This window comes from Drosophila tropicalis, unplaced genomic scaffold (assembly GCF_018151085.1).
Source record: "Drosophila tropicalis isolate 14030-0801.00 unplaced genomic scaffold, ASM1815108v1 contig_593, whole genome shotgun sequence".
NCBI lineage: Eukaryota > Metazoa > Arthropoda > Insecta > Diptera > Drosophilidae > Drosophila > Drosophila tropicalis.
Window position 1 is genome coordinate 19,193,667 of NW_027173070.1, and position 228,772 is coordinate 19,422,438.

At 38.6% G+C, this 228,772-nt stretch overlaps 51 protein-coding genes, 4 long non-coding RNA genes and 3 other non-coding genes across 104 annotated transcripts; 34 read left to right on the forward strand and 24 right to left on the reverse strand.

Annotated features, from left to right (window-relative positions):
• The first annotated feature begins 2,625 nt into the window (after positions 1-2,625).
• Positions 2,626-3,844, forward strand: EMC7 (ER membrane protein complex subunit 7). Of its 2 annotated transcripts, XM_068291728.1 has the most exons (5): positions 2,626-2,649; positions 2,706-2,845; positions 3,002-3,203; positions 3,273-3,419; positions 3,484-3,844. In XM_068291728.1, the coding sequence occupies exons 2-5, from the start codon at positions 2,724-2,726 to the stop codon at positions 3,736-3,738; spliced, it is 726 nt and encodes a 241-aa protein (XP_068147829.1). In that variant the 5' UTR covers positions 2,626-2,649; positions 2,706-2,723; the 3' UTR covers positions 3,739-3,844. The 2 variants fall into 2 exon arrangements, with proteins under 2 accessions (XP_068147829.1, XP_068147828.1); XM_068291727.1 differs by having other exon boundaries at positions 2,633-2,845.
• Positions 3,794-5,044, reverse strand: Rrp42 (exosome complex component Rrp42). The gene is made up of 5 exons (XM_068291724.1): positions 4,925-5,044; positions 4,667-4,863; positions 4,447-4,612; positions 4,098-4,386; positions 3,794-4,039 (listed from the first exon to the last, which is right to left on the reverse strand). Exons 1-5 carry the CDS (start codon positions 4,979-4,981, stop codon positions 3,858-3,860), a joined length of 891 nt encoding a protein of 296 aa, XP_068147825.1. The 5' UTR covers positions 4,982-5,044; the 3' UTR covers positions 3,794-3,857.
• A 122-nt stretch (positions 5,045-5,166) lies between these two features.
• Positions 5,167-10,788, forward strand: cnk (connector enhancer of ksr). Its single transcript, XM_068291722.1, has 3 exons — positions 5,167-5,342; positions 5,480-5,643; positions 5,717-10,788. The coding sequence occupies exons 1-3, from the start codon at positions 5,285-5,287 to the stop codon at positions 10,289-10,291; spliced, it is 4,797 nt and encodes a 1,598-aa protein (XP_068147823.1). The 5' UTR covers positions 5,167-5,284; the 3' UTR covers positions 10,292-10,788.
• A 929-nt stretch (positions 10,789-11,717) lies between these two features.
• Prosalpha5 (proteasome alpha5 subunit) lies at positions 11,718-12,795 on the reverse strand. Its single transcript, XM_068291725.1, has 3 exons — positions 12,668-12,795; positions 12,466-12,605; positions 11,718-12,408 (listed from the first exon to the last, which is right to left on the reverse strand). Exons 2-3 carry the CDS (start codon positions 12,596-12,598, stop codon positions 11,804-11,806), a joined length of 738 nt encoding a protein of 245 aa, XP_068147826.1. The 5' UTR covers positions 12,599-12,605; positions 12,668-12,795; the 3' UTR covers positions 11,718-11,803.
• Positions 12,796-15,748: 2,953 nt separating this feature from the next.
• On the forward strand, positions 15,749-17,459 carry Vajk4. Its single transcript, XM_068291723.1, has 4 exons — positions 15,749-15,837; positions 15,959-16,570; positions 16,636-16,773; positions 16,844-17,459. Exons 1-4 carry the CDS (start codon positions 15,829-15,831, stop codon positions 17,072-17,074), a joined length of 990 nt encoding a protein of 329 aa, XP_068147824.1. The 5' UTR covers positions 15,749-15,828; the 3' UTR covers positions 17,075-17,459.
• Positions 17,460-20,903: 3,444 nt separating this feature from the next.
• On the reverse strand, positions 20,904-26,003 carry LOC137576727 (sodium-dependent nutrient amino acid transporter 1-like). 2 transcript variants are annotated; one of them, XM_068289987.1, is made up of 7 exons: positions 25,973-26,003; positions 23,012-23,134; positions 22,649-22,949; positions 22,375-22,591; positions 21,937-22,311; positions 21,144-21,882; positions 20,904-21,086 (listed from the first exon to the last, which is right to left on the reverse strand). In XM_068289987.1, exons 2-7 carry the CDS (start codon positions 23,105-23,107, stop codon positions 20,943-20,945), a joined length of 1,872 nt encoding a protein of 623 aa, XP_068146088.1. In that variant the 5' UTR covers positions 23,108-23,134; positions 25,973-26,003; the 3' UTR covers positions 20,904-20,942. The 2 variants fall into 2 exon arrangements, with proteins under 2 accessions (XP_068146088.1, XP_068146087.1); XM_068289986.1 differs by lacking the exon at positions 25,973-26,003 and having other exon boundaries at positions 23,012-23,203.
• A 318-nt stretch (positions 26,004-26,321) lies between these two features.
• salto lies at positions 26,322-30,933 on the reverse strand. 5 transcript variants are annotated; one of them, XM_068291299.1, is made up of 10 exons: positions 30,677-30,932; positions 30,546-30,616; positions 29,437-30,041; positions 29,214-29,374; positions 28,144-29,153; positions 27,755-28,087; positions 27,420-27,696; positions 27,159-27,361; positions 26,897-27,005; positions 26,685-26,804 (listed from the first exon to the last, which is right to left on the reverse strand). In XM_068291299.1, exons 3-9 carry the CDS (start codon positions 29,570-29,572, stop codon positions 26,957-26,959), a joined length of 2,169 nt encoding a protein of 722 aa, XP_068147400.1. In that variant the 5' UTR covers positions 29,573-30,041; positions 30,546-30,616; positions 30,677-30,932; the 3' UTR covers positions 26,685-26,804; positions 26,897-26,956. The 5 variants fall into 5 exon arrangements, with proteins under 5 accessions (XP_068147399.1, XP_068147402.1, XP_068147401.1 ...); XM_068291298.1 differs by lacking the exon at positions 26,897-27,005 and having other exon boundaries at positions 26,322-26,804; positions 30,677-30,931; XM_068291301.1 differs by lacking the exon at positions 26,897-27,005 and having other exon boundaries at positions 26,637-26,778; positions 30,677-30,931.
• Positions 30,934-31,170: 237 nt separating this feature from the next.
• Positions 31,171-35,810, forward strand: LOC137577627 (spondin-1). 2 transcript variants are annotated; one of them, XM_068291147.1, is made up of 7 exons: positions 31,171-31,286; positions 32,779-32,963; positions 33,028-33,416; positions 33,472-33,933; positions 33,985-34,156; positions 34,223-34,344; positions 34,406-35,810. In XM_068291147.1, exons 2-7 carry the CDS (start codon positions 32,786-32,788, stop codon positions 35,726-35,728), a joined length of 2,646 nt encoding a protein of 881 aa, XP_068147248.1. In that variant the 5' UTR covers positions 31,171-31,286; positions 32,779-32,785; the 3' UTR covers positions 35,729-35,810. The 2 variants fall into 2 exon arrangements, with proteins under 2 accessions (XP_068147248.1, XP_068147247.1); XM_068291146.1 differs by having other exon boundaries at positions 31,281-31,439.
• A 1,552-nt stretch (positions 35,811-37,362) lies between these two features.
• Positions 37,363-39,935, forward strand: LOC137575706 (spondin-1). Its single transcript, XM_068288340.1, has 4 exons — positions 37,363-37,555; positions 37,624-38,228; positions 38,285-38,542; positions 38,601-39,935. Exons 1-4 carry the CDS (start codon positions 37,363-37,365, stop codon positions 39,933-39,935), a joined length of 2,391 nt encoding a protein of 796 aa, XP_068144441.1.
• Positions 39,936-40,188: 253 nt separating this feature from the next.
• Positions 40,189-43,318, forward strand: LOC137576718 (spondin-1). Its single transcript, XM_068289971.1, has 5 exons — positions 40,189-40,370; positions 40,643-41,043; positions 41,100-41,312; positions 41,384-41,810; positions 41,871-43,318. Exons 1-5 carry the CDS (start codon positions 40,202-40,204, stop codon positions 43,247-43,249), a joined length of 2,589 nt encoding a protein of 862 aa, XP_068146072.1. The 5' UTR covers positions 40,189-40,201; the 3' UTR covers positions 43,250-43,318.
• Positions 43,319-44,448: 1,130 nt separating this feature from the next.
• On the forward strand, positions 44,449-46,087 carry mIF3 (mitochondrial translation initiation factor 3). 2 transcript variants are annotated; one of them, XR_011032305.1, is made up of 3 exons: positions 44,449-44,794; positions 44,857-45,409; positions 45,674-46,087. XR_011032305.1 is itself a non-coding variant. In XM_068289855.1 (2 exons), exons 1-2 carry the CDS (start codon positions 44,526-44,528, stop codon positions 45,221-45,223), a joined length of 636 nt encoding a protein of 211 aa, XP_068145956.1. In that variant the 5' UTR covers positions 44,449-44,525; the 3' UTR covers positions 45,224-46,087. The 2 variants fall into 2 exon arrangements, 1 of the variants encoding a protein (XP_068145956.1); XM_068289855.1 differs by having other exon boundaries at positions 44,857-46,087.
• Positions 46,088-46,096: 9 nt separating this feature from the next.
• Positions 46,097-49,800, reverse strand: LOC137576625 (protein HID1). Of its 2 annotated transcripts, none has more exons than XM_068289852.1 (3): positions 49,751-49,800; positions 48,154-49,471; positions 46,097-48,096 (listed from the first exon to the last, which is right to left on the reverse strand). In XM_068289852.1, exons 2-3 carry the CDS (start codon positions 49,424-49,426, stop codon positions 46,799-46,801), a joined length of 2,571 nt encoding a protein of 856 aa, XP_068145953.1. In that variant the 5' UTR covers positions 49,427-49,471; positions 49,751-49,800; the 3' UTR covers positions 46,097-46,798. The 2 variants fall into 2 exon arrangements, with proteins under 2 accessions (XP_068145953.1, XP_068145954.1); XM_068289853.1 differs by having other exon boundaries at positions 49,747-49,781.
• A 490-nt stretch (positions 49,801-50,290) lies between these two features.
• On the reverse strand, positions 50,291-54,453 carry ytr (U4/U6.U5 small nuclear ribonucleoprotein 27 kDa protein yantar). The gene is made up of 3 exons (XM_068289969.1): positions 54,295-54,453; positions 53,956-54,217; positions 50,291-51,892 (listed from the first exon to the last, which is right to left on the reverse strand). The coding sequence occupies exons 2-3, from the start codon at positions 54,138-54,140 to the stop codon at positions 51,541-51,543; spliced, it is 537 nt and encodes a 178-aa protein (XP_068146070.1). The 5' UTR covers positions 54,141-54,217; positions 54,295-54,453; the 3' UTR covers positions 50,291-51,540.
• eIF6 (eukaryotic translation initiation factor 6) lies at positions 52,628-53,687 on the reverse strand. The gene has a single exon (XM_068289967.1). The coding sequence runs from the start codon at positions 53,454-53,456 to the stop codon at positions 52,719-52,721; it is 738 nt and encodes a 245-aa protein (XP_068146068.1). The 5' UTR covers positions 53,457-53,687; the 3' UTR covers positions 52,628-52,718.
• Positions 54,454-55,017: 564 nt separating the features above from the next.
• Diap2 (Death-associated inhibitor of apoptosis 2) lies at positions 55,018-57,350 on the forward strand. Its single transcript, XM_068288696.1, has 3 exons — positions 55,018-55,552; positions 55,613-56,600; positions 56,702-57,350. Exons 1-3 carry the CDS (start codon positions 55,151-55,153, stop codon positions 56,785-56,787), a joined length of 1,476 nt encoding a protein of 491 aa, XP_068144797.1. The 5' UTR covers positions 55,018-55,150; the 3' UTR covers positions 56,788-57,350.
• A 558-nt stretch (positions 57,351-57,908) lies between these two features.
• On the forward strand, positions 57,909-63,410 carry tun (tungus). The gene is made up of 6 exons (XM_068289412.1): positions 57,909-58,054; positions 58,434-58,879; positions 62,449-62,602; positions 62,667-62,815; positions 62,889-63,013; positions 63,092-63,410. Exons 2-6 carry the CDS (start codon positions 58,821-58,823, stop codon positions 63,220-63,222), a joined length of 618 nt encoding a protein of 205 aa, XP_068145513.1. The 5' UTR covers positions 57,909-58,054; positions 58,434-58,820; the 3' UTR covers positions 63,223-63,410.
• A 3,628-nt stretch (positions 63,411-67,038) lies between these two features.
• On the reverse strand, positions 67,039-68,994 carry LOC137576148 (putative ATPase N2B). The gene is made up of 3 exons (XM_068289064.1): positions 68,453-68,994; positions 67,519-68,385; positions 67,039-67,461 (listed from the first exon to the last, which is right to left on the reverse strand). The coding sequence occupies exons 1-3, from the start codon at positions 68,876-68,878 to the stop codon at positions 67,339-67,341; spliced, it is 1,416 nt and encodes a 471-aa protein (XP_068145165.1). The 5' UTR covers positions 68,879-68,994; the 3' UTR covers positions 67,039-67,338.
• A 239-nt stretch (positions 68,995-69,233) lies between these two features.
• On the reverse strand, positions 69,234-69,925 carry LOC137577912 (uncharacterized). Its single transcript, XM_068291502.1, has 2 exons — positions 69,748-69,925; positions 69,234-69,502 (listed from the first exon to the last, which is right to left on the reverse strand). The coding sequence occupies exons 1-2, from the start codon at positions 69,866-69,868 to the stop codon at positions 69,324-69,326; spliced, it is 300 nt and encodes a 99-aa protein (XP_068147603.1). The 5' UTR covers positions 69,869-69,925; the 3' UTR covers positions 69,234-69,323.
• A 134-nt stretch (positions 69,926-70,059) lies between these two features.
• On the reverse strand, positions 70,060-74,839 carry Cc2d2a (Coiled-coil and C2 domain containing 2A). Its single transcript, XM_068288341.1, has 7 exons — positions 74,832-74,839; positions 73,114-74,734; positions 72,091-73,051; positions 71,746-72,029; positions 70,963-71,676; positions 70,539-70,904; positions 70,060-70,337 (listed from the first exon to the last, which is right to left on the reverse strand). The coding sequence occupies exons 1-7, from the start codon at positions 74,837-74,839 to the stop codon at positions 70,149-70,151; spliced, it is 4,143 nt and encodes a 1,380-aa protein (XP_068144442.1). The 3' UTR covers positions 70,060-70,148.
• A 10-nt stretch (positions 74,840-74,849) lies between these two features.
• eIF3b (eukaryotic translation initiation factor 3 subunit b) lies at positions 74,850-77,369 on the reverse strand. The gene is given in 4 exon segments (XM_068291904.1): positions 74,850-75,158; positions 75,220-76,462; positions 76,464-77,089; positions 77,198-77,369. Coding segments are annotated over 4 exon segments (2,073 nt in total). The 5' UTR covers positions 77,313-77,369; the 3' UTR covers positions 74,850-75,069.
• Positions 77,370-77,463: 94 nt separating this feature from the next.
• cyp33 (cyclophilin-33) lies at positions 77,464-78,664 on the forward strand. Its single transcript, XM_068291905.1, has 4 exons — positions 77,464-77,742; positions 77,802-78,194; positions 78,250-78,422; positions 78,482-78,664. The coding sequence occupies exons 1-4, from the start codon at positions 77,542-77,544 to the stop codon at positions 78,624-78,626; spliced, it is 912 nt and encodes a 303-aa protein (XP_068148006.1). The 5' UTR covers positions 77,464-77,541; the 3' UTR covers positions 78,627-78,664.
• A 248-nt stretch (positions 78,665-78,912) lies between these two features.
• Positions 78,913-80,102, reverse strand: RpL18A (ribosomal protein L18A). Its single transcript, XM_068291906.1, has 2 exons — positions 79,984-80,102; positions 78,913-79,547 (listed from the first exon to the last, which is right to left on the reverse strand). Exons 1-2 carry the CDS (start codon positions 79,999-80,001, stop codon positions 79,032-79,034), a joined length of 534 nt encoding a protein of 177 aa, XP_068148007.1. The 5' UTR covers positions 80,002-80,102; the 3' UTR covers positions 78,913-79,031.
• A 202-nt stretch (positions 80,103-80,304) lies between these two features.
• On the forward strand, positions 80,305-88,157 carry MESR4 (misexpression suppressor of ras 4). Its single transcript, XM_068288288.1, is given in 5 exon segments — positions 80,305-80,752; positions 81,366-81,438; positions 81,500-83,363; positions 83,427-86,737; positions 86,739-88,157. Coding segments are annotated over 3 exon segments (6,375 nt in total). The 5' UTR covers positions 80,305-80,752; positions 81,366-81,438; positions 81,500-81,520; the 3' UTR covers positions 87,960-88,157.
• Positions 88,158-89,723: 1,566 nt separating this feature from the next.
• Positions 89,724-97,199, forward strand: Klp54D (Kinesin-like protein at 54D). The gene is given in 9 exon segments (XM_068290800.1): positions 89,724-90,034; positions 93,665-93,839; positions 93,897-94,124; positions 94,188-94,328; positions 95,108-95,249; positions 95,311-96,148; positions 96,642-96,843; positions 96,845-96,987; positions 97,056-97,199. Coding segments are annotated over 9 exon segments (2,193 nt in total). The 3' UTR covers positions 97,069-97,199.
• A 775-nt stretch (positions 97,200-97,974) lies between these two features.
• LOC137577359 (guanine nucleotide-binding protein subunit gamma-1) lies at positions 97,975-98,566 on the forward strand. Its single transcript, XM_068290798.1, has one exon. The coding sequence runs from the start codon at positions 98,113-98,115 to the stop codon at positions 98,314-98,316; it is 204 nt and encodes a 67-aa protein (XP_068146899.1). The 5' UTR covers positions 97,975-98,112; the 3' UTR covers positions 98,317-98,566.
• Positions 98,567-98,975: 409 nt separating this feature from the next.
• Positions 98,976-99,707, reverse strand: LOC137578088 (uncharacterized). Its single transcript, XR_011032539.1, has 3 exons — positions 99,443-99,707; positions 99,267-99,369; positions 98,976-99,190 (listed from the first exon to the last, which is right to left on the reverse strand). It is a non-coding gene; the product is annotated as an uncharacterized lncRNA (long non-coding RNA).
• Positions 99,708-100,904: 1,197 nt separating this feature from the next.
• LOC137576732 (PSME3-interacting protein) lies at positions 100,905-101,909 on the forward strand. The gene is made up of 3 exons (XM_068289990.1): positions 100,905-101,169; positions 101,227-101,387; positions 101,446-101,909. Exons 1-3 carry the CDS (start codon positions 100,974-100,976, stop codon positions 101,818-101,820), a joined length of 732 nt encoding a protein of 243 aa, XP_068146091.1. The 5' UTR covers positions 100,905-100,973; the 3' UTR covers positions 101,821-101,909.
• Positions 101,817-104,110, reverse strand: Ns2 (nucleostemin 2). The gene is given in 3 exon segments (XM_068289989.1): positions 101,817-103,377; positions 103,379-103,750; positions 103,807-104,110. Coding segments are annotated over 3 exon segments (2,046 nt in total). The 5' UTR covers positions 104,017-104,110; the 3' UTR covers positions 101,817-101,913.
• A 339-nt stretch (positions 104,111-104,449) lies between these two features.
• On the forward strand, positions 104,450-108,216 carry POSH (Plenty of SH3s). The gene is made up of 6 exons (XM_068290684.1): positions 104,450-104,899; positions 104,985-105,093; positions 105,363-107,016; positions 107,071-107,220; positions 107,295-107,588; positions 107,655-108,216. Exons 1-6 carry the CDS (start codon positions 104,786-104,788, stop codon positions 107,830-107,832), a joined length of 2,499 nt encoding a protein of 832 aa, XP_068146785.1. The 5' UTR covers positions 104,450-104,785; the 3' UTR covers positions 107,833-108,216.
• Positions 108,123-108,691, reverse strand: UQCR-6.4 (Ubiquinol-cytochrome c reductase 6.4 kDa subunit). Of its 2 annotated transcripts, XR_011032391.1 has the most exons (3): positions 108,549-108,691; positions 108,197-108,424; positions 108,123-108,137 (listed from the first exon to the last, which is right to left on the reverse strand). XR_011032391.1 is itself a non-coding variant. In XM_068290685.1 (2 exons), the coding sequence occupies exons 1-2, from the start codon at positions 108,599-108,601 to the stop codon at positions 108,304-108,306; spliced, it is 174 nt and encodes a 57-aa protein (XP_068146786.1). In that variant the 5' UTR covers positions 108,602-108,690; the 3' UTR covers positions 108,231-108,303. The 2 variants fall into 2 exon arrangements, 1 of the variants encoding a protein (XP_068146786.1); XM_068290685.1 differs by lacking the exon at positions 108,123-108,137 and having other exon boundaries at positions 108,231-108,424; positions 108,549-108,690.
• A 271-nt stretch (positions 108,692-108,962) lies between these two features.
• Positions 108,963-112,494, forward strand: Xpd (general transcription and DNA repair factor IIH helicase subunit Xpd). The gene is made up of 8 exons (XM_068289087.1): positions 108,963-109,054; positions 109,114-109,571; positions 109,634-109,764; positions 109,827-110,047; positions 110,109-110,490; positions 110,557-110,838; positions 110,899-111,177; positions 111,261-112,494. Exons 1-8 carry the CDS (start codon positions 109,050-109,052, stop codon positions 111,810-111,812), a joined length of 2,310 nt encoding a protein of 769 aa, XP_068145188.1. The 5' UTR covers positions 108,963-109,049; the 3' UTR covers positions 111,813-112,494.
• Positions 112,495-113,551: 1,057 nt separating this feature from the next.
• Pu (GTP cyclohydrolase punch) lies at positions 113,552-120,446 on the forward strand. 3 transcript variants are annotated; one of them, XM_068288764.1, is made up of 5 exons: positions 113,552-113,963; positions 118,044-118,253; positions 119,342-119,507; positions 119,578-119,694; positions 119,768-120,446. In XM_068288764.1, exons 1-5 carry the CDS (start codon positions 113,753-113,755, stop codon positions 119,895-119,897), a joined length of 834 nt encoding a protein of 277 aa, XP_068144865.1. In that variant the 5' UTR covers positions 113,552-113,752; the 3' UTR covers positions 119,898-120,446. The 3 variants fall into 3 exon arrangements, with proteins under 3 accessions (XP_068144865.1, XP_068144863.1, XP_068144864.1); XM_068288762.1 differs by lacking the exon at positions 113,552-113,963 and adding an exon at positions 117,270-117,768; XM_068288763.1 differs by lacking the exon at positions 113,552-113,963 and adding an exon at positions 117,270-117,720.
• On the reverse strand, positions 115,561-116,733 carry LOC137577303 (uncharacterized). Its single transcript, XM_068290735.1, has 2 exons — positions 116,188-116,733; positions 115,561-116,119 (listed from the first exon to the last, which is right to left on the reverse strand). Exons 1-2 carry the CDS (start codon positions 116,605-116,607, stop codon positions 115,802-115,804), a joined length of 738 nt encoding a protein of 245 aa, XP_068146836.1. The 5' UTR covers positions 116,608-116,733; the 3' UTR covers positions 115,561-115,801.
• TRNAW-CCA (transfer RNA tryptophan (anticodon CCA)) lies at positions 119,214-119,285 on the forward strand. Its single transcript has one exon. It is a non-coding gene; the product is annotated as a tRNA-Trp (tRNA).
• Positions 120,447-120,566: 120 nt separating the features above from the next.
• Positions 120,567-120,638, forward strand: TRNAW-CCA (transfer RNA tryptophan (anticodon CCA)). The gene has a single exon. It is a non-coding gene; the product is annotated as a tRNA-Trp (tRNA).
• A 183-nt stretch (positions 120,639-120,821) lies between these two features.
• TRNAW-CCA (transfer RNA tryptophan (anticodon CCA)) lies at positions 120,822-120,893 on the reverse strand. The gene has a single exon. It is a non-coding gene; the product is annotated as a tRNA-Trp (tRNA).
• Positions 120,894-121,260: 367 nt separating this feature from the next.
• Positions 121,261-121,582, reverse strand: LOC137578141 (uncharacterized). Its single transcript, XR_011032546.1, has 2 exons — positions 121,455-121,582; positions 121,261-121,385 (listed from the first exon to the last, which is right to left on the reverse strand). It is a non-coding gene; the product is annotated as an uncharacterized lncRNA (long non-coding RNA).
• Positions 121,583-121,698: 116 nt separating this feature from the next.
• Positions 121,699-129,123, forward strand: LOC137575746 (heterogeneous nuclear ribonucleoprotein U). 4 transcript variants are annotated; one of them, XM_068288395.1, is made up of 10 exons: positions 121,699-122,116; positions 122,522-123,238; positions 123,355-124,170; positions 124,259-124,746; positions 124,907-125,035; positions 126,248-126,419; positions 127,127-128,064; positions 128,125-128,293; positions 128,360-128,430; positions 128,501-129,123. In XM_068288395.1, exons 1-10 carry the CDS (start codon positions 121,975-121,977, stop codon positions 128,663-128,665), a joined length of 3,807 nt encoding a protein of 1,268 aa, XP_068144496.1. In that variant the 5' UTR covers positions 121,699-121,974; the 3' UTR covers positions 128,666-129,123. The 4 variants fall into 4 exon arrangements, with proteins under 4 accessions (XP_068144496.1, XP_068144497.1, XP_068144493.1 ...); XM_068288396.1 differs by having other exon boundaries at positions 128,128-128,293; XM_068288392.1 differs by having other exon boundaries at positions 121,700-122,122.
• LOC137575747 (uncharacterized) lies at positions 125,043-126,241 on the forward strand. Its single transcript, XR_011032224.1, has 3 exons — positions 125,043-125,187; positions 125,374-125,438; positions 125,794-126,241. It is a non-coding gene; the product is annotated as an uncharacterized lncRNA (long non-coding RNA).
• Positions 129,124-130,331: 1,208 nt separating the features above from the next.
• Spt-I (serine palmitoyltransferase subunit I) lies at positions 130,332-132,450 on the forward strand. Of its 3 annotated transcripts, none has more exons than XM_068289130.1 (6): positions 130,332-130,439; positions 130,581-130,659; positions 130,724-131,220; positions 131,275-131,602; positions 131,670-132,035; positions 132,102-132,450. In XM_068289130.1, the coding sequence occupies exons 2-6, from the start codon at positions 130,612-130,614 to the stop codon at positions 132,264-132,266; spliced, it is 1,404 nt and encodes a 467-aa protein (XP_068145231.1). In that variant the 5' UTR covers positions 130,332-130,439; positions 130,581-130,611; the 3' UTR covers positions 132,267-132,450. The 3 variants fall into 3 exon arrangements, with proteins under 3 accessions (XP_068145231.1, XP_068145233.1, XP_068145232.1); XM_068289132.1 differs by having other exon boundaries at positions 130,376-130,439; positions 130,586-130,659; XM_068289131.1 differs by lacking the exon at positions 130,332-130,439 and having other exon boundaries at positions 130,475-130,659.
• A 641-nt stretch (positions 132,451-133,091) lies between these two features.
• On the forward strand, positions 133,092-135,854 carry AGBE (1,4-alpha-glucan-branching enzyme). Its single transcript, XM_068289129.1, has 3 exons — positions 133,092-133,287; positions 133,695-133,864; positions 133,922-135,854. Exons 1-3 carry the CDS (start codon positions 133,187-133,189, stop codon positions 135,727-135,729), a joined length of 2,079 nt encoding a protein of 692 aa, XP_068145230.1. The 5' UTR covers positions 133,092-133,186; the 3' UTR covers positions 135,730-135,854.
• A 264-nt stretch (positions 135,855-136,118) lies between these two features.
• mei-41 (meiotic 41) lies at positions 136,119-144,182 on the forward strand. Of its 2 annotated transcripts, XM_068289957.1 has the most exons (6): positions 136,119-136,358; positions 136,421-136,819; positions 136,874-138,644; positions 138,698-138,991; positions 139,057-143,799; positions 143,867-144,182. In XM_068289957.1, the coding sequence occupies exons 1-6, from the start codon at positions 136,129-136,131 to the stop codon at positions 143,990-143,992; spliced, it is 7,563 nt and encodes a 2,520-aa protein (XP_068146058.1). In that variant the 5' UTR covers positions 136,119-136,128; the 3' UTR covers positions 143,993-144,182. The 2 variants fall into 2 exon arrangements, with proteins under 2 accessions (XP_068146058.1, XP_068146057.1); XM_068289956.1 differs by having other exon boundaries at positions 136,421-138,644.
• Positions 144,183-145,042: 860 nt separating this feature from the next.
• On the forward strand, positions 145,043-145,819 carry LOC137575709 (uncharacterized). Its single transcript, XM_068288342.1, has 4 exons — positions 145,043-145,093; positions 145,164-145,322; positions 145,380-145,553; positions 145,610-145,819. Exons 1-4 carry the CDS (start codon positions 145,043-145,045, stop codon positions 145,817-145,819), a joined length of 594 nt encoding a protein of 197 aa, XP_068144443.1.
• Positions 145,820-145,821: 2 nt separating this feature from the next.
• LOC137578191 (probable lysine-specific demethylase 4B) lies at positions 145,822-170,330 on the reverse strand. 11 transcript variants are annotated; one of them, XR_011032551.1, is made up of 10 exons: positions 169,687-170,330; positions 158,035-158,532; positions 157,501-157,839; positions 157,113-157,435; positions 156,779-157,026; positions 156,269-156,619; positions 155,082-155,519; positions 150,885-153,213; positions 149,468-150,010; positions 148,674-148,890 (listed from the first exon to the last, which is right to left on the reverse strand). XR_011032551.1 is itself a non-coding variant. In XM_068291854.1 (9 exons), exons 2-9 carry the CDS (start codon positions 158,464-158,466, stop codon positions 147,284-147,286), a joined length of 5,583 nt encoding a protein of 1,860 aa, XP_068147955.1. In that variant the 5' UTR covers positions 158,467-158,532; positions 169,687-170,330; the 3' UTR covers positions 145,822-147,283. The 11 variants fall into 11 exon arrangements, 9 of the variants coding, with proteins under 9 accessions (XP_068147955.1, XP_068147956.1, XP_068147957.1 ...); XM_068291854.1 differs by lacking the exons at positions 148,674-148,890; positions 149,468-150,010 and adding an exon at positions 145,822-148,406; XM_068291855.1 differs by lacking the exons at positions 148,674-148,890; positions 149,468-150,010; positions 169,687-170,330 and adding exons at positions 145,822-148,406; positions 160,130-160,384.
• Positions 170,331-170,860: 530 nt separating this feature from the next.
• On the forward strand, positions 170,861-171,282 carry LOC137578194 (uncharacterized). The gene is made up of 3 exons (XR_011032554.1): positions 170,861-170,920; positions 171,078-171,131; positions 171,201-171,282. It is a non-coding gene; the product is annotated as an uncharacterized lncRNA (long non-coding RNA).
• An 11-nt stretch (positions 171,283-171,293) lies between these two features.
• On the forward strand, positions 171,294-171,740 carry LOC137575710 (uncharacterized; the record flags this gene model as incomplete). Its single annotated transcript, XM_068288343.1, has 2 exons — positions 171,294-171,524; positions 171,594-171,740. Coding segments are annotated over 2 exons (378 nt in total), but the record flags the coding sequence as incomplete, so codon positions are not given.
• Positions 171,741-171,952: 212 nt separating this feature from the next.
• On the forward strand, positions 171,953-172,630 carry LOC137575711 (uncharacterized). Its single transcript, XM_068288344.1, is given in 4 exon segments — positions 171,953-172,027; positions 172,085-172,261; positions 172,263-172,412; positions 172,472-172,630. Coding segments are annotated over 4 exon segments (561 nt in total).
• A 3,261-nt stretch (positions 172,631-175,891) lies between these two features.
• On the forward strand, positions 175,892-176,744 carry Cpr49Ah (cuticular protein 49Ah). Its single transcript, XM_068291863.1, has 2 exons — positions 175,892-175,909; positions 175,978-176,744. Exons 1-2 carry the CDS (start codon positions 175,898-175,900, stop codon positions 176,542-176,544), a joined length of 579 nt encoding a protein of 192 aa, XP_068147964.1. The 5' UTR covers positions 175,892-175,897; the 3' UTR covers positions 176,545-176,744.
• Positions 176,745-178,277: 1,533 nt separating this feature from the next.
• Positions 178,278-179,703, forward strand: LOC137575712 (uncharacterized). Its single transcript, XM_068288346.1, has 2 exons — positions 178,278-178,620; positions 178,682-179,703. Exons 1-2 carry the CDS (start codon positions 178,278-178,280, stop codon positions 179,701-179,703), a joined length of 1,365 nt encoding a protein of 454 aa, XP_068144447.1.
• A 1,404-nt stretch (positions 179,704-181,107) lies between these two features.
• Positions 181,108-183,238, reverse strand: LOC137577222 (uncharacterized). The gene is made up of 5 exons (XM_068290625.1): positions 183,056-183,238; positions 182,788-182,995; positions 182,539-182,725; positions 182,371-182,487; positions 181,108-182,304 (listed from the first exon to the last, which is right to left on the reverse strand). Exons 1-5 carry the CDS (start codon positions 183,200-183,202, stop codon positions 181,362-181,364), a joined length of 1,602 nt encoding a protein of 533 aa, XP_068146726.1. The 5' UTR covers positions 183,203-183,238; the 3' UTR covers positions 181,108-181,361.
• Positions 183,239-184,764: 1,526 nt separating this feature from the next.
• On the forward strand, positions 184,765-187,500 carry LOC137576002 (Golgi matrix protein 130 kD). Its single transcript, XM_068288810.1, has 4 exons — positions 184,765-184,947; positions 185,032-185,976; positions 186,038-186,538; positions 186,601-187,500. The coding sequence occupies exons 1-4, from the start codon at positions 184,891-184,893 to the stop codon at positions 187,327-187,329; spliced, it is 2,232 nt and encodes a 743-aa protein (XP_068144911.1). The 5' UTR covers positions 184,765-184,890; the 3' UTR covers positions 187,330-187,500.
• A 1,354-nt stretch (positions 187,501-188,854) lies between these two features.
• Vrp1 (Verprolin 1) lies at positions 188,855-205,477 on the forward strand. Of its 6 annotated transcripts, none has more exons than XM_068289507.1 (10): positions 188,856-189,017; positions 189,451-189,578; positions 198,611-198,977; positions 199,094-199,335; positions 199,687-199,865; positions 200,141-200,566; positions 200,818-200,978; positions 201,041-201,465; positions 202,301-202,592; positions 204,006-205,477. In XM_068289507.1, the coding sequence occupies exons 3-10, from the start codon at positions 198,611-198,613 to the stop codon at positions 204,293-204,295; spliced, it is 2,382 nt and encodes a 793-aa protein (XP_068145608.1). In that variant the 5' UTR covers positions 188,856-189,017; positions 189,451-189,578; the 3' UTR covers positions 204,296-205,477. The 6 variants fall into 6 exon arrangements, with proteins under 6 accessions (XP_068145613.1, XP_068145608.1, XP_068145611.1 ...); XM_068289510.1 differs by having other exon boundaries at positions 199,690-199,865; XM_068289511.1 differs by having other exon boundaries at positions 199,097-199,335.
• Positions 194,844-196,672, reverse strand: LOC137576414 (microfibril-associated glycoprotein 4-like). Its single transcript, XM_068289522.1, has 4 exons — positions 196,397-196,672; positions 196,262-196,338; positions 195,695-196,205; positions 194,844-195,637 (listed from the first exon to the last, which is right to left on the reverse strand). The coding sequence occupies exons 1-4, from the start codon at positions 196,501-196,503 to the stop codon at positions 195,388-195,390; spliced, it is 945 nt and encodes a 314-aa protein (XP_068145623.1). The 5' UTR covers positions 196,504-196,672; the 3' UTR covers positions 194,844-195,387.
• On the reverse strand, positions 196,881-197,747 carry LOC137576415 (ficolin-2-like). Its single transcript, XM_068289523.1, has 5 exons — positions 197,654-197,747; positions 197,531-197,592; positions 197,420-197,475; positions 197,016-197,363; positions 196,881-196,945 (listed from the first exon to the last, which is right to left on the reverse strand). The coding sequence occupies exons 1-5, from the start codon at positions 197,729-197,731 to the stop codon at positions 196,941-196,943; spliced, it is 549 nt and encodes a 182-aa protein (XP_068145624.1). The 5' UTR covers positions 197,732-197,747; the 3' UTR covers positions 196,881-196,940.
• Positions 205,478-208,539, reverse strand: Plekhm1 (Pleckstrin homology and RUN domain containing M1). Its single transcript, XM_068289513.1, has 5 exons — positions 208,343-208,539; positions 207,775-208,271; positions 206,821-207,707; positions 206,227-206,749; positions 205,478-206,159 (listed from the first exon to the last, which is right to left on the reverse strand). Exons 1-5 carry the CDS (start codon positions 208,467-208,469, stop codon positions 206,016-206,018), a joined length of 2,178 nt encoding a protein of 725 aa, XP_068145614.1. The 5' UTR covers positions 208,470-208,539; the 3' UTR covers positions 205,478-206,015.
• A 232-nt stretch (positions 208,540-208,771) lies between these two features.
• Ehbp1 (Eps15 homology domain containing protein-binding protein 1) lies at positions 208,772-216,884 on the forward strand. 7 transcript variants are annotated; one of them, XM_068289505.1, is made up of 14 exons: positions 208,772-208,875; positions 209,805-210,077; positions 210,674-210,881; positions 210,947-211,128; positions 211,192-211,394; positions 211,776-212,580; positions 212,650-212,852; positions 213,007-213,401; positions 213,813-214,150; positions 214,219-214,593; positions 214,663-214,889; positions 215,302-215,398; positions 215,461-215,649; positions 215,716-216,884. In XM_068289505.1, the coding sequence occupies exons 2-14, from the start codon at positions 209,974-209,976 to the stop codon at positions 215,795-215,797; spliced, it is 3,408 nt and encodes a 1,135-aa protein (XP_068145606.1). In that variant the 5' UTR covers positions 208,772-208,875; positions 209,805-209,973; the 3' UTR covers positions 215,798-216,884. The 7 variants fall into 7 exon arrangements, with proteins under 7 accessions (XP_068145606.1, XP_068145607.1, XP_068145600.1 ...); XM_068289506.1 differs by lacking the exon at positions 214,663-214,889 and adding an exon at positions 213,600-213,698 and having other exon boundaries at positions 211,842-212,580; positions 214,219-214,337; XM_068289499.1 differs by lacking the exons at positions 214,663-214,889; positions 215,716-216,884 and adding an exon at positions 213,600-213,698 and having other exon boundaries at positions 214,217-214,337; positions 215,461-215,601.
• Positions 216,652-220,188, reverse strand: Paip1 (Poly(A) binding protein interacting protein 1). 7 transcript variants are annotated; one of them, XM_068289517.1, is made up of 4 exons: positions 220,066-220,188; positions 219,782-219,919; positions 218,481-219,409; positions 216,652-218,407 (listed from the first exon to the last, which is right to left on the reverse strand). In XM_068289517.1, the coding sequence occupies exons 3-4, from the start codon at positions 219,384-219,386 to the stop codon at positions 217,547-217,549; spliced, it is 1,767 nt and encodes a 588-aa protein (XP_068145618.1). In that variant the 5' UTR covers positions 219,387-219,409; positions 219,782-219,919; positions 220,066-220,188; the 3' UTR covers positions 216,652-217,546. The 7 variants fall into 7 exon arrangements, with proteins under 7 accessions (XP_068145618.1, XP_068145617.1, XP_068145620.1 ...); XM_068289516.1 differs by having other exon boundaries at positions 220,011-220,126; XM_068289519.1 differs by having other exon boundaries at positions 220,072-220,090.
• A 266-nt stretch (positions 220,189-220,454) lies between these two features.
• Positions 220,455-227,166, forward strand: Dark (Death-associated APAF1-related killer). Of its 2 annotated transcripts, XM_068290515.1 has the most exons (12): positions 220,455-220,610; positions 221,636-222,036; positions 222,091-222,746; positions 222,808-222,928; positions 222,987-223,195; positions 223,260-223,507; positions 223,585-223,774; positions 223,837-225,457; positions 225,520-225,636; positions 225,717-225,866; positions 225,934-226,041; positions 226,122-226,276. In XM_068290515.1, exons 2-12 carry the CDS (start codon positions 221,656-221,658, stop codon positions 226,137-226,139), a joined length of 3,819 nt encoding a protein of 1,272 aa, XP_068146616.1. In that variant the 5' UTR covers positions 220,455-220,610; positions 221,636-221,655; the 3' UTR covers positions 226,140-226,276. The 2 variants fall into 2 exon arrangements, with proteins under 2 accessions (XP_068146616.1, XP_068146615.1); XM_068290514.1 differs by having other exon boundaries at positions 225,934-227,166.
• Positions 227,167-228,772: the final 1,606 nt, after the last annotated feature.

The following is a 228,772-nucleotide window of genomic DNA, read 5'->3' on the forward strand; positions in this document are numbered from 1 at the left end:
TGCCATCTAAACGAGCACTGACTAAAGCTAGGACGCTTTTGATTGCGTTTTGTGAATGGAAGGTGCAATCAAGCCCAAAAACATGAGACAGAAGAGTTTGTTGTTACTCGTGCCCCAAGTCTCGGTTGTTCGTTATGTTATCCAACAACAGCAATAACAACATGTCCTAAGGAGCGGCAAGCGCGTTGCCAAGTCCAAGTTATGCTCTCAGCTCCAGTTTGTTTGTTCCATTTCCGGTGACAGCAGGCACGGGTTTTGGCTAATACAAGTAGGCATCCAAAAAGGAACTCGAAAACTGAAAGATACAAATAAGAAGCTCTCAATCTAAGCTTTCAAAAATGTATACTTCATCGATATACTTTTAGATACTTCTAAAAGATTAATATTATGTAAAGTGTAAAAACAGAAGAAAAGTGTCCATTAACAATGTTTCCAATAATATTTATCAAAAGATGGGCTCCTCGACTGCCCACTGCATACTTCAGGGCGCAGTGATCTCAATGCAGGCTTTAAAAAGGTTTTTCTCATCTATGTCTAATTTCTAATGTTTTAATTTTCTTCTTATAAATGTAAAAAATTTAAAGTTAGATAAATATGAGTACATTCTTCATTTATCAGACCATCATTTTAGGCCATTTCGTGACCATAACCCTAAATTTTGTTTGGTTTTGATTTCTTCTTCGGGCTTTTAAAATTACCATCAGTATGGCAACCCTTTACCACAACAGATCCACACCTGTAAGCCACCCCCCGACGACACGTGCAACAAACTCAATGAACTTGCCAAAACTTTTGTGTTTTCCTTTTTGCACTTTTGAAATGTTTATGTATGTTCGAGTAATCCGTTATTTTCCATACAGAGAGAGAGATCGACTATGAATGACTATGACTTGGTGAATGAGCGAGTGGGAGAAGTGGAGAAGTGCGTACAAGTCGCTCAATGTCAGCAGCAGCAAGAACAACAACAAATAACGTTAGATGCAAATTCCTTCTGCTTCTCTCACTCTCTTTCTCTCTTGTTTAGTGTTCTGTCTACTCTCTGAGCAAGTGAAAAACTTTCACATTTGTGACAATTTCAAATTCATCAAAGACATGCAAAGTTCTTCTATAAAAGCTGACGTGAGCGATGGCAATCAAAAAAGTAACGGTATATACACACAACAAAAACAAAAATGGCATAAAAACCACACACACACAATAAAACAAAAAGAAAGTAAAGCAAAAGGAAAACCAAATCAAACCGATTTTCAGGGTCATGCCACTTTTTCCCTCCTGCCTATTCCTGGCTAACTGACTTACCCCATAAAATAATAATAAAAAAAAAAATAAAAGAAAAGATTTGCCAAAATACAAAAAGCAACGAAAAAACGTACTTAAAACAAAAGCTAGACGCCAACAAAATGGCCCATTAATCATTTCCAGTCAAAGTCAATATGTTTATATAGTATACATATATTGATGGCAATTTCCGTTTCACCTGTTCTTTTTGATGCCTTTCGGTTGTTGTTACTTTTGGTTTTTGCAAATTTGAAATCAATTATAAGCAAAATGCCATAAATAATATAAAAAGCCAGGCAAAATAAATGCATATTAGATAAACAAAACAAAAAAAAATTAGAAAAACACTAGAATAAGAAAAAAACGAAAAAAAGCCGGTAACCAAATACCAAGCGGTACGGTACCGAAAATGCAAAAAACTATTTTAATTAGAGGGGAAAAATATCGAAAACAATAACAACAAATGAAAACAGAGATAGCGCCGGAAAAAAACAACACCGAGACAAAATTGATTTCAACAACAAATTGGCAAACCGTAAAATAGTATTGTATTTTCAAAGAAATTTAACGAGAAATTATTGATACTTAAACTTTATCAAGAATCTATCTATCTATGAATCCAATCTACATTCAAAAAGGCCTTGCAGACCAAAATTGGCTAGTGACATGGCAGAATGAATATCATTTCAGGACCTTGACATAATAAAATTGCATGAACAATATGCTACGCATTGCTACAAAATGTATTAAACTAGCGATACAAACTGCAGAATCTTAATTTAAAAAATACTAAAAGTTAAAAAACATAAAAATTTAGGTTAATTTATTATATTTTAAATGGTTTTAATAAAGTTTGCCTCATTTGCTGAAGTTACTTAGAAAAATACAATAACTTTTGGTTTTTGACCAATTCAGGTATCAAAAAGACAGAAAATGTTTAATTAAAATATTATATTTTCTGCTGTTTTAATTTAAAAGTTAAATTGCTTCTTAATAAAAAATGACATGTTTTCACCAAAAAAAACAGTTTTCAAATAAAATTTATTCTAAAACTGCCGAATTTATGAAACGCAACGGAAAATAAATGGTATAAACCAAAAATCGTGATAAATTAATTTCTATTACATATACATATGCCAAATTCTGGCAACCTTGCTAAATCATGATAAATACATATATTAGCTGTAACATTTTGAATATAACCACCAATGTGATTAGTTTAAAAACTAAACAAAAAACAATTTTTCAATTTGAAATAACACAACATTATCGATAAGTTACACAGAATGGACGTTAACTATCGGTCTATCGATAAACGCTCCTAAACTGCATGTAATCGGTCAAGCGAGCATCACTACTACCAATTGACAGGTGATTTTTTCACAAGAAAAAAAAATAAATTAAAATTAATTATATTCAGATTGTAGCTTTAAAATAAATAGAAAATGTGGTTAAAATTACTGCTGGTAGTGGCGTTAATCGGATATGCTATTGGGCAAGACGATTTAGTGGACGAAGTCTCGGGTCTGTATACGATCGAAGGACGTGTGGTTACACCAGAAAATTGGTGAGTTGAGGATGAACCTTTGAGTCGGAACGGAAAGCCAAAAACAAGGCTTACGTGTTCAAAATGCTGACTTTATTACGGACTACTACGATGATAAGATATACATACACTTAGCTAAGAGATTACTTCATAATTGATATTCTTTTTATTTTGCAGCTGCGGTTCAATTGCTCCTAATCAAGGAGTAATGCCTGCTCTCTCGTCTGGGGGTAACAAATGGCAAGTGGATTTATCAATAACTATAAATGATGGCGAATATAGAGGCTATGTGCGCGAAGATGGTCAATTCATTATTAGTGGAGTGCCTTCCGGTAGTTATGTGCTAGAGATTCATCATCCAGATGTGTTCTATGAGCCTGTGAGTACTGTAGTAAAAACTTAAACTATCCGCATAACTTATATGGTTAATTTTGTTGGTGTCCAACAGGTTCGAGTAGAGATTACACCAAAGGGCAAATTTCGCGCTCGTAAAGTGAACTTTGTTCAACCAGCTCAAGTGATTCAAGTGCCATATCCACTCAGGATGAAGCCATTGATGCGCTTCAAATACTTCCAAACACGTGAGCAATGGAAGGTAAAAAAAAAATCACGAATACAATTGATTAAGAAAATAACTTGACATCCTGGATGCATTTCAGATCACCGACTTCCTATTCAGCCCTATGGTGCTGATGATGGTTTTGCCTTTGTTACTCATGCTAGTGCTGCCCAAAATGATCAATGATCCAGAGACAAAAAAAGAAATCGAAAATATGCAATTTCCAAAAATGACCAACGATTTGCCTGAGATCAGTGATATGCTGACCTCGTTTCTATCAGGGAAACAGCCGGAACCCAAGGAAAGTAAGAAACCAGCAACTGCTAATAAACAAACTAATAAGAAACGCAATTAGTTAGCTGTTGATTGATAATTAAATTCTACTAGGGTTTAAGCTAAAAAAAAAAAAACCCAATTAAATGAAAATTTATTAACAAAATACAAATTTTCATACCACAAAACGCGTCTTGTGCTTTATTTAAGAAAACCAACAGTTTTTGGTCGCTTTGGACCCACACGCTCTTCCTCCTGCTTCAGCATTTTAATGAGATGTGTATTCAGATGCTCACCAATTGACAGGCCCAGATTTAGCGAATTTAACATAGTATCACGATGCATTGAACCACCTCCAGTCATATGAGAACCAGAGAGAAATGCTGTGAAAAAAAGCAAGTAACTTTCCAGAGTTCGGAGTATTTCAGTTTCGTGGCTTACCCTCTTGATTTTTCATGGATACGGCCACCACCATGCTAACTGTGCTGCAAACTTCCTCCTCCGCCGAAGGATCAACCAAACAATAGTCACCAATCTTGCAAACTGTTACCAATATGGGCACCGCGTCGATGTCTAATCTTGTGCAATCGTATGGATTATCGGATATAATAAGGTCGGTAATGCCTGCATCTAGCAAGGAAGCAGTCACTCTGGGTAATTTGGTGTTGTATAAGGCGGCTTTAGCCGCCAAGGACACAGCATCATGCAGATTGCCACCGCACTCCAATATCTAAAAGCCAAAAAATGAATTACAAAAGGACTACTATCTGGCATTTCCTAGAACACATACCAATATGTCGATGTATAGTTTCCAGCACTGCTGACCAGGGATAAGGCACAAAGTCCGATAATCAAAGGATAAGGGTGATTCATAGGCATTCTGTAAGGCCAATATCAGCTCCTGAGCTAAGTCAGAACCTCCGCGTCCCTCAAATTCTGGTGTGGCATTAGCTGAACTAAAAAGGGAAAGGAATTAATGCATAATCCAGGAATCCTTTATTTCTACTTACCAATCTACAAAGAATTCCAGTTTGCCAAATTCCGGAGTTAAGGGATCGGGAACATCAATCTCTGTTTTGACGCCCACCAAAATATCTGTATTGGCTAAACGTAATCGTGCCGAGCCGCTGGCATTGCTAACTAGACCAGTCTCCAACTCCATGGGACGGTAATCACGTCGCGAACGACCATCACAACGATAATTCTCCTAGTAATTAATATAAGTGATATGTATTTTTATTTAATTCATATAGCTTTAGTTAAATTACCTCTACGCCATGCAGTATAAATGTCTTCTCCGCCTCGCTAAGTGCAACAAAAGCCATTTTTAGGAAAAGCAAAACAAAACCAAAAACGTGAGGCGGCAAGTGTTGTTGGTTTTGGTAAACGGCTACGATTATTTTTAGCTGTTTACAAAAAAGCCACAGTTGCAGTGATGAATAATATCGATAGTTTCCAGTTACGGTGTGGCCGTTTTCGAAATGGACACACTGGCAACAAAGGAGAGAAGGAGAAAGAGAAGCAAAAGGAGGACGCAACAATTCTTTTAATCAATTGTTTATTTATTTCTTTTAAATTATTAAGAAAATGGTGTAGTCCGTGGTGGCTAGCAATTCTAAGCGTTTGGAATGGCTTATATAAGTATAGCGGAATGGACTCCGGATCATGTGACAGACTGGATAAAAGGTACAAAAAACAACGCAGAATTTTTTTAGCGTTTAATAGCAGGTCAAGGTGCATCTAGAGAGGAGCCACTGCCCAAGACAACAACAACGACAACGACGACTTTCATATTATTTCCGCTTCTTTTTTCCCACTTACAGGTCTGGACGAGTCCATGAAAAGCTATTTATATGAATTTTCCAAAAATGAAATTGGTGGCCGAGCCTTGCTCAATATACGGCCTTATGAATTGGAAAATTTGAAAATGCTAAGAATAGGCCATCAGGAAATTGTCCTCGAAGCTGTAGAGAATTTGAGAAATTTTGTGAGTAGTCATTTAGAGGTTGTTGGGAAAAGGAGACAGAATGATTTGATTAAAATAATTTTTTTTCCCTTAGCATTATAATTTAAAAAATGATAATCTCCAGTTCATGGCCTTGCATGTGGGAACAGCAGCTCGAAATTTACATCGTGAATTGGCCAAAGATCATGCGGATAGCACAAAGATCGATACCAGGACACTGCATGACATAACTCGTACTATTGCGACATTGAAACCTTTGATAGGAAGCCTGGAACGTTCACCATTTCGCAAGCAGGATATGTATAGAGAATATTGCGGAAATGTACTAAGATGTGGCCTTGAATTGGCCACAATAGCGCATAGAGATCGCTTTGCTGAACGCCCAGTTGCCCAGATAAAAGCCCTTGCCGAACGCTTGGAGAGATTAGCTAATTTCATCATACAAGACATTTCCGATCCAATGGTGCTGCAGCCAGCCTCACTTAAGTTGGTAACTCTAAAGAAACGTGAATCGGATTTGGGTTTTAATATAGAATCCAGCTATAATGGCATCCATAGAGTCACCGATACTAAATACAATTCACCAGCACATAATTCAGGTAAAATCGAAGATGGTGATGAGATTGTTCAAATTAACTATCAAACTGTTGTGGGATGGCAACATAAGACAGTATTGGAGTATTTAAGAGAAGCTCTGCAATCAGATACACATCTGACTGTGAAAAAGAGACCCAAACATACGAAAATGTTTGGCCAAATTTATATACAACCATTTAGATTGCCCAGTAAGAAACGAAATATGGCCAGCCGTTGGGCTGATCAACAATTGCCCAGTCCTAGGAATGCATTTCTCACGCTGGATACGGAAAAAGCGAACACAATACATACAGGAACTGATGTAGGCGTAAGAAGCGTAGAAAGTGGACCTGGCGGAGCCATTGCATCCGAAAGTAAAACGCTACTGAAACAAACGGAAGAAGAGAATCCGAGCAAAGTGGAGGCAGCAAGTGCTGTTTCTGCTGCTGCTCACTGTTCCGACTCGGATTCCAGTTCTAGTTGCAGTGATATACCCACACCCACAGATCCAAAAGGCTCTGCGTCAAGGGAGATACGTCTTTACTACCCCAAACCAAGAGCTTTATTACAGCGACGCAACACAATATGTGGTGATGAGTTTCTTAGTTTAAAGCTCTCGGATCTGGTGATGATTCCCTCGTGGCATGAGCGCAAGCCTGGGGATAAAGTGAATCAAATGTGCGGTGATCCCTCATCGCCCAGTATCAGGGATAAATCCATTTCATTTGGTTATGGCTTGGAAATTGCCCCAAGACCGACCACCTGCATTGGATTAACAGGAGGAAGTGGAGACTCTTGTTCGGATAAGGCCAGGCGCTTGTTTCACGAATCCCTGAAACTGAAGCAACTAACCGAAGAATCTCAGACCGAGGAGGAGCTTGTGAAGCAACAGAGGGACCGGTATAAGCCCGGTGTTAGCAAAGTGGTACGCTTCGACAATCATATGAAAGTGGAGGATTATGTGGTAAAGAATGAGAAGTTCACATGCAATGTGGAAAATACCATTTTGGAGACCTTTGAACCCATACCATTTGCCGACGAGGAAGACGAGGATGCTCTGGAGACATTAAGGAATTGCACAGCCGATAATAAAGAGGACCTAATGGAAGCCATTAATCAGGCTACCCGTGATCAAGATCATCTAGCGCAGGCCATAAATGCACCATTGGTATTAAATCGTCGCGGCCGGTTGGACAAGAGCCACAGTACGCCAGCCTATGATAATTCTGGTGAAGAATCCGACACACCGCCAGCCATAGAGCCGCGCAAAGAGTTCTTACTAGCCACGCCACCTGCTCCGCCGCCTAGACCACGTAAGCAGAGAGAGATGACACCACCCACAGTGCCACCGCCACCCCCAAAGCCAGCTAGTATGCAGATTGTCTGTGATCCACCTCCCCCAGATCAGAGTGAGCTACATACACCAACCAAATCGAGAACTTTAACACTGAAAAAGAAGCACAGCCTAATGGCCAAACGGAGAAATACAAATCTTAAGCATCTTGGCACTGGTGACATCCAGGGGCATGTTTTCAGACGCAAAAAGAATCGTCGCGGCGTCACCTATTGGGCGCGCAGATATTTTGTTATGTTGGACACAATACTCTATGGATTTTGCAGCAAGGAAAGTTCAACCGCCGGTTTAGTCATCTTTTTGCCGGGATTTACAGTGAGCCTGGCCAAAGAAGTCCATTCGAGGCCATATGCTTTTAAGATTTATCATTCCACAAAGAGTTTTTACTTCGCTGCCGAATCTTTGGATGCTCTCAATCAGTGGGTAGAATTTCTAAGTCAAGCCTCACTTAAAATGAATCCGTCGATTAGTTCGACGGAGGCCAAAGATTTGTATTCGGAGAATGATAGTTCGGGTGAAGAGAATGATGCCGTCGTGGCTAAGAATCTATCAACGCCCTCGCCCCAAAATACACCAAGTGGTGTTGTTGGAAATAGCACTAATGGTGGTGGCGCTAGTTTTAGTGGTGCAGCCGGCAAAGATCTTTCACCTGCCATGGGTGGAACGCCCTTATCGAGTCATTCGGTTAAAAATGAACGCGGCTATTTAGATTCATTGCGTAAATTCACCATGGGAACATTTACCAAAAGTAGTTCGGCCAAATTACCACGAGACATCCCGGTGCCAACGGAACAATATCGAAGCTATAGAAAAGTGCCAGGAGGTAGCTTTGGCATACAAATAGGAGCTAACACGCCAGGCTATCATGATCCGGCCATGCCGCCCACTCAGATCACTCCATTAGCCACCAAACTCTCACGAAGCTCGAGTCGCAGTTCAATGGAATCTTCAGCCTCGTTGGGCTTAGGGCCCCCGTTATCCCCGGCACCGACACTCAGTTCCCTGCAACATCAAAGCTCCGAAGACAGTCAGAGTCAAAGCGCTGAAAGTCAGAGTCAGGAGAGTCAAAGTCAGAGTCCCACAAGTAGTAAATCCAGTTTAAAAAAGGTGCCCTGTAATTTTCTTCATGCCTCCAATCCTAATCTGGTGGAATTTGATTTTCAAACCTCAAAATCTTTGATTCCCAAAATGAGCGCTGGAGGCCCTTTGGACCATCATGGCAATCATAACACTCAGGGATTTGTTACACTCAAAGATCTAATGTTGCGCAAACAGGAGGAGGAAGCCCAAGAGATGTACAATAACCGTGTTCATCTCGGCGTGGAGAAGCACAAGCATATGCGAACAGAATCAACAGCGAGCCAACAAAGTGGTTTAAGTATAGCAAAACCACCAAAGGCACCAGAAAACTTACCCAAAATTCAAAGTGTTAGCCTACCCAAGACTCCTGACTATGAGATAAGCTTTAAACCCGACGATGAAAGCATTAAAAGAACCCGCACTAAAGAGGGTCAGAAATTGAGAGATTTCGGCTATGAGCAAATATGTGGAGATGAGCCAAGTTCATCATCATCCAATTCTCAGCATCTACAGCAGCAGCAGCAGCCACATCATCAGACATCAAATCGTTCCAAACATTTTCACATGCAATTCTCCAGTTTTCTACATAAAAGCTCTAGTAGCAGCAATAACAACAATAGTAAAACATCCTCATCCTCTTCCACGGATTTGCAAAAGAAGAACAAAGTAAAGTCACACAGTGATCGCAGATTTCCATTTACCAAAAATTCAGCATTGAGTGGCGGAGCAGCAGGATCTGCTGGTAATGCCATGACCATGACTCTGCCTTTAAAAATGAAATCCAAATCAAATCATCATCTAGATGGCCAAATTTCATCACCCACAACATCCTCGAGTATTAAGAAAAGTCAGACATATAATCAAGATTTGAGGGAAAAAATTACAGGAACCAAATACGATGCTCATCGTAAGAATTCTGCACCCATTCCCATATTCTCCAAGCTATCGATATCCTCATCATCCTCGACAAGTGCCACACCCACAAAAACAAGTAAGGAGAATCGATTTTTGGGTTCTCCTAGGTTGCACCGTACACTTTTTGGCCACCATCATCATCACCATGTTCCGCAGACCCCACCTCTGCCAGTTGTGACTCCACCGAGCAGTGCAGATCCCGATGATGGGGATACAGAAATCTTTTCACAAATCACCTTTCCCACAGCCCAAACAGGTGGTGGCTATCGTGGTTATCCTGTAACAACCAATTTATGTTCATCGGAATCTTTGCAACCGCCATTGCCGCCAGCACCACCGCCACCAACCAGCAGCAACACCAAAGAAGAGGATTCAATGTCAACAGCATCATCAGTAGCTCCATCGGCCTCATCAGTTGTAGCAACTGGAGGCACACCCAAAATAATGTCCACTAATAATTCGGTGGACTCAAAGGCTGCCACACCGGACTACCCTAATATGGAATGTCCACCAGTATTCGAGGCAGAAATCTATTCGCTCAGTGAGCCAAATACCAGTTTATCGCGTTTTATGTTGCGATCCAATTCAAACACCAATTCATCATCGTCAACGACTACGACGGCAGTGACGACGACGATGACAACCAACAACAACAATAATATTAATAACACCAATAATAACACCAATACAGCAACAACAACAACAACAAATAGCAGTCCCAGCGGGGGCGAGCATCAAACCTAAAAAAACAAAAATTAAATATATACATATATACATAGATATATATTATGTGTGATGTAAAAACAAAAACCATTGTGAATGCTCTTAAAACAAAAACAAACAAAAAAAAAAACAGGATACCTACAAAATGTATTGCCTGAGAAAGGAAAAAGCTAAATAGCTATATATATATCCGATCTTATGTAATAATTTTTTGCAACGGTTTATCCTTTAATACTTTAAATATGTTGTATATTGATATATACTCGTCTATGATATAGTATAACAAATCATTCTATTTTTCTTGTTTTTTGTCTTCCCTATTTTTTACCTTAATCGCATCCATCTATTTAGTATATATATTTACATATATACACTCGTAATCATATTAGTTGTACAATTTTTTGCATTATCCATTATTATTTGTTTTGCATTCTAGGAAAAACAAAAACAAAAGAAAATTCAAGTCTGTGCGCATCGAAGAAATATATAGATAAATATATATAGATTCATATTCTTTATGATTTGCCTTTGAAAAGTGTGAGAATTAACATAGTTAATTCCTTAATTAAAAGCTATTATGCTCAACAATTTTCTAGCATACAGATTTATAAATCATTTTAAAAAAAAAACTAGATAATGTAGTAATCGAAAACAAACCAAGCGATAATAAAAAAAAATATAGCAAATAATCATAAAAAAGGAAATATATATATATATATACATGCAAAAATATATAAAAATAAAGTCAAATGTATATAAAATAGATGTGCAATTATTTTTTGGATCGATGGCGGCAAGTTGTTTGGACGAATTGTTGAATTGAAAGCTAAAAATGATTTAACTAATAAACATATGACCTTGAATTTTGTTAAATCCTCGCAAAAAGGTTTATTAATTTTGGTGAGAAGTGTGGAACGCATACAAGAACGATTCTTCGACTATATAAAGTGTATATATTCTTGATCAGACAGACGAGATGACTTCATCTTGACTATTAAAGCTACAGCACTGAAACTTTTTATTTTGGCAGAGGTGGTATATCTCGTATTCAGACAGATCAGACCACTATATCATACATTTATCTCCCATAGAAACGGCTAAGGTACTAAATAACTTCGATATTATGTAGCTTTATTATTTAAAATAAAATAAAAAAGTTAGCCCGAAAACGGTTTTATATGTTGAAACGTCGCCACTTTGTTAAAAATTTAAATTTAAAAAAACTGACGTTGACAGAAATAAACTTCTTAGTTTTGTTACTTAGTCGTTTGGTTACAATTTTAGTAGTGTAAGAAAAAACTGTAAAAAATTACCAGAGCCAGTGTATATAGATACACCTCCTTAAGTGGTTGGTACGAATTTAATTGAAAACCAAAGCTCTGAAAACTTAAGATTATGTATTTATAAAGACCTTCAGGGCTACGAGCACAAAGAAAACTGAGATGACTTTTTCATAAATCTTATCTCTTTCCATCGATTTAGAATCCCTTTATTAAATCAAAAATATTAGTATTTGTATGAAAAACTATTGATTTACGCCAATTTGTTAATGTGCTCCTCGACTTCTTCTTTTGTGAACATGTAGAATTCCTTTTGTGGTGTCATGGTCATCACTTCGACACTGGTTGAATTTAATTTCTCTTCCATAACCTGTTTCAGTGTGTCTAGAGCCAGATCAATGGCATCACTGAGAGAAATTTCTGGGGTATATTTGTCCTTTAAATTCTGTTGGGCACCCTCACAGCCAGAACCAATCGCCTTAGCCGAATGACGTACATAAGTTCCCGATGGATCCATGTGCCAAAGTTGAGGTTTGCCATTCTCAACGCCAGCAAAGAGTATTGCCACACCGAATGGACGGCTCATAGCGGCTGCACCGCCATCGCCATCGCTGCTATCACCAAACTGTATGGCTAAGGTGGAAACAGCCTGGGCGCAAGACTCGATGGACATGCGTTCATTGTAGACAAACCAATGGTTCTGGCACTCGACACGAGCCCGCTCGATTAAAGTGCGAGCATCGGCCATCAAACCAGAGGTGGCACAACCAATATGCTTATCCACTTCCACAATTTTCTCCACAGTGCTGGGCACCATTAGCGATGATGTGATGCGCTTCTCCACAGCCAAAACAACACCTTAAACGGAGGTAAGATATGAAACTAACAATTTGAAGTAATCTTTCATTTGCTTACCTTCTGCTGTGGAAATGCCAATAGCTGTGGATCCAAGTTTAATTGCTTCAATAGCATATTCTACCTGAAAGAGTCGGCCCTCGGGTGAGAAGGTATTTACGCCTCTGTCGTATTCGGAGCGTGTAAGAAACATCTTGAAACTGCAAGCCCAAGTTTTGAAAACGTTAAATTTGTTATAAATATATTCTGTACACACGCTTACTATAGTTTTTATGCCTCTTAACACAAATAAACCCTGTGAGAATTGCAAATGCCGGAATGACTTGCTTTTTAGAGCTGGTAAACCATCGATGAAACCTATCGAAAACAAACACCCAGTAAACATTCAGACAACTTTATCATAAAAGTCTTCTTAAGAAATAGCAAACAATTACAAATTTAAGTTAACTTTAAAACTTCAAGTAACAAAATATTAAATCAAAAAACCTTACTTGAAAATTATACGTAAAATGATTTAAAAATAATTGAAAACATTTCTTCCGATAACAGCAGTCGATATGTTATTGCAATAAACCGATAACTAGGGTGACCTCTTCTGTAAAGTTAACAGTGTGTCTGTTAGTAAAATAGTCGTTAAATTTAAATGACTTTCCTACGTTTTAAATTTTTCATCTAAGAATGCAATATGTATATTTCAATTAAATTAAATAACTTAAAAAAGTTGAATGTATTTTGCATTCAATATCAGTGGCTTTTTAGACATAGGAAAAGAAGCTTGATTTATGCCACTTTATATTAAATGGCCTTTCACTTGATTAAGTGCATAATGCACCATTTCCTGAGCCAAACTGACATCTTCAAGGATTTGGTTAAGAGAAAATTATATAAGAGCACTCAATTTATTATACATCTGTATTAACTGATTAACTTTCAGTTATTTATGATGTTTTAAATCATATAAAAAAAATTAACTAACAATTACACACAATACTCAAAAAAAAAAGGGAAAAACAATAACATAAACAATGACTGGGTCAAGGTTGTTGCAATTTACCCCTTCCTTTACACAGATACAGATATTCAGATTCAAATGAAGCAAACGACGTACCAAAGAGATAATAGTAAGCCGAGAGATAAATAGTGGAGATTGGTTTATGAAGTGAAATGAAGGTCATTGACCAAAATGTACACTGCCTGTTTTTCAGCCGTTAAACGTCGTCAGTGCAAGAATTTGTAATAACTAGACTTGAACAATAAATAAGCTTAACAACTAATTACAAATATTTTAGGCATGGGCAATTAGTAAGCGAAAAGTTTTTGCAGTTTGCGTTTTGGTTTTTTTTTTTCTTTTTTTTGCGGATTATGAAATAGAATAGGCATGTAAATGGTGGGTCTTAAAGCGGGTTCGTTCGTTTCGGTTTCGCTTCGTTTTCGGTCTTACTTATCTTCCGCGTGTCTGTCTGCTTTGAAGTTTCGAAGTTTTAAACAATTGTTGCTACATTTCGGTTTTTTCGGTTGGATTTGGAAAATATAGTGGCCAAGTGGGTAGTAATAGTGGTAGTAGTAATCCGTGAGTGTGTTTTCAATTTAATGACTATGACTGAGCGCCGATTGCACAAAGGAAAAAAAAGTGCACATAACACATACATACAACATACTATACTTATAGATATATCAAGACATGCCGTCGAGATCGAGGCGGTAATAATAGACGATCCATAGACATAGACTAAAAAAAGACTCTAGCAACTCTCCCATAACCTTTAACCACAAAAACTGAATACAAAAACCCTTAACTAGATCTTTTGTTACCCCATCCACTTGATGCTGTTGTTGGTGACCCCATAAAAATAACAAGAAGAAATATGATAAACGTTGTAAAATTTATGAAAATATTAAATAACCATAACCGAAATGCAAATGCATAATAATGCATTGTGCGGAGATTTAACCTTCTTGTATTGTTATACACTATAGCTGAAAAGGTATAGTCGATTTATCATAAAAGATGATAAATGAAACTTAAAACATCAGCCCCAAAACACTTTCTAAAAGTTGAATATTCTAAAAGTTCAAGTTTACTGTGTCCCACTTGTAATTATTTCTTTCATATTTGGGATTATAAGGAAGGAATTCAAGGATACATCTAAGGGGAACGGTGGGCATTAATGCTCTAAATACAGAAAAGCAATTGACCAGATCAAGATATTCCAAAATTTGTCATATGTGTGTTTTAAGAGTTTCTTTATGATATATTTGAAACATATTTGATGAAGATTTTTATGTTGTGATGCCATTAAAGTACGATTAAAAGTAAAGTAAAGTACAGCTGGAGAAAACCAGGAAAGTTGATCAATTGATTTTTAGAACTAACTACTAAAGATTGGTACATTTTAGATTTAAAGGTTTTTACAATTTTTGTAAAGTCCAAAAAATAAATTGTGGCTTTGCATCTTTTTAGCTTAATTTAAATGTAATTCACAGCTAGTTTTAGTCTTGAACTTCAAGAGAACTTGAAAGCGATCGAAATATGGTAAGATGGATGACAAAAATAAATTCAAATTCTACAAAACGATCGACAGTAAAGTTAAATCTTGTTTCCTATAGAGTGTAAACTATTCGTGGGATGATCTTTCATTTTTGCCACTTGTCACTTACCACATGGTTTTATTATTTTTGTTGTTGTTTGCCGCTTGTTTTTTTTTTTTTTGATTTACCACCATGTCAATAACATTTACATAATCGCTGCCCCCTCATCTCGACGAGCATCTCATATGTATGCTCATATGTTCATATCTACCTAACGGAAGCTTTTTGGTTAAACTAATATTTGAAATTCAATAATTGTTGTCATACATTCTCATTGTTAAGTAAATCAAAAAAAGGCAACATTGTTGTGATTGTGGGAATTATGGTTATATGGGTTATACTTCCTAGCTATTGTTTCGAGAGGATAATGAACCGATTACCTTGCTGTAATATAAGACGACAGCCACGACTGACATCGACAACGACAAACGACGACGACGACGACGACGACTCCTGGCATTCACCAAGCCAAATTGAAACTAGTTTTCATATAATACCTCAATCCTCTGGGCAAGCAGTTTCCCCGTTCCCTCCTTCATATCCCGCTGACTTTTCATTACTCTAAGCCCCTTCTCCTTCGCCGAAAAGCTAAGCTAAGCCAAGCCAAGCCAAGCTTTGTGAGGAGTTGCGAATGTGAATTGCGTTGCGTTGCGAGATAGACCAATTTTTTTCATTTTTTTCGTTTCGTTTCGTTTCTTTCGTTTGGGGCCAAGTATAAAAAGCTGAATGCAGCGCTAAAACGAATCAGTACCAGCTTGTATCTTGTTATTGGTGTAACAGAGTGGTAAAAAAGAAAAAGTTCCCTTCGTGAGACGTCAAAGCAGCAGCTCAACAATGCGAATGGTAAAAAGAAATGAATTGACAGTGATCATTGTGCTTTGTGTGTTCTGTTCAGTGTGATTGCTTGAGCGAGTTTTTAACGGTGGACTTATCCCTGATCCTTTTTTCGTTTCCACACATGTAGTTCGTTCTTCCTTGTCTCGCCGTGTGCGTGGCAATGGCCCATTGCGCCGCCATAGAGGATCCCAAGGCTGCCGCCCCCGCCGATGATAAGACTGTGGAGAAGCGCGGTCTGCATCTGGGCGATTACGGCGGTCACGATCATCATTATCATCATGAACACATCAAGACGGTGACCATCGAGAAAAAGGTGCCAGTACCGTACACAGTGACAAAGCACGTACCTTACACCGTGGAGAAGAAAATCCCTTATGAAGTGAAGGTTGAGGTTCCCCAACCATACATTGTGGAAAAGAAAGTACCCGTGCATGTCAAGGAATACGTCAAAGTGCCTGTCCATGTTCCCCAGCCCTACGAAGTCATTAAAAAAATTCCAATTGAGGTCAAGGTTCCCGTTGATAAGCCCTATGAAGTGAAAGTCCCCGTGCCTCAGCCCTACACCGTTATCAAGAAAATTCCCTATGAGGTCAAGGTGCCCGTTCCACAGCCCTACGTGGTTGAAAAGAAAGTTCCTTATGAAGTTAAAATCGAGGTACCAGTCCCAAGACCCATAGAAATCATCAAAAAGGTTCCGGTTGAAGAAAAAGTTGAGGTCGAGAAACCATACAAGGTTGAGGTAAGATTCAAGCCCCAAAATAGGTTAATATAGGCTTGAATTAAATGCATGTATTCGTATAACAGGTGGAGAAACCCTATGACGTTGAGGTAGAAAAACCCTATCCAGTTGTTGTTGAGAAAAAGGTTCCATACGAGGTCAAGGTGCCCGTGGACAAGCCTTACAAAGTAGAAGTCGAGAAACCATATCCAGTCCATATCAAGGTAAGAATATATCAATATCTACATCTATATCAATCACTATATGTATATATATTTTAACTTGTTAATCAAGGTGCCCGTACCTCAGCCGTACACCGTTGAAAAGAAAATTCCTTACACCGTGGAGGTTCCTGTACCATATGAGGTAAAGGTTCCAATTGAGAAAAAAATTCCCGTCTATTCGGAGGTCAAATTCCCCGTACACAAGGAAACACCGGTGCCACACAAATATCATGTTGAGGTGCCAATTTTCAAGCATCACCATCATGAGGAGCATCATGGAGGATATGGTCATCACTATTAGGAAATGGACGAGCCGTTGAAGATGTCGAAACAGAAAGTCGCACAGAAAGCGAGTACAAGGAGGAACAACATAAAGAACGAGCAAAACAAGACACTAACAGCAAGTCTTAATTCACCAAGCAACGTTGAGCTGGACGTTGAACCTGGGAGACACGAAGCGGATGAGGAGGAGGAGAAGATGCCAGAGCAGAAGGCGGATGTGGAGAAGACGTTGAAGTTGGAAGTAGCCAGTGAGAGGACAAAACGAACTAGCTACTTCAAAAGAAAGAAAGAAAACGTGAAGATCTTGTAGTTAAGTTTTAAGCCAAATGTGTTAATACTTTTATCATTGTTTTAGTTTATACGAATTTTCCATTATTTAAATTATAAGCTAAAGAAACCTGAAACACGATCTTTGATTAATTGACTGAAAACGGGCACATACAATAGACGATCTAAAAGGAACAATTATATCGGAAGTATGTCAAAACCGTCTGCAAATTATCACTTAATATTTCTTAAGAAAGGAGAATGGAGGGGAAATACATTACGGTAGTGAAAGTGAAAATAATTACAACTGAACCATAGCCGACCCACTGAACGAACGAGTGTAATAGCCAGAGAAATGGAAATGAATGAAAAACCAGTTGTAGTTGGTTGGTTGGTTTGTTATTTTTATTAGTTGCCACCTCTGGCAATTCTTGGCCAGTTCATTATGCAAGTTTTATTTTGAGGAATTGCATCACAGCAAATAATTGCAGGAAATGGCCAACACTCCATGCCACTCACCTCACGTCAACCGCACCGCGCCTCCCCCTCACCACAGCACACGCCACTCCACAATATATAGGAGATGGAGAGGGGAAGCTCGTTAAAATACAATTCCCCATCTCCCGTCTTTGCTGTCATAAATTGTTCAAAAATTTGAAAACATTGTTAGTAAGCACATGTGTGTGTGTGTGTGTGTGTTACCACAACTATAGTTTTTTTTGTTTCTTTGTTTTTGTCTTCATTTGCAATTGAAGCGCAACCAGCGACAAAAATAAACGTCATTGCATTGGAAATTTATTATGTGTGGGTCTATCGTGATTTGCCTTATTATTGCAGTCCAATATTTCGAAATGTGTTCACTTTTATAAGTATATAGCTGTGAATTGCATTAATTGCAAATAATTGCTATTGTTTAAAGCATTAAAGCGTAGCGGCAGGCCCCGAAAACAACAATATGATTTGTTGCCATACCATGCACCCATAGATTGAAATGGTATATCAAAGTCTGCCAAATATATGCAACACAAGACAGGCGAAAGTCTTGTCGCGATCAACATCAACAGCATCAAAGACGATCTAACTTTCGAATGCGCGCCAACTTTAACAGAGCTCTGTTAAATGCAGTTCAAACGGCATTTGCCTATCGATTATCATGTCAACTCATTTTTAAGAGCGCAAACTCACCTGACCTTTCGAGTACGCCTAGTTAATTTGATTTATGGGGATCTGGGCTTTATAAAGGTTATTTAAGATTTTATCTAAAGGTGTCCTTGAGCGCCTTCTGATGGGGTGAATTTTGTTTTTCCTCTTTCTTTTGTTTGAGGGCTTTTTAGCTCTTACGAATTGTTCTTTGTCATTTAAGCCACTTTTCACTTAGAATACTAGAAGCCACAAAAACATTTTGTATGGACAATTCCCTATTAAGATTGCAATGGCTTATATCCTACTTGTTGTTAAACATATAATACAAATAAGGCGAATATAAAACATCTATGTATTTTTTTTTTAGGGCTGGATTTAGGTTTTCTAAAGACATTCTTAAAATTTCTTAACACTTTCTTTATGTTTTTCAAAGATTTTTATTTCTTTTCAATTATAAAACCTTAAAAAATTATTCATTAAGGAATTCAATACTGACTCTTTAAAATCTTCTTAGAAATTTATTTACTTTTTAGTGATTTAGCTGACTTAAGGCAGCCACTGATCCTTCTCTGTTGACCAAGTCATCTTGGGAAATAAGCTAAAATAACTTATTGACAAATTTCAAATATTTTCGTGGCAACTGCAAATTATTAACAGGTATATTTATATGCAAGCCATTTCGATTTTTGAAAATTTGTTTTCAACAAGTTTGACGTAGGCAAAACTTGTTTAAAATTTATACAAATTCGTGCGGCTCGTTTAATTTGTGTAACAATAATGAAAACCAAAAAAAAAGACAACCAACCAAAAAAAAAATATTTATAAATTAACTGTAAAATTTATAAAAAATAACTGGAAATGTTTTTTGGAACTATTTTACATTATTTTCTTATAGAGAGAAGGAATTTGCTTTCCTTGTTAGATGAAAATAAAATGTCATGTACATTTAGTAATACATTTAAATTTGAAGCAAATATTTTATTTGGAGCATTGGATACCGATGTCTGCAGGACGAGTTAATTAGTTTTATTTAATTTCACTATCTTTGCTTTCGTTTGTAAAGAGGAGCAAACACAAATTGATGACTTCTTTTGCAATTTCCTTTCACCCTTATTAGGAAATAGAAAAAGGTAACTGTTTGTTTCGGCTTTGGATTACTTTTTTTACATATATAGGTGATCAATACGCTTATATTCATAATTTATAAAGTTTTGCATCCTCTCGTGTTTATTTTAAATAGCTCTGTCGCAGCGACACGTGGAATTAATAATGAAAAATTTTAAAACATTTTGTAACAAATGAAAACGTTTTTCAGTCAATCGTCTTGAAACCAGCAAAAAATGCTGATAATAGAACTTGACACCTGTTTGTGCTGCCTTTGAAATAATCTTCTTCAGAAAATACCTCAAGGTTTGATTTAAATTTCAAATTCATGTAGATAGATAAACGTTTTTTTAGACCTAATGGCCATAGTCAGATTTTGTGACCAGTTTATATATTATCTTGGTTGATTATGCTGATCAGCAATATATTCTTATGCTAGTTTTCTTATACTTATGGAGTCGGAAGCCCCTTCTTCTTTGTGTTACAACTACTTCACCAATTTGTTAACAGAAAATTAAATGAATGTTGTTTGTTTTTAACATTTAAATTGTCAGTAGTTTTGGTAAACATTGCAAAAAAAAAAGGCTTTTCATTTCACGAATACTGTCAATAAAAGGCAATTTACTGGCCTACAATTCGACGGAATAGCAAATTGTTCTTCACTAGTTAATTATTAGGGCCATAAAACTGGTTTGAAGTCTCATAGCATGTACACAAATATTAAGCCTCAAAATATGTACATGTAAGTTAAAACGTGGATAATTAATAAAACTTTCATGAAAGACGATACATAAGGAATTAAATTGACATAGCTCAATTTTAAAATTTAAACAAGTTACGCTGAAATGTAGGCAATAGTTTTTGCAAGTTTTTGGATTACATCCTCCCTTCCTGCCTATAAGTGTCAAAGTATCCCAAAAACGATTTTTTGTCAAATTAAGAGTAATGCTGGTCGATAGGGTAATTTATAAATCAGCTTTAAAATTTATACAAAATACCAGCAAAAACAAACAACAAAAATAGTATAAAATTTGTAACAATTGGTTTAATTTTTATTTCATTTCTTGTCTTTTTAATAATCTTTCGGTTATAATCAATTTGTCTCACATAGTCAAAGACAAGAGGATGTGGCTTAATGGCAGCATTAAATATTCCCACTAATTAATACATTAGTACTTTTTAATTGATAAGAAACACTTGCTGTGAAATACAACAAACTTAAGGATTACACATATATTTATAAATATAATATAATATTAAAACTATTTAGCTTATTTGTCAAAATTAAAGCTTCATTTGCATTAAAGTAAAATAAATTTCCAAGCGTTGGGCACTTACTTAATAAATAAAAGCAAACTAATAAAACCCTTGAATTAACCAAAGATATTATTAAAAAAGAAACTTCCGGATTGCGTTTGGACCTCCGATTGGCGTTTGCGATGAAGGATATAGGCCTCAAATAATTGTGGGTGACGTGGGCCCCAGTTGGTAGTTGGTTGAATGGCCAGTTTCAATTTCTAAATCAGAATTACACATTACTTTTTCCAACAGAGACTAATTCGGAATGAACTCACCTTGCTGAATGTATCCGCCGGCTGTTGGTAAATGGTATAGATGGCCCACAAGGGCAATTGAGCCACACCCACGCCCCAGATTGCCCAACCTGCCACATATGCCGCCGATGGGTAGAGGGTTCCTCTATATGTTAATGGCTCGTAGCTGACCAGCATGTAAACGAGCACCAAGAACATCAGACCCGGTGCCACAATAGCCCAACAGATGCGCCAATAGAAACTTGTCTTCACATTCAGCATGAACTCAATGTCGCTGCAAATTCGTTTCACTCCATAGATCCAGCCGAAGGCCAAAAGTTCGGCAATAGCCAGGACCAAGGCAATAAAGGTGCATCCATAGAAGTCCACCAGATTCAATACGAATTGCCCACCCGGTGTCATGTAGACCAAGCCGCATAGGAATCCCAACACTGAGAAACCGATGGCCAAGAGCCAGTGAGGTAATTGCGTGAAACGATCTTTGGTTGCATTTATCACACATGAAGCCATTCCAATGTTGCTCCCAATGCCCAGTACCAGCAACATGAAAAAGAACAGTACTGCAAACAGTTGGGGCAGAAACTTAAACTTGGCAATGGCCTCCGGATACGAGATAAACGCCAATCCGGCCCCACCCTTAACCACCTGAGAGATATCCGTGGTGTTTGTCTCATGTGCAAGATTGCCGAGAATCCCAAAGATAATGCAGCCAGCCAGTAGAGAGGTAAACGAATCGATTGTTGTGATAATAATTACATCTCTATAAAGATAAAATTGGTTAGCTGCAGTTCCTCCTCCATCTGACACTACTCACTTGTGCACATTCTTGTGGAAGTCATTGAACGAGGCATACATCACTAGAGTCCCGAAGCAAATGGCCAGTGAGAAAAACATTTGAGTGATGGCTGCATACCAGACATGCGGATTGAGCAACTGCGACCACTGGGGCTTGAGGAAGTAGGATATGCCCTGCCAGGCACCAGGTAAAGTCACGGCACGTATCAACAGAATCAGCATAATGACATAGGGAAAGAGGGCCAAGAAATAGGAAGCCTTGCCCGAGCTGCGTATTCCCTTGATTAGAGTAGTGGCAATGATTATCCAAGTGACCATTAGGCACAAAACCAAATCCCAGCTGGGTGAACCTAAACCATCCTCCAAATCGAGAGGCTCCCTCAACACAGTTTGACTGTAAAATAGAAATCCAATATTTGAATTTCTCAATTGTTTCACAAATCAAGCGTAGACTTACGTGAAATACAATTCCGCTGAAGAGACTCCATGCTTAAGGTCAGTGCCATTACCTGATGCTCCAGTTGCCACACACTGACTGCCCCATTCGATTAGGCAATAAGTCCAGGGTAGAACCTCACTAAAAGAAGCCACCAAATAGCGTATAGTCAGAGCCATAATGCAGGCATAGTAAGTGGTGGCCAATGCAGTGGAATACACCTGACCATAGGCTATGCCTTTAACGAGAAGAAAATGAAAAAGGATTTGTGAGAGAAGACTTATAGATGACTTACCCTTCATAATGGGAGCCAGGTCAAAAGCCTTGATGCAGCCACGACTTGAGAACTGTCCAACAATTACTTCCAAGTAGTAAACAGGTCGCCCAATCAGCAATAGGACAATCACATAGGGTATAAGAAATGCGCCACCTCCATTCTCCAGAGCAATAAAGGGAAATCGCCAAACGTTGCCCAAACCCACGGACAGAGCTATGCAGGAAAAAAGAAACTCAACACCCTTACTCCATTGATCCCGCTCTTCAACGGGTGTGGACGGTGTCGTCGTGGATTCCCCATCTTGATAGTCGAGTTTGAGCTGAATGCATCAATAGTAATCAATTAATCAAATTACAAGGACCATCTTTCACTTGGATTTACCTCATCCTCATTTGTGGTATAGATGACACATGGCCGCTTCCTCTGCTGCTCGATTTCCATCAATCTGTTTAACTTCTCGTACTCTGTAGCATCCATAGTTTTGGAGTATTTAGACTAGTTAGACTAGTTTTGGGAACAAAAATGTATATCAAATGAAATGCACGCAGTTGGGGACAAAACAGTAAGCTGAAATGCTAGTCTAACCAGATGAGAAAAGGCCCAGTAAGGCAGATATCTTATATACCCCCGAAAACAACAATCAAAAACAATTTAAGATAAGATGTTTACAATAAACAAATGCCGTTGGCAGGGAACAAAATATTTACTAAACTAAATCCACACAAACCACCCCACCTTCTCTTTGTTATGACCACCTCTGAGTCAATTCTGAAAAGCGTTTGGTTTCTCACCAGATCTGGTAAATATACATATGTATGTATCTAATCATGCTTGGTCATAATTCGAGATGTTCTCTAGATGCGATACCTGCGGAGGCTCGTCAGGGAAATGAAAACATATAAATTTGTCTTTCAATTAGAAATACTTTCTCATTTCTATTAGCAACTCAATGTCTTAAACTTAACATATTTTAATTTTAGCTCAAGGTTTGATGAACAAACATTTATTGTATTGTGAATGAGTACATTCATTAAGCAAATAACTCAATGAACTTGAAAATCGTAGACATTTGATGTTTGACAAAAAGAATTCTCTATTTGCTAGGCAAACGAATAGAATAGAAACTAAACCAAATGGAACTCACTCTTATTTAGAAATAGTAATTGTCACTCCGAGTTATTTGGCAAAAGAAACAAAAGGCAAGTAGGACATGATCGTCCTTTGAGTTGTTATAATCGATTAACTTAACCCACAAATTCTAGAAGTAACTAGCCTATTATGAACTCGTTCAAACGAGTTGAGTGAATAAGAAATTAAAAGAATCGAATAACTCGTTTGGACATTTCAATGTATTCATGAAATATAACGCTTCTCATATAGAGTAACTTTTGGAAATTAGTTAAATTTTAAGTAGGCACGTGTGAAGATTTTGATAAGAGTTATAGTAAGATAGTAGTTATTATCATAAGAAACTATGTAAATAACGAGCTTATTAAGTTCAGAGGAGTTCATTGTCACTAACATTGTAAAAAAATAAAATAAATTAATATTAATAGACTGTAAGGTTTGGTGTGATTCAAACAATTAGTAGAGGTTAGTGTAATTATTATAAATTTATTTAAATACTGAGGTGTTTTACAAAAAGCGTATACGCATAGAATGAAGCATCTTCGACAAGCATCTTCTTATAAACATGTTCGTCGGTCTGGGTGAACTTATTCCACCTAAAGTCTAAAGTGCCAAAACATCGGCTTGTATATCTGTGATTCGACCGTTATAATATTTATTAAAAATCCTTTTATTTAAGTTTAATAACATCATTAATGCCTGTGACAAATATGATCAAGATCAAGCCATCAGTCAAAAACGAGTCATCGATCAATTTCTTGACGTTTTTTGGAGAATGATTATTCGAGTTTATTTTTGAAAAGTATTTTCGTAGTCCAATATATCATCACCTTATTAATTAGTAATTTCAAAGATTCACATCAACCAATCAAACATATTTAAGAAATTTTACAACTTAGAAAAGTCAGTTTTTCAGTATTACTTTAAGAGAATTCATTTGTTTTTTGTTTTTATTCTAAATCTAATTTATTCGTGTATTGAAACAATTAGAACGAAATTGGTAGTGAGGACTCATATGTATATTCTATCTCAGGTGCATTTGGTAAAGAAGTTCTAAATAAAAATCACACAATATCACAATTTTTACTGAAATTCAGAAAACATTTTGATTTTGATTGGGATTGGGACTGGAAGTCAACCTTGAACTATTTACAAGCAGTAGATAGATGTATATTATTTAAAATATTTCAATTACATCAATCTCAATTCATTAAGCAATTAATTACGCAGACTTTTTAAATGCAATTATCACAAATTAAATTTATGGGACTTTCGGCATTTTGCTGATAAAGAATATTGTCTGATTTCGTTTGTTTTTGCTTGCATACATATATGCTATATGAGTTCAATGTAACAATTATTCGTGAGACATTTAAGCCATTTCGTATCACTGTGCAAGACATCAAAATAAAAATGTTTATACTTCTAAGAAATCTTCAAACAAATAGTTAAATATACGTATCGCTGTCTAAACAAAAAGAAATAGAAGCATATTATCTACATAATTGTTAAATGTTAAGAGCAAACTCATTTTGTATCCTAATAAAAATTCTTATTATCGGAGGTTTTGGAGATAGCCGAAAGTTGTTGACACGTGTTGAAAGTGATTTAAAGACTTGGTCATAATTTAGACTGATTCCCGCATCTAACAGTTGCTACACTAAATACTTAGTAGGGTTATCTGTTAAACTAGACTGAAAATAGAAAATTACTAAATTACCCAAAACTAACAAGTGCCTAAACCCTTTAGTTTTTACATGTTGAGTAATAACATTATAAGATAAAGTCCATATTGTTTCTATAACCCACAGTGAAAGTTTATTTAGTTGTGATTCTTAACTAGTTATAGCATTAAATAAGGGAAATCCAAGAGTCTTGCTCTTGTTGTTTAGTTGTGATTCTCAATTAGTTTTAGCATGGAAAGAAGAGAATCCAAGAGTATTTTTAAAATAACTTCTTGAATTTAATTTTTGTTTGAGAATATCCTTATAAATGTTCCAGTTTCATTTCGTTAAAGCCTTAATCAAACGTAGAATTGAATTTTGTCGCCTATTACTTGAGTTTAGTGTCAGTATTAAACAAATTACTGGATTTTATGGGAATTTACCACTGTTACCACTCTTTTGCACTTTTCAAAACCAAGAGTCCTTGGATGACAATTTATTCCATAGGCTTAAAACTATTGAAACACTGAATCGTTTTTCATATGCTTACAGAAATGGAATCTTAATCTTTCAACTTCTTTCACACGCAACTGTCTTTACCGAGCTCTTCCATGCGACTAGCTAGAGCATAGCTGATAACTCACAAAGAAACCTAAGAACGCGGGGTCCAATTGAGTTTTAAAAAATTCACGAAAAAAAAAGTATCTGCCCAAGAGATTTTTGTTTAGATTTTTCATGGCATATCTCGCGGCGTCGCGGTATTTAAGAATCCGGCTTAGGCCAACTGAAACCCAATTGCTATTGAGATTATTGTGACCCTGCACTCAAAATGCAAATGCCTTTTAATTAATTGTGTCAGATTGATGATCGTTCATTTGTGGTTCTTTAAACTTTGCCGATTCTTTGTTAGACATATTTTTATTTGAAATATTACTTGTGACTTGAGTTGAGTTGAGTTAACAAAGCATAACATATTATTTTTCGTTTGTGAACTAAGATATGAATTAAATACAACAAATTTAGTTATTTCTTAAGAAGTTTGCCCTTAAATTTTGGTTCTAGCAGTACGGTGGTGCCATCATCTTGATTTGGTTGAGTACTTGGCCCACTTTGTTCATCCTGTTGGGAAGGATTACGGCCAGTTGTTACAGTAGATGATTGATGGGTCTTGGCATTAAGTCGCTGCTGTTTCTTCTTCTTTCTTATCCGTTTTAGCCGGTGATTGAAAACGTTTTTTGTGGCAATGAAATTTACAATTGAGATCCGGGCAATTATGATTTATTTCCTGGTCAGGTTGATGATGGTCTAAAACTTCAGCATCTGTCACAACTTCAAAACAATTTTGTCCGTTATTACCTATAATAACCTTGGCATAATCACGCCTTAATACAATTAATAACATTTTAAGTAAGTAGTTAATTACATAAGTGTAAAATTCTGTGTACTGCAAAAGTTCGCCAATAAGTTCACTTACCAAAATTGTTTGCGAATTGTTAACAGTTATTAAAGTTTATCTGACTTATTCCGGAATTAATCAATTGACTTCTATGTCGTTAGCCACGGTCCCTAACATTAATGAATTTCTGTAAAAATTGCAAATTACTTAGGCTAATTGGCGAACTTTTGCAACAGACAACACACAAATATTGAGTAGTTAATGTAATGTCGGAGTATTGCATTGAATGTATAGAATATACCCTGCAAAAACCCATAGAAACAGTGTGTACATAACTTACATGGAACTGCGTAATTTAATAATCTCGTCCTGCATTACCGCATTCCTTTCCTCCTGTTTAAGACGCAACATCGAACCCCTTTTGTTATTCTCCTCGAGCAGCTTGATTATATGTTCCTGACGACTGACCTCCATTTGCTTGCTGCTCAGCGTACCAAAGAGATTACGGAACTCTTCATCTCTGGAGGCCAGTTCACTTTTTACCTGCAACGAAAAACGAAGAGAATAAGGAATGAGTATATAAGTTATTCTTATTCCGGACCTGTGTGAGTTTGTCATTATTGATTTGCAATTCACTGTACATTTCGTTGACTTTTTGGCGGCTCTCGTCATCATGCTTCTGCAATGCATTGATCATATCAGTACGTACAGACAGCAATTGTCTATCGCGTTCCAGCTGCTCGTTTAAGCGATTCACTTGAACCTCAAGTTTGCATAGTTCCTCCTTGGACAAGTTTAGCTCATTGCGCAATTTCAGTTCGGCTTCGGTACGTTTCATTAGCTGACTTTCAGTCACTTTTAGCTTCTTTTTCAAGTCACTAGAAAAAGGAATTTGTAAGAGGAAACTCTCGTCCCTTTTTGGAAAATGTCACTCACCTGATATCCACTTGAGACTCTTCCAATTTCGTAGTCAATTCATCGAAGGCCAAATGTTGGGCCATTAGCTTATTCACGTCTTCGCTAAGCACACGCCTATGCTGCTCTAGAGAACTCACATGAGATCTTAGCTCAGCGACGGTGCGGTTCGCTGCCAGCAACCCTTCGTCCACATGATTGGGACGATTCTCCAAGGAATATGAAATTTGGTCATGTGCTTGCTTCAGTTCGTTCTCCAAGAATGAAATACGCTCCTCGTTAGCTTTGATGTTTTTACGATAGAGCTCCAAGTTTTCATTTGCCTTCTCCAAGCTAATATGCACTTGAGCGTTGCTGAAATAGTTGAAATGAACATAATTTATTTAAAATATGAATTTATTTCTACAAACATGGTCTTAAGCTTTTCAGCCTCAGTGCGAAGGAGTTCCACCGCCTTTTGAGTATCCTTGTCGACGGGCTTTTTCTCGGTCAATACATCCGAATGAGTTAACAAATCTCTTGCAAGATGCATTTCTGTCCCCGCTGGCTTCTCTGGCATTTGCTGTAATTGGTCCTTTAAATCGTTATACTTCTCCATTATTTCTATGTAAAGCCGTTCGAAGTACTCCTTTCTATCCTCGGATTGGCGCAAAGTATGCTTCAGATCTGTTATGATCTTTTCACTACTGCACGACGCCATTTGTTCCAATCGAAGCTGATGAATTTTTTTCTTATACTCTGCACAAGTTTCCTCCAACTGCTTATTCTTCTGCTCGGCTTCACGCAAGGCATCCTTAAGATCGGATATGGTCTCCTTATATTCGCACAACTCGAGAGTTTGACTCGACGATTCCTTGTGGCAGATCTCAATCTTTGGTTTTTCAGCCATGGCTTCACGCAAGGAACTCTTTAGATCTGATATAATTTGATCACGTTTAGCTATCTCCGATTTCTCATTTGCATCCGGTTGCTTGTTCCTGGCATCAAATAAGCGCTTTTCTAACGAGTACTTTTCCTCTTTGCATTTATGCAGAGCCTCCATCAAATCTGCAATACTCTTATCACGATTTGCCAGTTCAATTGAATTATCGTGTTGCAATGGACTCAGCATATCGCCACGCTCTTTTTTGTAATTCGATTCCATTTGCTCTTTATCCTTCTTTATCTGACTGAAGGACTTCTCTAAATTGGCAATGATCTTGTCACGTTTCTCTGACTCAATGGACATGGCTTTCGCATGATCGAGACGCAACTGAGTTAAGGCAGAAGAATGCTCTCTTTTAATTTCCAAGATACGACTATCCAGGTGGATCTTCTGGGCGCGAACTTCGTTTAACTCACACTGAAGAGTACTTAGCTTGCTATTGGATGGACAGCACATACGATCGATCTCGGTTATTAGCGATGTTATTTCTTGTTTCTGTGAAGAAATCAATCCAAACTTAAATAGAAACATTATCTTGGGGCTTTCAATTCTTACCAAAGAGACTTGCATTTTGCCGAGTAACTTTTCTCGTGCAGCACTGGCTTCGGCTTCATCTTTGGCCTTGTGTATGGAGGCGATGTTATCAGACATCATTGCGAATCCTGAGTCTACCATTTGGCGACAACGTTCTTTTAGATCATATACGGACTCAGCAGCTGTGCGCGATTTGTCTACCTTGTATCGTTGGATCAATTGAATTGAAAATTCATATACTTACGCAAAAACTTTGGCATGCCAACCAAATTGTCGTCCTTCACAACCAACTTGCACTTCTCATTCATTATCACGGCCACAAATTTATATTGGTCCATTTTGTGCTGTCCCAAACGTCCAAGTTGACCCAATTTGCGCATGAATTCCGATTGAAATTCCTGCAACTTTTTGTGCTGGACATCAATGGCTCGAGAGGCATTCGTTTGGATTATTCGCGAAGATGGTGGCGTGGCACTCGGCAAGGGTTCTCCACTGGTTTCAGGAACTGCATTGGCCTTCACCTTTTCCTGTTTTTTTTTTATTGTCTACTGCCGCATTGACACTAGCTTTACGGATATTTGTTTTAGCCGGCGTTACCGATGTAGCACGGCTAATGCGCTGCCCAGCACTCTTATTGATACGTGGTTCCCACTTCGCTTTGCTATTAGTCTTCGACTTGTCTGTTCCGCTTTTGCTTACGTTATCACCGGTGGAGACGTCATCCGATTTCTTTGTCGGCAAGCGACTGAACTGGGATGGTGATGGCGAAGTAACACGTTTTGGGCCAGCTTTTGGTAAGTCCTTCTTTGTCACACTAAACGAGTGACTACGTACAGGCAAGCGACTGGACTAAGAAATACAAGGCGCAAAAAGAGCTTAAAATTAGCTGGGAGCATGATAGCAACGGGTTTTTGGAAACCTATCTAGTATGTGTTGGCTTTTATGTCTTTTCAGCTTTAGCTGTCAGTTATATATTTTCTTGTCAGTTAAATATTCTTTAGACGAATGTTAAAAATTCGCTCATTGTTCGTTATATATACATAGATTATAGATTTGTCACTTTCATAATTATGATTTAACCCGTATACGTGATTTCTGCTGAGAATTCTTGATGCCAAAGGATTAAATCTTTTCAGTTTATAAATAATATTTGGATTAATGGATTTTTCAGCCTAGTAGATTGGCAGAATCTCCGCGTTATCCTAGCTTTGCGATGGTTTAGTTGCGCTTTTTATGAAAAACAGACAGACAGACATTCATCTCACTGAACAAGTAACAGATCTAGTTAGATCCTTTCGATAATTTAACTGGCATAAACAAAATGTATTGCCAGCCTCCTTTTAAATTACTTACCATGCGGGACTTCCTCGATGCCGATGCGTTTGAAATCGCCCTTAATTCGGTGGTCCTATTGCTTTTCGGATCTATGGAAAGGGATCAAACTGCAGAACATCCTGAAAATTGGATTATTATTTGTTACTTACTTTCACAACGGGAGGCTCTTTTCGGTTCCGACATTTTTATCACCAAAAAAAAGGATATAGATTTGAAAAAAAAAAAACCCCAAAAAAAAACTAACTAGCAGATAGGATATGTTAGACAAATTGTAGCGAATGTATCCTGTGTGTTGTCGCTTCACAAATTTGTGTAACAAAAATTATAGAAAATATATATATTTGTATATATACAATTTCGAAAAATTTAGCTGGAAGCTGTTTAATGTGTAAAGAATCGTATGGCAATGAATGTGTTCGACTAAACTGGTCTAAGGTGTACACGAAAGCAACTAACCCGGTACCTTTGATTGTAGAAAAATTCGTAGAAATGTCAAATATATGTGTGACAATGTTTAGAACAAACGAATGTAAACAAATCGTCAATGAAATTCAATGCAAAAACAGAAGCCGAACTAAAAACCAAGACCAAAGAGAAGGCGACGATAAGAAGGAATTACATTGCTCACATTGTGCTCTCTCACCATCGACGATGCACATCGTCCAATTGTAACTAATCCACATTCAAATGTGACACGACTCAGTCGATTTACGAGTTCTGTTCCATTTGCATTTCAGTTACGTGCCGAGTGTCTACCGAGTAGGTTGCAAAATTCAAAAATTATTTTCTAAACATTTGGAATTTTGTTTGAAAAATGTATTAATTATACAAATACAAGAAATATCTTTATACCAACTTATACTTAACTCTGTGTCCAAAAGTTAAACCTCATAGTGTGCCAAAAATGTCTGTGTACGTGCTGAAATCAAATGCAAAATATGTTATAAAAAGGAAATTAGCTTTATCTTGGGGTTGAAAGTCGCTCGGGGGAAACTGTGAGAGGGTCAAAAGCTTCACAGTGAAACCCTAAAACTGCCTTTAATGATGAAATCTATTTTGCTGGGACTGACAATCGGCGCGGCGCGTTTTTCAATTGAATTTAATCAGTGACGTAGACCCCTCTCTAAATGCATACAATATATACTCAAACATACATACATATGTATGTATACACATACAAACACATAAAATGATGCATATGCCAAGAGACATTTGATTTAAGTTCCGCATGGCAATTGGGGGGAGAAAAATGGAAAGTGAATCCCATGAAATTAGTGAAAAGGTGAAAGCCTGATATACTTTCGCTTTAATTTTCGCCTTTTATATACTTGGACATATCGGATCGAATCTATATACATATATTCTGTAGCATATCAAGGTCTATTCTAAGCAATTTCAAGAGCAATTGTATTAATTGCCTCGTTGATATGCGATATCAACAATTATAGTATTAACAATTAAGTGAAAAATTCTAAAAATAGCAGGAAGTAAAATTGATACATGCATAACTGATTAGTGATCACTTTACCCTTGCTTGTACTGGCATCGAAATTTCGTCATTTGTGAGTGATTACACGGGAAGACAGTTGTTTCTGAGAGTCAATTGCGAAATGGTTTCAAAATAAAAGCAATTAAGCAGTAAAAAGAAAGAAGGGCTGACTTATGGGCAAATTGCTGAAAGAAGAGGATGCTCTCATTCGACAGTAGTGCGTTTGGTAAAAAAAAGATGAAACTACCGGTGTCCTAGATCGTAAAAAGGGATCTGTTCCTAAGGGATCTGTTCTACCAATAGAGTGGATGGCCTAATAAAGATGTTCCGCCTTAAAGATCGGTGCGGTGACTATTAGGGCAGAGCTGGAGACACATTATCGAGAAAAGTTAAGAGTCGAAGCCGGACGCCCTGCAAAAAAAAAACGATGCTTACTGCAAAAAAGAGGAAAACGCGTCTTGAATGGGTTAAACACCATAAAGATTGGACTGTGGAGCAATGGTGAAATGTTTTGTGGGCGGAGGAAATCCCATTTAAGTTGCTTGATTCTCGATCTAAGGGTTATTCCTCGATTTTAAATACTTAGTTCAAAATTTGGTTCATAATAACACCACATATCAATAAATTCAAACCTTTAACTGAACTAGAATACAAAGGATTTTATTTATATCGAAATCCATATGCAAATAGTAGTAAGGATAGGGTAAACGAATGCAAGGATCTTTGGTTTCATTTAAAAAATGTATTTTATCTTCATGTTAGATACAAAATGAATGATCTAATATTTGTTGCCATTCTACTATTGGCATTCACTCGACCATCTTTGGGACTGACTTGCAATCGAGTTCCTTTGGGGGCCACAGCAGCCAAATCGCCAGTTGATGACAATTATGTTCTCTCAGTGGCTGGGACACAACAGACCTATGTTCCGGGTCAGAGATATAATGGTGAGGAATATACTTATGCCCATCAAAGAAGGCGATCTATTGACGTCTGTCAATCTTATTTTAGTAACATTAAATGCGTTTTCTGGACTGTCCTTTGTGAGCTTTATGTTGGCTTTGGATGCAGAAAATGGTGACAGTGAGGATGATGCCAATGCTATGGGGACTTTTGAACTTGTCGACATCTCAGAGACGCGTTTCAGTCCACGGTGCGCCAATTTGGTGGAGAATACCAATACGAATGTGAAGACACGTGTTGATGTCATCTGGGTGGCTCCATCAACGCCTGGCCAGGGCTGCATATTGTTACGGGCAACTGTAATGCAGCATCGTGATGTGTGGTTTATGGACGATGGATTTCTCACCAAGCGCATGTGTGAGGAAGAGGTGGATGACATTGATACACAGCCAAGTATTGTGGATCCGTGTTGTGCTTGTGATGAAGCGAAATATGAGGTGAATTTTGTTATTTAGTAACTGAACCGAGTGATTTAAACAAATCTTTCATTAGCTGACCTTCGAGGGCAAATGGTCGCGTCACACGCATCCAAAGGACTTTCCGGCAAACAGTTGGCGTACACGTTTCAGCGATATTATTGGCGCCTCGCACACCATTGACTATCGGTTTTGGCAGTATGGAGAACTCGCCAGCGAGGGTTTGCGTGAGGTAGCCGAGCATGGCTCCACTCGAACTCTAGAGAGTGAGCTCAAGGATCAAAGTGAACATATACGCACTATCATCAAGGCACGTGGCATAGCCTATCCCAATGTGACGGGGAAAACATTTGCTGTGTTTCGTGTGGATTCTAATCATCATTTAATCTCATTGGTTTCCATGGTGGATCCCTCACCGGATTGGATAGTGGGTGTATCGGGACTGGAACTTTGTTTGCCCAATTGCTCGTGGGTGGAGAATAAAGTGCATAATCTATATCCCTGGGATGCGGGCACAGATAGTGGTCCATCTTATATGGTAAGTTTTGCTCTACATAGAAAAGAATGCATCTAATTTGTGTCATTGCAGTCCGCTGACCAACCACAAGTGCCGCCAGATGTCGTGCGTCGTATCAAATCGAATTTTCCCAATGATCCGCGTTCACCTTTCTACGATCCCACCGGAGCTCAGATGAAGCCTTTAGCTACCCTGCATCTCAATCGACGACGTCTCTATGAGAAGAACTGCGAATCAGTTGATGGTATGACATTACCAAAGATCCTCCAATCGAATTTATATTATTCAGCTAACTCTTTTCCCAATTCAGCTGAGCAACAGCAAGCCGAGTGCGAAACAAATGCTTGGAGTCGATGGGATGAATGCAGTGCCAAATGTGGACCCGGCAAGCAATACAGAACACGTGACTTCAAGAATCCCGCTCTGGCTTCGGTAAGAGACTCTTCCCCTTCTTATTTGTATATGTTTAGTAATTTAGGGTTTTTCTATACAGCGCCATAGATGCAACAATGCTTTGCGCGAGGAGAAGAACTGTATGGGTCGCAAATGTTCCAGCTTCAATGAAGAAGCCCCTGAAGGTGCCCAAGCGGAAGAGGGCGCTCCTCCCTCCGCTTCCGAAGATCCGATATGCCAGGTTAGCGAGTGGAGTGAATGGTCAAGCTGTACAGTGACATGCGGCACAGGTGAAATGATTCGATCACGCCATTACCTCAACAAAAAAGCCAAGAAGAAGTGCCAGAAGGTCAGCAAGGTGCGTCTGCAAGAGACGAAAGTTTGCGAGGCAATGGAATGTGGCGGAGAGATTGCCAATGAGAATGGCGCAGACGGGGCAGAGGAAGGAGAAGATGATAATCAGGCAGGAAACGGCGATGAAGAGGGGCAGGCTGAAAGACGATCGCTATTCCGAAACTTTGAGAGCTATAGTCAGCATAAAGAGGAGTACATACCAGCAGCATGTGGAGTATCGCCTTGGTCTGACTTCTCGCCCTGTATGGGTCCTTGTGGCGGTTCTGGGCAGCGGCAACGTATTCGTAAAGTATGGAATAATCACCAAGTTTATGGTATTGATCATGAGGGCAAAGGCAGCAACGACCCTTGCCGACATATTAAAGTTCAGGAAGAGGTCAACTGTACTAATCCCAGCTGTGATACGATCGTGCCCCTTCATTGCTACGAACAACTCACGGAAAGTCATTGTCGCGACAGCGACGTGACCAATTATTGGTATTACGATCACATCAGCGATCAATGCGGCATCTATTGGTCTGATCGTTGTGACACCAATCGCAACAAATTCAAGTCGAAGGAGGAATGTGAAGACACCTGCCGTTTGCCCCGACACAAACAGGAGCTCCAATACGAGGGAGTCCATCATGCCGTCGATTGTATGGTATCCGAGTGGATAGCCCACAGCTGTAATGCCACCTGCGGTGAGGGAGTCCAGTTGAAGACACGTCGTGTTCTGCGCACTCCCAAGTATGGGGGAAAACCCTGTCCAAAGCATTTGGTAAGGCACGATCGCTGCTATCAACGTTGCGATGACATATATACGGTAACGGGTGGCGGAGGATATGGTGAGCGTCGACACATGACCTCCAAGATGCAGCCCATGGAGCCGCGGGACGAATGCCGCTACTCGGAATGGTCGGCATGGACGCCATGTACAGCCAGCTGTGGCGATAATGCAGTGAGACAGCGTACAAGGACACTTCTTAATACGGATCTCAGCTACAAGTGCAAGGATCGTGTACGAATAGAAAAGTGCGTTATGATGCCCTGTCTAATGAGTAGCAACGATGAGGCAGACAAGTGGTAACACCAGAGATGTGACACATGTCAATAAAGATAACCATTCCAAAAATATATAATCTTCTTAAAATATAATCGTGGAAATTGAATTTTTTGATTTGTTTTTTAAGCGCTTTCTGTTTTGGGGAAGTCATAGTCGGGCGGGCGAATGTTTCCAGAAGTTGACATTGACAGAGTTGGTTTTTGACTACTTTCCAGTGGATGAAGATGTTGCTGCCTCAAGATCTCTAACCGATGTCGCAATATCACCTTCAACAGATAAGAAAGACAAAAGTAACTTAGAAGATGAAGGCAAAATATCTGAACTTCTGGCTGAGGTGTATGTTGGGGTAGCTAGAGCTTCATTCGATAACATACAACGCTTTTGTCTACAAATCTAAACTGATAAAAAAGCACAATATAGAAAGTATATATATAGGAATCAGGAGATCAGCACGACGAAGCCAGCTACAGAGAATTTTGCACAGGGGCTTCTGCATACTGCAGGCTTTGTATTTCTAGGATTCAGACGGATTGGAGAAGTAACCAACAGTGTCTTTTCTTAATATCTTTGTTGTTTTTTAGTTTTGGAAACATATTAATGACTTTACAAAATTTGATCAAGATCGGTTGACTATATCATAAAGCCGCAATGGAAACGATGGGTGGTAAGCAGTAATTTTTATCTAACAATAAGCTATTGCCATAGAACTTACTATTTGTCAGTTAAGTATACCTCTTAATGACGGTTCTGAATTTAACCAAAATCGGATAACTATATAATATAGCTTCATACAAACAGCCGATAAAGTCACATTGCATTGCTGCGGCCTAAGATTATATGTCGTTCTTTCGAGTAGGACTCTCTAACAGAAGACTTTAAATACAAAACGTTTATCCACATTGACTGCTAAAGATAAAAGAGGGGTAACAAAAAATATTCAACATGCAAATATCATACTCTGCATTCATTTACTTTGTCCGTAAATTCACATACTTACCAAAACGTTTTCTCAATTAGACAGACTGATTTACAGTCTATTCTTCGACTGGTACCCGTCCCTTTCTTACCCGCCATATTTAGTCAGCCGTAACTCATACGCACTGTGTGACATCTATTGTAATAACATTCGGTCTAATATTACGGTGATTATTGTTAATTGTTCTAAACTATATATTTCCTTCGCAAGAACTGTTCCTCTTTGTAATTTTCCTACATAAAGGCTTAGGCTTAATCCGATTCCTCTGTTAATATACTGACCATTCTTCATATCAGAAGGGTTTATATATAGCCACAAATAGAAGAAGGCTTTTGCCACTGTATACAATTTGATTTGTCTCTTGTTAAAACACTTGATGATATGAGAGACTAGTTCAGTCAACTGCTTTTAAATTTGACCATTTATCATTGACCTACATACAGAACCTACGTGTTTTTGCCCTTCCGTTCAGCTTCCCCTGCCCCCCGCCAAGTTCAAAGAACCCCAGCAAAAAAAATAAAAGAAAATCGACTAATTGAAGATCGCCACAGAAATAGCACTTTGAATATACATATATATTCAATTAAGCGAACGCTCTGAGGAAATAATTGAAATGTTTGTCGAATAATCGAAAAGTTTCACCCAATTTCGGCAGTTCACTTTTGACTACTGGCCAGTGAGCATGTCTGCAGTGAAAATGGGATCAGTTCGAGCCCTGGTACTATTATGTCTTTTAGATTTTATCTCGGAAGCGCAGAGCGAATGCAATCGTATACCTCAAGGAGCAAGTGGAGAGCGTTCAGCAGTCGATGAGAACTTTAAGATTCTAATTGATGGTAATCCCACGTCTTATATACCAGGCAATCAATATAATGGTAAGAAGTTTTCATGCGTAATGAATCTATTCAATTCAATTGCTAATTTGAACTCGATTCCCATGCAGTATCACTTTCTTGTCCCAATGGATTGAAATTCATTAGCTTCACGCTGGCTTTAGAGGGAGAAGATCAGTCCCCGATTTACAATGGATTAGATATGACAGGCCACTTTGAGCTGTTCGATAATACAGATACAAGATTCGCAACAGGCTGTGAGAATTTGGTGGAGAGCACAAATACTAATGCCAAGGCACGAATAGATGTCTCTTGGATAGCTCCAAAGCAGCCAGAAAGTGGCTGTGTACTGATGAAGGCGAGCGTTGTCCAACATCGCGATGTCTGGTTCATTGACGATGGGTTTCTGACAAAACGCATCTGTGCAGAAGAAATCGACGATCTGAATAGCCTAACGCCGCCACTACAAAACTGTTGTGCTTGCGATGAAGCCAAGTATGAGATCCTTCTAGAACGTAAGTGGGCCAGAAACACGCACGCCAAGGACTTTCCCAATGAGGCTTGGCGCACACGCTTGGGTGAGATAATTGGCGCTTCTCATAACCACAACTATCGCTATTGGGCATACGGAGAACGTGCCAGCAGGGGCATGAAGGAGTTGGCTGAGCATGGATCCACGAGAACTCTTGAAAACGAGATCAGAGAGAATACTCAGGTATTTTGTGATGTGAAGAAAGCTAACTTTGGCTAAGCCAGTTTCCTTATTCGCAGAATGGTCAAGTGAGAACTATAATTAAGGCGCCTGGAATATCCTATCGACGAAATGTGTTTGGTACAACACTAGCAAACGCTCGTGTCGATAAGATCCATCACCAAATTTCATTGTCGGTGAAAATAAATCCTTCGCCTGATTGGATCTTAGGCATATCCGGCCTAGAGCTATGCCTTAGTAATTGTACGTGGTTGGAGCGTAAGACATTAAATCTATATCCCTGGGATATAGGCACTGATTCGGGCCCCTCTTATATGGTAAGCGATGTGTATGTGGGAAGTGGAAGCCACAAAATAATTTCATTCACTTTTCAAGTCCGCCGATGAAGCGCAAGTGCCTCCGGATGTTATACGCCGCATTACTTCATCGTATCCCAGCGATTATCGTTCGCCATTCTTTGATGATTCAGGAGCTCCAATGAAACCACTGGCCACCCTCTATCTGACCCGTAAAAAGCTTTACATACGTGAATGTGAAGAGGATATGATGGATCAGGATGGACCATTGGAGTGTGCTACACATCCGTGGAACGAATGGAATAATTGTAGTGCTCGTTGTGGTTCGGGTTTGTCTCAACGTATACGAAGCTATAAGAATCCCATTTTGGCGGCAAACTACAATTGCGACAGGCGGCTTGACGAAATGCGTCAATGCCAAGGCACCCAATGTGGGGTGGGCGCCGAGGAGGAGTCGCCTAATGCAGACACAGGTATCGAGCAGGATGGCTCAAGTTTTGGTGTCAACTCCATGGCCGAGTGCGAGATGACCACTTGGAGTGATTGGTCACCATGTTCCGCAACATGTGGCAAGGGCATTTCTACCCGTTCTCGTGACTATTTCAATTCCCGAGCAAGAGCACGTTGTATGACTGCAGTGAGATTACCCTTGGAGGAACAACGTCAGTGCTTTGCCTCTGACTGTGGGGGCACTATAACAGGTAATGGAGAATTCGATGATTTGCCGCAACCTGAAGTATTTGGCGAAACCAATGAGCCAAGCGAAAAAAGTTGGAATAATAATGCATACAACAAACCAAGTGGATATAATTCTTTGGATAATTCCCACATTTGGCCAACCACCATTCAAACTCCCTATGCACCCATGGACACCCTAAATCAACATTATCAATCACCGTACTCTTCAAATGATCAGGGAGTTAGCAATTACAATGAGTATGCAGCGGATTATACGACACCTAGACAGATGCCCTACTTCACAACGCGTTTACCTTCGCTCGGAAGTCGTTATAATGATCGTCCGAAGGATGCCAGCAACTACAAAGTGGTGCAAGACTATTGCTTCAAGAAACCCGAGGCTTCTACAACCCCCTGTCTGGCCAATCCTGTGACTGTGAGAAATTATTGGTTCTACGATCACGAAGATCACGAATGCAAAATCTTCACCTCGGACAACTGTGACGAGAACAGGAATCGCTTTCGAACGTTGGACTCCTGTCTGGCCACTTGTTATGATCCGCAATTGAATATAGAACGTACCGAGAATGAGGCCATGGACCTATATGAAGGCAATGCAAATTCCAATTTGGCAAATAATTATAATCAGGGCTATGCGGGGGGCCTTGGAGCAGACATGTCCCAAACAAATAACCAATACCACTATGGTGCCAAACATGGTCGTTATGGCACATAAAGTGGAGAATAAACTAATCAGAATTTATAAGAGAATCTTAAGCTTAGTTTCGTTTCATTTCATTCATTCTAAGAGTCATCGAGTCATTGTTTTCCGGCGCTGATAAGGCACATGAAATATTTGTATTTGTACCAGTGGGTCAGCAGCCGCCTTCGCTCTCAAAGGGAGAGCTTATCAGTGAGTGGCCATCCACTGTAGCTTGGTTTCTATTTGTTTCTTTTTGCAAAACGTAGCTTTAGTCTGAAACGTTACTCATTCCGGAGAAGATGTGGCTGCGATTGGTGCTACTCGGATTGATGTTGGTCGGAGTTCAGGCTTTGATCTGTACGCGTCGTCCGGCTAATACGGCCACGCACAAGTCCCCCGTCGATGAGAACTTTGTGATAAGCATAACAGACAATCCGGAAACATATATACTTGGTCAGGAATACAACGGTGAGTGCGTGAGTTCATTGGCCTTGCGCTTGAACTTGGTCTTGCTAGCACAAGGTTTCCCACAATTTCGCAATGTTTTTTGTTTTGTAAACAAAACAAAAAAAAAAAGGAAAAAACTTGCGCACATGGAGTCGGGCTTATCGCCCCAGACCTTTCGCGAATGCTGAAGCATTTGGCATACCTTCGTGTATAATACAAAAACAAACACATACATGTATATGTATATCATTAATCAAGGCCGTTGATAAGCTGTTCTCTTCCCACCAAAACAGTCTCCCTCAATGCCTTCAATGGACATCGTTATATCAGCTATATATTGGCTCTGGAGAATGAAAACGGCGACTTCAATTATAATGATGACTTGGGACACTTTGAGCTGAACGATCGAATCGAGACGCGGTTTAGTCCAAATTGTATTAACATGGTGGAGAACACCAATACCAATCCCAAGACGCACATGCATTTGACTTGGGTGGCACCTAGTCGACAAGGCAGTGGTTGTATACTTATACGGGCCACTGTGCTGCAACATCGTGAGGTTTGGCATATGGATGATGGCGGATTGACACGGCGCATATGCGAAGAAGTGGTCGACGATGTGGAGAGTCAACCGACTGCAGTATCTCCGGCTATAGATGCTCCATGCTGTGCCTGTGATGAGGCACGCTACGAGGTGGGTCTAAATAAATGTTGTGAATCATGGTGAATCACATATTTCGGTACCTGCAGCTAATTTTCGAAGGTGTCTGGTCACGTAATTTGCATCCCAAGGACTTTCCTGCTCGGGCCTGGGAAACCCGCTTTTGTGAACTACTAGGCGCTGCCCATAGCTCAGACTATCGATTCTGGGAGCCCGGATCGCTGGCCAGTGAAGGACTTAAACAGTATGCTCAGTATTGCAACTCACGCCTTTTGGAACGAGAGTTTAGCATGAATTTTCGGGTAAGTTCAACTGTCCACCCATCTCTCTCTGTCTCTCCTCCTCCTATAATGTTTTTACTGGCCATGTGTAGGATCAAAAAATACGCACTATTATCAAAGCTCGTGGTCCAGCCTATCCAAATTTGAATGGCAAAACAATGGCCTCTGTACGTGTGGATCCCGTGCATCATATGGTTTCTTTTGCCTCCAAAATTGAACCGTCACCCGATTGGATTGTCGGCATCAGTGGCGTGGAGCTTTGTTTACGCAACTGCACTTGGCTAGAGGAGAAGGTTATAAAATTGTATCCCTGGGATGTGGGAACCGATGCAGGACCCTCCTACAGATCGTCTGATCAACCACAAGTGCCACCAGATGTCATCAGGCGTATGCGTTCGGACTTTCCCAATGACCCTCGGTCACCGTTTTACGACAAAGATGGATCCCCCATGAAACCGATGGCCGTTTTGACGGTACGAAGACAACGTCTTTACGAACGACGCTGTACGGATGAAGATTGTAAGTGCGAATGAGATTGTAGATGGAGTTTTTGGCCTATCAATGACCCTTTCTTTGTAGCAAATAACGATGCTGATGTACCTAGGGAATGCCTGACCCATCCATGGTCTAGTTTTAGTGACTGTTCCTCTAAATGTGGCCCTGGCATGCAGTATAGAAGGCGCGTCTACAAGCAACCAGAGCTGGCCAAAATATACAATTGCAATGTTCCCCAGTATGAAGAACGTGAATGTCAAGGAGAATTTTGTGGCCAAAATCATATTATGCCTTTTGAGGAAGAGACAGGCTTTGATGATCTGGCAATGGGAAGGCCAGATCGTCAGCAACAGCAACAACAGCAGCAGAGTCGCGCCGAGTGCCAATTGGGTCCATGGAGTGGCTGGAGTTCTTGCAGTGTCACATGTGGCGAGGGATATCAGATTCGACAACGCCAATACGTTAATCCAGGAGTAGAGGTAAAATGTCAAAGTGTTTATCCTTTGGAGTTGAAAGAGATGACCAAATGTGCGGGCCAAGCGTGCTTGGGTAACTTGCGCGGGACGCAATATGGCAGTGGGGCATTTGATGATCAGTACGGAGCGGCCGGAGGAGGCGGCACGTACGATTCCCAGCCAGAAGCAGAGCAAGAACAGCAAAGATACGATGGCAACAACTTGTTTGAGGACAAACAATCCGGTTATGGTGGCAATTTAGAAGTTGGCGACCTAAAGGGTTCCGACTACAATTGGGATCAAAACTCACACACTAATACCCAATGGAGACAGCCAGGACGACAGTCACAGAGCCAGCCAGGACAGACACAGAGACAGCAAGGACAGTCACAGAGACAGTCAGAACAATTAGAACAGTCGCAGAGACAGTCACAAAGACAGTCGCAGAGACAGCGAGAACAGTCACAGAGTCAACCAGGTTGGCAGTTCCAGATACCCCCTAGCAGACAACAGTCCCCACCACGTTTGGAGGATATGCAACGTTCCTCCTGGCAACAAGGCCCAGTTCCAAACGCACCATTTGAGCCCGAACAGAATGTTTGGGGCAACAATGGTAACAGCTTCAACCTAGGCTTGGAATATCCTTCGGAAACATTAGATCCCGATACTCCAGCTCCTAGTCTTTGCTTTCAAATGCTGAACACCGTTCAACCTCGCTGCCCGGATCAAACCATAACAGGACAATACTGGTTCTACAATTTCTGTGCTGACGAGTGCATGATCTATGCCGCGGATTCGTGTGATCGTAATGTGAACAAGTTCACACGGTTTGAGGAATGCGAAAAGTGTCGAGTACCGCAGAATGCTGCACTGTTGCAACAACACAAAACTTCGATGCAATGTCAAGTAGTTTTGACCGCCCTAAGAGCGGGGGAAACAACGCGTGACGAACAGAGAAATGGCTACAATTATAACCAACCTTTCAATAGTCGTAATTATGGAAAGTAATGCCTAAGCTTAGATTTAAATGTACTAAAATTACTGAAGGATAAATAAATTAATATAGAACACAATGAACTTTCAGATTTCAATCCAAACGAATCTAGACTTTTGACGGTTGCGTGACGGTCTGTTACTTAGACAGATAATTAGTGACAGTGAGCCAAGAACTTCTAAAGAACACCGTTCCGAACTTCAATTTCGAATTCAACAGAAGCGAGTCTAGTATGAAAAGCTTTCCAGGCAGGCAAGAATCATGCAATAGTCAAAAAAATGGCAAAAGGTGGTTCTTTCCAGCAAAAGGGCTTCGGTTCTGCATTTTGCATCACCGAATTAAATGCATCAATCTGAATTAAATAAAAACAATTTTCAAAACTGAATTTTTTGATTTTTAATAAGATAAAAGTTGCAGACACTGTATATCTTATAAGTTCTTAATATAAAACTCTCAAAAAATTACAAAACTAATAAAAATGTACTTTAAACAGCGGCGTTTAAAAAAAAAAAACTTAAGGAAGCTGCTCCGAAGTTCATACACCCTTGTAATATATAAAATAAGTTTTGTTCAAATATTTTTGGATATCATTAAATATTTCTATGATATAGTAAATTTCTCGCACAGCCTACTCAAACAAGATTTTTTTTATATTTCAACTGATTGTGAAATTGATTGTGAACAAATATGTATCTCTCAATAAAGTAGGCTTATCTACTTTCGATGATTTCTATTACAGATATTTGTGACTTCCATTAGTAAAATTCCTTTTGCTTCCGAATAATTTTTGTTCTATTTTATAAAATTTTTCTATATTATGAGAAAGTTCTGACTCAGCCTTTAAGAAGGTATTCTTTATTTCAATTTTGATAATTCCCCATAAAGTAGGCTGTTGGATCGATGGTTTCTATTGGAGCTATATGTTAAGTCGTCTGAACCGACGAATTCTCAAAACTTGATCTCAACAACATAAAGCTCAAATATCAGGCTTTATTCCAGTAGTTTAATTAGGGAAATAGCTATATCGACTTGGCTTCTTACGCTGATCAAGAATATATATGTACATATGTAAAGTAAAATCAGTTACAATTCAAAACAAATTCTATTTTATCATGTTTAAATTTCATAAATTTTGGGTGACTTACATTTTCTGGACTTTCTCCTGTTAGCTTGAATATCGCCCGTCTCAAATAAGCTAGCACTTCTCATCTCTAACAATAATAGTCCATCTCTAATCCAAACATTGCACAATAATTATTGCCGAAAATATAGAAATTAGTCAAAACGATTATGAATTTAAGCCGGCTGCAGTTTGTGGTGCGCCAATTAGTAAGTGTCCAGCAGGCTCCTCTACAAAGATACTTGGCGCATTCCCAAGCGGCAGGCGAAAAGGACAAACCAAATAAGACGCAAACAAGTCAAAAAATTACACTCATCGGCCAAAACCAAGCCTTATCAGTCACGACATTGGAGGAGGCAAAGAAACTGGCCAAGAGGCGGGAATTACACTTGTTGCGCACCGAACAAAATGATGCAAAAACAGGACGTCCTACTTTCAAGTACGAAAAATATAACAGGCTGTAATTGTAAAATTTTCTTAATGGTTTTTGTTATTTAATAGACTAGTCACAACAGCTGAAATGTTAAACGAGGAGGAGGGAGCCACACAAACGCCTGTCAACGAAAAGAATCAGAAGAAATCCGAGAAATCTTTGACCATAGGAGCCCGTATCACAGATCATGATTTATCGTCGAGACTGAAGAATATTGTTAAATGGTTGGGCAAGAAGCACGAAGTTCGCATATTAATCCAAGGTGCAGGCGGACCAACCGATGCTGACGGCAATGCCGAGCGCTTGGTTAAGGCCATTGAACAGACAATTAAAGAGCCTCATGTTATTGGCAAAATTGTCCAGAAACGCAGCAAAGGTTCTATGATCAAATTTAGCATTTTACCTGTCTCGCCCGCTCCAGTCGCAGCATCGTGACAATCAGCGCCATCGCCTCGGATATATCTCAAGCATGGCATGAACTTTGCTCCAATCCCAATGCAGATACGGAGTCTAACCCAAAGTTCCCAGAATGATGGAGGACAATCTGTTGGCATCGCCAAACCCGCCATGGTCGCAGCTGCCTCCTTTTTCTTTATATTTACGATGAAATATGTGTTTTGGGTACGCATTCTAAAGAATACCAACAATGATAATAATTGCCGAAGTGATAGCAACTGCAAAATAGATATTAAGTAACTTTTGATTCTGTTCTAATGCCCAGCATTCAGTTTTCTCATTTCAAATATTCAGCGAAGTTTATCATGTTTACAAACATTTTCATTTTAACAAATTACTACCTCAAAACTTCTTATAATGCAAACATGATGCGTTCTACACAGTAAAAACTAAACTTAAAATCTTTCATAAATTTTCATTTACCTTCAGCAATTTAACATCACTCGGCCGTGCATTTACTTATCTAAAAAACCTTTTAAGTACCTATGTAAATGCTTACTTCCACTCTTGGCTATGTGAGTTTCATTTAATACTTAAATGTCGTTTTATTCTATAAATGTACATCAACTTGAATTAGTACAATAAGGTGTGCATCCACACATGCTCAGTCCTCCATTGTAACAGACATTACTTTTTGTTGCTGATCTTTTGTTTCTACCCTTGGGTTACAAGCCACCCGGAAGTTAAGTTATTTTGCTTATTTACACGTGGCAATTGGGCTTTAACCTGGAGCGTTTTCATCTTTACAATGATTTATTGACTATGATATACTTATTTCTTGGCTTGTTAGATCTAAATTATTAACATTTCCCAAATAAAATATCGAATTATTATGGTTATAAATTTTTTATTTTTATTACACAAATAAATAAAGCTGAAGCATCTTTTTGGTTTTTGTTAAAAAAAAGTATTATAATTAAAACGTTGTTGCTGTTGTTGTTGTTGGGTGTTAAACAATACATAAATATGAAATTCACTTTAATCATTCAATAAAACAGACAAAAGTAATAAAGCATAAGAAAGAATCGAAAAATACATTGGGATTTAGACTACAGTTACCGAGCCTTTGTCTGCCCGTCTATACAAAACAGCACAAGGAACAATACATAAATTAATAAAAACTACACTTTACACTTAACCAAATAACGTGTTAACTTAATTAAATTAAGTATAAAGGGCAACAGAGAGACTCGCAACAGCAACAACTACAGGTAATTATGGAAAAGCAATTAAAAGCAAACGCTAAAAGAACGATAACGAAATCTGTCCAAATTAAAATACAAAGAACAAAAAAAAAACCATAACTGATAAAAAGGCTTGTTTCTTGGGGCTCAGCTACACCCACTCTCTCCTTTTTTGATTACGCATAGATCGATAAGCTAATATATATGGAAAAGGGTCTATAAAGATGGATACGTTTCTCTTGTTTGGGTTTTACATACAAAGACTTTTGGAATGAATGTAATGAAATATACACTAAATAAATTAACTACAAATTAAATGCAGAAAGCGTTTTGGACTACGTTGTTGCTTGTTTGTGACCACTTACTAGACCTAGACACGTTGAATCTCAAAAAGCTTCACCTCGGTGTCATACCAAATAGCTGGCTCTACATTTCGTAAATAGATTACTCCCCAAATGTAGGTGCGGAACCAGGCGGTTGTGCCCGCATTGGCCTGATATTTCCTTATCAAAATGGGATGGGGCACAGGCAAAAGTCCAACCAGTGTGCCATGTTGTAGGAATTTCAAAATTTCTGATTCATCAGTCAAGCCCTTGTCGATGCAAATTTTCTCCACCTGCGGCACAAGCACCTGCAGCAGTCGCATTATTGTCTGCAATGGAAGTTTTGAACGCCAGGACACAATCCATTCGGGAGTTGGTGTCCAGCGATCTCCATCGCCGGGTACCATGCGTATACTGGCACGATGGGATACCGACAGACGCGTTTGATCAGTTGGTGATGTAGATTTGCGTCCACTTTTGCTTGGCTCTGCTGTCGGCGACTTCTCATAGGGCACCACATCCGTTGCCAGTGTTTCTTCTTTGTCAGTGGGATGGGCCTGTTCCCTTTCTGTCATCTGTCCAATGCCGGGCGTGTCCAGTAAAGAGGTTTTCAAGGTCCCAGGCTCAGCAGGTTGGGCCGTGGGCACCTCCAGTGCCGTCACCGGTAATTGCGGCGTCGCATTGGGAATATCAGTTTTCGACTCAAAATCCTCTTCAGCCTTAGCCTCATCATCCTCGACCTCAAAATCATCATCTTCCTGTTCTTCTTGATCATCTTCATCAGCGTATTCATCCGGAACTTGAGCAGAGGGTAACTCTTGAGACGAATACGAATTTGATGCTGCCAATTTGCGTTGCGGCACACGTGGCAAATTAAACTTTCCTCCAGTTTTTCTGCCACTTAAGCACTTTGCAATGCCAGCCATATCTGTGGGCAGATTGGCCATGGCATGGAATACATGCCTTTTCCGTATTATGGTATAGACTAGATTCGAGTTGCCATCAAACTGATATTGAATGATGTTGTTGAAGATCTCCAAAAGAAAGAAGACCAAATGATGATTACTAGGGGCGGAGAGCAGGAACCACGGAGTGCTAAAAGCCTCCAATAGATGCAATAGTTTAACACTCGCCACCATGGACAAAGTCTTCAAATAAGGCGACACATTCACCAAAATGGTTAGGAGACAATCGAAAAGTGGCTGCAAACGTTGATGACCCGTGGCGATTATCTTATGGAAAACAGTAATAAGTAGATCTGCATGGGTGCCAGTGAAAACTGGAATATCCATGGGAATAGTAGCTGAGTATGCCTTATTCAATCGCACACCAAAGTTCCGTTCGCCTGAATAAAATTGATTAAAAAGGATTCCGGATTTAACTTGATGAATCATGAACTTACCCGACAGCAGCAGTAGTATAAAAACACCAATATGCATTAGTCCAACGCGTGATTGATCCGCCCGCGAATAGTTCAAATGATATAAAATCGGTATGAGTATATCCAGGACATCGGAACTCTTAAGAACAAAATATAAAAACTTTTTATTGTAGTCGCAAATTTTCCAGAACAAAATCAGTAACTCCTGATGGCAATGCAGACGCTTCGTCGAATTGGGCAAATAATTCTGGACGAGTGGATTATTGAGCAGGCGGGTAATGCCCTTGAGAACAAAATGAAAATCTTCATCACGATGTACACGGGACAAATAGTTAATGAACAAGTTGTCACCGCAATTTGCCTCTTCATAGGAGGCTAAACCAGATTGAGATTGATTGAGCAGCAATTGCTGTTGCTGTTGCTGATGCATCACCATATCATGATCCAAGGTCACTATGAGAAGCTGCAAACAAGCCTCCACCAAGGGTTCAGTGGTGTCCACAAAGATCAGATGATTGTAAGGAACACCAAACCCAACTGGGTCGTAGGAGCACACTGTATTCAGAAACGAGGTGAACAGGGGCAAAGCATGGCGATTGTCGGCGGAGGTAAAATAGGCAATCCATTTATTTGGCTCCTCCGACTGTTGCGGTGATCGATACATGGGCTCAGAGAAGCAGGTGAGCAGCAGCTTCAACAACTCCGTTCGCCGTCGTTCCATCTGGGCATTCTTTGGTGGCGATTGAGCAAATCCCACTCCGGCTTCCCAAATATACTCACAGCTATCTAAATTAGCCAACTCCTCGGCCTTCTCGGGACCCGCTCGTCTTGTCGACGATGTGACCGTGAAATCGGGACAGAATAGTAAGTCGCAAATGGCATTCAATAGAGACTGAGCCAATGGCATAGTTTTCTCCTGTGTTGAGGGCAGGCTACTCCAAAAGAATTCTCGCCACTTCTCATCCTCGAAAATGTACGGTAAACAACGTGTCAATAGCCGGACGCAGTTGAGCACAGATTGCTGCTCTGTTTGGGTACGACAGCTACTGTCCACCGCTTGGGCCAGTTTTTCCACAGCCTTGTAGCATAATGTAGCTAAATTTGCTGGATTCTCGTTTCTTATTTGGCGTATCTCATTGGATGTGACCAGGGCAAATACATCCTCCATGGTCGTTTGATGTCCCTGCCAAAATTGCTCCCAAAATTGCTCATCGTTTGGATCAACTTTTTGATTCTTCTGCGTCAGCTGGACAATTGCCTTACGAAAATTCAATTTCGAGTCCGTATTTCCCATATTTGTGCCAAAATCTCAGTCTGCCGCGTGACGAGTGTGTAGGGTCTGAAATGAATGAATGCAAATCTCACATTATTTATTTGTTTACTGAGAGTTGGAGAAATTTTTGTTTTTTTTTTTTCGTTTGTCCACAACAACAAAAACATTAACAGCTACGACAGCTGTCGACATTGTCCCCCCTTCCCCGCGCAAGCAAATCGTTGCTCTTGGTGCTGACGAACGCATATAACGAGTTCAATCATGTTTTGTTTTGCATTTTATATTAAAAACCACCAAATATTTATAAATTTACAAAAATAAGAATTGATAAAAACACCCACGCACGTCAAAAGAGAAAAATCAAGTCAGCTTTGCAAATCACAAATGCTGAGCTGGCCACACTGTGTACACTGCGCGAAACACGAGAAAATCACAGTTACATGTCACTGTTTTCAAAATGATTTCTTTTTTGAAATTAAGGATAGCAATGTTTACAAACTAAGTTCAAGAGTTGTTAGAAAAATCTCTTTTACGCTGGCATACAGAAATATGTACCTACAATAATTTTATACCATGTTTTAATATTTAAGTGGTAATAGTTGTAATAAATCTTATTTCCATGTACTTATCAATAAAACTGTTTACATTTATAAGGTACTTGAATAATCCATTAAAATATATTCATTTATAAGGACGATGCCCGACTGTGGGACAAATTTCGTAAGTGGGACATCCAATTGTTATCATTCTTAACAATTTTTTAAACTGATTTTAAATGGGACTAAACCTGGCCTACAACATTAATCGGCCACTCGTCCGCATTATTATTATTAGTGCCTAACAAAAAAAAAAAAATCCAACCCTTTCCAAAAGATAAAATGATGGTTGTCTCTTTTTTCATTTCATTTATTTTCATACAAATTTCGTTTATTTGTGTTGTGGTTGTAATTGTTATAAATTCTTAAATTAAGAAAAAATCCCTGCAATTTTTGTTTAGTATATTGATAAGTTGTAATAATTACTAAGTGTGTGTGTGTATGTTGTTTGGCCAAATATGATTGAATTTTACATTTGTTTATAATGAGAACCAAAATGTTTTCAACTATTGCAGAAGTAGAAAAAAATATATTAACTGATTAATAATGACAATAATTATTAAAAGTTATGAAAATATAAAAATTAAAATTTTGATGATTTCATTTAAGTGAATTAACTGTGTTCATTTGTTGAACAAACAAAAAAATGTGTTATATAAATATTTGTATTGTTTTATAACAAATTCTCAACAAATTGCTATTGTTCTGTGGGGGTTGGGGGTGAGTGTGTGTATGGGGGATTAAGGTACTTGCGGTGTGTGTGTGTATAATTAATTTTTCTATATATATATAAAATATATATTTGATATATATTTGATTGGTTGTAAAAAGTTGTACTATTGCAGCGTATGGAGGATATTTGTGGGGTTTTTGGGATCAAGGAGATTTGGAAAAGGAGAAAGGATCTTAATGGGGAGAAGGAGTTTGGTTGTGTATGTATGTATGTTTTTTTAAATACTTTAAGTAATTGTCTGTGGAAATTTTGAATTTAGTTTGTTTGTTTTTTAGGCAGTTAATTCGTCAACGAAAACCATTTTGTAATTACTTTAAATATTTAAAAAGCAATTGAGAGTGCGTTTTTTTTGGGGGGGTTCGGTTCGGTTTGGTGTTTGGGGGATTATAAGGCGATGTGGGGTCCAAATGCAATTGAAATCAGTGAAATTTGATCGTCGATCGACCATTGATCGGAAAATTGTACGATTTCAATGACATTTGTTAACGCACTTTCGTTTTTTTTGTTGTTGGCTTAAACTACTAAATAACTTTATATGAGGTATATCTGTGTGTGTGTTTGAGTTTTGTGGATGATGGGAAATTTTGGTTTTTGGCAAATTTGTAAATTTTGTAAACCGGTCTATTGCATAAAATTGCAGGTTTGTTAAGTTGCCTTGATGCCCGCCACATGGCAAGGATGCGGCGCGGCTGCAAGCAACTTGGAAAAAAAACGTAGCAAACTAGTTGTAGTTGTTGTTGTTGATGATGTTGTGTGTGTGCAGTTGCAGTTGCAGTTGTTGCAGGAAACTGCTGGCACTGCTGCTGCTAGGCCACAAAATCAAGCGGCCGGTTAAAGCCACCCTTACGATTCATATACTGGCGATATTTTCGCTTAAGGATTACATGCACTTCTCCGACATTGTTACCCTCGACTTTCTTGTTCTTGGTCGTGTCGAACGTACAGAAACCCATTGTCTTCAGCATCTCAACCTCTTCCGGCGATTTACCCTCTAGATCAGCCTCATTAATGTGCGGACGATCCTCGGAACTAGCAGCTGCACCTCCCGATGCATTGTTGCGTGTGGCTCGCCTCGAAGTTGAGGGTCCAGAACTTGAGGAGCTGCCACCAGCACCACTTCCACCAGCACCTCCAGTTGTTCCTGGTCGTGAGCGAGATCTGTGAATGACATTAATGAAGAGAAAAGTTGATTGCATTTAAATGACAAATCAAATAACAAAACGAATTCCAATTATATGCAACTGGATCTAGGGCAGATTTTAAAAGGGGCCAAATTTAAAGATTTAATTAAGGAAATGTGACACCTCTTTTGATGCGACAACAAGAGAACCCAAGGACTAAAATAATAACAGACAGAAACTAGTTTTTTTTTTTTGTGTTAAGAACAAGAACGAATTTTAAAATGAAATCAATTTTGAAAAAATGATAATGAATATTGTCCCATGTTAATTTAACCATTATGTTTTGTTCAAAAATAAAATACCTACTTAATTTTTTTTTTTATGCTAGGGAGAGTCTTAAATAAAAGCTATGTGTTTGCATCATAAAGATTTTATATCGTTATCGGAGGTTATAAAATAATATTCAAATTCACAGGAACAACTAAAAGCTCGCTTTTAAAAGCTTTCTAGGACAAATATTTTGGTTAAAAATATTAATTTTTTAGTTTTTGAATAATTGAAATAGAATTTTTATGTTCCGCCCACCTTTTAAAATCGTGAAGCAGCCCTGTTATCTATCTTTTCCCAGACCATTATATGACTTAAATGTAAATGCTTTAAACTATCAGCATTCTGATTAGCCAAATTGTTTGGAAACAAATATTACTCATCATTCAATGAAATGGTTATAATTAAACAATTTATAAATATATTATGTGCGTGTGTGTGTGAGTTTGTTTTGGGGAATTAAGTTTAATTTGTTGTATTTCGCTCTTAAATGACATATTTATTTGATTCTATAAAAATTAAACACAAATAGAGTCTTAGGACATGTCCTCGATAAGGGCGGCACGCAGTTTTGTGGTCACTGTGGCCGGCTGGGCTTGATTTAGCTTAAAGACGCTCTCAATCACAGATATCTCGGTGGCTGTGGTATTCATGCCGACAAACGATATCCAGTCGTTGACCACCATGCCGGCTGCTAGAACCTCGCTGCCTCGATTCACAGTACCCGCTACAAGGGGCACTTGCAGAAGAGATGACAACTCATCCTGGTCCTGTATGCTCGTCTTGGGATGGACCATGCCACCCTGATTGCTGAGAACTGTATAGGAGCCGACCAACGTATTGTCGGCTATAGTCTGGCGAAAGACCTCCACATTGAGTACATCGCCGATGATTTCCTCTGTTTCCTTATCCAAATCTGGATGAACCAGAGCCACATAATCATTGCATGCAATTACATTGCCCAGAGCAGAGAGACGCTCCTCAACACGTTGGATTTTCACAGCATCCGGCAGAGTGTTACGCAAATGCTGCAGTTCCTCATCTGTGGTTGAATTGGGCACTAAAAGGCCATTTCGATTGCCAACGGTGAGCCGTCCAATAATTCGGCATCCACCGACATTTGCATGCACCACGGGTATAGTCTCCGCCAGCTCAGCCTCAAAGGAACTGTAGAAGGTCTCGGAGCCGCCAATGGCAACAAGACAATATGTGTTTGTCAGTTTGGTAAAGACGCCTATGTCGTCGTTATTCTCGAATTGCACGCGCAGCGCCATGTTTGTGGGTCTCAAAAATTTCGGTGTCTTCTTTAAGTTTTTTCTTTTTCTTCTTTAAATGCGACGATGCCTCAGCAGAACTATAGCTGAGATGCGACTTCCTTCGGAATTTATGTATGGAATATGTTGTATTTTGTGATGAAATTCTTTAACAATTTCACTTCACGTGGTAATTTGTGAGGCGGTAAAGCGATGCCGAATTGAGAGAGCGAAGTGTCAAAAAAAAAGCTCACACACACACACATACATAGTACCAGTGTTGTAAAGAACCTAAGCGAGTGTTAGTTAGCGCCTAAATACTTGGTTTTACATTTAACAAATTCATTTTACCCATTAGAATGGAATTAAAGGCTTGCTACGGCTTAGGGACCGTTTCATTTAAACCAAATTCAAAAGGTGACAAAAGGGGCGTCATTTTTGATATATAAATGTTAAAAATGTTTAAATAGTACATTTTATACTTAGCGTCGTCTTTGGTACACTACACTTTGTTATTCACCTAGAACGCCGTCCACGGTTTCTGTCCCGGCTTCGACTCCTGTCCCGCTCCCGATCCCGACGAGTGCCGCTGGTTCCACCGATGGCTCGTTCTCTGGAGCGGCGTTCGCGCCGTTTCTTTCTCTCTGTTCGCTCCTTTTCGCGCCTTCTGTGGGCCGGGGAGGCAGGACTTCGACTGCGACCCATATTTGTTTATATATTTTCTTATATAAATATTAAAGTAGTTTAGTTGTAAACGTTTACAAAAATTCCATACAAAATGCCTAAACGGGGGGTAGACAGAAAGGTTTAATTTAGAAACCTCCTCCATTACAATTTAGTTGCGAATTCGATGTCTCACCGATGCTCTGTGCAGTGTCTAACTTAAGTTGGTCGACACGCCGGCATTTGTTAGAATAAACACGCAAGACTTAAAAACTAAATAGAAAAACCGAAACGCGCGTTCCTCACAACCGCGACGCTGCCGCTGTAAATATAAAATAAAAAAAAATATCAAATACAAATAAGCAGTGTTGCCATTTTGGCTTCTTTTCGGCCAGATCTGGTTTATTTTCAAGAGCGATCCGGATAAAATTCGAAAATTGCGGATAACGAAAAATCTGGCTTTTTTAAGAATCGATGCAGCTAATTTTTAGCTTATTTAATTTTTAACTTTAGTTAGATTCCCAAAGACCGATTATTTGATACTTAGTCAGTCAGTCTAAAAACTATTAAAATCGTGAAAATATTTTAAAAATTAAAAAGAGCATCATTCCAATTTTTTGAGTTTTTGGGAATTCCTAAATACAATGAATTGTCACTACTCTCTTGGGAAAATTAAGCAACATTCAAATAATGAGACCGAGAGTCTGTCGCCAGTCTTATAGCAGATTTAATGTCTTTTAAATAATGTTTGATAATAAATGTTTGCTCTTTATTTTTCATAAATATGATATTTTGTTGATTTTTTACATCATCAAAAAAATTCAGATATTTTTTCAGCTATTTTTTCTGTAATTTAGCTTATTTTGGCTTGATTTTATTCTAATTCAGCTTATATTGTTGGGGGAAAACGGCAACACTGTGCAGTATATGTATGTGTCAACTTGTGAATGGATTTGTGACAAATATTATTATTTTGCTCTTGTTGAACTCGATTCAGAATTTAAAATTACATCATTTTTGAGTAGGAGAAAAAGTACCAAAAGCCAGCAACCATGACGGACCGTCACATGGAGCTAGAAAGTGAGCGCCTAGCTACATTTACGGAATGGCCATCAAATGCTCCCGTCACAGTAAGAGATTTGGTGGCAAGTGGATTTTTTGCCACAGGGAATTGGCTGGAGGTGGAATGTAATTGGTGTCATGTTCGAATCGATCAGTGGGAATACGGAGATCAGGTGGCAACCCGTCATGGAATTGTCTCTCCCATCTGCTCGATGGTTTTGGCGCCGAACCATTGTGGAAATGTGCCCATAGCCAGGAACGGCCAGCGCAGCGATACCGAAGGCAATAGCATCGTCGATGGGGGAGGCAACACACAGCAGCAAGAGCAAATTTTAGATCCACCCGATTTGCTTGTGGAAAAAAATCGATTAGATACATTCACAAATTGGCCGGTAAGTAGTCCTCAGATTTATGTAAGCAATCTAATTTCATAGAACACATCTTACTTATAGAATCCGAATATCACACCCCAATCCTTGGCTAGGGCGGGATTTTATTATTTAAATCACCTAGATCATGTAAAATGCGTATGGTGCCGCGGTGTAATATCCATGTGGGAGAAGAACGACAATGCTTTCGATGAGCATCGCCGTTTATTCCCCGATTGCCCGCGTGTTCAGATGGGACCACTTATTGAGTTTGCCGCTGGCAAGGACTTAAATGAGTTGGGTATACAACCTAGAAGTCGACCACAGCGTCCTAAATATGATACTTTAGAGGCTCGATTAAAAACATTCGATAATTGGCCAATTGCAAATATACAGGCACCTGAGGGTTTGGCTCAAGCAGGACTCTTTTACCAGAACATTGACGACCAAGTGCGATGCTTTCACTGTGACATTGGCCTAAGATCCTGGGAAAAGGAGGACGAGCCGTGGCATGAACATGCCAAATGGTCACCAAAATGCCAGTTTCTTCTTTTGGCCAAGGGTCCGAACTTTGTACACGAAGTAATCAACCCACCTGCCGTCAGTCAGATGGACACTCTAATGGTTGCGAATCCAGCTAAGGAAGCTGTAGCACTTGGTATCGATGGGGGAGTGGTGAGAAATGCCATACAACGTAGAGTATGCAATTCGGGCAGTCCCTTTGACACTTTAGAAGACCTACTCCAGGCGATATTCGATGAAGCTGGTGGTAATGGAACTGCACTAGAAGTGACAGAGCCTTTGGCACAAGCCCTACAGCCCTCTGCCACACCCGAGCCATCGGCGCCAATGTTGGTTGCAGATTCCATTCCGGTACCCACCACCAGCAAGGCAGCAGCGCAACAACAGAGTATCAAAAAGGAAAAGAAAGAGCCAACTGAACAGCTAGCCACTACCAACGGAAACAGTCTGTCCTTGGAGGAGGAGAATCGCCAACTGAAGGATGCTCGCTTGTGTAAAGTCTGCTTGGACAATGAGGTGGCAGTGGTATTTCTACCTTGCGGTCATTTGGGTAAGTAATCCACAATATATTGGTCTACAAAGTTCGTATATGCAATATACGAATGGCTATAAAGTGTTTGTAACTAAACTTGATCATTTTTGTCGCTTTAGTCACCTGCAATCAGTGTGCTCGTGTGGTTGAGTGCCCCTTATGCCGTACACCTATTAAGGGATATGTTCGAGCGTTTCTACCGTAAACCTGAACTTGTGGAGCAACATAATAGCTAGCTTTAGAAAAAGATTTTTACAACCTACGCGTATTCCATTGCATCAATTTTTGGTCTCCTCCCTTATCACATCACATACAATGCTTGATGCACCCAAAAATGGAATATACTCCTTAAGAATTTTGTCTACTAAGTACTTGTGTAACTACGACTAAGGTAATGGGCGATCGAGATAGTTAGACCCATGTGTTATTATGTGGCACCCATTAATTGTTTTTTTTTATTCTTTCGGTTATAGTAATTACATATTAATGCTAAGAGCTCTTGTCTGTTATCTCAAATATGTTAAAGTTTAAATTCGTTGCTTATATTTGTTTTGCTTTTAAAATGTTGATCTTTCGTAAAAGAATATATAGCTGAGTGCGTCTCGATTCGAATAGTTTCAAAGCCTGCGGCCTTGTCGTAGAACTATTTTCCTTGTCATTGTACCTACTATTTAAGAAAAAGTTTTGTTGACACTGTTTATGATGCCGCTGATAGTATGAAATGTACACAAAATCCAAATTACTAAAATATATAAATGTTAAACTAAATTTATCATACAAAGTGTTTGCTTTTGTTATTTTATAATCCCTAAACAATCTGAATCGTGGAATCGTTAAAATTTACCCAATTTGCTATGCAACACATTTTGAAAAGCAAATTGAAACCAGTGCTGTCCATGCTTGGCGAATTCAAACGTTGTTCTACACTGCCGGGAAAGCGTAAGCAAGTGTTGCCCAAACAAGCTAGAGATGTGTGATATTATAAAACTATCGTCACAATACAAAGGATATAACATAATATAAAAAGTGCAACAGGAATGCCTATTACCTTTGATAAAAAAAGATTTTCCCAACTTTTCAATTAATAAGTTTTTAGACTGAACCAAAAAAATTATCAGTAACTTGGCAGATCTACATATAACAAATGAAATATTACATTTCAAATTTAAAAAAAGCTCCACTAGTTAAGCAACAGACTTAAAAATACAAAAACTATTAACGTTGCAATAATTATAGCAGACTGTGTAGCAATAGATAGTAAAAGGGCGCATTTTTTATTTAATATAAATATCGGCTTATCGGTCCAGCCCTAGTGGAATTCCAAGAAATGGCAAAAGCGTGGAAATCTAAAGCGAAAAGCGGACACACACATACAGGACAGGAGGAAAGGAAAGAGGTCCTGTCTGTGCAACGGCAAAAGTAAACACACATCAAAAATCAAAGAAAGCGGAGGAAAAGTTTAATTATCCGAGGTATTTTATTCGAAAGCTTGAGTAAAAAATAAAAGAGGAATTTTAGTGATGCATAGCCATATTTACTACGTGAAGAAATATATCATTTTTTAAATGATTGTCAAAATATAAAAAAATACAAGAAATAAGGAAAAGTTAAGAAGAATAAGTTGCAAAAAAGTAAAGAGAAAAAAAAAAGGAAAAATACGGTACGACAATTCAGTTCGTTATATGCGCGTTTGTGTTAGTGTGAGTGTGTATCCTGTGATTGTGTATGTGTGCAGCATCAGCAGCATCCTGGAAACCGAAGAAGCAGCAACAACAGCAGCACAAAATCGAATAGGAATATAAAAACAAACCTATTCTGTTCCTCACTTCTCCCGCACATCGTCCTCTTTAGCAATCTTCAACTCCTGCCCATTACCGCCATTCGCCTCAGTGGGGCTGTCAACAATTTTCGCCATTGCTGTCAAGCATCAGGACATTATGGAATGCCGCTAAGGAGATGGAGAGGCCATCCCAGGAGTAAGCAGCAACTTGCATTCAATGCCAGGCATAGGCATAGGCCAACGTTGTCACCCAAAAGCCCATAGATATAGATACAGGCTCTGAGCATCATCATTATTATCATCAGCAGCAGTACGGCCGCCTCCTCTTCCCCCTCTCCGTTATGCAGTGAATGGCATCTGCATATAACCTAACCAAGTGACAAGAGTCTCACAAGTGCAACATCATCCCAACCCAAAGTAGTTTCTACTTTCCTCCAAGCCCAAGCGCAAGCATCAAGATGACCACAGACTTTTTGTTCCCCAAAATAGCGGATTGCTCCTATGTGTCCTGTTACTGGTGAGTAGCCTAAAAGACAGAACGCGCGTCCTAGCCCAAAGGCTATAGCAAAACAGCCACCAACAATGCGAACAGATGACAGAGGAATAGAACAGAGAACAGAGAGAGAGGCAGAGGCAAAGAATATACAACAAAACTTTTTCATTACACAAAATCATTTACACGGCATGACGTGCGGGAATATTAACACAAAGATAATCCCAAAGAGTGTGGTGCAACCAACAGGCTAGCAGGGGTAGTTGATGTCAAGAATTTTTTTTCGCTTGTGCGCTGAGCTGAGAAGGCGACTGGGAATGTCTAGAGTGACTTAATCGCAGTTGGTTTAGTTAAAATTTGTATTTATAAAAAAAAAATCTAACGGTACTCTGAATTATTTTATTTTCGGTCATAAATTTCGATTTTTCGACAGATTTTTAGGGCTTTTAAAGCCTTTATTAGAAAATGAAGATCAAAGAGTTAATTAGAACTTAGGTTTATTAAAGATTTTCTTAGTTGATTATATATGCTAAGTGATAAAATGGTCCGATCAAAACAAAACTCGATAAGGCGTTGTGATCCGAACAATTCAAAAAGTAAACTCGCCTATATTAATAACAAGTTGCCTTACCAAGTTTTATTCTAATATTTTTCAAACGGTAACGGTAACAGACAGATAGTAACACTTAACAATACAGACTTGACCTTTGATGCTGTTCAAAAAAGTGTTCTGTAATAATCCTTTATTTATGTTTGAGACTCGCCTCATTAACTGTAGTTAAACAAATTGCGTCATTTAGTTGGAGTTAATATCAAAAGGCTTCCAAATGATACAATGATTTATTCTTTTCCCCAAAGTATACTAAAGTCCTAGTTATGTATATTGCACCCATTTGACAGATAACTGACTGACTCATCGGCATATTGTCACGGCTATTCGTAGAAATGTACAATAAACATATAATTTTAATGTGTATATTTGTGCTTAAGATCGATAATACTACGAGTTGTTATAAATTGCCTACTCCACTTGGGTTTTAGACCCTTTTTGACACTGCCCTTGTGAATGATTAGCACTTACTTAGTTGATCCTGACAAGGACCATAGAAAATTTCTTGTTTTAATTATGTATATTTTATTTTTGTGCGTTATCTCTTTTGGCAACAACATTCGCTTCCCATACCCAACCCAAGGCAGCAAATTCCTCCACCTCCTGCCTGGATCTGAAGCACAGCGGGAAGCCGCCACCGACACCGACACCAACAACGCCATTGCCACCGCCAATGCCGACACTATATAGCTATAGAGCTATCCCAACCCACAGCCTGTTGTTGGTGGGTTGGTTCGTTGGTTGTATGTTTGTGGGTGATTTTCATTTATCCTGTGCTTATTTCGTCTTTTCGTGCTTCGCCTCTTAGGGAGGGCCTTGCTTCGCATTTAAATTCGCTCATTACTCACTTCACTCCGGCTCTGACTCCGATTTTGCCGCTGCGCAGCTCCAGAAATTAGGTCAAACGGTCATGTCTGCTAACAATTGGGTGTATGTATATATGCATGTATGTGTGTGCCGGTGTGTGTGTGTGTGAGATGGTCGTGGGTTGGGTGGAAGGAGAGTTCGCTACGTTTTTATTGCCACATGCGAGAGGCGCGTTTTGGCTATAAAACAAACCAGCAGCACCAACAACAACAAAAACGAAAGCGAAAATTAAACGAAATATTATGTACACACATACATATGTATGTATGTACATATGTACATACATACATACATATGTGTACACTCACACGCAGACATGCATATACATACATACATATATTTAAAAATGCTAATTGCACAAATGGCGGCGACAACATGTAGCAAGTTCTCACAATCGGCCCTCAACCCACACTTCTGTGTATACCCCCATCCCAACCACCTACTCCCAAGGAGCAATAGCAAATGGACTCCAAATGTCATAAAAAAAGAAAAAAATGGCGCCTACATTTTACATTATTCCGCAACCCGCAGGACATGTTCATTGATTAATACGGCAAATGCTTGCGCACTCACATTTGCTCTCAGATTCATCGTCATCGTCATCCACATCCACATCGTCATAATCATCCTCGTCTTCGTCTCATTCCAGTTAGGGAATTTTTGCAATGCGCGCGTCTTCCCTCATTCCCCAACGCTCCCCATGCCTCTTCACACACAGTCAGACAGCGCATGTGTATGTGTGTGTGTGTGAGTCAGACAGGACATTAAGGTGAACAGCCAGGTGTAGGAATTAGAGGAAAGGGACTAGCTATCATTCTCTGGCATTTGGCCATTAGGCGGCATCAGGATGCGGCATTATCCAACAACCTTTGATTACACTAACTAACAACAATTTTTTCAATAGCATCAAAGAAAAGTATCCTTTTTTTAGTATGTATGTCATAGCTAAGAAGTGTCGCGTTATTGCTATAAATTTTGCTATATTTCTTTACTTAGAATGTGTTGAGAATTCTCGGTTTTGGTATATGTAATTAGTTGAGATTTCCGTCTGAAAAAGTCTTCCCGGATTTGTTGTTGATAATTGCATGTTTGAAAGGCACGTTTTATATATATTTATATATATTGGAACTATCCCGAAATCTCAATCTCGTTAATATTTTTCGCCTATCCAGTGAGCCTTCAAGCCGAATCCTTATAATAACTGTTAGTGTTTAATGTTTACGAAGTAGAAAAATCCGTTTTTTAAATCATTTTGGAAATTAATGAAGGTTAAAAAAAACGATTTGTTATCAATTTTTGTTAAGTTACCTTACAATAGATAAGAGGACTAAGGGACACCTGTTTTCAAATATACTTCAGTAAAGGTAAGGTGTTTTCAAAAACAGAATTTGAGGAGTTGAGTGAGGAGGTTGGCCCTCAGCAAATCATTAATATTTGATAAACTCGATTTGAAAATTGATATCATTTGTGTGTTGTCTAGTGTTGTTATCAACTACCAGTTCAATCTCTGGCCAACCAAAAACCCATCATTAATAACCAGTCAAGTCACGACTTTTGACCGCGCCGCCACTTGAGTTTTTGTTGTTATCGTTGTTGTAACTGTTGATATGGCGAATTGTTGTTACCTTTGTTGGTGTTGCTGTTGTTCTGGCGTTGCCCTGATTTTAATGCTTCACTGGCATGCACCTGCCTACCACCATTTCCACCACAACCGCTAACACTCCATTCCGCATCCACCTCTTTCTGATGGCATAGCATGCATGCAAGCAACAATGTGTGGCAACTGAAATTGATTGGAATTTATTCGTAGAACCCGCCATTGCCGCCATTGCCCGCCTAACAAAATCGATTATTATAATTTAAACACTTGGTTTAGCTGGCCTGTTGCTGATTAAATTGAAAGATATAAAAAAACAAGTCAGACTCGGCCCCCAATTTCCCCTCTTTTCGTTTTCCCTTTGAATTTGACTTTGACATTTCGTGTTCTAGGCAAAACTATGCGAATGAAATAAAAATTTACAATTAAAATTTATAGGATGGGAAGAAATAAGATTAGAATTTATAGTTAACTTTTCTCCAACACATTTTAATGTACGTATTTTTTCTTCTATTTTAGCGAGGAGAACGTTTGGAAACTATGCGAACAGGTCAAGCGAACGCGACCTGAAGAACTAGCCAAGTGTTATGCCGTTTTCGTATCCAACGAAGGACGAACTGTGCCCCTATGGCGACAAAAGGCCGGACGCGGCGATGATCAAGTTGTGATATGGGTAAGACAATTTAGTGTAATCACTTTAACTTTGCAATTATATTTTCTCTTCCTTTTTTTCCTAGGACTATCATGTATTCTTTATGCACAATCCCTTGCCGAATAGATGTTTGGTATTCGACCTGGATACCACTCTACCATTTCCCACATATTTTCATAAATATGTCACAGAGACTTTCCGTTCCGATCTGGCCCTGCGACCGGAGCATCATAGGTGAGTTAGAAATGATCTCACAGCAAACTGAACTAATCGTATTTTCTTTGTTTCTCTCTTCCTGCATACATAGATTTTTCAGAGTTATACCCGCAGATACATATCTCATAGAGTTTTCATCGGATCGTCGTCATATGCGTCGACCGGATGGCAGCTGGATCAAGCCGCCGCCCTCATATCCACCTATTCTATCAAATAGTAACTATAATATCAATTAACATATCGTGAAAATCTGTTCAAATAATTAAACAATTGCATTTCTTCTGTTTTAATTAGCAAACACACACTGTCTGGGCGATTTTATATGCATGAGCGCCGGCAAGGGTCCTGGGGTTGTTTATAGTCTATCGGAGTTTGTGCACAACTTCTACAAAACACCTAATATGGTGGCGCAAAACAATAAATAAAGTAGATGATCTATGATCGAGGTTCAGCATCATCATTTATCGAAAATAGCTAACTCTAAATTAAAAATTGTACAATTTATTGTATTCTCGCTACAAAACTCATACCAGAGTTTAGTTTCAAGAAATACAATTAATTAACAATTGCATACATATACATGCATATATATATATATACATATACAATACACACATATATATATATAATATATATATATATATATTTATGATAATGTATTTTTGTATTCAGGTTAACAAGAAATTTCAAGTGAATGAAATCAAGCTAACTAATGCTAGCAGCTCTTCATTATCATTTGTATTTGAGAAATTCAATTCTTAAGAAAATGAAAAAAAAAAGCAAAACTCTAATTATACATTTTTTCTCCCGAGATGTAAGATTTTTATTCGTTACTCTTTAAATACTTTTGTGTACATTTAAAAAACAAACGCACCAATTACGAGTAAAAATTATAACCATAAACTTACATATTTATACAATTGAAACCAAAGCAAAAACAAAACTTTCTTAAGTGCATACATATACATACATAAACCTTCATATATATGTACATATGTATATACTATATATATATATATATATATATATATATATATATATATATATATATATATATATACAACTATATATGGAGTAACAAAAACTCTTTTCTGTAATTCAAAACACTTGGCTAAGCTAAAACGAGAAAAAGAAAGAACAAAAATGATACTGAGCCTAGCTAAAATCTATTACTAAACAATTACATTTATAGCTTGTTAACTTGTTTTATTGTAATTTGAAGTTCTACTTCTATAAACTTTGATATATGATCTATAGTATATAGTTAGTTTTTGTACAATTTGTATGCCCGAAACTGCTTCCGTATAATTCCCGCCCTCCTCTATTTTTAGGTCTGTCTTCAGTTTAGATTATCTCGCAAAAAAGTTTATTCAATATTTTTTCTCTTATTACTTGTGACATGCAAAGACTGATTCATTATACGCTCCACTGTAGCAGATCCAAACCCAAAAACAAATCCAGTCAAAAAAATCGGAAAATCGTAGAATGTATTCTACACCTTTTATCTGTTTGCTAGTTCAGTGTTTTATTTGTTTTTTGGTTTTTCAAAATCGCTTTTTAAGAGTATCCTACTTAATATGTTGACTATACTCGCATTTGTTTTCTTCCTTTGTATAAATCGATTTTTAATAAAACAAATTTTTTTTATTAGGTATATGAATGACATATGTATATATAAATATATATATATATATATATATATATATTTATAAAATGAGAAGAAAAAACAAAACAAAAACATAAGTAATGTATAATACATTAAATGCTGTGCAAAGTCTCAAAGTTAAACCTAAACTTTTTAATTATATAACTTTATAAAGCAAAAGAAACGAAACGATGCAAAATACTTTTTTCCAAACTTTTGAAGTCACTTGACTACATGCATACTTATCTATATATACATATACAGAGATATTCTAAGCACCCGATATTGAGTTCATATTTAACTCACTTTTCCTTTCAACTACCTAAATCAGTTCTCTATCTATTTTCCTAGAGAAATAACAAAGAGACACCAAAACATACCAAAATATAAATAAATGTGTAAAACAAATTAATATTATTGGGAGAGTAATCAACTCTGATTCGTAATTAGTTCAACAATCAAAGAAATTTTAATTTTTAATTTATCATGTATTAACATTTATTAATTGTAAAATGTAAAATGATTTTGCATTCTTATATTGCAGTTGACTAATATTCTATACAAATGCTAAAAAAATTGGGTTTTTTTTCATTCGAAAGTAATATCAGAGATGATAAAAGATAAGATAGACTCTTTATTGATTTTTTTTCTTATATCTACTGCAATTGTTTAATGTTTATTTGACCAGTGTAGTTTTGTACGAAAGTAGAAATTACGGAATCGGAGTTGAGAGCAAATCCCTGTATATGTAATGATTATTAATTATGCATAACGACTTTTTCTCTTCCAATTTTCTACTAAAAATCTACAACATGAATCGTATGATATAAACAGCATACATATACATATATGCAATAAAATATTATATTGGGCGTACACAAAAATTAAAGACAAAACCAAATGTTACAAATGGAAAATAAAATTATATAGTTAACTCTAAGCGTACAATTAAGTTTTTGCGCCAGCTTTTTAAATGTCTGCGCGTCTTTTTACTCTTTTTTATATAAGTATATGTATACATATATAATATATATATAAATATATCTATATATATATATATATGTATATGAAATAATGGTAATGACATTTACACATAATAGACCGATGCAGCCGGCGAACTTTCAACCAAATTAACTTTCCATGTGTGTGCGCTATTACTTACATACATTTATATGCATAGAAAGAGAGAAGGATCATAAATGAATATGTGTAGAAATAGTTTAGCTACATAGTACTTATGTATATAAGCTCAACTGTTTAGCAATCGGGAATATCTGATTCCTTGGACAAAATGCACTCTGTAGTTAGGAGAAATTCAATTCAAATCGAGTGGCAACGAGTAAAAGAGCGGAACACCATGGATTATAATAGAGCCCGACCACCTGGTCACATCCCCAAAAATCCATTACCATTTCCATTCTGTCCATTCAGGCCGTTCTTATGATTTCTTATAAATGAATTAGAAAACATTAAAAGTATATAACATCTTCAATTTACTCGAATATTTCGTGCACGCACGCTGCAATGGTTTCAAACAAAATTTCTAAATAAATACTACAATATCAATACCCATTTGCCCCTCCATTTGATTCCCTTCCTTGAAATCTATTCATCAAGAAATTTAATCGACTAAAAACTACAAAAATTTACACTTTATTGCTTTATTGGCCTAAGCCTTTTGTTACATTATACATATACATATATACATAATTATATGTATATATTTATCTATCTATCAATTATCTATCGTATCAATTGTATTTTTATTGTTATTGTAAAATATATTTGCAACTCCCTAGTAGATATTGCTAAAATACATAACAAATTACGACAAATATAATTGTTCTCTTGCAAAAAAAGAAACCAATAACAAATAATGTGAAGCGCTAAATGGAAAACGAAAATTTAATACCAAAATACAACTTAAATTAAAAATAACGATCAATAAAAATATTCTTGAATTGCATTTTAAACAATTCTCTATACGCTATTTGGGGTTATCGGTTAAAGAATTATGAACACTACATAAAGAAGCCCGATATCTTTTATTTTAAATGTGATGTACAAAATATATTATCTGGATTAGCGGCAGACAATCTCTCATAGATAAATTGGTAATAACAATTTTTGTAGTTTAAGTTTATTAAACTTAGGTGACTTTTGGGTGATACTCCGTAAATGAAACGATGCCATCTAAATATAATTCAACACGAGGCAATATTCTAATTCAAATAATTTCTGCTATGATGGTGTCCAATCCAAGTCGCCATTTGTAGGGAGTATTGGGTGAAAATATTGGCTCTACCTAAGGTAATAATCTAATTACATAGATTTTAATTAAAGCCGAATACACCTAGATCAAACAGCATCACGATTATGTCAATCATGAATTTAGCAACATCTTAGAGAAGTGACACAAGTTCAGTCTAACTGCCAAATGGAAAGTGATTGACGTTTACAAACAGTCAATTTATGCCTAAGAACGTATCTTGAGAATAATTGAGAACCTATAATAGCTGGTAGTATTCTAGATAAATAGTCAAATTAAAACGAATAACGTAGTCAAACATTAAATGAAAGATAGTTGAACTTTTTTCTCATTCCCAAAATTGGGAAAAAATCATGTTGAGCCATTTTTAATACTTTTCACTTAAAATAACACCAAAAATACTTAAGTATCTTAGCATTTCTATACATTGATGATAAATAAAAAGTTTTTGGCTAAGCCACACAAATATCATTTCATTGAACCATAGATAACAATTAGTATAGGAAATTTTTGAATTGAAGAATTAACATTCTTTTGACTACGACACGAGGTAGCGAGAAATTTTGTTATTTATGCTAATTAAACTATATTATTGCTGTTACTCAGGTCCACTAAAGGCTGCTGATCTCATCGATGTTTTGCCCATTGCTCCCAATATTCGCGTTTCTGCATTTCGTATAATCTGGATATGGTTCGTTCAAAGGCAAACAGTTCCTCCTCGCCGGTAAATACACTCGATTTAGAGGCATGCTGGATAGGAATATAATGATAATAATTAATGGCAAATATAATTTTACACAAGCTCACCGATCCGTGCTTAATTTTTAGATCATCCATAAGAACACGATCCGTATCAGAAATGTTTGTAGAAGAGTCGGTGAAGTCAAAAAGCTCATCTAAGGGCTTATCAGCCGATATAACGACACGGACTCGGTTATCATACAGAGTATCAATAAGGGTGATAAATCGACGAATCTGTGATTTGATATTTAGATTCAACTGTGGTACATCTCGGATAAGGACGGTGTGAAAAAATTGTGAAATTTGCAGGTAATCGCTACCTGCCAACGGTCTATCACAGAGCTCATCAAAACTGCTATCGAGTACCTGTCCGCAAGTCCGTTGAAATGTCAAATCTCGTCCGAAATGGGTAATTGTGCGTGGCCGTATAATATCATTTTCTTCCGCACACAATATCTTAAACATGCGATTCATACTGCCCTCTGCGTCCGTTTTGCCCTTGACAAAATAATTTGTGTCCCCTGATTGGGCAATGCGACGGTAGTCAATCGAATCCAATCTGACCAGCTGGCAACGGCGCTGCAGCATGGCAATAAAGGGCAGAAAGTTGACACGCTGCAAACCATTTTTATATAGATCCTCTGCATGACGATTGCTGGTGGCTACTATAACAATCCCCCGGCGGAACAAATGAGTAAAAAGACGCTTTAGAACCATGGCATCTGCTATGTCAGTTACTTGGAATTCGTCAAAACAGATGAGCCAAGACTCGCGGGCTATAATATCCGCCACAGGTTTTGTGGGATCAAATGGGGCGGGCTTCTCTGAGTTAAAAGCCCGATCGATGGGCCCTTGGCGCTCCTTGGCCTCATGGATGCGGGAATGGACACTCGTCATGAATGCGGTAAAATGAACACGTTGCTTCCGATCAATCTATTAATTAACATTTCCCTGTTAATGTTTATGTATCTCCATTTAGTCAAACAAATATTAGACTTACATCAGTGCAGCAGTCATAGAATAAATCCATTAATGTAGTCTTGCCCACACCAACACTGCCATATATGTATAGACCCTGGGGAGCATGGCTACCTGCATTTAAGTCATCTGCCACATCGTCATCTTGCTCTTTTCTGCTACCAAAGAGAGACTTAAAGAATCCTCCTGCACCACTACCCGGCTCTACAGTAGTTGGTTTATAGCCTTTGATACGTTTAAATAGCGCATCCAATTGCTTCATGGTTTCCTTCTGTTTGGGATCCGTCTGAAGTTGGCCAGCACTAACGCGTTTCTCGTACTCCGCCAGAGGACTTAAATGACGATATCGGCGGCTGGTTGTAATTGGACTAGCCGACAGTTCCTCAAAGAGGACCTTTCCCCGCCGCGTGGAGCATCGCAGGGCCACCAAGAGATGACAATTCAGCATCGTTGGTCCTTCACAAATCTGCCCTTCCTTACTATTACCCAATAAATAATGGCTATTGCCATCAACTTGAACTTAACAACTATTATGTAAAAAAAAAACAGAATGCTTTTGGCTCACTGGGGCCCTCTATATTTACAAAGTCTCAACGAACGGTCACATTGTGTAAATAGTGTGGCCAGATTCTAAAGGTATTTCGAACTTGAAATTTGATTTTAAAATATCAATAGTTACTTCAAAATTTAATCATACCTAAGTAAAATTGATCGAAATTAAAAACAATTTTCAGTTGGTTCTATACCGTGAAAATACTTAGCGAAATTACTAAGGTCATTTGTACTAACTTTAACTCGTGAAATTTGATCTCTTCTAATCATCAACGTTTACCCATAACGTCATTTTGAAATAATTTATTGAAATTGATAAGATCAATGAAGCGAAACTTAAATTAAGTTGGACACAGTGTCTGTAAACTTAAACTACATGTATTAGTATTGACATGATTGTTATCTATAATAATATTGGATGAGGAAGGCCACAAAAGCGTCATTAGCACAAGACAGTAACCGGGAAGAACTGCAAATGTGGCGTAGAGAAGCAAGGAAAGACAGCTTGCAAACAGAGTATCTGAAAATACATAAATTCCGTTACTATTTTTATGATTTGTTGTACTTAAAATATTTCCACCGTGAATAAGGACAAGGTGCACCGTCTGACTAACTGTGTCTAAGAATGGCCGGCATGATAAGATATCGATGAGTATAGACCATTGTCTATACTTACATTTAAGACACAAATATTTTTGTACATATCTACATACATACATAAATATATAAATCTAATCTTGGGGAACACTGTCACTTATTACTTACGGCAAAAGACTTTCTCCCATGGCTCACAAATTGCAATCTGTGTATTTAACTCGTAAAGATTAAAAAGCCATTTCACATTTTTTTTCAATTTTGAAAACTTCTCTACCAAAATGGCGTACATAACTAAAAAAAAAATAGCACCAAACGCCGATTAATAATAACTGTCTATATGGTTCGATTGTGCTGAAAGAACTAACGCAATGGGGTGACTGTGCACCCGCAACTACCAAAAGAACTAACCCAATGGTCTGACCCGGCCCAACCTGTGCCTTATCAACAAGCAAACATTATTTTGTTATTTTTTAAGTCAAATTATCTCTTCTTTTTTTTTTCTTTTTGTTCCATAAAAGCGATAGTAATCAGTTCATTTGATTTGCTTTCACTGCCCTGGACAAGGTGAATTACTCGACTAGAGGCACTATTGACAGAAGAAACAGCCAGACAGAAAGTACATCATTGGCATAGGCATTGATATGCACAGCCACACAGAATTCCACCGTATTGTTGTTATAGTGTATGCAAGTTGTACGTATACGCTCCGATATTGCCGCCAGATTTGTATAGGAAAAATTAAGGGTAAAACCGTAAAGCTGAAGTTAGAAAGAAAATGGAAGTTAGAATGGTAATTTTTATGAAAGAAGGAATTTGTTTCTTACGTTCGAGACCCCAAAACGAAAGCGATATGATATGATGATGTCGAATAAAAAAGTTGTTTACAAACAGCCATGCCCATTCGTGATATATTGGGTGGGTACATTTGTAAGCAACCCCAATATAATATATTAACTTACCCTAAAATTGGGATACTCGCGCTCTAGCTCCTCACTATAAGCTGGCTCATCGTAACGGCTAGTTGAGAAATTAGAGAGATTTTCAAGATCGCGAAGAATTTTTTGCAAATGGGGTTGAAAGGCACGATTCCAGATTGTTTTTTTGGTCGTTCGCCAGGCACTGATCTTTTTCATAATCTTCCTTTCAATACGTTTCTGTAGTTGGCTCAGATCATAGGTCTTTTTGTACAAATAGTCAAGTTTCTGAATTCCAGTCTGTGGAGCCGTTGGCTGTCTCCTATTAAAGAGTGGTAGCCAGCATGAACTGTCTTGGGGATTGAAATTGGTCATGCTCACACGCATCTCAGTTTGAATGTTGAAATAGATCTGTATAAACGAAATGTTTTTAAATAGTTCTATATAAATACCATTCAAACTGGCTTACATTCTGTTGGCTAACTAAGCAATAAACCCGCATCAATGGACAATAGACGTCATAGAGTTGATAGCGTTTGCCTGTAGCTGGGGCCAGTAGCAATAGATCAGCCGTATCTGGTTGCCGGAAGAGAACAAACGTGCATTCGCCATATGGACAGGCCAGGCCAAGGAGAAGCCAGCACTGCAGTCCCAAGGACAGCATATAATTGCATAATAAAACACCCAAATCCTTGGGAGAACACCATGTACTGTCTAGCAATGATTGATTGTCCAGCCAAACTCCCTGAAAACGTTGGCAACCATCATACGGACGGAAGTGCGAAAGCAATGACACAAAACGTGCACAACTTTCCACACTTAAGGTCAAAGAAGGTGGCAGAGGCACTGGCTCGAGAAGGCGAGTAAGGCACACTCGTTTGCCCTGAGCCGTGCAAACTAACGGATCTACATAACGTTGCGGTTGCGGCAGCATTTGTTGTACATCTAGGCGGCGCTCTTGAAGGAAGTTCTGCAATTCTGGAAGCTCTGCGCAGGCCAAAGCATTCACTTGCATGGGTGCTAAGTCGCAACCATTTGGTTCAATGCTGAGATAGAACCAAAGATGTACTGACTCTTTGAATTCAGGATATTGATCTGCTGCAACGTTTGTTACTGAATCAATAAGCGGGCGTTTATAGCCTACCAGAATTTTTGGCATCGTCATCTCAATGCAACCTTCAAACTATCAAAACACAAATATGTATATTATAATGAAAACAATGACAACAACAAACAAATGGCAAGTTCTTACCTTCCCAGTGGCTAGTAGACAATTGATTGGAATTCGGTATTCTCCAAGCCAGTTGCACTGCACTCGCTGATAAAGATCCGAGGCCTCATCAGTATATTGCTGTTCGACAAGTTCATCGAAGAGACTAATCTTAAGATCTTCCCGTAAATCACTCACATGACCATTAAGTTGCAGCTGAAGCTGCTCATTCCATGTTGGATTGCTGCCCTCCGCTGTACGACTACGACTCAAACGTTGTCCGTAGCTTAGGGTTATAAACGGACGTACATTCGAATACATCAGAGCTGAAACAAGAAAGGCAACAGATAACAAAAGTGACTTATCCATCTTTCTTTGCCCACTCACTTTGAGTAACAAATAAATTGGCACTCATGTCAGCTCCACCTGTTGGCAGACGTTCCACATTCAGAATATGGCGACTACGCACTGGCACTCCGCTCGCTCTTACCACATGCAGCGATATGGTAAATTGCTGATATTCATTTGCAGTTGCTGCTGGCTGCCAATTTGCGGGTTCCCGTATTATGGATTTTTCACCACCAGAAGTAAACCAAGATAAAAGAGCACGCCATAGACCTGTCCAACCTGTTGAATGATTCACCTCTCCGTTGGCCAATAGCAAAAGAGGCAGCGGAGTTTCCATTTCCCTAGCTCTTCTGGCCGATTGACTTCTAATTACCTCATAGAGCAACTGTAAGAACTTACGTCCTCGATGCTTGTGTAGATCGATTGGATTCCAGCAGTAACCCGGCTCCAAAAGAGCTGGCTCGGACGTGCCATCTGTTGGTATTAAATCCAGCTCTGTCATTTCATGCTCAAAGGATGGTACGAATCGCAACTGTTTTGTGTGAAAGTTCCTTTGCTGGTGACGTGAGTGAAGAATTTGAAAACGACGATTCCCCAATAAAGTCGCCATGCTACAGAATTGTAACTGCTGTTCGGCAAAAATCAAAGAATATGCCGAAGACAAAGTTTTCTTTTTCGATTTGCCACGAAAAGGTGGTCGGATAGCAGTCTGAGGATCCGATTGGGATAGTTCTTTGATACTGGGAAGACTATTGGCAATTAGTTTGCGTTGTAGAGCAGCTGGCAGTTTTCTTATATCATCCAATTGACCATACGAATTAATTGCTTGTGCTGAACGATATTCGTAGTGTACAAATAAATCCCCAGATGTAGAAGATGTTTCCTTAAACGTTAATTTTTTATGGACTATGTTTGCATTGCATTTGGAACTCAATTCGAGGGTTGTGCTCATCGAGGCGACACGACGACTTTGTGGGGTTAATGTAGATTTTTCATAAAGCTGAAATGAATAAGAAGGAAAGAGTAGATACAACTTTAAAAATTTTTAGCTCATTTGCTTACCCAGATATTTAATTCCTCTGGTAACGATCGCTCTAGTAACACTCCAATGCATTCATTCATATATAAATGCAGATCCGGTTCAAGGCGATAGCTTTTAGTATGACCCACATATTGTCCATCGAGGTAAAGTTTCATAAAGTAACTTCGTGACTTGACTTCGCCTGGCAGTGAAATCCGCATCTGAGACTCATCGGCATAAAGCCGTATAATATCAATTTGTGGTTCCTCCGGGTCATTAAAGGCACACTCATATTCCTTTTTTAAACTGGCCATAATTTTATCGAAATTTGGCTTGCGGGGTGGTTTTAATTGTGTTTGACAGTCTGAGGGATTGGCTTCGCTCCATAGTCGACGTCGGCAGTAAAACAGCTCCAAATGCTCCCGATAGACTTCGGCCAAATCCGTCTCAAAATTCTGCTTCCATATGGCATAACAAGTGACCAAATCCTGGGGCTTACTTACCCGCAGGCTCAATTGAAAACGAGTGCACTGATATTTCTGTTGTCGGCGGAGTTCCTTCAATTTAGCCCAATTTTTGAGTAGGCGTTTAAGTAGTTTACGCTGCGAACTAGACTCGGCATAGTAACGTTCTCTCAGCTGCTGGATGAGACGAAGCTGTCGTTTGATTTCACCGGATTGAGCCTCTCGAGCATTTTGAAGTAACTTTGCAGCTACCTGTCGTGCTAGTTCTAACTCTTGGCGTAATTTTTGCTGAATTTGTTGCTTTTTTTGTTGTGCATAGAGATCGAACAGATCCTCCAGGTGCTGGGCCAAAGAATGCTCGTCAAGAAAATGTGGGTGACAGGTGAACCTCAAATGCCTGAATGTTAGTTTAAAAAAACGACGAATCGGTAAGCCCTGGACCTGATCCATTGGAAGTGGCGTAAAGAAAATACTCGAAAATTCCTTTTTACAATAACTTCGATAAAGTGTGTGATCAATTACAAACTCCGCGGAGTTGGGATCAGCAAGTTGGGAAAACAAATCTGGGCTTAACCTACTGCCGTTTTTTTTTGACTGCTCCTGAAAGCGATTTATTAGACGTTTTTGAAAACCTGTAAGATCCATTTTTTTTGCGGGTTGGTCACTCAAATTTAACTGAAAGTGCAGCACACTGCTGGGTTTATATAGAAGACTATAATCATAGTAATGCTCTTGCTTCACCAGCTTTGGCCAGACTAGCGGTGGATCGTTAAAATCAATTTGTATGAATGTTTGCCGGCTGGGTGATCCACTATATTTACTATTGCTAGCTAACTCGCCACCAGAATCCTCTTCACTTTCAGCATCTGATTCAGAAACCTGCTCCATTACCTCTTCCTCTACACGCCCACTAACTTTTTCATTGGCCGTGGTTTGGCCATGGAAGAACTGTAAGCTCCTTAATTCATTGGACATCTCTTCTCCTCCACTCAGACTCTGGGTGTCTCTTAACAATGTTTGTACCTCTTGCTCAGTTCTTCGATAACGTCGCGAGGTCTGAATTTTCCTATTTTTCTTTTTTTCCATTTTTCTATTGAAGACAACTTGAATACACAAGTCAAATTTAAAACCGTTTTGTTTTGACTTTTTAAACAGTGTTGCCAGTAGCAACGATCCCCTGAGCGTAATGTAGGGTTGCCTTACATCGGTTATCGGTTAATTTAATCGCTTTTTGAACTTAAATACCACTTATTTTTGTTGTTTTGTTTTTCGTTTTCTTTTTGCTGTTTACATACAAATACATCGCAAATCTATTTTTATGCATATTAGAAATTGTTGAATTTATGAATTTAAAAAGAGTGAAAATTTGTTATTTTTACTTTAGGTCTTAAGATGGGGTCTATATTGTATGCTAATTTAGAAAACACGCAGATATTGAAGAGACCCTGGTCCTAGTGAACAGGAGGAGGAGGCCAGGGTGGTGGACGCCCTTCAAACACTTTAAATTTTAATAAATGTGTTCCTGGGGGTCGTCTACTCGAGCAAAGTTATTTCTTCCTTGACTAAAAATTCAACAATTTCTTCATCGACTTCTTCAGTCTCCAAGTTATCAGTGTCCACATCTGAAAAAAGAATTTAATTAATAAATGGTTTATCTAGTTCTCAATCCATCCAGACACTTACGCCCTCTAAGCATGACGCGACGACTCTTCTGATCCTTCCACTCTGCAATACGCTTGTTGCGATATTCCATAAATGTTTCACGCAGTTGGGAGCGTTTCTCCAGCAATTCCTTGGAGGCCCGGGTGAGACGTAGGCGATCCTTTTGTTCAAACGCTGGGTAGTACTTCTTCAAGTTCTTCTTAATATCCTTCTGTTTCTCTTCGGACAAAAGGGTGGGTGGGCGTGGTCGCCACAAGAACTGTACAAAGTTCTTAAGGATCGTTCGCTTAATAATGCGTCCTTGGAAGGTGTACATATTGAATCCAGTGTCCTCTTTAACCTTCCACGATGAGACGCCAGTGACGACATAACGGCCAGTGGGATCCCACTCCACCTCCGAAGCACGGAAATGATCAGGCGAGGCACTGATTATATAATCATTGGTGGTGTCTACAAATTCAAAGGTGCCCATAGTAAGATTCGCCATCACTATAAATTGTCCGCGTGGAGACCAGAAGAGATGCGTGCAAGATTTCTTTTCCAATCGTTTTACCAAACTGGGTTTGACGCCTTTGTTGACCTCATAGAAGCTTACATTTGAGGAATTGAGCTCGCCATGGATAATAGAGAATTTGTTGCCAATTGGTTCCCAGGCAAACGCCAAAATAAGCTCACGGATCTCAACAGAATCCACTGGAATCTCCTTTTCCCGCATATGGAAAATCTCAAAGTTGTAGAACATTCCAAGGAATTTTACGTCCAACTCTTTCTTATCCTTCTTGAGTTTGGAGTAGCGGTCCACCTTGACGCACAGATAGTCGCCAGACTTTTGCCAATGCAGTTTGCAATCAGCAACGTGGAATAGGTTTTTGTTACGTATTTCGCGTTTCTTGGGAATCTCCATAAGTGTTACACGCGCTGGTATTTGATTCTGCTCCTCCACCCAGTAAGCGATCACATTGTCCGTTGGCGACCAGGAGAATCCTCTAATGCCGGGTATCTTAATCGACTTTAAATCGAGCAAATAGAACGAGGGCGTCTCATAGATGTGTATAGAGTTCTCGCCCATACGCGCCACAAACTTATCATCATGGGACCAACGGAACATAGACAACACCGACATGCCATCGGCTACAAATGATCGTTTCTCTGATCCAGTGCGTATATCCCAAATGATAATTTTCTGACCTGTTGGTGTAGGTCCATAGGTGACCAAATAGTTCTCACAGGGTGAGAACTCTACAAACTGGGTACCGGTATGGGGGGAATTTCTGGATTTTCTGAAAATTGCTGCCTCCCCAAATAGCTACTCCTGGCTTGTGGAATGTCACCACATATGTGCCCAAAGGCGACCACTTGACAAAGGTGTCGGTAAAGCGCTCTCGGGTCTCCAGTTCATTGGGCTCGGGCAGAGTATTTTGCCAGAATCCTACCTGGACACAATTTGGCGCAGTCTCAGCGGCCACACAGTACTGATCGTATGCATCCGGATCATTGATAAAGTTGTACAAATCGTTCTGAATCTTGAACGGCTGCACAGTTGGCGGTTCCCACTTTTCCGGTATATTCTCGTACTTTTGGAAATCCGTGAACAAATTCACCGCAAACGTGTGGTTCTTGTCCAGGCGATGGTTGTTCAGCTTTTTGACAGCATCCTCTGCCTGGGCGGCATGCCTGTACTCCATGAAAGCGTAACCCTTAGTAGTTCCCTCATCGTCTACGGGATAGACAACATTTACTATTTCGCCGCAGTGCGAAAATACCTTAAGGATCACTGACTTCAGCTTCTCAAGGCGGCTTGGCTCTACTTTAGGGATGTTATCAACAACTACAACGCTTTCCACACCATCGGCCTCCGATGGGCGCTGGGCCAGCATATCGCCCAACAAATCTGAAATGGAGTATTACGAATAATTAACATTTGCATTCCTTTCACTTGCCGCAACCCAACATTGAGGTTAGTTTTCCTCGTGTCGTGGCAAAGCGCTTATGAACTTACCGTCATCGCTGATATTATCCACAAAATTTGGCGGATCATCGAAATTAGGCTCCTCCTGGTAGTCACTGTCATTCGCATCGGCGCTGGAATGCTCCTCACTCTTCTTTTTTGCCATTTTGCAGCGATTTACTTGCCAATTTCTTTGCAATTTTCCGTCATCAACACGCGAACACTGTGAAAAGAAAGAGCTGGAGAAGATACAATGTCAGGGTTGCTGTTACACACTTATCGATACTTTTTCAACTAGTCATCTCCCTTCAATTTCAATGCAATTTTACCATCCCTATTGCGTGAAACGTTTGTTTGTATTTTCTGTGGAGATTTAAGAATATTTTTTTTTTGAAATGTCAAACGACAAACGTACCGTCTATGTAGGCGGCCTAGCGGACGAAGTTACTGAAAGACTCCTCAACAATGCTTTTATTCCATTTGGAGATATTGCCGACATACAAATGCCTGTAGACTATGAATCTCAAAAACATAGAGGATTTGCCTTCATAGAATACGAGCAATTTGAGGATGCCGCCTCAGCGATAGACAATATGGTAAGTGCACGTTGAATAAATAATCAAGTGAACCATTCATTAAACCCAAAATACATTAGAATGATTCGGAGCTCTGTGGGCGCACCATACGAGTTAATTTGGCAAAACCAGTACGTGTGAAGGAGGATAGCTTCAAGCCGGTGTGGGCCGATGATGATTGGTTACAGAAACACGCAGGTGCAACTCTCCAAACTGAGAACAGTGAAGCAACTGAGGGCAGCGAAAAAGTGGAGACTCCATCAACAGGTCCTGCTGTAATTGAGAAAGCAGAGAAACGGAACCCACAAGTTTTCTTTGATGTTCGCATTGGAGGCAATGATGCAGGACGCATTGTCATGCTGCTGCGTGCAGATGTTGTGCCAAAGACGGCGGAAAATTTCCGACAATTATGCACACATGAGCAGGGATATGGGTATAAGGGTTGTTCATTTCACCGCATCATTCCAGAATTCGTAAGTTATCTTTTTATGTTTCCCAATTTTATAATTGAAGACCTTTGTGTTTCAGATGTGCCAAGGAGGTGACTTTACCCATAACAATGGTACTGGTGGCAAGTCTATATACGGCAAAAAATTCAGCGATGAGAACTTCAGTCTGAAACACAATAGCTTCGGTACCTTATCAATGGCCAATTCTGGCTCTAACACAAATGGTTCACAGTTCTTTATATGCACAACTAAGTATGTCTACAATAAAGAATATGTATATTGGCAATAATTTTCACATATTCCTTTTCCAGAACCGATTGGCTTGACAATAAGCATGTAGTTTTTGGCCATGTAATCAGTGGAGCAGATGTAGTACGTAAAATGGAGAGATGCGGCTCTAAATCGGGGACACCATCTCAAAAAATTGTAATTTACGCCTGTGGCGAGCTTAAATAATAAAAATAACATTTTTATAGATAGACTACTTTAAACAACTCGAGTTTTTTTTTTACGTATCTCTATAACAATTCCATAAGGCGGATAGATTGGACCAAGCGGAGGGAATTCTTCATACCAAAGTTAATTGACGTACATAATAGAGTGCACCTAAATAAAATTTATTGATTCAAGTTTTTGGAACTAATCTTCATGGAAAATTAATTACTATTTAAAATTTATCCTCGATTCCAAAAAGTTCACAAAATTTGCAACTTAAGTCAGGCAAAATAATGACAACGAAATATCCGCTTCAACGTTCTCTTTTTCTTTTATTGAAAAAACCACTTAGATGCAATTAGTCAAAGGTAAAATCCTCCGGATGGCAAAAAAAACCAGTTGCCAGTTCGATGGATTCTCGCCGCCTTACTGGAAGTAGGTTCTTGGCTTTCTGTATGAGAACAACTTCCTGTTGCCCTTGTGATGGACACGTTGCACCAATGGGAACTTGATCTTGGAGTCGTGGAACTGCTTGACATGGACACGACGCGTCTTAGCGGCAGGAATAGCCTCGACCTTGATGATCTGGATGCTGTGGGCACGGGCACGATGACGGGCACCCATATCGCGATAGCACTGTGTCACAGCACCACCAACAGTCAAATCACGGTACTCGCGGTACATGTTGTGGGTGCCGGAACGGGAGTCGTAACGCAACCAGATGCCGAAGTTCTTGATTTTGATGGGAGATGTCTCGTACACCTGTTTGAGCGAGACAATTTCGCCAGTGGTCTTCTTGAACTTCTTCAGTTGGCGCAAGAAATACCAGAAGCGGGATTTGGCTACAATGTTGTCAGGAGCAAAGATGCGCATCTTGTAGAGTGGGGTCTGGGGCTCCTTCTCGCTGGGCAGCTTGCGGCCCACGACCTCGTATTCCTTCAACTGCAAATATAATGTAACATCGGTTGATTACTGAGGGTTTAACAATTGTACACAGAAACGCGGCACTATTGCACTGCGACGCGACTCACACACACACATTGATAAACGTGGTGGCTTTTTAGGTTAGGTTTTTGTTTAACAAACTTTAAAGAAAACTAAATATTACTGAGTTGAATTCGTCGCTCTAGTACACTTTCGAAAATTGTTTTCAGGATAGTTTAGTTTTGAAAACTTTCTTTGGACATCTACAGATAATATAGTCTCATATTGTCTAGCCATGATCATGAACCATTTACATTTTCGTGTTTTCACACAAAACTCGAATATTTTCATCGCTTATTTCATTGCCCTAGTTGCCGACGTCATTATTGCACCTATTGCACACATTTTTAGCACAAATTTATATTAATTTAGCCATTATTTTCGCAATACTAACCAATCCCTTGGCTCTCATGATGACGCGCACGTGAAAAAAGGAAGTGAAAAGAACTTGTCAAATCGAATTGACACTGAACCTCACTTCCAGGGCTGACTAAAATTTATCGATAACAAATAATGACGATTACTTACAGCATTTGCAAATAAAACAATTCATTCATTTAAACTTATTTCAATCAATTAAAAATTAATAAAATACTAAAGTAAAACCCCGAGCGTAATGGGGAATCATCTAGTTTTATGGTAATATGTGTTTTTAATTTATCGATATTTGAGTGACCGTATCTTTTTCTTTGGCTACCAAGCGTGGAAAAACAGAGAAAGAAGAAGCAGATTTTTATCCAGAATTTCGACGCGAAAAAGAAAATGCGAAAAGACGCAGATATTCTGTGCTTAATTAAATATATGCAATTGTGAAATCAATATGTATGCGCCCCACAAATATGTTAATATAATGGAATAAAAGCAATAATCGAAAAGTTAATAAGCATAACTATCTGTGGCTGCGTCCAACGACAGCGAGGGGTAAGAGCAAGGGGTGTGTGTGCGTGAGTGTTGTTCTTGTTCGCTTCATCAAAAATCAGTTTATAAATTCACTCGTTAGTTGTGCATAGAGCTTCCGTGACATCGGTTGTTGTTTGTGTGAGTTCGCATTGTATTTTCGCGCGTAAAATTTTGTGTCGGTCGGTTTTCTTTTTGGTGGAAGATTTCTGGTACCTCGGCCCATAAAACAACAACTACAACAACAACCCTAACACGAAGTTCAGGTAAGAAGCAAAACGTGTATAATTATGACCCATGTGATTCTCTTTAGTGTCATTTAAAGTAAATCTACTTATTTTTAGACGCACATCGTTTTCGTATTTTGTATAATTTATTTTGGTATTTTTCAATTACATATTTGCATTATATTCTGTTCTTGCATATATTTGCTGCCAGGGATGGCAAAACAATGACCGGTGATTCTTTTCTATGGCAACGTTTATATGTTTATTGTGTAGGCGTGTTTAGAAAAAAAAAAATCATGAGTTACAAAAAACAAATTGAACAAATCAATTTAAATGTATTGAAAGATAAATTTTGCTCAAGTATGCATTAAAAATATGCAACTTAACTAAAACTTATTAGTTTTACGTGAAATAGATATTTTCATTATGCAATTTACAATTAATTTTGGTGTTTGCAAGGAATTCTTTTGTTCGTGTACTGAATTTCGCAATGTCCTACCCCACGTGTAAACTACACAGAATTTTGTGTTCTATTCATCGATTATAACTACATATTTGTGTTATATTCATCGAATTTGTTGTTGTCAGTGTGTAATTTAGGAAATTATTTAACAATATTAATATTATTTTTTCCTCTTCATTTCCTTTTTAGCGGTCATTGCGAAAACAAAAGGAAAAAAGAAAACCTAAAAGCAGTTGATTTCTGGTGACGTCCGGAAGAAAAGGTACTAGATAGGTATATATAGTGTATACTTTGTCGATTAACGCTTCTATTTTTGTTCTTAGCGCATAAATGCAAAAGGCAATATGATGGAAGCATTGGAACAGCAACCAACAAATAGTACATCAAATTCTGATGGCGGTGGAGAGGAATCAGGAACAGGAGCGGGTGCTGGAGCTGGCAGTGGAAGTGGTGGTAGCTCTAGCAGCGAAGAGGACGAACTTGATGATTCAAAAGTTATGCTGGATGCGCCGAAGGCGGAGATGGAGTATCCAGAGGAGAAGATGACCACAACAACGGTACTAGCCGAGAAAGAGAAGGAACCAGAAGAGACAGACAGACAACAAAATTCGGATAGTGATATAAAAGTATCCCTGGCTAACGGTCAGGCAAGTTTGTCCGATGACGAAAAAGACGGCAGTGCAAAAGAAGAAAGTTTTAAACCTTCCTTGGAGGAGGAAAAACAAGTGCAAGTGCAGGAGCAGGTAATGGAGATAGATGTAAAAGTTGAAAACGTAGAGGATTTGACACAGCTTCCATGTGACCCAGTGAAGAAGGAGAATCTTGTGGGACAGGAGTTGCCAGCTGCGGCAGTTTCAAATGAAGATTCAAAAGGTGATCTGAAGGAGGAACTGTTGAATTCAGTATCACCGCAAGCGCAGGCTGACACACACTCTGCTTCTGGCTCTTCATCAGACCGTTCATCACCAGTGCTGGCCATGGATGTGGATGTAGATCTGGATCACGATTTGCCAAACACCAGTGAAAATTGGGCCCCGACAGATTCTACTGATTTGACAGAATCTATTAAAGTAGAATCACAGCCCGATACAGAAGAGAATAAAGTGATAGGAGAAACGTCTCTCGAAAAGATTACGCCAAAAAGTCCCATTACCACAAACGCTACCACGCCGATAAAGTTAAATGGAGCACATGAATCTTTCAAGGAGGAGTTAAACGAGGAGCAGAAGCAACCGACTGTGATAGCCCAGGAGGCGGCAGTGTCGCCTGCTGCTGTGTCTCCGCCCCTGCCTCCGCATATGTTCATGCCCATACGGAGAGACCGAAGTAAGAGCATTAGCAGCCAATGCAGCTCAGTGAGCTCCGCCTCGCAACCGCAATTGGTGATTGATCATCATCCGGAGAGTGAACAAAATGTCAGGGTGCAGCCGTTGAAGATGAAGAAGCGCAGGCGCAGCAGCCAAAGTTCCTCCTCTCAGATTGTAAGCCAACCAAATGAGAAGCAAATCAGGGTTAATTCAGAACCGGAAACAGAATCCCTCATAGAGGCAGAGCCGCAGCCAGAGACGTCACTACTAATGCAACGACTCCAGGGTCAAGTCTCCACATTCTCTGCTACTGAATCAGCCACTCCTGCTATCGCGTCTGCCTCTACCACTTCCCCGCTGCGACTTAAGAAAGAACGATTTTTTCGTTGCGCCCGTTGCAACTCGGTTCATCAGTGTTGGAACTTTTTCCTCCACATGCGAGAAGTGCATCAACGTTATATTTGCCTCTACTGTTCGCATGTGTATCCTAGCGTAGAGAAACTATCGCTGCATTTGGAAAACAAACACGACATCGATCAGAGTCATTTTGCCACGCGGGAATCGTGGGTCATGCAACAGCAGCAGCACGATCGGCCCAGGTATCTCATCTGTTGCACCTGCCAGTCCACATTTGACACAGGATCGAGGTACGAAGATCATGATTGTGCGCAATTAATGCAACCGTGTGCGTTGTGTGGAGAAAAAGGATGTCATGCCCTCGGCTGTCGAAACACGAAAAAGAAACCACCACCGCCAAGGCGAAGAAAAAAGGCAAGAAAACCGCAGACGGTACAACATCAAAATCAATTAAAAGAGACAGTGTCGAATGCAAATTCAACAGCTCAACAGATGGATCAGGCTGTAACGCCTGAAGGATACAGTAAGTACCTGAAATCCATTTGGAATTTGCACTCTCATTTGAATTTTGAATTTCTTTGCTCAGTTCCAGCGCCGCCAATCTTACCAGCTCCTGAGGTGTACCCTTATCCACGAGTACCTTCGCCGGCTTCACAAAGTCCTCCTCCTGCCCTACCCAAGCTAGTGGTGCCCAAGATCATGTTGAGAGTTCCCAAAGAGTTTCAGAAATCCGTCGATGCCACGCTTAGCAGTACTGACACCGAAGATGAAACTGAGGATGTGCCGAATAACGAGAAATTACCATCATGCTCGCCACCGCTGCCGCAGCCAGATATGCCATCAAATCATATACCATTGTCATCCGATCCTCAACCACCACCCGCTGATGAAGATTCGCCAACGGCAAAATTAAGTCGAGTTCTAGCGGAGATTGAGCGCACCAAGATGGATATTGAACGTACCAAGGCAGATATTTTTACGAAAAAACACTCAAAGGTTGCGCCAGAGCCACAAGAAGCACCACAAGAAATAAACCATCAGCAGCAGCCGGAAGAACAGCAGCGTCGTTGGTCTCTAACGCCACCTGCTTCACCGCCAGTGATAACTACGCAAAGTCAACCGGATGCAGTGCGTCGTAATAGTCTAGGCAGTGATTGCATGGACATTGATGAGAGCATGCATCAGCCGGTCAGCATGGAGCAGATACAACTGCCGGAGCGGGACCTATTCAGCGATCACCCTCAGCAGGCGGAACTGGAGGAGCAACAGCAACAGACGGTGCAAATGGATCTGGAACCGATGCAGCTACACAACGCTGAAGTGTGTCAGCCATCATTATCGCCACCTCCGCCACGCTCTCCTTTGCCACCAGCACCACCTGCCCCGCCTGCAGATGGTATCGATGTGGCTGGACCTGAAACGCACACAGTGGACTTACAATTAGATCGTCCCCTGGACAAGATTTCGATGGTGGATCTGGTACGTCTGTGCATGAAAACGGTGTACCCATTCTGTTTATATTGCAACCATGCCCGACGCATTGCCGTTAATGGCAAGCAATTGGTGCTACATATGATAGGCGAACATCGCTTTACAGCCACAGTGGACAGTATTACAGCTGAGGAGTTGCACGCGGAAACTTTAGTGGCTAAATTAAAGAGTTTTCTCCCCCTACTGGAGACAGAATATTTAAATTTGGCCAGCTGCTGCAGCGTCCGGGATGAAAACGGTGTGGCGACCTATGTAGAACCATTTAATGAGCGCATCTACGAGTGCTTCACCTGTCGCTTTGTCACTTCAACACACAAAGAGCTCTACACCCACAATCGAAGGCTTCATATCAAGTCGAATATCATGTGCTCGATGTGCCGTACGAATTTTTTTAGTTACAGCGAAATTTTGTGCCACATCTGTCCGGGCAGAGTAACGGGCACAATCTATGCCTTGCAGTTTCGTTGCTGTCTCTGCGAAATGGCTCCCCTTCCATCAGCCTTTCGGCTAATGGTTCATCTAAGGAAACAGCATCAGGCTTGTGACATATGTCTGGAAGATTGCCATAGTCAGGCAAAGCTATCGTCTCATGTGTGGAAGCATAAATTGCTGCATCTTTGCTATCGGTGTGGCATTGCTTATCGAAACAAACAAGACATATCGAAGCATCTGTTCTGGAAACATGGCACCGAAAGTGCCAATTGCAAGAGATGCCTCCAAAAACGTTGGCGTCATGTTTACCACTTTTGTGTACCACCCTCGCAGTTTCCATGTGAGCACTGTGGATTTATATTTAGTAAAGCCATCTACCTAGAGGTACACAAGCGGATGCATACGGGCGATTTCCGTTATCCTTGTACGGCAGTGGATTCATGCGAGGAGAAATTTGTGTCAAGGAAACTACTAATGAAGCATATGGAGGCGGAACATGTGGAAAAGGAGCAGCTACCTGCAATCGAGGACGTGCCACAAGCTGCAGAGAAAGAGTGTGGTGAGCCAATAGCTAAGCAAGATGCTGAGATGGATGAAATTAAATTGCAGCAGCCTGAGGCGACAGAGATGATAAAGGAGGAAAGGAAGCGACAGAGTTCCATTGATGTCAAAGTTGAGTCAGAGACGGAGCCGAAAATAGAAACAATTGATAAATCAGAGGATCAAGCGAGTAGTAAACCTCTCGCGAAATCGGAACAAACACGCAAACGACGCAAAAAGTCCAAGCGCAATAAGGAATCGCTAGAGGATCTAAATCTTATAGCGCCAAATCTCTCTGAATCGGATAGTAGCTCTGATAGTGACTCGGATGCTCCGCGGAGCAATCATGAGATGACTTTGCCCATTAAACCACCATCTTCAGCGTCTGTAGATGATCTGGATATGCCAAAAGTAATGCTTTCCCCTTCTTCAGAGAGCGATAATGAAGGAGAAACACAAGTAAATCAGCTATTGGAAAAGAAAAAGAAGGAGGAAGAGTCGGAGCAGCAACAGCAAAAACAGCCATCGGATCAGATGCCAAAAATTGAGACCGGATTTGAGCATTTAGTTACCAAGGAACAGGATTGCAAAGATCAAGTAGACGTAGTTCCAGACATATGGAAAACTCTATTGCAAAATCAAGCACCTGGCCATAAGAATGAGCAAGAGGAATCCACAGCAGGTGATGAGGCAGATGAAGAACTTCAGCAGCCACCTAACAAACTGCATGTGGTTTGGTCTGATCATGACTATTGCAAAATGAGGCGTACCCCGCCACCGCCTTCGCCGGCGAAACAGTCCCGTAGCGCCAAATCGGGCAACGAACGACGTATCAGTGGAAATTCCAGTGACAGCGATAGTTCCAGCAGCTCCAGCTCAAATTCTGATTCAGATTCTTCCAGTTGCTCCTGTGGCACGAATTGTACTTGCAGTTCGAGTAACAGCAGCAGTTCCAGCGATGATTCTGATGACTCGGACAGCTCGAATGGCCAAAGTTCACCTCAGAAGCTGCAGCGTTCCCGGAAAAAGTCGTTAAAGCAAAACAAGAATGACGAATCGCTCATCAGCAACGAGCTTGATGGACAACGTACACAGGAGGAGGAGATAAATGTAACCACTGTGTCGGAAGATCAACCATTGGCTCCCCCGGATCCAGCACCTGGACCGCCATCGCCCAAACTACCCTTGTATAACGAATCCGATTTTGATACGGCCTTTTCGGATACAGATGAGGAATTTTATGATGCCCATCCTCAAAAGTTGGCCAGCGAATTGCTGACACAGAATCGTGAGACTGCGAACCCACAGGAATCATCACTGGAAACGAGCAATAACAACAACAACTATGACATTGTTGAAAATAGTCGTCCATCGACGCCATCCCTGCCGGAGGAAGCAGCTGCCTTTGCGGAGAGACGGGAACGAGTTCGCAACAAAAAAAAAGAAACGTGAGAGAAAGTCTTCATGCAAGTCGGGAAGAATGCCACCAGGAATTGTTGCTGGGATCCCATCTACCGACTCCAATTGTATGCCCACACTGTCGTCTACACCTATGGAGCCACCAATTCTTCCCATGCATTCGATTATCCATACAGTTCCAGTTCCTCTAGCCGAATCGCCAGTATTGCTTCTACCGATGATACAAACGACTCCGCTGACTCATTTGATGCAACCGAGCGTAACCCGTATGAGCGAGGGTAGCAGCTGTTCAGACGCCGATGGTCAACTAAAGCGTTCCAAGCGTCAGCGTCGTCCCAATAAATTCTATGGCTATACCAGCGACGATGAGAACATGACCACTATCCTAGCTCCACCACTGCAGGTGGGAATGCAATTAATTAAGCCGCAGCCACCGCCGCAGTTGACCTGGGCCAAAGAGGATTTACCCACACCGCCCAAGCAACGACATCGGACAAGTAACAACAACAACAATAATAATCACCATTTACATAGCAATGGATGTGGAACACCTCTGGCCAGTTCTGGTTCAGCGTCAGGCACAAGGAAACGCAGTAGTTTGAAGCAACGCAACCTAATGAGTAGTGCCAATCGATCGGCTAAGCGCCAAAAGTTGGACAGAGATCTGCCGCCCATACCCACTCTCAAGATACGGCCAGGACTCTTGACTAGCTCATCAGTGGCTCCGCCATCCGATAGCAGTGACAGCAGTACCGAGGACGAGGATACCGAAATCAACGTGACAACTTTGCCCCACTGTCCAAGTCCGAGTAGACCGCCGCCACCCATTATGTCAATGCCGATTCCTGTAGCTCAGCCGGCAGCACAAGCACCACCAACTTTACCACCGCCACCTCCAGCAACGGCCACGGCATTTAATCAGCCGATACCGCCAGCTTTGTTGCCCAATCCCGACTTTGCTACGCTGCAGTATTTCAAGGCCAATAACATTCGTTATCCCATACGCCCGCCGGCCGGTGCTCGCTTGGCCCGCGAAGGTGAATCCGTCTATTGCTATTGCCGCTGTCCCTACGATGAGGTATCCGAAATGATTGCTTGCGATGGCGACAACTGTCTCATCGAATGGTTCCACTTTGAGTGTGTGGGCATAATGGTGGCACCCCAGGGCAAATGGTTCTGTGCCGAATGCAGGCCCAAATACTCCGAGGGATTGTACGCAGGCGCCAAGGCCAAGTAACAAGCTATAAACACGAATGAAAACCCCCACTACAGAATGGATTACGCTTATTAATTAATAAAAACACATTTATAACTAAGTATATATATTATCTATAATATTGAATATATATTAAATAGCTCTGAAGGCAGATCTATGCATAACCAGGCTCAAACTGAACACTAAGAAAAATAAAAACAAAAAAATTAATAAATAAAACTTTCACAATCGGGGAAGAAATAAAATAAGCTAAAATTTAATCAATTTATTATACCGACTAAATATATAAACATTTTTGTAAATATGCGAAAATCCATTAATACTGAGTCGTAGCAATATATATAAATACATATATATGTATATAAAGTGTAGGCATACTTTATTCATAATCTACACATAGTTCTATGTACTATGATTAGCTGTATTAACGAATCTGAATTGCAATCGCTGAGAGAAATAAAAAAAAAACACACAAACATGAAAAAATACACATACCCGCAGTTTTTAGAGTGAATGCAGAGTCCCTTTTGCCCAGAAAACTTTGTTAAATTTCCCCCAATATAAAAGAATGCCACAATTCTGCTCTGATTATGCTAAAGTAAATGCAAATAAGCCACGACAAGCTAGTAAATGTTGTGTTGTATATGTGTGCACAATATGAATGAGCACGGAACGACAAACGCCAGGGTCAACCGGGGGTCATCATCATGCCCAGACACCCTCAACGTAGCAGCCACATAGCCTCAATCCACTATGAATCCTTTGGGTTTGTTTACCACACATACAACACGCTGATTTAATTGCTCCCGAAAGTAACGAGTACAGCCCTCTCCCCCTTTCTCTCTCTCTCTCTGTCTCACAGTCATGTTATCGTTTTAGCCACCCCCCTACTGTCCATTATTGTTCAGGTGTTTAATGGTGCACTATGGTCGGAAACGTAGTTAGTGGTGCAGGGTTTCCGAATACTCACCTATTTTTAGGAACTGATCTTTCAATCCGAACAAAGTTTAGAGTATAACCTAGGTCCACATGCAACATTTTTCAAAAATCAATTGAAAAACGTAATTTTTAATTATGTCCTCTACAAACTGAAGGATATTAAAATGACAATTCAACCCATATAGCAGAGGATATACTTAAAATTGTAATTTGGTTGTTTTTGGCGACCTTTTTTTTTTATTTCAGCTTGGTTCTCCCAATATATGTAAATTAATCGTCTTCAGGGCGGGAATTAAACTTGTTTTTTTTTTATCCTCGTGGAGGTTAGGTTTTCTTAGTATCGACGCGACTTTCTTAAGAGAATAGAATGTGCATCTTAAATTATACTATTAAAATCAGAGAAAATTTAAGTGCCCACCGATATCTGCCTCGTTTGGAAAATTTACTGGGATCATCGATTCATACTTATGCTCGAATAGTGGTTGTCATTTCGTAGTTTCTGAAGGAAATAACCACATTTCTAACCATGGTGCAGAGTGGTCGGTCAGAAACATGCCACCTCGTGGTGTGCGTGAGTTAGTAAAAATTACCATAAATCTCAATGGGTCGCTGGAAATAAAAAAGGCTGCCCTGGTGAACTTGAGGCGACAGTTTGTGTTGAATTCACCTGGCTAACGGACGTTCTAACGGACACAACCCGCGTTTTGGCTCGACTCGGTTTAAGGGCTTGCGTGGTAACTTGTGTAAAACTTCAGTGAGTGGGTTTTGTTGTAAGCGATGTCCAAGTGGCAACAAGCTAAACAAATAAATGTCCAATTATTGTACCTAAGTGGTCATATTTAAGGCATGGTGCGTCGCTCATCGAGTGTACCGCATCTGAATAGCAGCGGTGCCAGTAGCGCAGATAGTGCCGGTAACTCCGGTAGCCGTGGACGTGTTAGAGCTTCGCGTGGAAGCGTTAAGAAATCAACCGCAACTCCGCCAGCGTCTACACAGCGCCAGAGTTCGGGTAATACCAACAACAGTGTACCGCGTTCCCGTAGCCTTACCAATGGCATGCGTCGATTGAGTCCTCAAAAAGGAGGCAGTGGGAGTGGAGGCGGTGGCAGCGGAGGTTCCCGCAACACGCCGTATTTTCTACGCTCACGTGAAAATGAGTAAGTGATGCGATTCTTCCCACCGTAATCAATAGACAATGAGGGAAAAGGAACAGTAGCAGCTTAATAAAAGAAACAATCAACAACAAACAAATTGTTATAAAAAATAAATTCCAATAAGTGATATATGTACATATGTATGTATACTTTAAAATTATAAATTTCTAACTTCTAGAGAGTTTGTTTTTAAACATTCAGAGAACATACATCAAGTTGTATGTAGTTAATGGCATTTCCATTAAAAGTTTCTTGTACTGTAGGTGAGATATTTTTGGAATTTTAATAGACACATTAAATATTCATTTTAAAAGAAACCCAGAAGAACTCGCCCCCATCGTTGATTGTTTGCTACCTATAATTTATAGAATATCTATTATATATGAAGAAAAACTTTATGGCCAAGTTATTAATTTGCATCATATACAATTTGGACACGAGGCACAACAATAATATTGATAACATGGTCACCCACCACTGGCTAGCTAATGGAGTGCGAGGGTGGAACTGCGACTCATGGCTTTAATGACCACGCACAATAATGCAAAACGACTGACTGACGGACGGACAGGCCAATCAAATGGACAAATAGACAGACAGCCAGACGAATGGACAGTTGTTGGTTCGGTTTCAGTTCTTAGCCTCATGCTTCATTATATTTTAGTTTTCCTTTTTGTCTATTCGTCGGATTTGATGGAAGGAAGGAATTACATACATACATACCGGGCATTTGAATAGATCTTTGTCTTGCCTGAAAAGGGGTTGAGGTTGACTGAGCCCTGGACACTAATCGATTTTGCAATTAAAGCCAGAAAGCGAAAGTGACAGTATTTGAACCATTTTAGGGGGAAGAAACGGTTTTTTTCCCCTTTCTAGTTGACTAGTGTCCCAAGTCTTCTATAATTGTCTTAAGGTTAAGGACCTGTCAAAGAACGAATTGGGTCAACGTAGGTTCTTTGAAAATGGTTTGGGCACTTCGTTAATATGGTATACAAGAAGAAAATATCGAACGTTATCTTCCCATTGAAGACCACATCTACCTTGTATGTGTGTGTGTATATTAGCTCATTAGTAGCCATCCAAAGTATAGGTGTTTATTGGGAAACGTCAACGATAAGTAAATTGACACCAATGTCGTTTGTTAATTTAATGGATCAGCTAGTTATATATGATAGATTTCAAGTATAAGTTATGGCTATTTACTCCACATTCATATGCACATGCATATGGGATTCGATTAGAGGCGTTATAATTATTAGAGAGCACGCATGTTTATTCACTCTGATTAATGAATACGTTGATAGCCCCATGATTGACGACCCTGGAGTTTCCGGAGGCAGTGTGGTCTACAAATTAATCCCCAAATACCTATACCAACTTAATATATAAATTTCTATATAATCATCACCTGCAAAGGCTAGACAAAATATGAAAACAAAAACCCATTCCTATATCTCGCGTGCGCCGGTTGCAATTTAAAAATCCATATTCGTAGACTGCTCTATATCTACATATATACAAATATGATGGATTTGCTGGCATGCACAACACAGCACTGGTTAGGTCATAATTACGAAAACATTTTGTGGCCCACAGATAATCAAAGTTTACATTTGCGTTGCCTAAACTTTGCATGTACCTTACCTACCATATATACTCCATCCTGGTGGTACATCGTGAAAAATTCCTTACTGTAAAATATTAATATCGATTCCTTGAGCAACTATCCCATCATCATTAGCTTTAGGGCAGATACATATGTATTGAGAATATTTGAAATCAACTGAATAACTGCGTAGTTAGATATTTTATCTGAGCATACTTTTGGGAACTACATATGAGAGAAAGTAGTTTAAATTTTGAATCGAAAAATGAATAATGGAAAGATATACATATATGCCTTGTTTTAGGGTAACTTTATATTTCAAGATATGACCTTCGTAAAATACGTACGTACTCGTCCCTTAGTACTGTGTAATGATAATTAAGTATGTGGGTAGGTACCTGCCATACTAATTTGAAGAAATAAAAGTTGAAGCTGGAAGTAGGTTTAACTTGTTGTCATAATTTGTGGTCGTTATAGTTTGTATTTATTGTGCAAACATTAGGGAATGAAATGAAAACAAAAACCCGCATTTAACTGGACAATACTTCAGGTGCGGACTACAGAATATCCAAGGGAAATGTGCCACTTCTGACGACAAACTGAGGATGATTTACAAAGTGTTACTTTGTGAACAGCAATGGCGAAAAATTGTTTAAACAAAATTACCATCAACATCTTTTTATCAATTAGATAATCAATTTTTAGAGTATAGTTTTGAAGAGTTGCAGAATTTCTTATAACACATACATATATCCCATACAGTAGTGCTTACTATTGTTCAAAAAAGACCCTTACTCCTTTTAGATATGAGCTGATTAACTAATGAAACTAAGCCTAATCCGTCCTTTGTTTTGGATACGTGTTTATATTGGTCTAACAAAATCTACGCCAAGTAAATATGTAGTTGCAATTATCAATATTGACAACACATGTTTTATTATTTATATATGCAAGTTCGAGAGCTGATTGATAAGTTAATTATAAACTTTAACAGGGAGCCATAAATAATTATTTGTGTCGTTCCTTCCAAAGAAGAGACGTGAAAACTTGAATTGTGGTCCGAATTAGGGTACGAGTATAGGGACTCTAGTTTGCGGCACATAGAAATCCAAAAACCGCCTACCGAGCACTACCACTTTTCAATTCCATTCAGTTCGAGAGGTTAAAATCTCATTAAACTAAACATTTAATAAGAGCTCAAAACTAAAAGAATATTTTAGAAGAACTTAATTAGCCTGCAAGTTGATTGAACTCTTTCTACTTGGCCATTCAAACAAGGCGCTCCTTGCCCCCACTGTCTGGGGTCAAACCTTTGCTTTGGAAGACTTTTGAAATATTTACGAGAAGCAAACAAATCCACACAAAAACTCAACACGTACTAAACATACCACCTCTCTCCTTACATTCACATTCTGGTTAAAATAAAGAAGAAAACTTGTATAGTCATTAATGTATGTACCATAAGTACTGGTGGGTTGGTAACTACTTATAAATTTTTAAATAATCATTTGCCTGAAAATGCTAAATGTCAACGGTTGAGACGCAGTAGTTCAATAAACCATAATATAATGTAGTATTTTCATTTCTCTTTGTACTTGATTAATTCTAATTGCTGATTGGAGTTAAGAATCAATAAATTATGACCTTATACACTTTATGGATATTTCCATAAAAACAGAAGAAATAACCACAAAGAGGAGAAATTCCAATGAAATAAAATTTGTTAATCACATTAAGCCTAAAATAGCGACGCAGACGCAAAAAACCTCCCGCAAAGGTGGGGGAGAAGGGGTGCCTTAACTCATCTACCCTTAACCTTGGCTTGTTCTTAGACCTGGCCCACGTCAAGTTCAAGGGAAATCACAAAAACAATGGAAAATCCACACCCAAAACAAAATTGACCATAACAAACTCGATTTTCACTGAAACTGAACTGGAGTTCTTAATTAATGCTTGTCATGGGATGGGCATTGGAGTTGGGAATATTCCATAAATCATTTTGATTCCACTCATCTGAATTTTTACAGAATTGGTAGTGCAGAGACCTTGGAGATTGTTGCCTCAAAATCGACGGGCAGTGAGGAGCCTTCAACTCCGGAAGATAATATCAATGTGGTTGTACGTGTGCGTCCGCTCAATGAGAAGGAAAAACGTGATAGATATGGGCCAACCTTACAATTTCCTGGCAACGGTCAAGTTATAGTAAGTTGATTTAAGTTGATCATTTTGGCCTTTTAAAGACTTTCATCACTATAACAGATTGAAGGCAATGATGTGGGACAGAAGCGTTCACACAATCGCGACAGCGTTCGTGTATTCACTTACAATGTGGTCTTCGAACCTGGAGCCACACAAGACGATATATTGGACTATTCAGGCATAAAGAGAATCATTGAAATGGGCATTGAGGGATTCAGTTGTACGGCATTTTGTTATGGCCAAACTGGTTCGGGAAAGACCCACACGCTAACCGGCCCACCGGATTTGGTAAGTACCTACATTTTCAAAAAAATATTGAAAGAATTCTTTAAACCAATTTCAATTATGCAGTTTATGGGCAAACCAAATCCGAAGGATCCACGTCATGGCCTCATCTTCCGTTCGTTTGTGTACCTCTTCCAGTTGATTAAGAATCGCAAAGACGTTAATTATGTTTTAAAGGCCTCCTTTATGGAAATTTACAATGAACGGGTAAGTTTGAAATATTTTAAATTAATTTCCTTGGCAGAGAAAAAACAAAACTGAAAGTTGAAATTTTTCGATTTCAAAATTCAGGTGGGCCAAGAGTTCTTTCCTTGAGAAATTTCCTTAGTGGCCAACTATGAAAGCGATTGGAGGTTCTGTGAAGAGCTTTTTAAATTCGTTTTTAGAGAAGTAGATTAAGATTTAGTTAGAAAACGTAAACAAGTAAACAAATCAAGTCGTAAGTATTGGAAATTCTGCTATACGAGATAATATTCTAACAGTAAACGAATAAACAAAATATTAGTTAGTATCTTGTAATTAAGTCAACTGATATTAGAGTTATAGAAACTACATTTAAACTTAAAAAATCCATTAAAGCTAATCGCACGAAATGAGACCTTGTATCAATTAATCGGACATCGATTTTTATAGCATTCAGACCCCATTAACTCTTGCCAATCAGTTAATTTAAATTGAATTCTGAATTGAAATTGAAATTAGTGTGCCATATAACTGATTGGTTTAATTTCCACTTTGACCTCAGCAAATATGCTATGCTTAGTTTAACATGTATTGGATTGACCTCCATTGTCCTCGGTCCACCACCCTACTTCCCTATTTCTCCCAACTCCTGCAACTTTCCCTTTATCGCGATGCGTGAACATTTTTTCATTGCATTTTGCGTGGCATTTTAAATGATTTGTTTTCCTTTCGCCAAATCGTAATTTCGTTATTGGTTTTCCAAATTGAAATTGTATTTGCATTTCCCTATTGCATGTGTGTAGGTAATCGATTTGCTGAATCCGGGAAGTGCACGAAAGCCTCTGGCCGTGCGATGGTCCAAGAAATCTGGAGGTTTCTTTGTAGAGAATCTATTCACAGTGGACTGCGAGGAACTAGATGATCTGCTGGCCGTTCTCGAAGAGGGTAAATGCCCGTGTAGAAAATGCCATTGCAAATAATTTATTTTGATCTGTTTTATATGTAGGTATGCGTAACCGGGCCGTAGGATCTCATGCTATGAACGATCACTCATCTCGATCGCACACAATCTTAACTGTGCACATTCTCTCTGACCAACAAACCGACGGCGGAGTGTTCCTCTCCAAGCATGGAAAAATCAACTTCGTAGATCTAGCTGGTAGCGAACTGACCAAAAAGACCATGAGCGAGGGAAAGACTTTGGAAGAGGCGAACAATATAAACAAAAGTCTCATGGTGCTGGGCTATTGCATAGCCTCGTTGAGTGATAATAAAAAGCGGACAGGGCACATACCCTATCGAGATAGTCAACTAACAAAATTGCTGGCTGACAGCCTTGCCGGAAACGGTGTTACGCTGATGATCGCCTGCGTTTCCCCAGCCCACTACAATCACGCAGAGACCTTGAATACCCTACGATATGCGTCGAGGGCCAAGCGTATACGCACCAAGCCCGTAATTATGATGGATCCCAGAGAGGCTTTGATTCTTAGTCTCAAGCGGGATATACACGGTCTGCAAATGGAGAATGATCACTTGAAAGCGGCCCTCAATCTGCATCATCAAGCGGCCGTTAATGCTGGACAGGGAGAAACAGTCGACAATCTGCTAGAGCTGCAATTAGGTGGCAACAGTGCACCTCTGCCCAAAGTGGACCTGGAGCGTTTGCCAGAATTGGATGGCACGGAGCTGGCCGAATTGGTTAAACTCTATATGGCCGAGAATGAATCATTAAGGCAGGAAAATAATCATCTCTTTACCGTACGAGAGACTATACTCAGAGATCAGGAGATTGTGTGCAGGGAAAACGAACGTTTGCTCAAAAAACTGGAGGATGTCAACAAGTGAGTTTTGAGAAATATATTTAAGTTTATACCCATGGTATAAATTAAAACTAGTTGCGTTTAAGGGCGTTCATATTAGGCTGGGCTCATTGTTCTCAACCATTTCTCTAACTCGTTCTAGATCGAAACCGAGTGGGAACAATGAGGACAATGAGCCGAGTCAAAATGAGGCGGATATAGTGAATGGGAAGGCGTGATCAATCATCATTTTTATACATACATACAAACATACTATACATATACATATACCTCATACCAAAAGTGTGTGTTAATGTATGTATAGTTATTTAGAGTGTGACTAGAGTTTTAGATTTTGCAATAAATTTGTTTGTTCCTACGAAACTATATATAAAAATACACTTAAAATGTTAAAAAAAAAAAAAAAAAAAAAAAAAAAAACCAACAAAACGTGTAGAAGTTTAAATATTTACATATTTAAATTTCAAATGTTTAGACTAAATTTCGAATATTTTCTTTTCGATCTTGAGCGCAGAGTTTGTGTGCGTTCGCCCTTAATACCAGCTCGTCCAGCTATATCACCAACCACTGGCAAGGAGACCCCTGGAACAGAAATGTGGACAAATCCCGAAGTAGTCAGCAGTGCGCAATCCGATGCAATTCAATCGGAGGATGTCACTTTGCCGCTTGGGCAACGAATGTCCGAGAATGCCGATAGACGGACAGATACGGCTCAAAAAAAGAATCGATCAGCAGCGCATTGCGAGGAATATTTTGCTAATGGCCAATGCATTCAGACGGCCAAATGGAGTGTCGGGGCTTGTGCCAGGGCAACAGAAGCAGGAGGGGCAATCCAACCCTGCAGCCAACTTAATGCCTGAGTAAGTGGATCGACACAAAAGATCACACTCTTTACCTAACCAGCTTTATATTTTTTTTTCATTTTCAGCATGTTGACTTAACGTATATACTTAAACCGAAATACACATAATATGTATAATATAATTATAAATAGTATAGATAATACATATAATTTATTTTTGCAATCAAATAAAGTTGTTATATGGTCAAAGAAATTACTCTGACCAATGTATGGATTGTTTTTTCCTCTTGAACTTTCTTTAAAACATTTTACTTGGATTAATCTTTAACGATAGTCGTTCCCAAGGATGTTAAAAGAGACTTTTGGTATATCCTAAAAAACTTCGCTCTATCTTTGAGTCCAGTTTCTCATATTTTACATCCCCATTACATTGTCTAATAGCCTTAATGGGTTTTAAACGTTGTTGGATCTATGAATTTGTCTAAATCTTAACATAATACATTTTCTTTGAGTTAGGTTGCGATTTTAAGAGCAAGACAACTTAAGTAATTCATTTTGAAATGTTTATCTGTTAGCATTTAGTTTAGAGTTTTCGAAAAACAAAAAAAAGACTCGTTGTTAAACGACACTAATTTATACTAAAATACTTTTTTTGGAACTACGAAAAAATGTACATAAATTGAATTCCCCGCCGAATGGTATATGTTTTATCAAAATCAGAGATTTATTTGATAGGTGTTGACAAAAGTCCAAAAAGGAAACGTCATAAATTCGTGGCCACAACTGTATATGCATATCATATTTAAATGAAACGATCAAATAATATCGAAAAGAAAAACAAAATGAATTTGCCCTTTCAAAAAGTCGATATATAAATTGTTAATCACTTTCATTTAAATCGATTTCAAAAAGTCTTGTGGCTATTAAATTCAAACATGTTGATTTTAAACCTTACGTTAATACCTTGTAATTTTTAACGGTAAATTTTGCTATCGGTATCGATGTGTAACCTTAAATGTATCATCCCTAAAAACGAGTGTGTAATCACCATATTTATTGATTTTTCCGATTTAAAAATAGCCCAGAGATAAAAAGAATTAGAGCAGCTTTTTTTATTTGCTGACCACCGATTATTGCTCACATCTTCACCATAGGTCTTGCCGAGACTGCCGTTTTGGACATAATGGCTGCGAATTTGCAACAGCAGCGCGTAATTAACGAACAACTTAGGCGGGAAGTGGGGCTACCACGTATTCAGGTATCCGAGGCCTGCTCACTGATGATGAAGTACATGATGGAGAACGAAACGGAGGATTGTCTTTTGAGTGGCTTTACCAGCCCAAAGGTGAATCCATTTAGGGAAAAGAGCTCGTGCAGTATACTATAGATCAGGAAGATTCAATGGTAATGGAAACCCGTTCCTATGCAGTATTAGTATCTACCACTATATAAATGTATTCTATTTATGTATGTATGTATATTGATGTGACCTCAATTATGTCTATAAACTGAGCCTGAATTATATTACTGACAAACACTTATAAATTTGTCAACAATTTGGAACCGTCTAGCTATGCTTAGCTATGTATTGAAACAATTTACGTTTCTCAAATAAAATTAAGTGTATCAATGTGAAATACGCATTTTCTATTACAAATGGGTGGAGACTTTTCAATAGGCAGTAGGTCTGATATGGTAGCCTACATTAAGTTGAACGGGAGATAAAAAAACACAGATGAAGGGCTGTTTTGGTCTCTGACATTATATCAAGTCTACAACAATGTGACTTGGTCAATGCCCAGGATGAGGCCAATGAGCCATTCAAATATCTTCGTTGCTTGACTAATTTGCTGATCTTTGATCCTAGACCGTTAGAGCTCAATGGTTGAAATTTTGCATGTGGCAGCTTTAAATTTTATCAAGATCGGTTGACTATATCATATAGCTTCCATAGGAACGATCGGTCAAAAACAGTGACTTTAATAATTATATAATTTTATTTAAATACTTTTTTCGAAAAAGTTGGTGTTAGCTTTTTGTTTCCTTTGTGTTATTTCCTTTGTATATCGGCTGGACTGGCTTACGGGTTGATGCCACTTTATCTTTCAATTGTTTATTCTCTTCACGCAGTTGTACTATTTGTTCAATAAGTGAATTTGCCTGCTCCTGGTACCTAGATTCTCGAGCCGATGCTTCTTTATACCTTTCTTGAGAGATTTTATAATACTTTTCCATTGTGCCATTGACTTTAAGCAAAGTCTCTAAATGTAAGAAGATAAACGTTTGTCAATGTGCATATGTATATATTTATTTTTTTATTTTTATGATTATGCCTACTTTTAAGGGCATCGTGCTCGAAAATTAAGTTTTGCAACTTCACCACATCCTCGGCACTAGCCTCCATTAATGTCAAGCTAGGAAACTGTGAGTAAACACTAGTCTATAAATAAAGAGAAAAGGTACATATGTATGTATATAGTTTAAGAGATTATTATAAACAAATTTAGACTCACCTTCAAAGCAGAAGAGTTCATTTCGCTTAAAATGAAACTAGTATCTAGAGATTTATGGCCATAATCAGTACCAATTGTCCTATTTGTTTGAACACTTTTGTCTAGAGAAGTTTGCAAACTGATTCCATTGCATTTGGGTTGAATGGAGTTTTCCTTATCATTATGTAAAGCATCGTTAATATCAGCAATTCTATCGGGACACAGAGAACGGAACGGCAAACTGCCCAATTCAACGAAACATTCCTCTTCAGACATGGCGCCTACACTCGCAGGGGAACTCTGCTTAATTGAAGAGATTACATGAGATCATGTTCTGTAAGCATGTAAATTTTGCTGACTGTTTTTACAGGGGAAACCCCGATTTCAATATTTTCAACACTTATTTTATCTGTGTACCTGGTGCAAACCGCATGGTAACCGTGGCCTGGGGGGAATACAGTTCAGTATCAATATAATTAAATAATATACATATGTATAATGAAAACAAATGCCGAACTTTATATACCCTTTAAACTCTGTCACTCTCTATTTTGCTATATTGGATAAATTCGACACAAGTTCTTTATGCTAATCAACAATATACATATATACATACATACATAAATAACATACATACATAAATACAAGTATAAAAAATTAATTTAGAGCTCAAGAGAGCATAAGATCGCCTTACCACAACACAAAGGATGTCGCAAAACGGTGCAACCTGCTTTGGATGGCCTGATGATCTTTCTCTGTATTCACGACGAGGCAGTTACAGTTGATGTTGTGGTCATATTCATATTCCAAATTTTTGTATATTTTTCTAGAATTAATTCCTAGCCTTTACACATCAGCTGTTAAGGTTAGCGTGCTGTGATTCCAAAGACGACGATGAGCATAAAGTTTTTGGAACATCCTACATACTTGCCTGGTCTTGGATGTTGTGACAGTTTTATATTTTTAAGTGTCTGTATCAAATTATATTAAAATTTAATCACTTGGCCGTAAGTACATCGAACTACTTAAATCTCTAGATATGGCATAGATCAATTCAGATCTAAAATAAGAGAAGCTGACGCGGAGGAGGCAGAAAACAATTCGGATGCGAAATGAAATTCTAAAATAAATTGTGAATAATACAACTAAACAAGTAATATTAAGAGTTGTTACAGTTGTTGTTTATATATCTACATATGTATGTACATATATAGTAGTTTTTAAACAAATATTGTTTTAACGGTCTTTAGTTTTCAGGCGGGATTTTTTCGATTTTTATTACTGTACTTTTTTGGTTTCATATAATGAAAAAGCATCTTTTATGATATAATATCATTTTTACTTATACACTAGTATTAGTATCATGTTAAAGAGCATTCGCAAATTGGCTAGGTGGATACAATTGTGTGTTTTTAGTACCCGAACTAAAAGCAATAAAGTTATAGTTTGGCCCGCCAAACATTTTCAGCTAACCAACACACCAGCTGTAAATGGAAATCGTTTCACAACACTGACAACACATTTTGTTATAATAATAAAGGAAAACAATTCAATGAGTTCCGGATTTGTAACCGAAGCTGAAGCAGCGGAAGCACGCCAAAGACGGCAGGAGGAATGGGAGCGTGTACGCCAACCAGAAGATCCACTAGAGAGGCCTGAGGAACCGTACGATGGCCGATCCCTGTATGACAGGTTAAAGGAACAGAAAACTAAGAAGGACATGGAATATGAAGAAGCACACAAACTTAGTAAGTCATGGAGAAAATTTAAGATTCTTTAAATCATGTATGATTTTACCATCGTAGAGAACTTGATACGTGGACTCGACGATGATGAGGTGCAGTTTTTGGAACTCGTCGATACCCACAAAATGAATGCTGAACGCCAACAAATCAGGGATGAAGAGCGCGAGTTGAAAGACTTCCGCAACCGCGTGGAGAAGCTGCAGGAGGAATGTGTAGACAAGGTACGCTTGTTTTGATTTGTATTAATGTTGACGTAATAATCCACAGTTTTTCTAATAGAAATTGCAGGCAGAATTAAAGACTACAGCTAAGTCAGGTGGCGCCCCAGCCGTGCGCAATACACAGAAATCTTTGCTTGGCCAAGGAATCAAGCGTAAAAATGGCGAAATACTGCCATCTACAAGTAAAGTTGTCAAGGCTGAGGAAAAAAAGGCAGAAACAGAGCAAGAACCAGAGAAACCTTCGCTAGCATCTATTCGCACTGCCAAGCACGATCAGGGGAGTCTTCAGTGCATTGCTGTATTGCCTGGCATTGGCTCTTACACAGAGTCCAGTGATTCAGAGGCAAGCACAGATAATGATGAACCTGAGCCATGCACTCGCATGGATCTGTGTGGCCGAACGATACCGAAAAAGAAAGCCTGTCAGGATTAAACATCAAACCAGAGAGACAGTTTTTCTGGCCTACAATTTTATTATCGTGTAGTTCATCGGATTTTATAAAGCTAAAGTTTACTATCGTATTAATTAGGTGTCCTTCTTTTTGTTGCGATTACGATTTTTCACATTAGTAATTTCGTAGAAATTGCTGCCGATCTTCTTCCGCTTTTGATTGCGTTCTAGAGCACGCTTTTGTTTCGCAGTAAGACGCATGGCCTTGGCACTGCTTGGTCCAGCGTCATCGTCAGAGGAATCGACCTCTGCATCTGAATCGCCAGGCTGCACTTTGGAAACGCGGAATTTGCCAGATGAAGTAATAGCCAGCTTTTGTGTCTTCTTAACTTTAGCCTTCTTATGAACTACTCGCTGCAGATCTTCATTGTATTCGTCCTCTGAGTAAAAGTCATCAGCTCCGTCAGAGGAATCTTCGTCGCCCTCGCCCTCAGGATTAAGCATTCGCGCTTTCTTGCGGGCTGCCCTCTCAGCCTTTTGCTGTTCCAAAAGTTCCAAATCAATGTGGTCCAGCTCACGAACATCTTGCTGCTCATATTCCAAGCCTACGCGAATCTTACGATAGTCCTGAATCTGTTTAAACTCGCGGGCCTTCTTTACAGACTCACTTACAACGGTCGGCGCTTCAGACTTGGCATCCACATCACCATCTTCTTGCTCCTTCTCAATCTGTTCGTTGTTGCCTGATTCTTGGTGGGATTTGGGCGTAGCAAAACCTTCGGGTGGCACATAAAACGGGAGTTTTCCTCTTTGCCAATCATTGAGTACCATACGCGCCGTAACTGTGATATCTGGTTCTCCACCTTTTAACAACTTGCCCGACTTCTTGGCCAACTGCTCCAAGAAATGGTTTGATGAGCTCCAACTATCAATTTTATAGTTTTTCGCGATATATTCCGTGCGCACCCGCTTCAGCACCACATCGACATAATCTTCTGGATTGGTTACCAATTCTACACGAACCACACCCTTGAGAACCTTTTCCGTGTCTGTTTCCGCGGAGGGGTATACTACACCCGGACAGTCAATGAGGAAAATGCGCTTCATTAATGTTATATATTGCCACACCTTAGTCTCACCAGCAATGGGAGCCACATTGCAGACCTTCTTGGAACGTAACGCATTAATTACGGACGATTTGCCCACGTTGGGATAACCGATAAAGCCCACACTAATCTGTTTCTTATCCATGTGTAATTTACCCAATTGGCGAAACAGATTAATCAATGCACCCTTTCCAAAGGGATGCTGTAGCGATGCATGAAAAGCTATTGTAGGATACTCGGCGCTTAGAATGGCTACCCAGCGCTGCGTGACCCAAACAGGTACCAAATCCACTTTGTTTAGTATAAAGAAAAGATGCTTGTGCGGCTTTTCCTTCCGCAAAAACTCTTCAATGTATTTGGATCGTGTGCCCATAGGGTCGCGGGCATCCAACACTTGTAGCAGAACATCAGATGCATCAACCACCTTGTGCAGCTCATTCCAGATTCGTTTGCTCTGTCCGGCACCGAAAACCCAATCTCGCACAGCTTTTTTTTTCACCCGTATCCTCGCGAATCAGATCAACATCTTTGTTGGAATCATACTGCTCTGCTTGCTCATCGGCTGTACGACTTAGGTCCTCGAGATCTCTCACCTTCAGATTGACTCGTTTACGCTGTTTTTTGGGGCCGAACACACTATCAAAGCTCTCGGTTTCTAGCAAATGGACACGCTGGTGTTTGGCGGCTTCATTTAGCAGAGTCACAGGTAGTTGGGAAGGCTTCATTATGACCTGATAGGGGTCTTTCACAGCCTTGCCTATCTCATCTTGAAACTTTTGCAGAGCCGTTTGCGAGATGACCCGGGAATTACTGAACCACTTCGGTGTGGGCTCCACGCGGGCCATTGTACCGGCTGGAAGGCGTCCCTTTAAAATCCAATATCTTATTAGTATGGCCTTTTTCACATATAATTTATTCTTACCTGAAAGGGCGCTGGTGTCAGAATCTTGCCAGTACGATCACGTTTGGCCTTGAAATTGCGGTACATTTGCAGTCGCTTGATGGTTCCCTTAGTCCTGGGATGTGCGACACCTTTCAGACCACTTGTTGGTCGCTCTGGATTCATTGAGTGGTTAGAGTGATTGAACCCCTGGGTACGGGGCTTGCCCGGTGTGCTGCGCACCTTCGGCATGCTGCTGATTTTTTTAATCAAACACTAAATCGTCAAATAAATAAAATTAAAACACGCTACACACGTGTTTTGGTTGACGAAGTAAAAACAAAAGAAATTGTCCACTTTCCAGCACTACCTTTGTGTGCTGTGAAACAACCGAAATGCAAGCACATTTCTGACAGATTGGCAGTCCTCTAACTGCAACGATCTGAGTCATTCTTATAGAACTCACAGAACTTTAACGAAAAATTAAGACTGATGCGTCCACTAAGGAAACTCCACTAGGTTCACTTTTATAATAAAAGAAACAAACAGAGTTCCTACTTTATTTTTCCAACATAGTTACTGTTTATTTTACATTCACTAAGCGAAATGTGCATTAGGTGCCTATAAATAGATGACCAGCAGTGTTTCAGTATTCAAGCATCAAACTGAATCTGGTTTTATATCCGTGTGCGTGTGTATGCCACGAGCTGCGGCTGCGTTTCTTAATAAATTTAATTTAATTTTGTGATTTATTTAATTAAATTTAACAATAATGTGAATGTTTAATAATTAGAAAGCAAAAGTTCAAAGTAAATTCGATTTCATTTCACATTGTTAAGTTGCAATTTTTAAGCTTCTCGTTGGTTTCTTGGTGTGAGTGCTTTTCTATCTCTCTCTCTCACTGTGTCTTGCAAAGTGTATGGGTGTGTGTGAGGTTTTGGAATGTTGCTCGCACGAAATTCAAATTGTGACCATCCTTGAGTTTGAGATAGTTGCTATTTTCTCAAGCATAAATTAAGAAATGGATGAGCACACATTAAATGACCTGCTAGAGTGCTCCGTTTGTTTCGAACGCTTGGATTGCACATCAAGAGTGTTACCATGTCAGCATACCTTTTGCCGCAAGTGCTTACTGGTAAGTTCCCAATCCCTTACTTCCCCTTCCACCATCTAGTCTTTCCGCAACTAAATTTGAATTTCGTTTTCTTTCTTTATTGCAGGACATTGTCGCCAGCCAGAACAAGTTACGATGTCCGGAATGCCGCATTCTGGTATCGGTTAGAATTGATGAGCTGCCTCCAAATGTTTTGCTTATGAGAATTTTGGAAGGTGAGACATCATATCGGTTATAGAGATTTTGCATAAAGTTATAAAGTGGAGTGACCGACGACCATTATATTTTTAAACCGGCCCTGACTGAGTTTGTATTGTGTTAGTTGTGTGTTCGGATACCTAAGTACATGCAACCCACACAATACAAGAAAAATGTAGAAATATACAAATGTATTCAAATAGAAATACATTTGGACTAGACTTTGCTGAGTTGTTCTAATTACCTAATGATTTTATATTTCTTTTTTTTTTTCAAATTTTTGCAGGGATGAAACAGAATGCAGCTGGTGGTAAAATCGATCATAGAAGCGAAGATACCAATAAAACTCCGCTAGAAAAGCTACAGCCGGCTGAAACGACTCCAGCTAAATCCATTGCCCCGTCCACAGCTGCACCTTCACTGCCATTTAGCAATGTCTCACACCCGCAGTCCGGAGCCACATCAACTGCATCATCACAACATTCCCAGCCGTCGCGTCACAAGCCACGCCGTTTCCTGCTACCCCATGCCTATGCTCTGTTCGATTACATCTCAAACGAGACTAATGACTTAAAATTCAGGAAAGGAGACTTGATCTTGCTTAAGCAACGGATCGATAACAACTGGTTTGTTGGCCAGGCCAATGGACAGGAGGGAACATTTCCCATTAACTATGTTAAAGTGGCAGTTCCTTTGGCCATGCCGCAATGCATAGCCATGTATGATTTTAAGATGGGCCCCAATGATGAGGAAGGTTGCTTGGAGTTTAAAAAGTCCACGGTCATCCATGTGTTGCGGCGTGTGGATCACAATTGGGCTGAAGGAAGAATTGGGCAGACAATTGGAATATTTCCAATAGCATTTGTGGAACTAAATGCTGCAGCCAAAAAACTGTTGGAAAGTCTAACCATGCCAACATCGTGCCATCAGCAGCAGCCTCAGCGAGCTCTGCCGCCAGTTCCACTAATTGATCCGACAGTGGTTAGCAGCAATACCGAATCTAGTTCGGGTTCATCCAATGGCACTCCAATAAGCAGCACTTCTAGCTCCACAGCGAGCTCGAAAAATTGCAGTCCCAATCATCAGCCTACGTTGCCCAATACACCTCAACATGTCATGGCCTCTGGTTCGGGATCGGTGCGTTTTAGAGATAAAGGAGCCAAGGAAAAGCGGCATTCTTTAAATGCCCTTCTGGGAAATGGAGCTCCACTGAGTCTGCTACAAAGTAATCGTCATTCGGCAGAGATTCTTTCCTTACCAAATGAACTGAGTCGCCTAGAAGTCGCCACCGCCACAGTGACATCTCCTCCCACTCGTGTTCTCAAGACCCACGTCCAACAGCAGGTAGTGCCGCCAAGCCTACCGTGGGGCTACTTGGCTCTCTTCCCGTACAAGCCACGACAGAACGATGAGCTAGAACTGAAAAAGGGTTGTGTCTACATTGTGACCGAGCGTTGTGTGGACGGATGGTTTAAGGGCAAGAACTGGCTGGATATATCAGGAGTGTTTCCAGGCAATTATTTAACTCCCCTTAGAACACGTGACCAGCAACAGTTAATGCATCAATGGAAATTCGTGCCTCAAATCACAGATGCCAAACAGAACCCACCGCCGACAGTCGCCCAGGATGTAAGACTTAATAACATATTGCCCATACATCCCCCGGACTTGCCACCGCGCCAGCAGCAGCCGTCAACCTCATCGACAAGCTGCTCGGTTTGGACCAAACCAGTGGAAGCGCTGTTTAGCCGTAAATCTGATAGCAAACAGGATTCATCTAGTAGTAGTGGAGCAGTGGGACTTATGCGACGCCTTACCCACATGAAGACACGCTCTAAATCGCCAGGAGCACCACTGCATCAAGCGGCCAAGGAGGATACAAATTCCAAGACCAGTCAATCTACCAACCTAGCAACTTCTTTGCATCCAGTTCATGTTAGGTACGTTTAATTTAGGCAAGTTATGAATGTTTACTACTAATATGTTTTTTACAGATCTGGATCATGTCCCAGTCAACTACAGCTGAATGAAACATCAGCAGCCCCAACTCCAGCCCCAAATGCAGCACCTCCATCCAAGCAAATGCCAATCTCTTATGGCTCTCAACGCATTAAAAGTAACAAGGAACGTCCTCAATTACTTTGGTTAGTCTCAGGGTCTACCATAAAAATGCATCTTTTTCCTTTTTGATTAAACCTCTTCCAATTTTATTCTTCAGTGCTCGCCAATCCTTGGATGCAAACACTTTTCGTAGTATGTACGACAATGGCAGTACCGCTTTGGCACCACCAGCGACTTCGTCGACATCAGGAAGTTCTCCAATTGTTTATGTGCAGGCTCAATCGCAGACACAGACAACCCAGTTGCATGCCAATATGATATTGGCGCCTACCCATCGCAAATCACAGAGTCTAGATGCAGGTCATGTCCTCTGTGGTACTAACAATGTTATAACAGAGGCAGCTATTAAGGCGAGTGCCACTACTAAGTCAGCATATGGCACGAGAGAAAGGTTTGTATATTGTTATTGGATTCCAGTCCCCAATGTTCAATTACTATATGGTTAATTCTGTTGCAGCCGTTTTCGATGCATTGTGCCCTATCCGCCTAATAATTCCGACATCGAGCTGGAGCTACATGTCGGCGATATTATTTATGTGCAGAGAAAGCAGAAAAATGGCTGGTATAAGGGCACCCATGCGCGGACACATAAAACTGGTTTATTTCCCGCTTCCTTTGTGGAACCGGATATTTAAAACTAATGTCAGAGTATTGAGATTTCCATTCTCATAGAATTTTAAGTTACTTGCTAAACGATTTCGACTTTCAAACTTCCAAAAATGTATGTATTACATGAATTTTGCAATCTCCCTTTCAAAAAGAACTTATTTCCGAATATGAAAATCTCGCGCAAATTTACTTAATTTTTTATACGATTTTTAATCAAAAGTACAAAAAGTATCTTTTATGTACTTTTATAGTTAGCTAATGAAATTGAACGAAAAAATATCCAGATATCAAGTCTGAGCTTCCTTATAATTTACAAGAGGAAAACTGAAAACTAACTTTTGTTAAGATTAAAGTTATTTGTAATATACTATTGTCGATAATAAACAATACCTTTGAAAGAAACAAAATCATCGAACCCTTACTCTTCGGTTAACGTATTAAGTTTCCTTTATTTTATATATAAACATATGGAACTAGTTGAAAACTTTTTCACATGTTTAATCGCTCTTGTCGAACTTGGAGCCATAGATGGGTACATACTGAAGGATGAGTTTCCAATCTGTGTAGTACAGCAGACCCAGACCTGCAGCTCCTCCGAAGCCAGCACCAGAGCGAATGCTATAAGGTGAAAGAAGTTAGCGATCAGTATAAAAACCTTGATTATGCAATATGTAAGAAAGGGGCAAATAATATTCTGATGATGCCCAGATAGTTATCTTCTGCCACAAATCAGACAACTTACAAGGACGTCGCTATTTCAGCGTGTTTTTTGCCAAATGGGATGCGGAAAGCCATTATTTTTAAATCGTTTGAAAGTTTTCCTGTTCTCGACAATGAATTGATTCGCTAAAATGGGCTAAATAATACCAAAGCCACCAGGATTTTATTATTATTAGCTAATGCAATATGTGGCATTTATCGATGACTGTCAAAGTATTTATACGGTATTACTAAACAAAAAGTCCAGAAAAAAATATTATACATGTTGTAAATTGAAGCGAATTAGGGTAATTTTTCAATTTACCAATAACCTAAATCTTGATTATTGCTTCTTAAAAACTGCGCCAGCTTAAGTGAATCATTACATATATTTATGAAATTTAATTGTACATTTGCGCGTCTCTAGATAAACTAACGATGCGATACAAAAGACTACCATCTCTAATTAAACCAAAACAAATTACCGCGTTTAGCCGGTGCTTCTCCCATATCTCAATTTTTGGGAGTAATTTGAATAAGAAAAATGAAGTAAGCTTTTGTAAATGTAAATATATCTTTCCAACTAATCTTTATTTCAATTCCATCAGGCTCAGTGTAGATGGTTTGCTTGTGTACTTTCCGTACGAATACATCTATCCTGAACAATATGCGTATATGCTGGAATTGAAGCGAAGTCTGGACGCCAAGGGACATTGTCTACTTGAGATGCCTTCAGGAACTGGCAAAACAGCCACCCTGCTCTCTTTGATTGTCGCCTATATGATTGAGCATCCGGAGACAGTTAGAAAATTGATTTATTGCTCCCGCACAGTGCCCGAAATTGAAAAGGTTATAGCCGAGTTACAAAATCTGATGGTGTACTATGATCGACACTCTGATACTCCACCTGCCATGACCGGTCTAGTTCTGAGTTCCCGCAAAAACATGTGCATACATCCTGAGGTTAGCAAGGAGCGTGAGGGAAAGGCTGTGGATGGCAAATGTTATGGTCTGACAGCAAGTTATATACGCGATAGGCATGAAATGGATGCCGAAACCCCAATTTGTATGGTTCTTTTAACGATTGGTTAAACATATTTTAAAATTGTTTGCTTCTTATTCTTCTAGGCCAATACTTTGAAGGCTTCAGTTTGGAAGGCAAAGAAGCTGCGCTGCCAGTGGGCATTTACAGTATTGATGATATGAAGGAATTTGGTAGATCACGAAATTGGTGTCCCTATTTTATGGCCCGACATGCAGTGAGTTGTAATAAATACGTATATATTGCAATTTAATACTGAAACAAAATCTTTCTTATTAGATTGCACATGCACATATTGTGGTATATAGTTATCACTATTTACTGGATCCAAAGATAGCGCAGGTTGTGTCAAAGGAAATGAGCCGCGAATCTTGTGTGGTATTTGATGAGGCTCACAACATAGACAATGTATGCATCGACTCTATGAGTGTTAAAATTAATAGACGCACTGTAGAGCGAAGCACAAATGCCCTAAATCAGTTAACTAAATTAGTTCAAGAGTAAGTAACACTTTTATTAGTAGGAGACATCACTTAACTAATTTGTTTAATCATTTTGCAGGATACGCGAAGAAGACACAAATCGCCTTAACGAAGAGTATCAGAGGATGGTTCAGGGCCTTAAAGATGCTACTGTACAGCGGGATACGGATATGATACTAGCCAATCCAGTACTACCCAATGATGTGCTTACTGAAGTTGTTCCCGGCAACATACGCAATGCTGATCACTTTCTCAGTTTCCTGCGTCGTTTTATTGAATATATTAAAACACGTTTACGTGTCCATCATGTAGTGCAAGAGTCATCGGCAGGTTTTCTAAAGGATATATCTTCAAAAATATGCATAGAACGCAAACCATTACGTTTCTGTGCGGAACGCTTGTCCAGCTTGTTGCGCACTCTAGAAATTACTGATCTGACTGAATTCGGTGCCCTAACTCTGGTTGGTTTAGATAAATTAGATGTCTCCTTTTTTTCGTATCTAATATCTTATTATTTCCTTTATTAGATTACACATTTTGCCACATTAGTTTCAACGTATACGAAGGGCTTCACTATTATAATCGAGCCCTTTGATGACAAAACTCCAACTGTATCCAATCCGATACTGTATTTCAGTTGCATGGATTCGTCCATAGCGATGGCTCCTGTATTTTCACGTTTCCAAACAGTCGTCATAACATCGGGCACACTATCACCAATGGATATGTATCCAAAGATCTTAGATTTTGATCCGGTGGTAATGAGTAGCTTTACAATGACTCTGGCACGTCCTTGTTTGCTGCCCATGGTGAGAGATTCAAAAGGAGTTTTATATCTATATAGTTTGTCAACTTGGCTTTCGTTTTAGATTGTATCAAAGGGTAATGACCAGGTGGCAATTTCATCGAAATTCGAGACACGGGAGGATACTGCCGTTATCCGAAATTATGGACAGTTGCTGGTGGAAGTGGCGAAAACCGTGCCCGATGGTATTGTTTGCTTTTTCACATCCTATCTGTATCTAGAGTCAGTGGTGGCCTCTTGGTATGACCAGGGAATCGTTGACACTCTGCTGAGATATAAGCTGCTTTTCATTGAGACACAGGACAATGCCGAGACCAGCTATGCTCTGATGAACTATGTTAAGGTGAGACGACGGCGGCCACTGCTATGGCTTCTGCCCGGCATGATCGTACTTGACACGAATCTCTCGTTTTCATTTGTTTCTAGGCCTGCGATTGTGGTCGCGGTGCAGTACTGTTGGCTGTGGCGCGTGGCAAGGTCTCCGAAGGTGTGGATTTCGATCATCATTATGGTCGCGCGGTGCTCATGTTCGGCATCCCCTATGTCTATACGCAGTCGCGCATTCTCAAGGCCCGCTTAGACTATCTGCGTGATCAGTTTCAAATACGTGAAAATGATTTTCTAACTTTTGATGCCATGCGTCATGCAGCCCAATGTGTTGGACGGGCGTTGCGAGGCAAAACGGATTATGGCATTATGATATTTGCGGATAAGCGCTTTTCGCGTCAGGACAAGCGTTCACGTTTGCCCAAATGGATACAAGAGCATTTGGTTGATAGTTTCTGTAATCTAAGCACTGAGGAGGCTGTGCAATTAGCCAGGCGCTGGTTGCGACGTATGGCTCAGCCGTTTACACGTGAGGATCAATTGGGCATTTCATTGCTCACTCTGGCCCAGCTGGAGACGATGGAGCACGAAAAACTGGAAAGACAGGCCCAGGGCAAAGAGGGCGTGGGCGGTGAAGTTCAGGAATTGTAACGGGATGATGGGGGTGGGGAGAGGGGCAGCAAAGAGAGAAAGAGAGAGAGAGTTTGCCGATGAGGGAAGGGAACCCTCAATTAGGGTTTTCCTTCCTTCCGGGCATAATAAAATACACCAACAAATGACATTGAATGCCATTTAAACACAACAGAATAACGTAAAAGTTAAATGTCTAATTAACGGTTAATTAATATTATTTATAATTTTGTTCGCCCGCCGTCATGACTAACGACGTTTTTGCTGCTCAAGGCAGTGGAAGCGAAGGCGAAAGGGCGCAAGCGTAACCAGAATTATATCTGTGGCTTTGCATCTGTATTTGTATTTCTCTCCAACTACAGCAAACAAACGACATAATGCAATTAAATGAAATGGAATTCTTTTTGCAAACATTCATGTAAATCATTTATGTAAGGCATTTATACATTGGCAGTTGTGCAATAGTCAATCATATCAAGATTAAGCTTACCGGAAACTAATCTCAACACCCCATGTTTTTGTACTCTTGCCCCAATCTCTTAACGTCTAGCATTCAAGCCAAATTAAATGTTCCAAATGTAAAAGATATTATTTGGCTGCATTTACCTAAGATAATGTAAATATATATGTATGTAGGTTTTTTTTATCAGATTTAATGATTCGCCCCGAAATGATTTAAAAATACATTTTTAATCAACGTCAATTAAGTTTTGATTAGTATGTAAGTACAGATATGAGGAGGTCCAGATCTTTTCTGATCTTGATTATGGCAGAAATCAGAAAACCCTTTCACAATGAGTTATTCATTAGCACTGATTAATTACTGATGTATTAATTAATTAGCATTACAGTAGATCCGTTATAAATTTCTTTTTTTAATCGAAATCATCAAAATTCATTTAATTTATTAACTGCTTGATTATTAACAATATTTTAGCACGATTCGAGTTATTGAATCAATTTTGGTTCTTAATCGAATTAAAATCAAGTTAATAAGATGACTGCGTAAACAAACTGATTAAATATCAATCAGCATATAAATATTTCTACTATATTTGAGAACTCCGTTACAGTTAATAAACCAATTCGAATGCTCAATATGAATTTTTGTTTTCCAAAATTTATCAGGGGCTTGTGGCCACTGAAACATTGAACCGTGGCGACCAAACAAATCAAATTTCATGCATTGCTTAACCTGGAAATATAAAAACAAAAACGTTATCAACTGAATGCGCTTCTGTCCAATAATTGGCAATGACTCGTTAATGTGGCTCCGTTATTGGCGTCAGCTGGGTTATCATTAACATAAAATTAACAATTTGTTGTGCATTTTTCTGTCGAATTGATTTAAGGCACTGTTTGCTTAATTATTTTGTTTGTAATAAACCAGCCAGCCAAAAAAAAAAAAGGAGAGAAGGAAAACAAAAAATTTCCTGACATTGACATCCTCGTGACGTTTCAACCTGCCCACCAAATAACTTGTGCCGGAGAGGAGCTTTTCGGCCAGCGAACTGAGCTTTGCAAACCGAAACTAATAACCACGGCCATTTCACAGTCTCGCACACTCCATACTCAGAGAGCGCAAAACGCAAAAAAAAACAGTATCTAAATACAATTAACCGCGAGTTGAGTTTGAATTGTATCTCTCACGCTCGCAAAAACAACAGCAACAACAACAATGCAAAGAAAAAAGAACTTTCGATTTTTCATAATAAAAAGGTTACAACTAAATCTCGGCCGTTTAGTCGGGTAGATGCTTAGGAAAGTAAAGCAAATCGAATTCGGAGACGGATAAATAAAAAATAATAATAAAAAAAAAAAACGAATATCTCACGTTTTCAATTAAGGAACTAAATAAATAAATCACTTAATCATCCCCAAGTGCATTGTGATCATACTAAGCTAGAAAGCCAAATTCAATTATTATTAATCAAAAGGAATCCTTCGAAAGAACTAAGAAAATGAAACCTCAAGTCAACGAACAAAACACTCAAAATGGCGATGTGGCCACCGATGGAGCTTCAGTGGTGGATATTGATGCCGCTGCCACGATCACTCCGGCTGCTGCAGCGACCAGTACAACAACTTCTACTGCCGTAATGTCCAAAAATAGTCAACAATTAAAACTGGAAATGCTTAACATGGGCAATACTAACAGCAGCAACGGAAGTGGTAAGTAAGGAAGAGATACGATTCTGTCTTCCTGAAAACAAATCAAAGTGCACAAAGTGATGTTAACTACCCAAGTTCAAGCAGATTAATTTCATAATGAAATTGGAGTTTCTAAAACTTGACAGCAATTTCGTGTCCTTTTCAGAAATGTTTAAGCTACGCAGTTTAAAAGGTTTTAAAATTTGTTATAGTGACAAAAGTGGAAAATCTGCTAGAACTCGTAAATTATTGAACATGACTCTAAAAGTCTTGACAAAACGGAAATTAGTTAATTTATTACGTTTTTTTTTTCTTTTTGTGTTTCCTCTAAGTTCTATTTTATTAGAGCTTAGTAGTAGTCCTAGTCATATTGGTTTTCGTTCAGTATGTAGCATTCGGATTAGTTGGCTAATATAGTAGGAGGCCCATATATATTCCTTTTCCTATCGCAAGGCTATAAAAACAGATCGGTGATACATATGTACATACATATAAAAAGAAGAAACCCAAAGGAGATTATTCAGGGGCAAATTGTATAACTGAGTAACAATTAGTCTTTCTGACTTATGACTGATCCAACATTGAGTCTTGGTATGATCGAATGAAATCTGTTCTTGACATTTCATCATAAATTCTTTGTTATTCAATCTATCGATCTATGCAATACGCATATAACACATAAACCACAAAGAATATTTCCATTTATGAATTTCAAAACTCTCGAATTTCTGTCAATGTAAAAAATTCTTAACCACATAGAGACAAAAAAAAAAAAGCAACAAGTTAAAGATTAAGATACAGAGAGAGAGAGAGAGAGAGAGAGGGACGAAGACCGAAGGGGATTCAGATTTGGATTTGGTTTTCGATTTATTGACATTGACATTGAAAGTTTTGCCTTTGCTTTGCACACTTTACCCCTGATAAGTGAAGGAGAGGGAGGGTAAATGGTGGTACTTCAATGAGAGCCACATTAAACATTAAAACATAAAGAAACCCAAAAAAAAAAAAAAAAAGAAAAAATCAACGAAAAAACACCAACCAACTCCTCGGCTTAATCCGGTATATGGCCTGAACTGAACTACTTTGTTGAAGGTTAAAACCAAAGCAATTTAATTGCGAGTACCAAACCAAAACGGTTTTCAATTTGTTCATTTTTTTCTTTGCTTCTATTTTGTCAGTAAGTAGTGTAGTAGTAGTACTTCACATTTGAGCGATTGCGGTCAATAATAAGCCGATGCAAAAGACAGAGAAAGAGAGAGGGAGTCCAAGACCAAGATAATTCCTAATAATTGTTACATTTACAGGAATTCTCAAAAACTCCTGTCAATAAAGAATGATGTATGTATATTGAAAACTGATTCCGTAATGCGTAAAGAATGCATCACACACCTGCCCTATGGAAAATGAATTGAATGTTAATGGATATAACTTAATTGCCATGATTTAATTGTAAAGTGATTCAACTTTGTAGCTAGTACTACTGCATATTACATATAGATCAGATGTCATCTACACCTGGGGTTTGGCTTATGTAAACTAGAGTGCCGTCTAAATCTACCTAGAGTGGAGGGAGAGTCTGATCTTAATTTTGAAGGAACAGAATTCAAAGAGATTTGCATGGGTTGGCATAAATTGACTTTTGTTACTGCATAAATAAGTCGATTTAAATGGCGCGATGGTGTTTCAGAAATCCCACAAGTTTGTCGACCCATTGACGCTTCTCTTAAAAGACTTCCCAATCAATAGAAATAGCTGTTCCATTTCTTGTTTTCCCTTTCCTTTATTAGCCTTTCCTTTATTCTCTTTATTTTTTGACGGGTTTCCTTTTTTATTTGGTCTGTAGTTTGCCCAGAAATTCACTACATGACAGTCTCCTCTTCTAGCATATATTCGGTTAGCTCACCAGATCCTGATAACATGGTCACGGGTATACGATTCATTTGTTGTACTCTCTGGCTGGGCCAGACCAAAAGATCACAGCAATTTGTGAGCACCACCACATTGGTGTTATCTGTAGGATTGGACATCAAATGCGTTGGTTTGTCGTAATCATTTTTATTGCCAGTCCGACGGAAACGGTATTTAACGGGCAACGCACTGCCCATTACGGTCTCCTCATCGAAAAAGGAGTACGCTGGTTTATTGAGTGCCGGATTCGTCAGTGCCGGCTTTGTTAGCTGCAAAAAGAAGAGATTAAGAGATGACTATAATTAAGAAAAAAAGAAAAAATTCCATTGCTTTTTACCTCTTCCAAAACCAAAGATGTCTTTAAATGCCCACAAGGATCACAATAGTTGGGGATTTTGTCTTCGGGTGGCGTTAGGCTTTTACATGGATCGTTGGCACCTGATCCCTCTTCATCCTCATCACGGTGCTCATTGCCCATTGTACTTTCTTTGCTCTTCCTTTGGCCATCTTTTCCATTGCCATTGGCCTTGCCATTCCCATTTGATTTCCTTTTCTGCTTGGGCTGAGGCTGAGCTGCAGGCTTTGGTCTAGATTCCTCATTTCGAGCTTCACATTCCCGTAGGAGTTCCTCTTCAATGTCTATAAGACGCTTTACAGCACAATCTCCTTTAAGGAAATTTTTTATTACCGAAAGATCACGAGGGACAGCTCCAATAACATCATAATCATCGCAGCGCATTTGAACTCGATGCGACATGATGTGATGAGTTTGGGGCGACGAGGAGGAGCAGGAGAAAAAGGAGTAGGATGATGTTGTTTAAATTTTGGAATTTTGTTTCGAAATGTTGGTATTTTCGAGCTACTTGATTGGTACAGCAATTTGACGCCGCACTCAAAGCTGGCTAAGAAGAAACAAAAACAAAAAGCCGAGACTGAAGAACTAAATCACTAACCTTGGCCATTTCGAGTTGGCGCCAACTGCCCCGCCTTCACCCAACGCCCACCACCTACTCAACACAAATACAAGCAACAAGTTTTAAAGTCACATATACACAGACATAGTTTGAGAGCATTCATAAAAGCTCTCTCTTTCTCTCTCTTTAACACTGCCCCCATAGGAGGGAGGAAAAAATGTACCCAGTTGGAAATGGTATGAGCACTCCATTTAAGAAGAAAAAAAATCAATAATTATCTGTTTTCTGAACCGATGAATCGGATGAAAATGTCACTAGCTCAATTTCGGCACGAGAAAATCTTGCTTGCTTAGAAGTCTTATCAAGATTTGTCAATACTGAAATTTTTGAAGCTGAGCTTTGTGAACACAGTAAGGCAAATGTAAGCGATTACTTTACCTACAAAATTCCGGTTGGGTCAAGTACTCAGAGCTTATTACTATATAAATGTGTAGTATACCTTGAAGAGTCATTCAGTAGAGCCAAACATTTCCAAGTGCCAGCACCTCGAGCCATAGCGAAAATTAAAAGAAAAAATTAGAAACACAAAATCACATCGCAAGCAGCAACTTTTTTTGTTTATTTTTTCGTTCTGAGAATTTTGTTCTTGCTTTGGGAATTTTCTCAACTTAAAATGAGTTTTACACGCCAACTATCCGAGATGAGTGCAAGCGAACTGAATGATGCCATTGATGATACCAATTTCCCGCAAGCTCATATCCTTTCTCGTGGACGCAACAATAGCATTTGTTCAACAAGTAGCACATCGGAGGCTGGAGCAGCCCCACCAGTGGCAACATCACCCACTGATGAAGTCGTGGCCACTGCCACTGCCATAACTCCACCCACACGTCCACGCTTGATACTGAAGACGACCAATGGGAGCAACAATGCCAATAGCGTTATTGATAATGATGGTACACAACCGCAAACACCAATGACCCCACGTACATCAACTACTCCAGGTAGCAGTAGTGTTGGAACAGAGGCTAGTGGAAGATGCCGTTCGCCATTAGCCATTCCACATATGTAGACTTAGCCATCAGACATCTCTGGATGGGCGCCAAGCGAAAACAAAACAAAACTCTTTGGTTGATAAGCAACATAGGTTCAAAAAGTTCAATAGGGTCAACAAAATCACTTTTAGTCGCTCTGCCTTATCATCATCGATTGTACATCTTTAGATTTTGTGTATGTTTGATTTTTTGTTCATACATATATTTTTGTTTTTTGTTTCCAGGCCATGAAAAATGCACTTTTCATCATGATTTGGAGCTGGACCATAAGCCACCCACACGTGAGGCTTTGCTGCCCGATATGGCCCGTTCCTATCGTCTGCTATTAGGTGGATTGGGCGAGAATCCTGATCGTCAAGGACTAATCAAGACACCAGAGCGTGCTGCCAAGGCAATGCTGTACTTTACCAAGGGCTATGATCAGAGTCTCGAGGGTAAGTGATATTGAACAATGGCAAGGCATTCAATCATGCGTTGGTGCGTCATCCCATTTTGGCAGAGGGGGCTTCCAAATGTGTGACTCTTAAACTAGTTTCCATTTTCGAACAGTCCGCTAAGTGAGTGATTTCCCATGAGTCTTGGGGGTACTTCACCTTTATCTTTGACGTGCATTAGTCTAATTGCGTTGCAAGTGCTAGTTGGAGAAATACCGTTATTTCTTCTGTTAATTTTGGGAACATTTTTCCTATCGTGATTTGAATTCCATCATTTGTTTTGTATTTCAATACTGGTTAAATGGCTTTGGAGATACAATTATTTTGCAAATATTTATACAATTCTACATTTGCACGTTTATTGATTGTAGTTCTACGTATGCCACGCTGGACCGGTTCTTTAATTTTTAAAATCAGGTTATAGCTATATATACGTACATACATACATACATACATATATGTAAATTGACACAACGTTAGGCAAAAATAAACGAAAGTTAATAGCCTTCGGCCTGCCTAAAGTGTTTACGACTTAAAAGAAAAAAAACTCCATCTACATCCACCACATCTCCCTAGTAGCATGACTTTGCTGATTTTTTGATTCAATCTAGCATTAAGAGAATACATATGTACCACATACATACATATATGAGCTTTTTTTTGGGGAGGGGGTTGGGGATAGCAAGAGATTAGGAAACTGTGTGCCAAAATGAGAGAGAAAGTTCAAGCTCTATACCTAAGAATGGGCCAACAAGTGGCGAATGCACGACCCACTCAACTCCTTCGCCCACTCCGCATTCGAGAGTGCGCAAAAGTAACTTGAACTTAAACTTAAACATTTAACACTGAATGAAAATGCAACAGCAAATAAATCACAAACATGTTACACGATTAGAATCAAATTGTGCCAAAGGGGGGCCCATTGATTGTTGTAAAGCATAAGGCAAGCTACGCTCACATGACTCCGTGGCGCAACGGTAGCGCGTCTGACTCCAGATCAGAAGGTTGCGTGTTCAAATCACGTCGGGGTCAAGTTGAGAAACCTTTTTTTTTATTTTTCGATTAACATTTTTATTTACATTCTTTAGATGTTCTTAATGGCGCCGTGTTCGATGAGGATCACGATGAAATGGTTGTTGTCAAGGACATTGAAATGTTTTCCATGTGCGAACATCATTTAGTGCCATTCTATGGTAAAGTATCCATCGGCTATTTGCCCTGCAATAAGATTCTTGGCCTCAGCAAGCTGGCACGGTAAGCCTCTACGCAACAACAATCCTATGGTTTTAGTTTTTAATAATTTTTTATTGTTTAATTGTTACAGTATTGTGGAAATATTTTCGCGTCGTTTGCAAGTTCAGGAACGTCTAACGAAACAAATTGCCGTCGCAGTAACTCAGGCAGTCCAGCCAGCTGGTGTGGCTGTTGTTGTTGAGGGCGTGTAAGTAGTATTTGTAAATTATTTGTAATCTTCCGATTTATGATCATATATGTATATAAAATCTCCCTTTCAGTCACATGTGCATGGTGATGCGTGGTGTGCAGAAGATCAATAGCAAAACCGTTACCTCGACCATGTTGGGCGTTTTCCGGGACGATCCTAAGACCAGGGAGGAATTCCTGAACTTAGTCAATAGCAAATAGAAAAGGGAATGGAATTAGAAAACTGAACTTTATTTTTGGAGGCGCATACAATAAACCGAAACGATGGAGATTGAGAATATAAAACACGGAACGCAACGAACACAGGGTCCAATGATAAGTTTATTTTATTGTTTCTTTAGCTTTATTGTCTCTCTCTTTTTTTTTTTCTTTAGTTAGTTCCTTTTTTGTTGAAAATTTGTAGATTTTTCGGTGTTGGGTAGATTTTATTTATTTCAATTTTTATCTCTGCAATATTATGGTTTTTCTTTAGAGCTGAAATTTATATCATAAGGGAACAACTAATGAGACAACGCAAGTGTCAAACGCAAACCGTTTAGGGAATTTACAATTTAATGTTAGATACAATTCGTAACTATACTTTGTCGAATATACAATATACATACATATACATACATATACTCATTAAATATAATCCAATATGTATCTGTATTGTTCATTATATATGTAAAATGTTGTTTGCTTGTAGTAAGTCCCAAGCTGCTTATAAATTATACAATAAATTATGTATTTAACTATTGTTGAACAAAATATTTTGGTGTTTTAATCAATATGAAATTTATTATCCTTAGTCAAAAATTTATAATTAAATTTGTGCATTTTTGGTACACACAATTAATGCACACTACTTCGAACGTGATCACTCCATGTGACTCCGTGGCGCAACGGTAGCGCGTCTGACTCCAGATCAGAAGGTTGCGTGTTCAAATCACGTCGGGGTCAATGAGATAATCTTTTTTACCATCTTTTTGCATCTAAATAATTTGAATGAAAAGGGCTGCAATATTTTCATAGACAGTAGAAAAAGAATGCTTACTTTATTTTTTTTATCTAGCTATCCAAAAAAAAACGATTTTAAAAGGGTTCATACAACAAAATTTGTTCTTCTTTCCGAATCCCAATCGTTGACCCCGACGTGATTTGAACACGCAACCTTCTGATCTGGAGTCAGACGCGCTACCGTTGCGCCACGGAGTCATGTCAGACTTGATGACTCAACGTTATTTTTAAAGGCAGACAGAAACTGTATAACAGCACTGTTAACTTATCGCAGCTAATTGTGAGCTCTGTTAATGAATATATTGATAAAGACTGGGAAAAATATCGATAGTATTACAATCGATAGTCAAATACTGTTTTTTGTCCCACAATCGTGCAAAAACATTGATACTAGAGCTGGCAAACTATCGATGGTGGGCCCATTCGATATTTTCGATGTTTTGAGTGAAAAAATTCGATATATCGATACTATCGAAATATTTGCGGTCTTTTATTTTCATTTGAATTCAAAAATTAAAAATTGTTCATTTTATAATGTATATATGAAGGGAAACAAAAATGATAGTACTTTGGTAAAAATAACATTTTATATTGCTTCATTGCAAATGTATTTTCATACTTATTATAAATATATATATTATGGTTTTTTGGCCACCGTATTTTCAGCTTCCACATTGCAGATGCCGCCATCTATACATATGTATGTACATATAAAATTAGTTTCACGTTTCTAAGAATAAAATAAAATATAATAATCACCCTTGTTACTGTCAATCAGAAACTTGTCCATTCCAAAACCACCTCCAATAGCAACGAAAGATTCACTAAATAATAAAGGTTATTATACAGGATTAAATAGTAATCCAACAAATTTTTTAACACTTCCACGATAGTGGATTAAAAATATCGATGGTGGCGCAGAAACGTAAATATTCGATACATCGATAGTACCATCGATAGTTTGCCAGCTCTAATTGATACATCGATAAGCCGTGTTTCATCGATGCATTTCCATCCCCAGCGCGTAGGTTAGGTGAAAAAATAAAGAAGACGTTTTGTGCGGAAAAAAGCGCATAAAAATCTTAATCACCGCATCATCTTGGGAGATAATTTGAAACGTAGCACGGGCAGAAAGTGCGCGCAATATCAAAATTGCACAATTTTTCTGCGCCAAGTTTTTTTTTCGCATCTTCTGCCATTTCGGTGTAAAACTGTGCATCAGTGTGAGTGAATAAGCGCGCGTGTGTGAGTGCCGCCAATCCAAAATTGAAGCGGAAAAATGGATGTGGCCAAGTTGGAGAAGATGAAGGTAGTAGACCTTCGAAACGAACTGCAAGCGCGTGGGTTGGATACGAAAGGAGTTAAAGCAGTGCTAATCGAACGTTTACGGGCACATGTGGATGGCGCTACGGGAACAACCGGTGAGGGTAAGCATTGCCATTCAGTTTGTGTGTGTATGCATCGTGCAAGTAGCCATGCTGTGTGTGTGTATGTGCGGCTTGCCGCGTAATATTCATCAGTGGTGGTGTATGTATGTATGTGTGAGTGTTTCACCGTTTAGCGTGTAATTTTTTTTTCTGTTAAAATTTTTCATTTTTGCATCAGAAGTCCTAAGCGAAAATAAAAGTGGGAGGCACTTTATGTCGTCCTTCGTTCTATAACGCAATCGAATAATTTTCATATACGGTTTTGGTATAGTGGTACATACGTTTACAACTTAAAACAAATTTACCGCTAATTTCAATTCATAAATAAAGATGATGTTTTTTTTGATGGCTATAATAAAAATTAGTTGAATTAGCAATAACAAATTTTTTCGTCACCAGATGGCGCTCCAGGCACGCCAAGCCGTCGTCAGCGTCGCACTCGTTCCATGTCCCGTTCTCCTTCTCCAGTTGCTGTAGCTCCAGTCGCCGCTGAGCCCGAATTGGAGACCCTAGCTGAGGAAGAACAGACGGCACCAGATACAGAGCCGGAAAAGCAGCAAACAACAGAAGTTGAGTCAGAGGCTGCAGCAGATAGCGAAGAAGAAGAAGAAGAAGAGGCACACCCGGAGGCAATGGAAACTGAGTCGCATGACTATGAAATTGAACAAGATCCACAGCCTGAAGTTGCTGTAAAAGCAACAGAGGAAGAGGCAAAGTCCGACCAGGATGACGAAGAAGCAGAGGACGAAGAAGCGGACCAGGAGCAACAGGATAAATTTACCAAAGTTGCAGATCAAGAAGATGAGGTCGAAAAAAATGAAGAGGAGAACCAAGCAAATGGTGATGGCCAGAAAATGGATGTTGATGATGAAGGAAATGCTATTAATGCTAAGCATTCAGATACCGAGGACAAAGAAAAAGAAGTTGAACAGGAGGAGAAAGAGAAGGAACGTCGAAAGCGCTCGCATAGTCGTTCACGTTCTCGCAGCAGTTCACGATCAGCGAAACGCCGCAGTGGTGGCGACAGTAAACGTGATGTCAAACCACCTCCCGAGGAGCGTACGGTGCCCGAAGATGAGCCCACCATTGATGAGAACAAAGTTGGATTAAGTTGGTGTAAGTAGAACATTTACAATAATCATTTAAATAATCCTCTGGGTACAGTCTCGTCAAGCTACCGCAACTAACGTTAGAAGAAAAAAAATATGTAATTTACATCATTTATTTTACAGTCGATTCAGATTTGCATCTTCGTATTGATTCGACCTCATTTGCTTCGGCCAAGCCGCTGAATTCGGAAATTTACTCGTTAATTTGGTCAGGAGCTCGCGCCAATTATGGTGTCCGCCAAGGAAAAGTTTGTTTTGAGGTGCGTTTGTCCGAGGAGTCTGTTCCCGAGAATTCGCATCATTTCCGAGATGAATCGCATGTGCGTGGTTTCCGCGTGGGCTTTTCTAAGCCACAGTCAACATTGCTTCTGGGCGAGGCAGAACATTCCTTTGGCTATTGCGAAAGTGGACGCAAGGCCAACCAGAGCGAATTCACAGATTACGGCAAGCCCTACCAATTAGACGATGTCATTGGATGCTATCTAGACTTGGATAGTGAACCATGCACGATTAAGTATACCCTGAATGGCGAAGATCTTGGTGTTGCTTTTGAATTTGAAAAAAGCATATTGGGGGAGGAAGATGCCCTTTATCCGCACATACTTACCAAAGGCTATGAATACGCGGTGAATTTTGAAAATGCTGAGGAACTGCTTGTAAATGCCGAGCGGCCAACCCGCAAACGTCGCCGACAACGTAAAGAGGAGGATAAAGAGGAAGACGATGGCGGTGAGAAGTGGAAGGTCCTGGATGAGGCCACAGCCGATGATGATGAACTGGTCGAGAAAAAGGAAGATGACGGCAAGACTGAAGAGGACACTGCAGATAAAAAGGAAGAAGATGTTGGCGACAAGGCTGAGAAGAAGGAAGAAGAAGCCGAATCTAAAGAAGAGCAAGGGGACACTGAGTCAGCTGTTGAAGAAAAAGACGATAAAGCTGGTTAGTATAGAAACTCAAAATATTTCCAATGTTTTCGTTGTACTAAATATGAAATTATGTTTTTTTTTTTTTCCTTTCTTTCGCTTAGCTGAAGCATCCGTCGAGCCTGAAGATAACGCTGAGGCTGTTGCTAATGGCAATGGTGAATCTGCAAAGGAAACGTCTGCCGAGGAAAAATCATCAGAAGAAAACGACAAGCCGAAAGATGAAGAAGAAGATGATGATGGCCCTTCGCCGAACAAACGTCCTAAGACCGAATCTGATGAGAAATCAGTACAAAATAAAAGCGAAAAACCAGCAGAGGATCATTCAGCTGAAGACGAGTACGAAGATGTTGTTCCTGTACCAAGAGAAACTGTTGCTCTCCTCCCAGACTATGTCTTAATTGGCCTTGTGGCCGTCGAGGAACGTATTCTCGGTCCACAGCGCGCTGAATCACGCAAGGAATGCGAAGTAATTCTCTTAGTTGGTCTGCCTGGTTCGGGAAAAACACACTGGACCCAAAAGCATGTGTCTGAAAATCCCGCCAAGCGATATGAAGTCATTGGACCTGATTCCATCATAGCCAAGATGACGGTGAGTATACAAGAAAAAGAAAGGTGGCGACACAAAAACGGCAATTAATATTAGAAATAAATTGTCTTTGAACGAATAAAATTTAAACTAAATTGCCTTTTAAATTTGATCTGATTTAATCAAAACATAATTATCCAATAATTTTTTGTTTATCACCTAGATTGATGGTGCTTCGCGAAAAACGGTGCATAAGGGACGTTGGGATAAGGTGTACGAGATTTGCTTAAACAGTCTAGGAGGCCTGGAAGATATCGCCATGAAACGGCGTCGTAATTTCATACTTGATCAGGTAAAACATGCAACAACATATCTACAAACCAAACAAACAGAAAAGTCCAGAAACACAGAAATCAAGAACAGAAATTACCAAAACACATAACACATACATACAACAAACCAAAAGAAAAAAAGAAAATCCAAGGAAACCCAAAAGCAACAAGAGTATTTGAGAAAGAGCATTGATAATGATATTGCGAACATTGTGGACCAAGGCAAAGAAAGGCACACATTTTTCGCTTTTCATTTCGATGCTCGTTGTTTTTATGGTGATTTTTTTTGTTTTTTCTTTTTTTTCGTCTTGATTTGTACATTTTTGACTATGTATTTTGAATAATTGTTGCTCCCAAGTGCTCTCCACCGTAAGAGAAGAGGGTGATGGGTGGGGAGTACCAACGTTTGAATATTAAAATCAGGTATGTTATAGATTACTAAGTCAATCTGATAATTAGTTTGTGTTAAGTGCGTGTGTGTGTAAGTATTTGCGTTAGCTTAAGTCTTAAATAGAGGGGGGCAAAAACAGGGATTTAATGGGGTTAAGATGAATAATAAAGAAGATAATGGATACACAATGAAAATTGGATGGAGAATGGAGCGTGCGGCAAGGAGGCCATTTGTAAGTAATGAACGAATACGTTAACGTTCGTCTACAAAAATTATATATTAGTGTACCTCTCTACTACCTACCTACCTACTATCTCTCTATCTCACTGAATCTGATCTATAAAAATCAAATATATATAAATATGTATGTATGATGTATCTACACAGAGAGCTAATGCCTGATGATGCTTCTGCTGCCCCCACAACTCTACGACCAGCAACAACCTTAATCACAAGAAACCACAAAACTCTAGCGAACATCATATATTTTCTTATGTATATTTTTTATAACTTTAAGTCGATTGTTGTTAGAAACCAAGAAAGTAATGCCAACTCCCTGGTGGAGCTGTGCGGCTGCGCCTATGGGCGTGAATTTGTTCAATTTAAAGAGAGGTATAACAATTCAGGTATGTCTTAGAATGTAAGTAATGAAACGATGATCGACGAAAATCGGGGCTTGTCACTCGTCGCTTAAGCACTCGACGTCGTCGACGTTTATTATCACCCAAATGTGTTTCTGTGGCTACAAACAACTATACAACAAGGACTACAAAACCACCACCAACAACAACATCAATCAAAATCAACCTATCCAACCGATCCAACTGTATTCCTATTGTAGACAAATGCCTATGCCTCGGCCCAGCGACGTAAAATGAAGGGTTTTAGCGACTTCAAGCGCATTGCAGTTGTTTGCATACCCAGCGAAGATGAATTGAAACGTCGCATCGCCGATAAAGAGGAAAAGGGAAATGCTTTTACAGTTAAAGAATCAACAATTAATAATTTGCGAGGTAAATATTGTCCACCACCAACAACAACGAATTGACATTGAAATGATAAATGAAAAACAATATACTGTTTTTGTATCTATTTTATATTAAGAAGGCAATTTACAAAATGTGTTAAAAAAAAAATTAAAGAAAAAAGAAAGAAAAAGAAAAAAAAAACTGAAAACTATGCCAAAACAATTTGTTGTAATGTAATGTATATTAGTTTGTAACCAATTGTAACGTAATTGTAAGATATATCTTTCAACTAATGTTTATATCATTATGGTTTTTTTTGCACTTATTTAAAGTTTTATGATTTTCATTATGAGCCCATCGATAAATATTGTATCTCTATGATCAAATCGTAACACCAAAAAGAAATCGAATCCCGTTTCACCCAAAACCAAAGAAAATTGAGCTTAATTATGTATATTTATGAAAACTACGTGGAATACCTTCCAATATTTTCCTTTAACTACATAATCGTAACAACTCTTCAATAGTAAAAACTTACTAACCCAATTATATCGATTTCTTGAAATCTCAAAAATGATTTGCCTAGATTCACTTGATTACGCTCAATAATCCATCCAACATCCTCATCCTCCCCTCCTTTTACTCTATATATGAAAACAAAAAAAAAAAAATATTGTAATAATATGTAATTTTTCACTTAAGTACCAATTCATAAACCCATATTGATGATTACAATTGTACTCTTTTTTCAGCCAACTTCACCTTACCATCTTTGGAGTTTGGCTGGTTTGATGACATAAACTATACGGAGCTAACTGGCGACGAGGCCAAGGCCGAGGTCAAGAAGTACAATGAGAAGGGCAAGAGGGCCATCGATGCGGACCGATCACGTGATAAGCGATCTCGTGGAGGTCGCGATAACTATCGTCGTGATGATCGTAATCGCAATAATCGCTATGGTGATGACCGACGACGCGATTATGGAGGAGGTGGCGGCGGCGGAGGCGGTGGACAACGGCATGACAGTCGTTGGAACGATTCCAGACGCGGCGGCGGTGGCTACTCCAGCAATAGTGGAGGTGGCGGTGGCGGCGGCGGTCGTGGCTATGACAATCGCAATCGCGGCTATGGTGGTGGCAGCGGCGGTGGTGGTGGTGGCGGCGGTCAGCAAAATTGGATGCAAAATAATCGACGAAGCGGCTATGACGACCGTGGTTATGGAGGTGGCGGCGGCGGTGGTGGCGGTCGTGGTTATGATAACCGTAACCGTAACTATGGTGGCAACGGCGGTGGCGGTGGAGGAAGTGGTGGCCAACAAAATTGGATGCAAAACAATCGTCGAAGTGGCTATGATGACCGTGGTTATGGCAGCTCTCGTGACTACCGTGATCGAGACCGTGGCAATGATCGCAACAACCGTATGGGAGGCGGCAGCAGTAACGATCGAAATCGGGGCAACAGCCAAAGTAGCTATCGCTCTGGAGGTGGAGGCCAGCATCAACAACGGGATTTTCGGCCTGGCCACCGCGACATCAAAGAAGATAGTCGCGGTGGCTATGAGCGGTCAGCTGCCCAAAACCTGCCCAAATACGGCAACAATGCAGCCCAATCTGCTGGCGGTGGCGGCTACGATCAACAATACAAGCAGCAGCAGCAACAGCAGTCAAGCGGATCAACTTCAGGTGGCAAGGTGAGAAAAATATCAAAATTTCAAAGAGGATTTTTTGTTTTAACCTAAAAGTATCTCTAGCAGTCTTCGCTTAGTGGCAAATGGAGCACATATGCCCAGCACCAGCAACAACAAACGCCACAACATCAACAACAAGCGGGCGTCTGGCAGCAACAGCAACAGCCACAACAATACCAACAACAACAGACCGCAGGCCAGCAACCCTATTGGGGATATAATCAAATGCAAGGTAATACTAAGAGTAATTGTATATAAGATAAATTAGTTGGATTAATTGAATTTTCTTAATTAAAAGGTTATGGCAACCAGCAAGCCTGGCAAAATGCCGATCCACAACAACAACAACAGTGGATGTCCTGGTGGCAGGTAAAATTCATTTGCATTTTTTACAATCGAAAACATATAACTAAATAACGATGCTTTTTCTTTTTTATAGCAACAACAGCAAGGAGCTGGCGGAGGAGCGGCCAATAATGCAAGCGGTGGTAGCATCACTTCAGGTGCTGGCACTGGCAGTAATAATGATAGTAATGCCTCCAATCATTATTGGTCTCAATATTCATACTCCTCACAATCCAATGCGGGTGCCGACAAAAAGTAGATGACAAAACGGGTAACCCCCCAAAGAAAAGAAACAGAAGAAGAAACAAAATATAACAGAAACAGTAAAAACCACAGCACCACAATCACGAGGGGATGCAAAACAACTTCATTTCAACACACAAATACACAGAAGTACACTTAAAATGTTAGTTTTTAAACGACAAACACACAACCGGAGGAAAACGTAAATTTAGTTTAGCCAGTTTTAAGCATCTGTGGGCCCCTCTTCGCCTATTAGCGGCGGAAGTCACCAGAGAAACTATATTTGTAACCTTTAACCAACCAACCATTCTTGCGAGAAAAAATTTAAAAGGAAGTTTTATATTCATTTATAATTTAAAATTGTAAATTTTTTTCGATTTTTCGATCTGAGTGTTTAGATGCCACATCAAAAGAAATCGAAACCAAACAACCAACCAAGCAATTGAATAAACTTTGCTTTTACTGATTTTCCAATTTCCTCATTTTCGTTTTTGGCATACACAATAACGTATCTAGGACAGTACAATTTGTTTTCAACGTTTTATTATTGTTTTATTTTTTTATACCTACGAGAAACCACAAAACCATACTTGGAAGACAAAAACGCATACGAGACAGAAAATTTAACAAATAAATCTCTATAAAATAAAAAAAACATACATAATTGTGTCTTTTCAGTGGGGAAAGCGGAAGTGTTTTAAAGATTATGTCAAATAGCTTGACAAGATGTCAACGGAGTATGTTCCAAAATCCAAATCCAAATCTGTGCGCCAATCCACTCGAATTTCTAGATTAGGTCGCCGCATTTACATTTCATGTTTTTTTTTTTTTGTTTTTGGTTTTGGCCTTTTCAAGATAACAACAACTCATTAATGATGGCTAACAGGTAACAGGGCATTCAGCAATTCGGAAATTTAGTTGTTAGTTGAACACTAAAGTGTGAAGTCAGTAAAGAAAATTTAAGCGGGTTGGTTAAAACAAGGATCACAGGAAATCTTTGATTCAAGTGCGGAAGTGAATTATTGGACATTGGTGCTTGGTAACTAATTGTGGGAACTGTAGAGTGCTAATTTTCATATCGCAGCTGTCACTTGATACAAAAGCCACTTGTGAAATACAAGTTAAGGATTGGTTAATGTTAATTTTGACACATTTGACGTGATGTGTAGGTGAAAATTATGCAAGAAAATTTAAATGGACTATAGCACTTGAAAAATTAACCAAGGCTCTTACGAACTTATTAATATTATTGCTGTTTCATAAGTTTTATTTTAAAAAGGATTAGAACAATGGAATGAATTCTAAATCGACGACAGGGCGGATTGAGCTGTTATATGCTTTATTGAAAGTGGAGTGAAATTTTTTAAATTTAACACTGTAATTCTTATTGGAATCGGTAGACTTTAGTTTTAAAATCAAGTCAATGAAGTATGATATTGAACAATATTGGCCAATCTCCAGTACTTCTGTGATTTACAGATAAATATTTAAAACCACAAAATAGATAAATATTTATATCGCCAAAATAGACTTTTAATTGATTTTCTTTGAGTTTTTAGGGCACAAGTTTTTAGGTTGAGACTGTGAAAAGGTGGAGTTTTAAATATTTAAAAATAGGTACTTATAGCGCATTTTTTATCTTTTGGTGCTTGGCTATTGGCACCTCTGGTGGGGGTTACCAGTGTTGCCAGATCAGCGGTTTCGTTAGAAACCGAAAAAAACAACAAGAAACATTTGAGGTGTAGGCGGTGTTTCTGTTTGTCGTTTTCACATTTTCATACTTTTTACATGTATGTGCATTTTGTATCCAAAGCGATTTTATGACTGGCCTATGATAAGAGGAACGCTTATTTGTTTTTGCATGACACATGCACGAACAGCAATAAGAACAACAACGTAATCTCTATACGATTTCCATTGATTTTTCGCAGAAAAGTTGGAGCATTACTAACTCGACATAAAATGGTGGCTATACAATTAATCAACGAAATTGGCGGCATCTTTCGGAATGTAAGTAGACAATTCAATTGTAAATGTCACACCCAAAACACTGCTCTGTATCACACCTTTTTAGACGCCCACTTTTGCTTTGGTCTTGGAAAGTTTTCTTCTCGTCACCGTTGTATGGCTACTTTTGCACAAACGTGGTGGTGGACGTCGTCGATTTACCAAGGAACAGGAGGACTATCTAATTGAGAAATATGAACCAGAAGTGTTGGTACCCGACACCGATCCTGAGCACCCATTGCTTCACAATCATGTAGTGCAATCTATAGCCGGCAAGCACATAAAAGTCGATGGGCATGATTGTCTCAATTTGGGATCGCAGAACTATTTAGGATTCTTGGAAGATGAAGAGATTATAGATGAGGCATGCAAGTCGCTGCGTAAATATGGTGTAGGATCATGTGGTCCACGTGGATTTTATGGCACAATGGATGTTCATTTGGACCTGGAAGATCGTTTGGCAAAGTTTATGGGCTTAGAGGAAGCCATTGTGTATTCGTATGGCTTCTCCACAGTGGCCAGTGCCATACCCGCCTATGCCAAACGTGGTGACCTGATCTTTGTGTAAGTGATGCTCAAGATTGGCGTAGATTATATGTAATATTGATTTTCATTTAGTGATGAAGCTGTGAACTTTGCCATACAAAAGGGTTTGGATGCCTCTCGTAGTACAATTGTGTTCTACAAGCACAACGATGTCAAGGACTTGGAGCGTCTTCTGACAGAGCAGGAAGCGCGTGATAAAAAGAATCCGAAAAAAGCGCTTAAGACTCGCCGCTTTTTGGTTGCTGAGGGTATCTACATGAATACTGGGGAGATTTGTCCACTTCCCGAACTAGTAGCCCTACGCAACAAATACAAGCTGCGTATTTTCCTGGACGAAAGCATCTCGTTTGGCACTCTGGGCAAAGAAGGTCGTGGTGTAACAGAACACTTTAATATTAGTGTAAGTCATAAATGTTTTTTTTTTTTCCTGTTTATTCGATTTGTAACCATTTTAAATCTTCTTTTAGCGGGATGAAATCGACTTGATATCTGCTGGCATGGAGGGTTCTATGGCCACCATTGGTGGTTTCTGCGTGGGCTCGCATTTCATAGCCGAGCATCAACGTCTCTCCGGTCTGGGCTATATATTTTCGGCCTCACTTCCTCCTATGCTTACTCAGGCAGCGATTTCAGCCCTTGATCGCTTTGAACGCAATCCTCAAATTTTTGAGCAGCTTCAAACCAAATCAAAACTGTTGCATCAGAAATTTTCCAAATTCACAAAGTTGCGTCTTTCTGGCAACGAACTATCCCCCGTGAAGCATTTGTATTTGGCCCAGTCAAGTGATAAATTCGATACGGAACAAAAACTCCTTGCTGAGGTGTCCAATAAGGTATAGTTGGATTCGTTATTAAATAGAAATATTGTTGATCCTTTCCTTCTCAATTTCAATTCTTAGTGCATTGCTCGTGGTGTGGCTGTTGTACAAGCTGCCTATTTACAGAATAGGGAGCGTAAGCCAGTGCGTCCGAGTCTCAGGATTGCCATCAATCGTCATTTGGATGAGGCTGACATTGCCACAGCTTTCGAGATTATTGAAAGTGTTTCCAGTGCAGTTCATTAAGCTTCATTGTCATTGTCCTTTGTTTATTAGTCTTAAGTTGACGTATGTACAAGAACAGTATGAAAATATTGTAATTAAACTATAAATAACCTGTTACCTAGCTAGCAATCGCTTAGGGGTTCATTAAGACCAAACATTGCCTTATAGTTTTCAATAAAATTTTAAAACATAATAATTAACATAATCTTGGTATAAAATCTTGTTACTCTAAGTGACTTTCTGAAGGACAAACAACATGTAATGCATAATCACTTCGGGGCTAAGCTTTTTAAGCCGATAATTGTTTGCTCTACTAAAACCTTAAAGATCAACCAATCATGTTCAACTATCATACATAAGTATATATATATGCTATACATACATAAGTATAGCATTAATTTTACATTTTTACATTATAATCTTTCGTTCGTATATAAAGTGATGCAATAAGTAACTTAGGGTATTAAAAAGAGGAATCGTTGTTCAAAAAACAAATTTTACATAATGGACATGCACTTAACGCTTTGTCGACAGGTTCCCAAAAAAGGTTAACAATCAGGTCAGCCAATCAAGGGCAATTAGCATTCTCTCTAGGTAAGTTCTCTTATCAACGCCTCAACTTTGGATGTGTGTCGATTCCCAAATCATTTGGCGACAAAAACATGTAGCCAAGGGAAAGATTTAATAGAGCAGTGGATGGTGGTGGTGGCAGTGACGGTGGGAGAGGCGGCAAGGCTCCATTATGCTGTTGTTTATATACGCGAACCGGCAGGCCAAAAGATAATTTAGCAAATCAGCTGTTCTCGTCAAAAGCTCTCACGAAGCTCTAGCGCTTGGACTGCAGCTGAAAATATAATCAGTTGTTTTTTTGCTGGCATAGCCGCCGGTATTTGGTCATTCTCCTGTTTTTCTATTTATTTTCCTGTTTTGTTGCAATCATCATGGGTGGTGGTGATGCTATGCAAGTGGAAGTTAAGGATATAGCCAAACTTTTCGAACAAGATGGTTACCTGAAGCCTTTTGAACGTGAGATACGCAGGCGGTAAGTAGGACAGAAGCCATTAAAGTAGGTACAACGGAGAGATCATACGAGTTCAGGGTTGGCTTCGGCAATAGATAAGCATAACTTGTCCAGCGACGGTGCATAGTCATATCAGTTGGCCAGGGATTGGGCGGCAGCGTTAAACGAGCAACAAATGCAATTCAGTTGGAAAAACTTTGTTCGCAATGTCAAGTGAAGGTCGCCCTGCGTGTTTGCCTTGACTGTGGATGTGTGGGTGTGTGTGTGTGTGCGTGTGTTCGTGTGTGTATTTGCTTGATTCTACTAATTTTTATTTATGTATCTCTGATATTTTGCGTGATGCCGGCGTGTTTGGAGCATGTCTCCTTCCGGTTTTTCTATAAATAACCAAAGATGTCTTGACAATCTCTAACTTTCATCCATTGCAGTCATGGCGTTCTTCAGGATTGGCTTGGCAAGATCAAGGACAGCGAGGGGGGCCTGGATCAATTCTCACAGGCATACAAATATTACGGTCTACATTTTCAGCCGGATAATTCGGTTATAGCCCGCGAATGGGCTCCCGGAGCCAGAGATGTTTATCTAACGGGAGATTTTAGTAAGTAGATTAATGAAATCGTTTATCAATTCATTTATTTATTAATCCACTTCATAGATAATTGGCACTGGGAGGCACATCCTTTTAAGAAATTAGACTATGGCAAATGGGAATTGCATTTGCCCGCCAATGCAGATGGAAGTCCTCCAATTAAGCATCTCAGTGAAATCAAGGTGATCATACGCAATCAATCCGGGCAACTACTGGACCGTTTATCGCCATGGGCCAAATATGTGGTCCAGCCACCAAAGGAGGCTAATCAGGGCGTGAATTACAAACAATATGTTTGGCAACCACCAGCTGCAGAACGCTATCAACGTCAGCACGGACGTCCGGCTAAGCCTAAGTCGTTGAGAATCTATGAGTGTCATGTGGGAATAGCGTCGCAGGAGCCCCGAGTGGGCAGCTATGATGAGTTTGCCGATCGCATTGTGCCGCGCATCAAGAAACAGGGCTATAATTGTATCCAAGTTATGGCCATTATGGAGCATGCCTATTACGCCAGCTTCGGCTATCAGGTGACCAGTTTCTATGCTGCCTCCAGCCGTTATGGCAACCCGGAGCAACTGAAACGCATGATCGATGTGGCCCACGCAAATGGTCTGTATGTTTTGTTGGATGTGGTACACTCGCATGCTTCCAAGAATGTCCAGGATGGTCTGAACCAATTCGATGGGACCAACAGCTGTTTCTTTCACGACGGTCCGAAAGGTGAACATTCGCTGTGGGACAGCAGGCTCTTTAACTATATGGAGTATGAGGTTTTACGCTTCTTGTTGTCCAATCTGCGTTGGTGGCACGACGAGTACAATTTCGATGGTTATCGCTTCGATGGTGTTACTTCTATGCTGTACCATTCACGTGGAATTGGCGAGGGATTTAGTGGTGATTATAACGAATACTTTGGCCTTAATGTGGATACGGATTCTCTTAATTACTTGGGTTTGGCCAATCATTTTCTGCATACGCTCGATCCGGAAATTATAACTATAGCCGAGGACGTTTCCGGCATGCCCACTCTGTGCCGTCCCGTATCTGAAGGCGGAATTGGTTTCGACTATCGCTTGGGAATGGCAATCCCTGACAAATGGATTGAATTGTTAAAGGAACAATCCGACGACGAGTGGAATATGGGGAACGTAGTGCACACTTTAACAAATCGCCGCTGGATGGAGAACACGGTGGCCTATGCCGAATCCCATGATCAAGCTCTGGTGGGAGACAAAACCATTGCGTTCTGGCTAATGGATAAGGAAATGTACACACATATGTCCACGCTTTCGGACTCAACTCTAATTATAGATCGCGGTATAGCTCTACATAAAATCATACGTTTGATAACGCATGCGCTGGGTGGAGAGGCATACCTGAACTTCATGGGTAACGAATTTGGGCATCCCGAGTGGCTTGATTTTCCACGTGTGGGCAACAACGACTCTTACCATTATGCTCGCCGTCAATGGAATCTCGTCGATGATGAACTGCTGAAATACAAGTATCTCAACGAATTCGATCGTGCCATGAATCAACTAGAGGAACGTTTCGGTTGGCTGCATTCCGGACCCGCCTATGTTAGCTGGAAGCATGAGGGTGACAAAATAATTGCCTTCGAGCGCGCAGGCTTGGTTTTTGTTTTCAATTTCCATCCGCAACAGAGTTTCACCGGCTACCGCGTCGGCACCAATTGGGCCGGCACCTACCAGGCTGTTCTCTCATCGGATGATCCGCTTTTCGGTGGCCACAATCGCATTGATACCCAAGGCAAGCATCATTCGAATCCTGAAGGTTATGCTGGTCGTTCGAATTTTATTGAAGTGTATACTCCATCCCGTACAGCTGTGGTATATGCTCGAATCAGTGATTGATACTCTACTTGATATCCTATGCTAGAGGAATCAGTTTCCAATTTGTTAGTTATTAGTTTTGTTAATGTTTAATGGAGGATGTCTCAACCAGAGTCCTTGAATTATATGAATACGTACATATATGAGATGGACAGTGTTTTATTAAAAGTTGTTTCTATTCCATTTTTTAAAATTGCTCGCCTGTGGCCTGTAAATCAAAAGCTGCAGAGATGCCGATGGATTGCTAGTTCAATTTTATGGTAATTCGTAACGGATATAATCAGCTGTTAGTAGTTTAACAGCTGGTGGGGCGCATGTTCTTATCATTTCTAACACCAATTTTTGAATTTTACAACATTGCGTTTAACAAATGCAGCCCTCGTTGTTGTTGTTGATTTGAAAAGACTAAACATCACGAAAATGACGCGCCGTAAAGAAATGTGGAAGATCCTTTATAATGTGGTCAATAGAAGTGAAATTGGTGGTAATTTGGAGGAAGTTTTCAATGTGATAGATGAAATTTTATGCCAAGAAGCCAGCCTAATCAGTGGGTCTGAGTTTAACTGCAAATTCCAAGACACATTTCTGCTCTGGCTGCTCAATAAATTGGCCCATTGCATTCTCAATAATAACGCCGGTTCGGATATCAGGTAATAAGGACTTTTATGTACTTTGGTGCACCACACTATATGCCTTTATTCTTCTCTCACAGTCAGTGCATCGAGCTGCAAAAGAAACTCATCAGCTCATGTTGGTCAAATCATTCAAAACTCTTCGAGCGTATAGTGCAGGCTTATATAGAAGTTCTACAGGTGATTTACGAGCAATTAACTGAATTACAATTCACGAAGGATAACCAGGAGCAGAATAGTGAGCAGACACTAATCTTGCGGATCTTTGCCTGCGAAGTAAGCCTTTTGCAAGAGTTTGATTCGCAATGTAGTCATAAGGAAATCAATGTAAGAGTAGATCAAGTCGACGGATATGCCAGAAATATGTTGACCATTCTACAGCATGCTCATGGCATTGGGCATGCCACTCATGCTGGTATTTTTGCCGGCAGTCTGCAACAGGCTTTGCTGATCCTTAAAGAGTGCGATGTGGAGACCAAGTTGAGTAGCATGAATTATTGCCATGAAGTCCTCAAAATGCAATCTGCTTCCAGTTGGCTTTTAAACGCAGATGTTCCTCACTACGCCCAGTTATCTTTAAAGGCGATAACTATGATGTGGTCAATGGTGCCCAAATGGCTAGAAGTCCGTTTAATAACCCAATTGGAGATACAACATTTGGTGGTCTTAACCAAAAATCTTCTCTTGGTGATGCAATTGCCTGGTAAACAGACTCTGGATTTGGGCCACGATTTGCTAAATGAGATTTTGTCGTTACCTTTGAATATGGACAAATCCGAGTTGATTGAAAACTTGGCCAACTATTTGAAAAAACAAATGGATGCTGAACTCGGCTGCTCTCTGGTTGCATTGCAGCATCTGGTGATGAGTAAATGGCGAGTCTTTCCTGTTCAATTAATGCCTGTACTTACTTGCGTGGCAGTCAAACACACTGAAATGAGATCTGACATTCTTTGCACTCTCACAAAATGTCTGAATAACCTTTTTCAGAAAATTGATAGCCTATCTCCTGTGGAGCTTGATCAAATGCTATCCATACTAAAAGCCCTAAAGCAATTGGAATTGCTTCTATTACAACAACGTCAGCAACAGGTCTTTGTCAATGAACAAACAAATCCCATCGATTGCGACTTCTTAATAAAGCTTCCCTTGCAATATGATCTTGTGCTAACACCGGAGATCAATTGGAATCTTCATGCTCTAAATGTTATCGAGCAGGATCAGAAGGGGCGATTGAACTTTACCGAGAAATATTTTGAAATTTGTTCACTCTTAATGAAGATATCTTGTGTACGCCCTAATCTAAAGTCCCAGACTCAACAGCAGTTACTTTCAATACTCCAGCGTAATAAGCAGCTGGATCACTTATGCTCCATTAAACTTGAGACGCCTTCCAGTGCCCACACTCAATTGCAATTGTTTTTTGCTCAAGAGAATATGAATTTTTTTACATTACAAGATGAGGAAACAGTGAAAACCTTTTTCGATAATCTCCCCCAGTTGAATATGTCTGGCTACATAAAGACCGATCATCTCTTGAAAGCACTACCAAGTTTGAGTAATCCAAAAAATCGCTGTCTAGTTCTACGCTTACTTCTCTGCTCACAGTCTGAGACGATTCATGTATTTAGAGTCGAGGATCAGTTACTTTGGTACTGCTCTAAGTGTCGTCCAATGCCAGAGGCATTACCTGGCTATTATCTAGGAAAATACAAGTCAAGTTTACATAATTTTAATTTTTCAAATGACACATTTCAATCGATAGCCGAGGATTTGCTGTTTCAACCCGATTTCTTGTTCATTGCCCACCATCTGAACTCTCTAAAATCCATAGATCCACAGCTTTGTTTGCGCCTGTTGAGCGAGAAAGGTTGCGAAAAACTCTCGGAACAGACAATGTCGCTTGTGGTTCCAGTGATGTCGTCGCGGGATCCCCGATTCATGAAAGAATTGGCTGCCCTAATACTTACTAGCATTCAACAAGTATTGGCTAAGCCAGTGCAAGCGCAAAGCGTTTACGAGCAACGTAAACTACTCCGACTACTCGTGGGCTGTGCTTATCCGGGTATTAGTGAAATCTGGCTATTCCACTGGTTCAAAATGACATTCTTCTTCCTGGTTCACATTCGTTCGCTGGTGGTGCAAGAAGCTGTTCTAGCTGCCAGCGAAATGTGCGCACGTCATAATCTGCAGACGGTTACATTATGGAACTGGTACAAACGGGATGCACTTGCCCTTGCCGTTCGTTTGGCACTGAATGTATACCTATCAGATGGCGTGAGATTTACACGATCTTTGAAAGCGGTAAGTAAAAATAACAAGCACACATTTAATCATATTAATTTGCCTTTTTTAAGCTCTCGAAAATGTTGGGATTTTCATGTGTTCAGGAATTCACGTGCAAGTATCATCGCCTGTTGACCACCATGGTGTTGCCGTATTGCATGAAGGAACCACGCTGCAAGGGTGTTCTGGTGCTAATATCAAAACAATTGAGAAAACCAATTTCCACTTTATTTGCCACTTCATTTTTACGCATTTATACACATGTCCATCTCACAGAGACTCCAGAATTGGCCAATAGCTGCATTGAATTTGTGGTCAGTTGCACCAAAAGCAGTCTCCAGCAGCTAATGAATGCCGATGTCAAGGTAAGAGGAGACTCCAAAATATAATAAAAATATAAAGTGCTATAATTTTTACATACTCATTGCAGCAAACTGTTGCTGAACTCCTAATCTACTTTAATCGGGATCCAACATTTATAATGCGATCTTTTCAAAGTCTCCTGCATTCATCAGAGGACAACATCGAACAGTATCCATCGTCAAGTCAATCAGCCAATGCCGAATTTGCTGCATTTATAGCCGAACGATTTTTAGGCGTAATAACCCATTTTGAGAGCTGTCTGGGTGAGCCCTCGTTTGAGAAACCCCTTAAAGAAGAGACCCTCTATAGCTTGGGCCAGATTATGCGTTTGGTTGGCTCGCAGCATGTTACCCAGTTTCGTTTTAAGATTATAGCCATGCTAACGTTTGTCCACACATTGAACGAGACACGCCTGCAGAGGATTTGTCTTAAGATATGGCATATTTTTTTGCATGTGGTCAATGTGCAGGAATTGGGTCCATCTCTGGGTCGGATAGTGGCTACTTTACAACCCCTACTCAATGATAAAGAGACCGTTGATCAAGTAAATGATCTATATGAATTTGTTATACTTAAAAATGCCTCAATGTTGGGTAATTTCATTACGGATCTGTACTTTCTTGAAGACATGGAAAATGTGTCGCCAGTCATAAGACAGTGCATCAAACGGCATACATCTCACCTAAATTTTGGCGTCGACAAGGAGGAGGAGGAGTCCAATTCACCCCAATTGCTAGTGCAATTGCAATTCCTTTACAAACACATCACCGACGAGTGCCTCCAAGTTCGTATCTATGGCTTGCAACATCTGGGTGCTCTTTTTGGTCGACGACGTGGCCAGCTGAATCGTATGATTCTAAATGAATTGCCCATGGAGCCACTTATTGAGCAGATTGTTAATGTGTTGGTTGCGGGCTGTCAACACGATGATCGCCAACTTCAAATGGCATCAGCCAAATGCCTCGGAGAACTTGGTGCCATTGATTCTAGCTACTTGCCCTCCAATTATAATTTCACCAAGCCGCAGCAATTGCCATTGAGTGTGCTTTCTGAGGAGTTTACCATTCTCGCTCTAACTTCTTTGTGTCGGGGCTATCAATTTCAACAGAAGACGAAGCATGTGGATAGCTTCTCGCTGGCTATACAGGAAACACTGGCCGTGTGTGGCATCTCGCCAAAGGAGAAGAAAAAAGTTCAACTGTGGCAGTCGTTGCCCTCGCGTATGCGCCAGGTTATGGAACCATTGCTCTATTCCTGCTATACCAGTTCCCAGCGGCCGAGTAGTTGCAATGAACAACCCATATTTGGGAGTCACTATACAAAGAACTCTTATGAGGAGTGGGCATTTCTTTGGGCTAGCCGTCTAATTGACTATATCCAATCCACCGAAACGCGGCACTTACTTAGTTCGTACAAGCCTTGCATTAAACGAGATGCCAACATGTTGAGCACCTTTTATCCCTACATAGTTCTTCATGCCCTGTTGGAATGCAAGCCAGAGCAGCGGAAACACGTTCAGGAAGAGTTTGTTGCCGTTTTGCAGGCCAATGAAGAGTATTCTGTATCGACAAAAAGCCAGCAGGATCTCAGTTCTCATAAGGAGAACGCATTTAAACTGTTCGAGTCAAAGAAATATGCAGCTGGCATTAGGCCAGTGTCGGAGCAACAACAGGAAAGAGAGGAAGACTCCAGTCACGTGCCGCGTTTGGCCGGTAAATTGTGTGCTGAACTTTTAGATTTCTTGCAGCGGTGGCTCAGGGAATGGCAACGTCTTCATGGACGGAGTACAGGTGGTAAACCGCCACAAATTGTTGATGCCAACTATAGAAAAATTTATGAGTTTCTTAAAACAATTCCAAAATTGTTGGTTTCCCAAGCTAGCTATAATTGTGGCGAGTATCCACGGGCTTTGTGCTACCTGGAAAGTTACCTTGAGGAGGGGGACAAAGCGAAGCGTATACTGGAACAGTTTACGTTTTTGATTGAAATTTACGGAAAACTAATGGATGCCGATTCAGTGGAAGGAGCTGTACAAGTGCGAAGCTACGACATGAGTGTTACCCAGGAGATATTGGTGAATCGTTTGGTCGAACGGCAACAGGATATGATCACATGCTATGAGCAGCTTTTGTCCAGTACGGAGGAATTGCAACCGGATCATATTAGGGCTATTATTGATGCCTATTTACGTATGGACACCCCTAAGACAGCCCTTCTTATAGCTGACGGTCTGTGGCAGCGCTTGTCAGATCAGTTTACAGAGCAATATTTCAGTGAATGCAAATCGGAATTACTCTGGCGTCTGGGTAGCTATGAAGATCTGGAGGAACAGGCCAAGCCCAACTGGCCCGCACTTTGCGCTCAGGGTTGTCTGGCCCTAAGGCAACCTTTAACTAGCCATTCGCAATTTGATTCCCTTCTCGATGGCATGAGGCATTCTGTACTGGAACAACTTCGGAGCTGTTCGGCCAATCAGCAGCATTCCTATGCCCATGCGTACGATGAAATCGTGAAACTACATTTAGTTTATGAACTTCAATGTAGTCAGCGATTGTTAGATCAACTTCAATTGGAGGAGGGAGAAAGCAGAACAGAGCAGAGCAGTGAACAGCGTCAAGAATTCCTAATGAAGGCCTATTTCGAGGACTGGCAGCTTCGGTTGCAAGTCCTTCAGCCGCAGGTGCGTGTTTTGGAGCCGATTTACAGTTTCCGGAGAAACCTGCTGACAGAATTGCAGCGTCGTCTTTCATCTAGAGCTCAATTGCTTTCCGCCATTCAAACAGAGCTGGGGCAGCTCTGGTTAAATAGTGCCCAAATCAATCGGAACGCTGGACAACTTCAAAGGGCCCAATTGTATATACTCAAAGCGGCAGAATTCAAACCCACAGGACTCTTTCTAGAACGCGCCAAGCTGCTCTGGCAGAAGGGTGACCAAGTGATGGCTATAAACTATCTGGAGGAGCAATTGTCTACAATGCGTCAGGATCAGAATGCCACACAGTTGCCACCGGAGCAGCGTAAATTGTATTTTGAGGGCAAGTACCTCCTGGCCGTTTATAATGCCGAATCCATGCACTTGTGTGCAGATTCTATACTGAAATATTTCCGTGATGCCATTGCCGTGCAGCGTCAGTCAGAGCGATGTCATGTGCAGTTTGCCCAGTTTCTGGAAAAGATACGTGAGGCCAAACAGTCGGCAGCAGGCGGCAACAAACCGCACTCATCGACCCATAGTCATGCTGACGACGATATGTTGCTACAGGTGATGCTCTATTATGCCAAATCCTTGCGTTATGGCAATGAACATATCTACCAATCGATGCCGCGTTTAATAAGCCTTTGGCTGGACACAGCCGAAACTACTACAAATTCCGATCTCATTAAGAAAATGAATGACTTGTTAACTAATTGCAATTCGGTGCTGCCTTCGGCCATGTTTTATACGGCTTACTCACAGATGCTGAGTCGTCTGTGTCATCCACAGGGAGAAGTTTTCAGTGTGTTACGTATTATAATAATACGTCTGATCGAGGATTATCCACAGCAATCTCTTTGGATGTTGTTGCCGCACTTCAAGTCGGCCACAGCCAATAGAATCAAGAGGGCCAAACTTATTTTAACAGAGTCTAGACTACAGAATACCAGATTCCAGAAGCTGTTATCCGATTTTAACACCCTAACTGAACGTCTAATTGGTTTGACCAATAAAGAAGTTACCCTTGATCGAAACTATCAGTTGAGTGATTTGGATAAGCGTCTCTCCAAGTTGTGTAATCAGGATTTCTCCGATATATTACTACCATTTGAAAAGTACATGCGTCCTACATTGCCGATCAGTTCAACGGACTTAACTCCGACAACTATCAACAACTCACAGAACTCCTCCTTAGCTTCGAATTGGTTTCCGTATCAGCAAATTTATATTTCTGGCTTTCAAGAGCAAGTTGTAGTTTTGCGTTCAGCTGCTAAGCCCAAGAAACTAATCATACGCTGCAGTGATGGTCTGAACTATGATGTGCTGGTAAAGCCAAAGGATGATCTCCGACGTGATGCACGACTAATGGAATTCGATGGCCTGGTGAAAAGATATTTGCATCAGGATGCTCGGGCCAGACAAAGACGACTACACATACGCACCTATGCCGTGTTGCCATTCAATGAGGAATGCGGCCTAGTCGAATGGCTGCCCAATCTGAATTCATATCGCGGAATCTGTACTTCATTACATGCCCAGATAGGTCAGGGAATGGGGGCTCGAATGCTTCAACAGAATGCCGTCTCATTACACGATCCGATCGAACGAAAACGAGAAGTTTTCCTCAAGGTTCTATTACCAGCCCATCCACCCGTATTTCAGGAGTGGCTACGTCAGCGCTTCACCACGCCCCACAGTTGGTACGAGGCCAGGAATTCTTACATACGTACCACGGCCGTTATGTCAATGGTGGGCTATATATTAGGCCTCGGCGATCGGCATGGCGAGAATATACTGATTGACGAGCATAATGCCGATGTTGTGCATGTCGATTTCAATTGCCTTTTTAATCAGGGTGAATCATTGGCCTATCCGGAGGTGGTTCCATTTCGTTTAACCCACAACATGACTGTGGCAATGGGACCACTCGGAGTGGAAGGCAGCTTTCGGAAATGCTGTGAGATCACTTTACGTCTACTTAAGCAGGAGGCCAAGACCTTGATGTCCATGCTGAGACCTTTTGTCTATGATTTAGGGACTCAGAGATGTTTAGCTGCAGCCACAGCCAAGATAACAAATGATGTGCAGCGGATTGCAGATCGTTTGCAGGGTCATGTAAGTGGCATACGCAATTTCATAGACCACATTTATATAATCTTTTTTTTTTTTTTTGTTCGACTAGGTCACTCGTAACCAAGCCAACAGTATTCCCCTTTCAACCGAGGGTCAGGTTAATTATCTAATCAATGAAGCTACTAAAGTGGATAATCTGGCTGTTATGTACATTGGTTGGGGTTCATTCCTCTAGGATGTGTATTTCTCAAAACTGTTATTAATTCAATGAATGAATGATAAATCAACATTCTATTCTATTTTCTGAAAACTTTTCATCACAACCAATTATGTTATTTTTATTTGTTTACGATTTGTTAATTTGTTTGACCTGATGACCTGATCCATTTCTAATATTAAAATGTAAAGTTCAAACTCATATGTACGAAAAATAATCGAAATTGTGTAAATAAGCTTACAAAAAATTGTTTTATAAAAATGTATTAAAAAAAAAAACCGGAATCAGATTACTTCTTTTAGGCTTATGGCTTTTTAGTTCGACTATAATTATTTAAATAACAAAAAAGTGTTTGGGCAAATTGTAAACATGTCATTTCTTAACTAACATCACAAACTATAAGCGCATGATAATTCTTTTTAATGTTTCTCATTATGTTAATATGTTTCTTGCATCTTTAAATATGGTGCGCGTGAATCTGGATATATATGTATATATAAATATGTAGATTTGTGGTATATATTTTCGGAGAGTATACATTGTTCGTTTCTTTTTTTCCTCTTAATGTTGGAAGGCAGGAGATGTGCATAAAACAATGTTTTTTTTTTAAATTAACCATAAATACATCCCGTCATAAATACATACCTTAAAAAATGTATTAAAAAAAGGTCCCTTTAAATTATTTCGAAACGAAAATTCCAAATTAAGTTTTAAAAATGTTAAAGCGTCTTAAGCATTTATTTTGAATGACAAGCTTCCATATGAGCGAATGATATTGTGACTATGTAATATAGTTGTCATTAAAACATACAATAAAATGTAATTGAAGGCCGTTCTTTCGCTAACATTTGACTTTCTAACTGAGGGGTATACAAACATCAATGCCGCCGAAAGTAGCTCCGGCCTTCTGGTTTAAATTAACTAACAGATATTTCCAATATTAAGCTTTAATTGCTTTTCATATTATTTGTGATTTGTAAATTAAGTTTTAATTGTTTGCCGTGGTTGATTTGGCAATACGAAATGTAGAAAAGGAATAAAATTATATTGTTTTGAATAGTTGCGGACATGTTCTCGTCAGTGTTAATCATTCTGTGTTCAGCTATAACCTGGCAAGTGGTAAAGACTTGGTGTTTGAAACAAACACCTTGTGACATCATTAATGGAACTTTCCTTTTATTGTCAACAGAATTGTGATCCACCAGTTATATATAAAACTAAGAACATTGAATGTTTTACAATTCCAAAGTTTTCTGCCAATGCCTCATGCTATGTTAAGGCCATCAATTGGAATAAAGCCACAGCTCATATGGACGTGGATCTTGTGGAAACTTTATATAATATCTCTGTAAGTTGGCTATAATCAAACTTGTGGACCAATATATGGAATAATAATTTTGCTTAGATACGACTACAGATTTTCAAGAGAGATTATACCAATAAATTTCAACCTTGGCTAGTTGATGTCCCAATCAATATTTGCGATATAATTGCCAGACGAAATTTTTTGCCCTATGGTACCATAATTTGGAAGTCAGTTAAACGCTTCTCAAATTTTAATCATTCCTGCCCTTTTATGGTAATACAGATATTTGCTTCAATTAGTGATAATTAGTGTTTTGGTTTGGTTTTTAGGGTCATTTGTTTGCACGTGATGTCTACATGGATGAGAGCTACTTGCCCATACAAATGCCATTAGGCTTGTATCAGTTTTCCATAAGTATCTACGAGAATTATCAACGAAAGTCCACAGATTATGTTGGCGCCATCAAATTTTATGCCCAGGCAATGGAGCCAGTGAAGTCAAGAAGAAATCAGAGTAGTACCAATCGACCAAATAAATGAAATTTAAATTTTTAAAATTGTATTTTATTGTTTATAATAAATATATATATATATATATTATATAGTATAGACTTTTGGTTTCTTTTTATACATAATGTATACTAAATTATGTTGCTTGTTTGTTTCGTTTATGCTTTAGAACTTAAAATTTAAAAGGTTTTCTTTTTATTTTTATCTTACAAAAAAAGTGTTGATTCACTTTTATATATATATTTTTTTTTTATAACTTAAGTTTAAATTTAAGTTTTTGAATCATTGTCTTCCATTTTAATTAAATTTCTTAGTTTTCGGGGGTATGAAAAAATACTTTAGTCCTATACATTAATCGTTCTTAAAATAACAACTTAGTTCAGTGCTATGCTTCCAATTTTTTTTTTAGTTTAGCAACCAACTAATGCATATGGCGTAACAAAATTGAAGATATATGTTAATATAAATACATATATATGTATTTAAGACATAAATAAATATAATATACAACATGTATAAAAATCAAGTAGAGGGGGAGTTGAGGGAACAAAGAGATTAACAGATAGGATTTATTACGATAAATAGGCAGATAGAAATAAATAAATTAAAATATTGAGAACTTAAGGGAACTTAACACATGAAATACGATAATTAGTTTGCAAAGGAACAAATTATATATACATATACATAAAATATATGCACATATACATACATATATGTATATATAGTTAGTTAGTTATATACTTAGTAGTGATCAATTAAGCAGAATAACTAAATAATACAGAGTAGTTTACTTTCAATTGAAAGTTTTAAATTATTTTAAGCATATTTATCTGTTGGGCTGACCAAAGAAATATATATATATTCATATATATATATATATATAATATGTATTTTTATAGTTACAACTGGTTTTTGGGTGTCTCTCTCTTGAAGGTCTTAACTCTAACTATGATTAGGTTGCTTATACTATATATTTTCTTATTAATAATGCCTTTAAATGTATTGTATAAACACATACATTTTTGATTCATTAACAACACTATTTACACACTATGTTGTGTGTGGGTGTGTGTGTGAAGGTGTTGATCAACATTTGATTTGCTTTTCTCGTTAAAGTTTTATAGGCATTTCGATTTTTACATATAAAAAATAATTATTTTTCTTCTTTCTTCTTTATGCATACCAACATTGAAGTACTCATAATATCAAAATTTTGTTTTTAGCTTGGCTTCTTTCTCTATGGTTAAATTATTAGTTTTATTGTTGTTTTTTTACCCATTATTTGGTGGGCCAAATGAGTCGATTTTCTTTTCTCTTGATGTGCTGATAACTCAAATGGGCAGTTGGGACTGTTTGTTGCCGACAAGACAAAGCTAGAATATAGTACAAGCTTTGCTTTATGAGCAACATTTTGTATTTTTAAAAGAAATAGGTGGTCGGCATTATGGTGGCACTGTTCAAAAATCGACCCATTTGGCCACCGATTAGACCCTACGCGGCAAACAATTGAGCAGCAGCAGCAGCTGCCGCCTGTTGTTGCTGCTGCTGGTGCGGTGCCGTGGCCAAAATGGGTATTGCGGTACCATCGGCCGTTAGCAATAGAGTCTGTGTGGGTGGAGCGGCTACAGTTGCAGCTGTCGTTGTTGTTGTGGCAACCGTCGGTGTTGATGTTGCCGAAGGCTCAGCCAATGCCGCCACATTACCCGGCCAATCGGGCAAGGCTATTAATTGCTGTTGTCCTGCCTTGTTGGGATGGGGCACTTGGGTTGCAGCTATAATACTACCGTCAGCCGATTGCAATAATATCGTATTTGGAGGCAAATTGAAGCAGGTCACTGTTCCATTGGAGGCCACCGTTTGCAATTGCAATGGCGGCGGTCCTGACAAGGTTGGCGCTGAAAGGGTCGGCTGCACTGGCTGAGCCTGCGGTTGCAACATCAATGCGATGGAATTGTTTCCGGCTTGGGGACTACTCAAATCCAGCCCATCGTTGGCATTTTCTGGCATTTCTAACGATTCGTTTAGCTCCTCGTGGTCTTCCTCAATTATTTCCTCGACTAGATCATCTTCATTGAGCTCCTCGATAATATCATCCTCCTCCCCATAGGTATCTGCCTCCATGTCGGCTGGCGTTGACGACATTTGAGCACCAGCAGAGGGCGGCGAAGGTGTCGGTGTGGGCATGGCCGTAAGGGCCGTTCCCTTTGGTATGCGAAATTTACGCAAAATCTGAGCAGTTGATGAAGATAAGGAGCACAATGCGGCGGCATCTTCATCTAAATCGCCAACAAGTTCGCTTTCCTCCTCCAGAAGTTCCTGTTCATGCTCTGCCTGTTGCAATAATTGCTGTGGTTGCTGACGATTCACACGCACCAAAGTCACTCCACCTGATGATGCAGCCTTGACGACATTGCCATTTCCATTGATGAGATTGAGCTGTTGTTGTTGCTGCTGTTTTTTAGCTGCTCCTCGATTGGCGGCTAACAGTATAACTGGTGTCTTCTTAGCATTGGAAGGTTTGAGGCCATTAGTGGTGGCGTTGATGGTGCTGCTGTTTATCACAGAAGAATTGGCGTTGTTGCTGCTGCTGTTGTTGTTGTTGTTGTTGCTGCTGCTGTTGTTATTAAGATTAGGAAGAGATGACAGAGCATTTGCATTAGTTATCATGTTAGGCACATAGGACAATGGTTGGTTTTTGTTCTTGTTGGTTATTCTTGTCTTATGTGTAACAAAATCGGCGAATGTGTCAACAAAACTGACCGCATTGCGATTGCCATTGCTGGCATAACAATTGCTGTTGCTACTTGTACTATTGCTGCTGCTGCTACTGCTACTGCTGCTGCTGCTGCTGTTGCAGTCGACGGCAAGACAAGAGCGTGAATTTTTCTGCTTCAAGATGATCTCTTCATAGTAAATGCGATTCGTGACCGCTTGGCGTTGCTGCCAGGATTCTTCTTTAGTGGATTGGTAGTTGTTGTGTTTATTGTTCTTGTTGTTGTTGTTGTTGGTAGAGGAGGAGTTGGTGGTGGTTGTGGTGTTGTTCATGTTGCTCGTGTGTTTGGGATTTGTGTAGGGCCGCTTGAACATTTCAGAAGAACCTGGTTCATCGTTGTTTGTTGTAGTTAATGTGATGAATGTGGATGTGTTTTATTTAATTTTTTTTATGATTGTTTTTTTTTTTTTTTTTTTGTTTTTGTGTGCAAATCATAAAGAAATAACACATAAACACAAACAACGGGAAATTGGAAAAAAAGAACAGAAAAAAATAAAATTATTTCGATTAGCAATTATTTTGTTTTTCTTATTTACTTAACATTAGATGTTAGTTACTTTTTTTTGGCTTAAACTAAAAGTTAATATGGGTTGGTTTTAGTAAATTATAATAATGTTATTTTTATGCATGATCGATTTATTGAAATTTATGTGTGAGTGGGACACTTGAATGTTTCTTCGAATGAATGAATGAATAATCAAATTTGATTTGATTGAAAATTGCTAAGAATTTATTGTGAACAATTTTTACGATAAAAATCAACAGTATTAAAAGAACCAATTTCATTAAAATAAAAAAAAAATGTTAAACACAAAAAAAACGAGACAACACAAAACAAGAAAATAAAAAAGCGTATTTCGAGAGAAACAAAAAAAAAAAAAAAACAATAAACGTACACATACCTTGCACTAAAAAGTCCAATTTTCAAATATTTTCAATATTTTTATATTTTGTTATATTGTTTTCTTTTATTTCATTATATTGGATACATCAAATATGTCATACAGAGAAGAGAAACTTGAGCGAATTGCAATTGCTGAACTGTATGTATGTGTGTGTGTGTGTATGTGAGTGTGTGTAAGTGTGAGATGAGGATGGGATGGAGCAAATTGGAAAAAGGACATTGGAAATTGAGTATTGTATGAGATGACTTTCGATTCAAATACAAATAGATTTGGGATTTGGAATTTCTGTTTGTAAATTATTGGTTTCCATTTGCGTTGCTTTTGAGTTTCATTCTCAGTTTCTTTAAGTTATTTGAATTATTTATTCCGTTTATATTTGATATTCAGTTATTTTGATATTGAAATTAAAATATTTTGCTCTTGCTTAATATTCATTTTTAGTATTTTTTTCTTTTGGTACTTTGGCTGCAGTTGTTGGTCGTTGGCTTGAGGCTTGGATGTTTTCAGAGGGCTAATAGCACGGCTTCTGATATATCGTAGCTATATCGTTTATATCGTTATATATCATTTATATATATGTGGGTTGATTTGATTGATTGGTTGTTGGTGGGTTGGTTGTGTGTACATAAAAATAAAACAAGAGAAGAATAAAAAGAAAGAAAAAAAGAGAAAAATCGGTTTTGGTTTTTTTTTTTTTTCGAAACAAAAAGCGAGAGGATAAAATAGAAGTGACTAATTTTGACAGAATTCGGGTTAATATAAAGGAGCAGATTTTTCTGTTTTATTTTTTAATATTTTTAATTGATTCATTTGTTCACCAGAAAAGCAACAATAAGCCACACAAAAAATACAAAGTGCAAAACTTTTTTTTTTTTTTGTTTTTGTGAAAGGGTAAATAAATAAATGCACAAAACTATATAAATACAAATTACAGAAAAAATAATGTTCTTAAAAAAATTACAAAAAAAGAAAAAAATATGAAAATTATAACTAAAGTACTTATGTAAATTATAACCAAAAATTGGTTAATGCTTAATGTACTCTGATGTAATATTTCCGTTATTTAAGTATTGTTCAATATGCGGCTTTCTTCGGCTCAAGTGTTGCAAAAGTTTTTTAGTAGCATTTACAACGGCGCTGATCAACACTAAATTACTGTTTTTTATTTGTGAAAGGAAAAAGGAGCAAATCGCTGCCGTCGACTACGCAACAAAGTAACAGTTAAAGTAGACAGAAGTAGAGATAGGTAGAGATAGAGAGAGCAATAGTATCTAAAAACGAGCGTATTACACTAGGATAAGAATATTATAATTTAGAGATAGAAAGAGAGGAGAAGATCAAAATATTTCAAGTGTAATAGAGTAGAGAGAGAGATAGAGAGAGCAAGAGAAAGAGTTTTGTTTATTTCTTTTACCTAATTTCTTTGGTCTCCAGCAGCGATGAGGTATTGACATCGTTTACCGCATTTATCATTGAAGTGGGCGAGAAGGGCAGGTGATACATAGAACTGGCGTCTAAGGTATAGGCATCGGCGGTACTTTTGATGAGCAGCTCATTCTTAAGCTCCATGAATTGCTGATGCGGATTATGGGTAGTGAATTGTTGTTGTTGCAGTAAATGCGTATGTTGCTGCTGTTGCTGTTGTTGTTGATGATGATGCTGCTGCTGTTGTTGTTGCTGTTGTTGATGTTGACTCTGGTGGGCATCCAAAGCATTGGCATTCAACGTTGGCTGCGCACTGGCATGCGTGGTGAACGTGTATTGCGAATAGGGACACAAATCACTCAGCTCCGACGCCTCCAGCTTGGGCTGGAAACTTTGCAGGCCATCTGGTGTAAGGATCTGATAGCTTTGCACTGTGCCAATAACATGCTGTTGTTGGTGTGGATGTTGTTGCTGTTGTTGTTGTTGATGGTGTGACTGATGTTCGGCACTTGTGGGCGTGGCAGCTGATGTTGAACTCAAATACGTAACATTTGAGTCCAGTTCGTAATGGGGTTGAGATTGCACCGTTTGGCCCTGACTAGACGACACCTTGAGAGTTTGTTGCTGTTGTACCAGTTGCTGTTGTTGTTGTTGCTGTTGGGGCTGTTGTGGATATGTGGCTGGCTGTGCACGTTGCGTGACTGCGACTTGAGGCGGCGGTGGGGCAGCCGGTGCTGCTGTCGTATATATTGTCTGCGTTCCATCTAGCTGCAATGGCACTAGATTACCAGCCTGATCCTGGATCATAATGCTTTGGCCATGAAGTTGTTGTTGTAGTAGCGCCTGTTGCAATTCCAGTTGATTGGAATAGATTAACGTTGTAGTGGGAGCTGCTGTGGCCTGGCCACCGTTGGGTGTTAGGGCTCCACGTTGTAACGCCGCCATTGAACTTGTTGCACCGGGATTGGCCAACGCCAGTTGGGCTCCGCCAGGCAAAATCATGCCACTAAAGTCCAGCGAGGGTAGCGTCTGTAGTTGTTGAGGTTGATTTTGAGATTGAGGTTGGGGTTGAGATTGCGGTTGAGGCTGTTGGGGCACTGACATTGTTTGAGGAATCTGTTGTTGGATATTTTGGCCAATTTCGCCATTTTGCACTTCATCCAGAACACTGTCAATTTGAGCCAGACGCTTCTTAGTTGGTGTACTCGACGGTGTTGTTCCATCTGCACCCGCCTTTGATTTGCGAACTCTCGGAGTTCTTGAGGTTCTCGCTCGTTTGGCCGCTGGTCCACCCGCTCCTGCCCCTGCATCCGATTTCAGTGGCGTTGAATTCGCTGATGCCGGCATCGGAACATCACCATGTTTATCTTTTTTGTGCATCTTCATTTTATCCGGACGGGAGAACTCCTTATTGCATATGGGGCAGGCGAATATCTTGCGATTCTGACCCTCGTGAAAGAGATAGGCATGTCTCTGGAAGCTGTACTTGTTCTTGAACGTCTTGAATATGTCATTCTTGGCACAAACCAGGCAATAGGCCACACCATCGATTATGTGTTCATAGCGTGCTATGTCTAGACCACGCACACTCATCTTCTCCAGATATTCGCCCTGCTCATCCTCAGCTATGACTCGAGTTTTGCGCTTTCTCTTCTGTTTGGCGGCAGTTGTAACTCCCGTTTTCGGGAGTACCTGTGGTGCCCCATTGCTGGCCACTTCTTCGGTCATGTGACTGATGGTATAGCTTATTGTTCCGGCAGCCTGTTCGGCTTGTTCAGCCTCCACTTCAGCCTTGATCACTTGATACTCTTCGTATTGATCATTGTCGAGACTTTGCTCTTCGTATTTGACTTGCAGGCCGGCACCTTCGTCGCCGCCTTCGTCATCATCCTCCTGCTCCTCTTCGACCACATGCTGTGGCTCGTACTTGATAATATCCCCAGCCACATTACTGCTGCCATTACTCAGACAATCACTACTGCCGGGTTCACTTTTAAGTACATGATATTCCTCATAGGTATTCCCATCGAACTCGATGATCGTTCCATCGGTATTGACCAGAGCTGTTGTCGTTGTTGTTGTCGTTGGCACTGTTGTTGGCGTGGCAGTGACTGTGGCAGCCGAACTCACCACTGTGGGCAATGTGGTGCCATTGTAGTTCTCAAAAACTATAGTTGTTGGCGTCTGGCCATCTTCGCCGGCTGTGGTGATGTAATGATATTGTGGCTGTGCCTGTTGCTGCTGCTGGTGTTGGCTCTGATCCACTCCTCCGTTGGTATGCAGGATGGAGGACGAACTAATAGTTGTGACCACATTGTCTTTTGTTTATATATTTTTTTGCAACAAAATACATAGGTTTTTTTTTTTTGGTTTTGGTTTGGTTTTTTTTTGGTTCATATAAAAGATGTGTTTGAATGTAATATTTGCATAAATTAATCAGGAAATTAATTGTTAAATGAAATCAATACAAATTCAATTCACTCAAAACAAATCAAATTAAATCATAAATTACATATAAATATATATACATATACATATATATATGTACATATGAGTGTCCTTATGTACATATACATATATATATATGTTTGTGGTAGTGCGAAATCAATAGAAAATGAATTACTTGTTTTTATACTAGGTTGGGCAAAACTGGCCAGATAGTAGAATAATGGAACAGATTAATCAGAACTGGTCCCAATATATGTACATATATATATGTATATATGTTAAACAGATATATACTTACATATATATCTATACATGGGGCCAAAAACATAGAAGAGTCTGAGTGAATTGCTTTTTGTTGGTGTTTTCTTTTTCACTTACATCTAGGCAAATTCTTTAACAATACAAAAAATAATAATAATAATAATAATTTAAGTAAATTGTTTGTAGTAATCGCAACAAAACGAAACTAAAAACTAACAAAATTAAATTTTATAATAGAAATATATACGATTTTGTATATAGACTAGATAATATATATTTGAATATGAACAAATTTACGAAAGTTATGAACAATTTCTTCTGTCGATTGGCCAGAGAGAGAAGAAATCAAGAGGAGCAAAGAGATAGTAAGATATAGAGATAGAAAGAGATGGATAGATAGAAGGGAGGGGTAACTAAAATTACTTAACTTAAGAACAATAAAAACAAAAATATCAACTTAAGTTTTAACTAAATAAATTAAAAATTTTTAAGTCGTTTATAATCCTATTTTCCAACGCCTTTTCTCATTTTGAACAATTGTAAATGATTTGTGCATTTATTTATTTTACTTGAGACGACAGACGACAAACCAGAGAGATAGAGAGAGAGATAGGTCGACAGAGATATAAATTATATAAATAATAAATATATATGTATATATTTATATAGATATATTTGTATGTTTTGCATGTCTGTATATGTGTATATATATTGTGAAGGATTCCAAATGCATTGCTTGGGTTGGACTACAAAAAATGTATTATTGAACAAATGTTTTTGAATTTTTATTGATTTATGGCTTTTTTCTTTTGTGAGTAAATTTTGGTGGGCAGTAGTGATTTGGTGGGCGGATCATGGCAAATTTTTCATCTTCTTATCACTTCTTCTTCTTCTAATACATTTTAACATCGCAAACGGAAGACCGACCACAAACAGAAAGTTAAACTTGGTTTGGTTTGGCTTTTTTTTTTTTTTTTTTGGGGTTTTTTGCGCAGAAAAATTGTTTTGGGGGTTTTAATTCGCAAAAAGGAAATCAAACAAAAATTGGAATTAGTTAAACAATCAACACAAATAATTATCTAAATAGTGGTTATGTGATGGAAATGAGAGGTATGAGATGGATGATAGAGACAAAAATACAACACAAAAAACGAGATTAGAATGAAAATACTTTTGGCCAATTAGAGGGGGGAAAACATTTACATATATATACATTATTAATATATGCATAGACATATGTGAAATATGTACATATACATATACAAGTATGTGTATATATTGGTTAGTTACAATTACCAACTACATTAATTATTGATATGGACAACAAACATTTTTTAAACAAACAAAAATCAAAACAAACAACATAAAGAGAAGTAGACAAACAACAAACTTAACATAAAACAAAACAAAACATAAAGGTAAAAACAAACAAACACAAACGAGTGAATAAATAAATTGAATTAAAGTCAAAACTTACCGGCAACATTGGCCACACTGGCAGCAACATTTTGTTGTTGCTGTGGACTGTTGGCCGTTTGATATGTAACTGCAGCAACTGTTGCACCTCCAGCCTGCTGCTGCTGTTGTTGGCCATCACAGAGTATTTCGTTTTGCAACTGATAGACATTGCCATCGGTGCTAGTTGTATTTGTGGTGGTATATTGAGGCTGCGGCTGCTGCTGCTGCTGTGGAATGCCGTTAAGTGTATTGGCTGCTGGCAACATGTTGATATAGACAATTTGTTGCTGACTAGAAGATGTTGGGATTGTGGTGGTGTTGGTGGATGTTGCTGATGCAGTGGGTGTTGTTGGTCTTGGACTGTTGTTGCTGACTTGTTGACTTAGTTTTGGTATTTTGCCTTCGAATTTACGAGATTGTTGCATAAATTGCAGCGCTTGAAGATCCTTTTTGGCATCTGTAAAATGGCAATCAAAACTGACTTTAATAACTTGTTGGCATACGACAAATGATGGAAAATGGAAAGTGATGATCAAAATATATTGTTAATCTGTATGTACACACACACATGGCTGGGATTTCTTGTTGTTGTGATTGTTGCTGGAAGTGGTAAGTGTTTTTGGGTGGGTGGGCGGTTGAGTGGCAGGGACTAAATGTGGGGTTGAGTGAAAAGCGAAAAAAGCAAATACAGAAAAGCGAGCGAAAGTGGACCAAAACCCCCACAATTGAGAACAACCAACACCTTGAATTTTAGTAAAACATTTTTGTTCGTTTTTTAGTTTTTCGTTATTTTTTTTTTTTTTTTTTAACTTTTAGTTTTTGGTTAGTTTCTTTTCTTCAAATTCACAAAGATATATATTTTTTTCTAAACAGCATTTTTTTTATGGCTTAATTAAAAAAAACCAAAAAAAGTGAAACAATAATTTTGAACAAAGTATTAGCAGAGAGAAAGAGACAGACAGAGAGAAAAAGAGAGCACAACAAAAAGAAAATTGTTTTGTTTTATACATTATTTGGTTTTTGTTTTAGCAACGACGACGACCTGTGGATTGGTGTGAGTGGAATGTAGGAATAAGTGTGATTATGATGATGATAATGTTGTTGATGATGATGATGATGGAATTGGAGTTGGAGTTGGAGTGGTAGTAGTAGTAGTAGTAGTAGAAGATGCTGTGGTGGTGCTTAGGACGCTGCTTGGGGTCTCACCTCCGGCTACAACTTCAGTACCAGCTGCTGTGGTTACTCCTGATAGGCTGGTGGTGGTTGTGGTCGTGGATGTTGCCGTTTGACTATCCTTTTTTCGTTTTGTAGGCGTTTTGCGGGGCGTCGCAGTATTTGACTTATTGCCACGTCCTCGCCCGCCACGGGATGTTGATGATGTGGAGGATGCTGGTGATATTGAACGATCATCTTTGATACGTGGACTACGACCTCGACCGCCGTTACGACTAGAATTTGATCTACGTTTGGTGGCCGCCATCCAATCATCATCATATTCGGCATCATATCGACGCTTGTGTTTACGTCGCTTAAAGTCCTCCTCCTCATCCTCATCGTCTGTTTAGTTTAAAATTCAAGAAGACAAAAGAACAAGAGTGAGAGAGAACGAGAACGAGAGAGACATGGAGAAGAGGGAAGAGAAAAATTAAAGTATTGACCAATGTTTTCTTTCTTTTAATTTTTTCGAATTAAACCTGCCGTCTAATATAGCCTCACCTGTGCCATCATCCATGTACTCTAGCAACTCTTGTTTGGTCTTAAAGTCTGCTGGACTTTGCAAACTCATGGCCTCCTCTTCATTAACATATTCGCTTTCGTCGTCATTAAGAGTTAAAACGCTCTCCTTTAGCATGGCCTTCACATCATCGGGCACATTGGGATTCTGTTGGATTTCATCCAAATCCAAATCGGGATTGCGCTCTTTGAAGCTTTTGGCCTTTGTTGGATTGCATTGTTTCTTCATTCTGTAGACAAGTTTAAGAATAATACAATAAACATCTATCCTAGCGCCTAGCGGAACCCCAAAAACCCAAAATAATGGAACACCTACTTTTTATCACTTATCGAAACATCTAGATGAGGTGGTAGAGGAGCTGCTGTCATTACACTATTCGGCTGATCCTCTGGATGTCGTCCCAAATCACGACCCTCCAGCCATGTATCATAGCGTTCGCCTTGGAAACGCTTCACAAATGTATCCATCGAGATTTTAACCATGTCATTGCTACAGGTACATTGCGTTGCACGCTTGCCGTACTCAATCCAGCGTTCCATGGCAAAGTTTGTGGATTCGGCACAGTTAAAGCCATGATTGAAGCCAGCATGATAACCAAATGGGAAGGTAATCATTATCTCGCCCGACTCCTGTGTGATCTGCAATCGGTTAACGGTTAGATGACATTGATGACTCTTAATATCGAGGATCAAGGCTAATTTACCTTGCTAACCGGCACATCGTTCTGCTTGAGTATCTGTGGTGATATTAGCGTCATCTTATGCCGCAAATATGCATTACAATTCTTATAACTGGCCGGAAAATACTGATTGGCAACCTTCTCCAATTTACGACCATATTCCGGTGGCACGACATACCACGTTTTGGGTGCACCGAAATGCAAATAGTTTATCGAATACAAATCCATATCCTCGGTGTGCCAAGCGAATGTGGTTTTCCACATACCAAAATACAAATACGCTGTATTTACTCCATCTATTTGTATATTATAGTCTTTGTTAACGAAATCCAGTATGGTTCCCAAACGATTGATATTCCAACTCTAGAAACAGAGCAAAGAACAACTCAATCAGCCCCATTCTTCCCATAAAGAAATGAATAGCAAACCAAAAAGAAAAACACCCAGTTAAACCGCACTAATGAAAAACCAATACTATTCGTACATCTTTGAAAACTTTTTTTTTTAAATTTCTTAATCTAGCTGGGTGTTTTTTCCATTCTAATTATGATTACTTACATCCTGATCAGTATCGGTGATACTGCCGCTAACATCAGCCCCATAAATGGGGGCCACATATGTGATATTCTTCCAATACTTCCTCTCAAGATCTTCATAGTCGAAATGCTTGGGTGTGGCATATCGTTCAGTGCTGGCCAATTCGCTAAATTGTTTAACTGTCAGTGGTTTCTTTTGTATATTGATTTGTTGATAGTAGCCCTGTTTTCCGGTAACCACTTGACAAATTGGCGCCGGTATTGTAACATTAAGAGCATCGAGATCAGCATAACCACTACGCCTGGGCACCCACTCCACTGGCGGCACCACTTTGGCCAGTCCGGCTTTGTGTGCGCCCTGAGATTCCATATAGGCTATGTATTTGGGGAAATCTTTGAATTCCTCCCAAGTAGGTCGAAAGACCATTATGCGTGGTATATCAGACATTTTCATTAAGAGTTTTTAAGTATTTCTATTTAGCTTGTGTATCGTTTCGGGGGGATTCGATCGATCCTGGAACTGTGATAAAGAAGCAGACGAAGAGATATTAAACTTCTGCTCGTCCACAGACTATTGCACGTTAATCCCACAGGCAAGAGCAGATGCCGTGCCCTGTTTAGTGCCGTGCCCCTTGTTCTTTGCCTGTCTGCCTGCGTGCCCCGTTTGTTGTTGCACGATCAGTCACACAAAAGCAAACATACAGAGAAGAAAAACAGACGAACAGCTGCAACTTTTCGAGCGCCTTTTTCCCAATGGGTCGTCGCTGTCGTTGCCTTTTGACAACAGCAGGCAGGCAGGGCAGAACTAGAGGCTGGCAGGATATGCACTTTTAGGTCCTAGATACACAGCCGGGAGCAGGCATTAACATTAACAGAACATAAAAAGGTGCATTGATCGTGGGCTAATGATTAACTTATTAAAATTACTATTTAAATGAATTAGTATGTAATATTAGAAAAGTTTTTAAAGAAATATCTATGCAAAAAATGTAAAAAAATAACAATTATAACAATCTATTATAAATTATTTATGCTGTGAATTAAAAATATATTCGAAAAATTGAATTGATATTTGCTGAAGTAGAAATAATCAGTTCATTCTTCATAATGTTTTTAAATCATATTAATGTAAAATTGATTTAAATGATAATCTTAAAAAAATTTCTATAATTCTATCAAATAAGTTCAACATAAAATTACTTTCCAATTGAGAAACAACTATATTCTAGCCCCGAAAACAGAGAGAGACAGAGATCAAATCCAAAATTGGCCAACCCATATACACAATAATTTTTAATTATTATTCTTTTTCAATTGTTTGATGATTTTGTTAAAGTTTCTTTTTTTTTATTGCCAATGCTTGTGAAATTTCAGTATAAGCAAAATGGCATACATACAAACCATATGAACCTTTTAATTTCCCATAGAGAAAATAAAATGTCCAATAAGCAGCACAAACCTTTTTTTGTCTTTAGTATCGTTACACAAATTTAGCCATAAACACATGCATGTGTTGTATATGTATATAGCTGATAAGTGATATGTATTTAAAGCTCTATCATTAGCAACATTGTCTTTGGTATAATATACCAAAAAAGGATGACAAGGTTGTTTGAAATATGCGAGCAAACTAGATGAAACAAAAAATTTACGCAATTTTGCTACGCAGAAAACTGTACCACCACCCGACGAGGACGATGATGATGATGACGACGACGACGACGGCAACGACGATGGCGATGACGAAGAGATGGAGGAACCAAGAGCAGAAACAAACGGCAACATTGAGAGCAAGAACCAAGGATAATAACGAGTGCGCAAACTATTTGCTAGTTGGGTGAGAGACAGTGAGGGGAGAGAGAGAGAGAGAGAGGAGAAACAGAACGGGCGGAGACAGCTGGAGAGAGGGAAAGAGAGAAACAGAGGGCGAGCAGGAGGACAAGGTAGGATATATGCATACATATACAAATATATATGACCATAGTAAGTATATAAGGGGGAAGGGGAATACACAACCAAATATGGGCGAGTAGCGAGTAAAGAGACGGAGAGCCATGTGTGTGTGTGTGATAGTGTGTGTGTGTGTGCATATAAAAAAAGGCGAAATTTAAACTCACTTGTGTTGTGTGCTTCGATGGGTTTTTTTTTTTTTTTTTTTTGTTGGTTTGTTTAATTGTAATCCTTAGTCCTTTGGCCTATAGTGGCTGATGATTTCTGTTGTTATTATCCGTTTGGCCAAAAGGATTTCTTGTATGTGTGTGTGTATGTGTGTACGTTATTGCACATTATATTTTGTTAACAAAGTTTCCATTTCTTGTTCTTTTTGCACACTTTTTTATGAGACACAAGTTTTGTTTTTGTTTTTTCAATTTTAAATATTTTTGTATTTATATTTATTTTAAACAATTTCTTTGGTTAGGTTAATTGTTGTTGCCGTGCAACATTATTCAAATGGCGTCGTTGTCCTATTCCAGTCTTTGACTTGGTTTTTGTGTTTTTTTTTTCTTTCTTGGGAATGGGGCGTCTTATATATACATAGATAGAATATATATATATTTTAATAAGAACTATAAACACACACGACGAGCGCGAGCCATCAATATGGTCTGAGCTGTCGGAGCTGCGAGCGTAAACTGAACAGAGTCTGATGCCAGGACGACGAAAGAACGACCGAACGAGCAGACAAACGAATGACGGGACGAAAGCAAGAACAGGCAAAATGAGCGAAACAAAGTACATATACATTCGCATAGGCGGCACACGGCACACACACACACACACACAGAAGCTGAGAGAGCGTTGTCCTTTTAATGCGAAGCATAATGTGAAAGGAAAACTAGTATAAAGCGAGCGGGAGCGAGATGGAGATATACACAAACAAGTTTGACAGGATAATGGAGTGGAAAATGCAGAATTGTATGAGGAAAAGCGGCTGCGTCCCTTTTGTCCCACAATGCATTTTCCTTTTCCTCTTTTCATTTCATTTTGTTTCTCTTCTCTGTGTATTTTTTTTTTTGCAAAAGCAGAAACAATGATTTTGTTCTCTGCTTTTGGCCAAAAACTAGACGTAGCGAAACGATGATCCTGTAAGCCGGCAGGCGGCATACTCATTAGCATTTTAAGGCATAGGTTAATCTAGGGGCTCAAACACACGACACGATAAGTCTAGATTTAAGTTCAGCCGCGATCGCGATCGGGGACTTCCACTTGAGTTTGATATTTGGTAGACACTTGGTACTTGAAAGGTTTCCACATGTCAGAAAATGTTATTTTTGAAGGAGAATTCTTGGAAGAAACTGACAATTAGGCGATGAGGCGGCTTCCTAATGGCTCAATTTCAGTGTCTATGTACATACATACATACATATATTCAGTTTTACATAAAAGCGGGGCGAATGACAACAGCAATCTTTTATAGAGCCTTTGACATTTCGAAAATACTTTTAAAACTTCTTAATTGTAAAATCAGTCAAATTAATTAGATTTTACTAAAATAAAGTATACTATTATATACCCACAAAAATGTATAAATTTAACGGGCTGTTTCGACCCCATAAGTAAATATATTGTTAATCTGCAAATACCTAGTTATTGGACAGTACTAGACCTAGAGTCATCAAATTTGTTAATGTAAGCTCGTGCAGTGTGAAAGCAGATCACGTTTGATTTAGAATATAGCTACCATTATTTGGTGCTGAATTAAAAAAAAGATAGCTGTCGACCAATAAAGCGAAATATTAATCTATGTCAATTCAGTTTTTATGTCATCTTTTATGTCTATGTCATTTCAGTATTTCGAGTTCTTTAAGTTTTCCATCTATGGATCTCTGGGATTCGTTTTGGGGCTGATCTTGACAATTTTCAGTTCCTTGGATCTTCTACTCCCACACCACTATCACCTATACTTTGTGTTCCATCGTAAAACCATACAAAAACCCTTTGGTATTTTTGTAAAGAAAACCAAACTAATTGCTAACAAGCAAAAGCATCAAAAAAAATAACATGAGGAATATAATTTACAACATGTCATTAGCTGGGCAACGCCTAGTATGGCAGGAAGGAAGGAAAGAAAACGAATAAAAATAAAAAGGGGGAGTTGATGATATGTATGACGGGGAACGGCAGGATCAAAGCGTGACCAAAAAGAATACGAGTAGTATGCGCTGTTGGACTAAAAATACATATCAAAAACGAACTGCAAATGCTGCACTTTTTGTGCTTTTGTAGCTTGGGGAGCCAGTACTATAAGAGGAGAGAACGAGAGATCCTGCGCGATTGGAAAACTTGTTTTCGAAAGTAGCTCAAGCATAACGAATGGCCAAAAAGGGAGAGATAGAGAAAATGTCAGAGAGAGCGAGAGAGAGTGAGAGAACCCAAGCTTGCAACGAGAATGACCAGGCGGCGGCTTTAACTTCCGGCAGGACACACATATACACAACACAAACGCACACACACACACACACACACACACACATACAACTGAATACACAATGTGGTCATTGACTGAACGGTAAAAAGCGAAAACAGGAACCAACAACAACTGGCAATGGACGATGACGTCGTCCTGCTGCCACAACCGCTGCTGCTGCTGCTCTGCTTATTCTCGTCCTTGTTCATAAAATACATACAGAGAACACATACGCCGCTCCGCCTCTGCCTCTGTCAAAGAACGCACGTAGAGACCGCCATAATGTGCGTCCCCTTTTTATATGCATCAATACGAATGTGTGTATGTGTGTGTCTGTGTGTGAGTTGTGTCTCGTGTGATTCACAAAGCATTTTTCTAATACAATTTCTCATAAAATTTCAATTCGCTCGTTGCCTCAGCTGCGACAACTACAACAACAACAACAACTAGATTATTTATGCTTATTTTTTTTCATTCTTTTTTGTTCCGTTGGTTTGGCAGTTGCTTGTTTTTATTATATTTCTGTGTGTTCGTGTGTGTGTGTGTGTGTGTAGTGTTCGTATGTATGCATGCATATCCTTTTGTAAGTCTAAGCGCCCAGGCTTTGGCGTTACAGCCTCGCTCTGCTACAGTGGAGCAATTATTGATATCGTAGTAATTAAAATTGAAAACATAAATTGATAATGATTTTAAAATAAATTTTAAACAAAATTATATTTGTGTTGTCTCAGCTTCAGACAGCTTTTACAACGAATTTGAGTTTATAAATTGAGTCAATGCTACCGAGCAATCGGTGTTTCTCGTCTGTCCAAAGGATGCAGATGCTTTAGTCTTTACTAAGGATATGGTAAAAGAATTTCAATATCGGCCAAATCAGTAAAAACGAGGCTCAGAGGTATCATTCCTCATTTCGCAATAGTGCGAGAATCCCTTGCGGGCCCGGAGAAACTCTTCGCACGACGTTAAACGTCAAAAAAGGATTATCAGTCATGCGATTGCCAAAAATTTGTCTATGTGGAAATTAAAAATTATTTTCTAAAAAGCTTTCATAGCTGCAAATGAGCCTTTTGAATGCATTTCGGATTGACACCTTTGTTCTGACGCTGTTTTTTTTTTTTCGTTTATTTGGTACCACGGTGCACGGACTTTAACGAAAAAGCAAAGCACGCGTCCCCTTTTTTTGTAATTGTTGTTGTTTCATTCTTTTTGAAGTTTTCCTTTTGTTGTCCTTTATCTCAATTGCACAACTGTTTGGTTTTGCTTTTGTTTTGCTTTTGCTTAGCGTTCGTTACATTTTCTATAGGTGTATGTGTGTGTGAGTGTGTGCGTGGCTGTGTGCATATCCTTTGGAAAACAAGCGCCCACTGTTACACAGTTGCAGTAAGCCGCCATTTATTGTTGTTGTTCATTAAAATGATAAACGCCGAGAAGACGACGGAAGAAGAAGGGAGAAAGGACGAGAAGAATAAGAGAAAGAAGAATTGTATAAAGCGCATGACGAACATTTTATAGGCTTTCACAAACGCGCAAACTCGGCTTTTCCTCACAAACTCTCACTCTCTCGGTCTATTTCCTTTTTCTCACTCTCTCTCTTTCCCTTTCATTCCTTCTCTCTTGTTTCTAGTCTATCTCACTCGTTAGTTGGCAGCTGCCGCCACAATCTAATTAATTCTCTTTTACGTTTTCATGTCGCCGTGTCCGCCATTGTTTTCACTGAATTTGATTTGCCTAAAATACCAAATGTTTATTTTTTTGCTTCCTTTTTGTTCTTGGCATTTCTGAGTCACCTTGTCAGCGTTTTTTGTTTTCCTTTTGGTCTCTCTACGCACTAAGCTTCATTGATTTTAGTTCAAGATGCTTTTCATTGTCGCCATTTTGAATATGGGGGACGCGTGCCTAAGTAGAGTTCCTGCAGGAAATCCTTAGCTACTCCTCTTGAATTTGAGTCAACGTAAAACATACGAAAAAAGAGGCCACAACTCGCAAGTTCAAGTTTATTCAAAGAGAAAATCTTTATCTTTAATGTACCATATAAAAGTCCCATTAGGGACCAGTATTTTAAATTTACTCCATATAAAGTAAATCAGATATTGTTTACACAAATTATTAAATTAGCCTTTGATTGAACATTACCTCATACAATATTCTTAACCCGGATATATACACACACTCACTTTTGGGTCAATGCCATTGCACTTGTAGGACAAAGAAAAAAGTTTACTAATTACCCTCTATTGGGAAACACAATTCAGGCCCAGACCGGGACAAACCACCCAAAACAGCGGGTGGTTTGACCTGTTGCTCTATCAACTTGTTAACACCACGGATATATGTATATACCTGAGATCTGTGCTAAACACACCACCTAGTATTCCTCGTAGTCGGTGTAAGGACGACAAACAATAACAACAACAATCACACGGAGTATGCCCGGAATATACTATATGAAATATATACGGGGGTATGTTTATGTTTTTATGAATGGGAGCGCGCGGCGTCTAACTACCACCAAAAGGCGTACTCTGTTTTGGTTTTGGTTGGTTTTTTTTTTTTTTTTTTTTTGGAAAACCCCTAAAATGTGACGAAGACGTTGTGTGGATGGCATGCCGGCACATGCCAAAACCCATCATCATCATCAGGTTGGTTGCTTTTGGTGGTGGGAAAACACATGTCCAACAGTCGGTAGTGGAGTACTCCCAGTGCGTGGTCGTCGGTGCTGGAGAATTGGGGTTGGTCTGGGTCTGGGTCTGGGTCTCGATTTCTGTTGTTTGTTGGGGATTTCCCAAAACGTCCTTGCAGCACCTACAACGATGTGCTGATGCGTGCGTGTTGTGAGCGGAACCACCCCATGCGCCATTTGGCCCAGAGACCAGTGCGCCAATGTAGGTCGGTGTCTCGATGTCGGTGACGGTGGTAGTAGCTGCTCTTGACTGCCTGGCTGGTGGTGGTGAATCCAAAAATATGCCCAGACATGTCTAAGGGTTACTTTGTTTATAAACATTGCGCAACACGAATCAGCTGATTTTTTGCTACATCCCCCACCCCCAAAGAAAAGAAAATGGAAAAAAAAACATAAACCCCCTAACCCGGCAACCAATGCAAAAGTCCAAAGAAAGTCAAAAGAAAAAAGGGAAAAGCTCTCGAAAAAAACAAACGCCCAACACCTGCATAAGTGTGTGTTGAGCCTACAGAGAAATCCAGTCCAAGGACTCCATGAGAGCAGCTGGCTTATTCGTTGTGTGTGTGTGCGCCACGGACAGATGTTGCCTGTCCGAAACGTAAATGAATGAAGCAAGTAAGTCGACTCGTCGACTTGGGTATACCATACACCTGGTGAAACAAATATTTCAAATTTCGAAGACCAAATGTATGTCTATTAAATTGTTTTTACATGTCTTATACTATGTGCTATCTCGCTCACTCTACAAACACACGAGCACTCTAGCGCCGCTACTAGCCAACGTCCAATTCTGGCCTTGTGGACCGCGTAGTAAAATACGTTCATACGCATATTTTACATGTTTCTAGTCCGATTTCAATAAAATTTGGTAGTTTGGTAGAAATAGATAAGATAAATTAGTCTGCCAAATTTAAATGCGATAGTCAAAAAACTACAGGAGGAAATCGGTTTTTTCTAAATTATGGAGGCGGAAGTGGGCGTGGCAAAATGTGAAAATATATAAATTCTCCGCGCATACTATGCCAGTATACATACTAAATTTGGTGACTTTAGCTTTGTTATTTTTTGATAAAATCAGTTTTGTTTAATTTACAGGGGCGGAAGTGGGCGTGGCAAAATGTTTAAACAATTAGTTTCTGCGCGCTAACTAACCGAGCATATAAACCAAATTTGATGTCTCTAGCTATTATACTTTTTAAGAAAAACAGTTTTGTGTGATTCCTGGGGGCGTAAGGGGGCGTGGCAAAAAGTTTGAACAGTTAATTTCTGCGCACTAACTAATCGGGTATACAAACTAAATTTGATGTCTCTAGCTGTCATACTTTTTAAGAAAAACAGTTTTATGTGATTCCTGGGGGCGTAAGGGGGCGTGGCCGAAATTCCAATTAATGCTGAACATGTGCATACTACACGAGTATACATACCAAATTTGGTGGCTCTAGCTCTTATAGTCTCCGAGATCTGCGTGTTCATACAGACGGACGGACGGACGGACGGACGGACGGACGGACGGACGGACGGACGGACGGACGGACGGACAGACGGACATGGCTAGATCGACTCGGCTGTTGATCCTGATCAAGAATATATATACTTTATAGGGTCGGAGAAGCTTCCTTCTGCCTGTTACATACATTTTGGCGACTTTAATATACCATTTCACCCTATGGGTGTATGGTATAAAAATGCAGCCGGCTCAAGAATGTTTAAAAATGAAAAGGACCTAACTGCCTGCCTGCTTGGTGCTGCCTGCTGTTACATTGATCACTCGCTCCTAGACGAAATGGAAACATCTGGTCGGCTTTCCTCTACCCATCAGTCCTAGTTCACTTCTTTGTTGTTGCTTAATGTTTCTGGGCTCGAGCCAAAGAGAGATGGAAATGACATCTGCTCCACAAGCCGTTTTATTGTCTTTCAGTTAGAGATAGAGGTTGCTGTCCTCTGATTATGGATGCTACAAAGTTTATGAGAGAACAGTTGTCAAATTAGAAACTCTGAAACACGTTTCATATCGTTAGTGAGTTTTCTCTTCTCAATCCTTGTACGAAATTGGCAGCTGTTTCTCCAACATGACCCCACAATGTTGCTGGCTAGCCAGCATTTCTTTTTTATTATTCTCTCAGGCCTCTTGGTAACCTAATATCTCGACCCGTACGATCGCCCCAATCCCACGAAACAGGACTCCAACCCCCCCAAAAGAAAAGACCAAAAAAAAAAAAAACAAAAGGGAAAAAGTTTCATATTCCTTTTCATGCTACTTGTTTTGGCCCTCACAAAAAAACCGGTATAACATATAAAAGGAACGCTCATATCGATCGAGATTACATACAAGTTGCTTTAAACTGTTACAACATTTGAGATTTCCGTTTCGGCGAGTCTCGTCAAGAAGGAAGTGCAAAATCACGCAGAAAATCACAACTTCCTTGACGGGAGGATACGACTTTGGCCTCTTTGCTGCAGCTGGTTGTCTATTCTGTTTTTGAAGTCCCTGTCCCTTTCCCTGTGAACTGCACATACAATGTTTGCGCAGGCGTACATTGAACTCGGGTGTCCTTTTAAAACACAGACACACACACACGCACATTAGGCAGGTAAGATAACAACGAAGACTTGAAATTTTGATCCAGACATGGCAGCAGATGTTTTTCTGTCTTTGTCGCAGGTCAGTTGTCCCGTGTGCTGGCTGCCTGCATCGGTTAGGAAAGAGTTAAGTTTCATTATCCATCCAGTCTGTGTCAGTCAAGGGGTCGGTCCGGCGTCGCCAAATGGGCATGTCAAACAACATCCATTCCCTTTTTCTGTGAGTATATTTACTTTTCAAACATTTGTTTTTTGTTTGTTATTGGGTTTTTTGTTTGTTTAGAAGAAGTCATTAACACACGACTATTAGGGGATGGATAGAGGTGCATCCGGAACGAAGGTGAGAAAGTTTTTTCAATAAGCAAACCAAGAGATTGAGAAAAGTTTTTGACATAAAACGCTTTCTCATGGTATAAATATGTCCTATTTTTACTTCAAAAAATCCATCTCTGCACAGTGAATAATTCGATTGCAGATGTACCATTTGTGCAATACAATTTATGGGAGGTAGTAAAAAATAACAACTCATCCCCCGTCGACAAACTAATGTGATAAATTGATTAATTAATTGTAATTAATGTGTATTTGAGCAGCTAAAAGGGTCGCCTTTTGTTTTTAAATAAGGATTGATAGTGTCTAGTTTTGTGAGCTTAGCCCTTACCTTTTTGCACTTCAATGCAAAGTCCGAAAATGCAAACGGGACACGTTTCCCAAATTTTAAATAATTGACAACACAATTGTAGGTCTAGTAAAACTATTGTAAGATAAACCTTATACCATAAATTTCAATTTGTATGGGGTTTTTAGATATTACTGTAGAACTTGTCGGAGTTTTACAGTAATAATTGACTCTAAAGTGCTATCTTTGTTGTCTACTATATTGTTTTATCAGGTGTCAATGAATCAAAGCCTACTATGGTGCTTTGAGAATTGTCAGGTGTCAGCGCATTGTGTAGTTTACAACACTGCCGTGCAGCGTTTGCAGACTGACACCTGACTAATAAGTCAAAGCCTACTAGTTCCAATGTATTGACAGGTGCGTATGTTGTAGCCCTGGTTGAGCATCTAAGCAACCTTAGCAACTAATGTTGAGAGCTGTCTTCAGGTCAGGTCCTATATAAAGGGGGGCCTCGGGCTAGAGAGCTATGAGTGACAATGAGTGATTTAAATAAAACAGGCTACGCCCCGACATATATATTCTTTATAAATAAACATAATCAAAAAACAGAAGCCAAACGTTCAAGTTCAAGAGAAGTTTATTTAATTATTAAGTTTATTTTATTCATATCATCCTAGTACCTATCTACTTTAATATTCTTTTTATTTTTCAAATTTTATTGCAACTTTATTCATTTTATGGATCTAGAATTCTCTAGAATTCATAAACAAAAGCAATTTCAGTGAATTTTGATTTTTTAAAGAAATGTTTTATGCCAATAATTAAAATAAACCAAATTTTCCAATAATTTTATTTTCATCTGTCTAAAATATTTTCGTCTGTCTAAAAATCTTTAAAGATCTAAAAGACACCCACCAAAATAAAAAAGTTCTGTGTTGACATATTTTTTCGAATTATAATTACTGGCTGGTTTTCGCCAATACTTATTAAGGTAAGCCAAATTTAATAAGTCAATTTAAGATAAATTCAATTAATCCTAGTTCAGACCTGTTTAAAAACGGCGTCCACCTTTAAGCCTTTCTTCACCTGAAGAAAGTGAATTGTATACATCACTACTTTTACATCTATGCATGTACATACATATTTATGGATGTGTGTGTAGGTAATATTAACGCTTAATATAATTTGTTCCAACTAATGTAATGAAGCATAAATATTACAAAAACTGGCAAAAAAAAAAAAAAAGACAAGAGAGCCAACTAGTTTTCCACCAAAAATTGGAAAATCGATTAAACAACTTTTCTCGCTGTTGCGAAATGGATTTAAGACAATTAGAGTAAAGCATTGTACATTATGAAAACTCTTGCAATCTTTTTTGACAACTTACCTTTTTCCTGTACTTTGCGTATGGTAACTATCTCCTGTCACTTTGCGGTAGTTTTCCTTTAGCCTTTTTTTATCTGGTTAACATGGCTGATTCCACTTATTGAGTATGTTTGCACTTTTTTTCTTGATTATTTTTGCAACAACTGCTGCTGCTGCGGCTGGCTGCAGCAGAGCCCGAGCACCGCAACAACAACACAGAACACGGCGTACGTGACCGAGAAAATGTCCGTTCACAATAGACGCAGACGCAAAGCAAAGTTAATTTTTTTTTATTTGCAATAGATTAGACTTACTGCACATATTATGTCTTTAAGTATGCCAGCACATAAATGTATTAGTTTGTTACTATTATATTGATATTGTATGATTTCGATATTATCAAGTATATGTACATATGTATTTGTTAGTATTTGCAACACGCGAATAAGATGGCTGCTTTTCACAGGGCGTTCTTATTGAAATACGAAGACAACACACATTTAAACAATGACACTAGATCATCGTACTGACTTGTCTGAAGGCGGGGTGCATTTAGCATGTGTTACTTTTTTGCTTTGCTTTTTACTTTAATAATTTATGCCAGTTATCAATTTAGAAACACACTTGTCATATTTTGTTGTTTTCGCATTTAGGGTTGGTAAATTAATCGATAACTAACAATACAGATAGTGCTTTCGATGGTTTTTCCACTTGCGATAGTATCGGGTTATATTTTATTTGGGTAATCAAAATCCTATAATTATCATACCATATAAGAAAACTACAGAGTACTTTTAATTTGTCTTTCATATTTTTCATTAATAGGTGTTCAAAAGTTTTGTTCAACGTTTTTCGATAGTACCGACGGTATCACTATCGATAGTAGATACTATCGATGTTTTTCCAAAACTTGTTATTTAAGCGAATTAAATTCGCTTTAACTTTTCCACTCAGGCCTTCGCTCTGCTGTAAATCGAGTAAAAATGAATTTGGTTTTTGTCTTTGCTAAGCCAGATATAAAGCGAAGATTACAACCCAAGCATAACCAAGCGCGTAATTATACAATGCAGGATAACAGGATATGTTCATATAAGTATTCTTGATCAGTTCTGTGTAACCTTGATATGTAAAACTTTCTCTTTATTTTGTAAAGAGTCCCGTTTCCTGTTATGGTGATAAGATTTCAAAACTCAAGACGACAAGTCAGTGCGACTTTTTACAAATATTTCTCTTGTGCATTTTTCAAAGTTATTAATGTGAGTCTTTAACTATATAATTCCACTTAAAATTCATTAAGCATGAAACGATTAAAACTAATTATATTGAGCGTTGGGCCTAACGACTTTTTGATACGTTTCACTTACCCCACATCATTTGATTCGACAACATCAAACCATGATCGTGATGTATCAGTTCTGCCGACGGTTCAAATTGTTAATCCTATTGAGTTCTCTGATAGCTGCCGAGGTAAGTTTTGCTGTGGTTACAGGAATATATTTAAAAATTTACTGATATCAATTTCCCCACTGTACATAGAATCGACATCTTTCGCTCAAATGGGATACAATCGAGTGCCTTATACATCCTAGTTATGTGACCGATTTCAAATGTTTAATCATACAGCCAAGGCGATCGGTATTAAGTATTGAACTGAATTTGCTGGAAGATCTCAGTTCTGTTGAAACATATACATTGGTGTCAACGAAATATAAATCATCCCCTCATTATCGAAAACTTTTCGATATAACTTTCGATGGTTGTCGTGTCATAGCAGATGTGGCTCAAAGCGCCTTGGTAACAAAAATATATAAGGCTGTTATACAATCCAGTAATCAGCCACGCAAATGCCCTATAAAAAAGGTATGTTTTTTTTTTCGTTATAAATAAAATAATTATCCGACTTAATTATATTTTTGATCATTTTTTTAGGGTCTCATCTATTATCGAAATATCAGCATAGAAGATGTTTTACCCTCTTTTATGCCAGTTAGCAATCTATTGGTGCAAGTGACTTTCTCTAATTTAAAAGAATATTATCTAAATGTTACAATTAAGGGTAAAATATTGCAAAATTAAAACTAGCCAAATAAATCATTAGAAACTACAGGTAATTTGTTTTGTCGCTATTCAAGCAGAACCAGACGCTGCGTGGTTCCATTTAAAAATCAATTACCAAAAATTCTATAAATAGGTAATTAGCCATGAAAATTGTTGGTATATATTTCAAAGTCATAATTAGTCTAGGCCAATATAGATATAAACCATCAGCAAATTAAGACATCAATATTATGGAGGGATACCAGCTGTTACTATTGCTATTCCTACACCTTTTGATCCTTTTCAAACCGAATCATTCTGCCAGGGTGCGTAACTTTTAAAGCATTTCCCATTTAAATGTTTAATCTTTTTCAACATTTTAGGCTAAGCAACGCTTGGGTCTTGAATGGAAAACATTTACATGTCTGGGAAATCCAAGGATTGTGGAATCTCATAATTGTTATATTCTAGATTCCGATAAATCATTAATCACTGCCGAAGTGAAGTATTTAGAGGACTTTGATCGTTTCAATGCTACATTTCGACTATCGATGCCAAGACCCCCCCTTTAACGAGTATCACAAACTGATCGATGTAACGTTCGATGTATGTCAATTCTTTAAGGGTTCGCATCGTCACAAGTTTATAGCCATTACATATAAGAGTATGGCCAAACATAGCAATATGCCAATGAAATGTCCCCAACTCAAGGTAAGTGCCCAGCATAACCACTTCATATGCTCTTCTATTCATATATGATTCTGGTTTAGGGTTTTTATTTCTTTCGCAATATCAGCATTGGCGAGAATTTGCCAGCTTTTCTACCGGAAACTGACTTTAAAATCGAATTTAATTTCTTTACACCAACTTCAACGGTTTTCAATACAACTTTAACTGGACGTTTGTCTGAGGGAGTCCGAAAGGGATAAACTGTATACTATTTAGTATAAAATATATTATTTATTCTTATGCATTTCAGGGAAAATAAAGTTGCTATATATTATCAATGGGAATGACGATATATTTGTCTATATACTTTATGCTAATTAGTTTCTATCTCAAGAGAATTATATGACAAAATAAATGAATATTCAAATATATGTATGTGGCTTATTGAAATGATAAATAAAATAAATGAATATTCAAATATATGTATGTGGCTTATTGAAATGATCCGTCAATCTGACCAATTTCAAATAATTTAGCATATATTAGACCAAATAAAGATGAGCTTATTGTCGGCTTAGTGCTAATTTATAGACTATAAAATTTTTTTATTATTGTAAAACTGGTTGGGAATTACAGCTAGATGCAGTGAAAAAAACAGCTTATGAAGCATCAATTAACCAACTAATTGTAAGAGCCATGCTTTATTATCTGTGGAGAAAATAGTTGGTGTTTTTCGACCCAAGTTTCAGAAATCTTAACTTTAAGGATAAACGACTTGTGTTTTGCATTACGTTTCTAGAGAATTAAGTCTATTCTTTGTTTATTGATTTAATATGGCTGAGTCTTTAAACACATAAGTATCTATGTTTGTATATCTCATGTCACATGTCTCATGTGATATTTATGTCAATTTACGAGTCAACTAGAAGATTCTAAGTAATGACAAGAAAATTTCCCAACATTTCAGTCAACCAGCTAAAATTTATGGCCAATTGATTAAGCTCCCACCACTTCTCCTGCCCACAGTTGGGCACAAAACCAGTCCATGAGAGAAGAAGATGGAGATGTAACACTACCAACACACACTTACATTAGTTACTCCAAGCAAATGTCAAATGTTTTCTCATAAGAACAGCAAAATAACAACAAGCCCCCCAGCTAAATCAATTGACATTTACCGCTGTTATTTTTCCCATTTTTTGCTGCTGCTGTTGTTATTGTTGTAATGTTTTTGGCCAAAAACTAAAACCCATTTTCCGTAAGCTAAAAACAAGCCAAGATGAAAAAATTAGGTCAGTTTATGCGAGTTGTGATAACCTTGCCAAGGCTTTCGTTTTCATTTCCATTTCATGCCGACGCTGAGCTGGTTACCAGGAAAATTGCACAACTCAAGCAAAAAAAAAGTGACTCACGACAGCAGCAAAAAGAAAAATAATAATAATAAAAACTAAAACCTGCCCCAATGTAGGCTTGGTTCGCTTCAGTTTTGTCTCACTTTGTGGGTGCGGAAAACGCAGACGAACACTTCAAATTGATGGCTCTAACGTTGCAGCAACATGCTTTTTGGCCGGCTCGGCAAATCTCTATCTACAAAGGTTATTGAACTCCATGAGAAGTGTGTGTGTTTTTTTTTTTGCATATCTAACAATAAGAGGTGTTAGTAAAATGATTAATTTTCCAAGATGCACAATTACAAATATTGACCTCATTTTCTTCTTAGAAAAAAAAAAAAACAAAAAAATCACAATGAAGCTAGAAAAACGCTTCATCTGCCTATTACAACAGTTTTCATTTCAATTTCTGATTGACCTCAATAGATCTTCATTGCTGTAGCAATTACAAGAATTCAAAGAAAAAAATCAACAAATTTTTACATTAAATCGCCTTTTGGATTCTCACTACCAGGTCTAGTGGAAATATATCATCTTTTCTAGGGAAAGCGACAATATTCCAATCGTTATTTGTAGTACACATTGGACAAATTTCAAATAAATATTTAGTCTCTGTTTAAAAATGGTTTCTGAAATCTTAATATACCCCATTCATGGTTTATAGGGTATTGAAAACTAAATCCATGCATCTTCTTTTGCAAAACTTTAAACTATTTTGCAGACACAAATAGATAGATAGAGAGATAGAGAGAGAGAGAGAGAGAGAGAAAGAGAGACCGAGTTAGCTGTAGCTAGAGCGAGAGCTATCTGCATTTGGCCACGACAACCTAGCCAAGAAAAACTCGTTCTGGCACTACTGGGTTTCTAAATAACGGCATTACGAAGATGAACGACCGGACAGACTATTTACTATGCCTAAAAAAAAAAAACAAAATATAACAACACAACAACAAAAAGATTGGCTAAAACAAAAAAAAAAGAGCAAAGGTTCAGACTCTTGAAAGACAAAAGCTTCTTTAAAGGGCCTAAGTCTCAGGTATTTCTAAATCTTCCCATTATCTCACACCAAATAAATTGTTGGAATTGGTTTTATTAAATACTTGTTTAGAATTCTCAGTTGACTTATATATTTTTGCATTCTCTATTCATAATGCTAATAAGAAACAAGAGATAGTTTTTTCCCCGTCTACCCACATACACAAACAACAATTACCATTCAGAGTTTTGGGCTCAGACAGCTTCAACATTGGGCAGACAGCAAAAACAACTAAGGCAAATGCAGCTCGATCATGAGTGTAGTCACAGAAGGGGTTGTTAAGATTGATGAAGATCGATTGGTAAATACATAAAGTTTTAGGGATCTGACATGCATGGTTTAAACCCTAAAATATATGTACAAAAAAATTTTTAGTTTTTTTTTGTATTGTAACTTATTTTCTAATGTAAGAAGCACATTTAGCTAATTAAGGTTAAAAATTTATGTTCTAGAGACTCGAACTATCGTTTAAGTATGTAAGAACATTAAAATTTAAGCTTTTGTAAGTAAAAGTAAACTTATTTTTGGATACATTTTTTGCATTTTACTATAACAGATGATTACTATAACAAATTTGACTACAGATTGATAGTAAAACTAATGAAATATATAATTTGTGATGTTATAATTTTGGACTTCGAATAATATTGATCCTGAATGATGTCAACAATTCAAGGATTATTATAAAGTCTTCTAAAATTAAACACAAAATGGATAAGTTATAGTTTTTATTTAAGCCTTTGAAAGGGAGGGACTCACCCCTCTGTAGAAGATCGCGCTAGGCCCATGAATTTTACAGGCATCTTGGTGTGCGTTTCGTTGCTCTTTCTCTTGGCTCTCTGTCTTGATGATGGCTCTCAAATTGTTAGACGAGATTGCAAGCTTCGCACTCGTGGTGCAGGAGTGCAAACTTGTTGCTAACGATCGGGTACTATATAAGACTTAAATAGGGCCGCTCTGTGCACAGTGTGCAATTGCTTTCACTTGCCACAGCCAAAACGATCAATATATCACGGACTAAAAACGCGCAGAAGAAGTGAGATCCTTCGATCGAGTATACATTGATTGAATTTGAATATTTTTTGAAAAGCCAAAGCAAAATGAAAGTGCTAGTAAGTCTGTTAGCGAATCACTTAAAGTGTTTTTCACGTGATGTGATTGTGTTGTGAACCGTTTGCAGATTTTATCGATTGTATCGATGCTGGTATTCGCCTGTAGTGGGCAGCATCATCATGGACATGGACATCTGAGCGCCAATAACATACCGCGCGATGAGAAACCTGATCACCACCGTCATGAAGATCCTCGAGAGACGAGCACCTGGATACCCATACTCAAGTACAACAAGGAGCAGAGCGAGGATGGCAGCTATAAAACGGAGTACGAGACGGGCAATAGCATAATTCACGAAGAGACAGGCTTCCTCAAGGATTTCGAAACGAATCCGAATGGTGTATTGGTCCAGCATGGCCAATACTCGTATCAATCGCCCGAGGGCACCCTCGTCAATGTTCAATACACTGCCGATGAGAATGGATTCCGGGCCACTGGAGATCATATACCCACTCCACCGGCAATTCCAGATGAAATACAAAAGGGCTTGGATCAGATCTATGCGGGTATTAAACTGCAACAGGAACGTTTAGAACAAAGGGCCAAGACGGATCCCGCATTTGCCAAGAAACTGGAAGAACGTCGGGTGGCCAATCAGAATGGTCAATATATTGGTCTGCTGGAGAATCAGTAGAGTACAAACTAAAAGGATAATGAAGAGCGAATGAGGGAGGAAGAGAGAGAGAGAGTGAGACAGGAACGGGAAGCGTAAACTTTTGATTGAACTCTTGGGGAAAAAAAAGAGTTATTTCTTTTCATTTATTATTGTGGACTATTCACTAACCTTGAGATTTGCCCTAGCAAGTGTGAAAGTTAATCTATGGTTAAGACAAAAAAAAAACCAAAACAAAAAAGACATAAAACAACAACAAAACAAACCAATAAAAGAAAAACTAACGTTTCCAAAAACTGACTTCAATGACTTTTCCATTCATTTCATTAATGCTCACATTAACGAGTTGACGGGATGATAAATGGGCATAAAATCATCATGCAAAATATTTTTTAGACCTTTAGGGCCCACGAGTCACACGAGTCTCTGCACTGGAATTCAGACTTAAGCATTTCACATACTTTCACATATTTATTATTTATTTATAAACAAAATATTTTAGTCAACATCTTAACTTCAAGGCACCAAATCTAAAGGGCATGATTATCTTTTAACAAATGTTGGAAATATCAGAAACCATGTCAACGCCATTTTTCCATAAATTTGTAAATATTTTATTTATTTTTTTCGTTTTTTTCTTACAGCTCTTAAATTACCTCATGTGTCAGTTTGTTGATCCCCTTACCAAGAGGCACATCATAATGAACAAGTGATGCATGATGCATGGTTAAAGTTTTTTATTTTTCCTTTTTTTCTCTCTATCGTCTCGTTGCAGTTTTTCCATATATTTTTTCATATTTGCCAATGCTTCTATGGAAATTTTCTTTTCAAAACTGACTTGACTGACGAGTTGCATAATTATGTGTTTGTTTTTGCCTTTTCTACAGGTTTTCTTCGTTTGATGAGGAAAACCAAAGTGTGAGGGGTTAGTAGATCAAAAAATAAATTTCCAAATATCATAACTTTGAGTGATTTCATAAGCTCAAACAAAACTCAAGAGGTTCACACATACATATGTATTTGGGTAAACCGTTGGTTTAAGCCACTCATCTAGGTGAAATGTAGCCCCCCAGCCAGACTAGACGAATTCTTGTGGCAGAAAACGGGCATCTTACAAATACACATATAATATTTGCCTATATACCCCCTCGTAACTCATAAAATCCGCTGCATTTTCACCACCAGCAAGCGTCAGACCCCGAAAAGAAATGTGTTTATTCGCCATTAAAATTTTCAACGCTCTTTTGCGCATAATTAAACTAACAAAGCATAAGCGATTTCTATGGCTCGTGATTAGAAAGAATCTCCCCGAAAAAACCTCTATCTCCATGGGTTTGAGTCTAGTTGGAAGATCGGCTTTGGGTCCGCGAAATTGATTTGCCCAACATCAGTTGCCGTTTAGAAGTCGTCGCGTGCGGAAGAAGAGTCCATCGATAAAAATCTCAAGAGACTAGAGAGCGCATTGTGGTCGAGTGGAGAGGAAAAGATACGAGTGCGAATACTGTATTGATATCCAAACAATAAAAAGAAGAAGATAAAACACAACAAAACTCATCTTTTTCTAACTGTAAACAAGAATAACAATCACAAGCAAAATAGAAGAAATAAAAAGTGGCACACGCGTTTTATTGTGTTTAGAAAACGAAATTGAAGACCAAGTCAAGTCAAGTCAATTAAATTCTTCGAATTCAAAGATAGATTTAAATATGTTGGCCGAAATTCGTATGTTGTTATTGCTTTTGTGGCCCATGGTCATGGCCCAGCAATTGCCTGGACCCGGTTTACGTCCTAGGGGGCGTATACGTATCTCGGATATGCAACTACCACCTGGCCCAGCACCTGCGCCCGCCATGAATTGGCCTAGTTTTGGAGCTTTGCCAGCAAGTTCCACAGTTCATACGCATATTCCTCTGTTGCGAGAACCCCAAACCTCCACGAGCAATACTCCGAATGCAGGGCAGGATGCCGTGGTATACGGCAATTGGAAACCAGATCATCCGCAACGACCCGAGGAGGAGGACGACAAGGAAGTGCAGCTACCCAAAGAAAGAGTATATGGACGCCTGGAAGCCATGCTAATGGGAATGCACACCGATGGTAAGAAAAAATTGTGTTTTAGTCGAAAGTGGATGTAAGGAATTTCAATTTATCTTTTAAGAAATCGATCAACAACCTCGAAGATCCAGTGAGGAGGAAGTGGATGCGGGAAAAACCTCTTTTGCTCCAAGTTCCTATCACAGTTCGCAATCGAGGCGTGATAGTTTTGAGCGATCACCGGAAATAACCCCAGGACATGGACCCCATGGACGACGTCGCATTTCAAATAATCCATCCACGACTCAATTTGAAGTGCTCAAAATGAATGCCACTGATCCTCTACTGAAAGCCATGGCCAATCAAATCAATGAATCCGTGGAAACAACAACGATCGCTAGCAATTATCGCAAACATCAATCACAATCAAGCACAGATGACAATTGGATGCCCTTACCCTATCCCTATCCTTCGCGTAGCTATGACACCACACTGGCCTTACCAGGGCCATCAGTAGCCAGTACCAGTTTCCCTGCTGCTGCTCCGACAATTCAAGTCACACAGTCCACTGCGGCGGTATCATTAAATTGGCCAAAGGATTTTCTGGACAATTCGTCTGTCAGCACAGAACCTGTTGATTCAGATAAACCTATATATCCCAATATCGACAGGCAAGATGAGAATGCTGCAGAAATGCATTACGACGACGAAGATTCGCTTAACTCGGCCCAAATGCACAGTGAACTGAGTATACCGGAAACCATAGTTCCACAGCTACCATTGAATATCACTCGGGTGGGAATACCCTATGAAGAACGCAATTCCGCCGAGGAACCAACCATTTGCGTACCCTTAACTGTATCGGAGACTTCGCTAAGTTCGGACAGCTCCTTACCTCTTATTGTGGAAGTTGAACGTGTCTACTGCTTCCCTCTGCCGAAGGTGGAGGTCCGCACGGGCAGTGTAAAGCAAATCAATCACACACCCACTACGAGTTCTAGTCCCAGTGAAATGGATTTGGAGGTTACGCCCAAGGAGCAGACAACTCCTGCAGCTGATGCCGCAGCTGCTGGTAGCCAGAGAACACCTATCACCATGCATCTATTCGTCTTGGCACTATTCATTTCGATTTTATGTAGAAAGTAGAACTAGACCAAATTGTTAGACAGCATTTAAATGCAACTCAGGGTTTAATAGTAATTATCGAATATAAATTAAAACTAAGACAATTTAAAATTACATCTAACTGGGCTTTTATCGGTATTTCCTTTACAGATTCGTATAGAGCTTTGCCATTGTTATTTTGGGGCAGTACGCTGCTGAAATGAACTGCTGGAGTTGTTTAAACTCCCCAAAAACGTTAGCTGCATATTGCCTAATATAATCTGCAGTTAAGGAACTACCTGGTCATCTTACACACATGGCCGGAAGAGCATTGCCAAAGTGTTGCTCATGCACTTGGAGATTTCATTCTTTCGCCCTACATTCTAGAGATTATCCCAGTGTTCAAAGTATCCCAGGTCGCCAGTGTGAAACCATCAGAAAGAATCCTGCAGCTTCTTTGTCTCCATTGGCACAAATATTTCTCAAATCTTGTCGTGGCTGTGATTATGGCCGCAGCCTGTTTTCCTAATGTTTTTCCAAACCTTTCACTCAATACACTGACAGACACTCCTCAAAAATATAAACGAATACTTCAATATGACTGCATTTTTTGGGGTGCAAAAGTGGGCATCCAACTGGCACCAATAGCCAAAGAACGCAGGCGCTTCATCCGCTTACTGGTGGCCAAAGGACATATTACCAATGTCGAAACATTCATATTATGCGAGTACAACCATCTCCTATAACCATTCTACCCCAAACTAGAACTCGATTTCTTTACCTTCTTACCACAGCATCGGTCTGATAGGTGATATTATTGAGCACCAAACCGATCACGTTAAAGATCACATCAGAGACAAATGCCACGCTTCTCCATTAGTTGTAAGCTTCTGATCGGTATTGGCTGTGGTCCAATCCAGATTCACTGATTGGAATCGTAGGTGACCATTTTTCTTGCTGTGATTCCCTCTTGTAAAGCCGTTACAAACACCTGGTTGCTGACTTTTCCTTATCTATAATTAATTGAGTTAAAAGACCTCTTAACGGACATATCTAATCAGCAATAAAAAAGAAATAAAAGAAGACGTTTTAACATGTATTGCGGAAGTTATACGTTTTCAATAACTATAATAATTACACCATACCTTTGGTTATTTACAGTTAGACACAATGGATTAAGGAGATAAGAATTGTGCAAATATAGTAATATATTTGTTAGAATGACGTATTAAGGAAGATAGAGAACGAAGTGTCGTTAAAGAAGATGGAAGCCAAAATCCATAACTTGGTAATAGGTAAATGATTGTCGGGCAATTAGTGTAAAAAGGATTTGTAGGCTTTATATCCTTTCTGCTAGTAACATACTTTTTGCTGACCTGATTATGACGTTTCAGTTTATTGTGCAGGTTAACATATAGGATCAAATATGACAAAATCGATAAGAGATGATATATTATGCAATATTTTATTTACTCATTTTTAATAAACAAAAACACTTGCATGAAGACTTTTATTAATTGTCTGATATGTCTAGATGTGGGGAAAATCTTATCAATATAACGAAGTAAGCCTAGTCTATATAAAGTTTTGGACGCTTGAATTGAACAAACATCTCGAAAGCACTTGTCATTACTTCTCTTCTATCTTTGATATCAATCTAGCTGAATAGAATACACTGCTCGTATCAAGAGTGGGTACTCTTACTTTTGGGTTAGGAAAACATCGCGTGCCGCCTTACGCAATGTCTTGCCATTGACATTGGCTGGCAGTTTATCTGTGAATCGGACACCGGCGTGCAGTTGCTTCTGCATTCCAGTCAATCTCTTGGCCACATGATCAATTATGTCCTTCTCACTCAGTGTCGCTCCTTTAGTCTTGACCACCAAAGCGCCGGCAGCATCACCTTCTCTTTCGTCATAGACTCCCACGACACACACATCCTGAACCTGTTGCAATTCCGTGATTACGTTCTCTATTTCAGTGGGCCAATAGTGGAGTCCCTGATACTTAAGTATCTCCTTCTTACGATCCACAATATAAAGGAAATTCTGCTCATCAAAGTAACCCAGATCGCCGGTATGGAACCAACCCTCGAAGTCCTGCATGCGACGTGTTTCCACAGGATTGCCATAGTAACCGTTCCATGCCTGACCAGTGTGAACATAAATCTCACCCACCTCATTGTACGCTAGATTTTTGCCTTCCTCGTTCACAATACGGATCTTTATGCCTGGCACTAATCTGCCAGCCGATGCAGTGTTACTCAGACCTAAATTAATCGTTATCGCACCCACTTCAGTCATGCCATATCCGGAGTTGAAGACCGCTTGCTTGCATAGTTCCTGAGCCTTCTGCAGTGTCGAGGCGGAAACCAAACCACCGCCATAGTTCATCATCGAAACGGAGGTGAGAGCTTCCGATTTGGCATCTGGACAATTGATCAAGGCTGACAGATGTCTGGGTGGGACAACAGCATAATTGATTTTGTACTTTTGAACCAACTGGACAAAATATTCGGGAGCAAAAGGCTTGTTGGTAATAATGCGAGTGCATCCAAAGACGGTGCTGAAGACAAAGGCCCACAGACCAGTGATCCAGTCTAAGCTACTCGATATAAAGAGCACGGTATTGCTATTAACGAGCCTGGGAAAGTCCGACAAATCGTTTCATTAACACCGAAATCTTGAAATGATAATATATAAAACTTACATGCTGTCCTGTATGAGAATGCTATTAGAGATGCAGACAGCTTTTGGGAGTCCAGTGGTTCCAGATGAACACAGAATGGCCACAGTTTGATCCCCTCCACTTTTCAATGGTTCCGGTCTGTGAAGTAGAAGATAGTATATATAATTCTAGAATTCCCTACGAACTTACTGATAGAATCTTTCAGTGGTCGTTGGATCCAATAACGTCTCAATCTTCGGCACTCCCTCAATGGGATCTGTGAGGGTATAAATTTCAGGATGCCAACCCAAAGAAGCTTCGTGTATCTTCTTGTACTCCTGACCATCGCAGAATATTAGACTCGGTTTTGTAATTGATAAAACATGGCGAATGGTGTCTGAGACACAAATACATAAGTTTTTAAATAAAATATTCACATTGAACTAAAATGGGACAAACCTTCGTCAAGTACTGGGTTCACTGCGTGAAATGGAGTCCCGTTCATGAGGCAAGCCACACCCAAGGGCATTACATAAGTGGTATTCTTGCCAGCAATTCCAATCACATCCTTGTGATTCAATCCTCGCTTTTTCAAGTATTGGGCTATGCGAATGGCCCAGGTAATTCCTTGCCCATTAGTTACCGATACGCCATCAATGTCGTTAATCTAATTTGAGGTGAATCACTATTAAATTCCTTTTGCTAGTCGATTGCAATCACTAATTACCTGGCACACATTGTCGGGCCAATTTCTCATGGTATTGAATATGATCCTGCCCACCGAAGTATCATAGTTGTACATGGAGCCACGTTTAGCTCCACTCCACACATTATCCTTTTCATTGTATGTGGTGGGTATAAGTGAAGCTGCCATGCCTAAGTGTCTATTAAAAAAATAATCACACAACTGCCCTCTGTCACCAAATGCTCTTCTATATATAGGGACCAAACCACTTTAAGTGGATCCCACACCGGCTAACACCTGTAACATCTTATCGCGATGTTCGGAAGATTAATTGGCGATAGTATCAAGTGTAAATGGGAATGCAGATACATTCATTGCATTATATGAAATACCCTGGAATAGCTTTGAATTTACAATTAACTCTTTAAAATTTCAAAACCAAAGCCAATATGTAGTCATAATTTTGGAGAAATCTAAAATAGGAATCTTTTTAGAGCCCTAATTAAATATTTTAAAAAATCAGAGGGAATTGTGAAGGCAATTTTTAGAATTATTGTGGAATGATTTTGCTATCTGTAGATCATAAATTAACCCGTTTTAATCTATAATAGACTACTAGAAGATCGGAAATACCTATTACTCGCATATTATTCAGCATTTTACTATATCTAATCTGTCTAATCAAATCCCTGGTTCCAACTGCGGCAGATTCTCCCTGTCACCTGGAAAAATCACGCGTATTTCTTTGGAATCCGATTGACCAGCAATCGTATGGTTTTATTACCCAGACTTAAGCCTTTTCAAGCACAAAACAAAACTAGTCAAGGACTGAGTTGGACTTTGTTATCAAAATATTGACAATTCAAATTGATTATCAATTGCATTTGGGTGACAATTATGATACCCATGCAAAAAAGGTATATTAATTTTTGTCCTAAGTGTGCAACGCACAGAAGAGAGCATTTATGAAGACTTTTCTTTGATTTTGATCACCAAACTGGGTAATAAATTTACATATGGACATATGTAACTACCAAGTTTAGCACCAATTCGACTAATTACATTCGAAAGCGGACCTATGTGTTGTCTTCTTGAGTTTTGTAGGGAAGAAAAAAGTAATACCTATGGGTTGTAAGGGTATACAAACTTCGGCACGGCCGAATTTACACCGACCCTGAAATCTTATCACTATAACAGGAAATGGGACTCTTTTCACAATGAAGGGAAAGTTTTACTAATCAAGTTAGTACAGAACAATTTACAAATCAAATTTTGTTTTTCATTCGAGCTTCAGCCATGAAGAGTCTTCTCTTTTCATTTCATTTTTATTTTATAAAAGAATTACTGAAAATATGTATCTAGTAATTTCTTTTACGCAAATCCATATTACAGAATTAAAGACATTATATATTACATACCTTGACCTGCATTATTAATTTAAATTTGTAACTTACTTAGCCATGGTGCCTTACAAGCAAATTAGGTATTTATACAGACGGACTAACTGGTGGACAGACGGACATGGCTAGATCGACTCGGTTAAAAGGTTAAGCAATCAGGATAAACATCCTGATTAAGAATATAAAAACGTTATGGGTACATGGTAAAATTATCCGCTATGTTATGCTTGGGTTGTAGTCTTAGCTTTGTGCCTGGCTTAGCAAAGCCATAAACCAAAATCATTTTTATACGAACTCGAGCACTCTCGACTCAGCCCTTAGCACTGCGATCAGTGTGGCCAGACTTTACGTATTTTCCATGCACTGGTCCCATTGGTCACTGCGTGGCGTACAATTTTTTTTTATAAATTTCCGATTTTTATTAAATATTGATTACCATTAAATAGAAACTAAGCTGCACCATCAGCTCCATTGGCAATGCCGGATGACTTACAGGATGCCAAGGCTCAGAAACTGGCGGCGGCTAGGAAAAAGGTAAGCAAACAAAAAAAGTGGACGTGGCCAAATAAATAACAATAATAAAATATGTTTTTAATAACAAAATTGAAATATTTATAGCTGAAGGAGTACCAACAGCGCAATAATAACAGTAGCAACACAACCCATGCGGAGACAACTTCAGCTGGCAACTTGTTGGAGCACCCGAACACAGAGACGAATGTAAAATGGAATGGATCACCCGGACAAGAAGGACAGGCACCGATAGACATCACTACTGCAGTTGGCTTGACGCCAGACCCAGAAGACATTGCTCGTATTGCAGCCCAAAACGGTGGAAGTGGAATAGAACCCAATTTACAGGCCATTCAGGTGATTATCGAGGAAAAAACACAGCTGAGTGCCGAGCTAGCTAAATGTCGTCTCGCCTGCCGTGAGCGTGAACTTGAGATGGAAGAGCTGCGAATTCAACATACCCAAGCCAGTCAGCGGGTGGAGCAACTGCTGCAGCGTTGCCAAGAACAATCAACACAAGCCGAACAAGAACGTCGTCAAAGTGCTGAATTCCAGGCTCAAATTGAAGATCAAAAGACTCATCTATCAGAATTGGAAGCTCAGGTGAAGCAATCACATGAACTGCAGACTGAAATACACCGGCAACTGGCGGAAAAGACCAACGAACTGGAAATGTCGCAAATTCGTCTCCGCCAACTATCCGATGAGTCCAATATTAGTGCTGATAACCGAGTGGAAACCCTTACTAAAACACAGTTTATGTACGAACAGCAAATCCGCGACCTTCAGGCTATGGTCAGTCAGCTGACCAAGGACAAGGAGCAAGCTGCTACCCAATATCAAAATTACGTTCAACATCAGAGCAGCGAGATTGCTAAGCTAAAGGAGACTAATGCGGAAATAAACGACTCGTTAAGTCAATCGCGAGAGCGTGAACGACAACTAGTGGAGCATGTTAGCGGATTGGAGCGGGACATACAGAAGAACTTAAGCCTACAGGCTCAGTTCAAGGAGCAGCAGAAGGAGCAAGAACAGCAGACAACCGATCAGGTATATAAACCATTCCAGAATTAAGCAAAAAGAAAAAAATCAGTCATCCGATCTATTACAGTCGACTACGATTGCCGAGCTGGCCTCTCTTCGGGAACGCATCAGTGACTTTGAGTTCGAACGGCATGAGTTTCAATTGAAAATCAAATCGCAGGATGACCAGCTGCAAATGAAAGATGCTGCCATTACTGAATTGGAGCAACAATTGGGGCGTCTCGAAACTGAACAGCCAGATCAGGCAAAGCTTCTAGCCACGATGGAATCCGACAAAGTAGCCGCATCGCGTGCCCTCTCACAAAATGTGGAAATGAAAAAACAATTGGATGAATTGGAACTAAAGTTCGTGCAGCTGACCAACGACAAGGCCGAACTGGTAATCAAGCTAGATGCCGAGGAGTTTGCCAATCGTGAAATGCGTCAGAATTTCGCTAGTATGGAACAGAAGCTTCAAGCAAATGAGGATCGCTTCAAATTCAAGGATGAAGAGATGATTCGGTTATCCCACGAAAATGTTGAATTAAAGCAACAGCTAGACGCAGCTGACCACCATCACCACCACGAGGTACTGTAGCCATAGTGGAGCTTTAAGCGATAAAGTTGTACCAAAAATTGTATTTTTTTTAGGTTCCGGCACATCGTAATACGGAAGAAAAATCGGCAGAGGCGAGTGCGGAGCAGGAGCATGCTCATTCCAATGACCATGATCACGATCACGATCACGATCATGATCACAATCATGAACATTCACACAATTGTCAAGATCATGATCATGACGCACCCTTCAAATGGGAAGCGGACAAAACTGAGAGCACAAATGCTTCACCCGGATGTCTACCTAGCGCTGAGGCAGTGGAGAAGCTTCAATCCCGCTTTACCACGCTTATTAACCAAGTGGCCGATCTTACAGACGAGAAACATAATTTGGAGCATTTAGTGCTTCAGCTCCAAGGTGAAACAGAGACCATTGGCGAATACATTGCATTATACCAAACCCAAAGACGTATGCTAAAGCAGCGTGAATACGAAAAGGCTACCCAAATGCGGCTTTTGCAAGCTGAGCGGGAGCAGCTGCGCGATAAAATCGATTCACTCAACCAATTGGTCACCAGTTTGGGTGTGGATTTACCTCCCGAGCAGGGACAACTGGCAGAGAATGCTCAGACTATAGAAGAGTCTGTGACTATGTCATCGTCTCAAGGGGACAGTGTAAACTCACAGGAAATTATAAATAAGATTCAGGACATTATCACAGAAATCAAAGAAAATACGGAGCAGCCGCCGACAGCTTTGTCCAGTAATGGCCATGCCGTAGACCATTTTAATTGTTGCCTGGGTAAATTTGAAGTGGTCTGAAACTCTTTAGAAGTTATAGATGTGAAAGTGCAATTATTGTCTGCCTACGTAATCCTAATTTAACAATTATGTATAATTATTCTTCGCTTATATTGTATATTGGGCGGTCTATCCCATTCGTCCTCTATTATTTTCCAGTATGTTTCTGAATAAATTTTCTTTGTGTAGCAAGTCCCGGAAACCAAAATGTAGCAAGCCACAAAAGAGTTGGTCATTCATTTGACTACAACTTTTTGTTTTTATGAGAATTTTTTCTTCGTCATCTGTCAGAAATAGTGAGAAAGTGCTCTGATTTACCGATACTATTAACTATGATTAATTATCATTGTTAGATTAGCAGGCGTATTCAGGATGGGTTAGGTGGTCGTAGTCGTCGTCGCGTCAAATTACGATGCATTAGCTCCCATAATTTCCATATTTGAGGATATTAAAGTCTCTGCTGCTGTCTCCTCTTTGGCAACGATGGCAGTTACCACATTTTGAGGCTCATCTGTGTCCAGTTATTTTCTTGACTTGCTGCTGCTGCTGGTATTGTCTGTGTATTTTTGGTGGGTGAAGGCGCGGGCGTGAATATGCCCAGATTAACCAAATTGGGCAATGGCATTTTAATCACATTATCTATTATTATTGTTATTATTATTAACTATTGTCTGACTATTTGTTGCTGCTGCCGTTTTTACCGAATTTTCAATGATGCTGAAGCAACTTGACAACTACTAGCAGGAACAACGAGGCGTATACGTAATGTTTATAGTAATGACCCAAAAGAGTCGCTCAAAAGTCCTTTTAAAGTGAAAGGCCTGTAATCAAAGACTATCAGAATAAATACCAATGCTTTTAATAATAATTTTTTAGCTACATTAATGTAAATTTTAAATATCTTTCTTTTTTTGGCTATATAAAAGTCTTAGTAATTTGATTTTATTTGCTCTCCAATATTGAAATGAAATTTTAACTTAGAGTAGAAGTGGAAAAGTTAAGCCACAAAAAAAGAAAAAACTTAAAATAAATATGTACATGCGTACGGTATTTGAGGACAAAGTGATAGTAAAAATAAAAAGCTTATATTTCGAACAAAATTTTACGAAATTTTTACACAATATTTATTGATTATATGTATATCTATAAATTTATTCAGAAAAATTTCCATTGGCTGCTATAACCTTCTCAATCCGGGACTTAAATGATGTATTTTTTGTTTAGAAATGATGAAATTTACATTTTTATTTATCCCTTTTTCGTTTTCAGCATATTTAATTAATTTAAAAGGATAGCGCACCATATAGGGGTCCAAACTCGAAGGAAGCATCGAACATGCAACAGTACCAACATCGAGCAAAGGAGTCGAACTCTAATTAATGATGCCAGCATCGGATACCAACATCGAGCATTGGATACCAACATCGAACAAAAGAGTCGAATCTGAGATTTCAGTGTTACCATATAAACTCTAGTTCTAGCGGGTTCAATTTAACGTTAATTTTAGCTATTTTTCAGTTGCCACCACTATTTGTAGCTTCTGGCTGCACTAGTCAAGTGTTGCCAGTATCAGTGGAAAACCCTGATGAATTTTTTAATTTTTTTTAATTTAGTAAACAAATCATTTATATAGTGTGCTAAGAAGATCAATCAAATTAAAAACGCAACAAAATCGAAAGCTTTAGCTTTTCCCAACATGAGTTGTTAAAGTGAGTGGAGTCAAAGACAGAGCCGTATAACCGAATTCACTTCGCCAGGGAACTGATTGCACATTAAGACTAACTTTACCCCCCCTTCAGTCTACGTGCCTGTAAATGAGTGAGAGTGGGCTGCACAAGTATGAGTGCTGTGTGTGTGTGTGTGTGTGTATGAAACAATAAATGAAAAAATTAGTCAAAACAGTTTGAATGTTCCTCCTTCTATTTTCGGCATCATTTTTTTAAACAAATAAATTGCACAGTGGCTTCACCGTTTACTTCTCATTTATTGCCATCGTAATGCCATTGGCCAAAAAAAAAGGTTAAGGTTAGGAAGTTAAGCTGGGTGCGCAATATATGTACATATGTATGTATGTACATACATATATGTACAAATAAATGTGCATATGTTCGAATTTCATTAACATTTCTTTGTTTTCGATAGAACTTGAGCTGAAGAGAACGAGAAACGCAACAATTCACCAATCAACTCTATCGATCACAGCCCACAGATCGAGAGAATATTGCTGAGAAACGCTAACCGCAGCAACACCACCAACCCCACAAATCAAGGTGAGTTTGTTTGTAAATCAACCCGTTTACCTTACTTCAAATTATGTAAATATGTGTACTGGGTACTGGAAATTCATAAATATATGTACTTGAGAGATCCCTCTTATATCTTATCGCCCATTTAGAAGGTACATTGGTATTAGTGTCTCCAGTATTCGCTTATTGGATGACTCTTGAAAACTTGCAAAACTTCCATGGAAACAAGATGCAACTGATAGTTTCTACATAAAGAAGGGTGCAACAAACTTTCCTGATGCTTTGATTTTTGTCACCGACTTCAGTACTTCTAAACAAATACATAAGTGATTTGTTTTGTTTTTTGCCGCTGTTGTTTTAATCACATTAAAACTTGCCGCCTGGCACGCGACGAATGAGGTGTTTGCCCCCAGCCCTGCCCGCCTAGTGCAACATACAAATCTAACCAGCTACCCAACCACCCACCCAGAACTGACCTACAAAAAGTGCAATGCGCTTGCCAACCTACCAATGAAAATGGAAAAATCATTTTCTAGCTGCCCTAAGGGATGGTTTTTCGAAATATGAATGAGTTAGTTCTTCCCAAGAGTGAAGCAAACACTTTTCCCAAAAAAAAAAAAAATAAAAGCACACACAGACACACACCAAAAGAATTCTTTTCTGCAATTGCAGTAAACTTTTTTATGAAAACTCATCCATAAACGCTTACTCTTTCCACCTCTTGGACGGGTTCAATGCCATTCCTGTTGCGCAAGGCTGCAGGAGTCGGCATATCCCCTTCAAAATATATACATATGTACATACATATGTACATATTTAGAAAGGTGACAACGAACGATTTGAAATTTTTAACTCATTGGAAGGTTTTCGTTTCCTACTCCAATGATCAAAATGTGAAAGAAAACAAAAAATTCGACCTTTCAGTGAACTTGGAATCTTAATCTAAGGAAGAGTTTTACCTCTTGTCCATTTTCATTGTTAATCCTATTTCGAAATTGAAATATTAGACTTAAAAGAAACATGTTACTGAGTCCCATAAATATATTTTGATTGTTATTGTTATTGTTCATTGGAAGACCCTCACTTTCAAATAATTTTAAACTTGTATTCGGAATTTTTCTTTACTACCAAGTATTTCTTGATTGATTTGTTGTCGCACTTAAGACTGTAACACAAATCCTGACTAACTTTGTCAGGATTCCGAATAAGTCATCCAAGAATGAGCTGTTGTGCAGTAAGAGTTTTGTCATTAAAAAAAAAAAAAAATCAAAAATGACAATGAATTATCAGTTGGCCAGCTGCCACTTTAGTCACTACAACTATCCGTGGTAATGAACTTTCTTTGAATACAAAAGTTTTCATTGTATTGAAGCCGAATCACTTGTTGGTGGGTTTGGATAATCCGCTCCTGGTATGTACATATTGGGTATTGTTATTGTTGCCGCTGCTGCTGCAATGACACATGCAAAGATTTGATGGACTGAGACTTGCCGGGCCCAGTGTGCGGTCATTTATTTTTGTTAACTTAAGTTGCTTGCGTAAACTACTTCATTGACACGTACATATACACATACACACACACACACACACTCGTAGTGTATCTATAAATGTATGTAGTACTGTGATCTCATTAGTATACTTGCCAGACAAAATGCATTTCCTTATGCAGCTCACGCTGAATGTGCTCTCGGAATCTGAATCATAAAGTTATACACACATACATATGTATGTACAGTGAAGACACCACATTCAGCGAAAAATCAACAAAGTATTTACCCCATGCTAAGCCGTTGTTTATTTTCTGCCTTTCGCTACCGCGCTTCAGTGTCAACTTTAGATGGAATTAATATGTGACTCATAGTTGTTGTTGTTGTGTGTGTGTGTGTGTTGCCGATGATGATTGTTTACATCATTTTTTATTGTTGTTCCTCATGTATGTATGCATGTATGCAAAAAGCGAACCCAACACCGTTGTTGTCATTGACAACGACAACGGGCGTCTCATGATATGATGTTTGCATTAGTTATTTAAGCATTGTGCGACAGCACTGAAAACCGCATTTTAATAAACTAAAACCCTCAAACTGCAAAAAAAAAAAAGATAGCCAACAACAAACAAATGTGCAGCGCTCATTTTTTCACTTTATTCTTGTTGTTGTTGTAAGTGAATATGAACATTACGACATCACACTTCCCGTGAAAGAAGAAGAGGCAATAACTATAAAATTCGATATGTACTCTTTAAATATTTCAAGGGAAAACTATAACACTATGTAACAAGATTTTTGTCCATGGGTTGTAATTGTTATTTCCTAGTCAGTTAGGTCCTAACAGTATAGCAAACAGCTTTTGGCCCAAGATAACTTTGGTTTTGTGACCATGGCAGGGCTTTTTTTAAAAATACGTTATTGCCTATACTTTTATATTACTATGTAACAAAAAATAACAAATTTCTCAGTTCTTGAGATGTAATTGTTATTTCCTAGTCTCTGTTATGTCTTAAAAGTATGGAAATCATCTAATCTTTCTCGAAAACTTTGCTTTTGTTACTGTTTATCAATACACAGAATTTTCTTAAAATCAGACTAATAATAAATCCTTCATTTAAATTTGGCTCAAAGAGTCATTTCTTCGACTTTGACTGGTAGACTTAAAACTGCAAATAGCGTAAGGACCAATGTAATACCTTTCGATTTAGGTAACTTGGTAACTCGATTTGAAGTGAATTAAGTGCTTAAAACCCCGCTTTTTCAAAAACGAGTCTAAGAAAACCAAAAGGTTCACTCGATGACACGAATTTTTTAAAACCCCTGTACAAAGCTTATTCATTAAATTTGCACTATTAAATAATATATTTACATAATTAGAAAACCTGTTGCTCCAATATGGATTTTGTTCTTAAAAGCAACATATGTATACATATGTAGTAGTGATATAAAAAAACCAAAAATAAATGAATGGTCAAATAAATGAAGGCCCAGAAAGGTCTAATTGAAGAATAAAACAGTTTGAATCGGAATTCCAGTATAATTTCTGGAAACTCTTTTTTTAGGTCAATATTTCAGAGTCCATTTTTTTGGAAATTAAAGATAATTGCATTTAATTTTAAAAGCATTTCCAAATGAAGCGTGATATAATAATAATTTGTTCATTATTTCTTTTTTGGCATGGACAAAACAAAAACAAATGTTTTAACACAGCAGTCACATATTTAATTTATAAACATACATTTATACACACACATCTACATATATGCACCTATTTATGTATGTAGTGGTGAATGTTTTTGTAGTATTCGAAGCTCTTGGAATTTCAATGAAATGTTAGTGCTTTCTCGATTTACAAGAGTGCCAAAAGACGATTAAAATATAAACAGACAAAGTAACAAAGCAAACTGAAAGTATTCAAAATATTTAAAATAAAAGCGAAAGTGTTTTTTCTTTGGCTTTGCTTCGCAAACCGGTTATTCCCAACTAAATAAATGTAACATTTGATGAAGAAGATTCATGTGTAAAAATTTGCTGGTAATTAAAAGTGCATGCTAAACTTATAAGTAGTTTAATATTAATGCTTTAATTTTTTCGTCACCCAGCAGCAGTAATATACCGATATTCCTATCTTAGGCAAAAAAAGTTGCAAAACAACAAAAGAAAGATGAGGAAGAAGCAAACAAATTACCATCATTAGGGGGAACTTTGGTGTTGGGAGTTGGCCAACTCGTCATTTAATATGGCTCTTTGTCTGTTTCTTATAGTTATTTTCCAGATATATACAGACGCATAATGTGTTTTTGAGTGGACCAAAACGGTTGTGTAATATTTGCTAAGTGGACAAAATTCCTGAAATATTTCCATTTTATCATAACGAAAGACTATACATAGTTATTCTATGCTATATTAATTTCAGTTGTCATTACTTTCAACCACTCTAATACTCTATATATATTATGTTGTAAACATAGTGTGTTGGTTTATATAGTGACCCGGAAACTTGGGCAATGTTTAACTTTCATAATGGGCATCCGCAGGCACAGACGTTAGAAATAAGTTTTGACAGCCGTTTAAGGAAGTTCGTGCGTGTTGGTTTCGGTTTTAATAGAAAATGGATCCTTTAGTCAGTTGTAATCATTTTTCAAATTGAATTTAATTTAACGGCTATGGGTATATCCTGTCCACGCCTATTAACCACTCCCTTTTTTGTGTGTGTGTGTGTGCATTTTTGGGGCAATTAACCTGATGACAGTTTATTGGGAGCAATCAAGGAGAAGCCGGCTGAAAACACACCTCGAAAATCGTAAATGAAATAAAGTTTGTATGTACTCATACTCATACATATGTGTACACCAGGAAGACATACATTATAGTGGTCACATATCTTAAAGGTGGTCATTCGAAGTGATTTCCATGATGATGACTCACACAACATGTGTGTGTATTGACAGGGCCAGCTGATTTTTTGCTGTCATTAAACCTATTTCAATTTGTTTTTAAACGTTATCAAATTATTAAATTTGTATATTCATATATGTATTTATGTACATACATATGTAGATATGTACACAGTATAAGGCTTTATGCTTCATCCAAATTGGTCTGATTGAAATTTTTGTCATGTCTCTGGCGAATTTTTTGTATTTTGTTTTCCTTTTTGCCGCGCCAATAAACGATAAGTTTATTCCCTAAAAGATAAGATATATCAGAGCTGAGAAATACCTTAAAGTCTAATGCTATTTAATTTCAATTCCCATTGGCCCATTCTTGTATACATATTTCTCTCACATGGTGTGAGTCATCGTACATTTAATAAAGTAAACATTCGATAAGGCGTAGATGTTTGAAATAAACTGTTCTCTCTCTGTGATCTAAGACAACAACATCAACTGAAAACGAACGAGCGTCAGTAACTTGTACTAACTAAAGGAGATTATTATGGGTTAGCTACAACTAATTTAAATGACCTAAGATAATTTGACCAATCATTGCTCGTGAATTCATAAAACATCCGTTTGAATCGTCATCAAATTCTTAGAGGGAACGAAATTTAGGAATTTCCTTTCGGCAATTTGATGACTGAAATCTGCTGATTCAGTTTCCCTCGGGATGAATCATATCTTAATTTTAATTTTGATCCACTGTATTTAATTAATAATCGTTAAGCAAGATCATAGGCAAAATGTCGAGTATTGGAAGCCAGCCCTAAACACACAAACACAATTTCTAGTGCCAAGTGATCATTCCCCATAAATATTCCAAAACGATGATTTCCTCTATACATTTTGATTGTTCGCTTGTGACGTCATGGCTGATGGCTAATTTTGTATGTTAATTTCTTGCTTGTTCTTGCTCAAAGTCGTCTCCCCCCTAATGACTTTCCTTTGGAGCTCTCTCCCTCTTTCTTTCTATCTCTCCGTCTTCGTGCTCCCCCCAAACGTTTGGCGTTTGCTCGCTCTCTGTCTTGCTAGCGGTATCGCATGCGCAGCTGTTAAAGTTCTTTAGTTTGAATTTGACTGGCAAACTGAGCGCACGCTGCGTTTTCTTACTTGATTTGTCGTCAAATTATTTATTGTTTGTCGCGTTTCTCTCTCTCTCTCTCTTTCTGTGTGGGTGTGCGAATTAGTGAACAAAATATTATCAAAATGTAAATAAAAAAATTTGTTGAAATTATTTTGATAATGCTTATCTAATAACAAAACAAAAAAGAAAAACGGTTAAAAATAATCACAAAAATTCCCACTAGATGATTCAATGCAAAAACATAAAACCCATAATAAAACATAATTCGAAAATTAAGTTTTAACATCAATAGTGGCTATTCCAAAATCAAATTAACCAAGTCACGTTTCTCCAGGTTGACACTCTTCCGATTGAGTCGTCTGCCTTGAAGGTCGCGCCTGAGCTTTAAGTTCTTGTTCCCGTAGTAGTTGTTGTTCTTGTCGTCGAATGCTGTTTGAGCATTTTGGCCTAATCATCATTTGACTGATTTTATAGCCATAATCATAACCACGCCAAGATTTCCAGCAAATGCCACGACCAGAAAGTTTCACCTCATAATTGCCACCCTCCACATATTGTCCATTTAGATTGCTTGAAAACGAGAAACGCATTGAATAAATGATAAGCCAAAGTGTAAAAGGTTCTTACCTCTGCTGACATGCATTGTACCACCAGGCTCCCACATTTGTACTGGCACAACCTTTGCCACTTATATCGTGATCGAATGTCGAGAATGGCATTCCCTTGTGATAACTAAACGAATCTCCAGCATCCCCTGAATATCGGCCCAACGAAGATATGGCATATGAATTGTCTTCGTTGTCTATCGAGAAATTATCGTATTTGGCATGGCGAGTATCTCCATTGAAATCTTCCAGATATATATACAACTCGTATGGCTCTGCGGTAGTTAAATGATTTAATCTCTCCAAACCAATAAAGAACTCGCCACTTAGACTGCCAAAACCATTGCGATACTCAAGCCAATTGCGATAAAAGTTCTCAGAACCATCTTGTCGTCGTTGGATCACTGTCCAGCCGGCTCCAGCTACTCGAGTGTCGCATGCCACGAGAAAGGGATCCAGCCCGGGCACTTGGATCATGTGAATGCCATTTGTATTGATGTAGGCAGCCAGGCAAGAGGACGGATAGCCCATTACTTTTTTATAATATAAGGATTAATCGATCTCTTTTATAGATTTGGTTTATTCTCACCATTTGATGAACTAGATGGCTTACTGCCTTGTATTGCAGTTGCATTAGTCTTTAGCTCATTTAAATGTGTTTTGAGGCTTTAAAATAATAGTCATTTAATTGGGTTAAAGAACTTTCTTGCTGTTGTTTATTTACCTTAAAAGCAAATTTTCACATTTCTCGTAAGCATTTTTTAATTGATTACCATCACCTAAACTTAAATAGACGATCAGTATTGTAAAAGAAATTAAATAAATTTGCATTTTTCCGGCCTTTATGCACAAATTTACTGATCTAGACTAAATAATTTATTATATTTCTATTTGTAAATCAATGCAAAGCGTTATCAATTGCATTGCGAAATATTCAGGTCAAGTTCGTTCCCCATGTAAGAGATAAGGTTATATAATAAAGAAAAGCTTTGGAATTGACGTCATGATCTATTAACGATTGTGGGGTCCAATTTTGCGACACTTTGGTCTTATCATTATTTGAGTAATTTTATATCCATAATTGTGACCATGCCATGATCTCCAACACATTCCACGGGCAAACATTTTCTCTTCGTATTTGCCCCCCTGGATATATTGTCCATTTAGATTGCTATCCAAACAGGCATTATACCACCAAGCTCCAACATATGAAAAGGCACAATTTCTATTAAATTCATGATCATTATCACGATCATAAGTGGAAAATTTCATTCTATAATGTGATCGAAGGGAATCACCAGCAGTTCCTGTATATCTACCCAATACATTTAGAGCATACGAACCCTCTTCATTGTCTATGGCGAATTCATCGTATCTGGCATGACGCACAGTCTTATTAAAGTCTTCCAAGTGTATATAAAGCTCATATGGTTCCAGAGCCGTCATTGCACGTATGTTTTTGAGACCCAAAAAGAATTCACCATTCAGATCGCCAAAACCTTCACGATATTCCTGCCAATTACGGAAAAAGTTAAGACTTCCGTTTATACGCTTCTGAATAACAATCCATCCCAGACCAGCCAAACTGCTATCGCATAGAACTTTAAAGGGCTTTTGTCCTGGCACCTTAATAACATGCATTCCAGTGGTATTCATAGGTGCGGAGAGGCAAGGGGAAGGCATTACTTTGACTAAAATTTATATCATTTGCTTTGATATATTTAAAGTTGAAGACGAAAATACTCACTATCTTCAGAAGAGTTACTCGGATAATTTTTAAGTTCGTCAAGTACTTCATTGAATCTGTATATTTTAACTAATTATAGAGCAATAGGTTTGTATTTTTTATGATTTTTACCTAATTAAAAGATTTTCTGCATTCTCATAAATTTCGTAGAGATGACTTTTAAGCTCGATTATCTTTTTGAAAATAATTTGCATTATTTTTTTTAATATATATTTTTATTTTATTTTATCTTACTTCAATGTAGCTGCATATTGTTTTTTCACTAAGCCACAATATGAAAAGTAATTGCAAAATCATGCTCTGTTTCCACATTTTACTTGAAGTCAACTGAAATTCATTTGCGAACTATTTTTTTGTTTTTTGCCTCAGCAATCAATGATTTGTGAAAAAGTTCTAATCGTAAGCTAGTGAGATCAATTAGTTGATAACGAAAAATACATAAAATGTTGAATGGAAGTTTTTACAATCTAGATGGGAATTTAATTCTCAAACCAAAAATTTTAATTAGGGAGAACGGCAAACATTTTGTAGTTGTTTTTTTGTAAAATCAAACCAATTGTTCATCTATAATTCAAAATCAATATGATTTTTTTTAATGCCCACGTGCAGACAAAGCTGTATGCCCTTGCAAGAGGAGTATATTGATTTTAATCAGAGGTTTGTCATCTTGATGTGAGAAACCAAGTATTAATAAATATATATTTTAATATAGCAAGAGTTACTGTCTTCAAATAGTTTTCCAAGAATTATTTGGTTGTCGTTAGCGCTTAAACCTTTTCAAAGCAATCAAAAGGGTATCTAAAATTTTAAATTTGTCTTCTCTCGTTTTTGAATTATGTAGGTTGTTAAACAGTGCGGGCTTACAAGCATTTTGAACTTTGCTATGGTTTTTTGTTGTTGTTTATCATGGCATCAATCTCGCCAAGATTGGACAGAGCGTAAACAATAAGTATAAAAGTTTATAATATTAAATGTGTGTGTGTGGGTGGCGGTCTCAAAACGGGTCGCTTTAGAGTGCTGAATGGGTCTGAATCCAGACCCGTTTGCCAGTCTTGTGCAAAAGCCTCGACAATACAGATGCTAAAATGAGGCTACATTTAGGTTCTTTTAAACCAAAAGTACACAAATAAGAAAACTGACTTAAGAAATGTAAGAATTCTAACAAAAATATATATTTTCCATTTCCTATAGATGGCAATACCACCGCCTCCGGGTCCACCGCCACCACCAGGACCGCCGCCACCACCAGTAATGGGCGGGGGTGGAGCCAAAGGTGGTGCGGATCCGAGATCAGCTCTTCTTAGCTCTATCCAAAAGGGTACAAAGCTGCGAAAGACGACAACTGTGGACAAAAGTGGCCCAGCATTGGCTGGAAAAGTGTGTGGTGCCGATGGAGTCGGAACGGTTGGAGGAGCAAAACGTGGCCTAAATAATAATAATAACACCAGCAGTAGTAATAATAACACAAATGGCATTGGCAATGGAGCACCAAAATTGAGTGGTCTTTTCGAAGGTCTCTCCCAGATGCCAAAACTGAAGCCCGTGAATGGTTATCGCGGTAAGTATTTTATCGTATACACAAATTTTAAGTAGTTCTGTATTCAAATTAATTTTTGTTGCTCAATCGGTTTCCGTTTTTCACCCACGCACCGTTTCACACACACACACATACAGCAGCAGCAACAACAAAAACAACTACATCAAAGCCCACAGCAACGAACTCAATTCGAAGCAATAGCCCTCCCGCTGCTGTTGCCTCGGCTGCCAGCAATGAACCCATGGACTTCAGCACAGAGCTCACCAAGCATTTAACACTGAAGCGTCAGAAGCAACAACAACAACAACAAAGCACACATATCAATGCAACGGAAGCAAATTTAAAAACAAATCGTGGACCACCACCGCAGCCGCCAAAGGTATTAAGGGAAAATCAAATCTATATATATTTATTATACATATTTCAAATCCACGCTGTCGGACCAGGAAAGAAAGAATCAAGGTCATACTAGACCAATTCATTTTAGGGTTAAATCAGAAATAGGTTAAATGAAGTTATATAGATCCGAAACAATGAAGATATGAAGAGTAAAGTATTATTTAATTAGAATATTGGCAGCAACTATTAAAAGCAAGCGGAGTCTTTAATCCATCTCTTTTTGCACTTAATTCTTAACTTTTCCTAATATAATTTCAAATCGTGTGATTTGTGTGGATTATTGGTTTTTGTTTAACTCCGAATACTAATTGATGAAATATTTTTGTTCAAGCAGAGCGATTCGATATTGGACCGCATGAATATACCTCGTGCAGGGGCAGCTTCCACTCCCACACCATCAGCTACAGCGGCGTTCGGTGCGAATTCCCAAGCCAAATCTTCATCGCCTACGCACTCGGATAGCGGGAGCAACAGCAGTGGCAGTGTCAAGAGCAAGGCAGCCAATTTGAAGTAAGTTTCTTTTCAATATACATGGCATGTTGTTTGGGTTGTTTAGATATTTTATACAAATCATATACATATACATATATACATAACAATGTAAATATTTTGATCTACAAGAAATTTTATTTCGGGTTTTGTGTGTACATTTTTGTTAAAATTTGATTAAATCTTTTTTTTTATTTTTCTTTACCGGGAATTTGTGTTATCCTACACACTACTACTACAACTCTCTATCCACATTATCCACAATATCCTTACCTGATCCACAACCACCACAACAGTATCTCGTTAGGCAATAATTTTGTAAATAATTCGATTGCCAAATCGAAATCAACACCAACATCAGCCACTACAACCACAACAATCAAAGGTGCAAGTTCAACAATAAACGCAAGTTCATCAACAACAACAACATTAAACCAAAGTCGAACCTCATCCACGGGATCACTGCACAGTTTGGCGCCAAATAAATCATCTTTATTCGGTGGTGGTGTTGGTAGTGGTAGTGGTAATAATAATGCACAAAAATCATCGCCGCCTCCGCCCACGACTACGCCTACCCCTCAACAACAACAACAACAAAAACCAAGCATCAGCTTCGGTAAACCAAATTTCGCCCCAAAGCCGCCAGGCCTGCAACAATTGGCGCTAGCTAATGGTCAACAACGTCCAATGGTGACCCGTCACCACAGCATGAAGTCGCCCAGGTATATAGACACACAATTATCCATCTCCTGTAATGAATAAATGTGCACAGCTCGCTATCCGCCATTGTCTACAGACGACAACAAATCGTCAAGCTGCTTTTAAAATTCGTTTTAACTATCAAGGTTTTGGTTTTCTATTTTTGTAACTAAGCTTCGAAGCTAACTTTAGTTCATAATCGGTGTGTGTGTGTGTGTGTGTGTGTGTAAAAGACTAAACTTAATGCATTGTGTGTGCGTTTGCCCCTTCACAGATCTCCGCCAGCAGTTGGAGGAGTCAATGGACCTGTCTTTCCAACCCAACAACATTTCGGCACCATGCGGGCGCCCTTACAACAACAACAATTTCAGTCAAGCGACTCCATTAGTCAGAACAGTATAGGAAGTATGCGATGTGCACCCGGTGTGCCAAAGTGTGAGTGAAAAGATGTCTGATAAGTGGTCCCCCCTCTGTAACTAACCATCTTTCTCCTACAGCACGGCCATCGGTGAAACCTCCACCACCGCCCACACCGTCTCGCAGCATTTCCAATTCCAATCTGAGCACCATATCATCGCCCTTCAGCGCTGTCAACACAGCTTTGGTACAGAGTGCTGCGATCAATACACATGCCCAGGTTCCATCTCCACCGCCATCAACGTCTAGCAGCACCAGCAGTGTGGCTGCCTTGCGTGATCAATTTCGAGTGACAAATAATGCAACACCTCCGCCGCTTCCGTCAACATTGCCGCCTCCCCCGCCTGCTCCGACATCGAGCCCGAAGTCATCTATCATGCGGGATAAAGATAAGAAGGTGGAAAACGTCAAACCGATTGTATTAAACGGAGGTCCCATCAATCCACCAGCACCACCTCCGCATCGTACCTGTCCACCTCCTCCCCCGCAAAGACAGTCAAGCAATGTAAGTAGAAGGGGAAGAGTCATAGCATCGCCCCGCCCCTCTTTTATAGGTTAAAGGTCTATACTAAAATTATAACTTGGTTTTATTTTTGTCGTCCCCCCTTTTTAATGGGCATAAATTTCAAAACAGAAAAATCTGTAGGCCATTAACTAGAGTATTGAGAATTCTGGTTAATCTAACATTAAGGATGCCGATGTTTTTTATATTTACTTTTTATTTGTTAGAAAAGAAAGGCTATAAATTTGTAGAGAAGTAGAAAAACTGACCATTGTCCGAGTCTTTAATGTAACTTAGTGTTTCAACCTACCCCAACTAATATTGGAAGTTGTTTAGTGTAGAGCGCTCTCTCTCTCTCTCTCTCTCTATGTTTACCCTTGGTAGCATTCAGGGATTTCTCTTTGCGCGCGCAATGCTCTCGTTTGCGCAGACTTTTATAACTTACCTTTTCGTTGATAGGGTGGTGAGTGAGTGAATGGTGGGGGAGGACAGATTGATTTTCCAACCAAATACTTGACGAAAACACAAAAGTTATACGCGCGCGTTATCCTGCACAAACACGAGAAATATTGGCCCATTTGGCATTCATTGTTGTTGTCATCCTCCCACTCGCTTAGCATGACAAAGTAAAGCTCTGGCTGTTCAAGAGACTGTTCGCAGTTAGGCAACGGACTGAACGCGCAAAAGAAGGCACCAGGCAAATAATCAAGTTGGTCAAAATGTCGATGCTCAATCTCAACTTCAAACGCAACGTAACGTAAAAAACGGGTTATTTCTTTATGATGTATGCTTGATTAATTCTAAACTAATGTCGATTTTCTTCTATGTATTATTACAGGCGGGTTCCCAGCAGGCACCTGTGCCGCCCCAGCGTCATTCTTCTATAAGGGCCAATGCTCCATTGACGCCACCTACGCACATGGCGAACGCTTCGCAGTTATTTGGTAGCAACAACGGGCTTGTCACTTCTGCTTCATCAGCTGCCTGTGGAGCTTCAGTTGGTCGACTGGTTATCGATTTGGAGACAAAGTTTGGCAAACGTTTTCACAATGTTACCGAATTTCCCAAGCCGCCTCCTTTTTTAAACATACAAAAAGTTTATCCTAGTCGCACGCTTAAGGCATCCAATGGTATGTAGTAGTGTATGTGTGTGAGTGTGTGTGTATTACGTGTGGGTGTGCGTGTTTGTGTGTGCGTGTGTATGTGTATGTGGATTGTGCTTAAGTGTACAATAATTAAAAATATATTATTTTTATTATTATTATTATTATTAAACCGGTACCCACATATGGAATAATGTTATAAACGGAATTGAAATCACTGAAGACCGTCCATTTAACAATATTTCTATGAAAATTATAAAAATATCTGATATAGAATATAAATATTGTTAAATGGCCGGTTTCATTTGATCTATTGTAGTATAATAAATTGTTATCTTAGGGCGCACGCTATAGCATTTAATTTTCGATGAAACAACGAATGTATATTTTATACTTTTCAAACACAATAGATAACCACACACACATATGTTACACCACGATCTATGTATCAAGATTATTTACACTTAAGCATATCGAAAAGTTAGCTATTTTTATTCATTATTGTTGTTCTTTGTATGAGTCAGGGATGCAAATCGATACCGATATAATTTTTAATTTAAACAAATTTTTACAAATTATTATCAAATACTTTTTTGCCCTCTTCAATTTACACAAGATTATATACTTTTTTAAGCAGAATTTCTAATTTAAATTCAATCTAAACATATTTTTTATTTGATTTCTGAAATCGTTATGCATCCGTGATTTAATAGGAAATGTTATTTGTATATTGCATATTACTAAAGTTGAATAGCTTTATGCGACTAATTTGTTGAAATGCAAATTCGGTATTTATTTGTTTACAGATAAAGAAAAAAAGAAACAAGAAAAATGATATTATTTATAAGCATTATATTATTCTTATTTTATAAAACAAACAAAAAAAAATCCCTTATACATATACCATATGTCCTCGAGTGTATTACATATACATATATGTATATGTTGTCAGCCCTCACCCCCTCGCCCCACAACCAATTCATGCGTACACTTACTATATGATTTGTTGTATACATTTGTAATATGTAGCGCATGATTTTATTTGTATATCAATGAAAATTTATACTTAAACTTATCTAAGAAAGGCACAGCAGATATATATTTTTATTTTTTGAAGTTAATTTATCTATACTCTTCTTTTTTTTAGTTTCTTTTTTAATGAAATGATATAACAAAATAAAAAATTGTTTCTATTTTACATACATATATTTTGTATTACACTGTGTGCTTTATCAACTGTTTCGTCCTCTTATTTTGTTTTGGTTTGGTATTCGCGATGTGGCCCTTTCTTTCGATTGGCCGCGCTTTATTTGCACAACTCTCACTTTCTCGCAGCGAAAATACATTTTTTTATGACATACGTACTTCATATATATACATATATTCAATATATATCCCATCTATCCAGTATGTATGTACCTATATTTGTTTCTCTCTCAGCTAATCTGATGCCAAATACAAGCAATAACAACAATAACAATTCATCGGCCGCCTCAAACAACAATGTAAATCGTAATCCAGTGCTGCCATTGAAACCCGCTTATGCACCGCTTAAAAAACATCGTGCACCTGCTCCACCGCCGCAAGCAGGTGTCGCCGCTGCAACCGTGTCTGTCATAAGGCAGTCCAGTTTTCTTTATGGCGGCAGTGCAGCGGCAAATAATTCGGTGCCCATTCGACCTCAGTCACAGCCAGCAGGCACTGTTCCACGAAATTCAACGGTCTATTAAACATGTACAAAATATATATTGATGCTTTGTATATTAGCATATGTATTGTGACTGTTTCGCTTAATTTGTTGTTGTACATATAATGGACGCATGTATGTATGTATGTATATTTGTTTGATTGGACCAAAATGTCTATGAAAATTGCATAAGAAAAACGAGAACAATAACAGAAAGTGCTGGAGAATAAAAAATGGAATGTGTTAATTACCTCGAGGTCTTATTGTAAATCTTAGGTTGAGCCAGTAAAAAAAAAAAAAAAAACAAATTATTGCAAAGAGCTTAATTGAAACGATATAGTCAAAAACAAACCAGATCCTAACTTCGGCAATCCGAAGTTCATATAGCTTTGCAGTTTATCCATTTAATTAATAATGATTTTGAATTCGACAACATATTATTTGCATACATAGCAGTAATGTTTAATAGTATGTACCAACTGCAAGGTTATAAGAAAGGAACAGCACATTCTGTTTAAAAAAGTTGCTAGAAAATTCAAAAAATAAAAATTTGGTTTATCGTCTTCCCAAGCTGCACTGTTCTATGCCATGCAATACATAAAAAGTTATATATCATAACGTGTACATAATACAATTAATTACAATTAGCATTATTTGTTTTAAATTCAAATTGAAATTTAGAAAATTGATTAGCAACTTTAAATCAATGACTTAGGTGTGTTTTGTATCTATATTACTATGCCTACCTATGAATAACTAGACTGAAACCGTTTAACCCAAGCCACATTAATTTAATTTAAATAATGTCTACAAGAACGCACCAAAAAAAAATATAATAACACACACACTCAAAATGTTAACAACTGAACTTGTGTCAACGAAATTCACTTCACACACATACATACCATTCGATTTCATTGATTAGCCACAGTAAGACATGGCTAGTTACTTTAGAGAAATGCACAATATTTTCTCAATATACAATAAGTATATAGTGCGTGCCAGACTCCAGATGTTCGTTCTGCTTGATTCTGATATGACATGCTATTTTTTCGTTATACCTATTATATTTACAAACGTCGTTTACAAGTATTATTATTAACGAGTAAGCAAGCAGAATGTGGCATTTAGAAATTAGTTAATCGTTCCATTTATCAACGTGTTGCATAACTTATTCACATTCATTAATGTTACCGAATTAATAAATTTAAAAAATCAATCAGTATTTCTTCGATGGGCTGTTGTTAATTTAACATTGGGCGTGTATAATTTGTATGGATGGTATGTATTTTTGTGTATATTAATAAATGTTTATATATTTGAGTAACATTCTTTTAACTCTTTAAAAAAGCACCTTAACTTAAATCTGAGTTTATAATTTTAGCTTGAAGCATAAGCTATATGTAGTACAAACATATTGTGTTCATTAGACTGATTTTTAACCCAAAAAACCAAAGTACAATTTCGAAAACATTGTGAAATAAAATTCTATGAACATTTACTGGTCCCATTTGTGAACCACGTAAAATCATGCTTTTTTTCATGGTAAGCTTACAATAAAAAAATATATTCTTGAGTAAAATCAAGTCGAATGAACATATATACATATATGTACATATGTATGTGTGTATAATATATATATGGCTAAAGAGCGATAACAATTTAAATCATATTTCTATTTAATTAAATTTCCAAGTACGATCTTTGTTGAACAAGCAATAACAACAATGAGCGAACATTTCCCACTTTCCCAGTAGCTTAGCTTAGCTACTCTCACGTTTGAGCTTTGAGGTCTGTACTGCTTCCTCGAGCGCCTGATCTTCGCGTTTCCGACGTCGTTCGCATTTGGGACATGGCTGGTGTTCGTTAAGGCACTGAGCATGGAACACGGCACCACAGGCAACACACTAAATGAAAAAAAAATAAAAATTTTTAAACTAGGTGTGTAAGAAGATAAGGGAGCTTCAAACTTACCCGAAATGTGGTGGTGATGTGAAAGGGATATAGCACACGAGGACTCTGACATATTTCACAGATGAACCCCTTAAGCTGGCATTTCTGGCATTTTAAGACATGAGCTTCACCAAGTTTAAATGCTTTCTGCAGTTGTTGGCATAGGAGACCACGCTGAATCAAAGCCAGATCCGACACGGAGTATTGATGTATGTGCTCATACAGATACTCCCGGCCGCTGAAATACTGCCTTAACACCTCAATACTTTCCGAGTTACATGTATACAAGTAAGCGCGAATAAAGTTTAGACGAATACGTAGCGATTGCAATTCAGCCATAGCTTCTGAAGCGTGATAAATTCTAGGATTCAATATCTGCAGGTCCAGAAAAGGTTGAGCCCTAAACTCGGCCAAAAATGTTGTAGCGCGCTTGCTTACGCTATACTTATGGAAATCAAAATTATAAATTATTCTAGCCGGAATGAGTTGGGTTTCCACATCCATGCAGCTATTGCAAAAGTAGCCACCGCTAAAGGAACACACCCTATTTAAAGAAACAAAAAAAAGGATTTATCATTATTTAGTTGGAATGTGTGCTGGGAGTTTGCTGCTTACTGAAAATTGCTATAACCAATGCCCAACGGATGCTGGCAGGTGCGACACAAGAATCCTTGAGCATTTAAACCAGGCTCGCGGGGCAGTTGACACAACTGGACTACCATCTGTTGCAATTCGGTCATGTCAAAATCTGAACTAAGCAGTTCAAAGTCAGAATCAACCGATTGTAGATCAGAAAGTTCATCAACAACAGCCGGAGTTGGCGGAGCCTGAGAAATGCTTAAAGTAGATGCGCTGGCCCGAAACTTCTCCCAGATCTCTGACCAACCAGTTCCTCCCTCTCGATTACGTTCATGCTTTTTTAGTAAAGCGTTGTAGCTGCATCGATCACCATGAGGTGAACGAAGACTTGACGTGCTAGTCATGCTTACAGAGCGTTGGAAAAATCGAGAGCAAGACGATTCAGCGGTAGGCGATGGTGTACAGGGATCCATGTCGCCAGCCGACCAAGAAGTTTGCATAAGGTTTGTCAGTGAATTGCTACCTTGTGGTAAACCATTATTGCCTTCTGTATCGATTGGGTCACCTTGAAATTCATCAATCGGTCGTTGTGATCTTTTGCGATGTCTTGGTTTATTTCCTAAAGCGGTTTCCCTTTCATCATTCAATATGGGTGTACTAGCAGCCGCTGCTGCTGCCTCTTCTACTTCTGGCGAACATTGTTCACCTGCTTCGTTTATAACAGCCATTTCATCAAATTTTTGTATGAGCAGGTCAAGGTTTTCATGCTGATTTAAATCTGGCACGCCAAAATTGCCACTTCGATTAAAAGGGCTGTTTGAAATAGATTCAGAGAACAGTTCATTGGGCCGCAAAGGTTGCGGAGTGGGTATGGCCACAATATCAGACCCCAGTGAACTGGCTACATCGATGCCACTGCTAATCTATGGAAGGTAAAACAGATGATTATACTAAAGATAAGAACCCATAATAGCTTTGAGTTAAACTTACGGGGCAGGACTTTAGAGCTGGTGTCCACAAATCAGATAATTGTAGAGAATAGTCTGGCCATTGGTTTAGCAGACTAGAATTGACCGGTAAATCGAAATGAACATATGCCTCCAGACTCTCCATTATCTTTCCAGCTGTCTCCAATCCGTCTGCATCCTTCAGCAGGGCATGCCTCTTGTAGTATGGCGACAATGCTGAACCATTTTTTCGAATGTTATTCATATACGATGAGAACAGCGATTCGTTCAACGATTGTCGAATCCAGGCTCTACATTGGCCCACTTCCGATGTGATCTGGCTTAGTTGGTGTATCTGCTCAATAACCTGCTTATGCATAAATACCATGCATGGAGCCCAGAAACTTGGTTCTGGGCGCCTCTCCACATCTGCGATCACATTTAGAGTAGCCCATAAAAAAGAATCCTTTAGGCCATGCAGGAAAATTGCCTCCAATGTGGTGCATATGGCGCTGGTTAGCTCACACACTCCAAGAACCTCTATGTTAAAGTGCATTATGAACAAAATGTTAACCTTATAATGCAATTGTTGGATTTGCAGTACAACTCACCGACTCCATTCTGTTTTACGTCAAACTCTATTTCCCGTGCATTTTCGTTTAATGTGTTTATCAGCGCTTCCTTAACCACATTGTCACGCTTGAATTGAAAATTCTGCAAGCTACGGAATAAGCTCATTTAAAATTATTCCTAAGTTATTTTATTTTCTTTTGTTTGGGATCTCATCTGATGGGTGGACATCGATATTAACGATAGTTTAATTTTTTGCCACTATCGATAACTGTTTATATTCGGCCGGTCAATATTCAAACAAACATTATTATTGATAACAATTTGATTTTATCTTATTTAGCAATTGGTTCATACCGTGTTTTAATCAAATAAATAAACAAAAAATTTGGTTTGTGTTAAATAAAAATTCATTGTTTTGGTATTTTTAAAACCAGCATTAAATGTTCGTGAAAACGCCCCAGGGCTGCAGCTAATCGGCTCATCTCTAGTTAGTTTTATTTGTATCCCTGTAAAGAACGCAGGAAGGGCAATTAAAAAAAATCAGAAATATGTTATAGCGTGAACAAAATATGTGAGTTAACGGGTCGAACGAAATACATAAAGTCAGTTACTATCCTTTAAAGTGCTCGCACATATCGCTGTCTGTGATTTAATTAACTTGACAAACATGAGTGACGTCATAGTGCTAAATAATTGCCAGTTCAGTGCCGTATATACATACGCACACACGCATTTATAGACATACATTCATATGTGTGTATTTATGTGACGGAAAATACACACATACATACGTACATGCATACCATGTATACAAGCAAATACGAAAAAGATGAAAACAAAAGTGCTAGAATGTATTTATAAGACAACAAAAAACAACAAAAACTATATAATCACAATAACGATGCCTGCCTATGGGCTAATTATTTACTTGGCATCGCAGTTTGTGATATCTTTATAAGAAGCAATGTATAAACTGACTGTATGTATACAAAGATATACTTTTCACATATATAAAAGAACAAGTGACAAGCAAAGGTCACAAATATGTAAATATGTATGTATGTATGTTTCATACTATAAGAAAACAGAAGAAGCAGCGATGTGTTCGTGCCGTGAGCATGTCCCTCGTATAAATTGCACTTGTTTACTAAAAATTGGTTGCCCTGCATTATAAGCATGAATGAATTACCGTTCCGCTGTGTACTGCGCTCACGCGCTCACCTCTTAGCAAGGCCAGCAACTCTTCCTTTTGATAGATGAGTATTTCGCAGACAACAAAGTGAATGCACATTGCCATTCGATTGAAGATAGGAAAATTGCTATTGCTATTTTCCATATACTATCCATATACTAATATTTTTACCAACATTAGATATTTCCATAACATACCTCAGGGCATCGATATGCGTGATTACTGTTTATACTTAAGCTAATTAAAAACATAAATACACTTAATTAATTAAACTACATAGTTAAGTTTATGTTTATTTTTATAACCAGCGGGTCATTTGCGACACAGACAAACTAGGACACGGATACGCAATATCAAAGACAACGAACACTTAAGGCTTTAACTTGGTCGATATTTGATTAACACAAAACCGAAAAAAAAAAGAAAAACAAAAACAACGACCATAGCAAAAAATTGTGTGAACCCATCTAACACGAAATGGGCAGTGTCTGGAAACGTTTGCAGCGGGTGAATAAACGCGCCGCAAAATTCCAATTCACTGCCTCCTATCATGACCTGCGTTTGGAAACCACAGCCAAATGGTGAGTAAACAATTCGGAACTTTATTACAAAGTATACCAAAAATGATCAGTTTAAAAAGCTATTATTAGAAAATAATCAACTTGAACATTGCATGCCGATGCATATGTACATATACGTACATATGTACATATATACATATGTACTTATTATTGTGAAGAAATTAAAATGTAAGAGTAAAAAAACTTCGCTGTGCTCAAAATAGTTTCCGGTATATTCACATTTCCTGTTGATATGAGCACAAAAGTTGATTTTATTTAACTTTATGTACGTACATATGTATGTATGTATATACATATCTATCTGTTCATTTATATTTATGACTATCAATTGAAATTTCTTTTACAATATATTTAAGTCGAGACCCCTATCAGAGTCTTGAAAATCGTTTTCTATGTTATCTTGTGTTTTCTTCTCAGAATTCTTTTTATTTATTTGCTTGAACAAAATATTTAAATACATACATATGAAGATAACCATTTCAATTATTAAAAATTGTATAGAATAAATTTAATAAAAAAAAACATTTAATTGTATGTTTATAAATGTATAACAAAGATTAACATATTTTTGTTGTTGTCTTTTCATTTAATTTTAGGCGTCCTTCGAACCTTGCAGTGGTTTGGATGAGACGTTCAAGACGTGTGGCTAGCGCACCATTACCATGGGAACCGGATATGATGAACCCACTTGTTGGCAATATATCTTGGCCAGTACCAGACAATCATGCCATTTCGGTAACATTGTTCAAAGATCCCCGAACACACGAATTAGAGGATAAAGACTGGACATTTGTCATCGAGGATGTAAGTTGAAATAATTGATTTTATTGTATTTGAAATGTGTTTTAATATATTTTGTTCTCTCAAAGATAACACCATTGGGAAAGAAACGTGTGCTGGCCAATGCGAGCATTAATATGCGTAAATATGCGAGCATTGAGTCCACTCAGCAGAGTTTCACATTGAATCTGAAACCAGTTTCAAGAAAAATAACTTCTGCTAATTTGGAATTAACAATAAGCTGCGTTTTCCTTCGTGAGGGCAAGGCCACGTAAATATCACTTTATTATAGAACTATTTAATATGTAATTTATGATTATCGCTTTCCTTGCAGAGATGAAGACATGCAGAGCGTTATCTCAATGATGTCGGTTAATAATAACTGTGATGTGGCCCCTCTAGATGATTTGGAGGATATACCAGATTTAGAAAATTCAGGCGATATATCTGATCATTTGTATGACTTCACCCAACAGCTGGAACAATTGACAACGAGTTTAAATGGTTGCATTGATGCAGCATCAACTCCTCTTAGTGGTAAGCATCTATCTATATTCAAATATATGGATACACTATTACTTAGATATGTATTTTTGTGTCTTCTCCAATTATTAGTAACGTAAAATGTTTGCATACTATTTATAAATTCTCCAAATTTTGGTAGAAAACAAAGTGAAAATCTACTATAAATTATATTTGTACACATTCCATACAACTATATAAATGTATCTGTATTTTTAGCATTGTAAAACGTATCTACAAGTTTTGCTATTCTTTTTTTTTTCTGTTTCTTTTTCATCCACTCTCCCCCACACACAACAACCTATACAACGATGAATGAATTAATGATGTTCGTATTGTAACCGTATTACATTTGTCTATAATTCGAATTTATAATCTAAATGAATGTATGTGTAGTACCCTCGTTATCTGAAGATCCAACTCCACTGGCTGAATCTTTTAATCATTTGCATTTCGAATTAGAAGCAGAGTCGGCGGATCGCGCCAAAGCTGATCAGACAGTTTACGAAAAATCTAGCGGCCTAACTGTTGATAGTGAGGAATCATTGAAGACTCCAAATGGAGTACAAATACAGCAGTTGGCTGTAAATACAACTCCTACCAAAGATGCTCCGCAACCCGCACTCGCTGCTTCTGATAGATCTTTAGGATTCAGTAAAATGCTTACATCGACACCAATTGATCGACCAGCCGCAAAAACAGAAACTGTCAAAACAGCGAGGGATGGTGCAAAAGCGAAAGCTCTTTCCTTTGATAAGGATGATAAATCAAAGCCATCGAAAGCAGTCGCCTCTGTCGAATGCCGCATTGAGGTTGAGTCCTCTAATGTCAAACCGGAAACCACAACGAGACCTGTCGAGACACAAGATAAAAAACCGATTCTGGAGACATCAGCAGCAGCAGTGACCAATACCAAACGCGCCGATCTACAGCCATTAAATTTAAAGAAAAGTTATGAGGTGGATCCTGCCAATACGACTCAGTCCCAGACTGTCAAAATTGATGAGTCAAAACCTAAGACTACTCTAAAACCCGTCGAGAAAATAATTCTTAAAGAAAATACTCCTGGCCAAGATTTATTGGAGTGGTGCAAAGAAATTACTAAAGAGTATCCAAATGTTAAAGTGACAAACTTGACGACCAGCTGGCGTAACGGAATGGCTTTCTGTGCTATAATTCACCATTTTGTGCCCCATTTAATGTGAGTTACGCATGTTTTGTGTTTTTTGTTTACTTTAGATAGCATGCGTTTTATTACCCCTCCTTCTAGTGACATGTCTAAGCTTAGTGCCCACGATGTTGTCGGAAATTGCCGTACAGCCTTCGATGCAGCAGAATCGCTGGGCATACCACGTGTTATCGAGCCGCGCGACATGAATTTATTAACAGTCCCGGATAAATTAGCTGTCATGACGTATCTACATCAATTAAGAGCACATTTCACAGGCAAACAACTGGAAATTCAACAAATTGGTAGGTATAAGTGTCTACTCTATATAGATATGTGTAATTAGTGAAAAGTCCGGATAATCTTAAGCACTGATAAAGGCATTGTTCGCTTCTGATTAATGGTTTTAATCTGTTATTGATTTCTTAATATTTAAACTTTTTCTTTGTTTGCATAAAGGCACAACTGCGGATGAATCAAGCTATGTTATCGGCAACTACAAATCGGACAATTTATCACAGAATCTGATAAATTTCTCGCACTTAAAGACACAACTGTTACACCAGAACTCATTGGAAGACGAAACCGGAGGTTTGGACAAAATGCAGTCACAGCTTTCGCCATCAAATAAGAAAGATGTGAAAAACATAATATTGTATAGCTCAAAGAGTATTTTGGGCAAGGTACTCTCGCCGGCAAAGGACAAGAATTCGATAAATGCATTGCAACATGGAAACCAAACATCGTTAACGCCTTTTGATGGCATCGGCGATCTAAACACTAATGCCACTGAAGACGCATTGGCCAATTCTTTATCGTTAACGCCAAGTGTGTTGGATGCAAATGCAACAAATGTAAGTAGGAACAGAAAATATTGCTACTTGCAAATTAGTTTTTGCTTTTTGATTTTTATTGATCAATGACACACCTGAGTTGTAAATATTTCAAGTTTTTGCTTTTTGTTCCTTAAGACAACGTAGTATAATTTTGCGGCTGTTATTTTGTGCTTTTGTTATTTGTTTTGAGTTTCTTTTGTTTTTGGAATTTTATAGCGAATTTTAACACGCCACAAAGAAATGAGCGAAAAAGCTAAGCTGATGATGGAAAAATTAAAAATTTCCAATGGTAGCGAACGTTGCGATGCTAATGACGTAAGTAGGCGCTTGGCATACACATACACTCACACAAAAGTTGTGCATAATATTAAAATTGTCGGGTTTTAAAATCCAGATCATATAATCAATATTTATTATGTAATTTAACAGGAGGAACGTCAGCAGCGATTACGGGAACAAGCCCGACGCCTTATATTAGAGACGCGCACTAAAACCGGTGGCTCTGGATCCCTCTCGGTTGATAGTCCTAGTCCAACAAGTCCCACCAAGCCCAAACGCTTTAATTTTACACCAGAGCGCACCATCTCGCCTATACACAATGGAGGTGAAGAGTACCACCACAATGAAAATTCCAAGCTCAAACATGGCAGCGGAAATAAGATTATCAGTTCTAGTCATAGATTAAGCGATCACAATCCCGGCAGCGGCAGTCCCTTACAGTCGTTCAACTCGGTTGTCGATCGCATTTCACCAAAGCATGAAAAAAAGTAATTAAAATGAAATTTTTTTTTTTTTTTGGTGTAGTAAATAACATAACTATTTTATTTTTGCAGAGTGATAAACTATCCTACATTGAGTCCGAACTTGAGGCATTGGAACGGGAACAAGAGGCGATTGACCAAAAAGCCAGCAATCTGGAGGCCAAACTACGCGCAGTTATGGGCGGCAATCCAAGTAATAATAGTCGAACGAATAGAAATCCGTTTCTTAGATTAATACGTAATAGCATTGGTGGTGGTGATGTTATCCGCATTAAGTTGCTAGATTCGGACGATGAGAGCTTGTTTGGTAGTGGTGTCGACCATGATCCAGTTGTATCCAGTGATACCGATCCTGCATACAGTTCGGGAGATGATGTTCATCTGCAGGTTCATCCCCGACCACGCTCACACTCCTGTTTCGTCAATGTTAATCCAAACACAAATCTTGCGCATCCACATAGTCCCACAAACCATACAAATCAGCGTCATTTTAATACTCATGACCATCATTACCCAAGGTCAAGGTCCCGGCCACGTCAGCACCATGTGCATGATGTGCCCTACAGCCATTTGTTAAGCAGCCCAGCCTCGGCTGCCTCATCCAAACAGTCCTCATGTGATAATTTGCAAGATTACAGCGATGGTGATGATGATGACGATGTTGCTTCGGCAGCCATCCGGCGCCGACAGGAACGTCATAAGCGGCGCCATCAACGCCGCCGCCTCCGTTCCCATTCCCATTGTGGTAAAGTTGTACCCCTTAAAAGCTATTTCACATGTTTTAGCGTTTCTGCCATGCGCGGCAAGAGTTTTGCAAATGCTTTCAGCCTGCTCTAGCCCACTCCAACTCCATTCCTATATGTATTGTTATTAATCTCTGTGTGTGTGTGCGTTTTGCTTGTTATTTTAACCATTATTCAAACTACTACATATACTCTTGTTCTTTTGCGTCGCTAAAAGTTATGTCTTTGATTACAAAACCAAAAAACAAAATACATACAAGCCCACTATAACTAGCGTCACTAATCATAGTATCAGCGCTGTGCAGCCGCTAGCTATATATAGTACAGGAACCCTTATTTAGACTAAATTTTAAGACATAAAAAAATATATATATAAAAAATTTTAAATATTTATGTTGAAACTTTTCCATACAGAAACTGAGGAAACGGAGGAGCAACTTTTGTCCCAGTGGTTTACGCTAGTAAACAAGAAAAATGCTCTACTGCGACGACAGATGCAGTTGAACATTCTGTAAGTATTGTACGACTTTCTGAGAGTATTTTTACTCTTAATCATATCTTCGTTTACTCTAGGGAACAAGAAAAGGATCTTGAGCGCAAGTTTACAATGTTAAATCAAGAACTGCGGGCGGCACAATCCGTCGAAGACTGGCGTAAAACTGAAGTGCAGCGGGAAAAGGAGCGATTGCTGCTGGAGGAGCTTCTGACAATTGTGGACAAGCGGGATCAGTTGGTACAACATTTGCATAACCAGGAAATAGCGTAAGTATTGAAACATGTCTCTTAACTCCTCATCAAAAGCCTAATGTCTAATTTTTTGAATTCCAGCATTGAAGACGATCATGAAATAGCTCGGGAATTGGAGCAAGTGGATATCAGTGGCGGAAAAGATAAATGTGTTATTCAATAAATTGTCACGGTTGCCCAATCAATAGTAACCACACCCCTTCTTAACTTGACTGCGAGATTATACTTACTACTTATATATACATATATGAGAATATTTATCCTTGTAACTAGTTGTTCAGTGGCACGATCTGAGGCAATCGTGTTTGAATTTTAAAACAATGAAAAAACGTCCGTTAGTTAATTAAGCAAACCGCAAAAGAAAATCAACTACAAAAACTAATCTAAATTTTTGCAAAAGGATCAAATCAACTGTATAAGAAAAAAAGAGGAAAATCAACTCATTTATTATTTCGAATTCCTTTTTGTTAGTGCCATTTGCTTTTCCACATGACATGAGATATGAGAGAGTGACAAAGATCGCTGAAGGCCTAGACAAAGCAAATTAAGACCCATTTTGTGTGATTCAATGTATGATTGTATTATATTATAGTTTAATTTATTTATGATTTATTTTTTGCTTTATTTTAAGCATTTTACCCAATTTTACCAAGAAACGCTTTATCCCAAAAAAAAAAAAAAAAAAAAGCATAAAACGGAAACAAATATTTATAAAATCTTGTGCAAGACCTTTCTTACTTAAATTAGATCTAATGTCAAGGTGGTTTACATACTTATATTTTTTTAATTGTACGAAATCGAATGTAAAAAGTTCTTTAAACAGAGGGAAGCCCGACCTGGACATTCCTCCGTGTTTTTTTGAACGCAATTATTTTGCATTAATTAAACCCATAATTAAAAGAAAATTACAAAGAAAAAACAAAAACGAAACATTTGCAAAATATACAATGTTTTATGTGCATTAAAAAAATTCATTGTGTTACGATTATTGAAGATGCAAATATAGGACAACTATGATTCGGTGATTATTATATTCTAAATGAATGCATTTATTATATATTTAAATCATTTTATCGTTTAACATTAATTACAATTAATTAAAAATTAAGCGTGGCTTCAGTTTTATTAAGATTTGTGTTTATGATCCAGAGAATGCAGTTTTCTTTTATTTATTTATATTTTTTTGTTTTCCTCATTTCGTTTTTCGTTTTTGTATAATATTTTATTGAATGGAAAATAATGTTTTATATCAGTTATGAATCTAAATCTCCGTGTTGCTAAACTGTGTATATATGTGCATGTTTTTCTTTTTGAGTCTCTCTCTTTTTTTGTTTCTATGCATAGTAGAAGTGCAGGGGCAAGGCATTGACGTGGACGTGGCAATGGGCTACAAATTTCGGATATTGTTGGTGTTGTTGCGGTTGTCGATCTTTAATTTCATTTTGAACACAAAATTGTAGTAGGACTGACGCTGAATAAAGCGTATCACATAACCATTACGAACACATGTGTAAAAAAACATGTATATATAGAAAAATAGATATATATATATATGTATATGTACTGAAGCCACGCTTAATATATATATATATATATATCTACATACATTCATGTACCTGTACATATGGGAGCATAAAACGCAATTATCACAAACAATTTATCAATAATTTAAGAAAAAAAATTAATGAAGAATAATTACAACTGTTATTCGTTCTGTCTGTTTTCGTTCGTTCTATCTTCCAAATTGCAATAAGAATCAAAAAAAAAAAAAAAAAATATTCAACAACCAAGAATTCGCACTGTTGTTGTCCACCCAAGTTTCAATGCCACGTCCAAGCCCGGACCTATGCCCACTCCACCATCCCCATCACCACCACCACGAATGAACGGATCACATACACACACCGCCAGTCTAAGATGATGATTTTTTCAACTGCGATTGCTTGCAAAAGTCTTTATATGCACGTTCGGTCTCTTCGTCCATTTCTGGATCAAGATCCAAATCGCCATCGCGCACATCGAACTCATCACCATCGTCGCTGCCATCATCATCCTCAGCTGCCAGAAAGTCAGTCTCCTCGGCAGTTAGCTCGCGTCCATCGGGGCCATAGAATACGGGCTCATCGCTTAGACGTGGCGGCTCTTTAACAGCGGCGCTATCATCATCTCCACCCAAAGCATTCGATACTTTACGACCCCAGTTGTTTGCCTGCAATGCAATAACACTTGCAGCCATGGGATATTTGCCCGGGAACTTGGCCTCAATGGCTTTTAAGGCCTCTATTATGCTGAGCATATCCTGGGAACAGTCGGCAGTTAAATCATAGCCAGCCAGCTTTAATGTCTGGCATATGCAGCGCACATTCTCATTAGTTTCACATGCCAACAACTGAGTCAATGAGTAAACAATATTGACCGCAATCAACTGAAGTCGAGCATCATCGTCGCCGCGCAACTGCATATATAGTTCAGCCAGAAAGAGTGCTGTTTCGCGCACCTTCTGCTGATGCTCCGTCGATTCCATATATTTGGCCACCTCACTCTGATGATATTCCAATTTGCATTTAAGCAATGTGTGAAATAATGAATCTGCTTTAGGATTTAGCATATGCAGTAAGTTATATAGCTTGGCACCCATATATCGGAAATTCGGTTGCTCAATGGATTTCTCAAAAATGTCCTCCATTGCAATGGAAAGTACATAATGATTTTGCTCCATGCCATCGAAAATGGTCAAGAAGCGAGATGCAATTGAATCAAACTGTCCAGGATTCTATAGAAAATGAAAATCGATAGATGGATGTTAATCTTTATTATAAAGTTATTGCAAATTCTTTGATATTTACCTGATTGAGACAGTGTATAACAGTATCTAAATATTCCAAAGCAATAGTCGCCATATCGGGATGCGAAGAGGATGATGACGAGGATGCGGATGATGTCGATGGTTGTTGCTGCTGCGGCTGCTGTTGAGGTTGCTGTGCAATTTGTTGGAATGAATTATTTAAATGCGGATGCCGTTGGAATTTAGTCTGGTGCATATCATTGTTGTACTGATGATGCTGATGATTATTAAAATGTTGGAATTTCATTTGTTGTTGTTGTTGTGTGTGCTGTTGTTGTTGGTGGTGGTGTTGTTGTACCTGATGTTGTTGTTGCTGCGACTGCTGCTGATGGTAAAAATTGCCCATTGCACCATTATATGGTTGATGCGGCTGCTGCTGTTTGTTAATACGCAAACGACTTTGCACTGAAGACGCTAGCTGGTTCATATCATTATTATGCTGCTGATGCGATTGATGTTGCTGCTGCTGCTGATGATGATGATGATGGTGTGGCTGCTGCTGCTGATGATGATGATGGTTGTAACCGTTCGCATAGCGTTGATATTGTTTGGGATGAGTACCACTTCCTCCACCGCCTCTATTGCCCATGCCCATATTGTTGTTGGTTATTGCTTGGTTATTGCCAACTGTATTGGGAACAAAAATGGTTGCGGTAGCCGATAGCTTCGACTGCCCATAATCGGACATGGACGGCGATACTGCTGGATAGCCACCTAGAGAAGGTCCAGGTCCTGCGCCATAGGGCGACGGGGCATAACCGACAGCCCCAGCTCCATATTCGCTAAATAAGTGAGCTGCAGCAGCCGTCTGCTGTTCCAGAGGCACTCCATTGGGTCCGGCACCGGGATTCGGTCGACGCAATTGCTCATACTGATCCTCGGGTTGAAAGGGGGCACGGCATGACATTGCGGTAGCGTTAGTCGCAAAAACTATTTGGGAATAAAGAAGACAATCGCAGATTAGCACTAAACTACTAAATACCTGGTTAACATTATTTATATTGAAAAAACCAAAAATTAATACGATTAAAGTTAGAGTAAATCACATTTGCATTCCAATGGCAATGACGACGTCAGTTCAAGCTTGGCCAATGTTGCGGACATTTTGTTTCTACACTGCGCGCTTCTATTTTTTCCCCGTCTTTGCCTACTTTTTTTCTCGCCGTGTCGTTGCCTCTGTGCAAAAATTTGCTTTGCGATAATTTGCCTAGGCACTGGGAACAGGACTTAGATATAATGGCTTTGGTCGCGCACTTTGTAAAAGGAATTGATATATTGTTTGAACTGTTTTTCTTCGCCTACCTTTTCGTTTTATTCGAAACTTTTAACGTAGTTCGTGTATTTGTGCGTATTACTGCTCTGCTTTCTCTTTCCTTTTTTTTTTTTTTTTGCTTTTCGTCTGCTTCTTCTTGCTTGCGTCGTCACTTTTTCTTGCTGTCGCTATATGAAGAAAATTAGGCTTATTTAAATGGTGATTATTGAAACCCACATTTGTTATACATTGCAGATAACAGAGAAATAAAAAACTTACATAAAATCTGAATTCTATTAACAAAGAATTTGTATTAATTATTGTTCGATTTTACCTGTACCTGTGCAGAAGCTAAATTAGAGCTGGAGATGCTATGTTATGTTATCGATGTTTTCGTAAAAAGTAAAATATCGACGTTTGTGATGAAACATCGTTGTTTTGGTACAATTTTTACAAAAATTTTTTTTGTCATATATTAAAACGCAACTAAAACTTTGGGTAGAATACTGTGTTAGGAATACTATAGAAACTTTGACACGGTCGAAGTTGGCCCCTGCCCTCTGGTTATTTCGTACAATTAGAAGTTCGTGCCTACCAGAAATGACAGTCGATACCGATACCTATCGAAAATTCGAAGGTTTTGCAGCACTGTCATCGATAGACTTCTGTTTGTTGTATAAATTTTCCAACACCAATTTTGAAGTTGCTATAGCATTAGTAAATATTTACCGCAACAAGTCTGTTGATCGCGTAGCCAAATCCGAAATAGTTAATTAAGATCGCTTAGTCAATAAATAAAGAAATTGCATTTTTCTCAATGCCTAAGAGTCAAGCCCAAGGAGGCAAAAACCGTCTGAATTGTTTAAAGTTAAACTAAAGGTGCAAAAAATCATTGTTTAAAAAAATACAAATAGTGTATAATACGATAAGAAAATCCTTTGTGTTGCAATTATATATATGTACATAAGTATATAAGCACGAAGAGGCAATTATGTAGAAGTGCAAGACAAAAAACTACGCCATGACTCAAAACAATATATGTATGTATGTATGTATGTACATACATATATGAATGTACATATGTATGTACTGAATATATATGACATGTTCGTACATTTGTATAAAGTTTATTCAACCTGTTGTTGTGATTATTCATTAATAATTTGAAAATGTGGGACCGAACCTGTTTAGGGCCGGTCACCTGTGTCTGTGAAATGTCTAAATCTTTGCAATTTCTACACAAATACAAATATGTATGTAAAAGTATACATATGAATGTGTGTGTTTCTGTATGTGTGCGTTTGTTGCAATTTTTCAGAATAGTTGTAACTAAATACATACATACATATGTACATATGTATGTATGTACATTCATTTGTAGTTTTTGGAGCCTAATTTGGTGCTATTAATTGGGCCAAGATCAACGTTGTTTCTGTTTCAACATGTTGCAAATTTCTGCTATTTTTTTTATTTACCACGTAGTAAGGTGTATTACATATTAATGAGACAGTCAGACTTTCACTTTTTAAGGACCAGCTTAGAACAATTTGTTTGAAGCATAAAATTTATTTACGTGTTAAAAATCAATGTGATACAATTTCGCTATTTTCATCAAAATATTGTTGACTTGAGAAAAGATACATTTAAAGAACCAAAGTGTTAAAAGATGAGCTTTTATTAGAATACCACGACACTAATTTACTTAAAATTTTGTTAATTATTATACAAAATTTTAATTAAATCAATATTAATAATAATAATTATAAACAAATCATAAAACGTTACAAAGTTTTTGTTAAACTTTTGGACTTCTGCCAGCACAGTGTTTAAAAAGAGATTAAGGTGATTCATAAATGTGAAACACAATTGTGTAAAATTTTGTTTTTGTTATATTTATTTTGTAGCATTATTAAAAGACCGCAATATGAATGCATATAGATACAAGGACATTTTGTTAGTGTTCTTTGAGAACTTTGAAGCGGACTTCGAATGCAAAGATGTTGAGGAAATGCTACGCAATATTTTAACGAGTCGAGAGGTTGACAAGATTCTCATCGCAGAAGACAAAACACAAGTAGATGTCCTATTCGAGATACTTAATGATAAGCCAGAGGAGACGGTAGCAAGGTTCATTAATGAACTCAGTGCAACAGTGCACGACATAAATTATGAGTTTCTGAAGAATCCCATCAAAGAGGAGTATCGTCAACCCACCCCCGAGACTATAATTTATATAACAGAACGCGACAAATTGTTTAGCAATAATCAATTATTTGCTCAATACAATGTTTCACGTTTCGAACCGGTATGCAAACTTAGTTATTGTTTTAATGCATATAATAACCATTTGACTTTGTAGTATTTGCGCCTGAAAAAGGCCCTAATGGAGCTGAGGCCTGCCAGAAATGTCTTGGTACATGGCCAACTAGGATCTGGGAAGCAGTGGCTAGTCTTAGACGTTTGCTCATCCTACGCAGTGCAACGCAAGATGGGTTTTAAAATCATTTGGCTAAATTTAAAACGTTGCCATACGCCCGAATCAGATTTGGAAATGTTGCAGTCGTTGATGCATCAAATTGATCCGCAATGGAACAGCCAGAATAGCCAATATGACAACAGTCGGTCGGCTGATCCCAGTATTAGGCAACGCATTGAAAGCGCAAAGACTGAGTTGCGACATATACTTCAGAGTAAAGTATATAAAAATTGTTTACTGGTCTTACGAAACGTGCAAAATCTAAACACTTGGAAGGCGTTTAATCTCGGATGTAAAATATTGATAACAACGCGAAATAAGAGCATAAGCAATTATTTGTCATCTGCCACCACTACTCATGTTCCACTTGATGACAGTTTAACGGCCAGTGAAGTGGAATCTCTGTTTTTAAAGTATCTTGACTGTCCGCCCGAAGACTTACCATCAGCAAGGGACATTAAGACTACAAATCCCCGTAAGCTTAGTATTATTGCTGAAACCCTACATGATGGTCTTGCAACCTTGGACACTTGGAAGCAGTATGTAAAATTAATTATTTTTCTATTTTCTTGTAGTCATTTTTGTATTTTTTCTTTGTAGTGTTAATTGCGATAAACTATCTACCATTATTGAAAGCTCATTGAGCGTGCTGGAGCCAATATATAGGCAAATGTATGAAAAACTTTTCATATTTCCTGAATCGGCTCAAATACCAATAAGGGTAAAATTATAAGTTTTGTTGGGAGATGTTCAAATAAACCATACTCTCTTTTAAACAGCTACTTACCTTGTTGTGGTCCCAATCACACAACAATTCAACGCATGAGGATCCAATGGCCATTGTTAATAAGTTGCAAGGGTATTCTTTAATAGAAAAGCAATCTCAATCAAAACCTCCGACTATAACCATTCCAAGTATTTATTTCGAGTTGAATCCTCAACTTGATAATAAAACAGCACTTCATAAGAAAATTGTGGATTCTTACAAGTAAGGACTGTTGCCAATTTCATACTTGCGAACATGATTTTCATCTCATATTTTTTCTTTTCAGCATAATCGGAAATTTTGTTGATCAAAATGATTTAACGATTCCTAATTTAGATAACTATTTTTATACCCATATTGGACACCACTTAATGGCCATTGAGCACACGGAAAGTGTTAAATTACTCCGCATAATTTTTATTGATTTCCGATTTTTGGAGCAGAAGATACGACATGATACTACCTCGTGGAATGCAAGCGGATCAATTTTAAATACCTTACAACAGATTAAGCTTTATAAGCAAAGGATTATTGGTGCGAAAATATTTGTTGCTTAGATTGTTTAACTTTAACATTTAAACTTTTATATTAATTCTGTCTGTTATTAATAGATGATGATCCAACATATAGCCGTCTAGTCAATTCGCTTTTGGATTTTTTGCCTAGAATTGAGGAAAACCTTATAAGATCCAAGTATACGTGTTTACTGAGAGTAGCCATGATGGCAGAAGAGGGTGCCATATATGAGGAAGCGAATCGCCAAATACAAAGGTTCCCTGATTATTTATGGTTCACAGAACAGTAAGTAGCAGAGACCTACAATAGTTTTTTTTTAGAAAATAAATCATATTTTTACATTTCAGTGGACGTTTTCATCAGCAACGTCAGATTATAAATCTCGGTCCAGATCAAGCCCAACATGCCATATATTTGAACGATGACTTTTGTCTCATGGCCTTAAGTAATAAACAGCTGTTGCTAACTGACGTATCATTAGAGGGCACGGCGACTTATGTATACGGCGATGATAAAGATACCAGCGATATTACCAGAATGGCTATTTTTAATAATCAAAAACATCTGTTGACCCTCCATGGAAATGGTAGTCTAAAACTATGGTCTTTATGGCCGGTATTGGAAAGTGATAAACATACATCCACGCGAAAATATAAACAATTGGTCAATGGAGTTGTCAGAAGATCATTGGCCAGTAATGCGGAACAAATTATATCTGCATTTTATCTCGAAGAGGAGACCGGAATAGGACATACATCGATTCAATTGCATGTGGCCTTCAATAATGGTGATATTTGCATTTGTGACTGGAATCCAGCTGAAGAGGAGTTTAAATCGTTGCATACACCTCCTCTTAAAACGGAGCAATTAAGAGTGCGTTGCTTCGTAAAGGTGCTCAAACGATTCTATGTGTTGTGCACTGCCAAATGTATTATATCCATTTGGGATTTACGGAATAGTTCTAGAGAACTGACTGAACTGGAGGGATATAATCCCGATGTGAACGATTCACCACATTTTATGGATGTGTTGGCAGAGGATAAAGATAGACGATTTAATGAGGGAATATCGGGCACGATGCTTTTGCTAGTATTTAAACACAGTGTGTGGCGTCTAAAATTTGACAAGGATGGCATTTCAAAAGCGTATGCAGAACTTTTAAAGCTCCCCGACAGTGGTTTTATAACGTGTGGCAAGCGGTCCTCAGATGGACATTATCTCATTCTGGGCACATCCGAGGGTTTAATTGTCTACGATCTAAGGAAATCGGAAGTCAGTCTGCGTTGCAATGTTAGTGAAAACATTTCTTGTGTAGATATTTACGAATTGTGTGATCCGATATTTAAATATATCATTCTATGTGGTGCTGTCGGCAAGCACATTCTGCATGTACATACATTGAGAATTGGTGGCGATCAAGAGATCACATGGCTGCACAATGTTGATGAGGATGACTTAAAAGAATTTAGCGCCGGATCAGGTGCTTGTTTGCGTTCTATTATGGACATGAACAGCGAACGTACACAATTATTTGCAATTGATTCCAAAAACGGTATTCACCAGATTCAACCAGCAGCGGATGGTAAAACTGCTACCATATCATCACGATCGACAACTTCAACATCCCAAGCAGCGGACAGTTTGAAAATAACGGCCATTTGCGCACACACCAGGGATCAGATTTTTGTGGCCTATTCGGATGGCACTATCATTGATATTAATCGTGACGTAAAACTCCCTCAACAATATATAAATGAGGGGATCGATTTCCTAAAGCAGGTTAACACCCAATTTTTGGTGGCATCAGCTCGAGAATCAAAAAAAACTGTAATATTTAAAATTACTGGCACCGAGTCGCCATCGACATCCTCTTCAAATCAATGGCCTCTGTCCGTCCCCTTAGACACTATGGAAGCGCATGTTTTTGACGAACACTACTTATTATTGTTTTCAGAATACGTAGTTGGTGTAAGTGTAGACGAAAGAATTTTTTTAATGTATTCATATTACATTGTTTTTCTTTACTTTAGCATATTGACCTACTGAGTCCAAACTGTCTTTTTGACGCACCCACTGAGGATCAGATAGTTGGCTTCGATCTAAAGAATAGGCTCCTATTTTTGGCACTAAAAGACCATATGATTAAGGTGCGGTGGGTCGGAAATATAATTTGAATAATCAGAAATGGAAGCCAATTCAAAAAATTTACCTCAATTTTTTGTCATAGGTTTTTTACATGTATAACAACGGCAGCAAGCTCACCTACGAAGAACGCTGCCTCGAAAAGTTAAAACCTCAAAACGTGTCAATTTGTTTTCTGACTGTCTCAAATGATGCTTCGTTGCTTGCACTAGGCTTTCGTAATGGAAATATAGAGGTAAGGACTTTTGTTATTTATAATTGCTTATATAGGTAATCATTATTATTTATGTATTGTTTCAAAGGTATTCTCTTTTGGAAAGGACAATAAAATACAACTTATCTACAGCATTACTGAGGGACACAACGAACCAATAAGACAGCTTCAGTTTTCGCCTTGCAATTTGGTTCTAGTGAGTTGCTCCGAGCAGTTGTGCTTCTGGAGTATGGCATATATGCGAAACAATCAAGTAAAATCTGACTCTTCACATAGACGAAGTCAACGGCATAAGAGCTATTACAATAATCGCGTGGATGCAGTTGATGCATCACCGTTTGGGTCCGCCAAGGATACAGACGAATATCCATCTTGTTTCAAGTCTTCTTTCCGGCCCATTCAGCTTCAGCCTGTTGTAGAGACTAAAACCACTTTATGGCTTGATAAAAGAGGAAGTTCCACTATGCCAGAGTTACTTGCATGTGTAAAATTCGTTGGTAACGCAGCTCGAAAGTTCTTTGCTGATGAGGCATTTACACAGTTTTTCATCATAGACGATGAGGGCGTTTACTATCATCTCAAAATGCTAGAATCAAATTCTTCGCAGTTGCCCAATACCACATTAAGAAATAGTAGTCTGCATTATGAAAATGTCTCCCTAATTCATTATATGACTGACGATTCTTTAACTAGTCCTGACGAAGCGGAAGGCCAAGGAGTTGATGTTGTTGGCATAGTTGAAGTTCAGGCTCAACAGCAGTCGCAGATTGTCGATCAATTTGACAGTTGACGCCAGAAACGCGCCAAGTATTGGCGCACAGATCACACACATGCCAGCAGGCATACTCCCTGTCGTTACGCATTTATAGGATTACTTCTCTATTATTTATTAGTATTGCTTTTTCACTGTCTTGACGTCCAATTATAATGCTGGGAAAATAGTTTTTGCTGATTTCAGTGGCAATATTATAATTATTTTTATTAGTAAACAACAATATTACAAGTTAGTCGTTACAATTTGCAATTGTTAAATAAAACAATGTTAGATATAAGTAGGTAAGACCATGTAAATCACTTAAATGAAATTAGCCTAAGTCAATGCAATATTAAAGTTGTTATTACTTTTAATGCGAATGCCAAATTTTAGACATCAACAAACAACTTGGCATGTCATTTACCTGAGTTATTAAATTTAATAGTATCTGCTCAGTCAATAACTGTAAATTTGTTAAACAAAAAATTATAACTTTTAAGATATCCCAATGAGTTTTTTCTTTTGTACTAAACATAATTTGTGTCATAAATTACTTTTATACTTTAACATTGAAGTTACTTTTTTGATACTCATTGTGTTCTACATCCGCCAATCGCAATTTGAATGACTATTTTTGAAACGAAATATACAAATACATTTATAAAAAATTTTGAAAAGCTAAATTTTAAATATTCTGTAAAACTCTGCGGTGGCAACAAAAACTTGGTTTAATGATGAAGATTAACGGGAAAGCTTTCGAAAAGTGTCTTTTTGAACCGTTTTCCCACTTCCTGTTTGTCGTGTAGACAGACCGTTTTAAACTTTCTCAGAAAATCATATTTATGCTCAATATTTTTCGAAGCAATAAATGATATTTTCGAATTTTTTATCCGTTCAGGAGTAGGTTTTAACATGTCTCAACGAAGATATTTTTGATCTATGTATATTTTTCAGTCTTTATTTCTCGATTCTTTAAACGGTTAAAATGAGATAATATTAAAGCAAGTTAATATCTCAACAAGGACTTCCAAAACTTACTTCGGGCAAATAGAATACAACTAAGGGAAAGGTAAGCTTCAATATTCTATTTTGATAATATATATTAATTTGCATCGTATTTTCAGACTTCCTGATAAAATTGAAATTTTAAAAAAATTGATATTTTTGCGTTGGCAATATGCTACATCCGAATAAATCGCCAGAGAAAATGATTTCTTTATGCCAATTTGGAAATATCCAACTAATGGATTGGGAGAAATAGGGAAATACGATAGAGTTTTGCTCAGAAGTATTTGAATCACCCGGAATAATTTCGGTAAATGTTTACTATTACTACTCGAGATTTTAGTGTTGGAAAATAAAAACGGCTAAAAAATTCGATAAATTGAATTTTAGTGTGGGTTAACGCAGTTATTCTAGGTTTTGGCGTTGCCAGACTGTGTTGATTTTTGGCGCGTATTTTGAACAGTGCTTTTTTTGGCGGGCAATTTAAACCGTATTGTTAATTTTAATTTTTTTTCCCCCAACTCAGTACTGCTAGAAAAAAAATGAAAAAAATATTACTTAAAAATAAGACTTAAATTACTGATTAAAATTAGATCTTAAAATATTAATAAAAAAATTATAAAATTTCAAAATAAAATTAAAAATGAAAACAAAACCAGAAATAGGAAAATTCAAAAAAAAAAAAAAATCATCAAAATGACGGATGATGAGTTGCTCGAATTTTTGTTTGGTCATGGAGTACCAAGGAGGACAGTAAAATGTACCTCCTGTGGTAATCCAGCGACATTGAGCAAGGAATTTAATTTCCGATGTCAACGTCAACACCGATTCGTAGAGAATCGGCGGCAAATTATTAAATGGTGTAAATTTTTTGAAAGTATTAGGAAAGACACGATTTTTGAAAAATCGAATTTAAGTATGGGAAAGATCTGCTACCTTATAGCGCTTATGGTAACGGCTAATATGGAGCAGAAGTTCAATAAAGATGAGCATGGGATGTCTTTATTCGGGAGGTATACCTGTTACTGGGGGGTGTATTCGGGAAACGGAAATGAGGGCCAGCTCTGCTTGAGGTAATAAGGACTGTTACATAAAGCCAAACACTATCATTATGTCGGATTGTTGGACTGTGAAGGGGGTGCATCAAAGCGTAACTTTGATCCCTAAA

What these genes read in the sequence shown, in the direction of transcription:
- EMC7 (XM_068291728.1), top strand. Translation starts at nt 2,724, where the DNA reads ATGTGGTTAAAATTACTGCTGGTAGTGGCGTTAATCGGATATGCTATT. An exon ending in GTGGTTACACCAGAAAATTG is followed by an intron (nt 2,846 to 3,001) that starts GTGAGTTGAGGA and finishes TTTATTTTGCAG; the next exon opens with CTGCGGTTCAATTGCTCCTA. An exon ending in AAACACGTGAGCAATGGAAG is followed by an intron (nt 3,420 to 3,483) that starts GTAAAAAAAAAA and finishes GATGCATTTCAG; the next exon opens with ATCACCGACTTCCTATTCAG.
- Rrp42 (XM_068291724.1), bottom strand. Translation starts at nt 4,981, where the DNA reads ATGGCTTTTGTTGCACTTAGCGAGGCGGAGAAGACATTTATACTGCAT. An exon ending in CTGGAATTCTTTGTAGATTG is followed by an intron (nt 4,613 to 4,666) that starts GTAAGTAGAAAT and finishes TTCCCTTTTTAG; the next exon opens with TTCAGCTAATGCCACACCAG. An exon ending in AACTATACATCGACATATTG is followed by an intron (nt 4,387 to 4,446) that starts GTATGTGTTCTA and finishes TTTGGCTTTTAG; the next exon opens with ATATTGGAGTGCGGTGGCAA.
- cnk (XM_068291722.1), top strand. Translation starts at nt 5,285, where the DNA reads ATGGCTTATATAAGTATAGCGGAATGGACTCCGGATCATGTGACAGAC. An exon ending in TGTGACAGACTGGATAAAAG is followed by an intron (nt 5,343 to 5,479) that starts GTACAAAAAACA and finishes TCCCACTTACAG; the next exon opens with GTCTGGACGAGTCCATGAAA. An exon ending in TAGAGAATTTGAGAAATTTT is followed by an intron (nt 5,644 to 5,716) that starts GTGAGTAGTCAT and finishes TTTTTCCCTTAG; the next exon opens with CATTATAATTTAAAAAATGA.
- Prosalpha5 (XM_068291725.1), bottom strand. Translation starts at nt 12,598, where the DNA reads ATGTTTCTTACACGCTCCGAATACGACAGAGGCGTAAATACCTTCTCA. An exon ending in TGGCATTTCCACAGCAGAAG is followed by an intron (nt 12,409 to 12,465) that starts GTAAGCAAATGA and finishes CCTCCGTTTAAG; the next exon opens with GTGTTGTTTTGGCTGTGGAG.
- Vajk4 (XM_068291723.1), top strand. An exon ending in AGAAACCATACAAGGTTGAG is followed by an intron (nt 16,571 to 16,635) that starts GTAAGATTCAAG and finishes TTCGTATAACAG; the next exon opens with GTGGAGAAACCCTATGACGT. An exon ending in CATATCCAGTCCATATCAAG is followed by an intron (nt 16,774 to 16,843) that starts GTAAGAATATAT and finishes TTGTTAATCAAG; the next exon opens with GTGCCCGTACCTCAGCCGTA.
- LOC137576727 (XM_068289987.1), bottom strand. Translation starts at nt 23,107, where the DNA reads ATGGATGCTACAGAGTACGAGAAGTTAAACAGATTGATGGAAATCGAG. An exon ending in TTCCACAAGAATGTGCACAA is followed by an intron (nt 21,883 to 21,936) that starts GTGAGTAGTGTC and finishes TTATCTTTATAG; the next exon opens with AGATGTAATTATTATCACAA. An exon ending in CGGCGGATACATTCAGCAAG is followed by an intron (nt 21,087 to 21,143) that starts GTGAGTTCATTC and finishes ATTCTGATTTAG; the next exon opens with AAATTGAAACTGGCCATTCA.
- salto (XM_068291298.1), bottom strand. Translation starts at nt 29,572, where the DNA reads ATGCGCAAATTGGGTCAACTTGGACGTTTGGGACAGCACAAAATGGAC. An exon ending in GCTGAAAAGCTTAAGACCAT is followed by an intron (nt 28,088 to 28,143) that starts GTTTGTAGAAAT and finishes CAACTATTTCAG; the next exon opens with CAACGCTCAAGTGCATATTA. An exon ending in ATTAAATTACGCAGTTCCAT is followed by an intron (nt 26,805 to 27,158) that starts GTAAGTTATGTA and finishes AATTGTATTAAG; the next exon opens with GCGTGATTATGCCAAGGTTA.
- LOC137577627 (XM_068291146.1), top strand. An exon ending in TCCGGGTCAGAGATATAATG is followed by an intron (nt 32,964 to 33,027) that starts GTGAGGAATATA and finishes ATCTTATTTTAG; the next exon opens with TAACATTAAATGCGTTTTCT. An exon ending in ATAGTGGTCCATCTTATATG is followed by an intron (nt 33,934 to 33,984) that starts GTAAGTTTTGCT and finishes GTGTCATTGCAG; the next exon opens with TCCGCTGACCAACCACAAGT.
- LOC137575706 (XM_068288340.1), top strand. Translation starts at nt 37,363, where the DNA reads ATGTCTGCAGTGAAAATGGGATCAGTTCGAGCCCTGGTACTATTATGT. An exon ending in AGATCAGAGAGAATACTCAG is followed by an intron (nt 38,229 to 38,284) that starts GTATTTTGTGAT and finishes CCTTATTCGCAG; the next exon opens with AATGGTCAAGTGAGAACTAT. An exon ending in ATTCGGGCCCCTCTTATATG is followed by an intron (nt 38,543 to 38,600) that starts GTAAGCGATGTG and finishes TCACTTTTCAAG; the next exon opens with TCCGCCGATGAAGCGCAAGT.
- LOC137576718 (XM_068289971.1), top strand. Translation starts at nt 40,202, where the DNA reads ATGTGGCTGCGATTGGTGCTACTCGGATTGATGTTGGTCGGAGTTCAG. An exon ending in GTGATGAGGCACGCTACGAG is followed by an intron (nt 41,044 to 41,099) that starts GTGGGTCTAAAT and finishes CGGTACCTGCAG; the next exon opens with CTAATTTTCGAAGGTGTCTG. An exon ending in ACGCTGTACGGATGAAGATT is followed by an intron (nt 41,811 to 41,870) that starts GTAAGTGCGAAT and finishes CTTTCTTTGTAG; the next exon opens with CAAATAACGATGCTGATGTA.
- mIF3 (XM_068289855.1), top strand. Translation starts at nt 44,526, where the DNA reads ATGAATTTAAGCCGGCTGCAGTTTGTGGTGCGCCAATTAGTAAGTGTC. An exon ending in ACAGGACGTCCTACTTTCAA is followed by an intron (nt 44,795 to 44,856) that starts GTACGAAAAATA and finishes GTTATTTAATAG; the next exon opens with ACTAGTCACAACAGCTGAAA.
- LOC137576625 (XM_068289852.1), bottom strand. Translation starts at nt 49,426, where the DNA reads ATGGGAAATACGGACTCGAAATTGAATTTTCGTAAGGCAATTGTCCAG. An exon ending in TATACTACTGCTGCTGTCGG is followed by an intron (nt 48,097 to 48,153) that starts GTAAGTTCATGA and finishes AATTTTATTCAG; the next exon opens with GCGAACGGAACTTTGGTGTG.
- eIF6 (XM_068289967.1), bottom strand. Translation starts at nt 53,456, where the DNA reads ATGGCGCTGCGCGTGCAATTCGAGAATAACGACGACATAGGCGTCTTT.
- ytr (XM_068289969.1), bottom strand. Translation starts at nt 54,140, where the DNA reads ATGGGTCGCAGTCGAAGTCCTGCCTCCCCGGCCCACAGAAGGCGCGAA. An exon ending in AACCGTGGACGGCGTTCTAG is followed by an intron (nt 51,893 to 53,955) that starts GTGAATAACAAA and finishes TGTCATTCACAG; the next exon opens with ATCTCGCTCACGACCAGGAA.
- Diap2 (XM_068288696.1), top strand. Translation starts at nt 55,151, where the DNA reads ATGACGGACCGTCACATGGAGCTAGAAAGTGAGCGCCTAGCTACATTT. An exon ending in ATACATTCACAAATTGGCCG is followed by an intron (nt 55,553 to 55,612) that starts GTAAGTAGTCCT and finishes TCTTACTTATAG; the next exon opens with AATCCGAATATCACACCCCA. An exon ending in TCTACCTTGCGGTCATTTGG is followed by an intron (nt 56,601 to 56,701) that starts GTAAGTAATCCA and finishes TTGTCGCTTTAG; the next exon opens with TCACCTGCAATCAGTGTGCT.
- tun (XM_068289412.1), top strand. Translation starts at nt 58,821, where the DNA reads ATGACCACAGACTTTTTGTTCCCCAAAATAGCGGATTGCTCCTATGTG. An exon ending in TCCTATGTGTCCTGTTACTG is followed by an intron (nt 58,880 to 62,448) that starts GTGAGTAGCCTA and finishes CTTCTATTTTAG; the next exon opens with CGAGGAGAACGTTTGGAAAC. An exon ending in ATGATCAAGTTGTGATATGG is followed by an intron (nt 62,603 to 62,666) that starts GTAAGACAATTT and finishes TTTTTTTCCTAG; the next exon opens with GACTATCATGTATTCTTTAT.
- LOC137576148 (XM_068289064.1), bottom strand. Translation starts at nt 68,878, where the DNA reads ATGCTGAATTGTCATCTCTTGGTGGCCCTGCGATGCTCCACGCGGCGG. An exon ending in TCTATGACTGCTGCACTGAT is followed by an intron (nt 68,386 to 68,452) that starts GTAAGTCTAATA and finishes GTTAATTAATAG; the next exon opens with ATTGATCGGAAGCAACGTGT. An exon ending in TAAAAATTAAGCACGGATCG is followed by an intron (nt 67,462 to 67,518) that starts GTGAGCTTGTGT and finishes ATTCCTATCCAG; the next exon opens with CATGCCTCTAAATCGAGTGT.
- LOC137577912 (XM_068291502.1), bottom strand. Translation starts at nt 69,868, where the DNA reads ATGTACGCCATTTTGGTAGAGAAGTTTTCAAAATTGAAAAAAAATGTG. An exon ending in ATGGGAGAAAGTCTTTTGCC is followed by an intron (nt 69,503 to 69,747) that starts GTAAGTAATAAG and finishes ATGTATTTTCAG; the next exon opens with ATACTCTGTTTGCAAGCTGT.
- Cc2d2a (XM_068288341.1), bottom strand. An exon ending in CAGAGGAATTAAATATCTGG is followed by an intron (nt 73,052 to 73,113) that starts GTAAGCAAATGA and finishes TATTCATTTCAG; the next exon opens with CTTTATGAAAAATCTACATT. An exon ending in GTCTACTAGCCACTGGGAAG is followed by an intron (nt 71,677 to 71,745) that starts GTAAGAACTTGC and finishes GTGTTTTGATAG; the next exon opens with TTTGAAGGTTGCATTGAGAT.
- cyp33 (XM_068291905.1), top strand. Translation starts at nt 77,542, where the DNA reads ATGTCAAACGACAAACGTACCGTCTATGTAGGCGGCCTAGCGGACGAA. An exon ending in CCTCAGCGATAGACAATATG is followed by an intron (nt 77,743 to 77,801) that starts GTAAGTGCACGT and finishes AAAATACATTAG; the next exon opens with AATGATTCGGAGCTCTGTGG. An exon ending in ACCGCATCATTCCAGAATTC is followed by an intron (nt 78,195 to 78,249) that starts GTAAGTTATCTT and finishes TTTGTGTTTCAG; the next exon opens with ATGTGCCAAGGAGGTGACTT.
- LOC137577359 (XM_068290798.1), top strand. Translation starts at nt 98,113, where the DNA reads ATGGCTGCGAATTTGCAACAGCAGCGCGTAATTAACGAACAACTTAGG.
- LOC137576732 (XM_068289990.1), top strand. Translation starts at nt 100,974, where the DNA reads ATGAGTTCCGGATTTGTAACCGAAGCTGAAGCAGCGGAAGCACGCCAA. An exon ending in TGAAGAAGCACACAAACTTA is followed by an intron (nt 101,170 to 101,226) that starts GTAAGTCATGGA and finishes TTACCATCGTAG; the next exon opens with AGAACTTGATACGTGGACTC. An exon ending in AGGAGGAATGTGTAGACAAG is followed by an intron (nt 101,388 to 101,445) that starts GTACGCTTGTTT and finishes TTTTTCTAATAG; the next exon opens with AAATTGCAGGCAGAATTAAA.
- POSH (XM_068290684.1), top strand. Translation starts at nt 104,786, where the DNA reads ATGGATGAGCACACATTAAATGACCTGCTAGAGTGCTCCGTTTGTTTC. An exon ending in TTTGCCGCAAGTGCTTACTG is followed by an intron (nt 104,900 to 104,984) that starts GTAAGTTCCCAA and finishes TCTTTATTGCAG; the next exon opens with GACATTGTCGCCAGCCAGAA. An exon ending in GCATATGGCACGAGAGAAAG is followed by an intron (nt 107,589 to 107,654) that starts GTTTGTATATTG and finishes ATTCTGTTGCAG; the next exon opens with CCGTTTTCGATGCATTGTGC.
- UQCR-6.4 (XM_068290685.1), bottom strand. Translation starts at nt 108,601, where the DNA reads ATGGCTTTCCGCATCCCATTTGGCAAAAAACACGCTGAAATAGCGACG. An exon ending in GCTGAAATAGCGACGTCCTT is followed by an intron (nt 108,425 to 108,548) that starts GTAAGTTGTCTG and finishes TTCACCTTATAG; the next exon opens with CATTCGCTCTGGTGCTGGCT.
- Xpd (XM_068289087.1), top strand. An exon ending in TTAACTAAATTAGTTCAAGA is followed by an intron (nt 110,048 to 110,108) that starts GTAAGTAACACT and finishes ATCATTTTGCAG; the next exon opens with GATACGCGAAGAAGACACAA. An exon ending in CTCTGATGAACTATGTTAAG is followed by an intron (nt 111,178 to 111,260) that starts GTGAGACGACGG and finishes ATTTGTTTCTAG; the next exon opens with GCCTGCGATTGTGGTCGCGG.
- LOC137577303 (XM_068290735.1), bottom strand. Translation starts at nt 116,607, where the DNA reads ATGTCGCATCGAGTTCAAATGCGCTGCGATGATTATGATGTTATTGGA. An exon ending in CATCTTTGGTTTTGGAAGAG is followed by an intron (nt 116,120 to 116,187) that starts GTAAAAAGCAAT and finishes TTCTTTTTGCAG; the next exon opens with CTAACAAAGCCGGCACTGAC.
- Pu (XM_068288762.1), top strand. Translation starts at nt 117,438, where the DNA reads ATGAGTTTTACACGCCAACTATCCGAGATGAGTGCAAGCGAACTGAAT. An exon ending in GGCCTCAGCAAGCTGGCACG is followed by an intron (nt 119,508 to 119,577) that starts GTAAGCCTCTAC and finishes TAATTGTTACAG; the next exon opens with TATTGTGGAAATATTTTCGC. An exon ending in GCTGTTGTTGTTGAGGGCGT is followed by an intron (nt 119,695 to 119,767) that starts GTAAGTAGTATT and finishes TCTCCCTTTCAG; the next exon opens with TCACATGTGCATGGTGATGC.
- LOC137575746 (XM_068288392.1), top strand. Translation starts at nt 121,975, where the DNA reads ATGGATGTGGCCAAGTTGGAGAAGATGAAGGTAGTAGACCTTCGAAAC. An exon ending in TACGGGAACAACCGGTGAGG is followed by an intron (nt 122,123 to 122,521) that starts GTAAGCATTGCC and finishes TTTCGTCACCAG; the next exon opens with ATGGCGCTCCAGGCACGCCA. An exon ending in GTAATTTCATACTTGATCAG is followed by an intron (nt 125,036 to 126,247) that starts GTAAAACATGCA and finishes TTCCTATTGTAG; the next exon opens with ACAAATGCCTATGCCTCGGC.
- Spt-I (XM_068289130.1), top strand. Translation starts at nt 130,612, where the DNA reads ATGGTGGCTATACAATTAATCAACGAAATTGGCGGCATCTTTCGGAAT. An exon ending in TTGGCGGCATCTTTCGGAAT is followed by an intron (nt 130,660 to 130,723) that starts GTAAGTAGACAA and finishes ACACCTTTTTAG; the next exon opens with ACGCCCACTTTTGCTTTGGT. An exon ending in CGTGGTGACCTGATCTTTGT is followed by an intron (nt 131,221 to 131,274) that starts GTAAGTGATGCT and finishes ATTTTCATTTAG; the next exon opens with TGATGAAGCTGTGAACTTTG.
- AGBE (XM_068289129.1), top strand. Translation starts at nt 133,187, where the DNA reads ATGGGTGGTGGTGATGCTATGCAAGTGGAAGTTAAGGATATAGCCAAA. An exon ending in GAACGTGAGATACGCAGGCG is followed by an intron (nt 133,288 to 133,694) that starts GTAAGTAGGACA and finishes CATCCATTGCAG; the next exon opens with TCATGGCGTTCTTCAGGATT. An exon ending in TTATCTAACGGGAGATTTTA is followed by an intron (nt 133,865 to 133,921) that starts GTAAGTAGATTA and finishes TCCACTTCATAG; the next exon opens with ATAATTGGCACTGGGAGGCA.
- mei-41 (XM_068289956.1), top strand. Translation starts at nt 136,129, where the DNA reads ATGACGCGCCGTAAAGAAATGTGGAAGATCCTTTATAATGTGGTCAAT. An exon ending in AACGCCGGTTCGGATATCAG is followed by an intron (nt 136,359 to 136,420) that starts GTAATAAGGACT and finishes CTTCTCTCACAG; the next exon opens with TCAGTGCATCGAGCTGCAAA. An exon ending in TTACACGATCTTTGAAAGCG is followed by an intron (nt 138,645 to 138,697) that starts GTAAGTAAAAAT and finishes GCCTTTTTTAAG; the next exon opens with CTCTCGAAAATGTTGGGATT.
- LOC137575709 (XM_068288342.1), top strand. Translation starts at nt 145,043, where the DNA reads ATGTTCTCGTCAGTGTTAATCATTCTGTGTTCAGCTATAACCTGGCAA. An exon ending in CAGCTATAACCTGGCAAGTG is followed by an intron (nt 145,094 to 145,163) that starts GTAAAGACTTGG and finishes TATTGTCAACAG; the next exon opens with AATTGTGATCCACCAGTTAT. An exon ending in AAACTTTATATAATATCTCT is followed by an intron (nt 145,323 to 145,379) that starts GTAAGTTGGCTA and finishes AATTTTGCTTAG; the next exon opens with ATACGACTACAGATTTTCAA.
- LOC137578191 (XM_068291854.1), bottom strand. Translation starts at nt 158,466, where the DNA reads ATGAAAATGTCTGATATACCACGCATAATGGTCTTTCGACCTACTTGG. An exon ending in TCACCGATACTGATCAGGAT is followed by an intron (nt 157,840 to 158,034) that starts GTAAGTAATCAT and finishes CTCTGTTTCTAG; the next exon opens with AGTTGGAATATCAATCGTTT. An exon ending in GTTTCGATAAGTGATAAAAA is followed by an intron (nt 157,027 to 157,112) that starts GTAGGTGTTCCA and finishes ACTTGTCTACAG; the next exon opens with AATGAAGAAACAATGCAATC.
- LOC137575712 (XM_068288346.1), top strand. Translation starts at nt 178,278, where the DNA reads ATGGCCCAGCAATTGCCTGGACCCGGTTTACGTCCTAGGGGGCGTATA. An exon ending in AATGGGAATGCACACCGATG is followed by an intron (nt 178,621 to 178,681) that starts GTAAGAAAAAAT and finishes TTATCTTTTAAG; the next exon opens with AAATCGATCAACAACCTCGA.
- LOC137577222 (XM_068290625.1), bottom strand. Translation starts at nt 183,202, where the DNA reads ATGGCAGCTTCACTTATACCCACCACATACAATGAAAAGGATAATGTG. An exon ending in GAACCCAGTACTTGACGAAG is followed by an intron (nt 182,726 to 182,787) that starts GTTTGTCCCATT and finishes TTTGTGTCTCAG; the next exon opens with ACACCATTCGCCATGTTTTA. An exon ending in ACCACTGAAAGATTCTATCA is followed by an intron (nt 182,488 to 182,538) that starts GTAAGTTCGTAG and finishes TCTACTTCACAG; the next exon opens with ACCGGAACCATTGAAAAGTG.
- LOC137576002 (XM_068288810.1), top strand. Translation starts at nt 184,891, where the DNA reads ATGCCGGATGACTTACAGGATGCCAAGGCTCAGAAACTGGCGGCGGCT. An exon ending in AACAGCAGACAACCGATCAG is followed by an intron (nt 185,977 to 186,037) that starts GTATATAAACCA and finishes GATCTATTACAG; the next exon opens with TCGACTACGATTGCCGAGCT. An exon ending in ACCACCATCACCACCACGAG is followed by an intron (nt 186,539 to 186,600) that starts GTACTGTAGCCA and finishes TATTTTTTTTAG; the next exon opens with GTTCCGGCACATCGTAATAC.
- LOC137576414 (XM_068289522.1), bottom strand. Translation starts at nt 196,503, where the DNA reads ATGCAAATTTATTTAATTTCTTTTACAATACTGATCGTCTATTTAAGT. An exon ending in TGTGAAAATTTGCTTTTAAG is followed by an intron (nt 196,339 to 196,396) that starts GTAAATAAACAA and finishes ATTATTTTAAAG; the next exon opens with CCTCAAAACACATTTAAATG. An exon ending in TACAATGCATGTCAGCAGAG is followed by an intron (nt 195,638 to 195,694) that starts GTAAGAACCTTT and finishes CTCGTTTTCAAG; the next exon opens with CAATCTAAATGGACAATATG.
- LOC137576415 (XM_068289523.1), bottom strand. Translation starts at nt 197,731, where the DNA reads ATGTGGAAACAGAGCATGATTTTGCAATTACTTTTCATATTGTGGCTT. An exon ending in CAATATGCAGCTACATTGAA is followed by an intron (nt 197,593 to 197,653) that starts GTAAGATAAAAT and finishes ATTTTCAAAAAG; the next exon opens with ATAATCGAGCTTAAAAGTCA. An exon ending in GAGTAACTCTTCTGAAGATA is followed by an intron (nt 197,364 to 197,419) that starts GTGAGTATTTTC and finishes TATAAATTTTAG; the next exon opens with TCAAAGTAATGCCTTCCCCT.
- Vrp1 (XM_068289507.1), top strand. Translation starts at nt 198,611, where the DNA reads ATGGCAATACCACCGCCTCCGGGTCCACCGCCACCACCAGGACCGCCG. An exon ending in CACAGCATGAAGTCGCCCAG is followed by an intron (nt 200,567 to 200,817) that starts GTATATAGACAC and finishes GCCCCTTCACAG; the next exon opens with ATCTCCGCCAGCAGTTGGAG. An exon ending in CACGCTTAAGGCATCCAATG is followed by an intron (nt 202,593 to 204,005) that starts GTATGTAGTAGT and finishes TTTCTCTCTCAG; the next exon opens with CTAATCTGATGCCAAATACA.
- Plekhm1 (XM_068289513.1), bottom strand. Translation starts at nt 208,469, where the DNA reads ATGAGCTTATTCCGTAGCTTGCAGAATTTTCAATTCAAGCGTGACAAT. An exon ending in CGTAAAACAGAATGGAGTCG is followed by an intron (nt 208,272 to 208,342) that starts GTGAGTTGTACT and finishes ACTTTAACATAG; the next exon opens with AGGTTCTTGGAGTGTGTGAG. An exon ending in CAGCTCTAAAGTCCTGCCCC is followed by an intron (nt 207,708 to 207,774) that starts GTAAGTTTAACT and finishes TACCTTCCATAG; the next exon opens with ATTAGCAGTGGCATCGATGT.
- Ehbp1 (XM_068289505.1), top strand. Translation starts at nt 209,974, where the DNA reads ATGGGCAGTGTCTGGAAACGTTTGCAGCGGGTGAATAAACGCGCCGCA. An exon ending in TTGGAAACCACAGCCAAATG is followed by an intron (nt 210,078 to 210,673) that starts GTGAGTAAACAA and finishes ATTTAATTTTAG; the next exon opens with GCGTCCTTCGAACCTTGCAG. An exon ending in CAGATGCAGTTGAACATTCT is followed by an intron (nt 215,399 to 215,460) that starts GTAAGTATTGTA and finishes CGTTTACTCTAG; the next exon opens with GGAACAAGAAAAGGATCTTG.
- Paip1 (XM_068289514.1), bottom strand. Translation starts at nt 219,583, where the DNA reads ATGTCCGCAACATTGGCCAAGCTTGAACTGACGTCGTCATTGCCATTG. An exon ending in ATTGCCATTGGAATGCAAAT is followed by an intron (nt 219,410 to 219,525) that starts GTGATTTACTCT and finishes ATTCCCAAATAG; the next exon opens with TTTTTGCGACTAACGCTACC. An exon ending in TTATACACTGTCTCAATCAG is followed by an intron (nt 218,408 to 218,480) that starts GTAAATATCAAA and finishes CATTTTCTATAG; the next exon opens with AATCCTGGACAGTTTGATTC.
- Dark (XM_068290514.1), top strand. Translation starts at nt 221,656, where the DNA reads ATGAATGCATATAGATACAAGGACATTTTGTTAGTGTTCTTTGAGAAC. An exon ending in ACCTTGGACACTTGGAAGCA is followed by an intron (nt 222,747 to 222,807) that starts GTATGTAAAATT and finishes TTTTCTTTGTAG; the next exon opens with TGTTAATTGCGATAAACTAT. An exon ending in AAAATTGTGGATTCTTACAA is followed by an intron (nt 223,196 to 223,259) that starts GTAAGGACTGTT and finishes TTTTCTTTTCAG; the next exon opens with CATAATCGGAAATTTTGTTG.